Genomic DNA, 288358 nt, shown 5'->3' with positions numbered 1-288358 from the left:
TGCATTACACTAATATGCAACACATGAATATGGCTCATAATTCATTTTACATTTTTTGATGCAGTCTGACTACCTTACAAAGTCGTTTAATGTAATTCGTAGTGATATATATATATATATATCGATTCTTTCCATTTTAGAAGCGATTCTTTGTCCAATTTATTCACCATAAACTCGAATGTTTTTATCAAACCACAGTCAGTAACTGTGGTGTAATGAGTTTTACTGTTGTAGTTTGATTTCTTGCACTAAATGCATGCCATAAACTATATGAGTACCATGCAGTGCATGCTCTGTAGCGATGCAGACACACTGCAAATATGGACCCATGGAGAACTTACCCCTAGTCAAAAGTTACATTTAAGGTATTCAATTACATTTAAACGAACAAAGTTGCCCATTTTTGAAGCTACCCAGAGTCAAAGGAAGTTGCTAATGTCAGTGTCAGCAAACGTCTACATGGATGCCTAATTGGTATTTCACAGATTTGGCAATGAAGAACTATATTCATTTCATGACTATTCCCCTGATATATGGGTCCTACGTGACAAGTAAAACGCAAATTCGTGTAGTTCATGGTCAAGTCGAAGTTCTTTAGAGACGTTTGTATAGTGAAGAAGCTTGGCATTCATAAAGCAAACATCTATGACCTTTGACATAACTTACTGAGTCGAGCGTGTAAGAACACTTCTGTGTAAAGGTTTTCTTGAGTTTTTATTAAAGAATTTCTTTTAGCAATTTTCAGCTGTGTTAAAACGGAATATAATAACCAGGAGTGTACTGGTATATACCGCAATTAGAGATGAGAACTCACACCTCCCTTGCATGACATGACATGTCTGGAACCACTGAGGTAACGGGACGCTGCTGGAAGCAGGTTTCTTTTATTGAATATTTGTCACGGTGACTCATAATGCAACGCTAAAGATACAATAGTAAGAAAACAGGGCCTGTTCTGGTTAAAATAACGATCTTACCGGATTGAATGTCATATTACACATCCAGTGTTGGGCTACACACTTTGCTCTTTTCTTCCCTCACTCCCTCTTCCCTGGGATACCACTGGGAACTGATCAAGGTCCCCCAGGGGAATCACACAGGCAATTGTGTCTTGTCGCATAAAAGTGGTTGGAGTACCCATTCTCTCTCTTCCTCCTACCTCTTATTGTCATTTATGACTAGCTCAGCTGTGCATGGGCTTCTTCATTCGAGATCTGAACTTCATGGGGTGTTTGTTATAAACAACAGCAATAATTTCCTCTATACAGATCAGATGTACGCTGTAGTGAAAGGGTTTGTAAACAATAACAATGATACAGAAATGTAACTTATGGTTTATTGACAATTTTTGTTAACAATTTTATCTTTTATTTACAACAGTTTCCTTACAACCATTTCTTATTAATTTTGTTTATTTTCAAAGCTATGTGTTATACACACAGCACATTTTTTAAATTACAGTAATTTTTTCAACAATTTATTTCCTATTTAGTATACACACAGTGGGGTTTTCTTATACAAAGCTATTTTTTTCTTATATGCCAGAACGTTCAGTTACAAAGTATATTTTTCTGAGGACTTATGACTAGCAGATACAAGAAAATTAATACTACATTTCTCATTTTGTTTCTATATGCTCTTTTATACAATATTTACACTTTCTTGATTATTTCATTTACAATACACGCAGTTCTTTCAGTTTACATCAGTGGTTTCTTATCTGTATATATGGGGAATGGGGACTATCAGCAGCAAGTGAAGAAAAAACCATACACACAGACAGATAGACACACACACACACACACACACACACACACACACACACACACACACACACACACACAATACATACATGATTTTGTATGACCACACATAGTGTGCAGACAATATATATACATGTACAGTGTGCAATGAAGCATTCATACTCTATCTCATACATACAAAACTATAACAAACGGCTCATCAAACTATTCCATATATACATACCAACTATTTTCACACAGCCACACACTCAAGCACTCCAGGGACTAGTGTGAGTACGAGAGGGTCCTGGTCCTGTCCCTATAAATGAACCACTTGTTGTCATGATGGGGGAGTCCTATTTTCAGTGTGCAGTGCAGTACGGACAGCATGACCTTGTGAAACGAAGTTAACCTGGTGCACCATATGTGGTGCCGAACCAACACTTTCGAGAAGACACCTCTTGTAATCTTCGATCATGAGAGCCTTTTAGGCAGCACGATGCACACCCTTAAACCGCCTTTGGGTGGCACATGCATCTATACAGTAGGCATACATCTTGGATCTCAGCCACATGAACTCCACATTTGCTTCGTCTTTCAACATGCTGATAAACTTTTTGTTCTGAGATGTTATCCCAAAAGTATTATCGCCTGCGTAATCGGACATGTCGAATTCTTTGTGAGTGTAGATGATTACTTTGTATGAATCACAGCCTTCCACCCAGTAGATGAAACTGTCTGTATCCACGTAAAGTAACTTGAGAGTGGAGAATTTTGGCTCAGTGTATCCACAGTGAAAGCAGTACATGTGGAGTTTGGACAGGTCGACAACGCACATACTGGTATAGAAAGGTATCTTGAACTGCACTGAAACCTTACTCATCTGCACAGTGACTAGTCCTTCATTAAATACGGTGGCCCATTTGAAATTTGGCCAGGCGACGAAATATCTTGCGCCACAACACCAATCCCACCGATAAACTAAATGAACTTCGCAGTATTCTCTAACGTCCTCCACGCTTTTTCGAAAACTGAATTATTCAACAAGTCGTGAAAGTCATTTTCTAATTAATAGATCGCGAGAGCCCTCTGTTTCGTATTCAAATCAATGCACTCCTTCGAACAGCGACGCTACTTGTAGGAAGTTCCGCAGGTGTTACAAGTTTCACCCTCAACCTGAGACAATGCTGGAGGTTTCTGTAGTGGATATAGCAGCAACGTTCGTCCCCAAGCGTTGGCAGAAACTTCGGGATGGAACCGTTTCGTAGGACTAGGCGCTCCAGATACACAGGGTGATTTTTTTCCATCGTGTACAAACTCTAGGGATTGATCGATACATCACGTGATACAACTTTTCTGCCCGCCGCCCACTGCCCTTTGTTTTTCTGTAAGTAAACAGCTTGTCGGCAAGCTCTTGATTCGAATATGGGACCATTGTGTTGAATGCTGTATCACATCCACTACAAATTGAGTCATCAATAGAAGTGAATCGGACAGAACATTACCACTTACTATGGCAGGAGAGGGTTCTAGAGCATGACATATGAGGAACAGTACCACCTTTACGAGGAAACCATGCATACTACAACTGTGGCTGCATGGTACAGCTCGTATCAGGCTGTAATCTCTGTAACAATGTATGACTGAATAAATGAACTGTGCCATGAAAACCATGCATTTCCAGACATAAGTTCATTAGACCTTTTTCGCTCCATATCCTCTCATCAATCAATCCCTAGAGTTTGTGCTCGGTGGAAAAATTACTCTGTAGAGGCAAGTCACTGCGCTCTCATGCAAATGGGTGGGATATTTCAGCTCTACTTGCATAATATATCCCCCACCAACATCCTCAGCTATATTAAAGATGTCACCTTTCTTCAGTCTATCGAGCTCCTTTTTGGACAGACATTGGAACACTCCAAATGATAGACTTCGTTACGTGGCGTGCCAATAGAGGTGTTTTAGTAGAAGATGTAACAAAAATCATTAGAAGACTTGTACTCCTCCTCACTCATTCATGAATGATGTGTTTGAAGAAGAGCAACATGTCAACATTGGTCGAAATTTTAATGGTGACAACGCGTTTTCCTTAGCATTGTGTTCCACGAAAGCCCAGACATGGTAAAATAGAAGGCAGTATCCAGAAAGTGTGTGGCCAGGCATACACTCTGGAACTCCTTGAACACATCCACGAGCAGGTGTTTAACGCCGGAAATGCATATCCTCCTATTTCCATCTATTGCACTGCAAATTTTTTTTTCCTTATTTTGTTACCTGAAGATATAACATTTCTGTGTCTTTGTATATTGTAATTGTTTTACTATTTGTATATATATGCATTTATGTCGATGTATAATTGGTTTGTTTTGTGAATATTATTTGTATTTATACGCTGGGTCTGGCCTAGGGAAAACTATGCTATCGAACGAATACATCGATAGGTCGTGTGGAGAACCAAAGTGTTTAGGATCTTTGGTAGTGTGAACTCGGCCGCGTGGAGCGCGGGCAGAGAGGGGTCTGGCTGGAGTAGTGCAGTGGAGCAGGTGTGTTGTGGGACGCTCCCGCGAGTTGCCGCGCTTTCGGGGTTTGGCAGCATGTAATTGTACTCGGCTTGCGATAATAGTGTCGCGGACGGGAAGCATTAGCTGGCGCACATCAAGAGCCCGTTTCGCCTGGTGACCATGCCGAGAAGAAGGCGCGCAAACATCCAGCTTCTGCAACAGCGACGGCCGACAATGAGTTACCGTCGCCACCTCCTCGATCGACGACTTCAAACCTTGAATCAACCAACAAGGAAGACTAGAAGCACGTAAAGTTTTAGAACTGCATGGAAGACCTCAGCTTTTCAAAATTGTTCCATTTGCCTGGCAAAATTACAGCAACTTAGCATGAACCTTTGTTGCTCACTGTCCCAATCGCATTACCAAGCAGGGTCCCTTCCTTTTCCGAAATGAACTCGAGTGTCGTTGGAATTCAAACGCCAGCATTAAAGTAATATCATTCCATTTCACTGCTTTAATTTCAAAGTTCAGTTAAGGTATTCATAGCTGGCTACAATATTTAGATTACACAAGCACAAATTAAGAGGGCGAGTTTTGGTATCATATTTTAGCTTACCTGTGACTGCAGCTCACCTTAGTACGTACTAAATTTTACTATTGTTAATTGTTCAGAATCATTTAATTCAAGTTCAAAGTTAAATCTCTTAATTCTAAATTGCATAATTCAAGTAGCTTTTGAAATGATTGTTGAGGTAGCCCAAGACTAACCTTATTTTACTGAATTTCGTAGTGCTTCAGAAACAAAGTTCACTATTAATTTCAGTCACTAAATTAACTTTCAATTTTCCGCTTTTATTAATTCTTTTGCTAAATTAAGTCAGAGTGTAGCGAAATTTATTACATCTCACAAACTTCCAGTTTTCACACTACATGTGCCAACCTTCAGTTGCCATGCTTCTAGTGTTAATTATAGGTGCAATAACCTTTCTTTGTCAGTTATTATAGTAGTTGTCCATAGGACTGGCGACCGTAATTTTCCCCAAATCTCAAATATCTAATTAACGCCAATTAATTGTTAATGTGATGACCACACATTTACTTTCTTTATTAATTTTACCCTTTTCTCAAAATTAATTTCCACCAATTTCATTTGCATTTTTCCTTTCATTTAGATGTAACCCTTTCCTCCCTCTTTACCGACAGATTAACTTCGGAGACGATTGTTTTTCCCAAATTTTCATTAGGTACACACGGTTTAATTTTTCACTGTCATTAAGGTCGATAAGTGAGGGGGAGGGTACACGTGGCGATGTGGTGACAGGACCGTCTTCAGATTTGAGGTTGTTCTGGACACGAATTTTGTATTGTGCAAATCTCGTAACAAAGTACTGGTTACGAACAGGCCGTTACGTCAGCGAGAATAAGTAGTGGGGGTAATCCTAATTATATTTGAGATTTGGCATTTATATTGAAAATTATTAAAATGAGTGAAGGCAACAATTACCAAAATGTGGTAGACTTGGATACGGAACAATCAGTCGAACAGTGGGAAACGCGCGCCGCGGTACCCATCGTTCAGGGGCAGGCGGCTAGGATGAAAGACGTGACCGCCGAAACGCAACAAAAAGCAGAAATGGAATTCCAAACTTAAGAAAATGTTTCGGAATCGGAAGTGAAAATCAAATCTGAACCCCTTGATGACGAATACGGGGGGACAATTAAAGAGGAAGCCGCTACGGAAGTAAAACCGGTAGTTTCCGGGAATTTTACTGATATATTGAATGTTTTGATTAACGAAATCAAGAGTCAATCGGCAGAAATTAGAGCTCAGGCTGCCAAGCAAGAAGCTCAATCTGCCAAGCAAGAAGCTCAGTCTGAAAAAATTGAACGGAAGCTAGACAATCAGAACAAAGCTATTAATGTTGTTAACAACAATGTTGGAGTTGTTAACACAAAAGTTGATAAAATCAAAGAAGATATTGTTGTGATTAATACCGAAATCGGTAATCTTAAACAGGAAATGATAGGCATACAGGCGGAAATTGCGAGCATAAATACTCGTTTTTATTCCGAAATCAGCAGAATCGAGAAAAGTGTAGGAGCAGCAGTTGCTCCGATCATTGAGAATAAGGTGACGGAACAAATTCAATTAGTGAAAAAAGAGGATCAAAAAAAGGTGGAAACTTTAAAGGCTTTAGTATGCGAAGTAGATACCAAAGTGAGGAAGCAGGCTAATACCTGCGAAGAGAAAAAGAGGGAAGTGGAAACGCTTGCGACAACCACTTGTCAAGTAATTACGAGAGTTTCAGAATTAGAAAAGAAACTTGACGAAAAATAGAGCTATGTGCCAATCTGTGCACACAGTTCGGAATTGTTGACGAAAGAGGAGCGGTTGGACCCCTTGAAAAAAGGCGGTATACACGCGACGGATTTCATTGAAAATTGTGAAAGAGTTTTACCCAGATCATGGACTAATGAGAGAAAAATTAATGCGGTTATTGACGTGTTGGCTGGTGATGCCAAGTGTTGGGGCTTAAACCTCAACACTACGAACCTGACTTTTGACGAGTTTAAAAATTTGTTTCTAGCTGAATACTGGTCAGAGCAAAAACAACAAAGTGTCTGGCGCGAATTTGTCGTATCGAGGCCTTTCGATGCGAATTCGCGCGGCTCGATGAAGGAGTTTTGTGAGGGCTGGATCCGCAAGTTGGAATATTTGCGTGATCGGCGCACGGAATCCGAAATAGTCTGGGAACTCTACAAGAAGCTTCCAGATGATACAAAACGCTACGTAGGAAGCAATTACAAGACAACCAATGATTTCCTGGAAAGAGTTGAGGACGAGGACAATTGGCGCAATAATCACAACAGTGGTAGAGGCCGTGGAAGATCAGATGTCGGATAACACGTCCGTCATCGAGCGAGGGGATGCAGAGAGGGATGAGGTCTGGTTAAGGCAGTTCGGTCGCTTATACGACGAACTAAGAGATTATAGAGGCCTGTACGGGAGAAGTGTTTATGGGGGGCGCGGGCAGGATTTGCCGCGTCACGTCCCGCAGGGAGATAGTGTTTGTGAAGTAATAGAAAGTTCTGACCCTAACCGGCAGACTTTACCAGAAATAGTTGATGTTAATGGGGAGCACGAGCAAGATTCGTCGTGTTTCGTCCCGCAGGAGTTGGATGTTGAAGTAGTAGCGGAAAGTTCTGGCCCTAACCGGCAGACCTTACCGAAAGTTATATTGGTAGAAGTAGCCGACCCATCCGACGCAAAACTCCAGTTTAAAAATTGCGAGAGTATTAAGGAGAAAAATTACGAAAATTTTAGTGATAGCCGGACACGATTGATAGAAAAGCACATAGATTACAGCGTGTATGAGGTTAGAGCTAACGTTATACGGTCAGACGGTAGCAGTGTGAGTTGCGCAGATCCAGAGGAAGTAATTGCAGATACTACTGGGCACATTCCTCCAGGTAGATTGGCAGATGAGATCAATCTGACCGAAGAGGAATCAACGAAGGTGACAATTAGTGAATTGATAGCAAAGCAACACTCACTAGTTGACGAGTTACAGAAAAAGGTTTCGGTATTGGAGGCGGAGCTACAGACTAAGCCTCAGGACAAACGTGTTGAAATTAAAACTGTATGTGAACAGAGGCTGAAAAAGCCGACAGATAAGCCGGATTTAGGATCAAAGCCGGATGGTTTTTTCTCGAATGACCTGGATATAGACGAGGATTTATTGTGGGAAAATAAAGAAAGAGTCGAGAACAAGTGTAGACAGATAGTAGTGTCTGCTAATATGCACGACCTCGAACTAAACGTGTTGATTGACATTGGTGCAGAATTGAGTGCTGTATCTGACAAAATATTTCAGTTACTGAAAGACAGACCTGGTATCGTAGTTACGCCAGTAACAGAAGTGAAAATTATCGGTGCTACTGGGAAGGCCAGTAAACCGGTCACGAAACAGATTTTTGTCAACTTCGAGATGTGTGGGGCACGATTTGAACAAGAGTTTGCCATCGTGCCAGACTTAACTACGGAAGTAATTATCGGGTTAGATTGGCTATTAAAGTACCGTGCAGTGATTAATTGCGAAAGCAAAACTTTGACATGTACGTCCCAAGATAAAACAATAGGAGTTAGTTTTGACGAGGTATGAGACGGTGTGCATAGGCAATACCAGCATACACACATTGTTAACTGGGAGGATGCCATTGACGTAGGTATGAATTTGAACTACTGTAACGTGAGGAATCTCGGCATTGACAATAGTGTAGAAAGTGAATTGAAAAATCCTGCTGAGGGGTATATGCACGAGCTAGGCCGACTTTGCGTACCTATTGCCACCACAACCATAGGGCATGGGGCAAATATGTAGCAAAATTTGAGAGAATTATGAATACCTTGAGACATGAGTCTACGGGATTTTCTCCAGAGGAAATCCTGTTAGATGACAGAAGTAAAAGTTTAGTGGAAGAGATAATCAAATTCCCTCAACGGATTGACATTAGTATTGGTGTGAAAAAAGATCGTTTGCGAGAAATAATGAAGCTAAAAGCCGATGCTCACATACGTTGTCATGACGCTAAAGCGCGTTTTGCTAAGTTTGCAATCGGAGACTTAGTACTTGTAAAAGATCATGAGAAATCGAGTGAGATAGACAATGAAATCTCTAAATTTAAGTTTGTTTATAATGGACTATATAAAGTCATTGGTATACCTGACACAAATGCTTACTGCTTAGAGTATCCAAGCTCTGGAAAACTATCAGGTATATGGAACATTGTAGACTTGAAATTGTACCAATCAAGGATTGATTAATACCACAGAATGGGTAATTTGTATAGTACGTAAATATAGAGTGTAAGATTTAAGGATTTGCCATGTTGCCATGCTTTTGCCTGACCAAGAGGTCATTAAAGAAGTTGTAATTAATAAGTAATTAAATTTGATTAAGTGATTTAAGAGTGACTAATTATTAATCAATTGAAAAATCCAAGCTGCTAGTTTAAGTTTTCAGCTGAGTCACAGTAGATTAAGGAATGTAAATATGATTATGTAACTAGCTAACTAGCTGTAAGATTTCATAAATATGTGATTTACTAGTCATTGCCGATGTACTTAGACGCTGTTTTAAGTTTCAGGCGAGTACATGCGTATGAGGATGGACAGTGTTGAGTTATCCACTGTGATAGTGTTAATGGACTCCTTGAGATTACTCGGGAGTGAATTTTTCCGAAAGAATTCAGTGAAACGGACGTTCTGGAAGTGCCGTTACAAGGGCGAGTGAGATCAAGCGTGCCGCACAGGCGGGCGCAACAATACTGGCGAGGCAGAGCCGCTGTCGGTTCTTGTGCCGCTGTCGGCTCTTGTGCCGCTGTCGGCATTCTTTTTACTTGCGGGTACGGAAGGCGGAGTTGTTTTTCTTCCCGGACAGCTGATGTGAAAGAATTCTGCTGTCAATATTTATGTTTTTGTCGATCTGCTGTATATTATTTTCTTGTTTAGCGTTAAGTGGACTCTCATGGCGAGAGTATTAATTGTGAAAAGGTTATATAAAATGTGTATTCTAAGTAATTAATTATTAATTTGCGTATTTTGATATACCTGTTTTTTATGACAATATACTCTGATTAATTTTGTAAATAGTATTCCATTTCTTGATACTGTTAGGAAGTTTGATTTTTTGAATTGCTAAACCATTTTATATGTTTTCTATGAATTTAATATGTTGTCAACCTGTTTTCTTTTGTGTAAGATGACAGAGTGGAATAAGATTAGGAGTGTCTCCACTCAATTATTATGGTCTAAATATTGGTTTATGGTTAATTAGCCTAATGCTAAATTTTCTTGATGTTTTGAGCATATGCATTTCCGCTGTTTTTTTCCTTTTTGGGACATTTTCTGAGTCTGCTTAGGTTACACAAACATCCTCGGACAATGTGGGGCATGTGTAACTCCGGAAAAGCATATCCTCCTATTTCCATCTATTGCACTGCAAATTTTTTTTCATATTTTGTTACCTGAAGATATAACAAAAAAATGGCTCTGAGCACTGTGGGACTTAACATCTGTGGTCATCAGTCCCCTAGAACTTAGAACTACTTAAACCTAACTAACCTAAGGACTTCACACACATCCATGCCCGAGGCAGGATTCGAACCTGCGACCGTAGGAATCGCGCGGTTCCGGACTGAGCGCCTTAACCACGAGACCACAGCGGCCGGCAAGATATAACATTTCTGTGTCTTTGTATATTGTAATTGTTTTACTATTTGTATATATATGCATTTATGTCGATGTATAATTGGTTTGTTTTGTGAATATTACTTGTATTTATACGCTGGGTCTGGCCTAGGGAAAACTATGCTATCGAACGAATACATCGATAGGTCGTGTGGAGAACCAAAGTGTTTAGGGTCTTTGGTAGTGTGAACTCGGCCGCGTGGAGCGCGGGCAGAGAGGGGTCTGGCTGGAGTAGTGCAGTGGAGCAGGTGTGTTGTGGGACGCTCCCGCGAGCTGCCGTGCTTTCGGGGTTTGGCAGCATGTAATTGTACTCGGCTTGCGATAATAGTGTCGCGGACGGGAAGCATTAGCTGGCGCACATCAAGAGCCCGTTTCGCCTGGTGACCATGCCGAGAAGAAGGCGCGCCAACATCCAGCTTCTGCAACAGCGACGGCCGACAATGAGTTACCGTCACCACCTCTTCGATCGACGACTTCAAACCTTGAATCAACCAACAAGGAAGACTAGAAGCACGTAAAGTTTTAGAACTGTATGGAAGACCTCAGCTTTTCAAAATTGTTCCATTTGCCTGGCAAAATTACAGCAACTTAGCATGAACCTTTGTTGCTCACTGTCCCAATCGCATTACCAAGCAGGGTCCCTTCCTTTTCCGAAATGAACTCGAGTGTCGTTGGAATTCAAACGCCAGCATTAAAGTAATATCATTCCATTTCACTGCTTTAATTTCAAAGTTCAGTTAAGGTATTCATAGCTGGCTACAATATTTAGATTACACAAGCACAAATTAAGAGGGCGAGTTTTGGTATCATATTTTAGCTTACCTGTGACTGCAGCTCACCTTAGTACGTACTAAATTTTACTATTGTTAATTGTTCAGAATCATTTAATTCAAGTTCAAAGTTAAATCTCTTATTTCTAAATTGCGTAATTCAAGTAGCTTTTGAAATGATTGTTGAGGTAGCCCAAGACTAACCTTATTTTACTGAATTTCGTAGTGCTTCAGAGACAAAGTTCACTATTAATTTCAGTCACTAAATTAACTTTCAATTTTCCGCTTTTATTAATTCTTTTGCTAAATTAAGTCAGAGTGTAGCGAAATTTATTACATCTCACAAACTTTCAGTTTTCACACTACACGCATCAACCTCCCCGTCCGTAATTTTCCCCAAATCTCAAATATCTAATCAAGGCCAATTAATTGTTAATGTGACGACTGCACATTTGCTTTCTTTATTAATTTTACCCTTTTCTCAAAATTTATTTACACCAACTTCATTTGCATTTTTTCTTTCATTTAGATGTAACTCTTTCCTCCCTCTTTACCGACAGATTTACTTTGGTGACGATTGCTTTTACCAAATTTCCATTAGGTACACGTGGTTTAATTTTTCACTGTCATTAAGGTCGATAAGTGAGTGGGAGGTTACAGGTGGACGTCAGTTTGTTGTTGTTGTGGTCTTCAGTCCTGAGACTGGTTTGATGCAGCTCTCCATGCTACTCTATCCTGTGCAAGCTTTTTCATCTCCCAGTACCTACTGCAACCTACATCCTCCTGAATCTGCTTAGTGTATTCATCTCTTGGTCTCCCTCTACGATTTTTACCCTCCACGCTGCCCTCCAATACTAAATTGGTGATCCCTTGATGCCTCAGAACATGTCCTACCAACCGATCCCTTCTTCTGGTCAAGTTGTGCCACAAACTTCTCTTCTCCCCGATCCTATTCAATACTTCCTCATTAGTTATGTGATCTACCCATCTAATCTTCAGCATTCTTCTGTAGCACCACATTTCGAAAGCTTCTATTCTCTTCTTGTCCAAACTATTTATCGTCCATGTTTCACTTCCATACATGGCTACACTCCATACGAATACTTTCAGAAATGACTTCCTGACACTTAAATCAATACTGGATGTTAACAAATTTCTCTTCTTCAGAAACGCTTTCCTTGCCATTGCCAGCCTACATTTTATATCCTCTCTACTTCGACCATCATCAGTTATTTTGCTCCCCAAATAGCAAAACTCCTTTACTACTTTAAGTGCCTCATTTCCTAATCTAATTCCCGCAGCATCACCCGACTTAATTAGACTACATTCCATTATCCTTGTTTTGCTTTTGTTGATGTTCATCTTATATCCTCCTTTCAAGACACTGTCCATTCCATTCAACTGCTCTTCCAAGTCCTTTGCTGTCTCTGACAGAATTACAATGTCATCGGCGAACCTCAAAGTTTTTATTTCTTCTCCATGAATTTTAATACCTACTCCAAATATTTCTTTTGTTTCCTTTACTGCTTGCTCAATATACAGATTGAACAACATCGGGGAGAGGCTACAACCCTGTCTTACTCCCTTCCCAACCACTGCTTCCCTTTCATGTCCCTCGACTCTTATAACTGCCATCTGGTTTCTGTACAAATTGTAAATAGCTTTTCGCTCCCTGTATTTTACCCCTGCCACCTTTAGAATTTGAAAGAGAGTATTCCAGTCAACATTGTCAAAAGCTTTCTCTAAGTCTACAAATGCTAGAAACGTAGGTTTGCCTTTCCTTAATCTTTCTTCTAAGATAAGTCTTAAGGTCAGTATTGCCTCACGTGTTCCAGTGTTTCTACGGAATCCAAACTGATCTTCCCCGAGGTTGGCTTCTACTAGTTTTTCCATTCGTCTGTAAAGAATTCGTGTTAGTATTTTGCAGCTGTGACTTATTAAGCTGATAGTTCGGTAATTTTCACATCTGTCAACACCTGCTTTCTTTGGGATTGGAATTATTATATTCTTCTTGAAGTCTGAGGGTATTTCGCCTGTTTCATACATCTTGCTCACCAGATGGTAGAGTTTTGTCAGGACTGGCTCTCCCACGGCCGTCAGTAGTTCCAATGGAATATTGTCTACTCCGGGGGCCTTGTTTCGACTCAGGTCTTTCAGTGCTCTGTCAAACTCTTCACGCAGTATCATATCTCCCATTTCATCTTCATCTACATCCTCTTCCATTTCCATAATATTGTCCTCAAGTGCATCGCCCTTGTATAGACCCTCTATATACTCCTTCCACCTTTCTGCTTTCCCTTCTTTGCTTAGAACTGGGTTTCCATCTGAGCTCTTGATATTCATACAAGTCGTTCTCTTATCTCCAAAGGTCTCTTTAATTTTCCTGTAGGCGGTATCTATCTTACCCCTAGTGAGATAGGCCTCTACATCCTTACATTTGTCCTCTAGCCATCCCTGCTTAGCCATTTTGCACTTCCTGACGATCTCATTTTTGAGACGTTTGTATTCCTTTTTGCCTGTTTCACTTACTGCATTTTTATATTTTCTCCTTTCATCAATTAAATTCAATATTTCTTCTGTTACCCAAGGATTTCTACTAGCCCTCGTCTTTTTACCTACTTGATCCTCTGCTGCCTTCACTACTTCATCCCTCAAAGCTACCCATTCTTCTTCTACTGTATTTATTTCCCCCATTCCTGTCAATTGCTCCCTTATGCTCTCCCTGAATCTCTGTACAACCTCTGGTTCTTTTAGTTTATCCAGGTCCCATCTCCTTAAATTCCCACCTTTTTGCAGTTTCTTCAGTTTTAATCTACAGGTCATAACCAATAGATTGTGGTCAGAGTCCACATCTGCCCCTGGAAATGTCTTACAATTTAAAACCTGGTTCCTAAATCTCTGTCTTACCATTATATAATCTATCTGATACCTTTTAGTATCTCCAGGGTTCTTCCATGTATACAACCTTCTTTCATGATTCTTAAACCAAGTGTTAGTTATGATTATGTTGTGCTCTGTGCAAAATTCGACCAGGCGCCTTCCTCTTTCATTTCTGTCCCCCAATCCATATTCACCTACTATGTTTCCTTCTCTCCCTTTTCCTACACTCGAATTCCAGTCACCCATGACTATTAAATTTTCGTCTCCCTTCACAATCTGAATAATTTCTTTTATTTCATCATACATTTCTTCAATTTCTTCGTCATCTGCAGAGCTAGTTGGCATATAAACTTGTACTACTGTAGTAGGCGTGGGCTTCGTATCTATCTTGGCCACAATAATGCGTTCAGTATGCTGTTTGTAGTAGCTTACCCGCATTCCTATTTTCCTATTCATTATTAAACCTACTCCTGCATTACCCCTATTTGATGTTGTGTTTATAACCCTGTAGTCACCTGACCAGAAGTCTTGTTCCTCCTGCCACCGAACTTCACTAATTCCCACTATATCTAACTTCAACCTATCCATTTCCCTTTTTAAATTTTCTAACCTACCTGCCCGATTAAGGGATCTGACATTCCACGCTCCGATCCGTAGAACGCCAGTTTTCTTTCTCCTGATAACGACATCCTCTTGAGTAGTCCCCGCCCGGAGATCCGAATGGGGGACTATTTTACCTCCGGAATATTTTACCCAAGAGGACGCCATCATCATGTAATCATACAGTAAAGCTGCATGCCCTCGGGAAAAATTACGGCTGTAGTTTCCCCTTGCTTTCAGCCGTTCGCAGTACCAGCACAGCAAGGCCGTTTTGGTTATTGTTACAAGGCCAGATCAGTCAATCATCCAGACTGTTGCCCTTGCAACTACTGAAAAGGCTGCTGCCCCTCTTCAGGAACCACACGTTTGTCTGGCCTCTCAACAGATACCCCTCCGTTGTGGTTGCACCTACGGTACGGCTATCTGTATCGCTGAGGCACACAAGCCTCCCCACCAACGGCAAGGTCCATGGTTCATGGGGGGGGGGTGGACGTCAGTATTCAGGTGTAATCTGGAATATGCGTCTAAGTTGCTGATATGTATTCATAATCCACATTCATGATGGCAGTGCCTGCTAATTTAGCACACAATGTTGATATGTCGGGCAATGTGGTTTCGTTGAATCTCTTCATTGAATCCAGTTATTCATATAGAAAGACCCCTCCCCCCTTCTTCATCACAAGTTGGAACTTTGTGTCGTCAGGATAGGCATATCCTCTAGACACATTGTCTCAGCAAGCTTCTGAAGAGATGCATACACGAAGCAAAGCGAATACAGGAAATGGGGCGTTATCCTTGGCGTGATTCTTTTTGAGAATGAGATGTACTTATCAATGGTATCAGGAATGACACAGACCTTATCATCCTTCAGCCCCAAATCGCCCAAGTGGGCATCATACCCGCTCAAATTGTGGAAGAGGTTGGGTATGTGCCGTGGTAGTTGGTACATCAAGTTGCATGTGTTTTGAGCTGCACCACAGAATTTCCTGTTACATGACAATAGTCCCACAGGATGTTTCTGTATCTCTGTCCAACAGTAGCCCGCAAGTATGACAATCGACTGCCTGCTTTTACAGTGAATCATCCTCCTTCGAGTCAGTCATAGGGGTGCTGTCACGATAAACTCAGTCAACTTCCCTCGCAAGTTATTCAAGCTCAGTGAGCAACTATCTCTCAGCATCATCCTCGACATAAGATGTAAATCTGGTCTGACTAGAATCAAATGTGCACGCGACCTGATAGGCAGTTGCTTACAGTACGTGTGGTTCTGTGAAGGTGGTATGGGAAGAATTGAGGTCGCCTTCACAACTCGCTGCAGGAACTACGAGGCAATCGAAATGTGCATACACGATGAAGGAATATCGCTCCTGGTAGTGGCCATTCTTAAAATTCAAGAATTTTTTTTTTCTCTGAAGGTATTTCCACGGATACGGGTTCCTGGTTTGAGCAGTCAATAAGGCGTCTTTCAAGGTACTCTCTCTCGGTAAAAGAACTGAGACATCTACAGTAAAACTGTTGTTTATGTTCTTTTTTACTCAACTGGCAGGGAAGTAGGCAGGATATGTTTTTAATCCAAAGGTAGTGTTGGCACCTCGCCCTCAGAGATTAGCAACACATCTACATGCTCAGGACGTTTACTGGCTAACTTGGATAACACGAGGTGTCCGACTACTTTATGCTTGACTTCTTTGTTATTCTGCACTGTGTGCTCAAGGGCGTCAGCATCATCTTCTGGCTCATCACCTGCCTGGGTGTGTACACGAATTGAACAATAGGGGTTTGCCCCTCGACTTTTGGAGAATCCTGGAGTTTCATTGGGAATTGGATGCCTTGGAAATTATAATACCTGCAGACATCTGCAGTTTGATATGTTTTTGGATCAACTGCATTCTTGGAGTAATTCGTATCGCTAGCCAGAAGCGACCATGTAAAGCAATATTTATCCTCAAGGTTCTGGATATTAATGCTTGCATTGCAATGCACATGAGAGTAAACTTCAAGGTGGAGCACATAGTTGAGAGCCTTACCGGACCTCTTTCCTGCATCTCGGAAAAATGGCCCAGTATATGGCTCTCATTAAAAGTTCCGAACCACTCAGCGATTGACCTGCCCCGGATATCACACTACTCCCCCAAATTTGGACGATGCTCCTCTCCTCAACTCCACCGTCCTCTTTCGGAAGGTGTGTCAGTTCACATTATAAAACTTCCTTGCACTTAATGGCGGGATACCACAGGTCGCTGACATATCCAGATAGCTCCCTTTCCAAAATAGCTTCACAAGCACTGAGAAAGGTGGCGGGATCTCGGTATCCTGTATTCAAGTTATCGACTCGTGCAAGTGAAATTCGGTTCCCAAATGCAGTTGTAGGCTTCAGATGATGATTTTTAACGAATTGGGTGGGGGTGCTGCTGCTGCTGCTACGCCCAATGCTGGGTCATGGCGACCTGATGCGGCACTCACGAGATGGGCCAGGACACGTAGAGTGCTGCCCAGCCCACAGCAAATGGGCCAGAATTGTAATGCTGTGCCACAGGCTGGCCTGAGATCTCGACAGTCTGTACTGCATCGCAAATGTTGATGTATTGGGCTGCTGCTGCTGCTGTGGGTACTTTGGCGCAGACTTCAGTGGGGCTAGCTGGCTGCTGCTGCAGCAAGTACATCGGCAGTGGGAACATTATGGGTGGTTTGTCTGTTGTTGGAGGCGCTAGTCTGCTGCTCAGAATCACCTCACCTGTATAGGCAGGAGCAGGAACAAAATGTAGTTGCGTGCATGTTATTTTCAAAATGAGTCAACAGATTGGGCTGCATCATCGTGGACGGCCGAGTAGGCTGCAGGTACGCGGATACCGCGCAGAGCCGCAACACGATTGGCTGAGCCAGCTGCAGGAACACTGGTGGTGCACAGGGTTGCCAACCAGCGTCGCCTCTACAGGCTGGTCCATTGACAGTGACTGGGGCCAAATATCTCACGAAATAAGCGTCAAGCGAAAAACCTACACAGTACGAAACTCGACTAGCTTGAAGGAGGAAACCAGATGGCGGTATGGTTGGCCCGCTAGATGGCGCTGCCATAGGTCAAACGGATATCAACTGCCTTTTTTTAAATAGGAACATCCATTTTTATCACATATTCTTGTAGTACGTAAAGAAATATGAATGTTTTAGTTGGACCACTTTTTTCTCTTTGTGATAGATGGCGCCGTAATAGTCGCAAACGTATAAGTACGTGGTATCACGTAACATGCTGCCAGTCCGGACGGTATTTGCTTCGTGATACATTACCCGTGTTAAAATGGACCGTTTACCAATTGCGGAAAAGGTCGATATCATGTTGATGTGTGGCTATTGTGATCAAAATGCACAACGGGTGTCTGCTATGTATGCTGCTCGGTATCCTGGACGACATCATCCAAGCGTCCGGACCATTCGCCGGATAGTTACGTTATTTAAGCAAACAGTGAAACATCAGCCACATGTGAAACGTCAACCACGACCCGCAACAAATGATGATGCCCAAGTAGGTGTTTTAGCCGCTGTCGCGGCTAATCCGCACATCAGTAGCAGACAAATTGCGCGAGAATCGGGAATCTCAAAAACGTCAGTGTTGAGAATGCCACATCAACATCGATTGCATCCGTACCACATTTCTATGCACCAGGAATTGCATGGCGACGAATTTGAACGTCGTGTACAGTACTGCCACTGGGCACAAGAGAAATTACGGAACGATGACTGATTTTTTGCACGCATTCTATTTAGCTACGAAGCGTCATTCACCAACAGCGGTAACGTAAACCGGCATGATATGCACTATTGGGCAACGGAAAATCCACGATGGCTGCGACTAGTGGAACATCAGCGACCTTGGCGGGTTTAATGTATGGTGCAGCATTATGGGAGGAAGAATAATTGGCCCCCATTTTATCGATGGCAATCTAAATGGTGCAATGTATGCTGATTTTCTACTTAATGTTCTACCGATGTTACTACAAGATGTGCCACTGCATGACAGAATGGCGATGTACTTCCAACATGATGGAGGTCCGGCACACAGCTCGCGTGCGGTTGAAGTGGTATTGGAAAGCATATTTCATGACAGGTGGATTGGTCGTCGAAGCATACCAAGGCCCGCACGTTCACCGGATCTGACGTCCCTGGATTTCTTTCTGTCGGGAAAGTTGAAGGATATTTCCATATTTGCTATCGTGATCCACCGACAATGCATCTGCGAACATTACGGATGGCGAACTACTCGCTGTTGAGAGGAATGTCGTTACAGGTATTGCCAAATGCATTGAGGATGACGGACATCATTTTGAGCTTTTATTGCATAAATGTGGTATTTACAGGCAATCACACTGTATCAGCATGCGTTCTCAGAAATGATAAGTTCACAAAGGTACATGTATCACATTGGAACAACCGAAATAAAATGTTCAAATGTACCTACGTTCTGTATTTTAATTTAAAAATCTACCTGTTACCAGCTGTTCGTCTAAAATTGTGAGCCCTATGTTTGTGACTATTACAGCACCATCACAAAGCGAGAAAAGTGGTCCAACTAAAACATTCATATTTCTTTACGTACTACACGAATATGTTCAAAAATGGCTCTAAGCGCTATGGGACTTAACTTCTGAGGTCAACAGTCCCCTAGAAGTTAGAAATACTTAAACCTAACTAACCTAAGGACACCACACACATCCATGCTCGAGGCAGGATTCGAACCTGCGACCTTAGCGATCGCGCGGTTCCAGACTGTAGCGCCTAGAGCCGCTCGACCATTCCGGCCGGCTCACGAATATGTAATAAAAATGGGGGTTCCTATTAAAAAAAAAAACGCAGTTGATATTCGTTTGACCTATGGCAGCGCCATCTTGCGGGCCAACCATAGCGCCATCTAGTTTCCCCCCTCAAGCTAGATGAGTTTCGTTCGTTGTAGTTTTTTTCGTTTGACGCTTATTTCGTGAGATATTGGGCCCGCTATATCACCTGCACAGACAGAAGGAGGAGTAATATTAAGTACCACGCATAATAAAAGAACGTAATTGTAGGTTCCCAATAATGTTCAGAATCATTCTCTTCTGAATGAGTCATTAAATCTTATTGGCCACAAACTCCAGCAAAACCTAATCTAGCTCGATCTGCTCATCGACTGCATCTATAAACAGGCAAATAAGGTCATATTAGTAAATCTGTGCATGCAACAGTGCTAGAAGAAGGAGGAATACTATTACTCACTTATTCGCTCGTCGATGACTGGCGTCATGCAACATGAGCTAATACTGGAGAAAAGGATCAATACATCCGCTTGTGACTCATTATCGAGGGAACCTACAAGCAGACAAGAACACATAATGTTAGTAATGCAACTGCATGTGAATGTGTGCATGTTACAAGATGATTGGAATTACTGCTGCTCATGTGCAACAGCAGGTACCATTCCACATGAGCTCGCTCCAGAGAATGGGGTCCCTTAGACAGGAATCTGCTGTAGGTCATCATCATCAACATCGTCGACGATGGTGGACGGTGTCAGCCGATGGTATGAGATCCTGTTGTGGTACCTGGCCCAAACCCAACTCCTGAAGCTCACTAAAGAATTCTACAAAACAAAAAAAGCATAACATTAATTAAATGCCTACAGATGTGGAGAGGGAGTGAGTGAGAGGGAGGACAGAAACTAGCATTTACTTTCGCAAGAGACCGAATATGCACTACTGGCCATTAAAATTGCTACACCACGAAGATGACTTGCTGCAGACGCGAAATTTAACCGACGGGAAGAAGATGCTGTGATATGCAAATGATTAGCTTTTCAGAGTATTCACACAAGGTCGGCGCCGGTGGTGACCACTACAACGTGCTGAAGTGAGGAAAGTTTCCAACTGATTTCTCATACACAAACAGCAGTTGACCGACGTTGCCTGGTGAAACGTTGTTGTGATGCCGCGTGTAAGGAGAAGAAATATGTACCATCACGTTTCCGACTTTGATAAAGCTCAGATTGTAGCCTATCGTTATTGCGGTTTATAGTATCGCGACATTGCTGCTCGCGTTGGTCGAGATCCAATGACTGTTAGCAGAATATGGAATCGGTGGCTTCAGGAAGGTAATACGGAACGCCGTGCTGGATCCCGACGGCCTCGTGTCACTAGCAGTCGAGATGACAGGCATCTTATCCACATGGCTGTAACGGATCGTGCAGCCACGTCTCGATCCCTGAGTCAACAGATGGGGAAGTTTGCAAGACAACAAACATCTGCACCAACAGTTCGACGACGTTTCCAGCAGCATGGACTATCAGCTCGGAGACCATGGCTGCGGTTACCCTTGATGCTGCATCACAGACGGGAGCGCCTGCGATGGTGTACTCAACGACGAACCTGGGTGCACGAATGGCAAAACGTCATTTTTTCGGATGAATCCAGGTTCTGTTTACAGCATCATAATGGTCACATCCGTGTTTGGCGACATCGCGGTTAACGCACATTGGAAGCGTGCATTCGTCATCGCCATAATAGCGTATCACCCAGCGTGATGGTATGGGTTGCCATGTTCGCATTGACGGCGCTTTGAACAGTGGACATTACATTTCAGATGTGTTACGACCCGTGGCTCTACCCTTAATTTGAACCCTGCAAAACCCTACATTTCAGCAGGATAATGCACGAACGCATTTTGTACGGCCCTTTCTGGATACAGAAAATGTTCGACAGCTGCCCTGGCCAGCACATTCTCCACATCTCTCACCAATTGAAAATCTCTGGTCAATGGTGGCCGAGCAACTAGCTTGTCACAATACGCCAGTCACTACTCTTGATGAACTGTGGTATCGTGTTGAAGCTGCGTGGGCAGCTGTACCTGTACACGCCATCCAAGCTCTGTTTGATTCAATGCCCAGGCGTATCAAGGCCGTTATTACGGCCAGTGGTGGTTGTTCTGGGTACTGATTTCTCAGGATCTATGCACCCAAACTGCGTGGAAATGTAATCACATGTCAGTTCTAGTATAATATATTTGTCCAATGAATACCCGTTCATCATCTGAATTTCTTCTTGGTTTAGCAGTATGGCCAGTAGTGTACTTTGCCCCCCCCCCCCCCCCCATGAACCAAGGACCTTTCCGTTGGTGGGGAGGCTTGCGTGCCTCAGCGATACAGATGTTCGTACCGTAGAGGCAACCACAACGGACGGGTAACTGTTGAGAGGCCAGATAAACGTGTAGCTCCTGAAGAGGGGCAGCAGCCTTTTAAGTAGTTGCAGCGGCAACTGTCAGGATGATTGACTGATCTGGCCTTGTAACACTAACCAAAACGGCGTTGGTGTGCTGGTACTGCGAACGGCTGAAAGCAAGGGGAAACTACGGCCGTAATTTTTCCCGAGGGCATGCAGCTTTACTATATGGTTAAATGATGATGGCGTCCTGTTGGGGAAAATATTCCCGAGGTAAATTAGTCCCCCATTCGGATCTCTGGGCGGAGACTACTCAAGAGGACGTCGTTATCAGGAGAAAGAAAACTGACGTTCTACGGAATGTCAGATCCATTAATAGGGTAGGTAGGTTACAAAATTTAAATAGGGAAATGGATAGGTTAAAGTTAGATATAGAGGGAATTAGTGAAGTTCGGTGGCAGGAGGAACAAGACTTCTGGTCAGGTGAATACAGGGTTATAAATACAAAATCAAATAGGGGTAATGCAGGAGTAGGTTTAATAATGAATAGGAAAATAGGGATTCGGGTAAGCTACTACAAACAGCATAGTGAACGCATTATTGTGGCCAAGATAGACACGAAGCCCATGCCTACTACAGTAGTACAAGTTTATATGCCAACTAGCTCTGTAGATGATGAAGAAATTGATGAAATGTATTATGAGATAAAAGAAATTATTCAGATAGTGAAGGGAGACGAAAATTTAATAGTCATGGGTTACTGGAATTCGAGAATAGCAAAAGGGAGAGAAGGAAACATAGTAGGTGAATCTGGATTGGGGGTAAGAAATGAAATAGGAAGCCGTCTGGTAGAATTTAGCTCAGAGCATAACTTAATCATAGCTAACACTTGGTTCAAGAATCATAAAAGAACGTTGTATACATGGAAGAATCCTGGAGATACTAGAAGGTATCAGATAGATTATCTAATGGTAAGACAGAGATTTAGGAACCAGGTTTTAAGTTGTAAGACATTTCCAGGGGCAGATGTGGACTCTGACCACAATCTGTTGGTTATGAACTGTAGATTAAAACTGAAGAAACTGCAAAAAGGTGGGAATTTAAGGAGATGGGACCTGGATAAACTGACTAAACGAGAGATTGTACAGAGTTTCAGGGAGAGCATAAGGGAACAATTGACAGGAATGGGGGAAAGAAATACAGTAGAAGAAGAATGGGTAGCTCTGAGGGATGAAGTAGTGAAGGAAGCAGAGGATCAAGTAGGTAAAAAGAGGAGGGATAGTAGTAATCCTTGGGTAACAGAAGAAATATTGAATTTAATTGATAAAAGGAGAAAATATAAAAATGCAGTAAATGAAACAGGCAAAAAGGGATACAAACGTCTCAAAAATGAGATCGACAGGAAATGCAAAATGGCTAAGCAGCGATGGTTAGAGGACAAATGTAAGGCTGTAGCGGCTTATCTCACTAGAGGCAAGATAGATACTGCCTACAGGAAAATTAAAGAGTCCTTTGGAGAAAAGAGAACCACTTGTATGAATATCAAGAGCTCAGTTGGAAACCCAGTTCTACGCAAAGAAGGGAAAGCAGAAAGGTGGAAGGAGTATATAGAGGGTCTGTACAAGGATGATGTACTTGAGGACATTATTATGGAAATGGAAGAGCATGTAGATGGAGATGAAATGGGAGATACGATACTGCGTGAAGAGTTTGACCGAGCACTGACAGACCTGAGTCGAAACAAGGCCCGGGAGTAGACAACATTACATTAGAACTACTGACGGCCTTGGGAGAGCCAGACCTAACAAAACTCTACCATCTGGTGAGCAAGATGTAAGAGACAGGCGAAATACCCTCAGACTTCAAGAAGAATATAATAATTCAAATCCCAAAGAAAGCAGGTGTTGACAGATGTGAACATTACCGAACTATCAGTTTAATAAGTCACAGCTGCAAAATACTAACGTGAATTCTTTACAGACGAATGGAAAAACTGGTAGAAGCCGACCTCGGAGAAGATCAGTTTGGATTCCGTAGAAATATTGGAACAAGTGAGGCAATACTGACATTACGACTTATCTTAGAAGAAAGATTAAGGAAAGGCAAACCTACGTTTCTAGCATTTGTAGACTTAGAGAAAGCTATTGACAATGTTGACTGGAATACTCTCTTTCAAATTCTAAGAGTGGCAGAGGTAAAATACAGGGATCGAAAGACTATTTACAATTTGTGCAGAAACCAGATGGCAGTTATAAGAGTCGACGGGCATGAAAGGGAAGCAGTGGTTGGGAAGGGAGTGAGACAGGGTTGTAGCCTGTCCCCGATGCTATTCAATCTGTATATTGAGCAAGCAGTAAAGTAACAAAAGAAAAGTTCGCAGTAGGTATTAAAATCCATGGAGAAGAAATAAAATTTTGAGGTTTGCCGATGACATTGTAATTCTGTCAGAGACAGCAAAACACTTGGAAGAGCAGTTGAACGGAATGGACAGTGTCTTGAAAGGAGGGTATAAGATGAACATCAACAAAAGCAAGGAAAGCGTATCTGAAGAAGACAAATTTGTTAACATCGAGTATAGATTTAAATGTCAGGAAGTCTTTTCTGAAAGTATTTGTATGGAGTGTAGCCATGTATGGAAGTGAAACATGGACGATAAGTAGTTTGGACAAGAAGAGAATAGAGGCTTTCGAAATGTGGTGCTACAGAAGAATGCTAAAGATTGGATGGGTAGATCACATAACTAATGAGGAGGTATTGAATAGAGTTTGGGAGAAGAGGAGTTTGTGGCACAACTTGACAAGAAGAAGGAACCTGTTGGTAGGACATATTCTGATTCGAGATTAGATTAGATTAGATTAGATTAATACTAGTTCCATGGATCATGAATACGATATTTCGTAATGATGTGGAACGAGTCAAATTTTCCAATACATGACATAATTAAGTTAATTTAACAACATAATTAAGTTAATATAACAACTTTTTTATTTTTGTTTTTGTTTAAATGTTTTTTAATGTTTTTTTCTTTTTTCTTAATTTATATCTAAAAGTTCCTCTTTGGAGTAGAAGGAGTTGTCATTCAGAAATTCTTTTAATTTCTTCTTAAATACTTGTTGGTTATGTGTCAGACTTTTGATACTATTTGGTAAGTGACCAAAGACTTTAGTGGCAGTATAATTCACCCCTTTCTGCGCCAAAGTTAGATTTAATCTTGAATAGTGAAGATTATCCTTTCTCCTAGTATCGTAGTTATGCACACTGCTATTACTTTTGAATTGGGTTTGGTTGTTAATAACAAATTTCATAAGAGAGTATATATACTGAGAAGGTACTGTGAATATCCCTAGACCCTTAAATAAATGTCTGCAGGATGATCTTGGGTGGACTCCAGCTATTATTCTGATTACACGCTTTTGTGCAATAAATACTTTATTCCTCAGTGATGAATTACCCCAAAATATGATGCCATATACAAACAATGAGTGAAAATAAGCGTAGTAAGCTAATTTACTAAGATGTTTATCACCAAAATTTGCAATGACCCTTATTGCATAAGTAGCTGAACTCAAACGTTTCAGCAGATCATCAAAGTGTTTCTTCCAATTTAATCTCTCATCAATGGACACACCTAAATATTTTGAATATTCTACCTTAGCTATAGCTTCTGTTTAAGGTCTATATTTATCAATGGCGTCATACCATTTACTGTACGGAACTGTATGTACTGTGTCTTATCAAAATTCAGTGAGAGTCCGTTTACAAGGAACCACTTAATAATCTTCTGAAAGACATTATTGACAATTTCATCAGTCAATTCTTGTTTGTCAGGTGTGATTAGTATACTTGTATCATCAGCAAAGAGGCATCAAGGGATCACAAATTTAGCATTGAAGGGCAGTGTGGAGGGTAAAAATTGTAGAGGGAGACCAAGAGATGAATACACTAAGCAGATTCAGAAGGATGTATGTTGCAGTAAGTACTGGGAGATGAAGAAGCTTGCACAGGATGGAGTAGCGTGGAGAGCTGCATCAAACCAGTCTCAGGACTGAAGACCACAACAACAACGACAAGTGTACTTTGCAAGCGCTGGTTGGGGACGCTCTGCGCTGACAGAATCGTAGCGCGCCCACCCTTTAATCTTTCTCAAACGATTTTACAGAAACTATTCAGTAAAGATATTTGATTTTTGCGTTACTTGTAGCGTTATATGTCATCTTCGTGGTGAAGCGCTCATCATCTCGCTAATGGTCATACTTACTGTGATTTACCCATTTAAGTAAGACACTGCGAAAAATTTGAAAAGTTTGCAACGAAAAATATTGGTCGCTATGATCTTGCGTTTGGTGCGTGTGCTGTGAATGAAATTGAGGTAACACATTGAATTTTTCTTTACACTTGGGAGGAAATCTCTATCTGCCTCCGATCACCAGAAAAGGATCGTATGCAGCACGTTCACTCCAAATCGCACGCCCATGAGAATGAAATATTCAGAACATTCCTCATCTCTCCTAAACCACTCGAGACATCGTAACGAGATTTTAGCGAATGATAGCGCCAAGGAATTTGGCATTTTGCCAAACTGTTAACACATGGAACTTTCTTACCTGTGGTGACACATCAGAAGTTACAGTTTTTACTTTTTTTCACTCAGACTTTTTAGAGTCATCGATAGCTAGTGAAACGGGAATTTCCTAGTACGAAAATAAAAATGAAATTTCTTCTCTTATCTTACTGCAAACCGACATTATCAGGTTTTCTGTACGCTATTGATATCTCTGGTCGCCAACTGCGTGTTTAGTGAAACACTCTCTTTCAGAATTCTGTCGCAATAGCTGCTGCAAGGTGAGTTTGTGCAAATTATACTGTATTTTGACAAAAGAAGCACAGTTAAACCTGTCAACAAGAGAAATGTAGCCATTACTCATAAATGGTGATGCTTCTTAAAATGAGAAAACGTTAACAACACAAAAATAAATCGTCAGTTCTGTTTGCAACTGTGGTTGAATCCATGTAACCCGTCATATCTGTAATACTAAACAACTGGATTGGAAACTTAGCAAAGGGTTTTATTCCTATTGTTCATGTGAGCAATACTAAAACAATGACGAGCGTATACTTCAGGCACACACACAAGCCCATCGCTGGTTGCTCACCTACGGCCCGGCAAAATGACAATGTACGATTCGAGAAATAGAATTGAGAAAAGTAAGCGACTGATTTCCACACAACACAATGGTCAATCTACTGTCAACAGCTGAGAATAGTGCGCGTGACAGAAATACGGAAGCTAGGCAGGTGTGCGTTGTGTGGGAAAGAGTTCGAAAAACATTGTCATGAATGTAGGCCTGCCTTGGTTCAAATGGTTCAAATGGCTCTAAGCACTATGGGACTTAACATCTGAGGCCATCAGTCCCCTAGACTACTTAAACCTAACTAACCTAAGGACATCACACACATCCATGCCCGAGGCAGGATTCGAACCTGCGACCGTAGCGGTTGCGCGGTTCCAGACTGTAGCGCCTAGAACCGCTCGGACACTCCGGCCGGCTAGGCCTGCCTTGTCAGCAATAAATTAAATATATAATATCACCAGACTCATCCAGGACATTCATGCTTTCGGAATAATATCGACTGCATTATACATTTGTGAAGCTTGTAGAGTAATTAGTTGTGTAATTAGTTTATCGATGACGATACCGTGTATGCAGACACTGAAATGCTTTATCGCTACACTACTCACCAAGTAAAATATTGTCATTCAGGAGGGTTTCTCGACTGTTTCTAGCTTGCAGTGAGAATGTGGTATCTGCAGGTGGCCGGAGTGGTCGATCGGTTCTAGGCGCTACAGTCTGGAACCGCACGACCGCTATGGGACGCAGGTTCGAATCCTGTCCCGGGCATGGATGTGTGTGATGTCCTTAGGTTAGTTAGGTTTAAGTAGTTCTACGTTCTAGTGGTTAAGTCTCATAGTGTTCAGAGCCATTTGAGCCATTTGATATCTTCATGTATGTAATATAAAGTCTCTTATTACATTCATATCCAAGGAATCACGCTGAAACTCATATACTTCAGATCTTGGACCCCTTTTAGCAAGAGCATAAAGGGGATACACATATGGAAATTTCCACTTTCCGAATTTTTGTAACGAACCGTACAGAAATGTCAGCATAGGCAGCACGTAGACATCCTTGTTTTACTGGATAATATTTAAAATTTCTGACCTTGCTTCTTGATCATATGATTTTATAATATTACTTCCTATTTCACCACTCTCGCGATGAATTGTCTGTTCCTTCTTGCAATTTGAAGACATTGTTAGGCGGAAGATATAATTCCAGTGGCTAATGGCTCACCAGTCACTGGACTGTGCATTGTTCTTGACAAAAGATAAACGATAACGAAATAAGACAGCACAACTATATACATATGAATAACTGAAGAATATGATGAACTAATGAAAAAGATCGAGAGCTTAACTGGCGAAAAACGAAGCACTACTCAATTGAGTATAAGGTTCAGCAATAAGGCAATATTTTTCGGACTGCCAACACTACCACGGCCACATGCGGTTTGCCTAAGGGAGCATAAGGCAGGACTGCTTTCCCACTCCCCGCCTCACCCCTCCCACGCGTGAACTGTGCCGCAACCACAACGCCGCGCGACCTGGCGCAGGCGAGTGTCGCGTCGCCATCGAGTCACGTCCCTATCTGCGCGGTCGCACTTCAACCTATTAAATTACAAAAATGAGTGCTACACTGCTCCGCGCCGCGCCTCTCGAGCTATACGCGTCTCAATCTGCGCCTAGCGTTACGTACTAGCGCGAGGAATTTACGCCTGTCGTGGACAAGACTCGAATGAGCTCCTGTTCGGAAGCAACCCCTAGCCGAGCGCCGTCTATTTCAGGAATGCTTATCGCTGCATTTTCAAGTCGATTCGTGCGTGCGCGTAGGCGCGGGCGAGACAGGACCTGCCCTCAGTGGCATTGCGACAGCGCTATTAAGGAAGTGTCGCCGCACACACTGCATTCAGAGGAGTCATATTTGTCACCGCCAGCGCCGGCGTTATTATACAGAGTGATTCAAAAAGAATACCACAACTTTAGGAATTTAAAACTCTGCAACGACAAAAGGCAGAGCTAAGCACTATCTGTCGGCGAATTAAGGGAGCTATCAAGTTTCATTTAGTTGTACATTTGTTCGCTTGAGGCGCTGTTGACTAGGCGTCAGCGTCAGTTGATGCTAAGATGGCGACCGCTCAACAGAAAGCTTTTTGTGTTATTGAGTACGGCAGAAGTGAATCGACGACAGTTGTTCAGCGTGCATTTCGAACGAAGTATGGTGTTAAACCTCCTGACAGGTGGTGTATTAAACGTTGGTATAAACAGTTTACAGAGAATGGGTGTTTGTGCAAAGGGAAAAGTTCTGGACGGCCGAGAACGAGTGATGAAAATGTAGCACGCATCCAGCAAGCATTTGTTCGCAGCCCAGGAAAATCGACTCGCAGAGCTAGCAGAGAGCTGCAAATTCCACAATCAACTGTATGGAAAGTCCTACGAAAAAGGTTAGTTATGAAACCTTATCGTCTGAAATTGGTTCAAGCACTGTCTGCAGCTGATAAGATTAAAAGAATCGATTTCTGTGATTTTATCCTTGCTCAAATGGAAACAGATGAATCTTTCGTTTCAAAGATTGTGTTTAGTGATGAAGCAACTTTCCACACTAACGGGAAAGTCAACCGTCACAATGTCTGTATATGGGGCACTGAGAATCCGCGGGAAACAACTCAGTATGAACGTGACTCGCCTAAGGTGAACGTTTTCTGTGCCATTTCAGCCAATAAAGTTTTTGGTCCCTTTTTCTTCGAAGGTGCTACTGTAACTGGACTACAGTATCTGGAGATGTTAGAGAATTGGCTGTTCCCTCATCTCGAACAAGAAGCACAACAATTCATATTTCAGCAGGATGGAGCGCCACATTGGCACTTATCTGTCCGTACCTGAACGTCAACTACCCGAGGCGATGGATCGGCCGCCAGGCAGCCCGTGACAGAGCACGTCATCACTGGCCTCCAAGAAGCCCTGATCTTATCCCCTGCGATTTTTTCTTATGGGGGTATGTTAAGGATATGGTGTTTCGGCCACCTCTCCCAGCCACCATTGATGATTTGAAACGAGAAATAACAGCAGCTATCCAAACTGTTACGCCTGATATGCTACAGAGAGTGTGGAACGAGTTGGAGTATCGGGTTGATATTGCTCGAGTGTCTGGAGGGGGCCATATTGAACATCTCTGAACTTGTTTTTGAGTGAAAGAAAACCTTTTTAAATACTCTTTGTAATGATGTATAACAGAAGGTTATATTATGTTTCTTTCATTAAATACACATTTTTAAAGTTGTGGTATTCTTTTTGAATCACCCTGTATTACACCGCAGGTGCTCGGTAAATGATATCTGAGGTCGTGCGCAGGCCGCTGTGCATTCGGTGCTGTCCGCTATCTGAAACCAGAGAGTGATAACGACCCTGGTAGCTGCTCGCCGCCGTGGCCTCTTCCTGGCACCGAGCGCTCACATGCAACAATATCTTAAAAGAAAGTGCGTTTTCCACAAAAATGCTCCTCAGTTTGCATGTTAGACGACTGGCCACATGCCTTGTATAGAGAGAGAGGCTCATGTGCGTCCCTGGGTACAGGTTGCTGTTGACAGGTGGCGTTTCTAGAAACATATTGAGAACGTTTCAAGAATTAAAGTCCAGTAGATAGCGAACTGCAAAGACAGCGTATTATGAATACTTACCTGAGCGCTGTAAGAGGATGATGTGAATAAAGACACTACTGGCCATTAAAATTGCTACACCACGAAGATGACGTGCTACAGACGCAGAATTTAACCGACAGTAAGAAGATGCTGTGATATGCAAATGATTAGCTTTTCAGAGCATTCACACAAGGTTGGCGCCGGTGGCGACACCTACAGCGTGCTCACATGAGGAAAGTTTCCAAGCGATTTCTCATACACAAACAGCAGTTGACCGCCGTTGCCTGGTGAAACGTTGTTGTGATGCCGCGCGTAAGAATGAGAAATGCGTACCATCACGTTTCCGACTTTGATAAAGGTCGGATTGTAGCCTATCGCGATTGCAGTTTATCGTATTGCGATTTTGCTGCTCGCGTTGGACGAGATCCAACGACTGTTAGCAGAATATGGAATCCGTTGGTTCAGTAGGGTAATACGGAACGCCGTGCTAGATCCCTATGGCTTCGTATCACTAGAAATCGAGATGGCAGGCATCTTATCCGCATGGCTGCAACGGATCTAGCAGCCACGTCTCAATCCCTGAGTCAACAGATGGGGACGTTTGAAAGACAACAACCATCTACACGAACAGTTCGACGACGTTTGCAGTAGCATGGATTATCAGATCGGAGACCATGGCTACGGTTACCCTTGACGGTGCATCACAAACAGGAGCGCCTGCGATGGTGTACTCAACGCCGAACCTGGGTGCACGAATGGCAAAACGTCATTTTTTCGGATGAATCCAAGTTCTGTTTACAGCATCATGATGGTAGTATCCGTGTTTGGCGACATCGCGGTGAACGCATATTGGAAGCGTGTAATCATCATCGCCTTACTGGCGTATCACCCGGCGTGATGGCATGGGGTGCCACTGGTTACACGTCTCGGTCACCTCTTGTTCGCATTGACGGCACTTTGAACAGTGGACGTTACATTTCAGATGTGTTACGACCCGTGGCTCTACCCTTTATTCGATCCCTGCAAAATTCTACATTTCAGCAGGATAATGCACGACTGCATGTTGCAGGTCCTGTACGGGCCATTCTGGATACAGAAAATGTTCGACTGCTGCCCTGGCCAGCACATTCTCCAGATGTCTCACCAATTGAAAACGTCTGGTCAATGGTGGCCGAGCAACTGGCTCGTCACAAGACTCTTGATGAACTCACAAGACTCTTGATGAACTGTGGCATCGTGTTGAAGCTGCGTGGGCAGCTGTACCTGTACACGCCATCCAAGCTCTGTTTGACTCAATGCCCAGGCGTATCAAGGCCGTTATTACGGCCAGAGGTGGTTGTTCTGGGTACTGATTTCTCAGGATCTATTCACCCAAATTGCGTGAAAATGTATTCACATGTCAGTTCTAGTATAATATATTTGCCCACTGAATACCCGTTTATCATCTGCATTTCTTCTTGATGTAGCAATTTTAATGGCTAGTAGTGTACAACAATGTTTCAAAAAAGACAGTATCATTTACTGATTATCCAGCTTAAAAATACTTGTGCATTTTCTGAAGCAGAAATATAATTACTTATATGTCTATACTTTTTCCTCGGCCGCCGAAGAGCTGGTCACTTAAGATCTTCAAGGTTCCTTATTGTTAAACTTTTGAAAATATCGCGAAGTCACGCAAATTTTTGACGACCTTTGATAAAAACAATGTTGTCTTTATGATTGTAGATTCGAAGCGTTGTCACTATTTCTGCATACTGTAAACAATCGACATCCCACCGCCTCCCATGGTGACTGGGGGCCACTGTCCATCGAATCTTGGCATTCTGCACTTTTATGAATGGTTTGGGTGAAGCGACGATTGTTGAGAACGTTGTTAATGCCAGTTCACAGAGTTTTGAAATGCAAGAAAAGCAACATCTTTGAATACAAATTGTCCACTCTTGTTGTGGAAGCCCTGTGGATCTACGACGATGCTCACACTTTCAGGAGCCGTCGTGGACTGCCTCTGGTGTGAAGAAGTCCTGTCACATTTATACTATTCGCTGCACAATTCCTGAGAGAGGTGAGTAATTAATAACACGATGGTGCAACAGTAATGCGTACGCCGCTGTGTTTGGTGACAAGTTGCTTGATGATTCAAATTCAGTGCGGATATCTATAGGACCTGTCATGATACTTTAGTTTTGTTTCGAACAATCAATCACAACAACAGGTGCTAATTCTTCAAACGTCGAGCATACATCCCAACTAGTCGCCCTCACAGTAAGAACATCGGAATCTCGAGCGCAAATCGTACAGTACACGGGTATTCTCATTGTTCTAGTCAAGTTGTAGACTCTCATATGGGTAATATAACGAATTCAGGAGCACTTTTGCACTGCTTAGTTTACAGTTGTCGAATGTGGTCGAATCCTTAGTCATGCTCCCCTGCCTGTGTGTCTGCAGTCCCAGAATAAAGAAATGTGGCGATTCCAATTGTACCATCGTCTTAAGAGACCAGCTGTGTTTTGAAGTCGTTGGTAGAGCCGAGTACTCGTACAGCTCCCACAAACGGTAACTTAGTGCTAGTTGAGCTCCCAAGTTCAATACACGTCAAAATTTCAGGCAGGTGTCATTTGACACAGAAATGTGCGATACTTTTCTCACTAATTTATCCAATAAAATTTCTGCCGCTTGCGCTTCTTGAATGAATGCATTATTATCTGCTGCACATCGAACGAGGATTAGTTTCCGTTTAGCGTGCAAAATGGCTCTCTTATTGTCCTCAAATAACCGCATAAGCATTTTGAGAGGGATGCGTATACTAAAGCAGTTACTTATCGATCCGTCAGTGAACCGTCCTGCGTTTTGTAATACATTCAGGTCCGAATTTGATGTGGATACGTAAGTTTTGAGTGTTGATGTGATTCCAGTGTTTCCTGTTCCGTCGACCTCGACCCCATTAAGTTCATATCGTGCCTCTTGAAATAGGAAGGCGAACGCGTTACGGCTGAGTCTTGAAGTTCCGCTGAAGTGCTTCGGTCATTTTTCATAAATGTGCCTTCCAAGTATGAAGCTGTTGCTCGGAATTGTTAATTCGTCTTGATGCTGACTCTGTTCTTATCTCGTCGATTACTGAACGCCGTTGATGCAAAAGGGTTGTGAGACACGTATACCTGAGATGTGATTCGCTTGTCACGTCGACCTGGTGCTGTTACTTCGAGAAACGCCACTGTGAGATTTCAGTCCAGTCGACTTGAGGAACTCATAACTCTGACGTGGTATCACCTTGTCCTTCCGCTACATAGTGGCGTACTGACTGGTATGTGGGGTGTTTTTATTCGTTAATGCCATAGTTACGCTGTTTCAAATGAAGAATTATCACGATTTCCACTCCTCGAAAATCAACCAGTTTTACGTCCTGGTCAACAATGTTCAACTCGAGATGATTTAATGTCTGAACAGTGACTGGGAGATATATTGGACTACTGGAGACCTCAACGAGTTTGTATCCTGGTCCCACTGTAGGAAAGAACCGTATGTTATATATATTAATCGATTATTGATGCACGAATTCGTAACGATATTACCCTCGACGCGGATCACGCTAACAGGAGGAATATCCACAAGTTGACTGACAAGTAAGTTCTCTCAGTATTATTAGTCAAAACTTGACTCCTCGAGAATTTGAGTATTGATCCTACTGATCCTTCCTGGCTAAGGTCTATCTTATCGCTAGCCGTTTTTATATCCATTTTAAACGTATAACGTTTGCACAGATGTCAAAGCCTTCTCCAGATCGTTTTATAATTGCATTTAGATTGTCATTGTCGCACCATCCAGGAGGAACCTCTTCAATCTTGCTGCCTCCAAGGTGAGGTGTATTCTTCACTTCGGAGATGTCTCGAATGCTGTTATAGGTTTCCAAACCAATCAGTGAAATATTCCACTCGCCCTTGCTTGGTTCTATGGGGGGAAAGTAATTTGCGCTTAATAAAGACAAGAGTCAGAGTGTACGACATGGCATGTCAAGGTCGAATGACGAGTTGATGTGTATGCTGCTTGTTTTTATGCATTTGTTAGGAGAAGCATTAGACAGAAATGACCACAGAGGTGTGCTGGTAGCTTCGAAAACTGTAGAACACACAACAGTTGGCGAAGTATCGGCGCAATCCTTCAGTTGGGAGTAAATCCCAGTACGATAAAAGGTTCAGCACGTTGTTATGTTTTATCTTAACGTAAGCAAACCAGTCCGTTCCACATCCTCCTGCGACGTCTAAATTCACGATCCCACACTCCTCGCATTCTCATATCTTCTTCAGGGAAGTATTCCGCATAAGCACAGTAAGAACTCTTCATATTCCGAGTTTCTCGACGAATTTAAGCAAATCAATACTGGCAAGAGGTCATTTAGGTAGAATAGTTAGGAGACTCTTTTTTTGATAAACAGTCCAAGCTCTTCCTTGTATGGTTTTAAATACAGTCCTTTACTAATAGCGACGACCTCCATCGCCCTATGCGTGCCTTTTAGATTCCTCCAGTTGCTCGTGTGCATTTTCAAATGGTTCAAATGGCTCTAAGCGCTATGGGACTTAAAATCTGAGGTCATCAGTCCCCTAGACTTAGAACTACTTAAACCTAACTAACCTAAGGACACCACACACGTCCATGCACAAGGCAGGATTCGAACCTGCGACCGTAGCAGCAGCGCGGTTCCGGACTGAAGCGCTCGTGTGCATTTTGCAAATTCCTCACTGTTCGGGCGCTACCCGCCAATGACCCAGCTACCGACAGCCCTGCAAACGCTGGAGTTAGGAATGGGATGGTTCTAAGGTATTGGCAGGACCCTGTGCGCTTCAACACGACTTCTTCTTGCTCCTTTCTGCTTCCCCTTCATGACGCTTTTTGCCGCTACACCGCTGATTGAGTGCAATTTTTTAAACACCCAGTTAGTTTCTGCTTTGTTAGTGTGCGCCGAGCCTCGGTCGTTATTTGCTTTAAATTTATTCCTGCACCCAATTTAAGTTTGGCAAGCATTGCTTTATCAACTGCAAATGCCGCAATACGTTGTACTATCCCTAAATCCCTTCTGCGACGTACTTGCTTCGTCTTATAGTTTAAAATGCGGTCTGCTGCATGACGTTCTGCCAAACCTCGATCTGCAGCATACGCTAAGTCATGCTCCTTACAGGCTTGATCAAATACGGGGTGTACATAAAGTCCTGGAACACTTTCAATTATTTATTGTACAGGTGTCATACATACTGCATTTTGAAGAGAAACTCTGAAAGTTTTTTTTTTTTTTTTTTTTTTTTTTTTTTTTTTGCAAACATTCGAAATGCAAACCATGAGTGACCCAGCAGACGTCAATAAGGTAATCGAATTCTTGCCATTTCTGTGTCAGCATGGCATCGTCGACTGCGGCAGTCGCTGCCCGTATTCTCTCCCGGAGCTCTGCTACATCACGTGGTAGAGGCAGTACATACACCAGATCTTTAATGTCTCCCCACAGAAAGAAGTCACACGGAGTGAGATCTTGCGATCGGGGAGGCCATTTCATGAAACAGCTGTCCCCTTCTGCAACATGGCCGATCCATCGATGCGGCAGCTCCGTGTTCAGGTGCCCACGAACTTCATGATGAAAATGGGGTGGAGGCCCATCCTGCTGAAAGATGAAAAGAGATTCTGATTGCATTTGAGGCATCAGCCATTGCTGCAACATGTACAAGTAGGAATATCCAGTGATAGTGCTCTGGGCGAAGAAGAATGGCCTGTACAGTTTTCGACGTGATAAGGCACAAAAAACATTTACCTTTGGGGAATCACGCTCAAGTTCAATGCATTCGTGTGGATGCTTTGTAACCCATATTTGACAATTATGCCTGTTCACTTTCCCATTAGTGTGCAAACTGGCTTCATCGCTAAAAATTAAGCGATCAACAATGCCATCCCCATCCTCATTCAATTGTTGCAACTGCGAACAAAACTCAAAACACTTGTCTTTGTCGTCGTCAATGAGCTTCTGCACTAGCTCCAATTTGAATGGTTTCATAGACAGCTTCTGTCGCAGGACTTTCGACACCATCATTGGAGCCATTTCGAATTCACGGGCTACATGACGCACCGTTTCCATTGGACTCCTTATGAATGTCTCCCGTATGCGCTCCACATTAACTTCACTCACACAGGGACGTCTGCTTCCCTTTGCCGGGCACAAGCAACCCGTGGTAACGAATTTGGCTTGTTAGTAGCTTCTTACCGTACTTGTTTCTAAACATCCGTTGAACAGCTGTAGCACACTTGGTTTTGTCGAACTCCAACGCACAGAAAGCTCGCTCCGCACCTGAACTCGCCACGTTTGCGACTAGCGCTATCAGCAAATTACCAAACTACCCTGTGGCGGTATACATGAAAAAAAAACTTTCAGGGTTTCTCTTCAAAATAACACATGTATGATATCTGTACAATGATTGGTTCTTGTGCAATAAATAATTGAAAGTGTTCCCGGACTTTATGTACACCCTGCAGATTAATCACCACGTGTCCGTCGCCTTTTTAGTTTGGTTCCAGGGCCACAGAAATTGTAGCCGGGAAGATGAAGCTCGACTGGAAGTTTATCGAGTATGCCACCACCACCTCTGCTGCTCCGCTCCCTAGCATTCGTGGTATACTACTGCACTGTTGAGTTTTGCACACCCTGTTATGTAGCAAGTCGAGAGCGTTCACCCAGCTGTTTTGTGATTTTGGAAAGCTGATCGATGGCACTAACGCTCCGTTCCTGCGACGCCTAATGACGCGCTCTACGAGAAACACTTTCGGTTCGGAACTTTGATGTAACTCTTCCACGTAAAAACTTCCTGCAATTTCTGCACCATCGCTATCCTTTAAGATGTATGTCCTCGGGTTGGTCCTCTGTGTTTTCGACACTGTAAATATCTCCTTTGAACAGTTAGGCAGGCAGGACTTCTCAAACGTAGTTTTGTACTTCGAAATACGCACTAAATCACCTACTTTGAACTTCTGCTTGCGTGGATCCATCATCTTAATTCGATCGTGTGAAGTATTCGGAACGCTATTGCTAGGTACATCTGTAGGTGTCTTCCTATCCTGCGATGTTCAGTTCAATTATGCTCTCCAGTCATCTGTGGGAGGATGTCTAGTCACATGTATGAGCAACGAAGGTAAAACTTCAACCACATACGCTTCTTGATGGTTGTGTTCAGACGCTTCATAACGCTCGCTTTCGTGTGGAAGCATGTTTAATAGTGGTTCTTCCAGTATAGGTCTATTACCGACTTGAAATCCTTGTTGTAAAATTCACCTCCGTGTTCTGCTTGTAAGTTGTCAGAGCACTGATTCGTACCAGTCTGAAGCAACTGTTCACGCACCTATACCACATCCGTCACAGTTTTTGCCTTCACATTAGGGGTCCATGTTGTTTGGAATACATATCTATGATCATTAAGATATATTTGAACCCTTCATTCGATGGCTAGTATTCTCTCATATCCACTAGATCGACCTGCCATAAATCATCCAAACGACGTATTATAACTCGTCTGCTTTCGAAGAATTTACGGGCGCGCCTATGAAGTTCATGGACCACTGTCTCCATTTTTATTCAATAAAGCGCGGTTCTCGAAGATCTGCAATAACTGACATTATTTCAATCGTGTGCTCTGTATTCCCTGCTGTTGCTGATGCCATCAGTAGTCATAGTCGATCTATGATTTCGTCAGACGCCACCAAAGAAAGCTGTTTAATATTTTCTGTTAGGAGTCTCAACATTTCAGAGAGGGACTGTCACGATCCAGCCGGCAATTTTTTTTTTTTTTTTTTTTTTTTTTTTTTTTTTTTTTTTTTTTTTTTTTTTTTTTTTTTTTTTAAGAGGCGCAGTTCGCGACGAATATCTTTCTGCACCTCTATGGCCTTGCGTTTTGTCGACCCTCTGTCGCATACTGATCACACTTCGAAATAGTGCACATCTTATATTCTCTGGGTTGTTCGCCTTCTTAACTCTCTTATCTCAGATTCTTGTCAACGGACTCTGTCTTCGTATCCCCCATCAGGGACTCGTACAACTAAGTTTTCACACAGGGTGACAATTATTGAACTACATGAAAAAAACGTAAATTACTTGCAAACTATGGCGCGCACACACTTTATTCGACATGTAAACGTCACTACAGATATTTGGATTTCGTTTACGACATGTTCGACATGCCTGCCATCATTGGCGATGATGGGTGCAGACAAATAGCGACATTCTGAATGACCCGCTGTCGATGACCTCCTGAGTGGCTGTTTTCAGCTCAGCAGGGGTTGGGGTTATTGCTGTCCACCTTGTCTTTAATATAGCCCTACAAGAAGGAGTCGCCTGTGTTCAGATCTGGAGAACATGGCGGCCAATCGGAGCCCATGCCAGTGGCCTATGGGTACCCAGAGTCAGAATGCGGTACCCAAAGAGCTCTTCCAGAACATCAAACACTCTCCTGCTTCGGCGGGGACGAGCTCTGTCTTGCATGAACCACATCTTGTCGAAATCAGGGCTACTTTGGATAATGGTGATGGAATGAAAGTGGGCTTCGTCGCTAAAACAAACCATGCATGCACATACTAATTCCCATAATCCCCCGCGGCCAACAGTGCAGTTTGGACGCTCTGACACAAACCGATCAGAAGTTATGACGATTTTACTCCATATAGTTCAGTAATTGTCGTCCTGTAGTTATTCCCTTGATCAACTCATCAAGTTCCGATAATTTTGCATTGACTGCCTCAGTTTTTCCTTCTACATATGCCTCATGCGCTAGATTCTGTCATTCAATTCTTCGATATTTTTAGATGCTGCCTTGATAATGCTTTCCAATTCATCTAACCTTGTGTTGACTGCTTGTTCATTTCACTTGATTTTACCGTTCAGCAGAGATTCACCGTTCACAGCCGCAGCCTTGACGCCTGTAACCTATTCTGTTAATCTTGCGTTGATGGTCTCGATTTTTCTGTCGACGTATAAACGTATGTTTTGGTTTATGCCTTATCCCATCAGGACGAGCACACTGAGTCCTCGCGAATTTATCCATAGCTTACAATATACTGACAGACTTACGTTTTGGTACACTGCCTTTTACTCAGAATCTCATCGAAGTTTCGTCTATTTCGCCCCTCACCCAGTTTCTTCGTTTTATCAGTAACCAGAAAACCATACAGCCAATTGTTCCAGCAGTCCCTGTATATGGTGACTAATTCATTGAATGAAATATCGGTTCCAAAAAGGGCTTGGTAAAATTGCTTTAAATTCAGGTTGTCCTGTTTTAAAGCTATAATAAGGTTTACATTATCCCGGATCAACTGCTTAGGGATCCTTGAGTATGCTTGTCTCAATTAAAATATATGGACCAAAGTAGAACTGTCTTCTGATCTCATCCAGGTTTTCCGCCGCGACGTCGTCAAATATGAAAACACTGTCTGGCTTCATTTTTGGAATATCGCTTCTTTCACTGAACGTCTGGTACGTCATCCCCTCAATGCCGTGCAATATGTCCTGCAACAGTTGATATTTTGGATGAAGCACTGTTTTAGAAAAAAATACGAGGGCGAGTCAAATGAAAACCTTAAATTTGTAATAACAACTCGAAATTTCGCGCCGTTATCCTGTAAGTTGGTAAGCGTGCTACAAACAGCGTGCAGAATGGCCTGTAGGTGGCAGCATAGTGCAGATGCATACATACTTTCGCAATATCAGTATAAAGATGGCCGCCCCACTTGCGACTTGCACCAGGGAAGAACAGCGTTCTGTTATTCGGTTTTTGCGTAGTGAAAGTGTGAAACCTATTGAAATTCATCGACGAATGAAGGTTCAGAAGGGTGATGCATGTTTGTCACAGCAGCAAGTCTACGAATGGAGTAGGAACTTCGCAAATGGTGTGACTTCAGTGGGAGATGCTCCTCGTCCAGGTCAGGCACAACGAGTTGTGACTCCACAGAGCATTACAGCAGTTTGAAGTCATAGTGAAGGAAGACCGCCGAATGTCACTGAATGACATTGCAGCATGTTTACAGATTAGTCATTGGTCAGCATACCACATAGTGCTTGACGTGCTCCAGTTTCACAAAGTGTCTGCAATATGGGTGCCACGGCAGCAGACTCCTGAAATGAGAGAACGACGTGTTGATGCTTGTGAAGAAGTTCTTCGGCGCTATGAACGAGAAGGCTTCCTTGCAAGAATCGTTACTGGGGAAGAAACCTGGGTTCACTTCCACCAACCAGAGATGAAGAGAGCGAGCAAGGAATGGCGCCATCAATATGTTTGGACCACTCAAAGACGCAATGGATGGAAAGAAATTCCGTTCTGATGAAGAGGTACGTCATGCTGTGCATGAATGGTTGCGCGAAATACCAAAAGAATTTTTTTCTAAAGGAATTTATGCACTTTTTGAGCGCTGGAGGACTTGCATTGAGCTTAGGGGAGATTATGTTGAAAAGTAATACAGCTTTGTACCATTTCTGCACAATAAATAATATTTAAAAAATATTCAAGGTTTTCATTTGACTCACCCTCATATATGCGCGTTCGAAGCGGACCACCTCAGGATGTGTTAAGAGTGTTACAACTAAATTAGTTTTCCCACACCCTGAAAAACCCACAACTGAAGAGCGAATGCTATCGGGAAGTAATGTGTCGTCCACTGCACCATGAAAACGATTAGATGCTCACACTGGCATACAGGGCGTTGCATAGGGAACCGTGCAGTTACGTAGTGCACGATACATGCACAAGACTTCAATACGAACGCAGTTCCGTGCCTATGTCTGGCACACTTGGCTCATACACTTCCACCTCCATTCCGGCGCAACATGATTCATTCAGCTGAGCGACCGTTTTTTCCGGTGGTCGCAGAGTTCGGCGAGCAGATTCCCAAAGCTTGCTCCACAATATCTCATAAAACCGGCAGACGTAAGATTGCCACCTCATTCGACAGCATGCAGCATACTTTGTACTATTACTTGTGTACATTAAAGTCTGAAACGTCTGTCCAGCAGATATATACACTCGCTGCTTTTAAAATTTTAATTGTTCCAGGGAAGCTTCCTACTGTGACTGTATGATTCCCCAGCATTACTGACGGCGAATGAACGGTGCCGTGGAACAGTGCAGAAATATTCATTGACATCCCGCCTAGTCGATACTATTCATAGCTTATAATATCACTTTAACTTCACAAAACCGCGGATTTTCCAGTACGCCCACCGGATAGTATTCTCGGTCAGAAATCATACCAACATTGACACATTTACAGCCTGTATTGTTTAAACTGTAGATAATGCTACACAACGTAACTGCCACGGCATATGGCCTCTACACCCCACCTGGTGCTGCTACATGCCTCAGCATCTAACTCATTTAGCGGTTCTCTCACGTCTGGCTGAGCTGTTCATCGATCGTTGCTTATATATTTTTTTTTAGTGTATAGATGATGGACAGTCTGGCTTCTATGGTCAGTTCATAACCATAATGAACATGGTGGTTATCATTTGTGGAGCGGCTATGCCCGTATATAAGCGAGGGCAGTGAGTGTGTGCTACAGGTCAGGTCCACTGATGTGCCAACTCTTATATCTCTGTTTAGTGAGTGGACAACTTTGGTGTATTCAAGAGGACGACTTAACCTAGACAGTCCTGAATTTGTCACTACGATTCAGTTGCGTTCCAAGCCGGCGATAAGCGACCTACAACCGGCTATTCCATGTACAAGTTGCTTGTAAGAGATGAGAAGTTTTTTCACATTTTTGAATGCCTGGCGTTTTTCGATTTTCCTATCAAAAGCAAGAGTCACACAGACTTTACTAATGGGAAGGAATATTAATTTCCCTTTTACAAGCTAAAGTTGTTTCATGCAAAGCCTTCCAAATAAGGTTGGTTGGTTGGTTTGGGGGATTAAAAGGACCAGACTTCCAAATAAGGCCTGTCTCATCAGCATTATATAAAAATTCAGGGTCATGAGGTTCCGCTTCAATATTGAATTGTTCATTTACATTTCCTACTGCTTTTGGGTCTGCTGGCACATCCAACTCACAATCACCGTGGGTCATCAGATCCTGCTTCAATTTTGAATTGTTCAATTAAATTTCGTACTGCTTTTGTGACTGCTGACACTTACATCTAACACACAATCACCGTGCCTTACCTTGCAATTCTGCAGCCAGCCATTGCTCGCTTTATATGAGGAAAAACTGTCGATTTTCTCTGTTAAAAGCTTCGCTTTTTCACAAATAATCGGCCTGAAAGATAGTTTCCTTGCGCTCGCTGCTGCAAAAACCAGTTGAATATGGCCTCTTCAGGCTCTTTGGTCTCTACTGTTTTTATCGATTTTCTCGACGAATTCCCATCTTCATTCTCAACGACAGACATAAACTCGGGATTTGTCTTTTTATCTCTGAAACTGTTGATGGTCCTACTCTAAACGTCACACTTAACAGCTTACCACTCATGCCTTTGTTTAGTCGTTCAAGGACTTTTATTTTGTTTGCTAACGATAAAGACAACACGTTTCCCTTTAGAAGACATATGCCGCAGAGTAAATTAGAACATGCACACAAAAAACACAGACACAGAAGATGGAACACACAGCGACAAATCAATGTATGCGTTAAGGTCACGACACAGACTGATGTACAGTGCATTAACTGTAAGATGGCAGAGTTGTGAGGGGAGTGCGGGGAGAGGTGGAAGCAACCATTGGATGGCGAGGGGAGAGGAGCCGTTGGGGAAGGGGGGACAAGGCACGCCTACCAGTTGCAGTGCTGGCACTACAAATTGCGCGTCATGCTTACACGAAAGCAGACGAAAGGCTTGGAAGTAAAACTCGCTTTAAATGTTTTTCGTAAACAAAACTGAAATCGTCACGTACATTCATATATATATATATATATATATATATATATATATATATATATATATATATATATATATATATATATATAAATGAATGTATGTATGTTTGTCTACTATGCGCTCACAAACCATTCATCCGACAATTTTGCGAGCATCGCTACGTAACACTGGTTTCCTTTTAACCGTAGGCCTGGGGTTGTTGGCGACTCCCGAGATGGGCCAGCAACTGCCTCTTCACTTATTTTGATAATGTTTAGCACAAATGCACAATAAAAACACGCAGAACAGTACAGCGCAAAACGATAACGAAGCAGACGACAATGGCTACCTTGTACAACACAGTCAGCTACGTAATGTTGGCAGCAGTCGAAACTGCGTGCCTACCGAAGCCTCCCGAAGTTTACCGACTTCTACAGATTCAGGACTAGGGAGAGGTCTGCCATCTAAAAGTTTACACTCTGTAGGTCTCACTGAATGGTAGGCTCCACAACCACAACAATGCGCGTATGGTATTCATTGTTCACTGAATGATTTTGTCTTTTAATACGGTCGCTGCGGATTGATTTGAGAACGATAAAGAAACGTACAGTGTACTATACAGTCCATTGATCATGACCGGGCCAGATATCTCACAAAATAAGCGTCAAACGTAAAAACTACAAAGTACGAAACTTGTCTAGCTTGAAGGGGGAAACCAGATGGCGCTATGGTCGCTGAGAACGAATGCTGTTACAGCGTGACTGCCTGTATATACCACATTAATGCAATAAATACTCAAAATGATGTCCGTCAACCTCAATGCATTTGGCAATACGTGTAACGACATTCCTCTCAAAAGCGAGTAGTTCGCCTTCCGTAATGTTCGCACGTGCATTGACAATGTGCTGACCCATGCTGTCAGGCGTTGTCGGTGGATCACGATAGCAAATATCCTTCAACTTTCCCCACAGACAGAAATTCGGGGACGTCAGATTCGGTGAACGTGCGGGCCATGATATTGTGCTTCGACGACCAATCCACCTGTCATGAAATATACTATTCAATACCGCTTCAACCGCACGTGAGCTATGTGCCGGACATCCATCTTGTTGGAAGTACATCGCCATTCTCTCATGCAGTGAAACATCTTGTAGTAACATCGGTTGAACATTACGTAGGAAATCAGCATACATTGCACCATTTAGATTGCCATCCATAAAATGGGGGCCAATTATCCTTCCTCCCATAATGCCACACCATGCATACATTAACCCGCCAAGGTCGCTGATGTTCCACTTGTCGCAGCCATCGTGGATTTTCTGTTGCCCAATAGTGCATATCATGCTGGTTTGCGTTACCGCTCTTGGTGAATGACGCTTCGTCGCTAAATAGAACGCGTGCAAAAAAATCTGTCATCGTCCCGTAATTTCTCTTGTACCCAGTGGTAGATCTGAACAAGACGTTCAAAGCCGTCGCCATGCAATTCCTGGTGCATAGAAATATGGTAAGGATGCAATCGATGTTGATGCAGCATTCTCAACACCGACGTTTTTGAGATTCTCGATTCTCGTGCAGTTTGTTTGCTACTGATGTGCGGATTAGCCGCGACAGCAGCTAAAACACCTACTTGGGCAACATCATTTATTGCAGGTCGTGGTTAACGTTTCACATGTGGCTGAACACTTCCTGTTTCCTTAAATTACGCAACTATACGGCGAACGGTCCGGACACTTGGATGATGTCGTCCAGGATACCGAGCAGCATACATAGCACACGCCCGTTGGGCATTTTGATCACAATAGCCATACATCAACACGATATCGACCTTTTCTGCAATTGGTAAACGGTTCATTTTAACACGGGTAATGTATTACGAAGCAAATACCGTCGTCACTGGCGGAATGTTACGTGATACCACATACTTATACGTTTGTAACTATTACAGCGCCATCTATCAGAAAGCGAAAAAAGTGGTCCAACTAAAACATTCATATTTCTTTACGTACTACACGAATATGTAATAAAAAATTGGGGTTCCTAAGCGGGCCAACTATAGCGCCATTTGGTTTCCCCCTTCAAGCTAGACGAGTTTCGTTCTTTGTAGTTTTTTTCATTTGATGCTTATGTCGTGAGATATTTGGCCCGGTCACCCTGTATACTGCAATAACTGTTGAATAAAACCAATGATTTTAGTCATACTGTACGAATTTCTCTCTCCTTAAAGCGACGTGGATAACTGGTCGTCGGGGTAGTTGCGGTTCGGATAAGTGGAGCTCTTCCGTACAGTGTGCGGCGCTTCATTTGAAGCAGGGGTAGGGTGACCAACTTTTTTAAAAGAAAATAAGAGAGATACTTATATCCTTGTCAAAAAATGAGGGAAATTAAGAGCATGGCGAAATTTCACCAAAAACCAAAGAAGTATTTGTGAAAGATAACTATGTAATTACACATCGCAAATACTTCACATATTTTGCTTCAGTAAGTAGTTTTATATCATTTTTAACAAATTCAATGAATTCACTGTGTGAATAAGGAAAATTCATGGCAATTTGCAGTTTAGATTTGATTGTGCTTGTACTGTTCTATTCCTTACATCTGTCCACTTATTATTTATAAGAGAAAATACTCTCTCGGTGTGAACATGACTTCCTGGTATACTCATAACTTAACATACCAGCTTACCCAAGTTTACAAAATTCATTTTATTTGATTTCAAAGTTGTTAAAACTTTTATCCATTTCCGACTGACAGTACCCTCTAAAGAGACAGCACATTTAATTACATTATTAGAATTACAAAATTCCTCACATAATTCATCTTTATTCACACAATCCTTGACACATCCCACAATTTCATGCATGTCGTTGAATGTTAATTCCCTTTTTAGACATAGTGGAATTAAACACTTTAAACTATCAACAAATTGTTAGAAAAGTAAGAATTTAAAGAATCATAGAATTCAGTGAAGTTGTTCTCACGAGTAGATTTCAAATTTTAATCAAGAACTGTGTCTAACAATTTATGAGAACCACTATCAAAAAATCTGTCTTCATTTCTCTCTCTAGGTTTACTAATTAGTAACTGCACAGCTTCATGAGATCCCTTAATACTAAGATCGGAGTTCTCCAAATACTTTGCTTTTTTGAATCAAAGCATTTCCAATATTCGCAAAGAAACTCATCTAAGGCTGAACAATTGTGGCTACTTCTGCATTTTCATTGCAAAAATACCTTTTCAAAACTTTATGACAGTCTGTATCATCTATGCTTTTAAAGTTGCTTTTTATAGCCTCTCAGTTTTTTAAAAACCTTTCTGCAGCAGGTATGACAGATAACCATCTAATATTTACATGTCGCAGGATTTCAGCCTATCCAACATCAACAAATACAAGAAATGATTTTAATGTTTCCCTTCGTTTGGCAGAACAGGAAAAGTGACTATATATTTGCAATACTAACACTCCAACATCTACTTATCATAAACAATGGCATGCACGTTTCATGTTATTATGAAACACATAGTTAAAATACCTGGGTTTGAGGATTTTTTCATTCTCATTACTTAACAGCTTCATGACTGAATGGTGCTTGCAATAATTTTCTATTGGCACCATCAAAACAGTTTGATGATATATAAATGACATTCAAATTATATGACTTCAGTGAATTTTCCAACATCCTATGGTCATCCATTGCAGTTTCATCTTCCTGTTCCATGAAAACCAACATTTTTTTTATTTAAATTCCACTAAAGGAATCAAAACATCGTATTAAAACTGGAAACATTTTTCTTTTTAGGTGATTGGAGGCGTCTGTTGCTAAACAAAAGAACACGTTACACTTTTTGTGATCATTTAAAACTTCCAAAAAAATCGTTCACACTTCTTGGGGCCAACACATGCATTCTGATCATTTCAGCTTTAATTCGCTCGCAAGTATTTTCTTTCACACATGAGTTTCACTGAACACGTTTTTTGAAGTTTACTCGCATATTCCAAGCTCCTCTAGCTTAGACTGTGTTGTGCTGTGTGGTAGACTAATAAAAGTTCACTAGCAATTGCTTTCACGTCGTCGTTTGTTAGGTCTCTTCCCAGGTGAGGAGAGCTGAAGAAAGTAATCTCGGTTGAAGTAGTGACTTCATTTGCTTTTGCTTTCGTGACCTACAAGCAAATACAAGAAGTTAACCTAGAAAATTGCCAATTACTAATTAGTACATGCTGAACAGTAAGATATATATCTTTTTTTAGAATACGTAGTAATAATTCTCCACGGAGAAGAAATAGAAACTTTGAGTTTCGCCGATGACATTGCAATTCAGTCAGAGACAGCAAAGTACCTGGAAGAGCAGCTGAACGGAATGGACAGTGTCTTGAAAGGAGGATGTAAGATGAACATCAACAAAAGCAAAACGAGGATAATGGAATGTAGTCGAATTAAGTCGGGTGATGCTGCGGGAATTAGATTAGGAAATGAGACGCTTAAAGTAGTAAATGAGTATTGCTATTTGGGGAGCAAAATAACTGATGATGGTCGAAGTAGAGAGGATATAAAACGTAGACTGGCAATGGCAAGGAAAGCATTTCTGAAGAAGAGAAATTTGTTAACATCGAGTATAGATTTAAACGTCAGGAAGTCGTTTCTGAAAGTATTTGTATGGAGTGTAGCCATGTACGGAAGTGAAACATGGACGATAAATAGTATAGACAAGAAGAGAATAGAAGCTTTCGAAACGTGGTGCTACAGAAGAATGCTGAAGATTAGGTGGGTAGATCACATGACTAATGAGGAGGTATTGGATAGAATTGGGGGAAGAGAAATTTGTGGTACAACTTGACTAGAAAAAGGGATCGGTTGGTAGGGCATATTCTAAGGCATCAAGGGATCACCAATTTAGTACTGGAGGGCAGCGTGGAAAGAGCATATGAGGATTGTGGTAGAAAAGGCGAATGGTCAGCATCAGTTTTTTTGGTAGAACTCTAGGAAAGTGTGGTTCATGTGTAAAGGAAAAGGCATACAGGACGCTGGTGCGACTTGTTTATGAGTATTGCTCGAGTGTTTGGAAATCGTACCATGTCAGATTAAAGGAAGACATCAAAGTAATTCAGAGGTGGGCTGCTGTATCTGTTACCGGTAGGATCGAACAACACGTAAGTGTTATGGAAATGCTTCGAGAACAAATAGAAATTCCTTGAGGGAAGGCTTGATTCTTTTCGAGAAACACTACTGAGAAAATTTTGAGAACTGGCATTTGAAACTTATTGCAGAATGAGTCTACTACCGCTAACATACATTGCGCATAAGGACCATGAAGATAAGACTCGAGAATTAGGGCTCATATGGAGGCAAACAAGACAGCCGTTTTCTCCTCGCTGTATTTGTGAGTGGAACAGGAAAGGAAATGATTAGCAGTGGTGCAGGGTACCCTCTGCCACGTACCATACGGTGACTTGCGGAGTACCTATGTAGAAACAGATGTAGATGTACTTCCACGTAAATACCACAGTAAGTATGAACATTAACGAGATTATAGTCACGTCGTAATGAACTTGACATACACTACTGCCCATTAAAACTGCTACATCAAGAAGAAATGCAGATGATAAACGGGTATTCATTGGACAAATATATTATACTAGAACTGACATGTGATTACATTTTCACGCAATTTGGGTGGATAGATCCTGAAAAATCAGTACCCAGAGATACCACCTCTGGCCATAATAACGGCCTCGATACGCCTGGGCATTGAGTTAAACAGAGCTTGGATGGCGCGTACAGGTACAGCTGTCCATGCAGCTTCAACACGATACCACAATTCATCATGAGTAGTCACTGGAGGATTGTGACGAGCCAGTTGCTCGGCCACCATTGACCACACGTTTTCAGTTGGTGAGAGATCTGGAGAATGTGCTGGCCAGGGCAGCAGTCGAACATTTTCTGTATCCAGAAAGGCCCGTACGGGGCCTGCAACATGTGGTTGTGCATTATCCTGCTGAAATGTAGGGTTTCGCAGGGATCGAATGAAGGGTAGAGCCACGGGTCGTAACACATCTGAAATGTAACGTCCACTGTCCAAAGTGCCGTCAATGCGAACAAGAGGTGACCGACACGTGCCTTGTGACAGCCAGAGCGAGAGCACCAGCAGCAGCGAGTACTGTTTGTATAAAGCGTTTATTTTGCATTTTGTTTACGACCTTCCACTAAGGAAGGGATTCTATTTGTGTTTATCTGCTCTGCATAGTAACTAACAGTTCTTGATAAAACTTTACGTAGTTTTCATGTTAGATTTCTTAGTGTTTTCTTGATCGTTTAGAACAGAAAGCGCCCTAAAACCGTCTTTTGTTTGTTTCGCGGCCGTTAGCCACTAGTCACTTGAATCAGCAGTTGTCTTGTGACAGCCAGAGCGAGAGCACCAGCAGCAGCGAGTACTGTTTGTATAAAGCGTTTATTTTGCATTTTGTTTACGACCTTCCACTAAGGAAGGGATTCTATTTGTGTTTATCTGCTCTGCATAGTAACTAACAGTTCTTGATAAAACTTTACGTAGTTTTCGTGTTAGATTTCTTAGTGTTTTCTTGATCGTTTAGAACAGAAAGCGCCCTAAAACCGTCTTTTGTTTGTTTCGCGGCCGTTAGCCACTAGTCACTTGAATCAGCAGTTGTCTTGTGACAGCCAGAGCGAGAGCACCAGCAGCAGCGAGTACTGTTTGTATAAAGCCTTTTTTGTACTTATTTGCTGCGCTTAGCTTTTAAATAGTTTTTCTGGGAAAACCTAGCGTAGTTTTCGCGTCTCGTATTTCAGTGAGTGTTTCTTGATTATCAGAGTAGCTCATCAGAAGATTATCTTGGGAATTTGTCACCGTATAGAGTAGGGTAAACATAGTCATGTGTAGGGACTGTGGTTGTTGTGAGCGGACGCAAGGAGAATTGGCCACTCTTCGGGGGCAGGTGGAGGCTTTGTCTGTTAGGCTCATCGAGCTCGAGGCGCAGGCGTCGGCTCGTAGTGGCGTTGGGGCAACTGTGGTGAGACCTATGCCTACTTCGGTGGCCTTGGAATCACATGGAACCCCTGATGTCGCTGCGTCTTCCGGCAGTGAGCATCTTACCGGACAGCCATCACTCCAGGGTGAATGGCGGACAGTGGTGGGCTCGCGCGTGCCTGGCCGAAAGGCGAAGGTGGGATCTGGCCGCGTGGCAGCTGCCTTACCCCTTTCCAACAGGTACGGGGTGCTTCCTAGTGGTGATGACATCGTTTCCGAGCCACCACAGGATGCCTCGCCTGTTGGGCCAGTGGCCGATTCTCCGGCAAGGTCCCGACAGTCACAGAGGGCGGGCCTATTAGTTATAGGGAGCTCCAACGTTAGGCGGGTTATGGAGCCCCTCAGGAAAATAGCGGGTAGGTCGGGGAAGAATGCCAGTGTGCACTCGGTGTGCTTGCCGGGGGGTCTCGTCCGTAATGTGGAGGAGGCCCTTCCGGCAGCTATTGAACGCACTGGGTGTGACCGGCTGCAGATAGTAGCACATGTCGGAACGAATGACGCCTGCCGCTTGGGTTCTGAGGCCATCCTTGGTTCCTTCCGGCGGCTGGCTGATTTGGTGAAGACAACCAGCATCGCACGCGGAGTGCAAGCTGCTTAATATCTGCAGCATAGTGCCCAGAGTCGATCGCGGTCCTCTGGTTTGGAGCCGTGTGGAGGGTCTAAACCAGAGGCTCAGACGACTCTGCGACTATAATGGTTGCAAATTCATCGACCTCCGTTATTGGGTGGAGAACTAACTGTAGGGCCCCCCTAGACAGGTCAGGCGTGCACTACACACCGGAAGCAGCTACTAGGGTAGCAGAGTACGTGTGGCGTGCACACGGGGGTTTTTTAGGTTAGAGGGACCCCCCCTTGGGCGAAACGATAAAATACCTGACGGCTTACCAGAGAGGACATTATCATCGTTGATAAAGAACGTCCGTCCTCAGAGACCAAAAACAGGAAAAGTTAACGTAATATTGGTAAACTGCAGGAGTATCCAGGGCAAGGTTCCTGAATTAGTATCTCTTATTGAAGGAAATAGTGCGCATATAGTATTAGGAACGGAAAGTTGGTTAAAACCGGAAGTGAACAGTAACGAAATCCTAGACACAGAATGGAATATATACCGCAAGGATAGGATAAACGCCAATGGTGGAGGAGTATTTATAGCAGTAAAGAATTCAATAATATCCAGTGAAGTTATTAGCGAATGCGAATGTGAAATAATCTGGGTTAAGTTAAGTATCAAAGGTGGGTCAGATATGATAGTCGGATGCTTCTATAGACCACCTGCATCAACAACCGTAGTAGTTGAGCGCCTCAGAGAGAACCTGCAGAACGTCGTGAAGAAGTTTCGTGATCATACTATTGTAATAGGGGGAGACTTCAATCTACCAGGTATAGAATGGGATAGTCACACAATCAGAACTGGAGCCAGGGACAGAGACTCTTGTGACATTATCCTGACTGCCTTGTCCGAGAATTACTTCGAGCAGATAGTTAGAGAACCAACTCGTGAAGCTAACGTTTTAGACCTCATAGCAACAAATAGACCGGAACTTTTCGACTCCGTGAATGTAGAAGAGGGTATCAGTGATCATAAGTCAGTGGTTGCATCAATGACTACAAGTGTAATAAGAAATGCCAAGAAAGGAAGGAAAATATATTTGCTTAACAAGAGTGATAGGGCACAAATCGCAGAATATCTGAGTGACCACCATCAAACGTTCATTTCTGAGGAAGAGGATGTGGAACAAAAATGGAAAAAATTCAGAAACATCGTCCAGTACGCCTTAGATAAGTTCGTACCGACTAAGGTCCAAAGCGAGGGGAAAGATCCACCGTGGTATAACAATCATGTACGAAAGGTACTACGGAAACAAAGAAAGCTTCATCATAGGTTTAAGAGTAGTCGAATCATAGCTGATAAGGAAAAGCTGAACGAAGCGAAAAAGAGCGTAAAGAGAGCAATGAGAGAAGCATTCAACGAATTCGAACATAAAACATTGGCAAACAATCTAAACAAGAACCCTAAAAAGTTTTGGTCATATGTAAAATCGGTAAGCGGATCTAAATCCCCTATTCAGTCACTCGTTGACCACGATGGCAATGAAACAGAGGACGACCGAAGAAAGGCAGAAATACTGAATTCAGTGTTCCGAAACTGTTTCACTGCGGAAAATCGTAACACGGTCCCTGACTTCAGCCGTCGCACGGACGCCAAAATGGAAAATATTGAAATAAACGATATCGGAATTGAAAAACAACTGCTATCACTTAGTAGCGGAAAAGCATCCGGACCAGACGAGATACCCTTAAGATTCTACAGTGATTATGCTAAAGAACTTGCCCCCTTTCTATCAGCAATTTATCGTAGATCGCTGGAAGAACGTAAAGTACCTAGCGACTGGAAGAAAGCGCAGGTCGTTCCCATTTTCAAGAAGGGTCATAAATCAGATGCGAATAATTATAGGCCTATTTCGCTTACGTCAATCTGTTGTAGAATAATGGAACATGTTTTGTGTTCTCGTATTATGACGTTCTTAGATAATACAAATCTCCTTCATCATAACCAACATGGATTCCGCAAACAGAGATCATGTGAAACTCAGCTCGCCCTATTTGCCCAAGAAATTCACAGTGCCGTAGACACTGGCGAGCAGATTGATGCCGTATTCCTGGACTTCAGGAAGGCATTTGATACGGTTCCGCACTTACGTTTAGTGAAAAAAATACGAGCTTACGGAATATCGGACCAGGTTTGTGATTGGATTCAGGATTTCCTAGAAGAAAGAACACAACATGTCATTCTTAACGGTTCAAAATCTGCAGATGTAGAGATAATTTCGGGAGTACCGCAGGGAAGCGTGATAGGACTTTTATTGTTTACAATATACATAAATGACTTAGTTGACAACATCGGTAGCTCCGTGAGGCTATTTGCAGATGACACGGTTGTCTACAAGAAAGTAGCAACATCAGAAGACTCGTACGTACTCCAGGAGGACCTGCAGAGGATTAATGCATGGTGCGACAGCTGGCAGCTTTCCCTAAACGTAGATAAATGTAATATAATGCGCATACATAGGGGCAGAAATCCATTCCAGTACGATTATGCCATAGGTGGTAAATCATTGGAAGCGGTAACGACCGTAAAATACTTAGGAGTTACTATCCGGAGCGATCTGAAGTGGAATGATCACATAAAACAAATAGTGGGAAAAGCAGGCGCCAGGTTGAGATTCATAGGAAGAATTCTAAGAAAATGTGACTCATCGACGAAAGAAGTAGCCTACAAAACGCTTGTTCGTCCGATTCTTGAGTATTGCTCATCAGTATGGGACCCTTACCAGGTTGGATTAATAGAAGAGATAGACATGATCCAGCGAAAAGCAGCGCGATTCGTCATGGGGACATTTAGTCAGCGCGAGAGCGTTACGGAGATGCTGAACAAGCTCCAGTGGCGGACACTTCAAGAAAGGCGTTACGCAATACGGAGAGGTTTATTATCGAAATTACGAGAGAGCACATTCCGGGAAGAGATGGGCAACATATTACTACCGCCCACATATATCTCGCGTAATGATCACAACGTAAAGATCCGAGAAATTAGAGCAAATACGGAGACTTACAAGCAGTCGTTCTTCCCACGCACAATTCGTGAATGGAACAGGGAAGGGGGGATCAGATAGTGGTACAATAAGTACCCTCCGCCACACACCGTAAGGTGGCTCGCGGAGTATAGATGTAGATGTAGATTCGGGAGGACGATGGTTCAATCCCGTGTCCGGCCATCCTGATTTAGGTTTTCCGTGAGTTCCCTAAATCACTCCAGGCAAATTCCTGGATGGTTCCTTTGAAAGGGCACGGCCGACTTCCTTCCCCGTCCTTCCCTAATCCGATGAGACCGATGACCTCGCTGTTTGGTCTCTTCCCCCAAACAACCCCAAACCCGAGACGTGTAACCAATGGCACCCCATACCATCACGCCAGGTGATACGCCAGTATGGCGATGACGAATACACGCTTCCAATGTGCGTTCACCGCGATGTTGCCAAACACGGATACGAACATCATGATGCTCTAAACAGAACCTGGATTCATCCGAAAAAATGACGTTTTGCCATTCGTGCACCCAGGTTCGTCGTTGAGTACACCATCGCAGGCGCTCCTGTCTGTGATGCAGCGTCAAGGGTAACCGCAGCCACGGTCTCCGAGCTGATAGTCCACGCTGCTGCAAACGTCGTCGAACTGTTGGTGCAGATGGTTGTTGTCTTGCAAACGTCCCCATCTGTTGACTGAGGGACCGAGACGTGGCTGCACGATCCGCTACAGCCATGCGGATAAGATGCCTGTCATCTCGACTGCTAGTGATACGAGGGCGTTGGGATCCAGCACGGCGTTCCGTTTTACCCTCCGGAACCCACCGATTCCATATTCTGCTAACAGTCATTGGATATCGACCAACGCGAGCAGCAATGTCGCGATATGATAAACCGCAAACGCGATAGGCTACAATCCGACCTTTATCAAAGTCGGAAACGTGATGGTACGCATTTCTCCTCCTTACACGAGGCATCACAAGGTTTCACCAGACAACGCCGGTCAACTGCTGTTTGTTTATGAGAAATCGGTTGGAAACTTACCTCATGTCAGCACTTTTTAGGTGTCGCCACCGGCGCCAACCTTGTGTGAATGCTCTGAAAATCTAATCATTTGCATATCACAGCATCTTTTTCCTGTCGGTTAAATTTCGCGTCTGTAGCACGTCATCTTCGTAGTGTAGCAGTTTTAATGGCCAGTAGTGTATAAACCTACAAGTAAAGCAGAAATGATTTTATTTATTTATTTATTTTTTGCCTATCAGTTTGCGTAAAATCGTTTGAGAAAGACAGTTGGGCTGGCGCCTGTGTTCTATCGTGAGAAGCGCATGTCGGCCTCCCCTTCTGAATAAACGAATGAACTTGCCCAGCGCTTTGGACGAAAATTGGTCGCTGCACATCGACCAACTTATCCTGCACAAGTGTCATAGGCAAAATAAGACGTCAAGGAAGAATGACTTTGTGAAACAGGTCAACAAAGTCTGAAAACGCAAGGAAAAGTGGTGAAGGGGGCAGCTGGGGTCTGGGACGGAGCTTGAAATTTTGGCATGGGGCGACGAAAGCCCTGGGGCAGGCACTGTGTCTCCACTGGATACTTGTTGACGTCCTCAGCTCAGTTTAGAGTTCTGAAAAATCTGAGAATTACACGACAAAAGCTTAAATGCGAAGGGCAGCCTCATTCTCGAGCGATATTGTGCTGGCCTAGATAGTCATGTGCCGACTCTGTGGAGTAGACTGCCGAATCCTATTGATTTAAACCAGTGGTTCCCAACCTTTCTTAGAGCGTTACCGCTGACTGCAATCGGACATTAGATAGTACTCCCACCCTGCCCTCTGCCGGCTGTTGCCCTCTCCCTCCCCCACATATCACTAACTTTAGCACCTAAGCTGTAGGATGTGAGACTTTTCTTAGAACACTTTTATATTTAAAATAATCAAAGATGAATGATATTTAGTTTGTGTGTGTGTGTGTGTGTTGGAATGAATGATGAAGGAATTTGTGGTGCATCGCAAGTGCTACCCTCAAATCCTTCTCAGGAAAGAAAGCTAATTATTCACAGCGAGTGTGCACATTTGTTACAAAACATGCTTCCCCTGCATTACTCCTGTCGACTGTGCCACTTGTTTCACATGCACACTGCAACCTCATTTAAAATCAAACAAGTTCAGATGGGTGCACTATACTTACTGTTTTTAAATCGATTCATTGCTACAGTTCTTACTTCCGAACTGGCAGAAATTGGACGCCTTCAGTCTTTTAATGCTTTGTATCTAACACTCTCATAATAATAATAATAATAATAAAACTGTGTACAGCACTATAGTTGCCCTTATGTTGTTTCTGCTATGTTGTGCTGTCAATTAATTCATTTATCTGTTTCGAAGCGAGTAATGAAGCAATTTCTGGACTATTGCAGGTGCTATCTACAACTTGGAAAGGCATTTTCTTGAGATATTTAGCCTGTGTATTTATGTGCCTCACTTTTATCATCAGCGATGTATGGGTCAAAGCACAATATATCCATGTACTAGGTGGATGTTGAACGGAATGGACAGTGTCTTGAACGGAGGATATAAGATGAACATCAACAAAAGCAAAACGAGGATAATGGAATGTAGTCGAATTAAGTCGGGTGATGCTGAGGGAATTAGATTAGGAAATGAGACACTTAAAGTAGTAAAGAAGTTTAGCTATTTGGGGAGCAAAATAACTGATGATGGTCGAAGTAGAGAGGATATAAAATGTAGACTGGCCATGGGAAGGAAAGCGTTTCTTAAGAAGAGAAATTTGTTAACATCGAATATAGAGTTAAGCGTCAGGAAGCCGTTTCTGAAAGTATTTGTATGGAGTGTAGCCATGTATGGAAGTGAAACATGGACGATAAATAGTTTGGACAAGAAGAGAATAGAAGCTTTTGAAATGTGGTGCTACAGAAGAATGCTGAAGATTAGATGGGTAGATCACATAACTAATGAGGAGGTATTGAACAGAATTGGGGAGAAGAGGAGTTTGTGTCACAACTTGACTAGATGAAGGGATCGGTTGGTAGGACATGTTCTAAGGCATCAAGGGATCACCAATTTAGTATTGGAGGGCAGTGTGGAGGGTAAAAATCGTAAAGGGAGACCAAGAGATGAATACACTAAGCAGATTCAGAAGGATGTAGGTTGCAATAGGTACTGGGAGATGAAGAAGCTTGCACAAGGTAGAGTAGCATGGAGAGCTCCATCAAACCAGTCTCAGGACTGAAGACAACAACAACAACAAGTGGACTATGTGAGGAAATTGTAACCTTCACTGCATTAATGCTCCTAATTGAGAATAAGTAATTATCGATAACTTTTGTAATAATAGTCTTTCAAAATTGTGATAATAGTAATGATCTTCCGAACATAATTTAGTTTCGTGTCTGAAACAGAATCGAATCGTTTAGTTTTTACCCCTCCGGAAATTTCATTTTACCCATCAGGTGGTAATTACCATCAGGTTGGGAACCACTGATTCAAACGGGACATCAAACAAACTTTTCTGTGTCGCCTAGAGTGATTAGTTACTCACTTTCAATCATCAAGGTGTTACATGCAGAAACTTTGCGCTTGACTGGAATAGAATGTAAACGTGTGTGGACGTTCCCACAGACAAACAAGAACGAAACAATTTAGCGGCCACACGCCATTCCAGCACTCCTAGTGCCAAAAGAGAACTTCATTCACGCCAGGTCGCAAGCTGTAACAATGGCCACCGCGCTGATAGCCTGTCGAAGTGTCTGTGTATCGGGCAGTTGCCCAGCTGCAAACAGGCTCATTTTCTGACTCAGGCTACGTGCCGCAGCTGTAAGATCCTGCTCGGTAGAGCGGGAAACAGCGTACATGTGACTAGTCGGGCGGCAATCGAGGGTACACTCCGCGCCAGATATCTGAAAGCATGGGTGACGTCACAGCGAGGACTGCTGCGGTGCTCGGAGCAAGCGTATGCTCGCCGAGCTGAGAACATTGACTCCGCTAGGCTGACCAGAGATCTCGGCTTTCACATAAATGTCCCGGTGTCTGGAGATAATCAGTCTGGACACGTAATTGTCCCGGTTTTAATCGAGAAACAATATGCGTGCAGTAACATATCTTTCTTAAGTAAAAATTATGACAATGAAATTCAAATAAATTCCCTAGTAGTAGGACGTTAGAGAAATGTATTTCACAATATTTACCGTATTAATAATAAAATACCTTCTTTCTAATGAGGAACTGCTAAAATCAATCCATTCATTCTTCTGATAAATAATACTAAGGTAAATCTTAGGATATTTACTTTGTGTCTTACTACAGATGAGTCATATTTACATTTCTCATCCCAATTCACAAATTGAAGATGCACTGTTGTTTTGAGTTCTTCAAGTGTAGCATCATCATGGGCCGATTATCAGCTTCAAAATATCACGGCACCTGGCAAGAAAAATAAGAGTAAGACGTAACTGCAGTAATGAAGTTAAGTATAAAATATAAACAAATGTGTCCTGGTTTTTTATCCTTGAAATCTGATCAGCTCAGAATGCGAGCGCTTACCTTCAGTCATCATCAGGTAGCACAGCTACTCCTTCCAGTTCTCCGTCATCTTCAGAGCTAGAATCACAGTAGTCAGTTCCGCTATCACTGTCTGCACCACCTAAATCTGATTTTGTTGCTATGGTCTTCAGTCCTGAGACTGGTTTCATGTAGCTCTCCATGCTACTCTACCTTTGCAAGCTTCTTCATCTCCCAGTACCTACTGCAGCACCCATCCTTCTGAATCTGCTTAGTGTATTCATCTCTTGGTCTCCCTCTACGATTTTTACCCTCCACACCGCCCTCCAGTACTAAATTGGTGATCCCTTGATGCCTCAGAACATGTCCTACCAACCGACCCCTTCTTCTGGTCAAGTTGTGACACAAACTCCTCTTCTCCCCAATTCTGTTCAATACCTCCTCATTAGTTATGTGATCTACCCATCTAATCTTCAGCATTCTTTTGTAGCACCACATTTCGAAAGCTTCTATTCTCTTCTTGTCCAAACTAGTTATCGTCCATGTTTCACTTCCATACATGGCTGCACTCCATACAAACACTTTCAGAAACGACTTCCTGACACTTAAATCTATACTCGATGTTAACAAATTTCTCTTCTTCAGAAACGCTTTCCTTGCCATTGCCAGTCTACATTTTATATCCTCTCTACTTCGACCATCATCAGTTATTTTGCTCCCCAAATAGCAAAAGTCTTTTACTACTTTAAGTGTCTCATTTCCTAATATAATTCCCTCAGCATCACCCAACTTAATTCGACTACATTCCATTATCCTTGTTTTGCTTTCGTTGATGTTCATTTTATACCCTTCTTTCAAGACACTGTCCATTCAGTTCAACTGCTCTCCCAAGTCCTTTGCTATTATTTTATCTATTTCATCGTCGATAAATATTTCTTTCTGCATGTATTCACGCTCAAATTTTTAACGTGTTCGCACAACGAAATCCAGTCTTCTTTGCTCATGGATTTAAATTTCTCCTCATACAAATTTTTCATAGACGTTACATTGCAGAGAACGTTCCTTGAAGCTACCCAGCCTGTTACAATCGACCAAATATTTTCTATTGGATTTAATTCTGGATGGTAAGGAGGGAGGCATAAAGCAAGGCGACCAGCAGTTTCAAGGATTTTATCGACGGAATACTCGATAGTCGTTGCCTTGGTTCTTCGAACGAGTTCATAGAGAACGGGCTTCAACATGTTATCCGAGAATGGGATACGTCGTTCTTTTGTTAGCCACTTTATGATATCGTCTTTAGTTGAGTGAGATGTTGGAGCTTTGTTTATTTTAACATTGTGATATGGTGCATTGTCGAGAACTATTACAGAGTTAGATTTTAAATTGGGATTCAGCTTTTCTGTCAACCACTTCTCATAATTTTATTGGTTCATTTGGTTGTGGTAATCTCTCTTTGTTTGATCTTACTTCCACGTAACAAGCGCGTTAGGAATAAAGCCATTTTCGCCGCCTGCATGAATTATTTTTAGGTGTTGTCCCTTTGATGAGGAGAACGTGAGCAGTATTATAACTCCATGATTTCACAGTTACATGTGACGATAAAATAAAAGTTTCATCAACGTAAACAATATCTCTCTTTTCTTCCCTACATTTTTTTTATTTGCTTCAAATACGATATCCTTTTTACTCTAATATCGCTTCTCTCTAACAGTATCAGCCTACTTGTTTCTTTTTTTCTTTTTTTTTTTTGTCAGCGGAAATCGAATTTCTTTAGTAGCCGCCTTACACTAGTATTGCTACCTCGATTGCCTACTGCTTCTTTCAACTTCTGTTTAATTCCTTCCACTGTAGGGACACGTTTTTCAGCCAGATAAAAGTTGTAAATAATTCTCCTAACAACGGCCTCATCAAAACTGTCAACGACTATAATTCATTTGCGTTTACGTTTTTTATCTGGAGTTTCAAATTTCCTTTTCCCACGATATTCCGATAGCTTGCCTTCCCTTTTAATTTTCTGGATAGTGCTACGCGAAACGCCTGTGGCCACTTCAGCTCTCAGCTGAGCTTGCTCCACCGGAATGCTCATCCCCTGAGAGGGCTCAACCTCCATGAACATTAAAACGTTATGTATAATCTCCCATGACTGGCTATTCAGTTTCCTGCCTTTTAGTTTTGAAGTAGGAAAAGGAAGAGAAGGAAATGTAGTAGGTGAATATGGATTGGGGCTAAGAAATGCAAGAGGGAGCCGCCTGGTAGAGTTTTGCACAGAGCATAACTTAATCATAGCTAACACTTGGTTCAAGAATCATGAAAGAAGGTTGTACACATGGAAGAACCCTGGAGATACTAAAAGGCTTCAGATAGATTATATAATGGTAAGACAGAGATTTAGGAACCAGATTTTAAATTGTAAGACATTTCCAGGGGCAGATGTGGACTCTGACCACAATCTATTGGTTATGAACTGTAGATTAAAACTGAAGAAACTGCAAAAAGGTGGGAATTTAAGGAGATGGGACCTGGATAAACTGACTAAACCAGAGGTTGTACAGAGTTTCAGGGAGAGCATAAGGGAACAATTGACAGGAATGGGGGAAAGAAATACAGTAGAAGAAGAATGGGTAGCTTTGAGGAACGAAATAGTGAAGGCAGCAGAGGATCAGGTAGGTAAAAAGACGAGGGCTAGTAGAAATCCTTGGGTAACAGAAGAGATATTGAATTTAATTGATGAAAGGAGAAAATACAAAAATGCAGTAAGTGAAGCAGGCAAAAAGGAATACAAACGTCTCAAAAATGAGATCGACAGGAAGTGCAAAATGGCTAAGCAGGGATGGCTAGAGGACAAATGTAAGGATGTAGAGGCTTATCTCACGAGGGATAAGATAGATACTGCCTACAGGAAAATTAAAGAGAACTTTGGAGAAGAGAGAACCACTTGCATGAATATCAAGAGCTCAGATGGAAACCCAGTTCTAAGCAAAGAAGGGAAAGCAGAAAGGTGGAAGGAGTCTGTAGGGGGTCTATACAGGGGCGATGTTCTAGAGGACAATATTAGGGAAATGGAAGAGGAGGTAGATGAAGATAAAATGGGAGATATGATACTGCGTGAAGAGTTTGGCAGAGCACTGAAAGACCTGAGTCGAAACAAGGCCCCGGGAGTAAACAACATTCCATTAGAACTACTGACAGCCTTGGGAGAGCCAGTCCAGACAAAACTCTACCATCTGATGAGCAAGATGTATGAGACAGGCGAAATTCCCTCAGACTTCAAGAAGAATATAATAATTCCAATCCCAAAGAAAGCAGTTGTTGACAGATGTGAAAATTACCGAACTTTCAGTTTAATAAGTCACAGCTGCAAAATACTAACGCGAATTCTTTACAGACGAATGGAAAAACTAGTAGAAGCCGACCACGGGGAAGATCAGCTTGGATTCCGTAGGCATGTTGGAACACGTGAAAATGGATTAAGGAAAGGCAAACCTACGTTTCTAACATTTGTAGAGTTAGAGAAAGCTTTTGACAATGTTGACTGGAATATTCTCTTTCAAATTCTGAAGGTGGCAGGGGTAAAATACAGGGAGCGAAAGGCTATTTACCATTTGTACAGAAAGCAGATGGCAGTTATAAGAGTCGAGGGACATGAAAGGGAGGCAGTGGTTGGGAAGGGAGTGAGGCAGGGTTGTAGCCTCTCCCCGATGCTATCAACCTTTGAAGTATTTAGTCAACACCTAACACAGTGGCTCAAGTTCACGGTGTTTGGTTTTTCCCAACTCTTCGGGGAGTCGTTTGTACGTGACCCCAATGGAGCAGGAGTACCTTCATCGACGTTCATCGCTAAATGTTAAATGCTCTGTTAGTTGATGCTGGACACACGTTTATCAAGCAGCTACAGTGTAGCTGTTTGAATGTTGCGGCTGGTAGCAGTTGAAAACATGACGTCATAGTCACGTGTGCCGATATTTGTAGGGAGCAGAACTAGGAGCACAGTGGCACAAGTAAGGGGACAGATGGTAGCACCTGTTGTTTGTATTAAATTTTGCGGTTTCATTGCTTTGATTATAAGAAATATGTTTTAAAAATCTGTATTTCAGAAAAGTATTTTGTGAAAAATGATTTCTCATTGTAAAACTTTGATTAAAGTTTTCAAAAATCAACACTTGTCATTTGTATGCCTGGGGTGGGTGGGCGGCGAGTGTGAGAGAGGGCGGGGTTGTGTCATTGGAGAGGTGCGTTCTGACACATAAAATTTTAGAAATTAACCAGCGCTAGCAAGAAGCAATGTCGGCGAACGATAAACCACTGCCTCATAGGACACGATCCTGATGCTGCCGAATTCCGACATGGTACTCCTTCCTAGAAGAGGCATTACAAGGTCTTCTCGAAAGCAACAAATATTCAGAGGCAATGTCTGAACGAGAAACGCCCTACGTAATATTTCCTTACATGCAGAATGTAGATAGTGTTAGTCCTACTGTCTTTGTGTTGTCGCGCTGAAATGCTAAGTGTTCGAATATTCGAGCATGGTAATACACTGCTCTGCAAAACTTAAGGACCAGCTAGATAAAGTACCTTAACTTGTGAACAACTCGGTCGAAATGAATGAAAGTGCGGAATTTTGTTGCCAGAGGTCCCCCAGTCGAGCACAGAGAGCTGGACGTCACATGGCACATGGCGTGACATGGGCGTGACTCTGGTGCCAAACGGGGCTGCCCCCACAACACGAGGCGGTTGAAGGAGCGGGAAAAGACTGGCTCACAATCAGCGACCAGTTACGGTCCACTGTGATAATGTTCTTCATCGCAAAATGGACCAGAGACGACATTTGGATGACTTCACATGAAGAAAAGTCATTGGGTAACTGGAAGAAGGACGAAGTGTGAGGAGTGTGGTGTAGCTCACAGAATTGATTCACATGCATGAGGAGCACTGCAAACCACAGGCATGGCTGCCTTAAGGACAGGAGGTAGCTTCATTCTGCAACAGGCAAGAAGGGACCCGCGCCCAACAGCTGTTGCAATTGCATCCACATTTAACGGTATTGCAAGGTAAGCAACCTTAAGCCCCACAGTGGCATGATGACTACATTGGGGTGTTCTCTTTGCCCAACGACCAGTACATCGCGTTCTGTTGACACTCGCGCATCGGCGTTACCGTCTGTGATGGTGCCACGAGCATAGTGACTGGATAAACCCCAACCGAGAAGTCGGGTGAGCTTCAAGGTTAGAATTGATTCTTTCCTTTCTTTTTTGTACGTCTAGTTCCGATGGCCCAAACTGAGAAGGAAATCTCCAAGGTCATGGAACGTGTCAGTAAATGAAATTACAAAATAAAAGTAATAACAGATAAAATAAAATGTTCAAGAATCTAAAAAGAGACAAACTATAATTTTATGTAAACGCAATCAACAATGTAAGATAGGAATCAGCTTAATTTTCCAAGGAACTCCTCGATAGAACAGAAGTGACCATGAGGAAACTCTTCAGTTTCGATGTGAAAGCTCATGGGTTACTGCTAAGATTTTACAATTCTTGTGGTAGCTTATTGAAAATGGATGCAGCGGTATACTGCACGCCTTTCTGTACAATAGTCAAGAAAGTGAGATTCAAATGCAGATTCAATTTCTACCTAGTATTAACTGAGTGAAAGCTGCTAACGTTTTAATTCTTCGATATAAGCTGATATTATTAACAAGAAACGACAGTAAGGAATAAATATATTGAGAGGTCAGTGTCGGAGTATCCAGACTAGTGAACAGTGGTCGACAAAAGGTTTACAAAATTACACCACTTATTGCCCAAACCACCCGTTTCTGAGGCAAAACTATCCTTTGAGAAAGGAAAGAGTTGCTCCAACCTATAATACCATACATCATAAGCGAATGAAAATAAGCAAAGTAGACTGCTTCTGGTGTCGAACTATCTCTTACTTCAGATACCAATCGAGTAGTAGAAAAGGCAGCAATAAGTCTTTGAACAAGATCTTGAACGTGGGCTTTCCATGACAGTTTACTTTCTACCTGATCATCTAGAAATTTGAACTTTAGAGTTTCACTCATCATATGCCCATTCTGTTAAATTTAAACGTTGGGTTGTGTTGAACTGTTTGTTAGAAACTGTAAAAACTGAGTGTTACTGCAATTTAACATTTTTGTTATCTACCAGCTATGAACTTATTTCTTGAACTGCACTATTTGAAACAGTGCCAACGCTGCACACAACATCCTTTACTACCAAGCCAGTGTCATCAACTAACATAAATATTTTAGAATCTCCTGTAATACTAGAGGGCATATCATTTATATAAAAAAGGACTAGGAGTGGCCCCAGCACCCCATTTAACCATGTCCCACTCAGACAGATCATAGCGATTCCCAACACTGTGCAGAATGACCTTTTGCTGTCTTTTGTTAAAGTAAAAGGTGTCAGAGATGGCAGGGCACTCTCACTTTTGATACGGTGCCATGCTGCTTAATGTTTGTAGGGAAGGTGATCTTTATTACTTGGTTGCTACAGTTGATGTGATCTGACTTCATTCATAAGATGAAATGGATGGCAATAGTTAACACTCTTGCTTGTGTGCTCTAGTGAAGGCATAGCGGGAAGGCTTTACCTGTGTTCGAAGGTAGTGGGTACCGAGTTAACTGACAGCACTGAAAGCGTACAGCGGCTGAGAGCCGAGGGGAGCTTTTTTCTGCAGAACCTGGGTGAAAGCGTTTGGCCACAGCCCAGTCTCCCGGTCTCATTGTGCAGACACATTGGGTGGCGCCGGTCGGTCGGCGGCCGTGTCCAGGTGGGCTGACTTGGGCCGAGCAGCCATTGCAGCTTTGACCGGCGCATTGTACAACCTGATGGCCGGCAATAAAGCAGAGTATGGGCCCTTGTTAGGTAGAAAGCGGATGAGACAGCTGAGAGTTTTTGCGAATTCTGTGGGACAGGGCAGTGGCGCCCAGGCGTCCAGGCTCTGCTACAAAACATATTTGTGAAGTCACGAGGCTTTTAGAGAGTTTATGGCCATTCTTTAGAAAGTTTGAAATGGACGCAACAGGGGAGATAGCGATATTTTTATGGAGGGCTGTGGTTCCATCCAAGTCATGCTTTTAGCAAGACATGTCATAAACGTGTGGGAAAGAGGGTGTGAAACTGAATCGTTCCTCCTTTTCTCCCAATTAATTTTTAAAATCGCTGGTTGGACAAATCTGTGTATGCAGAGCAGGGGGGCAGTTTCCAAGCTTTGAATGCCGAGCTCCTGCTCGTTATTGGCTTAGCTAAATTGGGTGTAGTGTAAGCATGCAAGTGTGCTATGCTACTGAACTGCAGAGGAAAGCTGTAGAGAAAGAGAAGAGCACTCTCGTACTGGCGCTTCGCTAGACAGTGAGACTTGTGACCTTTGCTAGTGTGCCACTTAAAGCCTGTGCCAGTCACCATCTGAGCTGTGAGAGGTACTGCTTACTGAATCACGCACACAGCGAGTTATGCGTGGGTGTACTTATTTGTTTTGAGTCGGCTGTGTAAACGTTTGACATATTCCATCACGCATAGTCGTGTGACAGAGTCAAATTGGTTTGGCATACCAGCAAATGGGTCCACCTGCGCCCTGAAATCCACCGGGGTTTCAAGGGCTCATAGGCTGAATGCGAGACTGCGTACTTGCATATTTCCAGGCGCGTGTCGTTAATAACAGATTGCCACTGTCTGTGACTGCACTCGGCGAGCGCGTCGTGCTGTGATGCCCTCACCTGCAGAAGGGTCAAGTATTCGCTGCTACGGCGTAGGGCTCCAATATTTGCTTCTCAGCACCCTGTTCTTTGGAACCATATTTTTTTTTTGGTGCAATAGTAGAGTATAAATGCTTGATAGTAACATAGCTTCTGGGCCATACCACAGATTCACACTTATGAAGTCAGATAAAGCGATTAGTTCTGCTTAGTGTCGTGCATTGATCCCCGGCTTATCACTTTGTTAACGATAGACAGCATATTATTGAAAGCGATTGTCAGATAAAATGTTTGTGTGGCGTTTCTTTAGCCATGATTTGTCATGTGATATTAAGAAACAACAAATCAGTTGATATTTAGACCACAACTTCTCCCAGTGTTCGGATTTACATCACCTTTGCCATTCTATTAGAGTCATGCAATTGGTAGAACCCTGAAGCTTGCAACTGGCGAACCACTGGCAGGATCTGGGTCCTTGGCACTTCTGTGATGCTGTCATTTAGCGTCCTTGCGAACAGGTCCACATTATGTTGCTTAAAAAGAAAAATATGATTTATTAGTATATTGTAGATATCTACTTTTCTGACTGTGTTATTTATGTATTTATTCATTTTATTTGCATTGTATTTGTGTCAGTGACTTCTGTGTCACTTGTAGACTGTTCTCCTGTCATTGCTAACAGCGTTGTTGTATTATTTTTGTGGTGTTTTCTAAATTATTTTTTTATTTTGGTTGTTTGTTGAGTGTGGATCTAGTGTACTATTGTCGTAGTCTCATGCTGCAAACTGCTTTGTTAAATTTTTATGTCATTGTACTGTACTGCATATATCTTGTGAGTTAGATAATACGGTTGTACACGTGTTGCATAGATAATTGAAGTTCGTTGTTGATAGAGAATTTGAATGATAACGAGAAGTAGGGCACGGAGACAAGTAGACTGGGAGCAAGAAAATAAAGTGTACGTCATGGTGGAAGAGCGCAACGAAATGGTGGACGCACAGTTTGAACGCTGTTGAATGGTGTTAGCAACAACGATGCCGTGCAGCAAGGAAATCAGGGAGACAAATGCGATATGGTTTATCTTGAGGGGACGGACATTGTCAGATCGCGTGTGATAGAAGATTTGAGCGTACCACAACATATAGAAGCAGAGGTGATTATTAGAAATCCGGACAGAGAAGACAGGGAGGTATCAGGACGCAATGACGCGGAAACAACACCGCAGAAATCAAGTATGAGTTCGGTCGACCACAATACTGAAGAAAAAGAAGAGGACTGCAATCTGGTGGCATTTTTAATGGGAATGGAGAAGAAAATTGATGGACTAAAAGGAGTGGAGGCTGGACTAAAAGGAATGGAGGAGAAGGTTAATCAGTTAGTGCGAGATAATAACGAGATTTGGGAATGGAGAAGAAAATTGATGGACTAAAAGGAGTGGAGGAGAAGGTTAATCAGTTAGTGCGAGATAACAACGAGACGAAGACGTACATCAAAAATATCGGTTCAAAAATGGTTCGAATGGCTCTAAGCACTATGTGGCTTAACATCTGAGGTCATCAGTCCCCTAGACTTAGAACTACTTGAACCTAACTAACCTAAGGACATCACACACATCCATGCCCGAGGCAGGATTCGAACCTGCGACCGTAGCAGCCGCGTGGTTCCGGACTGAAGGGCCTAGAACCGCTCGACCACAGCGGCCGGCAAAAATATCGGTTCTCAGATAAATCACATGCGAGAGGACCACAAGTCATGAGCAAATCAATACAGGAAACCCTACGTAAAGTAAACACCAAAGCAATTAAAAGTTTAAAGATGTACATGATGCTTATAAGACAGTAGAGGGCGCCAAGACAGTAGCAACTTCCACAAAATGAATAGCAGCTGAAGCATCGAATAGGAGTAAACGCACAGAGCAGCAAGCACGAGAGACAGTGATCAATTTGAACACGAAGGTCGAAAGCGTGGAAAAGCGGAAAAATGACGCGGAGCAGCGCATCGACACGAAAATACGTGAAGCCACGGATCTTCATGCGACAGCGGTCATGGACAAATTAGTATCTGAGCTGCGCAAATTACGGACTGGTTCGAACGTGACAAACGCAACTCCAGTGAGTGAGACTGAAGAGGCTCGGATTCTTCTTTCGTTCAGATCTCAACAGGAAGGTGTCAACACGCGTATGGAGAAGAAATTGGAGGAGGCGCTAAGGCAATTTCAAATACGGCCAAGCGCGAACGTAACAGGACCACAAAACCTTCGGACGGCACGGATAACTGCATACCGTTAGTAGCGAACAGAGGACATGGTGATATAAACATTACTGCCGTGGAGGCAGCACAGATGAGGGGACGTCGAACGAGGACATCCAAAGGACTGATATTTTCCGTAGGACGGAAGTCATCGACGAAACTCCATTAGATTTTCAACATTTCTTACAAGTCTGAAAATTCGATATTTTCCGAGATGAGGCTAATTTTACTTACCCACGCACTTGGATATCGCAATTTGACCTCTCTTTACCTACAAATTGGCTTTAAAATACAAATTAGACTCTATTTGCGGGCACTTGCAAGGGTCGGTTGTGGAGAAAATGCGTGGAATATCAGCGACGTGTAGAAGTTACCAGGAGCTTAAGGGCAGCTTCCTAAATATCTACTGGTCCAAGAAGACGTAAGAGTTCATAAAGTACATGATGACTGTTGGCAAAGATTTCGAGTGTTCACGCTACAAAAGCCCAATCAAGTTCCTTGTGCAATGACTGACAAGAATCAGTATCTTGACGTACCATGCTGTACCGGACAAATCACACGTCACTATTACATCAAACTTTCGTCAGCATATCAACAAGTATTAGCTGGCAGGTGTAATGTGGAGCTCAGTTCTTTCTGTAACGCTCTTCACAAATTAGAGTACACACCCGAGCAGTGAATAACAGGGATTAGTCTGACAGATTCGTCGCAGGCCCTATGTCGCGTCCACAACATAACAGTTAGATTAATAGGAATGGATCGCCTTACGGAAACCATACACTGTCGGCAAATTTCGGGAGTAATGAAGAAGAACAATCAAGAGACAGGAATGGGAACGGCAATAGTTATGTACTACGCAACAGAGGTTGGAAAGAAAGGAGGAATGAAGGCTACGGACCACAAAACAATGGATGGCGAAACTGTGGATCCGGTTTCAATGACAATGGAAGATGTGCGCCAATGAACAACGGAGGAAACGGAAATGGAGGTCAGGCGAGATTCGGGGACCGAACCCAGGACGAGGGACGCCAGGAAATGGCAACCAAAGTCAGTGACTAGTTGAATATGAAGAAGAGGCACAAAACGCATCTGCAACTGAACTCGAACCTAGCCTCATCAATGTTATTAGATAAGACGATCTTGAAGAAACGTTGCTGAAAGAAAAAGCGGGGTTCACTCGTAATGACGTGCGTCCAGTCATTATGGTAACCATAGGACCATAGGAGGAAAGAAAGTTAGAGCAATCTTGGATAGTGGTAGTGAGACTTCGGCCATCGCGGCAGAGACTTAAAAACAGTGTAAGGGACTGCAAGACTGGGCGGAACCATCGGTGAAGAGCTTAAGAATAAAAGGAGCAAAAGCAGGGAAGGTAACTGAAGTGAACATGCAGACTAAGCTAGAGTTACTTTTTCAAGGTCACTTGCTGGTGGGAAACTTCCCAATCGTGCAAAAACTGACTACTGAGCTGATTATCAGAACAGACTTTCTAAGCGAGTAAAATGTAGTACTGGATCTAGGACACGGTACAGCGACATTAAATAAGAATAAAAGCATCACACTTCGATTTATTGACCGGGCGATACGGGCGCAAGTCCCGGCGAGGTGCCGTAAGATCTGAGTAGATTCAGAAGACTGGCACTTACGAAAGTCGAAATCAGTGTCGAGAGATGAAAGGGATTGCCACAATTACCCAGAGGACACCGAAGGCGTGATCTGTCATGTAATAGAAGAGAGGGTTTGTGGTACTGACAATATTACCGAAGAGGAGAGGAAAGAACTATAAACTGTGCTAGTTCACAACATTGAAGTGTTCCTACCTAGGACAGGAGCCATCAATAATTTCCACTATGCATTCCATGTCAAAGAACATCAGAAGTTCTTTGTCCTATCTTATCCCATTCCCATTGCATACAAAGAGAAAGTCCGGAGAGAAGTCTGGAGGATGTTGCAAGAAGGGACCATTGAAACCTGTGTGTCCACATACTATAACCCATTTTGGGTAGCTGAAAAAAAGGATGGGTCGATACATCTGGTGCTTGATTCGAGGCAAATCAACATGATAATCTTGTCAGAAACAGACCGTCCAGAGAAGCTGGAAGATATCTTGTAAAGATTTCATGGTGTCAAAGTGTTTTCATCTATTGATCTCCGTTCAAGTTTCTGGCAAACAGAATTACACTTTTCGTGGCATAAATACATGGCTGTCCTAGTTGAAGGATACTGCTATCAGTTCCGGCGGTTGCCCTTTGGCCTCAATATATCGTCTGCAGCATTCATTATGGGGCTGAATGGAATTTTGACAGAAAAGATAAAGAACATCACGTGCTATGTTGATGATATCCTCATCACAAAGTCCAATTGGAATGAACACAGCAAGGTCCTTGGCGAACTGCTAGGAACACTAAGGCAACATGGTGTCACAATTAATTTGGAAAAATCTTGCTTCGGAACGAGGAATGTGGATTTTTTTGGGCATGTGATTTCGGCAGAAGGTATTGCACCTAATCCGGAAAAACTCGAAGCAATAGCCCAATTCACGAGACCACAGACCAGGAAGGACCTAAGAGGGTTCCTGGGAGTTGTAAATTTTTATAAGAAGTTTATCAGAACAAAGGAGAATGGCGCACCAAGACTTAACAGGAAAGAAGACACCATGGATATGGGACGAGGCAGCAGGTCATGAATTCAATTCGCTTAAACAGGCCCTTCTGGAGGCATCTATCATAGCTCACTCAGACTTAACAGCGGATTTTTGCATGTGGACTGATGCAGCGAAAACAGGTCTTGGTGTAGTAATATTCCAACAAATGATGGGACAGGGCACATTAGTAAACAAGACCATAGCATTTGGGAGCCAGGTCCTTACAAATTGGGAAAGCAATTACTCAGTAACTGAGTTGGAGGCATTGGCCTTCGTGTGAGCTTTCAAAAAATTCAAAGATTTCCTGCTCTGACACAAGACCCATGTCTATATAGACCACAGAGCTTTGGAACTTTTTCTGTCGGCAAAATTGGGACACGACAGAGTGACACAGTGGGTTTTATCACTCCAGTAATTTGACTTCAGCATCACACATGTCCCCAGAAAAACAAATGTAATTGCATATGCACTTTCACGTTCGCTGATTGGGAGACCAGATGCAAAGGGAGAAGATGCCGAGGATAGTCACGTTAGTCTATTCTATCTCTGGGGAGTTGCTTTCGAGAACTTCATGACTCCATCATTACAGGATATAAGGAGAGAGCTGGATAAAGATCCGGAGTTGAAGCAGTTGTAAGAACGTTGGAAGAACCGCGAAGAAATCGAATTACGAATGTCCTACCTTGTAAGGAATGGGATCTTATTCCACCAACGAAACGCAACCAGCACGATATGGTACCTTTGTATACCAGAGCAGTTAGTTAATAAGTTAATCTGGAACACCCACTTAAGTTGTTGTCACTTCGGACCACGGAAATGCTTCCTTAAATTTAAGACCTGTGTCATTTTAAACAAACGGAAAGGCGCATAATGACGGTTCTATCCATATGCAAGGTCTGTCAGAAGGCAAAACCAGACAGCCAGACAACGAAGGCACCACTCCAACCAATCGTTCCAAACAAACTGTGACACATGGCGGCCGCGGACTTCATGGGACCATTCCTGGTCATTCGGCGTGGTTTCCAATACATGTTAGTAGTCGTTGAATTAACATCGAAGTTTGCTACATTTACTCAGTTACGACGAGCCACGGCAGTCACTGTTTGCAAAGCATTAACGAAAAACGTCCTAGCGCAAGTACGAGTAGGCAGGATGGACAAAATTATAACAGATAACAGGGCTCAATTCAGGTCAAAACGATGGAACGACAATCTGGTGAGAAATACACGTATCAAAAAAACTTTTGCAGCACCTCGGTTCCGAGGTGCTGTACAGAAAATTGGAATACAGATCAACATAAACATCATTTCCGCCCTTTTTATTGCTAATGAAAACCACAGATTGCATGTTGTACCACCATACAGTGAGACCTTCAGAGGTGGGGATCCAGATTGCTGTACACAGCGGTACCTCTGATACCCAGTAGCACGTCCTCTTGCATTGATGCATGCCTGTATTCGTCGTGGCATACTATTCACAAGTTCATCAAGGCACTGTTGGTCCAGATTGCCCCACTCCTCAACGGTGATTCGGCGTAGATCCCTCAGAGTGGTTGGTGGGCCACATCGTCCATAAAGAGCCCTTTTCAATCCATCCCAGGCATATTCGATAGGGTTCATGTCTGTAGAACATTCTGACCACTCCAGTCGAGCGATGTCGTTATCCTGAAGGAAGTCGTTCCAAAGATGTGCACGATGGGGGCGTGAATTGTCGTCCATGAAGACGAATTCCTCGCCAATATGCTGCCGATATGGTGCACTATCGGCCAGAGGATGGCTTTCACGTATCGTACAGCCATTACGGCGCCTTCCATGACCACCAGTGGCGTACGTCGGTCCCACATAATGCCACCCCAAAACAGCAGAGAACATCCACCTTGCTGCACTCGCTGGACAGTGTGTCTAAGGCGTTCAGCCTGACCGGTTTGCCTCCAAACACGTCTCCGACGATTGTCTGGTTGAGCCATATGTGACACTCACCGGTGAAGAGAACGCCAGTCCTGTGCGGTCCATTTGGCATGTTGTTGGACCCATCTGTACCATGCTGCATGGTGTCGTGGTTGCAAAGATGGACCTCGCCATGGACATTGGGAGTGAAATTGCAGATCATGCAGCCTATTGCGCACATTTTGAGTTGTAACATGGCATCCTATGACTGCATGACAAGCATTATTCAACATGGGGGCGTTGCTGTGAGGGTTTCTCCAAGCCATAATTCGTAGGTAGCGGCCACCCACTGCAGTAGTAGCACTGGGGTGGCCTGAGCGAGGCATGTCATCGACAGTTCCTGTCTCTCTGTATCTCTTCCATGTCCAAACAACATTGCTTTGGTTCACTCCGAGACGCCTGGACACTTCCCTTGTTGAGAGCCCTTCCTGGCACAAAGTAACAATGCGGACGCGATCGAACCGCGGTATTGACCGTCTAGGCATGGTTGAACTACAGACAACACAAGCCATGTACCTCCTTCCTGGTGGAGTGACTGGAACTTATCAGCTGTAGGGCCCCCTCCGTCTAATAGGCGCTGCTCATGCATGGTTGCTTACATCTTTGGGCGGGTTTAGTGAAATCTCTAAACAGTCAAACGGACTGTGTCTGTGATACAATATCCACAGTCAACGTCTATCTTCACGAGTTCTGGGAACCGGGGTGATGCAAAACTTTTTTTGGTGTGTGTAGGATGGTACCCATTTACATATCGGGACATCACCCGAGTTCAAACCCCGCCGAACGATGGATGAAGAACCTGGGGAATCTGTGTCATATCTACGGTCATCGACAAGACTGCACATCGGACGTGATGCTGCAGGATTTCCAAAATGTCGTGAATGAACGTCCACATGACTCAACTCTCTTGATACCGATAACTGTGTTGCAGAACAGAGGAAGTACGGGAGCTAGCGGAATTTCCCCTGCGAAAACGGATTCCGCACCGAGAAATAATCGGGATGGCGCTGCAAAGGATTCAGGAAGCTGAAAAGAGAAGGAAGGAGCGAGAAGGCAAGAAGGCTCGGTCCACGAATTTCGTGTCGGACAGAATATTCTCGTCAAATCGTTTAGGCTCTCCAACAAACAGGAGAAACAGTGCCAGAAGTTCTTCAACGTGTATAATGGACTGCTTCGGATATGTCGTGTTGCGCACGAGAACGCATATGAGCTGGAGTTTCTGAGATCTGGACGATCGGCAGCAGTGCATCACATATCGCACATTAAACCCTTCATTGAATAAAGTTGGAGGTTACGATAGCAGCAGTTACAGCAAGAAGAAGTAGAAGAGAAGAAAATAGTAGGGAGGACATATGGTGGAAATGTCCTATTCTGAGCAAGCCACAGATACACTCCTGGAAATGGAAAAAAGAACACATTGACACCGGTGTGTCAGACCCACCATACTTGCTCTGGACACTGCGAGAGGGCTGTACAAGCAATGATCACACGCACGGCACAGCGGACACACCAGGAACCGCGGTGTTGGCCGTCGAATGGCGCTAGCTGCGCAGCATTTGTGCACCGCCGCCGTCAGTGCCAGCCAGTTTGCCGTGGCATACGGAGCTCCATCGCAGTCTTTAACACTGGTAGCATGCCGCGACAGCGTGGACGTGAACCGTATGTGCAGTTGACGGACTTTGAGCGAGGGCGTATAGTGGGCATGCGGGAGGCCGGGTGGACGTACCGCCGAATTGCTCAACACGTGGGGCGTGAGGTCGCCACAGTACATCGATGTTGTCGCCAGTGGTCGGCGGAAGGTGCACGTGCCCGTCGACCTGGGACCGGACCGCAGCGACGCACGGATGCACGCCAAGACCGTAGGATCCTACGCAGTGCCGTAGGGGACCGCACCGCCACTTCCCAGCAAATTAGGGACACTGTTGCTCCTGGGGTATCGGCGAGGACCATTCGCAACCGTCTCCATGAAGCTGGGCTACGGTCCCGCACACCGTTAGGCCGTCTTCCGCTCACGCCCCAACATCGTGCAGCCCGCCTCCAGTGGTGTCGCGACAGGGGTGAATGGAGGGACGAATGGAGACGTGTCGTCTTCAGCGATGAGAGTCGCTTCTGCCTTGGTGCCAATGATGGTCGTATGCGTGTTTGGCGCCGTGCAGGTGAGCGCCACAATCAGGACTGCATACGACCGAGGCACACAGGGCCAACACCCGGCATCATGGTGTGGGGAGCGATCTCCTACACTGGCCGTACACCACTGGTGATCGTCGAGGGGACACTGAATAGTGCACGGTACATCCAAACCGTCATCGAACCCACCGTTCTACCATTCCTAGACCGGCAAGGGAACTTGCTGTTCCAACAGGACAATGCACGTCCGCATGTATCCCGTGCCACCCAACGTGCTCTAGAAGGTGTAAGTCAACTACCCTGGCCAGCAAGATCTCCGGATCTGTTCCCCATTGAGCATGTTTGGGACTGGATGAAGCGTCGTCTCACGCGATCTGCACGTCCAGCACGAACGCTGGTCCAACTGAGGCGCCAGGTGGAAATGGCATGGCAAACCGTTCCACAGGACTACATCCAGCATCTCTACGATCGTCTCCATGGGAGAATAGCAGCCTGCATTGCTGCGAAAGGTGGATATACACTGTACTAGTGCCGACATTGTGCATGCTCTGTTGCCTGTGTCTATGTGCCTGTGGTTCTGTCAGTGTGATCATGTGATGTATCTGAACCCAGGAATGTGTCAATAAAGTTTCCCCTTCCTGGGACAATGAATTCACGGTGTTCTTATTTCAATTTGCAGGAGTGTAGTTTAATGGTCGGTGACAGCCGAACATAAGCATAGTAGCATAAGTTTTGTTTAGTTATAATAGTGTCAGAAACCACAATCATTTCTTTAGATTTTTTTGTGATTCACTAAGGTAATTAGCATAGATACTTCTCCCATTATTGCTAGTTGTAAGAGTAAGGCATTGTAGAATTTCACTGTAGAAGTATTCCTTCGTCACATGTATCAAGTTTATAGATGTACAGAGGGTCATCCCAGAACTGACTAATTACAATTGTTGATAGTAGAAATGTGCCGATTTCACGACGGAAACTTCGTTGTTTATTTGAGTCCCATTTCGCGTGAGTTAATATGTTCTCACAGCACTTTTCCGGTTTGCACGGAACGACAGAATCAGGTGTCACAACAATGATAGAAGTTTGTGTCTTCGAGTCCGAAACAAGTGAACGAGTATTGGGAACGGCATTCTTCTCGTAACATCTCGGACTTAAGCTACAATCAAATTTCTTCTGTTTAGTTTGTGTGCATTGCAGTAAACGCCCTTGTACGATCCGGTATACAATTCGTAGCATAGCGTGTGAGAGGGCGTCGTTGAGGTCAGATTGCGAGACCCATGGACGTATTCTGCAGGATGGTCGTGTACTGTCCACGCGAGAGGCATGTTGACTTGCTTGTGCGTTTCGCCGAGGTTTGTGACCATTGCCCAGTGCAGTGTGTTTTCGCTGTGGGCTGATTATTGTTATTGCCAGTGGCGCGATGTATTTGTGGTGTGTTTTTCGTCTTAGATGTGGCCTTTGGTACAATGTTTCTCGCGAATGGGATATTTTATTCGAGTGTGGTTACACAGATGAGCTATCGCGTCTTATGCGATTGTTGTTTACTGCGGTTATTCGCATGTGGTTTTCCACACTATTGTGCGATGATATTCATATTGGCTTTCGTGAGTAGTTCGCAAACGTCTGAATGATAGATCTTGGGCGATAGTTTGTACTATGTGGCGTGAGCACAGAATGTGCGAGTTACTTTGGCATATTTTTGCAGAGTGAGCGAGGCACACCATCAATTTATGAGAAAGAGAAGAACGGAATAAATGTAGCTTTGCAGTCAAATGTCGATAATACCTTGTGCTTCTTTTACGTTTGGTTCAGCAGCTGAAGTGGAAAATTTTTACACTAATCTGAGAAATTTTTGTGTCAGTTTCAGCAAAAAGAGAATTTTGCAGCAGAATTATTTTGCCTACATAGCACAAAGAGCAGACTGTTGACGTCGGCACTCATTGAGATTCACGCCACACACCAGCGTTAGTGTCACCGTAACAACTAAGTAACCAGTTGTTCGTATATCTTTTATAGTAGTTGCGTTGCATGAGTAAGTAGTAGACTTAGATGGTGCGAGAGAGACGGAACTGAATGTGTAGTATAAGCCGGCTTAGTATTTTGAATTAGATGAAAGGTTGTGGGAAATTAATACCACACTATCATATATTACAACATTATGACTTCACAAGATTATAAAGATTTAGACACAGAAAATTAATAATTTAAAATTATTGCTGTAACTCAATCAAAGAATAATTGTAGAATAGAATCAGATTTTATTTTTTTGTCAAAAGAGCTCTGTAAACCATTTTATTTCTTTTATTTTTCTTGGAGTAATCATGTAAAGCAACCCTTACAATTTCGTTATAATTCTCTCTGTATTTACCCTGTGAACAAATTTGTAAAAAAAATGGCACTAAGCCCACATTTAAGCGTTGTGAAGACTATGGGAACTGAGTGGATGGCGACGTTTCAGGCAGTTGGAGAAGACGCTGACAACGGCGCAGCCATAGCAGCTGGGGGAGATGGGGCACCAAGAGAAGTGGCGCAGTCAAGGTTGTCCGACAGACCTGAGAGCCACGGGGTGGATGGGCGGGGGGAGGGGGGGGGGTCGCAGTTGGCTGCAGGCAGTGACCCACATAGCGGCAGCAGGGCAGCTGGTTGACGTGACATCATCGGGCTGCATGAATGGAGGCAGGTGCGGATGACCGATGAACTGTCAACAAAGGGCTGGTGGCCTGACGGCACATGGCTACTTTCACCGCCACTTCCGGCTTCCAAGGTCCCATGGGACCAACCACTGAATGAAAGGGCGTGCGCGGCCAAAGGGGCGGAGCTGCGGAGTGCTGACGACGATGGCATGTGGTGATTCACCTCAGACCTGTGCCCATATGCTGCTTGGCTCATCTCATGAATATTTTCGACGACGACAATGCGTTGTCGACTACCAGGTCTTCGAAGACGGTCAGTAATTGAGACGCCACGGATTGCTGCCCACAGACAAGGAGGACGTCCTGCCACACTGAGGCTGCTGCCTGTACCGAACATGCCGAGTAAATGGGGTAATCCATCTTGCCAAACTCATCCCTCATAGCTGCCACATCCAACCTGTTACATGACGTGTGTAGTGCTGTGTTGATTCGTGTGACAACTCTAAATTTAAGCCGGCCGCGGTGGTCTCGCGGTTCTAGGCGCTCAGTCCGGAACCGCGCGACTGCTACGGTCGCAGGTTCGAATCCTGCCTTGGGCATGGATGTGTGTGATGTCCTTAGGTTAGTTAGGTTTAAGTAGTTCTAAGTTCTAGGGGACTGATGACTACAGATGTTAAGTCCCATAGTGCTCAGAGCCATTTGAACCATTGTTTTTTTTTTTTTTTTTTTTTTTTTTTTTTTTTTTTTTTGTAAATTTAAAAAAATTTGACTCCCTAAAGACCTTTGAAAAGGGCGCTGTAGAAGATATTTGTTGTTTTTCATTAATTTGTTTTATATGTGCCTTGCTGTTTTGATTTTACTGCACTACTGGCCATTAAAATTGCTACACCACGAAAATGACGTGCTACAGACGCGAAATCTAATCGGCAGGAAGAAGATGCTGTCATATGCAAATGATTAGCTTTTCAGAGCATTCACACAGGTTTGGCGCCGGTGGCGACACCTACGACATGCTGACATGAGAAAAGTTTCCAACCGATTTCTCATACACAAACAGCAGTTGATCGGCGTTGCCTGATGAAACGTTGTTGTGATGCCACGCGTAAGGAGGAGAAATGCGTGCCATCACGTTTACAACTTTGATGAAGGTCGGATTGTAGCCTATCGCGATTGCGGTTTATCATATCACGACATTGCTGCTCGCGTTGGTCGAGATCCAATGACTGTTAGCAGAATATGGAATCGGTGGGTTCAGGAGGGTAATACGGAACGCCGTGCTGGATCCCAACGGCCTCGTATCACTAGCAGTTTAGATGACAGGTGTCTTATCTGCAACAGATCGTGCAGCCACGTATCGATCCCTGAGTTAACAGATGGGGACATTTGCAAGACAACAACCATCTGCACGAACAGTTCGGCGACATTTGCAGCACCGTGGACTATCAGCTCGGAGACCGTGGCTGCGGTTACCCTTGACGCTGCATCACCGACAGGAGCTCCTGCGATGGTGTATTCAGTGACCAACCTGGGTGCACGAATGGCAAAACGTCATTTTTTCGGATGAATCCAGGTTCTGTTTACAGCATCATGATAGTCACATCTGTGGTTAGGCGACATCGTGGTGAACGCACATTGGAAGCGTGTATTAGTCATCGCCATACTGGCGTATCACCCGGCGTGATGGTATAGTGTGCCATTGGTTACACGTCTCGGTCACCTCTTGTTTGCATTGACGGCACTTTGAACAGTGGACGTTACATTTCAGATGTGTTACGACCCGTGGCTCTACCCTTCATTCGATCCCTGCGATACCCTACATTTCAGCAGGGTAATGCACGACCGCATGTTGAGGGTCCTGTACAGGCCTTCCTGGATACAGAAAATGTTCACTGCTGCCCTGGCCAGCACATTCTCCAGATCTCTCACCAATTGAAAACGTCTGGTCAATGGTGGCCGAGCAAATGGCACGTCACAATACGCCAGTCACTACTCTTGATGAACTGTGGTATCGTGTTGAAGCTGTATGGGCAGCTGTACCTGTACACGCCATCCAAGCTCTGTTTGACTCAATGCCCAGGCGTATCAAGGCCGCTATTACGGCCAGAGGTGGTTGTACTTGGTACTGATTTCTCAGGATCTGTGCACTCAAATTGCGTGAAAATGTAATCACATGTCAATTCTAGTATTATATATTTGTCCAATGAATACCCGTTTATCATCTACATTTCTTCTTGGTGTAGCAATTTTAATGGCCAGTAGTGTAGATTACATGTATTTTCTGTGTTTTCTTACCAAGTTTTATTTTTTCTTAATGAACTCATGAATCATTTTTTATTTCTGTGTAAAGATTCACTTGCTTTATGCCCCTTATATTATGTTTTGTTGTGTTGACACAAACATCTTTGTATTAAAGGAACAGATTGACACATGTTAAAGAAATAAGCTGGACAAATGAGACATCCCATAATAACACTATGATTTTTTTTAATTGTGTGAATGTGAGAACGTTTGTGATCGATGTTCTGCCAAAGAATGAATGCAGCCATGTGTATAATTGAGCAGGGGTAGTAATTTTCTATCGGGCAGAGAATCCCCAAGTCAACAATATTATATTCTGGTTAGGGAAATAACCTTCTCTGGCTGCAATTTCAGGATGAATGAGTAGATAAATGTCTGCATGACCCTGTAATCATTTAGTAATTATCATCAAAGTCAGGGTATACAAGAATATGACCTGATGGGTTGCCCATTGCATTTTTTACTCACTTTAATTTTGTAGGCATGAAGCATTGTGCTGGGGTTTATGGTGAACAAAGATTGATTTATGTTTATTTCTCTGATAATGACCCAACTAAAGTGTCAATTTATTTTGTTCCATGTCACACTAACCATCTTATAGTGTGTCGCTCCCCAAGAATAAATTTGAGAGGAACGAGGAGGTTGTGAGAGATGGCAGGGCACTCTCACTTTTGATACAGTGTCGTGCTGCTTAATGTTTGTAGGGAAGGTGATCTCTATTACTTGATTGCTACAGTTGAAGTGATCTGACTTCATTCATAAGATGAAATGGTTGGCAGTAGTTAACACTCTTGCTTGTGTGCTCTAGTGAAGGCATAGCGGTAAGGCTTTACCTGTGTTCGAAGGAAGAGGGTGCCGAGTTAACTGACAGCACTGAAAGCGTACAGTGGCTGAGAGCCGAGGGGAGCTTTTTTCTGCAGAACCTGGGTGAAAGCGTTTGCCCACAGCCAAGTCTCCCGGTCTCATTGTGCAGACACATTGGGTGGCGCCGGTCGGTCGGCGGCCGTGTCCAGGTGGGCTGACTAGGGGCGAGCAGTCGTTGCAGCTTTGACCGGCGCATTGTACAACCTGATGGCCAGCAATAAAGCAGAGTATGGGCAATCGTTAGGTAGAGAGCGGATGAGACAGCTGAGAGTTTTTGCGAATTCTGTGGGACAGGGCAGTGGCGCCCAGGCGTCCAGGCTCTGCTACAAAACATATTTGTGAAGTCACGAGGCTTTTAGCGAGTTTATGGCCATTCTTTAGAAAGTTTGAAATGGACGCAACAGGGGAGATAGCGCTCTTTTTATCGAGGGCTGTGGTTCCATCCAAGTCATGCTTTTACCAAGACGTGTCATAAACGTGTGGGAAAGAGAGTGTGAAACTGAATCGTTTCTCCTTTTCTCCCAATTAATTTTTAAAATCGCTGGTTGGGCAGATCTGTGTATGCAGAGCAGGGGGGCAGTTTCCAAGCTTTGAATGCCGAGCTCCAGCTCGTTATTGGCTTAGCTAAGTTGGGTGTAGTCTAAGCATGCAAGTGTGCTATGCTACTGAGCTGCAGAGGAAATCTGTAGAGAAAGAGAAGAGCACTCTCGTACTGGCGCTTCGCTAGACAGTGAGACTTGTGACTTTTGCTAGTGTGCCACTTAGAGCCTGTGCCAGTCACCATCTGAGCTGTGAGAGGTACTGCTTATTGAATCACGCACACAGCGAGTTATGCGTGGGTGTGCTTATTTGTTTTGAGTCGGCTGTGTAAACGTTTGACATATTCCATCACGCATAGTCGTGTGACAGAGTCAAATTGGTTTGGCATACCAGCAAATGGGTCCACCTGCGCACTGGAATCCACCGGGATTTCACGGGCTCATAGGCTGAATGCGAGACTGCGTACTTGCATATTTCCAGGCGCGTGTCGTTAATAACAGATTGCCACTGTCTGTGACTGCACTCGGCGAGCGCGTCGTGCTGTGATGCCCTCACCTGCAGAAGGGTCAAGTATTCGCTGCTACGGCGTAGCGCTCCAATATATGGTTCTCAGCACCCTGTTCTTTGGAACCATATTTTTTTTGGTGCAATAGTAGAGTATAAATGCTTGATAGTAACATAGCTTCTGGGCCATACCACAGATTCACACTTATGAAGTCAGATAAAGCGATTAGTTCTCCTTAGTGTTGTGCATTGATCCCCAGCTTATCACTTTGTTAACGATAGACAGCATATTATTGAAAGCGATTGTCAGATAAAATGTTTGTGTGGCGTTTCTTTAGCCATGATTTGTCATGTGATATTAAGAAACAACAAATCAGTTGATATTTAGACCACAACTCCTCCCAGTGTTCGGATTTACATCACCTTTGCCATTCTATTAGAGTCATGCAATTGATACAACCCTGAAGCTTGCAACTGGCGAACCACTGGCAGGATCTAGGTCCTTGGCACTTCTGTGATGCTGTCATTTAGCGTCCTTGCGAACAGGTCCACGTTATGTTGCTTAAAAAGAAAAATATGATTTATTAGTATATTGTAGATACTTACTTTTCTGACTGTGTTATTTATGTATTTATTCATTTAAAAAAAAAATGGCTCTGAGCACTATGGGACTTAACAACTATGATCATCAGTCCCCTAGAACTTACAACTACTTAAACCTAACTAACCTAAGGACAGCACACAACACCCAGCCATCACGAGGCAGAGAAAATTCCTGACCCCGCCGGGATTTATTCATTTTATTTACATTGTACACTCCTGGAAATTGAAATAAGAACACCGTGAATTCATTGTCCCAGGAAGGGGAAACTTTATTGACACATTCCTGGGGTCAGATACATCACATGATCACACTGACAGAACCACAGGCACATAGACACAGGCAACAAAGCATGCACAATGTCGGCACTAGTACAGTGTATATCCACCTTTCGCAGCAATGCAGGCTGCTATTCTCCCATGGAGACGATCGTAGACATGCTGGATGTAGTCCTGTGGAACGGCTTGCCATGCCATTTCCACCTGGCGCCTCAGTTGGACCAGCGTTCGTGCTGGACGTGCAGACCGCGTGAGACGACGCTTCATCCAGTCCCAAACATGCTCAATGGGGGACAGATCCGGAGATCTTGCTGGCCAGGGTAGTTGACTTACACCTTCTAGAGCACGTTGGGTGGCACGGGATACATGCGGACGTGCATTGTCCTGTTGGAACAGCAAGTTCCCTTGCCGGTCTAGGAATGGTAGAACGGTGGGTTCGATGACGGTTTGGATGTACCGTGCACTATTCAGTGTGCCCTCGACGATCACCAGTGGTGTACGCCCAGTGTAGGAGATCGCTCCCCACACCGTGATGCCGGGTGTTGGCCCTGTGTGCCTCGGTCGTATGCAGTCCTGATTGTGGCGCTCACCTGCACGGCGCCAAACACGCATACGACCATCATTGGCACCAAGGCAGAAGCAACTCTCATCGCTGAAGACGACGCGTCTCCATTCGTCCCTCCATTCACGCCTGTCGCGACACCACTGGAGGCGGGCTGCACGATGTTGGGGCGTGAGCGGAAGACGGCCTAACGGTGTGCGGGACCGTAGCCCAGCTTCATGGAGACGGTTGCGAATGGTCCTCGCCGATACCCCAGGAGCAACAGTGTCCCTAATTTGCTGGGAAGTGGCGGTGCGGTCCCCTACGGCACTGCGTAGGATCCTACGGTCTTGGCGTGCATCCGTGCGTCGCTGCGGTCCGGTCCCAGGTCGGCGGGCACGTGCACCTTCTGCCGACCACTGGCGACAACATCGATGTACTGTGGAGACCTCATGCCCCACGTGTTGAGCAATTCGGCGGTACGTCCACCCGGCCTCCCGCATGCCCACTATACGCCCTCGCTCAAAGTCCGTCAACTGCACATACGGTTCACGTCCACGCTGTCGCGGCATGCTACCAGTGTTAAAGACTGCGATGGAGCTCCGTATGCCACGGCAAACTGGCTGACACTGACGGCGGCGGTGCACAAATGCTGCGCAGCTAGCGCCATTCGACGGCCAACACCGCGGTTCCTGGTGTGTCCGCTGTGCCGTGCGTGTGATCATTGCTTGTACAGCCCTCTCGCAGTGTCCGGAGCAAGTATGGTGGGTCTGACACACCGGTGTCAATGTGTTCTTTTTTCCATTTCCAGGAGTGTATTTGTGTCAGTGACTTCTGTGTCACTTGTAGATTGTTCTCCTGTCATTGCTAACAGCGTTGTTGTATTATTTTTGTAGTGTTTTCTAAATTATTTTTTTATTTTGGTTGTTTGTTGAGTGTGGATCTAGTGTACTATTGTCGTAGTCTCGTGCTGCAAACTGCTTTGTTAATTTTTTATGTCATTGTACTGTACTGCATATATCTTGTGAGTTAGATAATACGGTTGTACACGTGTTGCATGGATAATTGAAGTTCGTTGTTGATAGAGAATTTGAATGATAACGAGAAGTAGGGCACGGAGACAAGTACAGTGGGAGCAAGAAATTAAGTGTACGTCATGGTGGAAGAGCGCAACGAAATGGTGGACGCACAGTTTGAACGCTGTTGAATGGTGTTAGCACCAACGATGCCGTGCAGCAAGGAAATCAGGGAGACAAATGCGATATGGTTTATCTTGAGGGGACGGACATTGTCAGATCGCGTGTGATAGAAGATTTGAGCGTACCACAACATACAGAAGCAGAGGTGATTATTAGAAATCCGGACAGAGAAGACAGGGAGGTATCAGGACGCAATGATGCGGAAACAACACCGCAGAAATCAAGTATGAGTTCGGTCGACCACAATACTGAAGGACTGCAATCTGGTGGCATTTTTAATGGGAATGGAGAAGAAAATTGATGGACTAAAAGGAGTGGAGGCCTGACTAAAAGGAATGGAGGAGAAGGTTAATGAGTTAGTGCGAGATAATAACGAGTCGAAGACGTACATCAAAAATATCGGTTCAAAAATGGTTCGAATGGCTCTAAGCACTATGTGGCTTAACATCTGAGGTCATCAGTCCCCTAGACTTAGAACTACTTGAACCTAACTAACCTAAGGACATCACACACATCCATGCCCGAGGCAGGATTCGAACCTGCGACCGTAGCAGCCGCGTGGTTCCGGACTGAATATCGGTTCTCAGATAAACCACATGCGAGAGGAGCACAAGTCATGAGCAAATCAATACAGGAAACCCTACGTAAAGTAAACACCAAAGCAATTAAAAGTTTAAAGATTGTACATGATGCTTATAAGACAGCAGAGGGCGCCAAGACAGTAGCAACTTCCACAAAATGAGTAGCAGCTGAAGCATCGAATAGGAGTAAACGCACAGAGCAGCAAGCACGGGAGACAGTGATCAATTTGAACACGAAGGTCGAAAGCGTGGAAAAGCGGAAAAATGACGCGGAGCAGCGCATCGACACGAAAATACGTGAAGCCACGGATCTTCATGCGACAGCGGTCATGGACAAATTAGAATCTGAGCTGCGCAAATTACGGACTGGTTCGAACGTGACAAATGCAACTCCAGTGAGTGAGACTGAAGAGGCTCGGATTCTTCTTTCGTTCAGATCTCAACAGGAAGGTGTCAACACGCGTATGGAGAAGAAATTGGAGGAGGCGCTAAGGCAACAATTTCAAATACGGCCAAGCGCGAACGTAACAGGACCACAAAACCTTCGGACGGCACGGATAACTGCATACCGTTAGCAGCGAGCAGAGGACATGGTGATATAAACATTACTGCCGTGGAGGCAGCACAGATGAGGGGACGTCGAACGAGGACATCCAAAGGACTGATATTTTCCGTAGGACGGAAGTCATCGACGAAACTCCATTAGATTTTCAACATTTCTTACAAGTCTGAAAATTCGATATTTTCCGAGATGAGGCTAATTTTACTTACGCACGCACTTCGATATCGCAATTTGACCTCTCTTTACCTACAAATTGGCTTTAAAATACAAATTAGACTCTATTTGCGGGCACTTGCAAGGGTCAGTTGCGGAGAAAATGCGTGGAATATCAGCGACGTGTAGAAGTTACCAGGAGCTTAAGGACAGCTTCCTAAATATCTACTGGTCCAAGAAGACGCAAGAGTGCATAAAGTACATGATGACTGTTGGCAAAGATTTCGAGTGTTCACGCTACAAAAGACCAATCAAGTTCCCTGTGCAATGACTGACAAGAATCAGTATCTTGACGTACCATGCTGTACCGGCCAAATCACACGTCACTATTACATCAAACTTTCGTCAGCATATCAACAAGTATTAGCTGGCAGGTGTAATGTGGAGCTCAGTACTTTCTGCAACGCTCTTCACGAATTAGAGTACACACCCGAGCAGTGAATAACAGGGATTACTCTGGCAGATTCGTCGCAGGCCCTATGTCGCGTCCACAACATAACAGTTAGATTAATAGGAATGGAAATATACGAAATGGATCGCCTTACGAAAACCATACACTGTCGGGAAATTTCGGGAGTAATGAAGTGGAACAATCAAGAGACTGGAATGGGAACAGCAATAGTTATGTACTACGCAACAGAGGTTGGAACGGAAGGAGGAATGAAGGCTACGGACCACAAAACAATGGATGGCGAAACTATGGATCCGGTTTCAATGACGATGGAAGATGCGCGCAAATGAACAACGGAGGAAACAGAAATGGAGGTCAGGCGAGATTCGGGGACCGAACCCAGGACGAAGGGCGCCAGGAAATGGCAACCAAAGTCAGTGACTAGTTGAATATGAAGAAGAGGCACAAAACGCATCTGCAACTGAACTCGAACCTAGCCTCATCAATGTTATTAGATACGACGATCTTGAAGAAACGTTGCCGAAAGAAAGAGCGAGGTTCACTCGTAATGACGTGCATCCAGTCATTATGGTAACCATAGGACCATAGGAGGAAAGAAAGTTAGAGCAATCTTGGATAGTGGTAGTGAGACTTCGGCCATCGCGGAAGAGACTTAAAAACAGTGTAAGGGACTGCAAGACTGGGCGGAACTATCGGTGAAGAGCTTAAGAATAAAAGGAGCAATAGCAGGGAAGGTAACTGAAGTGAACATGCAGACTAAGCTAGAGCTACTTTTTCAAGGTCACTTGCTGGTGGGAAACTTCCCAATCGTGCAAAAACTGACTACTGAGCTGATTATCAGAACAGACTTTCTAAGCGAGTAAAATGTAGTACTGGATCTAGGACACGGTACAGCGACATTAAATAAGAATAAAAGCATCACACTTCGATTTATTGACCGGGCGATACGGGCGCAAGTCCCGGCGAGGTGCCGTAAGATCTGAGTAGATTCAGAAGACTGGCACTTACGAAAGTCGAAATCAGTGTCGAGAGATGAAAGGGATTGCCACAATTACTCAGAGGACACCGAAGGCGTGATCTGTCATGCAATACAAGAGAGGGTTTGTGGTATTGACAATATTACCGAAGAGGAGAGGAAAGAACTACAAACTGTGCTAGTTCACAACATTGAAGTGTTCCTACCTAAGACAGGAGCCATCAATAATTTCCACTATGCATTCCATGTCAAAGAACATCAGAAGTTCTTTGTCCTATCTTATCCCATTCCCATTGCATACAAAGAGAAAGTCCGGAGAGAAGTCTGGAGGATGTTGCAAGAAGGGATCATTGAAACCTGTGTGTCCACATATTATAACCCATTTTGGGTAACTGAAAAGAAGGATAGGTCGATACATCTGGTGCTTGATTCGAGGCAAATCAGCATGATAATCTTGCCAGAAACAGACCGTCCAGAGAAGCTGGAAGATATCTTGCAAAGATTTCATGGTGTCAAAGTGTTTTCATCCATTGATCTCCGTTCAAGTTTCTGGCAAACAGAATTACACTTTTCGTGGCATAAATACATGGCTGTCCTAGTTGAAGGATACTGCTATCAGTTCCGGCGGTTGCCCTTTGACCTCTATATATCGTCTGCAGCATTCATTAGGGGGCTGAATGGAATTTTGACAGAAAAGATAAAGAACATCACGTGCTACATTGATGATATCCTCATCACAAAGTCCAATTGGAATGAACACAGCAAGGTCCTTGGCGAACTGCTAGGAACACTAAGGCAACATGGCATCACAATTAATTTGGAAAAATCTTGCTTCGGAACGAGGAATGTGGATTTTTTTGGGCATGTGATTTCGGCAGAAGGTATTGCACCTAATCCGGAAAAACTCGAAGCAATAGCCCAATTCACGAGACCACAGACCAGGAAGGACCTAAGAGGGTTCCTGGGAGTTGTAAATTTTTGTAAGTAGTTTATCAGAACAAAGGAGAATGGCGCACCAAGACTTAACAGGAAAGAAGACACCATGGATATGGGACGAGGCAGCAGGTCATGAATTCAATTCGCGTAAACAGGCCCTTCTGGAGGCATCTATCATAGCTCACTCAGACTTAACAGCGGATTTTTGCATGTGGACTGATGCAGCAAAAACAGGTCTTGGTGTAGTAATATTCCAACAAATGATGGGAGAGGGCACATTAGTAAACAAGACCATAGCATTTGGGAGCCAGGTCCTTACAAATTGGGAAAGCAATTACTCAGTAACTGAGTTGGAGGCATTAGCCTTCGTGTCGGCTTTCAAAAAATTAAAAGATTTCCTGCTCTGACACAAGACCCATGTCTATATAGACCACAGAGCTTTGGAACTTTTTCTGTCGGCAAAATTGGGACACAATAGAGTGACACAGTAGGTTTTATCCCTCCAGTAATTTGACTTCAGCATCACACATGTCCCCAGAAAAACAAACATAATTGCAGATGCACTTTCACGTTCGCTGGTTGGGAGACCAGATGCAAAGGGAGAAGATGCAGAGGATAGTCACGTTAGTCTATTCTATCTCTGGGGAGTTGCTTTCGAGAACTTCATGACTCCATCTTTACGGGATATAAGAAGAGAGCTGGATAAAGATCCGGAGTTGAAGCAGTTGTAAGAACGTTGGAAGAACCGCCAAAAAATCGAATTACGAATGTTCTACCTTGTAAGGAATGGGATCTTATTCCACCAACGAAACGCAACCAGCACGATATGGAACCTTTGTATATCAGGGGAGTTAGTTAATAAGTTAATCTGGAACACCCACTTAAGTTGTTGTCACTTCGGACCACGAAAATACTTCCTTAAATTTTAGACCTGTGTCATTTTAAACAAATGGAAAGGCGCATAATGAAGGTTCTATCCATATGCAAGGACTGTCAGAAGGCAAAACCAGACAGCCAGACAACGAAGGCACCACTCCAACCTATCGTCCCAAACAAACTGTGACACATGGCGGCCGCGGACTTCATGGGACCATTCCTGGTCATTCGGCGTGGTTTCCGATACATGTTAGTAGTCGTTGAATTAACATCGAAGCTTGCTACATTTACTCAGTTACGACGAGCCACGGCAGTCACTGTTTGCAAAGCATTAACGAAAAACGGCCTAGCGCAAGTACGAGTAGGCAGGACGGACAAAATTATTACAGATAACAGGGCTCAATTCAGGTCAAAACGATGGAACGACAATCTGGTGAGAAATACACATATCAAAAAAACTTTTGCAGCACCTCGGTTCCGAGAGTTCCGGAACCTGTACAGAAAATTGGAATACGGATCAACATAAACATCATTTCCGCCCTTTTTATTGCTAATGAAAACCACTAATTGCATGTTGTACCACCATACAGTGAGACCTTCAGAGGTGGGGATCCAGATTGCTGTACACACCGGTACCTCTCATACCCAGTAGCACGTCCTCTTGCATTGATGCATGCCTGTATTCGTCGTGGCATACTATTCACAAGTTCATCAAGGCACTGTTGGTCCAGATTGCACCACTCCTCAACGGTGATTCGGCGTAGATCCCTCAGAGTGGTTGGTGGGCCACATCGTCCATAAAGAGTCCTTTTCAATCCATCCCAGGCATATTCGATAGGGTTCATGTCTGTAGAACATTCTGACCACTCTAGTAGAGCGATGTCGTCATCCTGAAGGAAGTCGTTCCAAAGATGTGCACGATGGGGGCGTGAATTGTCGTCCATGAAGACGAATTCCTCGCCAATATGCTGCCGATATGGTGCACTGTCGGCCTGAGGATGGCTTTCACGTATCGTACAGCCATTACGGCGCCTTCCATGACCACCAGTGGCGTACGTCGGTCCCACATAATGTCACCCCAAAACAGCAGGGAACTTCCACCTTGCTGCACTCTCTGCACAGTGTGTCTAAGGCGTTCAGCCTGACCGGTTTGCCTCCAAACACGTCTCCGACGATTGTCTGGTTGAGCCATATGTGACACTCATCAGTGAAGAGAACGTGATGCCAGTCCTGTGCGGTCCATTTGGCATGTTGTTGGACCCATCTGTACCATGCTGCATGGTGCCGTGGTTGGAAACATAGACCTCGCCATGGACTTCGGGAGTGAAATTGCAGATCATGCAGCCTATTGCGCACATTTTGAGTTGTAACATGGCATCCTATGGCTGCATGAAAAGCATTATTGAACATGGTAGCGTTGCTGTGAGGATTTCTCCGAGCCATAATCCGTAGGTAGCGGTCACCCACTGCAGTAGTAGCCCTTGGGTGGCCTGAGCGAGGCATGTCATCGACAGTTCCTGTCTCTCTGTATCTCCTCCATGTCCAAACAACATTGCTTTGGTTCACTCCGAGACGCCTGGACACTTCCCCTGTTGAGAGCCCTTCCTGGCACAAAGTAACAATGCGGACGCGATCGAACCGCGGTATTGACCGTCTAGGCATGGTTGAACTACAGACAACACAAGCCATTTACCTCCTTCCTGGTGGAGTGACTGGAACTTATCAGCTGTAGGGCCCCCTCCGTCTAATAGGCGCTGCTCATGCATGGTTGCTTACATCTTTGGGCGGGTTTAGTGAAATCTCTAAACAGTCAAACGGACAGTGTCTGTGATACAATATCCACAGTCAACGTCTATCTTCACGAGTTCTGGGAACCGGGGTGATGCAAAACTTTTTTTGGTGTGTGTAGGATGGTACCCATTTACATATCGGGACATCACCCGAGTTCAAACCCCGCCGAACGATGGATGAAGAACCTGGGGAATCTGTGTCATATCTACTGTCATCGACAAGACTGCACATCGGACGTGATGCTGCAGGATTTCCAAAATGTCGTGAATGAACGTCCACATGACTCAACTCTCTTGGTACCGATAACTGTGTTGCAGAACAGAGGAAGTACGGGAGCTAGCGGAATTTCCCCTGCGAAAACAGATTCCGCACCGAGAGATAATCGGGATGGCGCTGCAAAGGATTCAGGAAGCTGAAAAGAGAAGGAAGGAGCGAGAAGGACAGAATATTCTCGTCAAATCGTTTAGGCTCTCCAACAAACAGGAGAAACAGTGCCAGAAGTTCTTCAACGTGTATAATGGACTGCTTCGGATACGTCGTGTTGCGCACGAGAACGCATATGAGCTGGAGTTTCTGAGATCTGGACGATCGGCAGCAGTGCATCACATATCGCACATTAAACCCTTCATTGAATAAAGTTGGAGGTTACGATAGCAGCAGTTACAGCAAGAAGAAGTAGAAGAGAAGAAAATAGTAGGGGGGACATATGGTGGAAATTTCCTACTCTGAGCAAGCCACAGATAGTTTAATGGTCGGTGACAGCCGAACATAAGCATAGTAGCATAAGTTTTGTTTAGTTATAATAGTGTCAGAAACCACAATTATTTCTTTAGATTTTTTTGTGATTCACTGAGGTAATTAGCATAGATACTTCTCCCATTATTGCTAGTTGTAAGAGTAAGGCATTGATAGAATTTCACTGTAGAAGTATTCCTTCGTCACATGTATCAAGTTTATAGATGTACAGAGGGTCATTCCAGAACTGACTAATAACAATTGTTGATAGTAGAAATGTGCCGATTTCACGACGGAAACTTCGTTGTTTATTTGAGTCCCATTTCGCATGAGTTAATATGTTCTCACAGCACTTTTCCGGTTTGCACGGAACGACAGAATCAGGTGTCACAACAATCATAGAAGTTTGTGTCTTCGAGTCCGAAACAAGTGAACGAGTATTGGGAACGGTATTCTTCTCGTAACGTCTTGGAGTTAAGCTACAATCAAATTTCCTCTGTTTAGTTTGTGTGCATTGCAGAAACGCCCTTGTACGATCCGGTATACAGTTCGTAGCATAGCGTGTGAGAGGGCGTCGTTGAGGTCAGATTGCGAGACCCATGGACGTATTCTGCAGGATGGTCGTGTACTGTCCACGCGAGAGGCACGTTGACTTGCTTGTGTGTTTCGCCGAGGTTTGTGACCATTGCCCAGTGCAGTGTGTTTTCGCTGTGGGCTGATTATTGTTATTGCCAGTGGCGCGATGTATTTGTGGTGTGTTTTTCGTCTTAGATGTGGCCTTTGGTACAATGTTTCTCGCGAATGGGATATTTTATTCGAGTGTGGTTACACAGATGAGCTATCGCGTCTTATGCGATTGTTGTTTACTGCGGTTATTCGCTTGTGGTTTTCGCATGTGGTTTTCCACACTATTGTGCGATGATATTCATATTGGCTTTCGTGAGTAGTTCGCAAACGCCTGAATGATAGATCTTGGGCGATAGTTTGTACTATGTGGCGTGAGCACAGAATGTGTGACTTACTTTGGCACATTTTTGCAGAGTGAGCGAGGCACACCATCAATTTATGAGAAAGAGAAGAACGGAAGAAATGTAGCTTTGCAGTCAAATGTCAATAATACCTTGTGCTTCTTTTACGTTTGGTTCAGCAGCTGAAGTGGAAAATTTTTACACTAATCTGAGAAATTTTTGTGTCAGTTTCAGCAAAAAGAGAATTTTGCAGCAGAATTATTTTGCCTACATAGCACAAAGAGCAGACTGTTGACGTCGGCACTCATTGAGATTCACGCCACACACCAGCGTTAGTGTCACCGTAACAACTAAGTAACCAGTTGTTCGTATATCTTTTATAGTAGTTGCGTTGCATGAATAAGTAGTAGACTTAGTGTGAGAGAGACTGAAGTGAATGTGTAGCATAAGCCGGCTTAGTATTTTGAATTAGATGAAAGGTTGTGGGAAATTAATACCACACTATCATATATTACAACATCATGACTTCACAAGATTATAAAGATTTAGACACAGAAAATTAATAATTTAAAATTATTGCTGTAACTCAATCAAAGAATAATTGTAGAATAGAATCAGATTTTATTTTTTTGTCAAAAGAGCTCTGTAAACCATTTTATTTCTATTATTTTTCTTGGAATAATCATGTAAAGCAACCCTTACAATTTCGTTATAATTCTCTCTGTATTTACCCTGTGAACAAATTTGTAAAAAAAAAAAATGGTACTAAGCCCACATTTAAGCGTTGTGAAGACTATGGGAACTGAGTGGATGGCGACGTTTCAGGCAATTGGAGAAGACGCTGACAACGGCGCAGCCATAGCAGCTGGGGGAGATGGGGCACCAAGAGAAGTGTGCCATTGGTTACACGTCTCGGTCACCTCTTGTTTGCATTGACGGCACTTTGAACAGTGGACATTACATTTCAGATGTGTTACGACCCGTGGCTCTACCCTTCATTCGATCCCTGCGAAACTCTACATTTCAGCAGGGTAATGCACGACCGCATGTTGCAGGTCCTGTACAGGCCTTTCTGGATACAGAAAATGTTCACTGCTGCCCTGGCCAGCACATTCTCCAGATCTCTCACCAATTGAAAACGTCTGGTCAATGGTGGCCGAGCAATTGGCTTGTCAAAATACGCCAGTCACTACTCTTGATGAACTGTGGTATCGTGTTGAAGCTGTATGAGCAGCTTTACCTGTACACGCCATCCAAGCTCTGTTTGACTCAATGCCCAGGCGTATCAAGGCCGCTATTATGGCCAGAGGTGGTTGTACTTGGCACTGATTTCTCAGGATCTGTGCACCCAAATTGCGTGAAAATGTAATCACATGTCAATTCTAGTATTATATATTTGTCCAATGAATACCGGTTTATCATCTACATTTCTGCTTGGTGTAGCAATTTTAATGGCCAGTAGTGTAGATTACATGTATTTTCTGTGTTTTCTTACCAAGTTTTATTTTTTCTTAATGAACTCATGAATCATTTTTTATTTCTGTGTAAAGATTCACTTGTTTTATGCCCCTTATATTATGTTTTGTTGTGTTGACACAAACATCTTTGTACTAAAGGAACAGATTGACACATGTTAAAGAAATAAGCTGAACAAATGACACATCCCACAAGAACACTATGATTTTTTTATATTGCGTGAATGTGAGAACGTTTGTGATCGATGTTCTGCCAAAGAATGAGTTTAGCCATGTGTATAATTGAGCAGGGGTAGTAATTTTCTATCGGGCAGAGAATCCCCAAGACAACAATATTATATTCTGGTTAGGGAAATAACCTTCTCTGGCTGCAATTTCTGGATGAATGAGTAGATAAATGTCTGCATGACCCTGTAATCATTTAGTAATTATCATCAAAGTCAGGGTATACAAGAATATGGCCTGATGGGTTGCCCATTGCATTTTTTACTCACTTTAATTTTGTAGGCATGAAGCATTGTGCTGGGGTTTATGGTGAACAGAGATTGATTTATGTTTATTTCTTTGATAATGACCCAACTAAAGTGTCAATTTATTTTGTTCCATGTCACACTAACCATCTTATAGTGTGTCGCTCCCCAAGAATAAATTTGAGAGGAACGAGGAGGTTGTGAGAGATTGCAGGGCACTCTCGCTTTTGATACAGTGTTGTGCTGCTTAATGTTAGTAGGGAAGGTGATCTCTATTACTTGATTGCTACATTTGATATGATGTGACTTCATTCATAAGATGGAATGGTTGGCAGTAGTTAACACTCTTGCTTGTGTGCTCTAGTGAAGGCATAGCGGTAAGGCTTTACCTGTGTTCGAAGGTTGTGGGTACCGAGTTAACTGACAGCACTGAAAGCGTACAGTGGCTGAGAGCCGAGGGGAGCTTTTTTCTGCAGAACCTGGGTGAAAGCGTTTGGCCACAGCCAAGTCGCCCGGTCTGATTGTGCAGACACATTGGGTGGCGCCGGTCGGTCGGCGGTCGTGTCCAGGCGGGCTGACTAGGGCTGAGCAGTCATTGCAGCTTTGACCGGCGCATTGTACAACCTGATGGCCAGCAATAAAGCAGAGTATGGGCAATCGTTAGGTAGAGAGCGGATGAGACAGCTGAGAGTTTTTGCGAATTCTGTGGGACAGGGCAGTGGCGCCCAGGCGTCCAGGCTCTGCTACAAAACATATTTGTGAAGGCACGAGGCTTTTAGCGAGTTTATGGCCATTCTTTAGAAAGTTTGAAATGGACGCAACAGGGGAGATAGCGATCTTTTTATGGAGGGCTGTGGTTCCATCCAAGTCATGCTTTTACCAAGACATGTCATAAACGTGTGGGAAAGAGGGTGTGAAACTGAATCGTTTCTCCTTTTCTCCCAATTAATTTTTAAAATCGCTGGTTGGACTGATCTGTGTATGCAGAGCAGGGGGGCAGTTTCCAAGCTTTGAATGCCGAGCTCCTGCTCGTTATTGGCTTAGCTAAATTGGGTGTAGTCTAAGCATGCAAGTGTGCTATGCTACTGAGCTGCAGAGGAAATCTGTAGAGAAAGAGAAGAGCACTCTCGTACTGGCGCTTCGCTAGACAGTGAGACTTGTGACCTTTGCTAGTGTGCCACTTAGAGCCTGTGCCAGTCACCATCTGAGCTGTGAGAGGTACTGCTTATTGAATCACGCACACAGCGAGTTATGCGTGGGTGTGCTTATTTGTTTTGAGTCGGCTGTGTAAACGTTTGACATATTCCATCACGCATAGTCGTGTGACAGAGTCAAATTGGTTTGGCATACCAGCAAATGGGTCCACCTGCGCCCTGAAATCCACCGGGGTTTCAAGGGCTCATAGGCTGAATGCGAGACTGCGTACTTGCATATTTCCAGGCGCGTCTCGTTAATAACAGATTGACACTAATTGTGACTGCACTTGGCGAGCGCGTCGTGCTGTGATGCCCTCACCTGCAGAAGGGTCAAGTATTCGCTGCTACGGCGTAGGGCTCCAAAATTTGCTTCTCAGCACTTTGTTCTTTGGAACCATATTTTTTTTGGTGCAATAGTAGAGTATAAATGCTTGATAGCAACATAGCTTCTGGGCCATACCACAGATTCACACTTATGAAGTCAGATAAAGCGATTAGTTCTGCTTAGTGTGGTGCATTGATCCCTGGCTTATCACTTTGTTAACGATAGACCGCATATTATTGAAAGCGATTGTCAGATAAAATGTTTGTGTGGCATTTCTTTAGCCATGATTTGTCATGTGATATTAAGAAACAACAAAGCAGTTGATATTTAGACCACAACTCCTCCCAGTGTTCGGATTTACATTACCTTTGCCATTCTATTAGAGTCATGAAATTGGTACAACCCTGAAGCTTGCAACTGGCGAACCACTGGCAGGATCTAGGTCCTTGGCACTTCTGTGATGCTGTCATTTAGCGTCCTTGCGAACAGGTCCACATTATGTTGCTTAAAAAGAAAAATATGATTTATTAGTATATTGTAGATACTTACTTTTCTGACTGTGTTATTTATGTATTTATTCATTTCATTTACATTGTAATTGTGTCAGTGACTTCTGTGTCACTTGTAGACTGTTCTCCTGTCATTGCTAACAGCGTTGTTGTACTATTTTTGTGGTGTTTTCTAAATTATGTTTTTTATTTTAGTTGTTTGTTGAGTGTGGATCTAGTGTACTATTGTCGTAGTCTCGTGCTGCAAACTGCTTTGTTAATTTTTTATGTCATTGTACTGTACTGCATATATCTTGTGAGTTAGATAATACGGTTGTACACGTGTTGCATGGATAATTGAAGTTCGTTGTTGATAGAGAATTTGAATGATAACGAGAAGTAGGGCACGGAGACAAGTAGACTGGGAGCAAGAATATAAAGCGTACGTCATGGTGGAAGAGCGCAACGAAATGGTGGACGCACAGTTTGAACGCTGTTGAATGGTGTTAGCAACAACGATGCCGTGCAGCAAGGAAATCAGGGAGACAAATGCGATATGGTTTATCTTGAGGGGACGGACATTGTCAGATCGCGTGTGATAGAAGATTTGAGCGTACCACAACATACAGAAGCAGAGGTGATTATTAGAAATCCGGACAGAGAAGACAGGGAGGTATCAGGACGCAATGATGCGGAAACAACACCGCAGAAATCAAGTATGAGTTCGGTCGACCACAATACTGAAGAAAAAGAAGAGGACTGCAATCTGGTGGCATTTTTAATGGGAATGGAGAAGAAAATTGATGGACTAAAAGGAGTGGAGGCTGGACTAAAAGGAATGGAGGAGAAGGTTAATGAGTTAGTGCGAGATAATAACGAGACGAAGACGTACATCAAAAATATCGGTTCAAAAATGGTTCGAATGGCTCTAAGCACTATGTGGCTTAATATCTGAGGTCATCAGTCCCCTAGACTTAGAACTACTTGAACCTAACTAACCTAAGGACATCACACACATCCATGTCCGAGGCAGGATTCGAACCTGCGACCGTAGCAGCCGCGTGGTTCCGGACTGAAGGGCGTAGAACCGCTCGACCACAGCGGCCGGCAAAAATATCGGTTCTCAGATAAATCACATGCGAGAGGAACACAAGTCATGAGCAAATCAATACAGGAAACCCTACGTAAAGTAAACACCAAAGCAATTAAAAGTTTAAAGATTGTACATGATGCTTATAAGACAGCAGAGGGCGCCAAGACAGTAGCAAGCAACTTCCACAAAATGAGTAGCAGCTGAAGCATCGAATTAGAGTAAACGCACAGAGCAGCAAGCACGGGAGACAGTGATCAATTTGAACACGAAGGTCGAAAGCATGGAAAAGCGGAAAAATGACGCGGAGCAGCGCATCGACACGAAAATACGTGAAGCCACGGATCTTCATGCGACAGCGGTCATGGACAAATTAGTATCTGAGCTGCGCAAATTACGGACTGGTTCGAACGTGACAAATGCAACTCCAGTGAGTGAGACTGAAGAGGCTCGGATTCTTCTTTCGTTCAGATCTCAACAGGAAGGTGTCAACACGCGTATGGAGAAGAAATTGGAGGAGGCGCTAAGGCAACAATTTCAAATACGGCCAAGCGCGAACGTAACAGGACCACAAAACCTTCGGACGGCACGGATAACTGCATACCGTTAGCAGCGAGCAGAGGACATGGTGATATAAACATTACTGCCGTGGAGGCAGCACAGATGAGGGGACGTCGAACGAGGACATCCAAAGGACTGATATTTTCCGTAGGACGGAAGTCATCGACGAAACTCCATTAGATTTTCAACATTTCTTACAAGTCTGAAAATTCGATATTTTCCGAGATGAGGCTAATTTTACTTACGCACGCACTTGGATATCGCAATTTGACCTCTCTTTACCTACAAATTGGCTTTAAAATACAAATTAGACTCTATTTGCGGGCACTTGCAAGGGTCAGTTGCGGAGAAAATGCGTGGAATATCAGCGACGTGTAGAAGTTACCAGGAGCTTAAGGACAGCTTCCTAAATATCTACTGGTCCAAGAAGATGACTGTTGGCAAAGATTTCGAGTGTTCACGCTACAAAAGACCAATCAAGTTCCCTGTGCAATGACTGACAAGAATCAGTATCTTGACGTACCATGCTGTACCGGCCAAATCACACGTCACTATTACATCAAACTTTCGTCAGCATATCAACAAGTATTAGCTGGCAGGTGTAATGTGGAGCTCAGTACTTTCTGCAACGCTCTTCACGAATTAGAGTACACGCCCGAGCAGTGAATAACAGGGATTACTCTGGCAGATTCGTCGCAGGCCCTATGTCGCGTCCACAACATAACAGTTAGATTAATAGGAATGGAAATATACGAAATGGATCGCCTTACGAAAACCATACACTGTCGGGAAATTTCGGGAGTAATGAAGTGGAACAATCAAGAGACTGGAATGGGAACAGCAATAGTTATGTACTACGCAACAGAGGTTGGAACGGAAGGAGGAATGAAGGCTACGGACCACAAAACAATGGATGGCGAAACTATGGATCTGGTTTCAATGACAATGGAAGATGTGCGCAAATGAACAACGGAGGAAACAGAAATGGAGGTCAGGCGAGATTCGGGGACCGAACCCAGGACGAGGGGCGCCAGGAAATGGCAACCAAAGTCAGTGACTAGTTGAATATGAAGAAGAGCCACAAAACGCATCTGCAACTGAACTCGAACCTAGCCTCATCAATGTTATTAGATACGACGATCTTGAAGAAACGTTGCCGAAAGAAAGAGCGGGGTTCACTCGTAATGACGTGCATCCAGTCATTATGGTAACCATAGGACCATAGGAGGAAAGAAAGTTAGAGCAATCTTGGATAGTGGTAGTGAGACTTCGGCCATCGCGGAAGAGACTTAAAAACAGTGTAAGGGACTGCAAGACTGGGCGGAACTATCGGTGAAGAGCTTAAGAATAAAAGGAGCAATAGCAGGGAAGGTAACTGAAGTGAACATGCAGACTAAGCTAGAGCTACTTTTTCAAGGTCACTTGCTGGTGGGAAACTTCCCAATCGTGCAAAAACTGACTACTGAGCTGATTATCAGAACAGACTTTCTAAGCGAGTAAAATGTAGTACTGGGTCTAGGACACGGTACAGCGACATTAAATAAGAATAAAAGCATCACACTTCGATTTATTGACCGGGCGATACGGGCGCAAGTCCCGGCGAGATGCCGTAAGATCTGAGTAGATTCAGAAGCCTGGCACTTGAAACACGTATGTAACATAGCAGCGATGGCGAGGCATTGTAGCATCTGTGACCAGAGAGTTTGCGCTTGACCGCGCGAGTGTTGCGAGCGGTTCTCAGTCGGTCAGTCAGTCGTTGCGAGTCTGTCAGTCAGTCGTTGCGAGTCTGTAGCTCTGTCTAGTTGTCGCTATGCAGAGCAGTACTCTAGTAGTAGTCGTGCAGTGCAGTACGCTAATAGTCGTCATGCAGAGCGGTCGGTCAGTGGTGGCAGCCCAGTGCGGTTGTGTGATGTAGGCGGTCGGCAACACTGGTCAAGATGCTGAATGAGGTATACTATTAATTAATTAATCATTAGATAATGTAAAAATTTATTTATTGTAATTATTCTCCAACAAGTTCCCCAATAATAATTTTTATTTCAAAAGCATTTTCTCAAAAATTTAATTTTTTATTGAACTAAAGATTTCGTTGCACTTCCCATTTCATTCCACTTCTTTTGAAGAAAAATTTCACTAAAATCACAAAAAAAAGAGAATATTATTATTATTTGCAATGCAGTTCCTTCAAGCGGTGCGCAACAACAAGAGCAGAAATTTGACTAGGTGATGCAATGAGGTAAGAATTTAATTTTGATTTTTTTTGCATAGGGCCAAAGACCGATATTTTGGTTTAATTGAATTTTCTTATCACTGAATTGACCTTAATTTTTTTGAAGAACTTATATTTGAGTCAGATTGCGAATTTCACATTTTTTGTTGCCATTGTCAGTACATTTCATTGTGGGCAGGTTACGCTTAGAGCAATGTCCATTAGCATTCATAATTAAATATTGTCATATTTCTTTCTTTAAAATTTTTGTGGGGAGGTTACACTTGGCGACACCCAGTCCAGGATCGTATTTCGTTGAGAGTCTTTTGAACAACAGTCAGATATCTGCTCTTGTTTGCTTAGATATAATTAGGATTTGGCGCAACGCTTTTATTAACTTGTAACTTTTTTTCTACAGGTCAACGGCAATTCGTTGCTCTATTGTATTTGTGTGTTGCTTTTGCATTTGTGCTTATTGTTTTGTGAATATTTGTGACTGTTGCAAAAATGCCGCGAAAGACTGTGAATAGTGTATCGCGAGGTATTACGAACGAAATTACCGGCTCAAACGACTCTACCGATAGGACATGTGACACGCAGTGTAATGATGACAATCCTGCGTTCACTAACAATCTGTGCATTACATCCACTAGTGATGACTTTTATATTAATGATGAACAAACGAACTCAATTGTCTCGTCTGTTAATTTGACGACAATTGATGACGCGGGACGCTCTATTGTAATGAGCGCTGCCGAGCTTAACACACCCGATTTGGAAAATTCATGTAACATACAAACAAATTTTTCGAATGAAAATGGTCAGTGTAGTGAAAGTACGACGGAGTTAATTAATTCCGAAATAGGGACTGACAGTGTATGTTTAACTGGCAAACCTTTTTGTAAATTACAGAATGACCAAATGGTCACGCAAAACGAGACAATTCCAGATCGACCATTGAATAGCACAGAGAATAGAAATGCCAATTTTGAATCGGATCCAATTATGGCATTTTTGCGGCAAAATTTCAAATAGTTTAATGAAAAATTTAATAAAATTGATGAAAATTTCAAACAACAGAACGAAAAACTTGACAATAATGACGAAAATTTCAAACAACTTAGCGAACAGGTCAGACAACAGAGGGAAGATAACAAACAAGATAATGAAAATCTCAAACAACACTTAAATAAAAAATTAGACGACAATTCCAGACAGCTTAGTGAACAAATTAGAGCCGTTGCCGCGCAGTGTCATGACACTAAGGAACAGTTGCGCACGGAAATTGAGGCTTGTTCACAAAAAAATAGCGAAGAAATTAAGTCTGTTGCGCAGGAATTAAGAGAAATGCAAACAGCCGCAACAGATACACTCAGAGACGAAATTAGCGGAGTCGCTAAACAATGCTCTGAAAAAGCTACACAATTACGGGATGAGTTTAAAGCAATGACGGTAGAACTTTCGCGCACTATGGACGCAAAGATAGACGCGAAATTCGAACAGCAGAACACTCAGATTAACGAGCGCTTTAATCAGCACATACAGAACAGTGATACGCGTTTCCGCAGATTTATTCAGGATCAAAACAAAGTAAAACGACAAGTCATGGAAACAATCACTGCACAAAGACAAGAGGACAAACGTAAAATGTTCGCGAAAGCGAAGACGTATGTAGACAATAATATTACTACAGTGTCCGACAAAATTAACACCATAGAACAGTTGAACGCGGAATTACGGGATGAAATTTCTGATCTTAAATCAAAAACAGATACACACACAGTAAATATTCAAACAGTGACAGATAGATTCGAACAATTAGATCTAACACAGGATTGTGATGTTATCAAAGCTGATGTTAAAAAACTGAGCGAAACTACGCGCAAGTTGCAAAAACAGATTAATGCGTCTGATTCTAAAACCGATGATCAGGTTAAAATACTGACTGAAAAATATGATGAATTGGCCAGTCGTATTGATGTTGTCGAAAATACTAATGACAATAAATCAGACGATACTGCACCGGTTTCATTTATCCAAACACCTGAATTTCAAAATTTACAGCAGACAATTAATGAGATCGATTCATCTAACAACACGTTACGTAGGAAGTTATCAAATTTACAACAAGAAGTAACAGAGATGAAAAACATTTCAGTTAATAATATACAACAGACGCCACTTTATGAACATGTGTCAGACTCACGCAGCGCGTATAATTTGGGTAATCTACAGAGAGTACGAGACTTAGATTCCGATCAACCAAAGTTCAATAGATTCTCTTACGATCCTGAACCTGTTCCATCATACAGAGATGATAACTTCGACTACAAACATTTTCTGTCAGTGAGAAAGTTTAAGGTTTTCAAAAACGATAGAACGCAGATTCACCCACTGGATTGGATTCAACAATTTAGCTTTGCTCTTCCACCGACTTGGCCTGTAACACATAAACTTGAATTTATTTGCAGTTTTTTGGAAGGCGAACCGGCAACTCGTATGAGACCAATCGCGAGACAGTGTTACTCGGTAGAGGAATTTCAGAATGCTTTTCTGTCAGCGTACTGGTCGAAGACGACACAGCGCGGAATTAAAGATCAACTAATTAGTTTGCCAAACTATGAAAACTCAAATTTTCCCAGTGTAACGCAATTTTTTGAGCACATGGTACAACAAAACCAGTACCTAAGTGAACTGTACAGTGAATCCGCACTGATACAATTATGCATTTCCAAATTACCACGGTCATTACGAGTGTCACTCCTAACAGGTCAGCAAAAAGAAAATATTTCAGCGTTCAGAGATCTTTTACAGCTCTTGGAGGTACAGCAATCCGATTATTCTTTTGTAAACAAAAACTTTTCGTGTAACAACCAAGGTCAACAACAGTACTACAATTATGATCAGGGACGTAATTTCAATCGGAAAGATAACAGACGCTTTAGGAACGACAACTACCAAAACTTTAATAACAGGCAAAATTCTAATTATCAATACCGTCAAAATTTTCAGCAACAGGAACAACACTTTGGTAACAATAGAGGTGTTTCACAACAACAACATCAAAACCAGCCGGTTAGCATACCTAACCAACAATGGAATACACAAGGTCAACCAGGCTTTAATGTTTCGCCGCGTGGACGTATAGTCCCTGGTTCAACAAATAGTAACGCACGGGAGCAGAGAAACAATTACGTACAGAGAAGACAGTATTTCAATGCCTATCGTAATACACCGTATAGGAATGACTATTAGGACAGACGTAAAAATAATGAGAACAATTTTCAGCGTACATCTAACAACAGTCGGTCATACCAACAGCAAAATTATGCACGAGAACCTATTCTCATGAACGAACCCGACAGTAGGTATCATCCAGAGCGTAACACGTCTGGAAGAAGTAATAGGACAGTTCAAATAGTCGAAATGCCACAGAATCCTCCTAATAATAATAACACATCAGATAGAATCTGACTAGATAATGTACAGGACGCATCTTCCAATAATACAAGCACTACCTTAGACACGCAAAATGTTGTTCACGAAAATGTAATTACTTTTGACGATATCAGAGACACTCTCTTGCAGGAAAGACCAGTTATTCAGAAAACCATTTCACATCCTGTTATCGAAATTAAGATTGGTTCATCGAAATTCTCAGCAGTAATTGATTCCGGCTCACCTATATCAGTTATAAATGAGGTGACTTTCAACGAGTGCAACAAAAAGAATACGTATCCGACATTACCATTAGGCAAAACAAAAGTGAAAGGAGCAGTACCGAGTAAAGGAGTAGACGTTAAATTACAGACGCATTTATCATTTTGTATTGCAGGTCACACGTTTCACTCTAATTTTTGGATTGTTCCTTTATTGACAACAGACGTTATTTTAGGCACGAATTTTCTGGTACAACACGACGCAGTTATCGATTTTCAGAATTCTTATTTAATGTTAAAGGATGAAAATGTACAACTTGCTTTAGAATTTCAGCACTCATTATCTGCGGAAGAACAAACAATTAACCGCACAGAGGTCATTTCCGCAACACGTAACATAGACTGTAATCCCACATTGTTCACGGATACGTACGTACACAACTATAATACTCCAGACGAAGCTGACTACGACGTAATGCAATTGATTTCTGATAAGGTTAAAGAGAGCAGTGCAAGTACTGACGACGAACGAACGCAGTTACACAAGATTCTTTTACAGCAAGCTCCAGTTTTTGACAACATTCCTGGTACTATGTCCGGCTTTATGTATGAATTTCAAGTGAAACAGCACGACACATTTAAAGCAAAGCATTATCCCATTCCATATATCCACAGAGAACAAGTTAAAAAAGAATTGCGGGATATGCTTGATCAAGGAATTATTGAACCAGCAGTTAGTCCGTACATAAACCCGCTGCATATTGTTAAGAAAAAAGATGGCTCACTTCGCCTTGTACTTGATTCACGTCACATTAATGACATTATTATTAATGAAACAGATCGACCACAGACACTAGAGGAACTTTTACAGAAATTTCATGGTACAGCTATTTATTCTACACTAGATTTGAAATCGGGATTTTGGCAAATTCAACTTCATCCGAATTGTAGAAAATATACAGCTTTTCTCTGTTTCGGCGACTGTTATCAATTTTGCAAACTACCGTTCGGCTTAACTATTTCTTCTGCAGCTTTTATTCGCGGTTTGAACACTATACTTCCGACAGAACTTAAAGACAGAATTACGACGTATGTAGACGACATTCTTATCGCAGAAGCTAACTGGTCCGAACACAATCGGATTTTAGAACGCCTGTTACAAACTTTCCATGCACAAGGACTTACAGTTAACCTCAGTAAATCGCACTTTGGTAAAACTTCTATAAAATTTCTTGGACACGTAATTTCAGCAGAAGGCATTGCACCTGATCCGGAAAAACTTCAGGCTCTACGTGACATTACTGTTCCTACAACAAAAAAGCAATTACGCAGTTTTTTGGGCTTAATTAACTTTTTTCGCAAATTTATTCATCATTCTGCTTTAGACACGCCTAGACTATGCCAATTAACAGGTAAAAACAGTATTTGGTCTTGGGATAAGCAAGCACACTCTGAATTCATGAACCTGAAACATGCTTTGTTGAATGCACCACTATTATCGCACCCAGATCTTACTAGAAATTTTTCCATTGCCACTGACAGTTCCAACACCGCTTTAGGCGTACACATTTTCCAGGAAATTGAAGAAGATGGTTCTACTATAATTAAAAACATCGCATTTGCAAGTCGCATTTTGTCACCTGCCGAACGAAATTATTCCGTTACAGAACTTGAAACATTATGTGTTGTATGGGCTTTCACGAGATTTCGGCACTTTCTTTATGGCAGACATACCACCGTTTACACAGACCATAGAGCTATACAATTTTTGCTTTCAGCTAAATTTACTCACGACAGATTAAGTAGATGGAAACTATATTTACAAGAATTTAATTTTACGATTGTTCATATTCCCGGCACACAAAATGTTATAGCAGACGCACTATCGCGTTCTCTCGGCAACAATCAGCAAGACGTAGCAACCAACTTCTGCAAAACAAATTTCAGTGTCATGTACATTCAGCAAGTTGCATTTGAAAATTTTATTTCATCGTCATTACAGGACATAGCACAAGAACAAAATAAAGACAACGTGTGGAAAGAAATTAAACACCTTTGGCAAGATAAGAAAAATGTTACGATTAGAAACCACTACACTGTACGCAATGACATTCTGTTTCGCCGCTCTCATCCTGACAGCAACAATTGGTTATTATGCATTCCTGACGAACTGGTTAACAAACTAATTTGGTACACTCATTTAAGTTACGCACATTACGGAGCAAGAAAATGTTTTCTTATACTGAGACAGAACTGTTATTTTTCTAACATGGAGAAACGTATACGACGAGTTTTAGCGTCTTGTAAAATTTGCCAGAAAGCTAAATCAGACACCACTTCACATATTCCTCCATTATATCCCATTATACCTGTTAAATTAAGACATATGGCCGCAGTAGATATTTTTGGTCCGATTCCCAGAACTAACAGAGGAAAAACATCTTTGTCGCTGTTGAGCTCACTTCAAAATTTGTTACTTTCACTCCATTACGCAAAGCTACTGCTAAAACTGTTTCGAAAGCATTTGTAAAACATTTTCTATTTCATGTAGGGCATGTGATGAGAGTAATTTCTGACAATGGATCTCAATTTCGTAGTACCATATGGACACGCATGTTACGAGCCAGAAACATTTCTCCGATCTATATATCCAAGTACCACGCTTCTTCGAACCCCTGTGAACGATTAATGAAAGAAATTGGTAAACTGTGCCGAATATACTGCCACAAAAGACATATTGATTGGGACACACACATATTCTCATTCCAAGATGTAATTAATTCCATACCAAATGAATCCACTATGCTATCTCCGTCTGTTATACTGAAAAATGCTGAACCACCTAACAAAATTAAAGAATTAATAACATTTCCTACATCTCGTCGATTACGACACCACGAAATAATTGACATTGCGCTGAACAACATCAAACGTGCCGCAGAGCGCCGGAGAAGACAGCAAAAACAGGTTTGTACACGCCGCGACTTTCACGTTGGACAGAAGATACTAGTACGTACACACTATTTATCCAGTAAATTAAAAGGTAAGTGCAGTAAATTTGAACTTCTATACGCAGGTCCATATCGGATTCGCAGCATCCCTCACCCCAATGTTGTACACGTCGAAACTTTGAGAACCAGAAAATCGAAAGGCAATCACCATATCTCAAACATTAAACCGTTTATTGAGTGAAACCACTGTATGATTCAACACACTATGATGTCATTTACTAATGCAATTAATTCACCTGACTAATTACTGATGATTATCGTATTTTTTCTTGGCAAGTGCCCGGCAAGGTAAGGTTAGCAGGTCGCTTTTCTTGTCGTTACACATCAGACCGTGCACATTTTCCACTTTTTTGTGTATATGATTGTACTCCAGTTTTGTTTGTATGTACTGTGAAATAGTTAAGATATAACACACACCAGTTGACTTTGACATTTTTTGTTGCCATATGACACCTCAAGATCGTGACTGTTTAACATTTTTTTTGCTACTGCATTGTATTATTCTGTGTACATTTTTGCATCTGAACACTGTCAACGTCTTTAACATATTACGTTTTCTGTCATGTTATGCTGTATGGCTAATTGTGTCACCATAAACCAGTCATTATTTAGTGGGTATATGATTTAAATGCAAGACATTAATCTCTGTCATCAATTTCAGAAAGAAATGATGTATGTAAGAAATAAATTCAACAGAAATGGGAATTTCACCTACGGAATAAACGAAAGGAGATGCAATAACTTTATGAGGAAGAGTAAATGGATCAGGATTAACAAACATTAACAAGAATATACTATACTCATCACAGAATAGCAGTCTTAACTAATTTTTTCTTTCAGAATACAAGGTGATTGATGCAGGCTGTCAGAGAGAACTACACATCTTAGTTTTAGTGATGAAATATGCTAGAGATAAGGAATAGTTATGTAATGAGTAATGAAGTGATTTTTTGCAGATGATAATGAATACTGATGAATAATGATGAAGGATATGATGTTATGAATAATGAAGTTTTTCTTTACAGATGATGATAATAGTGAAGTTATGATGATATGGGTAATGAAGTTTTTCTTTACAGATGAGGATAGTGTTGAAGTTATGTATTTATGCTACGTAGTTATTTAAGTATTTGTTGCAGTTTGCTTTGACAGCAGGTGTTATATTGCATAGTAGGATGACGGAAAGTTTTGGAAAGGACAGATATGGAACATATTTTATACACATTTCACTACCTGTTAATTCGAAGTTCACTACTTTTCAGCATAGTGTGCGTTTCTTCTTTCAGGTCAATAATCCGTTTTTGTATTTTTTCCAGGAGAAGCTTTTCATGATACTTACTAAACCTGTTACTTATTATACCTGTTCTAGTACTTGCATTTTTATATTTTTTACCCATTTGTGTCTATCGTTTATAAATGTGATCACATGTACTGCCTTGTTACATAATCTTGCTACAGCTGACTCATGACGAATGACGTTACCTATCCTCATTTGCTGCAATAGGTCAAAAGCAAATAGTGTTATGTTTCAGCAATTAATTATCGATCCCAACGCAATGCATTGCTACCAAAAAAATGTATTACCAGTCCCACATAATGTCACTAGTTTATGATAATTCTGAATAATACTGATCAACTCTGAATAGCATGTCACTTGAGTAATGACCTCTTAATGAGACTATATTCAAAATAATGCTTTGTCACTAGCTAATAACTGCCACTGTTTATTGTAATGATACTACTTATAATGCCTGTGATTACTAATGATTTGACTGTAATTAACTGATTTTAATAATGACTTTGTAATGATCTGAATACTACTGAAGGAGGAACACTGTTTATTGTAATGATACTACTTATAATGCCTGTGATTATTAATGATTTGACTGTAATTAACTGATTTTAATAATGACTTTGTAATGATCTGAATACTACTGAAGGAGGAACACTGTTTATTGTAATGATACTACTTATAATGCCTGTGATTATTAATGATTTGACTGTAATTAACTGATTTTAATAATGACTTTGTAATGATCTGAATACTACTGAAGGAGGAACACTGTTTATTGTAATGATACTACTTATAATGCCTGTGATTATTAATGCTATGATTAATTAACTGATTTTTAATAATGACTTCGTAATGATCTGAATAATATTGAATGATGAACTATGTTTTATTATATTCAATACTTGCTGGCCACTGAGTGCCAATAATTAATGTCACTTGAAGAATTGTTATTAATTATGCCATTAATTAGCCCTTTTTTTCCCCATGTTGAGTTTTCATGTTTTGGTTAATGGCCAATGAGTGCCAATAATTTGTATCACTCAATGTATTATGTTAATGCTAGGCCAATAATTGACTCTCCTTTTCAATTAAGGCTTCTGATGAACATTATTCTGTCTTACTAAATATACTTTGTAACTGGCCAAGGACCGCCACTGTTTATTGTAATACGATTACCCATGATGCCAGCTAGTGATTCTTAATAGATTGTAATGACACATAATTAATTAACTATGGTACTGTTTAATAATGCTTTGTAATTAGGAGAAGACTAATGATTCTTACTATATTAGAATGACAAATGATTAATTAACTGTAATTAGACAAATGATTAATTAACTGTAATTAGACAAATGATTAATTAACGACAAATGATTAATCAACTGTAATTAGGAAAAGGCTAATGATTATTATTGGAATGACAAACGATTAATTAACTGTAATTAGGAGAAGGTTAATGATTCTTAATTATACTCTGTAACTGAAAAGAATGAGATTATTTCATAATATTTTGTAACCAGGAAAAGAAGGCTACTGATTCTATGTAAAACAATTAATGAACATTTTTCTGTAATACTACATACTTGGTACAGAAATGTTCAATAACTGGGCTATGAATGCCACAAACTATCAATGAAGACTGTAATTGTCAATATTATGTGACTTGATGTCCTTCACCTCATAAGCTGACTACCCTGAATTACTGCAATGTCCATTTGTCCTGTTTATCCTAGTGATCATGGAGCACTATATTTGGTTTTTGCACTAATTCTACGTTGGTGTGCCTTGTAAGAGTGTGGTGTTGACACGACATGCTGTCCACCACCATGAGCGATGAAGACATTATTATGGTCCCACTGTTTGGTGTACGTAATGTACTGCCAAAATGAAAACATGGAACATTACTACGACAGTTCAGTGTCTTGGCTACACTGATAAATTCTGATGGGAAAAGAACTTCAAGTTGTGTCACTTGGTGTTGTACTTCTGTGGAAAGATATGGACTTTCAGAGCAGCTGTGTGCAATCTAAAGTGCTACAACCATGATGCAATCCTTCCCTTTCCTATCCTGATTCTTGTCACATAAAGAAAAAAATTTTTTGGCAACATCATTTATGTTCATACGTTATACATTTTTTCGATTCCTGAACTCCAGTGCGAGTACACTTATGGCACTGGTCGACATGATGTTTGCCATTATGTTTATTTGTTGTGAAAATGCTAAAGACATTTTTCAGTGCATGTGCACTTTGGACATGATTTTCTTGCCATTAAGTTTATTCATTGCGAAAATGCTAAAGACATTTTTTTGATTTGTTCTGAAGTACAGTATATGTCCACTCTTGTCTTTTATATTGTATATACATTTTTTTATTTTCTGAACTACAGTGCATGTGCACTTATGTTAGGTGTTAATATGTTTTTTACTGAACTTCAGTGCCTGTGCACTTTTCTCATTTTTCAATATGATTTGTATAACCTTTATGATTTCCTGATATGTTCATTAAGTACACTCATGTCACTTGTCAACATAATATTTTTTGCCAGTCTGTTTATTTGTTCTGAATATGCTAAAGAATTTTTTCAGTGCCTGTGCACTTTGTTATCTGTCAAAAAATTTGTATATACATTTTTCTGATTTGCTACTATGTTTTGTATTCACATTTTGTCTTTGTCTGATACATTTTGTACTTAGTGCGTGTGCACAACATTTAAATATTCTGTAAGTTGTAGAATTTTGTTAATTAAAGAAAAATTTTGCCGCGCTTGGCAAGTCCAAATGACTCACCATCGCTGCCAAATTTTTGCCCCCCCAGTGGAGGGTTATGAAACACGTATGTAACATAGCAGCGATGGCGAGGCATTGTAGCATCTGTGACCAGAGAGTTTGCGCTTGACCGCGCGAGTGTTGCGAGCGGTTCTCAGTCGGTCAGTCAGTCGTTGCGAGTCTGTCAGTCAGTCGTTGCGAGTCTGTAGCTCTGTCTAGTTGTCGCTATGCAGAGCAGTACTCTAGTAGTAGTCGTGCAGTGCAGTACGCTAATAGTCGTCATGCAGAGCGGTCGGTCAGTGGTGGCAGCCCAGTGCGGTTGTGTGATGTAGGCGGTCGGCAACACTGGTCAAGATGCTGAATGAGGTATACTATTAATTAATATAATCATTAGATAATGTAAAAATTTATTTATTGTAATTATTCTCCAACAAGTTCCCCAATAATAATTTTTATTTCAAAAGCATTTTCTCAAAAATTTAATTTTTTATTGAACTAAAGATTTCGTTGCACTTCCCATTTCATTCCACTTCTTTTGAAGAAAAATTTCACTAAAATCACAAAAAAAAGAGAATATTATTATTATTTGCAATGCAGTTCCTTCAAGCGGTGCGCAACAACAAGAGCAGAAATTTGACTAGGTGATGCAATGAGGTAAGAATTTAATTTTGATTTTTTTTGCATAGGGCCAAAGACCGATATTTTGGTTTAATTGAATTTTCTTATCACTGAATTGACCTTAATTTTTTTGAAGAACTTATATTTGAGTCAGATTGCGAATTTCACATTTTTTGTTGCCATTGTCAGTACATTTCATTGTGGGCAGGTTACGCTTAGAGCAATGTCCATTAGCATTCATAATTAAATATTGTCATATTTCTTTCTTTCAAATTTTTGTGGGGAGGTTACACACTTACGAAAGTCGAAATCAGTGTCGAGAGATGAAAGGGATTGCCACAATTACTCAGAGGACACCGAAGGCGTGATCTGTCATGCAATACAAGAGAGGGTTTGTGGTATTGACAATATTACCGAAGAGGAGAGGAAAGAACTACAAACTGTGCTAGTTCACAACATTGAAGTGTTCCTACCTAAGACAGGAGCCATCAATAATTTCCACTATGCATTCCATGTCAAAGAACATCAGAAGTTCTTTGTCCTATCTTATCCCATTCCCATTGCATACAAAGAGAAAGTCCGGAGAGAAGTCTGGAGGATGTTGCAAGAAGGGATCATTGAAACCTGTGTGTCCACATATTATAACCCATTTTGGGTAGCTGAAAAGAAGGATAGGTCGATACATCTGGTGCTTGATTCGAGGCAAATCAACATGATAATCTTGCCAGAAACAGACCGTCCAGAGAAGCTGGAAGATATCTTGCAAAGATTTCATGGTGTCAAAGTGTTTTCATCCATTGATCTCCGTTCAAGTTTCTGGCAAACAGAATTACACTTTTCGTGGCATAAATACATGGCTGTCCTAGTTGAAGGATACTGCTATCAGTTCCGGCAGTTGCCCTTTGACCTCTATATATCGTCTGCAGCATTCATTAGGGGGCTGAATGGAATTTTGACAGAAAAGATAAAGAACATCACGTGCTACATTGATGATATCCTCATCACAAAGTCCAATTGGAATGAACACAACAAGGTCCTTGGCGAACTGCTAGGAACAGTAAGGCAACATGGCGTCACAATTAATTTGGAAAAATCTTGCTTCGGAACGAGGAATGTGGATTTTTTTGGGCATGTGATTTCGGCAGAAGGTATTGCACCTAATCCGGAAAAACTCGAAGCAATAGCCCAATTCACGAGACCACAGACCAGGAAGGACCTAAGAGGGTTCCTGGGAGTTGTAAATTTTTGTAAGTAGTTTATCAGAACAAAGGAGAATGGCGCACCAAGACTTAACAGGAAAGAAGACACCATGGATATGGGACGAGGCAGCAGGTCATGAATTCAATTCGCTTAAACAGGCCCTTCTGGAGGCATCTATCATAGCTCACTCAGACTTAACAGTGGATTTTTGCATGTGGACTGATGCAGCGAAAACAGGTCTTGGTGTAGTAATATTCCAACAAATGATGGGAGAGGGCACATTAGTAAACAAGACCATAGCATTTGGGAGCCAGGTCCTTACAAATTGGGAAAGCAATTACTCAGTAACTGAGTTGGAGGCATTAGCCTTCGTGTGGGCTTTCAAAAAAATCAAAGATTTCCTGCTCTGACACAAGACCCATGTCTATATAGTCCACAGAGCTTTGGAACTTTTTCTGTCGGCAAAATTGGGACACGATAGAGTGACACAGTGGGTTTTATCCCTCCAGTAATTTGACTTCAGCATCACACATGTCCCCAGAAAAACAAATGTAATTGCAGATGCACTTTCACGTTCGCTGATTGGGAGACCAGATGCAAAGGGAGAAGATGCAGAGGATAGTCACGTTAGTCTATTCTATCTCTGGGGAGTTGCTTTCGAGAACTTCATGACTCCATCATTACGGGATATAAGGAGAGAGCTGGATAAAGATCTCGAGTTGAAGCAGTTGAAAGAACGTTGGAAGAACCGCCAAAAAATCGAATTACGAATGTTCTACCTTGTAAGGAATGGGATCTTATTCCACCAACGAAACGCAACCAGCACGATATGGTACCTTTGTATACCAGAGCAGTTAGTTAATAAGTTAATCTGGAACACCCACTTAAGTTGTTGTCACTTCGGACCACGAAAATACTTCCTTAAATTTTAGACCTGTGTCATTTTAAACAAATGGAAAGGCGCATAATGAAGGTTCTATCCATATGCAAGGTCTGTCAGAAGGCAAAACCAGACAGCCAGACAACGAAGGCACCACTCCAACCAATCGTTCCAAACAAACTGTGACACATGGCGGCCGCGGACTTCATGGGACCATTCCTGGTCATTCGGCGTGGTTTCCAATACATGTTAGTAGTCGTTGAATTAACATCGAAGTTTGCTACATTTACTCAGTTACGACGAACCACGGCAGTCACTGTTTGCAAAGCATTAACGAAAAACGTCCTAGCGCAAGTACGAGTAGGCAGGATGGACAAAATTATTACAGATAACAGGGCTCAATTCAGGTCAAAACGATGGAACGACAATCTGGTGAGAAATACACGTATCAAAAAAACTTTTGCAGCACCTCGGTTCCGAGGTGCTGTACAGAAAATTGGAATACAGATCAACATAAACATCATTTCCGCCCTTTTTATTGCTAATGAAAACCACAGATTGCATGTTGTACCACCATACAGTGAGACCTTCAGAGGTGGGGATCCAGACTGCTGTACACAGCGGTACCTCTGATACCCAGTAGCACGTCCTCTTGCATTGATGCATGCCTGTATTCGTCGTGGCATACTATTCACAAGTTCATCAAGGCACTGTTGGTCCAGATTGCCCCACTTCTCAACGGTGATTCGGCGTAGATCCCTCAGAGTGGTTGGTGGGCCACATCGTCCATAAAGAGCCCTTTTCAATCCATCCCAGGCATATTCGATAGGGTTCATGTCTGTAGAACATTCTGACCACTCCAGTCGAGCGATGTCGTTATCCTGAAGGAAGTCGTTCCAAAGATGTGCACGATGGGGGCGTGAGTTGTCGTCCATGAAGACGAATTCCTCGCCAATATGCTGGCGCATAATGAAGGTTCTATCCATATGCAAGGTCTGTCAGAAGGCAAAACCAGACAGCCAGACAACGAAGGCACCACTCCAACCAATCGTTCCAAACAAACTGTGACACATGGCGGCCGCGGACTTCATGGGACCATTCCTGGTCATTCGGCGTGGTTTCCAATACATGTTAGTAGTCGTTGAATTAACATCGAAGTTTGCTACATTTACTCAGTTACGACGAACCACGGCAGTCACTGTTTGCAAAGCATTAACGAAAAACGTCCTAGCGCAAGTACGAGTAGGCAGGATGGACAAAATTATTACAGATAACAGGGCTCAATTCAGGTCAAAACGATGGAACGACAATCTGGTGAGAAATACACGTATCAAAAAAACTTTTGCAGCACCTCGGTTCCGAGGTGCTGTACAGAAAATTGGAATACAGATCAACATAAACATCATTTCCGCCCTTTTTATTGCTAATGAAAACCACAGATTGCATGTTGTACCACCATACAGTGAGACCTTCAGAGGTGGGGATCCAGACTGCTGTACACAGCGGTACCTCTGATACCCAGTAGCACGTCCTCTTGCATTGATGCATGCCTGTATTCGTCGTGGCATACTATTCACAAGTTCATCAAGGCACTGTTGGTCCAGATTGCCCCACTTCTCAACGGTGATTCGGCGTAGATCCCTCAGAGTGGTTGGTGGGCCACATCGTCCATAAAGAGCCCTTTTCAATCCATCCCAGGCATATTCGATAGGGTTCATGTCTGTAGAACATTCTGACCACTCCAGTCGAGTGATGTCGTTATCCTGAAGGAAGTCGTTCCAAAGATGTGCACGATGGGGGCGTGAGTTGTCGTCCATGAAGACGAATTCCTCGCCAATATGCTGCCGATATGGTGCACTATCGGCCAGAGGATGGCTTTCACGTATCGTACAGCCATTACGGCGCCTTCCATGACCACCAGTGGCGTACGTCGGTCCCACATAATGCCACCCCAAAACAGCAGAGAGCTTCCACCTTGCTGCACTCGCTGGACAGTGTGTCTAAGGCGTTCAGCCTGACCGGTTTGCCTCCAAACACGTCTCCGACGATTGTCTGGTTGAGCCATATGTGACACTCATCGGTGAAGAGAACGCCAGTCCTGTGCGGTCCATTTGGCATGTTGTTGGACCCATCTGTACCATGCTGCATGGTGTCGTGGTTGCAAAGATGGACCTCGCCATGGACATTGGGAGTGAAATTGCAGATCATTCAGCCTATTGCGCACATTTTGAGTTGTAACATGGCATCCTATGACTGCATGAAAAGCATTATTCAACATGGGGGCGTTGCTGTGAGGGTTTCTCCAAGCCATAATTCGTAGGTAGCGGCCACCCACTGCAGTAGTAGCACTGGGGTGGCCTGAGCGAGGCATGTCATCGACAGTTCCTGTCTCTCTGTATCTCTTCCATGTCCAAACAACATTGCTTTGGTTCACTCCGAGACGCCTGGACACTTCCCTTGTTGAGAGCCCTTCCTGGCACAAAGTAACAATGCGGACGTGATGGAACCTCGGTATTGACCGTCTAGGCATGGTTGAACTACAGACAACACAAGCCATGTACCTCCTTCCTGGTGGAGTGACTGGAACTTATCAGCTGTAGGGCCCCCTCCGTCTAATAGGCGCTGCTCATGCATGGTTGCTTACATCTTTGGGCGGGTTTAGTGAAATCTCTAAACAGTCAAACGGACTGTGTCTGTGATACAATATCCACAGTCAACGTCTATTTTCACGAGTTCTGGGAACCGGGGTGATGCAAAACTTTTTTTGGTGTGTGTAGGATGGTACCCATTTACATATCGGGACATCACCAGAGTTCAAACCCCGCCGAACGATGGATGAAGAACCTGGGGAATCTGTGTCATATCTACTGTCATCGACAAGACTGCACATCGGACGTGATGCTGCAGGATTTCCAAAATGTCGTGAATGAACGTCCACATGACTCAACTCTCTTGATACCGATAACTGTGTTGCAGAACAGAGGAAGTACGGGAGCTAGCGGAATTTCCCCTGCGAAAACGGATTCCGCACCGAGAGATAATCGGGATGGCGCTGCAGAGGATTCAGGAAGCTGAAAAGAGAAGGAAGGAGCGAGAAGGCAAGAAGGCTCGGCCCATAGAGAATTTTGCAGCAGAATTATTTTGCCTACATAGCACAAAGAGCAGACTGTTGACGTCGGCACTCATTGAGATTCACGCCACACACCAGCGTTAGTGTCACCATAACAACTAAGTAACCAGTTGTTCGTATATCTTTTATAGTAGTTGCGTTGCATGAATAAGTAGTAGACTTAGTGTGAGAGAGACTGAAGTGAATGTGTAGTATAAGCCGGCTTAGTATTTTGAATTAGATGAAAGGTTGTGGGAAATTAATACCACACTATCATATATTACATCATGACTTCACAAGATTATAAAGATTTAGACACAGAGAATTAATAATTTAAAATTATTGCTGTAACTCAATCAAAGAATAATTGTAGAATAGAATCAGATTTTATTTTTTTGTCAAAAGAGCTCTGTAAACCATTTTATTTCTATTATTTTTGTTGGAGTAATCATGTAAAGCAACCCTTACAATTTCGTTATAATTCTCTCTGTATTTACCCTGTGAACAAATTTGTAAAAAAAATGGCACTAAGCCCACATTTAAGCGTTGTGAAGACTATGGGAACTGAGTGGATGGCGACGTTTCAGGCAGTTGGAGAAGACGCTGACAACGGCGCAGCCATAGCAGCTGGGGGAGATGGGGCACCAAGAGAAGTGGCGCAGTCAAGGTTGTCCGACAGACCTGAGAGCCACGGGGTGGATGGGCGGGGGGAGGGGGGGGGGGCGCAGTTGGCTGCAGGCAGTGACCCACATAGCGGCAGCAGGGCAGCTGGTTGACGTGACATCATCGGGCTGCATGAATGGAGGCAGGTGCGGATGACCGATGAACTGTCAACAAAGGGCTGGTGGCCTGACGGCACATGGCTACTTTCACCGCCACTTCCGGCTTCCAAGGTCCCATGGGACCAACCACTGAATGAAAGGGCGTGCGCGGCCAAAGGGGCGGGGCTGCAGAGTGCTGACGACGATGGCATGTGGTGATTCACCTCAGACCTGTGTCCATATGCTGCTTGGCTCATCTCATGAATATTTTCGACGACGACAATGCGCTGTCGACTACCACGTCTTCGAACACGGTCAGTAATTGAGACGCCACGGATTGCTGCCCACAGACAAGGAGGACGTCCTGCCACACTGAGGCTGCTGCCTGTACCGAACATGCCGAGTAAAAGGGGTAATCCATCTTGGCAAACTCATCCCTCATAGCTGCCACATCCAACCTGTTACATGACCATGTGTAGTTCTGTGTTTATTCGTGTGACAATTGTAAATTTAAGTCGGCCGCGGTGGTCTCGCGGTTCTAGGCGCTCAGTCCGGAACCGCGCGACTACTACGGTCGCAGGTTCGAATCCTGCCTTAAGCATGGATGTGTGTGATGTCCTTAGGTTAGTTAGGTTTAAGTAGTTCTAAGTTCTAGGGGACTGATGACCACAGATGTTAAGTCCCATAGTGCTCAGAGCCATTTCAACCACTGTTTTTTTTTCTTTTTGCAAATTTAAAAAATTTGACTCCCTAAAGACCTTTGAAAAGGGAGCTGTAGAAGATATTTGTTGTTTTTCATTAATTTGTTTTATATGTGCCTTGCTGTTTTGATTTTACTGCACTACTGGCCATTAAAATTGCTACACCACGAAAATGACGTGCTACAGACGCGAAATTTAATCGGCAGGAAGAAGATGCTGTCATATGCAAATGATTAGGTTTTCAGAGCATTCACACAGGTTTGGCGCCGGTGCGACACCTACGACACGCTGACATGAGAAAAGTTTCCAACCGATTTCTCATACACAAACAGCTGTTGATCGGCGTTGCCTGATGAAACGTTGTTGTGATGCCACGTGTAAGGAGGAGAAATGCGTACCATCACGTTTCCAACTTTGATGAAGGTCGGTTTGTAGCCTATCGCGATTGCGGTTTATCGTATCGCGACTTTGCTGCTCTCGTTGGTCGAGATCCAATGACTGTTAGCAGAATATGGAATCGGTGGGTTCAGGAGGGTAATACGGAACACCGTGCTGGATCCCAATGGCCTCGTATCACTAGCAGTTTAGATGACAGGTGTCTTATCTGCAACGGATCGTGCAGCCACGTATCGATCCCTGAGTCAACAGATGGGGACGTTTGCAAGACAACAACCATCTGCACGAACAGTTCGACGACATTTGCAGCACCGTGGACTATCAGCTCGGAGACCGTGGCTGCGGTTACCCTTGACGCTGCATCACCGACAGGAGCTCCTGCGATGGTGTATTCAGTGACCAACCTGGGTGCACGAATGGCAAAACGTCATTTTTTCGGATGAATCCAGGTTCTGTTTACAGCATCATGATAGTCACATCTGTGGTTAGGCGACATCGTGGTGAACGCACATTGGAAGCGTGTATTAGTCATCGCCATACTGGCGTATCACCCGGCGTGATGGTATGGTGTGCCATTGGTTACACGTCTCGGTCACCTCTTGTTTGCATTGACGGCACTTTGAACAGTGGACGTTACATTTCAGATGTGTTACGACCCGTGGCTCTACCCTTCATTCGATCCCTGCGAAACCCTACATTTCAGCAGGGTAATGCACGACCGCATGTTGAGGGTCCTGTACAGGCCTTCCTGAATACAGAAAATGTTCACTGCTGCCCTGGCCAGCACATTCTCCAGATCTCTCACCAATTGAAAACGTCTGGTCAATGGTGGCCGAGCAAATGGCTCGTCACAATACGCCAGTCACTACTCTTGATGAACTGTGGTATCGTGTTGAAGCTGTATGGGCAGCTGTACCTGTACACGCCATCCAAGCTCTGTTTGACTCAATGCCCAGGCGTATCAAGGCCGCTATTACGGCCAGAGGTGGTTGTACTTGGTACTGATTTCTCAGGATCTGTGCACTCAAATTGCGTGAAAATGTAATCACATGTCAATTCTAGTATTATATATTTGTCCAATGAATACCCGTTTATCATCTACATTTCTTCTTGGTGTAGCAATTTTAATGGCCAGTAGTGTAGATTACATATATTTTCTGTGTTTTCTTACCAAGTTTTATTTTTTCTTAATGAACTCATGAATCATTTTTTATTTCTGTGTAAAGATTCACTTGCTTTATGCCCCTTATATTATGTTTTGTTGTGTTGACACAAACATCTTTGTACTAAAGGAACAGATTGACACATGTTAAAGAAATAAGCTGAACAAATGACACATCCCACAAGAACACTATGATTTTTTTATATTGCGTGAATGTGAGAACGTTTGTGATGGATGTTCTGCCAAAGAATGAGATTAGCCATGTGTATAATTGAGCAGGGGTAGTAATTTTCTATCGGGCAGAGAATCCCCAAGACAACAATATTACACTCCTGGAAATGGAAAAAGGAACACATTGACACCGGTGTGTCAGACCCACCATACTTGCTCCGGACACTGCGAGAGGGCTGTACAAGCAATGATCACACGCACGGCACAGCGGACACACCAGGAACCGCGGTGTTGGCCGTCGAATGGCGCTAGCTGCGCAGCATTTGTGCACCGCCGCCGTCAGTGTCAGCCAGTTTGCCGTGGCATACGGAGCTCCATCGCAGTCTTTAACACTGGTAGCATGCCGCGACAGCGTGGACATGAACCGTATGTGCAGTTGACGGACTTTGAGCGAGGGCGTATAGTGGGCATTCAGGAGGCCGGGTGGACGTACCGCCGAATTGCTCAACACGTGGGGCGTGAGGTCTCCACAGTACATCGATGTTGTCGCCAGTGGTCGGCGGAAGGTGCACGTGCCCGTCGACCTGGGACCGGACCGCAGCGACGCACGGATGCACGCCAAGACCGTAGGATCCTACGCAGTGCCGTAGGGGACCGCACCGCCACTTCCCAGCAAATTAGGGACACTGTTGCTCCTGGGGTATCGGCGAGGACCATTCGCAACCGTCTCCATGAAGCTGGGCTACGGTCCCGCACACCGTTAGGCCGTCTTCCGCTCACACCCCAACATCGTGCAGCCCGCCTCCAGTGGTGTCGCGACAGGCGTGAATGGAGGGACGAATGGAGACGTGTCGTCTTCAGCGATGAGAGTCGCTTCTGCCTTGGTGCCAATGATGGTCGTATGCGTGTTTGGCGCCGTGCAGGTGAGCGCCACAATCAGGACTGCATACGACCGAGGCACACAGGGCCAACACCCGGCATCATGGTGTGGGGAGCGATCTCCTACACTGGCCGTACACCACTGGTGATCGTCGAGGGGACTCTGAATAGTGCACGGTACATCCAAACCGTCATCGAACCCATCGTTCTACCATTCCTAGACCGGCAAGGGAACTTGCTGTTCCAACAGGACAATGCACGTTCGCATGTATCCCGTGCCACCCAACGTGCTCTAGAAGGTGTAAGTCAACTACCCTGGCCAGCAAGATCTCCGGATCTGTCCCCCATTGAGCATGTTTGGGACTGGATGAAGCGTCGTCTCACGCGGTCTGCACGTCCAGCACGAACGCTGGTCCAACTGAGGCGCCAGGTGGAAATGGCATGGCAAGCCGTTCCACAGGAGTACATCCAGCATCTCTACGATCGTCTCCATGGGAGAATAGCAGCCTGCATTGCTGCGAAAGGTGGATATACACTGTACTAGTGCCGACATTGTGCATGCTCTGTTGCCTGTGTCTATGTGCCTGTGGTTCTGTCAGTGTGATCATGTGATGTATCTGACCCCAGGGATGTGTCAATAAAGTTTCCCCTTCCTGGGACAATGAATTCACGGTGTTCTTATTTCAATTTCCAGGAGTGTATATTCTGGTTAGGGAAATAGCCTTCTCTGGCTGCAATTTCAGGATGAATGAGTAGATAAATGTCTGCATGACCCTGTAATCATTTAGTAATTATCATCAAAGTCAGGGTATACAAGAATATGGCCTAATGGGTTGCCCATTGCATTTTTTACTCACTTTAATTTTGTAGGCATGAAGCATTGTGCTGGGGTTTATGGTGAACAGAGATTGATTTATGTTTATTTCTTTGATAATGAAATTTTGTTCCATGTCACACTAACCATCTTATAGTGTGTCGCTCCCCAAGAATAAATTTGAGAGGAACGAGGAGGTTGTGAGAGATTGCAGGGCACTCTCACTTTTGATACAGTGTCTTGCTGCTTAATGTTTGTACGGAAGGTGATCTCTATTACTTGATTGCTACATTTGATGTGATCTGACTTCATTTATAAGACGAAATGGTTGGCAGTAGTTAACACTCTTGCTTGGGCGCTCTAGTGATGGCATAGCGGTAAGGCTTTACCTGTGTTCGAAGGTAGTGGGTACCGAGTTAATTGACAGCACTAAAAGCGTAAGGCGGCTGAGAGCCGAGGGGAGCTTTTTTCTGCAGAACCTGGGTGAAAGCGTTTGCCCACAGCCAAGTCTCCCGGTCTCATTGTGCAGACACATTGGGTGGCGCCGGTCGGTCGGCGGCCGTGTCCAGGTGGGCTGTCTAGGGCCGAGCAGTCATTGCAGCTATGACCGGCGCATTGTACAACCTGATGGCCAGCAATAAAGCAGAGTATGGGCAATCGTTAGGTAGAGAGCGGATGAGACAGCTGAGAGTTTTTGCGAATTCTGTGGGACAGGGCAGTGGCGCCCAGGCGTCCAGGCTCTGCTACAAAACATATTTGTGAAGGCACGAGGCTTTTAGCGAGTTTATGGCCATTCTTTAGAAAGTTTGAAATGGACGCAACAGGGGAGATAGCGATCTTTTTATGGAGGGCTGTGGTTCCATCGAAGTCATGCTTTTAGCAAGACATGTCATAAACGTGTGGGAAAGAGGGTGTGAAACTGAATCGTTTCTCCTTTTCTCCCAATTAATTTTTAAAATCGCTGGTTGGGCAGATCTGTGTATGCAGAGCAGGGGGGCAGTTTCCAAGCTTTGAATGCCGAGCTCCAGCTCGTTATTGGCTTAGCTAAGTTGGGTGTAGTCTACGCATGCAAGTGTGCTATGCTACTGAGCTGCAGAGGAAAGCTGTAGAGAAAGAGAAGAGCACTCTCGTACTGGCACTTCGCTAGACAGTGAGACTTGTGACTTTTGCTAGTGTGCCACTTAGAGCCTGTGCCAGTCACCATCTGAGCTGTGAGAGGTACTGCTTATTGAATCACGCACACAGCGAGTTATGCGTGGGTGTACTTATTTGTTTTGAGTCGGCTGTGTAAACGTTTGACATATTCCTTCACGCATAGTCGTGTGACAGAGTCAAATTGGTTTGGCATACCAGCAAATGGGTCCACCTGCGCACTGGAATCCACCGGGGTTTCAAGGGCTCATAGGCTGAATGCGAGACTGCGTACTTGCATATTTCCAGGCGCGTGTCGTTAATAACAGATTGCCACTGTTTGTGACTGCACTCGGCGAGTGCGTCGTGCTGTGATGCCCTCACCTGCAGAAGGGTCAAGTATTCGCTGCTACGGCGTAGGGCTCCAAAATTTGCTTCTCAGCACTTTGTTCTTTGGAACCATATTTTTTTTGGTGCAATAGTAGAGTATAAATGCTTGATAGTAACATAGCTTCTGGGCCATACCACAGATTCACATTTATGAAGTCAGATAAAGCGATTAGTTCTGCTTAGTGTGGTGCTTTGATCCCCGGCTTATCACTTTGTTAACGATAGACCGTATATTATTGAAAGCGATTGTCAGATAAAATGTTTGTGTGGCATTTCTTTAGCATCATTTGTCATGTGATATTAATAAACAACAAATCAATTGTTATTTATACTACAACGCCTCCCAGTGTTCCGATTTACATTACCTTTGCCATTCTATTAAAGTCATGGTTGCAACTGACAGAACCTGGAAAGTTGCATGTCAACCATTCGTGAGCTGCTCCCTGTATTCCATAATGGTCCAGCTTCTGGAGCAATGGTGAGAGTTGAGAACACGCAATGCATCCAAGAACATTGTCAAAGATGATCGTTTTTGTGGTCCACATGTTAAGGTATTGGGAGGTATAATGTTGCGTCGGTGTACTGACCTCCAAATCTTTGGGCATGCTACACTCACCCGTCAATGTTATTTTCACACTGCTCTTTTTCAAATTGGGCTCTGACTTAATTTTTATGGATGGCAATGCGCGACCGCATCAAACAGCAAAGGTGAGGGAACCCTTGGTATGAGGTGATATACGGCGAATGGACTGCTCTGCCGTTCCTCCTGAATTAAATAGCGTCGAGCACGAGTGGGATATGGGAGGGAGGCGTGTTGCAGGCCGTCCACACGCACTAACGATCATCCAGCAGTTGTCAGCAGCACTGGTGGAGGAAATGGAACGCCATACGTCAAGAACTCCAGATTAACCTTGTCACCAGCATGGCACCACGTTGCAGAGCGTACACTGCTGTTCGAGGTGACCACACACCCTATTAAAAACCGTGCCCCGCCTTTCGTATTGTCCAGGAGACCATCATGTATGGTGGTCACTTCAGTGTAATTATTCTCTTTGAATAAAAGTGTCATTTTTGTCCTTCACATTGCGTATTTCTTTGAGTTACCTATGGTGCTATACTGTAGCAGTTCTTCCCATGCATGGTCCAGGTTTCATCGAGCCACGTTACGTGGCAGTGACACATCATTCAAAACTTATTTTCGTCCGTAAGTTCTGCACAGCTGAGTACTATTCGCACAATGCAAGTTGACGCTCGGCGTATTCACTGATGGGAGCGACCATAAAGGTATTTCCCGTTTACAGTCGCCCGTATCAGCTACCGTGCCGTGTGTCAGCATAGGTTGCTCGAATAATGCACTTCACGCCGATTTGACCAATGTTGCGTGTTACCTTGATGAGGTTCCATTTAAATCAGGTGATAACTGAATCAGACAGTGAGAATATATGTACGCATTGTTCAAGTTTTCTGACAAGGACATTACCTTGCAAGCGACGTCGATCCTTTCTAAAACGATTATGGTCTAAATGGCTCTGAGCACTATGGGACTTATCATCTGAGGTCATCAGTCCCCTAGAACTTAGAACTACTTAAACCTAACTAACCTAAGGACATCACACACACCCATTTCCGAGGCAGGATTCGAACCTGCGACCGTGGCGGTAAAACGATTATGAACAAAGCGAATTGCCCTCCATAGGAATTAGCAGCTTTGAGCTAAGGACCATTAACTTAACCCATTGGAACACTCGACCCAGCTTTGTCAACTTCTACGACACCCCAGTAAAGGACACAAATAATAATTCCAAATTTTTACCCCGATCAGCAGTTAATTTAATAACGAAATAAGATGTACAGTGTAGTAACCAGGATATTTTCCATTAATTAACCTAGTGTAAAATTCTGTTTTAATTTTCCCATCTTTCTAAATAAACATAAACAACCGTGCAAGTTTATTGGAAGGCAAGTTAGACATTTGTACCTCAGTGTTAATCGTATTCGTACAACAAACAACTAATGTCAAATGTTGGCTTCTGACGACTAACGTGAACATATTGCCTACGCGTAATTGCTGTTGGTTCGGAGCATCAGTTAGTATTGGCTCGCGTAAGCAAAGCGTCCTTCATTGTTGTCGCAAATGTAGAAGTTTCGAAGTATTATTTCATCATGTACAGACTGTATTATTTAAATTAGTTTTATACCTAATAAAGTCTACAGTTTCAAAAAGGCAATTCCAAATTTACAGGGGGTGTACAAAAATATGGAAACACCGAAACATCAATAACACAACACATTAATATGCCTAATATGTTGTAGGAAAATCGTTGGCATTCAGAACTGTGTCCAGTCGTCTCAGAATTTGTGGTTTTCTGGGGAATCTTATACCATTCTTCCATCAAAATTTGCAATTTCAGCAAACGATTATGGAGGTGAATAGCGATCTCGCATCCTTCTCTCCAAAGGAAACAACAAGATTCCTTAATATTGAAATTTAGTGACTGCGATGGCCAGGGGAGAGTGACAATTGATTTTTGTGTTCACAAAACCACTTCTGAACGACGTGTGCTGTGTGAATAGGGGCCCCTGTCGTCTTTGAACAGAGTACCACCACTGGGAAACCAAAATTGTACCATGGGATGGGCCTGATCAGTCAAAATGGTCACCTAATCCTTAGAAATATTGAAAACTTGCAGAGTACCCCAAATACGACGATATCATCAACAAAACCCTGCCACTTCTCATTCTCGGGATGTAAAGTAGATTTTGGAAACAGTGTGAAACAAGACTCATCCGACCTAATGATTTCTTGCATCGCTCCTTAGCAAGGCCACCCATACCGGTTGCCAAAGAGGAGCCGTCCCCCCTCTATCATAGCTGTGGAGGAAGAAAAAAAAAGTCTACACAGGTTTCTTCTTCTAGGAATGTAATTTAAAAATCGGTATTTCATAGGTTTTTAACAGGATCGGAACTGGAACTTTTTTATAGCTACCTAGAAGTAGTCTTCCAAAATATTAAAAAATACGTCATACCACAGGTCTATCCATCCCCTCTCCCCAACAAACTACCGTACGGGCACCCTTGCTACATAGTCCAGGTTCTATGGCTTCGGCACCACGTTTTCCTGTTACGTGCAGTTGCATCACTGATATTGGGTTTGGAATTCTAGCCCACCCTGCAGTTACCACCTTCTGGAGCTCCATTCGTGTTGTTTTGACGTTGACAAGGTTCGCGAGTGCGACATTCAGTTCTGCAGTGACTTTGCAGCTGTTGTCCTCGTATTTTTCGCCGCAATCCTCTTCAGTGAGTGATTGTCACGATAACTCAACACATATTTTTTTCTGCCTTGTGACTTAGTGAATGATATTTCTTCCCCTTTCCCTGTATGAGGTAAAAAAACTTCGATACGGTGCCTCTTGAAACACCAAACATTTCGGCTCCCTTGGTTACGGGATCACCCACCATACGCGGACCGACAATCTGCCAACGTTCGAACACACTCAGCTCAGACACAAGGCACTCAGAACTACACAGAATACTGTTCTGATCACGAACGACACTTGTAGCTTATTATGGATATTGCACAGGTGTCGTGCGTGGACAAATACAACAACGTTACCTGCAGGTTTGGCTATCATCTCCATTTATGTGCAAGCATGCATCCAATCCGTGTAAATGCATTGTCTGACACACACGCGTAATGTGATGTACCTTTCCCTGACTCCGACAAACGCGTTATAAGACAAATTTATGCTTTAATATACTGGTCAGCGACCTACGGGGGATGTAATTTCGATAAATGATGTACACAAATAATATAAATGCGAGAGAAAATATTAAGTACTGGATTGTAGTGTCCCATAAAAGGTGCGTACGAGATAATTTTTTTAACCTTCAAACATGGGAAATCCGTTATAATATGGGACGATAGACAATCCCGCTCGACCAATACTCCAGTGCTTCTAGGCTGCTAACCGAGTTGCTTTCTACACTGTGTGGCAGAAACGCCGCCCGATAGTTAGCCTTTATCGCAGTGTGCGCGGCAGGGCAGGAGGGTCTATGTAATAGGCCCCTATCAAGCGGCCACAGACGATAAGCACTTCCACACCAACGGTCGCGTGTAACGGAAATGACTCAAAATCACTCAAAGAACGTCAGCTCCTCGAGCATTACCACCAACAATATGATAGTGACTCGGCGTTGATGCCGAATGTACGACGATTCTTGCAAAGATGGGGCTGATTTGTGACCGGGTTCGAAAGTTTCGTTCCAGACTTCCAGGCTTCCTCAACCCCCTGCATTATTAATCTGCATTGTCGTAATTATGTTTTTGTGATTGTGGTTATTTGTCTCCCTTGTCTCTTTTTTTACCAAAAGGGCCAATATAGACATTAGCCAGTCTTACTAATAACAAGAGTTAAACCAAGTTGATCCAGTCTTTCACGTCATCATGAGCAGAAACAAGGCGGTGGCTTATGAAATGACGATTGCAATTTCCTCTCAGCAGGTTTCAGTCTGTAGCGTACTCTGCGAGATTTAATACAACTACAGTAACAGCTTCCGCCCAGCGACCGTGCTTATCGGAAATATTATGAACCGAGTTAAAAAGCTAAAAAAAAAGAAGGTTTAAAGGAAATGCGAGGTCTGTTCAAAAAATTCCGGAACTTTGTCCACATTAATTTTTCTACGCTTACCTTTTACTCATTGTGCAAGGGGTCCCTCGAAATACCGTCCTTCACTATTGATCCTCCGCTCTCCCAACGCCGTTTCAACTCCCGGAAGCAGTCTTGGTACGCCTTTCACTGTCTCGCCCGAAGCGCCATCTGCAAACTTCCTTTAATCCGTCTATCGTTACAAATCTTCGTCCTTTCAACGGAATTTTCAACTTCGGAAATAAAAAAAAAGTCCGCAGGGGTCAGATCTGGAGAGTACGGAGGAATGGGGCAGCACAGTGATTTCGTTTTTTGTGCAGTATTCACGCACCAACAGGGATGAATGTCTGGGTGCGTTATCGTGACGCAAGAGCCATGACTTGTCTCGTCACATTTCAGCCGTTTCCTTCTCACATTTTCTCGCAGGCGTCGCAATACGTCCCGATACTACCATCGATTAACAGTTTGCCCCTGTGGTATGAATTTATGATGAACTACTCCTTCAAAGTCAAAGAAAACTATCAGCATGGCTTTGACATTTGACCTGCCCTTACGAGCTTTTTTGGTCATGGAGACCCACTGTGAAGACTGAACCTCGGTCTCAACAGCACAACCGTAGACGCATGACTCATCATTAGCTATTATCGTCTTAAGGAACATCTCGTTCTCATTTGCGCGACCCAAAAGCTCGTCACAGATCGCGAGGCGAAGGTCTTTCTGGTGTTGACTCTTGAACCGTGGGATGAACTTGGCGGCAACACAATGCATTCCAAGATGCTGTGACAGGATTTCCTGGCATAATCCAACTGAAATGTTACATTATTCTGCAATCTCTCGGACAGTCAGTCTTCGATTGGCACACACAATTTCGTTGACATTCCTGACATGAGCGTTGTCAGTGGGCGTCAACGGACGTCCTGAACGAAGGTCATCTTTAACTTCCGTCCGACCATTTTTAAACAGTGCCAACCATTTGTAACACCGAGTACGGCGTAAGCACTCATCACCATAGGCTTCCTGCATGATTTGGTGTCTCTCTGTAAGGATTCTCTTGAGTTTCACGCAAAAGTTAATGGAGACTGCCTATACTACGCTTGTCCGTCCTCTTTTAGAATACTGCTGCGTGGTGTGGGATCCTTATCAGATATGACTGACGGAGTACATCGAAAAAGTTGAAAGAAAGGCAGCACGTTTTGTATTATCGCGAAGTATGGGAGAGAGTGTCACAGAAATGATACAGGATTTGGGCTGGACATCATTAAAAGACAGGCGTTTTACGTTGCGACGGAATATTTTCACGAAATTCAAATCACCAACTTTCTCCTCCGAGTGCGAAAATATTTTGTTGACACCGAACTACATAGGGAGGAACGATCACCACGATAAAATAAGGGAAATAAGAGCTCGTTCGGAAAGATATAGGTGTTGATTCTTTCCGCGCGCTACACGAGATTGGAATAATATAGAGAATTGTGAAGGTGGTTCGACGAACCCTCAGCCAGGCGCTTACATGTGATTTGCAGAGTATCCATGTAGATGTTGATGTAGATGAGACGCGCTGCTCCTCAAACTCTGCCTTCTCGAAATTCGCAAGCCCTGCGACAGAACGTTCTACCTAATACCGCACTGAACAATAACGGACAGACATACAACGATGAAACTCCCGACAGTTTAAACATTAAACACAGGCGTGTGGAGGGATGCCAACCGCATTTCGCTCCAACACACCACTGGCACGAAATTACAAATGTACCGGAATTTTTTGAACGGATCTCGAGTTTTTGATATAAATATTGAGCAACTCTCTGCAAGCAGCTTCGTTGTAGTCTCTGTTATACACAGGCACCAAAGCGGTAGGCTCACAAGTGTATTCTTATTTGTAAAAAGTACTGATGTTTCCGTTGTGGTCTTCAGTTCGAAGACTAATTTGGATACAGTTTTAGTAACAAGTCAATTTTTACTCCCCACACTTCCAACCATCGCCAAACTGACGATACCTCCGCATGTGTCCTATCAACTAACCCCTTCTTTTCGTCCAGCTGTCCCACAAATTCTTTTCTTCAAAATTCGATTAAGTTTTTCTTCATTAGTTATCCGACCTATCTAATCCTTAACGTTCCTCTGTATAATTCAAAGGCTCCTATTCTCTTCTTGTCTAATCTGTTTATCGTCCATGTATCACTTCCGTAAAAGAATACACTCCAGACAAACATTTTCAGCAAGAGCTTCGTAACAGTCAAATTTATGTTAGATGTTAGTAAAGTTCTCTTTTTTAGAAAACTTTTTGTCTCTATCGACTGTCTTCATTTTGTATCCTCTCTTGTCCGGCCAGTGCAAGTTATATTGCTACTCAAATAGCTTTTTCCATTTCACAATGACTGACCCCAGACTTAGAGCTCATTTTCCGGTAACATCGCGTGACGAACATCTATGGGTTGTTGTGTATGCCTCCTTAGCTGACTGGATGATGAACAGAAAACATATTACTCGAGAAAGACTCCATAGAATTCATCTTGCCTATTTACCTTTACGTCTGAACTGCAACGTTTAGGATACAGCCACTAGCTACATCGTAGGCCGTCGGAAGAGATGTGGTACGATATTTTGTGCGTCAAATTATGGCTCTCTTTTTACGGATGTGGCCTGCTGAAGTCGATTCACGCACTCTCCTCTACCCCGAGGTTGCTTATTCCCTGAGGACGAAACACAACGCTGTCTCGTGGATACGAGGTCACGCGACTGTTTAGAATTTGGTTTTAAAATTATTTTAGATAATTTATTCAAATTTTAGGTATAATTTAATAATCTTTGCAATATTGATGAAATACGTATTTATTTGTATTTAATATATCCCATTGTTAACTTGTTAAAAGGAACTAGGCAAAATCGATTTCTCCCCGTTTGAAGGTGGTGTCATAGGACTTTTGGAAACTATTTAAACGATCGTCATTGTGAAGAAACTTAAGTACAGCCATCATGTATCGAACTTCTTGCATCTTCCACGATCCTCCGTGTAGCTGGATAATGGCAGGGGATAAGTTTGATACGTTCCCACGCAGAAGACTGAACATATAATGGTATTTACACGACATTACGAGAAGACATGCTATGAAGATGCGGAGGCGGCGCCAGTGGAGTATTGACATGGAGTATGTTGTGTGTGTTCCAGACGTGTTACGTTTGTTTTCTTTTTCTCACGCAAGTACAGTGTATCCCTTCTTCTTTTAAAATCTTGGCGATAGAGACAAGTCATGGAAAGGATCAATTTATTTTTTGTCAGTAAATAAATGAATACTTTGTTGTGGCTATTTACCCCTTCCTTATGTTCCTGTCTGGCGATGGAGACACTGCGGCCGGGCCTCATAAATGACCCCTGCCCACTTTGCCCCCCCCCCCGGGGCCATTCTCAGTTTCAAGAAAAAAAGTGATAAAAAAGAAAAAGGTGGTCTGCGCATGTGACTGCTATGCAGCGGACGCCGGTTCGATTCCCGGCCGGGTCAAAGATTTTCTCCGCTCAGAGACTGGTTGTATTGTCCTCATCATCATTTCATCAACATCAACACGCAAGTCGCGAAGTGTGGCGTCACTTGAAAAGACTTGCAACTCGGAGGCCGAACATCCCCAGGTGGTGATCCTAGCAATCAATCCCATACGATCATTTCATTTCATGTCACTGATGTGTTGTACCTTGCCTGAATCGTGTAAAGGTCCTATTTATTTTGTGTACGAATATTATATTTTAGTTGAAAAATAGTCGACGAGGCGACATACGCGGTAATATTTAGAAGAAACATGGTTTTTCGGCCATTTTTTGGCGCGTGTCATCTTTGAGGAGTCATAGAAGTCAGACATAATAGGAGAAAAATTTCCTTTTCACAGTTTAAAACTACAATCATTCTTTACTCACAGGCGAATTTTCGTTACTTTCCGATCAGTCGTTTTGTCATAAAAATGGTGGATGCAGATTGCCGCAGTTCGACTAATAGTAATATGTATTAAGCAGACGAAAAGTGTAAATGCAAGCTCTGTTGTCGCCTTTCACACCTCTGTTGTTTTTACGCGCATTAATCTACAGAAAGCACTATCTCGCGTGTTTTATTTATTTGCTTTTGCGTCTACATGTGCCGCGTGCTCGCATATCCTATGTTGCCGGACCTCTGAACGGTATTTCCACTTTATAATTCCTTGTTGCAATGTTTACTTCGTGTCTTCCCGTGAGATACGAAACAATCGTGCATCCCGTCACTGTTTTGAACCCTCTTAGATAGTACTCGTGATGTAATTAGTTGGCTTGTACTTATGTGAAGCCACGCATCATTTACAGAGTTGTCAGAAATTCATGGTGATCAATGGCTTTCAGTGCGCACGCTTACTTTGAGGCCGACGAAGAATATGACGCGAGCAGTTCCGTATCACATTCAGTGTCGCTATTAGTGAAAGTATAATCAAGCGAATTTCGAGAGAATATAGAGAAACTTCACGTCTTGTATGACCAAAAAAGAGTTGTGGCCGGCGGCAGACGTTTGCATTGGACGAGTTTACACAGACAGTCGAAGAAGGAAAATCCACAACTTCGATGTGGGAAAGCAGTTTTCGACACCAGGTGCCGAATTGGAAAAGTTATAGTCTCAAATGGGAAACCTTACCGATACACTATGTGATCAAAAGTATCCGGACACCTGGCTGAAAATGACTTTCGAGTTCGTAGCGCCCTCCATCGGTAATGCTGGAATTCAACATAGTGTTGGGCGACCCTTGATGACTGCTTCCACTCTCGTAGCATACGTCCAGTCAGGTGCTGGAAGGTTTCTGGGGAATGGTAGCCCGTGCTGCACTGAGTAGAGGTATCGATGTCGGTTGGTGAGGCCTGGTACGAAGCCGGCGTTCCAAAACATCCCAAAAGTGTCGTATAGGATTCAGGTCAGGGCTCTGTGCAGGCCAGTCCATTACAGGGATGTTATTTTCGAGTAACCAACCACTCCGCCGTAGACCGTGCATTATGAACAGGTGCTCGATCGTGTTGAAAGTTGCAATCGCTATTCCCGAATTGCTCTTCTACAGTGGGAAGCAAGAAGATGCTTTAACATCAATGTAGACCTGTCCTCTGATAGTGCCATGCAAAACAACAAGGGGTGCAAGCCCCCTCCTTGAAAAACACGACCACAACATAACAACACAGCCTCCGAATTTTACTGTTTGCACTACACACGCTGGCAGACGACGTTCACCGGACATTCGCCATACCCACACGCTGCTATCGGATTGCCACACTGTGTACCGTGATTCGTCACTCCACACAATGTTTTTCCCCTGTTAAATCGCCCAATGTTTACGCTCCTTACACCAAGCGAAGCGTCGTTTGGCATTTACCGGCGTGATGTGAGGCTTATGAGCAGCCGCTCGACCATGAAATCCAAGTTATCTCACCTCCCGCCTATCTGTCATAGTGCTTGCAGTGGATCCTGATGCAGTTTGAAATTCCGGTGTGATAGTCTGGATAGATGTCTGCCTGTTACGCATTACGACCCTCTTCAACTGTCGGCAGTCTCTGTCAGTCAACAGACGAGGTCGGCCTATACGCTTTTGTGCTGTACGTGTCCCTTCACATCGGAAACAGTGGACCTAGGAATGTTCAGGGGTGCGGAAATCTTGCGTGCAGACATATGACACAGATGACACCCAAATACTTGACCACGTTCGAAGTCCGTGAGTTCCGCGGAGCGTCCTATTCTGCTCTCTCATGATGTTTAATGACTTCTGCGGTCGCTGATACGGATCACCTGGCAGTAGGTGGCAGCACAATGCACCTAATATGAAAGACATATGTTCTGGTGGTGTCCGGGTACTTTTGATCATATAGTGTATGAATGAAACAACTCCTTGGCTTTCTGTTCGGAAATTGGGCTTCGGATACAAAAAGTTCAACAAAAAAACCTGTGCTGATGGAAAATAACAGAGTAGATGGAAAAAGAAATGTATTCTTGCGGGATATAAGACACTTAGCAAACGCCGGATGGACTATTTATTACACTGCTGAGAGTTGATGTAGTATAAATTATTCGAGGAAGTTTGGATGGCCGGAACAAGAAATGTTTTATATATCAGAAAATGTACACGATTATCACAGTGTTCAAGTGTGGAATGGCTGAAAATGAGGAATTCAAACAGCATCCGATTCTGGAAAAAGAGTTATAAAGTGCCACATTGGGAAAGAAGACGGATTTGCGCAGATTGCTGGCTGATGTTATATTGGGCAACAAGAAGGCGCAATTATCATTCTGAGATGAATGCCACATACTACGAAGAGTGGTTTGGGAGCGTTCTCGAAAAATTATTAAACAGATCAGGCTCGATATCACACGATGATAAATCCAATATCACGAAATCCATCTATGAAATGGAGAAGGATACTGTTACTGAATGGATGGAAACAGTAATGTAGAGCTTCCATTTGTCGTCGGATCATATGAGGAATTTGCTAAAGCGGTCTCACTGGAAGACGCGCGACTGCACTTCAGGTCACTGGAATACCTTTTGGAAATGTATTGCGGTCAAGGAACTTAAACTTCTGTGGTTTCGTGTGGTGCACTGCGAATTCATCACCATTGAACTTATTTGGGCGTTTGTCAAGTGCAAGGCAGCAAAAGAGAACAAGAATTTTAAGATAAATGACGCTTTACAGTTGTGTCGCTCCACCCTACAAAGTATCTGGAGGAATTTAGTGAGTCATTTGTCCTTGATTTCCTTTACTCGCTTGCTCGATATAAAAACTAAACATCAGCGACAGGCTAAATCAGTTCGCAATCCCTTCTCAGTTACTGCTTTCCTTTCATGTTCTTCGGCTCTTTACAACAGCTGTCTGGTTTGTGCTAAAACTTTAGATAACCTATCGCTCACCGTATTTTATCCTTGCTACCTTCAGAATTCCAGAGGGTGTACTCCAGTTAATATTGTCAAAGCTTTTACGAAACCAGTCTCTCTTTAAGATAAGCCGTAGGGTCGGTATTGCTTGCGTGGCCCCACATTTCTCCGTAACTCGTGGTCTAGTCAAGTGCAATGGTCGTCAAACTGCCGACCGAACCCGGCGGTTCTCAGCATCCGAACCCAAAAAGTCAAGTAATGTTAACAGGTTCTTAAGAATGTAGTTTCCCTGTTCAGTAATGAACAAAAATACTTACAGAGATAGTAATATTATTTTCACATTCACTTCTCGAAAAGAGTTTAGAATCTACACATCACTAAAAATCTAGTTGTCAAAATGCGCACGGCAACACTCGATTCCTGTGACTATATCCATCAAAATCCAACAGTTGCCAAACTGGCACTCGACAGTTTAAAATTCCTCTTTCCTATTTTGGACGATTTTAATATCATAGATATGGCTGAACATTTTCAGCAACTGCACAATAATTTTGTTCGACGGTAGAGTCAGATAAAGCTAACAGTTGCAAATGGTAAATATTAATTGTTTATCGACACTGGATGTGTGTGAGTGCGGTCTTCAGTCCAGAGACTGGTTTGATGCAGCTCTCCATGCTACTCTATCCTGTGCAAGCTTCTTCATCTCCCAGTACCTACTGCAACCTACATTCTTCTGAATCTGCTTAGTGTATTCGTCTCTTGGTCTCCCTCTACGATTTTTACCCTCCACGCTGCCCTCTAATGCTAAATTTGTGATCCCTTGATGCCTCAAAACATGTCCTACCAACCGATCTCTTCTTCTAGTCAAGTTGTGCCACAAACTTCTCTTCTCCCCAATCCTATTCAATACCTCCTCATTAGTTACGTGATCTACCCACCTTATCTTCAGCATTCTTCTGTAGCACGACATTTCGAAAGCTTCTATTCTCTTCTTGTCCGAACTGGTTATCGTCCATGTTTCACTTGGCTACACTCCATACAAATACTTTCAGAAACGACTTCCTGACACTTAAATCTATACTCGATGTTAACAAATTTCTCTTCTTCAGAAACGCTTTCCTTGCCATTGCTAGTCTACCTTTTATAACCTCTCGACACTGGATATACATTTCTATTTGCAACAGCTGCTAGTGTTTAACAGCTTCTAAAAAAATGTAACTTATAAACCAGTAAAGAACACATACTCACCATTTACAACTGTTCGCTGTATGAGACTTATCGTCGAATCAAACATATACTAGAGGAATTAAAGTTTGCACTCGAAAAGTTCGCCGACCGCCTCAGAGGTGATGCTGGGTGAAGAGGCAGACAGGGATGTCGTTGTGGGGTGAGGGGACGTAACGAGAGGGATGCTTTCCTGTTTGTCTTCCAGTGTTAACAACCCATGGGCTTGCGTGCGTTGTACCGAACAGCTGCTATGGTATAAATTTCACGTGGAAGTAATATGGATTCATGAATGCACATTGCAGAGACGGTCATCTACATCTACATGCGTCTGCATGAATACTCCGCAAATCACACTTGTGTGCTTGGCAGAGAGTCCATCGAGCCACCTTCATAATAATTCTCTATTATTCCATTTTCGAACAGCGCGGGGAAAAAACGAACGCCTATATTTTTCCATGCGAGCTCTGAGTTCCCTTATTTTATGATGATGATCGTTTCTCCCTATGTAGGTTGGAGTTAATAAAATATTTTCGCATATGGAGGAAAAAGTCGGTGATTGAAATTTCGTAAGAATCTTCCGGTGCAAAGAAAAACGCGTTTGTTTTAATGATGTCCACCGCAAAATTCTGTGTCATGTCAGTGACACACTCTCCCCTGTTTCGAGATAATATTTTTAAACGCGGTACATATTTGAAGCAAGGAATATGAAATAAAATTATGGCTGTTGTAACACAGCGCAATGAGTAGCACAAAAAAGGCATTCAAAGCGCTTAGTAAACATTTGTGATTGTGTCTCATTTTGCATAATGCATTTAAATATAAATACAATTACTGTTATTAATTAATTAATCATCTGCTCACACAGTCAACACAACACTTCATCAGGGAATTACAGTGTCAAAACTTTGGAGTCGCTGAGATTTGCGGCAGTCTGAAAACGAGAATAGTCGACATCAAATGTTCCGAATGGTACTTACTTTTTATTATCAGAACTTTGAGGCCGGGCCAGACTACCGCAACCTTGGTGTATCCAGCTTATTGGGAGCTCATAACATGATCGCTACATATGCGGCCCAAGGTGCCTTCCCACAATGTCAATAATGGCTCCTGAGCGAAAAAGTTTGACGGCCAACAAGACTCTACTGGTGAGCGTCGTTGCCCCATCTAATCCTCAACATCCGTTTGCAGCACCACAATTCAAATACTGCTGTTCCAGATATGGGGGTCCTGGTGAAACGTTCCTCTGCATGCATCGCTTCGGAGCTTCTGTATCGTCTGCTGAATGCCCTCGCGGCCGTCTGAACTCAGTGCCGCGCCGTGCGGTGCTCGAGACGAAATCATGCAACCTGCTGCTCCCTAGAGTTCTTCCGATAGGTTTGGTGCTGGACTTCAGTAATTTCTATGCACTGCTGCACTTGTGCTATCTATCTAAAAAGGGCCACACGCGTCGCTTTGACCCGTGGAACAGGATTACGATATAAGGAGCAATCAAATGAAAACGGCCCAGATGGAAAAAAAGTAAGTGATCTGTTTATTATTTCAAAAGTGATCGCCATAACTGTTGATACATTTAGCCCACTTTGGGACAAGACGATCAATGCCGCCAAGGAAAAATGTTTGCGGTTGCCTACGAAACCGTGATTGTTGCCAGGCATGCGCCTTTTCATCGGAGGCAAATAGACAGCCACGAATGTCTTTCTTCAGGTCTCCAAAAATATGGAGATCACATGGAGAGAGATCAGAATTGTATGGAGAATGTATAAGGGCTTCCTAAAGAAACTTCCGTGGCATAGTTGAAACAACTTTGGCAACATGTGGACGGGTATTGCCCTGCAACAGAATGATGGTGACCGTCAACATTCCTGGGCGTCTGGACTTGATGGCGCGCTTCACTTTTTGCTAAGTGTCCCTGTGCCACTGCGCGCTAATTGTGGCGCCGTGTTCCAGAGAGTCAGTCGAAGAAAACGTCATCATGAATTTCCTGGAACTGGCGTGCACGGCTTTGGATTTTTTCGGTGGGAGCCAATCCATGTGCTTCTATTGTTGGATCTGACACTTGCTCATCAGATTAAAATGATGACATTATGTTTCATCTTCCGCAACAGTATGGGACATGACTCAATTTTCTTCATTGTGATACCGATCCAGGAGCTGCAGTGATGTCGACATTCTGTTCAACATCTACTCGTCCTGAAGGTGTCAGGAACCCACTGTGCATACATTTTCTGGAACTTCAGATGCATTGTCATGATGGTGTGAGGAGTACCTGACTGATGCCCAGCATGAGCGGAAGTCTTCCACACTTCGCTGAGGGTAATTTTTGATGACAGCATCCACCGCAACAATAACACAAGGGGGTAATGACTTGATGACCCCGTCCTGGCTGACTCCTGTCTTTCAATGACATCCTACTTTCTCGAAATCATTTATTCTATGCAAACATACTTGTACATAACATATGAGGGGGGACACAAAAATAAACAGAATTTCTGATTATTTTGAATTTTATTGAACTCTACATTCACAGTGCTTCAGCTTCTTTGAAGTGGTGTCCAAGTGCATTAATGCACTTATCTCAACGCTTTTGCCACTGTAGAAAATAGTTCTGGAACTCTTGTGGCAGCACATTGTCCAAAGCCACTGAGATGTTTTTTTTTTTATGTCAGCCACATAAATTAATCGCTTTCCTTTCAGAGTTTACTTCATCCATGGAAACAATAAAAGTCAGACAGAGCCAGATTGGGTGAGTAGGGTGGATGAGGCACAAGCCTTTCTTTTTTTTTTCTTTTGCCATGAACCATCAGTAGTGGAGCAGACTTTGTTCTGCCCTACTCTCCCTTGTTGCCAGATTTATTAAAGATGGCACATCCAAGATGGCGGCGATATATATGGCAATGTAACAATGATGTCATGGCAGTAAGTTCAAATTTTGGCAGGAAGATAGGTCAATTGAGCTACCTCCACTAACCTATCCCCCTCCCCTCCCCCATAAAATGGCGGGAAGTTCAAATTCCAGCAGGACAATGCAACATACCACAACTACCTCCACTAACCTAAGAAAATAGCGGGAAAATAGGTCACTTGGGCTACCTCCACTGACCTAAGTATCCCAGCCACCTCCTCTTCATAGGAATTGGTGGGAAAAGGACTCGGACTGTGCTGGATAGGATGGACAAATGTCTTTATTTTAACAGTCTCTATTTAAACAATTTGAGGCAGTGTCTCCATCTGGTGTGTTCACCACGTGGTCCGGAGACCAACTGACCTAGTACATAGTACCGCCACCAGAGGGTGCCATTGTCCCTCCCATGACATAATCAAAGATGGCGGTCTGGAGGGGAAAAATAGTGGGAAAAGGACTGAGCCTGTTCTGGGCTGCTGGAGAGAGAAAGGAGTGTACTTTATTCATTTTTGGAACAATTTATTTAGGGACGGATTTCACCTAGTTTCTCTATTACACTGATACAAAACACTCGCCCTGATGTGCTTGGGATCACAATATACAGTTTACAGACCTGGAAACTACTCATAAATCGCAGAAATAATGCAGTACACTGATGTACAATCACAAAAACAATTCGTAAATTATCGAAATAATGCATTGCGCAGCCTACAGACATGTCCAGAAAAGAATGCAGTACACTGATGTGCAGACACCTTCACTACGCATAAAATTTCAAATCTACTACTATACACCGATAAGGGGTGCTAACCTCCTCGACACGGGCATGTCTGGGGAAATCTTGTGCTCTTGGATGGGCAAGGACTCGGCAAGCTCCATTCATTCATGAGATTCGGAATGTAGCGGTCTACTTCTGATCAGCTGCAGATTAAATCGGCAACAGTGCTGCAGTGTGAGGGGTCTTTCATTCTCTAATTTCATCCTAAGACTTTGAGAATGCTCTGTGACTCCCACCAGCGTAGAGATAGATCATAAATTATGCACTATGCTCGAGATGCTAGAAATATGTAGAGCACTGTCTGGTATACTTTTATGATGTAAATGTTGGAGAATTAACAATGAATGGACTTACTGCACAGTCATCTATCTACATTTGCAATGATACTCTCAAAGTAGAGAAGGGACGGTTTAGTGATTATATGGAAATTGGGAAACATGCTGTCGCAACATTGGTCGGTGTTGAAATTACTGTAAAAGTGCTAAAATTGTTCACATAATCAACTGTGATGCTTGTTTTTACAGTATATCGAAGGTGTCTTTTCCACTTCATCCATCCACTGATACGCTATTGGTTACCACATAATGATTGACTGACATCGCTTGTTTGAGGTGGAGAAAGAGTTTTTGTGGAGGGGCAACACCTTCTGCGGATGGCTAGCACCGAAACAGTGATCACATACGTGATTGCAAAATGAGGAATTAGTCAGCTATTCCGTCACTGCGACAGATCAGTTTAAATGTAGAGGTCATCAATCACCTTTGGACAGCAGTTTGGAAACGCTCCACAACACCGCCAAACTCTTCCAGTTTCCTGATGTTGTAACTGTCTTTTATTTAAAATCATCCAGTGTGTGTCGTGTGTTGTGGTAGCAGCAGTAACAACATGATTTACACCCTGCAACGTCTAGTTTTATGTGAGAAGCAATAGATCAGAATGTGTTAATATCAGTTTAGAATATGACACAGACCTAGAAGTCGTGGCAGAAAAACAATGTGTATGGCAGTGTACAAAGTGTGGTACAGCAGGGAAAGCAATGTTTCAAACAACGAGACAGGGTCCCAGGGAGCGTCTCTTGTGACTTCTCGTATAATTTATGGCATAGGGTCATCCTCCTACAGTACAGGCGATGCAACTTTACACTGGTCTGTGCAGTGGATCAATACCTGTATATTTAATAGGAACATTACATGTGCTCGATGCCGGCGTGCAGATGGTATTTGTTTTCGATGTATGGGAGGAGAGAGATGCAGTAAAAATCTTGTGGAGTTCTTTATCGGATGTAGTTAGTGTAGCTTTCATAGTTCGTAATTTTTCTCTGTTGGATGGAACAGAATAACTATGAAAGCATGTTGGGGTGATAGACGTGAATGGGCCCTGCGGGATGCAGAACTGCTTCAGACTGCAGTACTTGTATGTAGTTTCGGGGCCCACCCCAATGCAATAGCATAATCCTCGTCCTTCTCCCAGTTCCCATACTGTCTTTTATACTACCTCATGTTGCAGGAGAAGGCTTCATTTGGCACTGACCTTACACATCGTACACTGTTGGCTAAGCTACGAGAGATTGTTCCCATTTCCAGTGAATGGTCAAAACACAGTCCTGTCGCACAAAGTTGGGTCACTCTGTTTCTACATGGGTTGCAGAAGGTGGTGTATATAGCTCTCTCAGATTTCCGCTCAGTTTCAACTTAAACTGGAGCGATCATATGCGCAAAGCTGCAGAAATGGCAGCAGTTGCGAGATGCATAGGGACTATCTAAAATTTTACTGCAGCTATAGGTTCTACATCTACATCTACATATATATACTCCGCTAGCCACCAAGCGGTGTGTGGCGAAGGGCACAAGTCATATTTTGATCCCTCTGTTCCACTTGCAGATCGCACGAAGGAAAAACAACTGTCTGAACGCCTCAATACGAGCTCTAACTTCCTTTATCTTTGAATGGTGATCATTGCGCGATTTGAAAGTTGGTGCTAATGATATATGCTCTACATCCTCAGTGAAGATCGGATTTCGATATTTAGTGAGCAGCCCCTTCCATTTAGCGCGCCGTCTATTTGCAAGTGTGTCCCACTTCAAACTTTCTATGAGATTTGTAACGCTCTCGCGATGGCTAAATGAACCAGTCATGGATCTTGCCGCTCTTTTTTGGATCTTCTCAATCTCTTGAATGAGACCCAACTGGTAAGGGTCCCATTCAGACGAACAATACTCTAACACTGGACGAACTAACGTATTGTAAGCTATTTCCTCTGATCTAGGTTTGAGAAAGGTGACACGTTTCGAGGTATGAGTGTGTCAGAAATGTGATTCACTAGTGGCTGTAATCATTAAAGGACTTCTACATAGGATCCTATGCAGGTATGTGGTTGAATGGAAAGACTTGGTTCAAAATTCCAGACAGCCTTTCTAGCGGATAGCGTAACACTAGAGATCTGAAAAGCTATTGTACATTTCTTATGACCTCAATCAGCACTCCATCTACTACTGTTTGTTATCATTCTCAATCAACCTTCGCCTATAACCTAGTGGATATATTGAGGAACCTCTGACATGGCATTGAGACAGAATGCATTACAAATACTGGAGGAGTATCTAGCGGTGGCAAGAGGGAGTAGCAAATACTGGTTTCATACCATGTTCATTAGCCGAATCACATTCTAAATTTGGTAATTTTAGTACGAGGTTGCATTGCAGGCGACGTGTAACTGCACTGTTGGCCTGATAATATACTCTCCGGTGATCACCGTCTATAATCAGTATTTGTCTGGAAAAACCATGTCATCCGTAGGTACTGCCGTACCTCAATTTATAAAGCCAGTATAGCTTTTAACATGGATACTTGTGTGCACCTGTAAAACCAAGACCACTTGTGATGGTAATATGGTTGTATTTTTTAAAATCTGGCGGTTTGTAAGACGATTATGCCTCCCTTTCTAAGATACAGTGGTACCACTAGCAAGAAAACTTAAAACTTATGAGACATGTCCAACCATCGTTGATTTTCGCTCGGTATTATTTCGTATCGCCAGTAATCAGTTATTGACAATGTATTATACTTAGAAGTAAGGGATGTGTGTTAGGTTCGCCTTGAGCATCAGGCTTATAAAGTATGTGTTTGTGTTCCCACTTGTGCAAAGGAAATGACTATGTCCAGTAGTAAGGAAGGTATGGATTTGTCATGGATTACTGTGATAGCAAAGGGAAGAGAATGTCAAGTCATAAGAATGGGCCAGATATTTCTATTTGCAGAGCCACAGCCGTCAAAAGGGTGTATTCCAGATACTTTGCTCATTGTCGAATGTCATCCAATTGAAACCACGATCGTAATATTTTATTGTAAGTACAATGATAAAACAGATATGTGGCCGGTTTTCTAGGATGGTTCTGTGTATGTGTGCTTGGCGTGCAGCGCTGGTGACCCATGGCGGGAATGATTCACGTTTCCAACTAACGGTAGGAGGTGTCCGAATGAAGAGGCCTGTTGGGGTGCAGCAATGTAGCTGACTTAACTGTGACTTCCTCTAGACGGCCGAATAGCGAACTAATACTTAGTATGTGTTGGGCAGCTTTTGTGATTGTGTGCTCAGAGCCCCAATAAAAAGGCTTCGATTAATCTAGGAATTACCAGCAAACCAGAAAATGTTAAATGTAGTATCCAAAATTTAGTTAATTGGGACAGACTGTGTACGCATATTAAAATGTATAAGGAACCATTTTCCGATAAAAGTAGGTTGCTGTACAAAAATCAAGAAATAGATTTTAATTTCTATAGACAGGTGTATGCTCTGGACTCATCCTATGAATTTGCAGGCCTTAGAGCTTGTCCAAACTTGAATTGTTTCCATGTAGACCCTACGTCTTTCTAGAGAATGAATGTGATGCCGGCTTTTCAGTTATTCAGCAATTCAATGCAAATACAATTAAAATTTTCCGCAAAACTAAGCCAGAGAATTTTAATGTCAGTGAAAACATGGCACTATTCACAAGAGGTATGAATAATGTATCAGATATGCTCAACTCTGGAATACCAAATACCTCACTCTATAAGGATCTCTTTCACACAAAATATTAATTGACTTTTACAAAACCCTTTGCTCAGAAAACAACACATTTTCCTCAAACAGAACAATGGAATCTAAGAGTCACGCTAAAGAGTACATTGGAAGTTTATCAGTATTTATGGGTCCAAAAGTTTTAAGTTCTTAATGACAGAAGAATTCAGTCAAGATCTTCTGGAACGTCATTTTGGAATTTTGATGACTATAAGCTGTGTAGTGGCAAATTATGCCACTGAATGTATCAGGATGACCAAATGTAGTGGGAAGAGGTAGAAGGCACCATATTAAGACTCATCCGAGCTTTCCAGGTGATTTATTGTTTCTAACTACAGTGCCATGTTCCCTCAGTCTGCATCACTGGGTCCCACAATGCTGAGGACACCACTTCGCTGTCTGCGAAATGACTTGATGCGGAATGGCTGCCTCAGCAACCTGTGCACGCACTGTGTGTCGGCCTTGTACGCCAGCGGAGTTGCATTGTCATCAGGATGCCGGCAGTCGACTCAGCGGTTTGCGTCCCTACTGACTCAGCACCACTCGGTGTGAGCCACAGGCGGCCAACTGCGTGCTTCTCGCCAGCATGGCCGAGATCGCAGAGACAAGTGCTCGCGATCCGGCGTCCGAATCTGAGGCCCTCGCCTTGGGATGCCCTTGGCATGTGTTGGAAGCCAGGACGACTGCCTGCAGTAGTGAGCTGTGGAGTGGTCCACTGCCAGCTGGCAACGGACCCCATTCAGCCTTAGAGGGTCGAACCTACAACCCACCATGGACTGGAACACTAGTGCTCCATCTGCTGCTGTGTGTAGCCGGTGGTGTGACATGCCCCGCCATCCAGGAGAGCTGCCACACTTGGATGAATCTCATTAGAAATCTGCACCTATTTGTATGTGGCTGTGTGCCTCTGTTTTGCTGTACATGCCACTTCGCATCATGTACTCGTAACACAGTAGGATGGTCAGTGGGCCCCTCCTGCCTGTGATTTGCAACATTCAAAACCGCTATGTATACTCTTTCAGCAATTTGATGGCCATGAAGCCTCTATTCTACTTCACAACTGTTGGTATGCGTAGCTCACTGCAATCCGGCCTGCACCTGGCTGTAACTTGTGCTGAGAATATTGCACAAAATTAACTTTCCCTATCCTAAACGGTGGTGCCGCTACAGCTGTGACAACCATCCATCAACAGTAGATTTTCTGTGATTTCATATGTTATGGCGGGTGTAAGTTAAGATGGCTATATCTGCAACCCGGCAACTTTGAACAGAATTCAGAGCCACCTCTTATGGCATTTGTTAATCAGATGTATTTATGTGCTAAAGAAATGGAGCTGCGCACCAAACGCATTAATTTACCTGCAGAGGACAAAATGGTGATAGTGGACTGGGAGAATGATCTTCCTGTCCCATATAAAAGACAAGATTCCAAAACACCGTTTAGTTCATTGCATAGCAGGTCACAATGTTAGAAAGCTCAATAAACAGAGCAGCTGTGTGAAGTGCGCTCAGACCCTCATGAGTAAAATGCGGTCTGAACACAATAACTGCAACCTTCACTACTACAAAGGACTTCGGCTCAGTAAGTAGCCTTTCTTATTTGACTTACCCATCTGAAAGCGTTTTCATCATACTTTTATAGGTTGAAGTAGCTTTTGAAAAGAAGCTGTCTTCCATCTCAAATCTATGGGGTGATACATTTTATGTGTTTAGACAGCACTGACAAAATTGTTTTAGGAACAGGTGATTTAGGATGTTGTGTGGAATATAAACTTGATATTGCCAGTAATTTGATTTTCTATTTCACAAAGTGCCGCTTTTTCTTTCGCACAAAAGAAATCAGCAAAGAGCTCTTGTCAGAGAAGACTGCGAAGTCATCATGTAAGCTTTCCAAAGCTTCTGACAACAAACACACAAATTATATGGATGAGTTTACATTATGTTTCAACCCATACATTTTTGTCTGTATTGTTGGTTGGTGTGTCTCCATTGAAGATAATTTGCATGTTGTTCGATGTTCTTCAGTATTTTATTCGTCTTAAAGAAAGTCAGAGTGTTATATTTTCTATGCAGATGGCGTAGTTCGCTTATCTTGTCTTAACCTTGTCAAATTCAGCGTTTTAAAATTAAGTAAAACCCGACTAGTACATATACTGAAATGTTCCTCATGCAGCACTAAGCAACGGTAGAGCCATCTAGCGACAGACCTGCGGAAACTTGTCGAGTGGCTACACCTACACTACTACTATCACCACACTGAAAAATACTTACCTCTTGTACAGTAGCAATCAATCAATTAAATTTTATTGTCGTTCAGCTCATAAAGCAATAGACAACGTCAAGGTAACTTACATTTTTAACATTAATTACTAAATACAATTTAGTTTGGATTACATAACGCCATCCGCTAGATACAGTGTTGAAAGACAGTATTTTCAGTTTCAAAAAATTCGTCTACTGTGTAGAAAGGATTATTTACTAGTATTCTGTACAACTTAGCTTTGAAGATATTGACAGGTAACTCTTTAAAATCTATACTTAACTTAGTGCACAACTTAAGTCCAAGAACTAAATATGAATTATGTGACTTGGATAGTCTTTGATATGGTACATCTAAACATGATTTGTTCCTGGTGTTATGGGTATGTAAATCCCTTCTTAATGATATATTTGAAATATTGTTCCTAACATACAATAGAACATTATAGATGTACAAGTTTATTACCGTCAGGCATTGCAATTTAACAAACAAGGGTTTACAGTGTTCTAACTTATCTGAGTCGGTTATTATTCTTACTATTTTTTTTTTGTAAAAGTAGAATGCCCTTTATGTGACTGCTATTGCCCCACAAGATTCCATATGATATGATACTTTGAAAGAAAGCAAAATATGCTGATCTTATATAACTATTAGGGACATGTCTTTTTAAGTTTCTAATTAAATAGATAACTCTTGAGAGTCTGGCAGATAGATGTTTGATGTGTGGTTCCCATGTCAACTTGTTGTCTACTATAACACCTAAAAATTTTATACTTTCTAAGTCATGATTCTCTCTTAAGCTAAAGGAAATTGCCTGGGTGTTACTTTCATTTAGTAGAAAACCGTTCACTCTAAACCATAATGAACTCTGAGCAAGGGTATCTTTAACTATATTTTTAGTGTGTTTAAATCTGAGCTTTTATTTAAAAAAGTTGTGTCATCGGCATACATTATTGTGTGAGCGTTTACAAAAGATGGCAGGTCATTAATCACAAGTAAAAACAATAGAGGTCCAAGTACTGAGCCCTGTGGCACGCCAGACCTAACATTAATCAGATCTGACTTCTCCCTGTTAATGCATACAACTTATTGGCGGCTCTCAAGGAAGGATTTAATCATATTTATGCTGCTATTAGCAAAACCATAATAGGATGGCTTGTTCAGTGAAGTATCATGGTCCACACAGTCAAATGCTCTGCTCAGATAACAAAATGTAGCCTGAGCAAGTCCCCTAGCCTCAAACACATCCAGAACAAATTTTACAAGAGAATCCATAGCATATCTTGTGGATTTACCTTTCATGAATCCATATTGTTTGTCACTTGTTAAGTTTAAGTTATGTAAATATGTGCTAACTTGATTATACATAATTGTTTCAAGAATTTTTGAGAAAACAGGAGTTAACGATATTGGTCTGTAACTAGCAGGACAGTTCTTATCACCTTTCTTATATACTGGGGCCACTCTAGATATTTTTAGTACATCAGGAAACTTGTTTTCAGCTAGTAACTATTTTCAGAATTGTATTGGTACACACCTCTGTGCAGTTGAGAATGCTCTGGCGGGGCCTTTCAAAATAGTTATCGATCAAGTTAAGGGCATTTTCTGGAGGTCTGTCTATTGAGCTGCATTTTTCTTCAATAGATTGGACGCAGAATTTATTGAATTCATCTGGGGATATGGCAATAACGTCTTCTCCTTTAGTGTGTGCCACAGAGTTAATTATACTCCAGGCTTTTTTGCATTTATTTCTAGACTTTTCAATGAGGGCTGTATTATATAGCTTCTTAGCATCATTAATAGCCTGTCTATAACTACACTTAGCTCTGGAATATAATTCTTTATGTAGTTCAGATTTGCTGTTCTTGTACATACCAGAATAGAGCATATCAGTGTTTTTCATTTGCCCTAACTGTGGAGTATACCACAGTTTTTCCTTCTCTTATGACAACTACTATCCTTAATATTTAAAGTACATTATCTCAAAAGAAAATTATTTTCAAATGTATTTAAAAATATACAGAAAAATGGCTGAAAGCAAGGGGAAACTACAGCCGTAATTTTTCCCGAGGACATGCAGCTTTACTGTATGATTAAATGATGATGGCGTCCTCTTGGGTAAAATATTCCGGAGGTAAAATAGTCCCCCATTCGGATCTCCAGGTGGGGACTACTCAAGAGGACGTCGTTATCAGGAGAAAGAAAACTGGCATTCTACGGATTGGAGCGTGGAATGTCAGATCCCTTAATCGGGCAGGTAGGTTAGAAAATTTAAAAAGGGAAATGGATAGGTTAAAGTTAGATATAGTGGGAATTAGTGAAGTTCGGTGGCAGGAGGAACAAGACTTTTGGTCAGGCGAATACAGGGTTATAAATACAAAATCAAATAAGGGTAATGCAGGAGTAGGTTTAATAATGAATAAAAAAATAGGAGTGCGGGTTAGCTACTACAAACAGCATAGTGAATGCATTATTGTGGCCAAGATAGACACAAAGCCCATGCCTACTACAGTAGTACAAGTTTATATGCCAACTAGCTCTGCAGATGATGAAGAAATTGATGAAATGTATGACGAGATAAAAGAAATTATTCAGGTAGTGAAGGGAGACGAAAATTTAATAGTCATGGGTGACTGGAATTCGTCAGTAAGAAAAGGGAGAGAAGGAAACATAGTAGGTGAATATGGATTGGGGGGAAGAAATGAAAGAGGAAGCCGCCTTGTAGAATATTGCACAGAGCATAACTTAATCTTAGCTAACACTTGGTTCAAGAATCATGAAAGAAGGTTGTATACCTGGAAGAATCCTGGAGGTACTAAAAGGTATCAGATAGATTACATAATGGTAAGACAGAGATTTAGGAACCAGGTTTTAAATTGTAAGACATTTCCAGGGGCAGATCTGGACTCTGACCACAATCTTGGTTATGAACTGCAGATTGAAACTGAAGAAACTGCAAAAAAGGTGGGAATTTAAGGAGATGGGACTTGGATAAACTGAAAGAACCAGAGGTTGTAGAGAGTTTCAGGGAGAGCATAAGGGAACAATTGACAGGAATGGGGGAAAGAAATACAGTAGAAGAAGAATGGGTAGCTCTGAGGGATGAACTAGTGAAGGCAGCAGAGGATCAAGTAGGTAAAAAGACGAGGGCTAATAGAAATCCATGGGTAACAGAAGAAATATTGAATTTAATTGATGAAAGGAGAAAATATAAAAATGCAGTAAATGAAGCAAGCAAAAAGGAATACAAACGTCTCAAAAATGAGATTGACAAGAAGTGCAAAATGGCTAAGCAGGGATGGCTAGAGTACAAATGTAAGGATGTAGAGGCTTGTCTCACTAGGGGTAAGATAGATACTGCCTACAGAAAAATTAAAGAGGCCTTTGGAGAGAAGAGAACCACTTGTATGAATATCAAGAGCTCAGATGGCAACCCAGTTCTAAGCAAAGAAAGGAAGGCAGAAAGGTGGAAGGAGTATACAGAGGGTTTATACAAGGGCGATGTACTTGAGGACAATATTATGGAAATGGAAGAGGATGTAGATGAAGATGAAATGGGAGATAAGATACTGTGTGAAGAGTTTGACAGAGCACTGAAAGACCTGAGTCGAAACAAGGCCCCGGGAGTAGACAACATTCCATTAGAACTACTGATGGCCTTGGGAGAGCCAGTCATGACAAAACTCTACCATCTGGTGAGCAATATGTATGAGACAGGCGAAATACCCTCAGACTTCAAGAAGAATATAATAATTCCAATCCCAAAGAAAGCAGGTGTTGACAGATGTGAAAATTACAGAACTATCAGTTTAATACGTCACAGCTGCAAAATACTAACGCGAATTCTTTACAGACGAATGGAAAAACTGGTAGAAGCGGACCTCGGGGAGGATCAGTTTGGATTCCGTAGAAATGTTGGAACACGTGAGGCAATACTAACCTTACGACTTATCTTAGAAGAAAGATTAAGAAAAGGCAAACCTACGTTTCTATCATTTGTAGACTTAGAGAAAGCTTTTGACAACGTTAACTGGAATACTCTCTTTCGAATTCTGAAGGTGGTAGGGGTAAAATACAGGGAGCGAAAGGCTATTTACAATTTATACAGAAACCAGACGGCAGATATAAGAGTCGAGGGGCATGAAAGGGAAGCAGTGGTTGGGAAAGGAGTGAGACAGGGTTGTAGCCTCTCCCCGATGTTATTCAATCTGTATATTGAGCAAGCAGTAAAGGAAACAAAAGAAAAATTCGGAGTAGGTATTAAAATCCATGGAGAAGAAATAAAAACTTTGAGGTTTGCCGATGACATTGTAATTCTGTCAGAGACAGCCAAGGACTTGGAAGAGCAGTTGAACGGAATGGACAGTGTCTTGAAAGGAGGATATAAGATGAACATCAACAAAAGCAAAACGAGGATAATGGAATGTAGTCAAATTAAATCGTGTGATGCTGAGGGGGATTAGATTAGGAAATGAGACACTTAAAGTAGTAAAGGAGTTTTGCTATTTAGGGAGTAAAATAACTGATGATAGTCGAAGTAGAGAGGATATAAAATGTAGACTGGCAATGGCAAGGAAAGCGTTTCTGAAGAAGAGAAATTTGTTAACATCGAGTATAGATTTAAGTGTCAGGAAGTCGTTTCTGAAAGTATTTGTATGGAGTGTAGCCAAGTGAAACATGGACGATAACCAGTTCGGACAAGAAGAGAATAGAAGCTTTCGAAATGTCGTGCTACAGAAGAATGCTGAAGATAAGGTGGGTAGATCACGTAACTAATGAGGAGGTATTGAATAGGATTGGGGAGAAGAGAAGTTTGTGGCACAACTTGACTAGAAGAAGAGATCGGTTGGTAGGACATGTTTTGAGGCATCAAGGGATCACAAATTTAGCATTAGAGGGCAGCGTGGAGGGTAAAAATCGTAGAGGGAGACCAAGAGACGAATACACTAAGCAGATTCAGAAGAATGTAGGTTGCAGTAGGTACTGGGAGATGAAGAAGCTTGCACAGGATAGAGTAGCATGGAGAGCTGCATCAAACCAGTCTCAGGACTGAAGACCACAACAACAGAGAAAAAAACTCAGTAAAAACAATGTCGGAGGAACAATGTTGTAGTCTACTAAATAGGGCATCCCAACTGATACAAGTGAGGGCAAGTCTAAATCTATCTATCCTCTCTTTGTTCTTAGGTCTCGTGGTTACAGTTTTAGCTTTTGGGCTGGAACAGTCAGGAGTTACATTGCTAAGACTAATATATACTGCATTATGGTCTGAGAAATTAAAACTAACTACATCTGAAGACATATGAGTTCTATTAATATTTGTAAATATATTATCAAGACAAGCAGGGCCCCTGATAGGTTTGGATTTAGTATAGTATTGAGAGATGAACGTTCTGCTTCGGATCTATTGACAATCCCATACCTTTCCCTACTTCCACGTAAACAGTTAGCTTTTTTGTTTTCATATGCAGTTTCAGATCTGTATGACCGATTTTCGATTGTTGTTTTGCTTGCTGTTTCTGCTGCTCACAAGATACGTTTTCTTCGTTACTGACAACAGTATTATGCCTACACCCATCTCATTTCCATATCATTACAGTTTTCTCGTCTCCTTTTAGCGATGGGTCGATTTTTCCACAACGAAAATGAAATATTTTCCCACACTCCTTACACGCAATTCCATTTTTCACTGTTTTTTGACATTTCCCACATAGTTTATCACAAACCCTTGTCTTTTCAGAGGTTGGAATATCTGATACTTCACTCTGTTCGCACTGCTGTTCTATTTCATTACCTTTACTTTTCAGAACACGTATTTCTTCTAAAAGTACAGTCATAAGTTTGTCTTTGCAATCGTAACTGTTTAATTTCTTGTCTAAATCGTCTTTGAAACAGTTCGGGCAGAACCAACTCTTCCGCTTTGGATCGACATTTGCAGACTTTATGTGGAACATTGTTTTACAGTTAAAGCACATTATACCTTTGATAGCATTTCTTCCGCAGTAGCAGTAGGTTGTAGCCCACAGGTCTAAATCTTGCTCATAAGACGATGTTGTAGGAATATCTCGCCATTGTTCATGAGACGATGTTGCAGGAACACACACACTTTTCATTTCGTCTTTTCTGCCTGTAGCGCTTCTTCTTTCAGCGATTTCTTTAAGTGTATGGCACAGAACACACAGTTTATCACAAAAGACGGAGAAATTTCCACATGTCGAGCAATTTTCCTCATGATTTATGTATTTATTTACAGAACTTACAAACTCGCGATCTTCACTCGGCGCCATCTTGCCTCACTTATAAATATTAACTACAGCGAAATATTCTTACCACCATTGTGCATTACCAATTTACCACTTGTGGTAAGCTGCTGCTAGTAAGCTGGATAAAGAACGATGCAGATATGCTTAGTAGTCATTGAAAACATTTGCGGAACTTAACAGTGCGTACAGATAACTCTACTGGACATGGTTCGCCAGTTGTCGACCGATATGACTGGCTGACAACTCACAGCTCTTCTGACCTTTGTCAGTTAGCCGAGTGTATGCCTCAACACTAAGTGAGTTTAGAAGCTGGTCCTGCACCCGTGGTCTTAGTTATTTGAGAGATGATTCATAATAATGACGACGTTTCTCGAAAAAAAATGAGAGAACACTTGAACAAATTTTTAGGCTAAGGGAAAAAACACGAGAGAAATGTTTCTTGTTAACGCTTTTAGATCACACCCAGTTAATCATGAACGTAGATAGACTTCAGTGTCATTCAAAATTCATAACTTTTTGTACGTTAGTAACTTCGGATGAGTAATGTTCTAAAAGTTGGTGGACGAGAAATAGAAAGCGATGACATTTTTCAACAACCGTTGTGAATCAAGGGTGCCTGGTAGTGTTTCGCAATGACTATGTTAATTCGCTAATGATAAAGTAAGTTTATTGTTCCTTTCTTCCCACATTTTGTACGTTTTCTGCGAATTTGTTTGCGTGTAATTCTGCGTATTTTTACGTGTTGATAAATATGTGTACGTATTTTTGCTTGTCTGTACGTATTTTTACGCGTCTTTTTCTGTTATCTAGTACCCCTCACAAACATCTAACGCCTCATTTGTCCATTTCCTACATGATTTAACGTGCCCCGAACGCAATCCGCCATCCCTGCACAATGGCCCGCTGCTTAATCTTTCTGCACCTGTTTAGAAAAATATCTCTTTCCGTAGCAAAAACTCAGACCCACATCCAATCCCTTCAGTGCTGCCAAAACCATGGAACCACCAAGAACGGCCCAAACATAAAAATTCATTTCTCTAGATTCCACTGCTAATTTCACAATGACCTTCACTTTTTCAGATTCCGCCAGTCCCTGGCACACAAACCAGGTACTGCAAAAACGCATCTCCATGGCACAGGCATCCCAGAAACACTTCTGCTCCCTCTGCAAGATATTGCTACTGTGGAATCCCTGCTATATACATCACATTTCTGCAGTTGAATCCCTTGTTCTCCAGCACCTGCAAGAGCATTACAGATGCCACCTCCAAAAGTCAACCAACCTGCTGATATAGTGCCACTATCCAATCCCTATCCTACCCAGAGTGTTGCTCCTCGCCAACCCCCTCATAGTAGCACCCAGACCCTACCTAGCTGAGCTTTTCAATTTTCCACATTCCCCAAAACTCCTTATCAACACCCCACTAAATCCTGAAACACTATTGTTAACCTTTTCACCAAAATTCTCAGCTCCACAGAAGTTGGAGTCATATCTAAAGGCATTATCTTCAGCCCTACACTCAAATTTAACCATGCTGGACTCATCAAAGAACAGCTCTACTTCACCTGATCCCTGCAATGGAAAAATTCCTATGCCAACCAAGGTTAACATAATTCCAACATTGAACCCCGCCTCTTCCAGTTCATACCACCATCCAAACATGATCCTTCCCCCCACCCCCACCTAATCCCCTCATTGCACCTTCCAGGATTTCATTATTTCCAACTTGGTGCCACCATCCTTCCCCAAGTTTCTTCCTAAGAGCACTAACCTTTCAGCAGAAGAAAGAAGAGCCACACCCAACCTCAAAACAAATCCTGACCTAATCATCCTACCTGCAGACAAAGATTCCACCACTGTTGTTATGAATCACAATGCTTACCTGGCACAAGTTGTCTGCCAATTACCTGACTCCTCCACCTATAAACTTTGCCAGAGTGATCACATCCCAGAATACCAACATAACCTCCAATCCTTGCTTAAAACATTAGGTCCTTCCCAGAACCTATCCCCTGAATCCATTTCCCTCTTCACCCATATAACACCCCACACATCCTGCTCCTACATGTTCCCCAAATTCTACAAACCAAATAATCCTGGACGCCCCACAGTAGCTCTTATTCTGCCCACACTGAAAGAATTTCAGTCCTCGCTAACGAAACATCCTACCAGCTGCTCTTAACCTAACTTCCCACATCAATTATGCCAGACACGTTCCTTCACTTACTCTCCGCCATCCCTATCTGTTCACTTTCTGAACCCCTACTCATCACTGTTGATGCCACTTTCCTATACATAACATGCCTCTGCCCATGGTCTTGCCCCTACAGTATACTGTGTTCCCCAGCGTCCTTCAGACTCCAAACTCACTACCCCATTCCTCATACACCTTACTAACTTTATCCTAATCTCAACTACTTCTTTTCATTGAGTCTGTCAATAGTTCCACATACCATCTTTATAATGAGTAGCAATCTATCCTTTTCCTAAAAAAAAGTTTTCTTTATTTATGCAAAGCATGTACTATAAACCACCTGAATATGTTACAGTTTATACTCTTCTGCATAAAAATGATTTTATAGTCACAAAATCGGAAAACATTATTTCTTTCACAAAGAACAAGTGTTTTGATCAATGCTTATACTGTATGCAGTTGGTTGAACCTGCCACACACAAGCGATTGACAGATCAGTTTCATCCAGTATTACCAGTATGAATGCCACTGTGTTGTAAAGACCTGACATGGGAAATGAATTACTTTGTTTACCAGGTGTCAAAATTGATCTCCGTATATACACTAATACTTAAAAAAGGATCAAAATCCATTAAACTTATTTTGAAACTTTTTCTTGGAAACTGAAGGCTATGTTACAGAATAAATACTATTTTACATTTGCACCAACTGAGTTACATGCATCTGTCCATTGTGGAATTCATTTTTCATTTCTTAATTTTCACTTCCCTTTTCCTTTATTAGTGTTGCAGTTGATGGCAATGGAGAGTATTTGCACAATGGTTTTGGAAACATGATGTATGTATAGAAATTTTGTCAGTAGCAGCACTGCTGATTTCCATAACTTCTATTGTAATTTGTATGACAGACTGTTAGATTAAATGAAATGACAATGGATATGAAGGTAGGACATGAGTTACTGGGGGAAATAAAGCTTTGAGGATGGGTCGTGAGTTCTGCTTGGGTAGGTCATTCAGTAGACTGCTTGCCTGCAAAAGGTACAGGTCTTGAATTCGAGTCTCAGTCCAGCACACATTTTTGATCCATATCAGTGCACCCTCTGCCGCAGAGTGAAAATTTCATTCTGGAAACATCCCCCCAGCTGTGGCTAAGCCAGTGCTAGTCTTCCAAGCTTCACAAGAGAGCTTCTGTGAAGTCTGTAGGTTAGGATAAATAAATAAAGCAGTGAGGATGGGTCTTGAGTCGTGCATTGGTAGCTCAGTCGGCAGAGCACTTGTCCATGAGAGACAAATGTCCCAAGTTCAAGTCTTGGTCCGGCACACAGTTCTAGTCTGCCAGGAAATTTGATTTCAGTGTCTACTCTGTTGCAGAATGAAAATTTCATCCAGATGTTATATGTATGTCAATCCACCTAGACAGTACATACGTGAGTAGCATACATCCTTGACATTCTACCATAACATAAATATGTGTAATGAAAACAATGTCACCCACAGTGTATCACAGGTCACTCGATAATGGTAGTTTAGCTGAAACAGACCTATAGTGAAAGTGAAAGAAATAAAATGTAATCACACCAGCAGCAAGTGTTGACAGACCTTATAAATAACATAAGACTGGAATAAGTTTAAACTTACATATACATACAAAGACAATAAAGATGAAAAATATGATACAGACATCGTAGATAACACTTCTTGAGTGAAACAACACGTTTAAAATTGAATTTCTGATGTAAAATTAATCAAAACTAATTCTGAAACAATTATAACATTAGCCATGGCAAAAAAAAGAGGAAAAATATGACACAAACATTGTACTTTACACTGATTAAGAAGTGATGTATCACAATCATGCTTGAATGAGATATCCTGGACATAAAATTAATAAAATCTGGACCTCAAATATTTGTAAGTCAGTTTTAGCCTTATCAGACACAATTCCTTCTTGCAGAGAGATGTTGAATACATCACGTAAGAATAGACTCATTTATTTCAACATCTTACTAGAAATATTGTCCGCACAAGTTTACTTCTTTTTTAATTGTCTTAATTACTCTTTCATTTTCATTTACTGTAACTTAAACAAGAGAAGGATAGATTGCTAGTCGCTGTAAAGATGCCACATTGAGTTGCAGACAGGCACAAGGAAAAGACTGTTACCGGTACACATTAATTTTTAGCCAAAGTCTTCTTCAGGAAAGGGAGCACACACACATTCATTCACAAAAGCCTCCTACATCAAAGACACCACCAATTTCCTTCATCGACTCTTCACCATCCCCATCTCTTTACCTCCTGCATCCCTACTTGTCACTACTGACACCGCTTTTTTATACACCAAAATCCCTCATGAACAGAAATTTCAGTTCTATCCGAAGGCCTCACCTTTAACCCTACATCCAAATATAATCATTTTGGACTTTTCAAAGACATATTCTCCTCCTCCCATGCCCTGCAATGGAAACATTTCTTTGCCACCAATCTCCAACTAATCCCAACACTGAACCTTTCCTCTCCCAGTTCACACCACCATCCAACTGTGATCATCCTTCTATCATTTAACCACCTCTTGGTCACCTTCCAGGAATTATTTATCTTCATCTTGCTCTCACCATCCTTCCCAGAGTCCCTTCATAAGATCACCAATCTTTCAGCAAAAGGAAGGAGAGCCACACACAACCACAAAAGGAATCTTGACCTAATCATTCTACCTGCAGACAAAGGTTCCAGCACTGTCTCCATGAATTGCAGTGACTAAATGGCGTAAGGCCTGCCAATTATCCGAGTCCTCCACCTATAAATTCTGCCAGAGTGATCCCATCCCAGAAGTCCATAATAACCTCAAATCCTAGCTTAAAGACATCTGCCTCCTATATGCTCACCAACATCCACAAACCCAACAATCCTGGATGCTATAGCAGCTGGTTATTGCGTCCACACTGAAAGAATTTTGGTCCTCACTGACCAATACTTCCAGCGTATTGTCCTTAATCTAACCCCCCACGTCAATGATATCAACCGCTTCCTTCACTGACTCTCCACCATCCCTGCCTCTTTAACTCCTAAATCCCTACTCATCACTGTTGATGCCACTCTCCTACACATCAGCATCCCTCATGCCCACGGTCTTGCCCCTACTGAATACAACATCTCCAATGTACATTCCCAATGTGCTTCAGGCTTTAAGCCCACTACCTCATTCCTCATACACCTTACTAACTTTTTCCTAGTCCACAACTACTTCTGCTTTGAAGGGAAGGTATTATACAAAGAAATCTGCAGTACAGCCATGGACACCCACATGGCACCTTCCTATGCCAACTTGTTAATGTGCCATCTAGAGGAGACATTCATAGTCACCCAAAACACTAAAACCCTAATCCAGTTCAGGTTCACAGATAATGTTTCATGTTCTGGACTCATGGTTAAGACATCCTATCCTCATTGCTTCACAACCTCAACACCTTCTGTCACAACTGCTTCACCTGGTTCTCCCCAAATGAATGTGCCACCTTCCTCAACACTGACTTCTTTGATGGCTCTATTGACACCTCTGTCCACATTAAACCCACCAACAGTACCTTCATTTTGATAGCTGACATCCCTCCCCCACCAAAACCTTCCTTCCATACAGCTTGGCCACCCAGGGAGGGAATATCCACAGTGACAAGAACTGACTTACCCAGTATATTGAGGCTCTCACCTCTATACAGACAGGCGTTATTCCCCAAACGTAATTTGCAAACAAATCCCATGCGTCATTTCCCCACACACCCTCCAATCCTCCCCCCCCCCCCCCCCCCACCCCTGAACCCCCCAGGGACCAGCTACAAAAGAGTGTGCCCTTCATCATCCAAATCCATCCAGGACTGGAATAACTGAATCATATCATTCCTTAGGGCTTTGATTGTCTATCGTCGTGACCTGAAATGAGGGACATCCTACCCAAGTTCTTTCCCACCCCCTCCTAAAATAGTGTTCTGACGCCCACCCAAACCCCATAGCATCCTATGCCACTCCAAATCCCACCCCTTGCCCCAGGGATACTGTCCACAAGGGTGAATGGCCACCACCAAACTATGGCCAAGAACAATGTGGACAACACTGTGGTGCAACAGCTGCTGAACATAACATGCTTGATTTCAATGGTTGCTTTGCAACCTGGGCCATCTGGCTCCTCCCTTCCAGCATCAGATTTCTAAACTGTGCAGATGGGAGTTATCCTTACAACACATTCTTGGCTCCCGAAATCATCCTGGCCTCCTGGCTCCATCCCCGTGGCCTACCAATGATGCAAAGGCAGCCTTGTCCTGCTGCCTTCTAGTTCCAGCTCGCACAGCCAGACAGTGCTCTTCTGCTTCCCCCTCTCTCCACCTGTACCCTATTGTCCCTCCCCCTTCCATGCCTCACTCCCAATTGCTGCTTTTCCTCAATGCAACAGTTGCAGTGTGGCTAGAGCAGCTGAAGGCATTAGTAATGTGCGTGTGATGTTTGCCTGCTTGTGTGAATGTGTGTTTTCCTTTCTTTTCTGAACAAGGATTTGGCTGAAAGCTAAATGTGTAACAGGCTTTTTGTTGCGCCTGTCTGCAGTTCCACATATCATCTTTGCAGTGAGTGGCAATCTATCCTTTTCCTAAAAATAAGTTTTGTTTATTTATGAAACAGACAAAGGTTTCACCACTGTCTTTATGAATTGCAGTGACTGTGTGCCACAAGGCATCTTCCACCTGTCTGACTCCTCCACCTATAAACGCTGCCAGAATGATGCCATCCCAGAAGTCCAACATGACCTATATCCCTTGCTTAAAGCATTAGGTCCTTCCCAGAATCTATCCCCTGAACCCATTTACCTCATTACCTATATGACAGCCTGGACATCGTCCTTCTACCTGTTCCCCAAAAAGAATTTTGGCCCTCATTGATGAACAACTCCAACCAATTGCCCGAAATCTAGCCTCTCACAATATTGATACCAACCATTTCCTTCACTGACTCTTCAATATCCCCACCACTTTACCTCCTGGATCCCTACTCGGCATTATTGACACCAACATTCCTTGTGCCCATAGTCTTGCTATTATAGCACACTCTCTCTAACAATGTCCTCCAGACTCCAAGCCCACCATCTCATTCTTCATGCACCTTACCAACTTTTTCATAACACACCACTACTACACCTTTGAACAGAAGGTAATCAAGCGAATCTGTGGCACAGTCATGGGCACTTGCTTGGCACCCTCCTACTCCAACCTGTTTATGTGCCATCTGGAGGGAACCTTCCTAGCCTCCCAAAGCCCCTTAACCTGGTTCAGGTTCAATGATGATATTTTTATGATCTGGACTCGGGACAATATGACCTGTTCCTATTCCTTTATAACCTCAACACCTGTCCCTTCTGCTTCACCTGACACTCATCAACCATTCTGCTGCCTTCCTGCAAGTTGACCTCTTCTCTGATAGCTTTATGCAGACCTCTATCCCCATTAAACTCTCTAACATTACATGCATTTTGACGGCTGCCATTCCTTCCACATCAAGAAAATCCTTACCACACAGACTCACCACATAGGTACTACATGTTGCAGTTCCTTGCCCTGTATGCTTAGCATGCAGAGCATGTGTGTGTGCGTATCTGTACATCTCACAAAGGCCTTCACAGGTAGGCACTACCCCCAGATCCAGTCCATGTGCTAATAACCTTTTTGATGAATGGCTCCAACCCATACCTAGTCCACAGATTTTCCATGGCATATCCCTACATACCCGCAATCCTCCCACAAATCCCAAGAACCAGCTCCAAAGGAGTACACCCTTCGTCACCCAATACTACCCCAGACTGGAACAAATGAACCACATCCTTCATCGAGGCTTTGATATTCTATCACTATGCCCCCCTAAAGTGTTGTTCCAATGCCCACCTATTCTCCACAACATCCTATGCCACTCCCAATCTGAGCCCCTTGCCACAGAGATCATATCCCCCTGTGGAAGACCCGGGTGCAAGACCTACCCTAACTTCCAGCCCAGCCTATCTGTCCTTTTCATCCAATAAATGCTGGGTGAGCCCTCCTTCTCCTTCCTGAATAGACTTCATAGTTCACTGCCCCAGTATACATCTTTATGTATACTGTCACTAAATATTACCTGGCAAAAGTCAATTCCACTTCACACTTCTCTCTTACTTCTTCGTGCCTCATTTGATACCCTAGAGTCCTCCACTGCTTTTCAACTTCTATGCTTTCAGTAGACGTCATATTTATATAGAATTCACTATATCATACCTTTCCTTATTCTAGACTTGTCACACTATCCCACAAATCATCAGAACCAATATTCGACTGATATTCCTACCTATCACCATTAGTTCCTCCCTGGCTTATGCTCACTAGCTCTTCATTTCTCACACTTCCTTGTGTGATATAGAACTGTCTCTGTTCTTATACCTACATATAAATATAAAAAGAGTGACAAAAGGGGGCGATGCAGAACTGTCATATATCAACCATACAATATGTGCATCTACCCTAATGTACATATGGCCTCATTCCCCTATATCCCTTGGCAGTTCTGGCATCGCTTAAGGTTTCTAATCTGTAATTTTCATGTTTGTGCCTAAGTGTAATTTTGTGCATATGTTGATGTGTGTTTGTGCAGCCTGATTCTTCAGCCTAATTATTTGAGGGTTATAGGAAATCACGGAGAATGAGAAGGGCTTCAGTGATAGAAGTGTATGCATCTGGAAAGAGAGAAAGATAGACCAGTACTCAATAGAGAAGTAAGAAAGGAAAAAATAGAAAAAGTTGCTAAGATCGAAGAAGTGAAAGAAGACAGCTCCAAAGACAGGAAACCCTTCCCACACCCCCTTCGCCAGGATCCCTACTTCGCTGGTACTTGAATGAGAAGCTGGAGGAGGTATGATGTTAAACGTCTCCTACAGAATGCACATTCTCACCTTCACCTTTGAAGTCCCCGAAGAAAGATCTTAGCAAATCCTATGGAATGGCAAATGGTGAAGAATCAGTTACATTTGTCTGCAAGGGTTGTCTGAAAGGTGTGGTGCGTGTGTAGTGTTAGTTATGTTTGTACCTATACTACCTACCCTTTCCAAAAGTGATACAAACCCTCCCATTTACACTACGTCACACAAAAGGTATAAAATTATTCTATAAAAATAGAAAATTATACACTATAATCAAATAGTTAATTCATCAGTCACTTCATATTATATTATTCATAAATATAATATTTTATTCTGTTCATTCTGTCTTAAAGTCACTCTGTTTACATAGTACCATCATTTTATACCTTCTACCAGAATATTATTCTGTTCATTCCATTTTATGTTTTAGAGACCACTATTCGTGCATTTCTTAAATTAGTCACAATCTCATAGTCATATTCGGTCACTTAAGTACTAATATGATAGGATAGTTTAAGAGGTTATGAGTAGATTACAGAATAGTTGAAGATTTGAAGGGAATTCGGTGTAGGAAAACTAATGTGGAAGTAACACCGAAAACAACTTAGGAACTGACAGTCGTCACTCCACCCGTTAACACGGAATGTTAATGTCCCTGGGGAAAAGATGTGACTCCACCCGGACCCCATGGATCTGATATTGACCTCACTTGAGCAAGTGCATACCAGTACCTCTCAATAAATTCTGTGTGAAAGTCTCCCCACAACAAAACAATCACCACTTTACTAGGTAACATAACATTATGTAAAGTTATTTTATTTTCTACTTTGTCATAGACAAGTTAGAATTCTTCATCCATAACCTTGCTAGCATCATTAGGTTTGGAAAAAGTAACAGTCCGGAGATTATACTCTCGGTAATTCCTCAATCTATACTTATCTTGAAAGGTTCCGCCAGACTACTTATATTTATAATGTCGAAGTTGACTATTTTTTCTTTGAAATTTTGTTCTATATTATTTACTCGCGAACTGACAGTTCGTATACTAACACCTGGAATTTTCAATTGAATAATCAAGATTGTATACATGGAAGAAGCCTGGAGATACTGACAGGTTTCAGATAGATTATATAATGATAAGACAGAGATTTAGGAACCAGGTTTTAAATTGTAAGACATTTCCAGGGGCAGATGTGGACTCTGACCACAATCTATTGATTATGAACTGTAGATTAAAACTGAAGAAACTGCAAAAAAGGTGGGAATTTAAGGAGATGCGACCTGGATCAACTGAAAGAACCAGAGGTTGTAAAGAGTTTCAGGGAGAGCATAAGGCAACAACTGACAGGAATGGGAGAAAGAAATACAGTAGAAGAAGAATGGGTCGCTTTGAGGGATGAAAGAGTGAAGGCAGCAGAGGATCAAATAGATAAAAAGACGAGGGCTAGTAGAAACCCTTGGGTAACAGAAGAAATATTGAATTTAATTGATGAAAGGAGAAAATATAAAAATGCAGTAAATGAAGCAAGCAAAAAGGAATACAAACGTCTCAAAAATGATATTGACAGGAAGTGCAAAATGGCTAAGCAGGGATGGCTAGAGGACAAATGTAAGGATGTAGAGGTTTATCTCACTAGGGTTAAGATAGATACTGCCTACTGGAAAATTAAAGAGACCTTTGGAGAAGAGAGAACCACTTGTATGAACATCAAGAGCTCAGATGGAAACCCGGTTCTAAGCAAAGAAGGGAAAGCAGAAAGGTGGAAGGAGTATATAGAGGGTCTGTACAAGGGCGATGTACTTGAGGACAATATTATGGAAATGGAAGAGGATGTAGATGAAGATGAAATGGGAGATACGATACTGCGTGAAGAGTTTGAGAGAGCACTGTAAGAACTGAGTCGAAACAAGGCCCCGGGAGTAGACAACATTACATTAGAACTACTGACCGCCTTGGGAGAGCCAGTCCTGACAAAACTCTACCAACTGGTGAGCAAGATGTATGAGACAGGCGAAATACCCTCAGACTTCAAGAAGAATATAATAATTCCAATCCCAAAGGAAGCAGGTGTTGACAGATGTGAAAATTACCAAACTATCAGTTTAATACGTCACAGCTGCAAAATACTAATGCGAATTCTTTACAGACGAATGGAAAAACTGGTAAAAGCCGACCTCGGGGAAGATCAGTATGGATTCCGTAGAAATGTTGGAACATGTGAGGCAATACTGACCCTACGACATATCTTAGAAGCTAGATTCAGGAAAGGTAAACCTACGTTTCTAGCATTTGTAGACTTAGAGAAAGCTTTTGACAATATTGATTGGAATACTCTCTTTCAAATCCTGAAGGTGGCAGGGGTAAAATACAGAGAGCGAAAGGCTATTTACAATTTGTACAGAAAGCAGATGGCAGTTATAAGAGTCGAGGGGTATGAAAGGGAAGCAGTGGTTGGGAAGGGAGTGAGACAGGGTTGTAGCCTATCCCCAATGTTATTCAATCTGTATATTGAGCAAGCAATAAAGGAAACAAAAGAAAAGTTCGGAATAGGTATTAAAATCCATGGAGAAGAAATAAAAACTTTGAGGTTCGCCGACGACATTGTAATTCTGTCAGAGACAGCAAAGGACTTGGAAGAGCAGTTGAATGGAATGGACAGCGTCTTGAAAGGAGGATATAAGATGAACACCAAAAAAAGCAAAACGAGGATAATGGAATGTAGTCGAATTAAGTTGGTTGATGCTGAAGGAATTAGATTAGGAAATGAGACACTTAAAGGAGTAAACGAATTTTGCTATTTGGGGAGCAAAATAACTGATGATGGTCGAAGTAGAGAGGATATAAAATGTAGGCTGGCAATGGCAAGGAAAGCGTTTCTGAAGAAGAGAAATTTGTGAACATCGAGTATAGATATAAATGTCAGGAAGTCGTTTCTGAAAGTATTTGTATGGAGTGTAGCCATGTATTGGACGAGAAGAAAATAGAAGCTTTCGAAATGTGGTGCTACATAAGAATGCTGAAGATTAGATGGGTAGATCACATAACTAATGAGGAGGTATTGAATAGAATTGGGGAGAAGAGGAGCTTGTGGCACAACTTGACTAGAAGAAGGGATCGGTTGGTAGCACATGTTCTGAGGCATCAAGGGATCACGAATTTAGTATTGGAGGGCAGCGTGGAGGGTAAAAATCGTAGAGGGAGACCAAGAGATGAATACACTAATCAGATTCAGAAGGATGTAGGCTGGAGTAGGTACTGGGAGATGAAGAAGCTTGCACAGGATATAGTAGCATGGAGAGATGCATCAAACCAGTCTCAGGACTGAAGACCACAACAACAACAATCAATATTGATTCCTTAGGTCGATCTGTGCTCTCTTTCAAGATATTCATTTTCTGTCTGACAGAATTACATTTAACATTACATACGTTTTCACAAGATTCTAATTTTTCATTAAGATTGGGTTCTTTATTATTACATTTAGTGTCAAATATAGTTTCCAAAGCAATAGTGCCTTCGCACAGATTACTAGATCCTTTGCTTTGAACATCTATTTTGATGTTTAACAAACCTATACTTGTCTTTTGACTATTTAAAGTTTCATTTTGGGCCTTTAATTTATAATTCATTGAGTTTATTAAGCCTAGTTTTTTTTCAAAATCTCACTTTGAGCATCCAATTAGCACTTTGGTCATCTAATCTAGCATGTTCTTGTCTTAAAGAAGCTGAATCTGCTCTCTGTTCATCTAATTTAGTATTTAATGGTATACTCTGAGCTTTGATTAAATTTATTACTTCAGACATGTCTGGGATTTCCTCATTCACTGTCATGGCCATGGCTGGTTATGAAGTTTCTCCAACTTCTGAATATTATCCATCTCTCCACTTTTCTTTGACCTCGTAATCATCTAACCTAAAATGCAATATTGTGTACAATAACTACACCCACAGTTTGTAGTCCCTCTTTCAACTTACTTTGTTTTTTGCTCAGCCGTCGTAAAGGTCTAGGCTGCGTTGGTGAGCAGGTGTATAATCAGCACCAGTGAACAGCACGGGCACCGGCAGCGTCGAACGGTGGTTGCGGCATTGGTGTCAGCGTCAGTGAGCAGACTCAAAAGTCAGCAACAGTGAACGGCAGTTGCAGAAGGCGACGATGGCTGATTACCGCGTCAGCACTATGTCGACGTCAGGGGCTGGTTACTGCGTTGACATCAGCTGGGTCGACGTATGTGTGAGAACTGCTTACTTCCCCACACCAAATATTCTTAATCAAACTATTCTCTGCATTTTCCTTTGTTTGGTGCTAGTTAACATTTCACCCCTTTTTTCTTTTTAAGCAGAATCCAATTCTGCACAACGGTTTCTTTGTCTTGTTACTCTCAGTTGCTATGGCAGCTCAATATCTTCTTATTTAGACTTCTATCGTAAAATTTCTCCTTTTTGAGTCCTGATCACGGCAGTTGCCACATTCTAACAGGTTGCCAAGTTCTAACACTCTTGGACGACAAGAGACAGTGCAGTGTTGGGTTGCATGACTCACACGTCTCTTCCAGTTGACTTACACATCGTGCATGCAGCTGACCCTCTTCTTTCAGTTATCAGCTACGTCGCTCTCACCGTTTAATTCTTTTCCGAAGACTTTATCAGGTTAAGGGGAATATTATTAATCAACTCTATATTCTTGAAATAAATTAAGTACTCATTCGTTCTTGTCAGTTAAACAACCATATATTTTCGACTCCCTTCCCAAAATAACAATTATTCTGTACAAACTCCAGCAAGCCAACTGGTTCCAAGATAAATGTTAGCATATACTATACATTCATACAGTTTCATATGTTCTGCCTCATGCAGAGTCAAGAAATAAAGTATCTCTATAATACACACTTCATCTGTCTCTGTAACAGTCCTCATTAAACCACACACCATGGAACATTATCAAGATACTCTTTGACTTTTTGATATAAGTTCTAAGGCGCTGCTTGTAACCACTTGTTGGGGCCGCTCATCTGACGCAGCTCCTAGCTCCTCGTGATAGCTATCCTTCCAGCACACACAAATGTGTGGTGCAGTAAAAAAAGGCTCTCTCACCCTTATCATTAAAATATCGGGTGTTTGAGATGGTGGAGAGCCAAGTGTTACTAGAATTTATTCCAACTACAATATACCACATAAATTAATAAGTGATGGTACTGATCCCCCATGGTACACAACACCAGTCAGATCGCTGTTGCAGAAGCAACGAAAAACACATGACAAATTTAAAAGAACGCAAAATCCCCAAGATTGGCAAAGTTTTGCAGAAGTTCAAAATATAGCGCATGCTTCAATGTGAGATGCTTTTAATAATTTCCACAACGAAACTCTGTCTCGGAATCTGGCAGAAAACCCAAAGAGATTCTGGTCATACATAAAGCACACCAGTGGCAAGATGCAATCAATACCTTCACTGCACGATTACAATGGTGAAGCCACTGAAGACAATGCCACTAAAGCAGAGTTATTAAACATGGTAATCTGAAACTCCTTCAACAAAGAAGACACAGTAAATATTGCTATTCCAATCAAGAACAACTGCCAAGATTACAAACATAGAGGTAGATATCCTCGGTGTAGCAAAGCAGCTTAAATCACTTAATAAAGGCACAGCCTCCGGTCCAGACTGTATACCAGTCAGGTTCCTCTCAGAGTATGCTGATAAAACAGCTCCATGTTTAGCAACCGTATACAACTGCTCGCTCACAGGAAGTTCCGTACATAAAGACTGGAAAATTGCATAAGTTACACCAAAATCCAAAAAGGGAAATAGGAGTAATCCACTGAATTACAGGCCCATATCACTAACGTCGAGATGTAGCAGCGTTTTGGAACATATACTGTTTTCGAACAATATGAAGTACCTCAAAGAAAACGATGTATTGACACATAGTCAGCATGGATTCAGAAAATAGTGTTCTTGTGAAACACAACTAGCTCTTTATACTCATGAAGTAATAAGTGCTATTGACAGGGGATGTCAAATTGATTCCATATTTTAAGATTTCCAGAAGGCTTTCGACGCTGTTCCTCACTAGTGTCTTCTAACCAAACTGTGTGCAAATGGAATATAGCCTCAGTTGTGCGACTGGATTCGTGATTTTCTGTCAGAAAGGCCACAGTTCGTAGTAATAGACGGAAAGTCATCGAGTAAATCAGAAGTAGTATCCGGCGTTCCCCAAGGAAGTGTTATAGGCCCTCTATTGTTCCTGATCTATATTAACGACATAGGAGACAATCTGAGTAACCCTCTTAAATTATTTGCAGATGATGCTGTCATTTACCATATAGTAAAGTCATCTGATGACCAAAACGAATTGTAAAATGCTTTAGATAAGATATCTGTGTGGCACGAAAAGTGGCACTTCACCCTGAATAAAGAAAAGTGTGAAGTTATTCACATGAATACTAAAAGAAATCCGCTAAATTTTGATTGCGCGAGAAGTCGCACAAATCTTGAGGCTGTAAATTCAACTAAATACCTAAATTGGAATGATCACATAGATAAAGTTGTGGGTAAAGCAAACCAAAGACTGTGATTCATTGGCAGAACACTTAGAAGATGCAACAGGTCTACTAAAGAGACTGCTTACACCACGCTTGTTCGCCCTATTCTGGATTACTGCTGTGCAGTGTGGGATCCGCATCAGGTGGGACTGACGGATGACATCGAAAAAGTTCACTCGTTTTGTTCTATCACGATATAGGAGAAGTAGTGCCACAGACATGATACGTGAAATGGAGTGGCAATCATCAAAAGCAAGGTGTTTTTTATTGCAACAAGATCTTATCATGGAATTTCAATCACCAGTTTTCTCCTTCGACTGCAAAAACATTCTGTTAGCACCCACCTACATAGGGAGAAACGCTCATCACGATAAAATAAGAGAAATCAGAGCTCGCACAGAAAAATTTAAGTACTTGTTTTTCCCGCGCACCATTTTTGAGTGTGGAACGATGGAGAGACAGCCTGAAGGTGGTTCACTGAACCCTCTGCCAGGCACTTTATTGTGAATAGCATAGTAATCACATAGGTGTAGACGTAGACATTATATTTCCAAAGATTGATTATTTTTGTATCCATAGTTTCTGGACATTTGTACAGAGTGCATAACAACAGGCTAACAAACCAGAGCTTAAGGTACTTCTATGAAGTACCGTGGACGTCCGTCCATAGCAGGATGATCACTGCGAGCAAACTAATCACAATGCCTAAAAGAAGTTGTCAGTTGCAAGTTGTAAGTCAGATCGAGTCTTGCTAGGGAGTTCCTGCTTTACATTTGTCATGTCTTTAAGTTGTTGAGTGAGATAGAAACAGTGGCACACCATGGATGGTACTTAGTAAAAACAGGACCATGAATAGAATTATTGGGTATGGACAGAGACTTGAGTGTCTATAGAGGTGTAGCTGACTAATGTTAGTTTGGAACTGTTCTTTGAATAATACATCAAGACAGAAAATGAGTTTTCTCCCAACTATAGTTCCAAGAACATTATTTATTTTGTGTTCATGAAACTGTAGTCAATACATGACAGATAGGCTAAACCTGCAATCTACCCTAGCATTACCAAAGTTGAGTAATATAGTTTACTGTTCTCTATTCCATGTTTCTTCCATTCTGTGTGCGCTGTCCTAACATCCATGCATCCTTACTATCAAGGTACCTTTACTAGTCTTTTCATTGGCAGTTAGATTTTTGTCACAGTGGTCGCCCCTGTCCACAAAACAGACCTGACCAGATGTAGCAGATTGGTTAAATATTGACCTCTTATTCACTGGCTACCAACAATTGTTCCTATAATACTTGACCAAAATCCATCATGCACACCACTAACCAATAATTGCTGTTATGCGCTACATGGTTAAAATCACAGTATGCCCATGCTGCAGTGACCAAGTAGGGAATATCTTTGAGTTCTCTATACTAGCAGAGGCATGTGTACATGGTTACTGCTCACGGCTAATCATATGAAGGTGTATTTGCAGGGAACAAGCCAACATTTATACCACACAGCAGATCAATAAAGAACCATACTCCTCACACAGCATATTTATATTCATTTGGCAAGAAGCCAGATCATTTTATCATCCATCAAATGTTTGTAAGTAGATGCCTTCCATTGTGACTGTTGAGTGGTGGAAAGTGTATCCTAATGTAGATGCAAGGACCTTCATGTGAAACTGTAATGGTATATCTTTTTAGAGATTAGCTTCATTGAAATTGTAAATGTTCTTATACAGTAGGTGATGAACTATAATGCAATACTGTAGCAGCATATTGTCAAATGATCTTTCCCAGAACCCAAAGAAATTCTGGTCATATCTAAGGCCTGTTAGTGGCACCAAAGTTAGTGTCCAGTCCCTAGCGTATGAGACAGGAACTGAAGTTAAGGGTAACAAAGCAAAATCTGAAATGCTTAACTCTGTTTTCAAATGTTCCTTTACAAAGGACAACCAAGGAGAATTGTCCCAATTTAATCCTCTTACCACTGAAAGGATGAATGAAATATGTATTAGCGTCAGTGGTATTGAGAAACAACTGAAATCGTTAAAATTGAAAAAAGCTCCAGGGCCCAATGGAATACCTGTAAAATTCTATACTGAATTTGCAGCTGAGTTAGCCCTCTTCCCACAGTAATCTGTCATAGATAGTCATGCTCAATTCTTGGAAAAAGGCACAGGTCTCACCCATCTTCAAGAAGGGTAGTAGAAGCAATCCACAAAACTATCGCCCAATATACCTGACATTGATTTGTTATTCTGAGCTCAAACATAATGAGGTATCTTGAACAGAATGACCTCCTCAATGCCAACCATTATGGTTTTCGAAAACATCAATCATAAGAAACCCAACTTGCACTTTTCTCACATGACGTACTGAAAGCTTTGGATCAAGGCAACCAGGTAGATGCAGTGTTTCTTGATTTCCGAAAAGCATTTGACGCAGTACCACACCTACGCTTATGGTATGATGATATGGGGTATCAAGTGAAATTTGTGACTGGACTGTGGACTTTTTGGTAGGGAGGAAACATCATGTAATACTGGCTGTAGAGTCAGCATTAGATGTAGAAGTAACTTCAGGTGTGCCCCAGGGAAGTGTGTTGGCACCCTTGCTATTCATATTGTGTATTGATGACCTCGCAGAAAATATTAATAGTAAAATCAGGCTTTTTGTAAATGATGCAGTTATCTATATTGAAGTACTATCTGAGAGAAGCTACAGGTCTTGATAAGATTTCAACACGGTGCAGAGACTGGCAGCTTGCTCTAAATGTTCAGAAATGTAAAACTGTGCACTTCACAATATAAAAAACATTGCATCCTATGACTATAATATCAACGAGTCACTGCTGGAATTGGCCATTTCGTGCAAATGCCTGGATGTAACACTTTATAGGGATATTAAATGGAATGATCACATGGAAAACTGGGGAAGTGCAATCAGTCTACTGAAGAGATTGCTCACAAATTACTCATTCAACCCATTCTCGAATATTTCTCAAGTGTGTGGGCCCCTTACCAGATAGTACTAACAGGGGATATTGAACATATATGGAGAAGGGCAATATGAATGTTCCCAGGTTTTGTTTAATCCAGGGGAGTGCGTCACAGAGATACTGAAGAAACTGAAATGGCAGACTCTTGAAGTTAGACATGAACTATCCTGAGAAAGTCTACCAACAAAGTTTCAAGAACCAGCTCTAAATGGTTACTCTAGGGATATACCACAACTCCATATGTATTGCTCACACAGGGATCGTGAGGATAAGATTAGATTAATTACTGCACACACAGCGGCATTCAACCAATCATTCTTCCTGCGCTCCATATGTGAATGGAACAGGAAGAAAACCCTAATAACTGGTACAATGGGACATACCCCCTGCCATGCACTTCATGGTGGTTTACAGAGTATAGATGTAGATGTAGATGGACTGCAATTCTCATTCACACTCAGCTCAACTCATAGCTGAGCATCTTCAGCAGCAAATAATTCTGTTTAATAACTGGTCAGCTCAAACCTTCCAATCTAAGTTCCATAGAGCATGTTTATAAATTACAAACACAAAATTTGTAAATATAAGTTTCACTACTCTAATTGCAAGGCAAATAAAGCTAGTACTGAGCAGGAAAATCCTGTCAAATAGGCTAATATATTCATTCTGGTACTGAATTCTCTTGAACATCATGTGAGGTGGAAACGTTTGTGACGGTGAAAAGGCCATCACCACAGAGAACACAACTGAATATAAACTGAGAGCACACAATTTCAAAACTACACTGCAGCTTCTCATGGAAGTGACTTGTGTCAGATATCTTGGGATGTTAACCTCATCTGCACTTGGGTCCTATTCGAGAGGAGCAAAGTACGAGAACCTATTTTCACAGTACTCTTTGCTCATCTTAGTGCAAACGAGTTTATTCTATGAAAACGGTTTTATTATTTGTAGACCATTTTATTCTTGGTAACTGGTGCATTGAGTAAATGAATAAATCTCATGGTTAGCAACACTAACAGGGCGTTACATTCAATGTGCACTAATCTCAGTCACTCATATTAAAACAATAACATAGGTTTTTGAGTTATTAAAACAGTTACACTAAGACATCTGACCCAAAAGCATCATATGATAAGACTTTATATGAGGCAGTGAGCCATGTGGTCCTGTAATTTTCCTCCAGATGAGCATCTTGGAATATTCTGCTTGGGTTTCATCCTTCTGTTGAGTTTCTGTATTGACTTGAATGGTATACATTTCTGTGATGTCACTGGCCTCTTTAAAATCATGAAACAGCTGCACCTTCAATCCTGGATTCAAGTATATGATAGTCATTCACAACTTTCCCATCTAAATTACACATTCCAGGACAAGTAATATAAAAAATTCAATTTTTCATCATCTGAGAGTAATACGAACGGCAACTATCAACAGATTGCTTCCAGGTTTCTAAGGAAATTGTACTATTATATGGAGAATATGGTCCTGAAATGTGACAGAAAGGAATAATTGCAGACAGTGACACAATAACAAATCATTCATTCTCATATGCATGATATTTTATTTTGTATCTATAACAAAGCAATAATTTTGTTTGCCTCCATCTTCACTCTGACTTTGCATACGATTAGTAGCTGCTCTCAAAGAAGATATTTTCAAGCAAATACAGTTTTTAGATTCAAGTCTTCAAAAGTATAGCCAGTACAATTTTATGACACATTTATTTCATCATCATTCAATATAATATATGTTTGGTATATGCAATGGCAGCAGTAACATCATATCTACAAACTACAAGGTGTTGCCATCCTCTGGTTCTTTGGTATAAAAGCGAATTTTCTTTCTAAAATATATAAGACTACATTTAACTTGTGCTTTCATTTTATAATCTTGTATAAGCATTTTAAAATACATACACAAAAACTTACATGATATGATTTCAGTCAAAATTACAATCTCATGGCACATAAACAACTGCCGTTCACACTCTATTTTTTTCAATTATTTGTCACATACCATTGACTCAAATCAAAACTATTTGGCAATTAAAAGGAGAAAATAGATGTTCATATCTTGTTTCACAACAGATGTACAGTAACAACATTTTATCTTCATACCTTGCATAAAATACAACATCAAATAGCAGAATTAGCCACTTTCTGTAAAGAAGCATTATTAGCATCTGGTTTTCCTGCAACCAGTATCTACTGTTTCTTTACTTCCTCACAATAATTTGATACACAAAGTAATTGATAAGATGATTCTTTATACAATAACAAAACAAGACATGCATTTAAAAGAATCTCCAGAGCAAAGCTTCCATGAATTTGAGTCAGCTGCCTCTCACAAGGTGATAAAACTTTAACTTTGAAGTGTGATAAGGGGTCATAGGTAAGAAAAAAAAAAACTTTTGTAGACAACTTTCCCAAAATCTTTCACATAAATAAAAGCCAAAAGCTTACTTATAGTATATTTAACTAATCAGTATCTCACCTGTAAACACAAGTAATTAGATAATTCAGGAATACTGTAATATAATGAGTCTTTGCGAGCATATGAAATAGCATTTTCTGTCCATCATTTTCCACTCCACAACAGCTTCTCCAAGAAGGCATCTCACCCATTTCTCTAACAGTGAAACTATTAATAACATTGACAAGAGCAAAATCTAGAAGGCATTAATAACAGATTAAATATTAAAAGAAAAGTTCACAGGATACAAAGCTTCATTTCATAAGTACAAAGGGCGAGAATGATAGTACACAGATGACAAGAGCAGGGCTGTCTCTTGTTGATAAGTGTAGCATAAATAACCATTTACACTCTCACTTCAATATGAGACGCAATCCTAACTTCAAATTTTCCTTTCTACTTTTCTTTCTTCATTGTACTAGGTCAAAAACATTAGTACCTTAAATCCTGATTAAATTATACAAATGTTTTCCTGCTGAATTTCACTGACCTTTAAATTGTTGCAAGTACAACCTTTTCATCTACATTTAAGTTAATAATATGGCTCTCTTTCTCATTTTACTTATATAATTTAATTCAGAATGGAAAATGCTGGAAACTATGCCTGTGGATGAAATATACAGTGTGTAAACAACTTCAGATATCCAGTTAATATTAGTTTTGGATTGTATGCTTGTGCATAGTTTCCTTTCTGTGGAATAAATTATTCAATTTCTGAACTGTGTTTTTTTTTCTGTCATTCTCATTGAAGCAACCTTTCTCTCTTAATCTTTCACAGACATTAATATTTATTATTTGCATATCAGATGACTATTTTTTCAGACAGAATGGGCAATAAAATATTTTTTTTTCTAACAAGAGAACCAAGCATTTGGTTAATTCTGTTAATACAACTCTCAAACACTTCTTGTAAATTTTCTATGCATGCAAGTTCTTATTCTAACTACAGAACTTTGTTGATAATAGCAGGCGGAAAGTTAGGATCTGTTTTGCTCTGGAGAATGGGTTCAGTCTTTGCCAAATGTCAGCTCTGGAAAACGGTTACAATCAAACAAGAGCTGGAGCTATTAAATGTGGCCAAGGATATATTAAGAGCATGTTAAATAATAGGTAATATCTCATTATCAAATTATCTTTGCTAGAGCTCAAATGAATTGACAGGCCAGTGGTTGTCCATTGCAGCATAGCAACAGATTTGATGATCTATGTACATTTTAATCACAGAGCAAAGTAAGGCACAAAGCCATTACTGATTCTCAGAAAATGAATAAATTTGTGTAAACACTAAACAGAAAAAACATTGTACAAAATAGAGTGAGATTTTTATGGTCCAGCAATACTCTGGCAACAAGAACTGGAAATGAAACAGGGAACAGATGACGGGAGTTTGACAACAACTAAAACATGACACTTCAATAGTCAGCAGCAGAATACTGAAAGTCGCAATGACAAGCTGGGTGTAACAAAGATGTGCTCTACTGGTAGTACTAATGGCTACAGACTTTGAAGTACAATACTTTGCTATTAGATGTTGATTTCATCCTATAAATTCTTAAAGAACACATGAAGATCAGAATATGGGATACAGTCAAGAAAAGTATTTCAATAAAAGATGTGGGCAAGTTGCAGGCACTCTTGTGTTCACCAAGTGGAAACATGTGATAAAACAAGTATGGTGGTGGTCATTTGATATAAGTTCTCCTGGGTAAAGTTTTCCCCCTTTCCAACCAAATTTTCTGCTTCCATAGAGCAAACAGCACACAATATTTCACAGCATGACAGGTTTTGATGCATGTAAGTGGTCACTGTGTCTTTATTCCATGGTTCTTCCTTGTATAAAAATGATATGTATTAACAATGTTTGTAACTACCACATGCTGTGGCATTTGGAAGATGCTGAAGATGAAAGACTTTTTTCCTCCCTTGTCTGCAGTGAGCGATGGAGAAGAAAGCGACAACAGTGCATATAACTGAAAGGTTTATTATGAGATAATCAAGTTCTTGATCTTGTCAGCCAGCAAAGATTCAAGCTTTCTAAAAGCGTTCAAACAACAGAGCTAAAAAATTTCTAGTTTTCACACAATGAGAAAATTAGTAGCAAAACAGATTGCGACCTGTACGTACCCAGTGGAAAAAAATATTGAAGATGATGCCATCAACAAAATATTCACTCACAGGAAGATGTTTACTAGAAAAAATTGTCATTCTTTGGTGTAATAATGAACATGGCTCTGAATTTGAAGGTGCAGTTACTTGACCATTGTACCAAATATTGGCTACCCAATTTTCCCAATATTTTGGATGCTGCATTTAGTTTCTCCTGCCACAGATCAAGGGAACTGGAAGACTCGGTAGAACTGTGGATGTCGTGTGTTTACATGGAGGTACTACAAATGTTGGAAAACATGTTCCTATAATTTATGGAAGTTGTAGTTGAGGACAGCTATATTTTTTAGTCATAAGATATGAAGAAGACAGGAGAGCCCTTCTTCTTATAAGAGTAATCTCATCACTCAGCTTGTGGGGAACGTTATGAAAAGGAATTGAGGAAAGAGAGGAAGACTGTCATCTTCTGACACCATTTATAACTCCAAATGAAAATGACTCAACAAAGGGCTGTATGTCTTTTAGCAGAAGACATTAATAGAGGCCGAAGTAGAGAAACCATGTTCTGATATGAAACATGCAAGACGAAGTGTGATTTCACCCTTCACTTCTTTGATAAGTTTCCACACAAAAAGAACAAAAATAAGTTATTATTTTATGTAACTAGCAATAGATTTTAAAAGCTACAGATTAACCCATATTTATGCCTTTGTCACAGCAATCAGCCACATCATTACAGGTAACCTATTTCCAACCCAAATTAAAGAAGGCTGGGGAGCATGTTTAGCAGAAAAATTGTATTGGGTAAGGGTAAGCTTTGGAATCAAAAGGCAAATTCCAAATGTTTACTATATTGTATGAGAGAATAAAAGAATAAATATCACTAGTTGTCACATTAACATCATGAAACACAACTAGGCAAACCTTGGTGGTGGTGGTGGTGGTGGTGGTGGTGGTGGTGGTGGGGGGGGGGGGGGGGGGGGGAAGGAATGTAAGACACTTTAATGCAAAGAGGAAGATGATTTACAACAAGCTAGTTTGCCCTCACATAAAACACATTTCCTTGACAGTACAGCAAGTAATTACAAGAAAATAAACAGCTATTTTATGAACAGTGTTGGGTATTTCATGTTAACCGGCATTCTGAGTCAAAAAGGATCATTAGGAATGCTCTGTATTTGTCATAAGGAAAAACAAAATAAAAATTTACATATGTGATAATTAAACTATTCCCAACACATTACGACTAGACTCAACTGCAACTTGCTGAGAAAGTGGGACGAAACAGAAAATTGGTACGGTTGCCTACAGGTTGATTGGCTTGGGTTTCAGCAAGATGAGCTTTATGTGCCACTTCCAAATACATTTTCACATCTTCATCCAATATCAAAATTTGCCACAAAACAAAACTTTAAAAAATCATATAACATAGAATATAAAGCATGCTCAATGCCTTTTTACATTATATCTAGCACTAAATAAAAAAGGAAGTTGTACTCTGAAAATAATTTGTTTTACACATGTTCCACAATGTAAATGTATAATCTGTACACTTCACCTGGGAGGAGACATCAAGCATAAAAGTGTGAGGAAGGTGAATTTTTCAGTTCTTCATAGAAAGGAGATTCTCTGCTGATAACCAATGTAATTCCTGAACTGTATGATGCAGGTATTGTTATATGAGATGTCAAAACACGGCCCTGGCTCTGCGCTCGGGATGTTGCTGACTCGCGAATGATGTTCACAACTTGCCCTGAAGATAGACAATTAGAAGTCATTAAAATTCACTGCACAAAGCAATACTTTATACTACACAAGCAAGCACATAATATATCAGGCTTACAAGAACCCAGAAATGAATGAAACGGAAGAAACTTCAGAACTTTTTTTTTTTTCTGCAGTTAAGGAAAACAAGAAAGAAATGGAAGAACATGAGTAGTAAAATAATGTTCATTTTATTCAAAACCCTTGAACAGAACACTACAGGATGATGCATACAAGAGAACATAGTCTTCCCTCCCCCTCTGTATATTGTTGAGTTCAGTGCTATAGAGTGGAGTGAGTCAGAAGTTGAGTGATATTAAGTTATCATGTTTAAGAATATTTTTGGCCTGGCAGTTGGACAAGTTCATGTAGTTACTTTGCATGGTATCTTCAATGTCAGGATTCTGAGTCCATGACACAAACTCCTGGACTGTGCATTCAGAAATTGAAAAACACTAAAAAATACATTTTTGAAGATTATTATCTGCCATCAGATCTGCATAGTGAGAGCAGTTTTTGCAGTAAAGATGGCTCTATTGCTCTGTGCCTCATGAAAAAACAATATGCACATGTGCTCTATTAACAATGGAATGATAACAGCATATGTTACAAACAGGGTAAGGAATACAATGGCAAATTTGTATCTTGCACTCATCTGAGACCTTTTAAGTGAGATCATATAGAATATGGGAATTTTTGGCATTATATGCAAATGAAACATATGGATTCATTTTCTCGTTTTTGTTTCCACTGATCAACATCAACACGGACTAATGAATAATGCTTCCTCTAGACTTTTCCATGCAGTATGGTGTTCAGCCAAACACATCTATGTTGTTACTGCAGGTTTCCTAATGTCATCATCTCAGCTCCTGTTACACTGAAATCTCAAACTTTTTCTATCTCTTGGAATCCAGCAATGAACTTACTTGGCCCATCTACCATCCATTCACATGACTACACCTCTTGCTAACCACCACTTATTTTCATCACAGTCATAATTATTTATTGTTATTCGTATTATTTCATGATCAACTTGCCTGTCTTTTTATCTCTCACAGTAATTCACATTTCTATACTGCTCAGTAACCTACCCTCATTTTATTCTTTTTAATGTTTTTCACGTAAAATCTCACATCTGACAGTATTAAGTCAAAATTGGTTATACATACAGATCATAAACCTTCAATATCAGATGCACTGTAAGCTTTTGTCCAAACATTATTTACTTTACCAAAAACACTCAAGGCCATTTTGACTCTTCTGTTTATTTAATTTCCTTGCCATCCAGCTGTTATATCCTATTGTGCTAAATACAAAACAGCTATCAACTGACTATGTCTTCCTTGTTAATTTAAACTATCTTTTCAATGAGGTAGTTATACATTATTTTAGAGTTATTATAATTGATTTCTAGGTCTACTTTCAAGCTAATTCTATTAAGATCTTCCATAACCAGTTGAAGTTTATCTCCATGAGACAGCCAACAACATCTACATAATGAAGGCGGTTCACATATGGTCCATTAATCTGGCAATATCAACACATTTTTCTTAACACAAGGGGGGGTATTTATGTCACCCACATCCTAAAAACATTAAAAAAATCATTAATTTTTGTTGACTTATTTATAAACATATTTTCTAAAGAGATACTGATGTGTAAGTAGGGCCAAAACCTGGAAATATCTTTTGGCAACACTTGACAATATCAAGGCACTTTCAATAACATACTTTAACAGCTTGGAGGGACTTCATGCCCAACCTAAAACAAGAATTTATAAAATACAAATTTTGTTCATTGTTCTTGCCTTTTACTCACAACATACTAGTAAAAACATATTGGTGTGTAAGGTCCTGAATCTGGAAATACTGAATATTACATTCGCTGGCGAAAGTGAGATCTGCTACTAAGTATTAAATTTCTGGGTTAGGTTTACTTAAAAAAATTTACAACATTTATGGAATCTGGTAGCGGAATTCATTCTAAAAAAAATATTTTACAATATAAAGTAACTGACTAGATTACAATATTTTCAAAAGGTGGATGTAAAGAACATCCCCCCCTCCTTTGTTTTTAATAGGGTTGATACCTATTTCTCCTCCTCTTTCCCAATTTATGGACCTGTAACTTCCTCTAGGGCAGCTGGGAATAATTATGTTGCATGAAACATCCTTCCCTTACTCCTATTTTCTTTTCCACTACCCTCATGAAATCTAATGAATGCAGCAGCATTTATGTACAAAATCTCCAATATTTTAAAATCAGTTGAACCAATGCTTTGTTATCACATGGCCACTCAGTACAGATTTTCTTAAAATGGAATTACAAGCTTCCTCAACATCTATGACTCCCAGACAAAGTGGTAATCAACATGCATTTCTCTATTCACCAGTTATAAATGGTCAATTGTGCTATATGCACTCAAAGCCTCCTCCTTCTTTTTTATATTAAACTTATTTTTACTCCCTATATCTGACAATTTGATGGTTATTAGACTGACACGTCTACAGTTCATTTTTCTTGTCTGTTTCCTTTAATCTGAAATATAACAATTACATCACTGTTCAAGCTTGCAGAATTAGAGATAACGTGTACACAATTTGTACATTTATTTTTTATCACATTGCCTCCATTATCAACAATTTCTATTGAAATACCACCATTTCCTAGCACATTCTCTTCAGTTTTATACCTTATACACCTTATATGGCATTACTTGCCTTGTTGACTATCTGGGTCCATGGCTTCGTAGGGCCTACGCCACACTCAAATCCTACCATCAGCTCTTACCCAAAGAAATTGGGACTCATCCAACCAGATCACAGTTTTCTAGTCATCAAGAGTCCAACCAATATGGTCATGAGCCCAGGAGAGGTGCTGCAGTCGTCTGCTGCTGTCGCCATTAATGCCAAATTTTGCTGCACTGTCCTATCAGATATGTTCATCATACATGCTGCATTGATTTCTGCGGTTATTTCATGCATTGATGCTTGTCTGTCAGCACAGACAACTCTGTGCAAATGCCGCTGCTCTTGGACGTTAAGTGAAGGCTGTCAGCCACTGCGTTGTCTGTAATGAGGGGTAATGCCTCAAATGTAATACCACATTCTCAGCACGTTATTAACACTGCGGATCTTGGAATATTGAATTCCCTATTGATTTCTGAAATGGAATGTCCATGTGTCTAGCTCCAACTACCATTCCACATTCAAAGACTATTAATTCCCGGTGCGTGGCCATGATCACGTCAAACACCTCTTCAGATGAATTACCTGAATACAAGTGACAGCTCCACCAATGCATTGCCCTTTTATACCTTGTGTACATGATACTACTGCCATCTGTCTACATGCATATTGCTGTTCCGTAATTACTTTATTTCCCACTCATAGTCCCTGTTGGATTTGTTTTTTACTTATTTTACCGATTTTTGCTTTGTTTTTCTGGATTCAATGTTCTTCCCAAGCATCTTTTGATTTTTTTGAAACCATTCCCTGAAAGTCTTATTAATACTTTGTAATACTTCACTGGTTTCAACCTTCCACCAAGGAGTTTCTTGCCATTTCGCTTTTACTGTTGCTTCTCCTATTACCATTTTGAACAGCAATATTCCTCCTCCACTGATTTGATCTCATCCCTTGGCAACTTAGTTTCAACTGATTTTCTGGTACTCGTGTCTGCCTTTCTTCGTCTCTTGGCCTATGCAAATGTTTAATGAAATATTTGAATGCTTTTACAATTTTTATTCTGCTGTTACAGTGCCACATGCCTACTTTATGATTGAAATGTGACATCTACCCAATGTTAATTTCTGTTTTGTTTTCTTTGTATTCTTATTGTTTTCAGTTGTTCATCTTGAAGACATTTCCAAAATTATGTTTCATTCAGAATGTCCTCTTCTTTTCTAGTATTATTGGCTTCTAAGTCTCACCTTCTATTTAGTAGACGCCTTGTTACACTTGAAGTGTTTTTGCCTTTTTCACACTTGTAACATGTTTTGCTGTTTCCATAAATATCTTTCTAATATAATTAAGCTATTTTTCAATAAATCTTTTCTGATTGTGTGACCAGTTCATCATGTTTAACATAGATCAATGTTTCAGCAACTTTTTACACGTAGCCTTCATCAGGTTGCTGTATCTACCAGTGGGATATACCACATTCATAATTTATATTGTGTTATTTCTTCATGCCCTGGGTTTCACTGAACTTTTTTACTGAATGGCTGAAATGGAGAGTTGAGGACTTTATAGCAGTTTTTATTATAATTTTAAGTAACAACTGATGGCTAAACCAATAAAGCGACAGCATGGAAACATATTACTGTTCCTGTGGTACCCAGTGGTGGGAGAGGCAACACCGTGCCTTGTGTGTCTTCATCCACTACATTTGCTGCTTTGCCTGATGGGGCAGACTCAGGAGTGCTGCCACCTGCAGGTCAGCTACCATTGGCAGCCAAGGCAGTGGAAGTCTTTATCCATTGCTGCTAATTATGCTGACAGCCCAGTCCACAATCTCAGTCACCTATCATATTTTTCCACTCGAAGGTACGTTATCTTTACAGAATTGTAGAGTTTGCAGCAGTCATTATGATATTCTGCCACAACTGGCTTAGTGTCGTCTGAGTCATGCGACCTCGTGTTCCATAAGGTGCGCTAATGTATTGTCCAATTACACTACCATGTACTATGCACCAGTCACTATTAACTTCTGACTCCAGGAATGTACAGCTCTGACAGCTACTCCAGGAGCTTAGCACAATGGATGAAGCTGGGACGGGAAATTTTCCTTCGCTTTTTAAAAGAAACCATATCAGCATTTGCCTCAAATGATTAAAAGAAACCACAGAATTCCTATATCTGGATAACTGGATAGAGATTTGAACCTGCTCCCCCTGAATGTGAGGTTAGTGCCTTACCTACCATGCAGCTTCAATTTATTTCATCATGCCTCTTGGCATATTCTGGCTCCTCATTGGTCAACACATCTTTTCCAGGGACATCCTCATATTTGCTGTCATAATGGATCATAATGCTTTTCTGGTTATCTTGGATATAGCCATATCCTTCAAGTGCTGCAACACATTATTTCACATTTTTTTATCACACTTCTGGTGGTCTGGATATTTTACAGCCTCTACAATTTCTTTATAATCTTTGGTGTCAGACAGTGGATAACTTAACTGTATATTGTAGGCAACATAGTTCACTGTATCGACGGCTTCTAAATCTGATAACTATAATGCAGTGATCCCCAAGATATTTTTTAATGTTGTGTACTTGGATAGATTTTTTAAATCTACTCTCCAAGTGACAGCAGGAGAAAACATATCCGAAAGTTAAGGAAATGGACAAGCTTCCAGAGCCAGTGGTTCCTTTGTCTGGCAGTAGAGTTGAAGGGGAAAAAAGAAGGGTGAAGAAAAAGGCCAAGCGAGGTTTAGGAAATGGGTATAATTACAGAAACCATTGCTCAGAACCCTGGGTCAGGGGAGAGTTGCCAGATGGGATAAGAAGGAAAGACAGATTATTGGGGACTGCATCAGCTCCTACCTCTGTGTGACAGTACACATTATAAGACTTGCCCTATGCACCCTCCTATCATCACCCATACTAGCCCTGTAACTGATAAAACATACACTATCAAAGGGAATGCCACCTGTGAAATGACACATATCATATAATAGCTATTATGTGAACACTGTTCGGCCTTTTATATTGGTATGACTACCAAAAAGTTATCAGTTAGGATGAATGGGCATCGGCAGAGGGTGTATACTGACAGCACACAATATGCTGTTGCAGAGAATGCTCTACAACACAACAGTTGTGACTTTGGTGCCCGATTCACCACACATGCTGTCTGGATTGTTCCTCCGGTCATGTTTATCAGATCTTCGTCCTTGTTTCTTGCCACCCACCTGACCTTAATTTATGTCAATTTTTTTGGTCTCAACATTCCTTCCCAGCAACCATTTCTTTTTTCAATCCCTTTCAGTTTTCTACATGTTTTATTTTCTGACCTATCTATCTTTCTCCGCCCCCCTCACCTCTACCACATATAACACACTTAGCTTTCCACTCATACTATCTCTTGCAAGATGTTTTGGCAGTAATCTCTGTATTGCTTATAACCCTATCTTCCACCTTTAAACTCTCAGGTTGTCAAATCTCATCCCATGCAGTCTGCAGTCGCCAGTCTTTCCTTCTCATCCTCCCCCATTATGTCTCCCCTGAATCAGGGTTCTGGGCAACATTTCCATAATTTTTCCCATTTCTTAAATCTTGCCAGTCTTTTCCTTCTTCCCTCCTCTTTTCCCTTCAACCCTTCTGCATTATGAAGGAGCCGTTGGCTGCAAAACCTTTCACATTTCCTTAACTTCTATATGTATTTTCTCCTGCTGCCAATTGGTGAGTAGATTTTTTTTATGTATACAATCACATTTTAAAAAATTTAATTTTTTACGTTGGTATTTTAATTTTGTGTGGAAGACTAAACATGACAACTCTAAAACTTGTTCTTTCACTTTATTCTTAACAAAAATTTTGGCTTTTATTGGGCTTTCACCTCTTAAGGCCAAAGTTTTGGTCTGCAAAAACAAACTGCTGGTAGTTAACTTTAAAATGTGGAGATACAATAGCTATGGAAATGTCAGTGTATAAAGCAACCTTATCATTTACCTACAACCAAGTTCTGGCTATTATATCATGATCCAACAAGTATCTTGTAGCGGGGCTTTAAATTTCGCCGCGCTACACTCGTTCCCTCAGATAAAAAATATCTCGTCGCAGCGGTATGAGCGCTCGACGGCAGAGAAACTACCAAAATTGTTAACTTTTTTTGTTTTTTTATTCCGTTTCAATTGTCTCTTGATAGCCGTAGCTTAAGGCAGGCGTGATCGGATGCTGACGTAAAAACTTAATGGCTAATCTTGATCTGATTGTAATGTGTAGATATTGTGGAAGTTATTAAGAAATTCGTTGGATGGAAGTAGCAAAGTGAATTAAATTGCATACAGTATCAAGATGATTTTAATTGGTATAAATTAGTGGTCCCTGGACTATTGCAAGATTTCGGAGCAGATTTTTTCACGCTGAAATGAATGAGATTTTTGAAGACGTGGACGCCGCCCTAAAGAAGATAAGTTAATCTGGTAAAGGATGATCTCTCGTCTACGCCACTTCCCCCTGTCCGTTACATTCTGTTATTCTCTGTTTCTTTTCAATAACTTTTGTAGTGAAAATTGGTTTAACTTTTGCTCAAAAACGCCACAAGGACCACCCCAACAATAGCTTTTCCGAATAACGAAGTCCGATAGCTTTTCTGTAATACAAAGTCCGATTTGCTTTTCATTCTTTCCCTTTTTCACGGTCTCTCTCTTCTCCCATTTTTTTTTTTATTAACCACTACAACTGGCGACCGTGACAGGACTCGAACCTGCAAACAATCTCTCTTTTTCCAGTAATTTTCGGGTCTGCATCAACAATCTGCCATGATATTTCAGCCCAGAGACGTCCAGCCATCCTCAGGTGAGTAGACAAAGTACTTCATCCACTCGCCTGACTATGACTGGACATCTCTCTCATGAAGCTGAATCAAATGTAAATTGGAATATTGTTTTTAAAAGTTTATTTAAGCTTCAGAAAAATTCATATAAATGAACCTATTTTTCTATATAGTCTCCTGAAAGGGGAAACGCATTTTCCGCAGCATATACAAAGTTTCTTGGTCACATTTTCATAAAATAAACATGACAGACAGCAGCCAGCTGGGCACAAACAGTTGGACAGCCATCATCGTCAAATCTGTCCTCTCCAACTGCTCCATTTACTGGTCCAAACAATTGAAAATCACAGGGCTATACATCCACACTGTAGGGAGGATGTTCTAGGTGTGGTACAGAACAATTCCTGAAATTTTTTTCGAGCTTGGACGGCTCTGCAGTGGGAAGACAAGGCACCCATTTTGCTGCCACTTTTCGAAATCCAAAGTTGTCAATAATGATCGCCTGAGCACTGCCGCAGTTCAGGCCAACCTCAGTATCAATTTCACCAACTGTTATTTGATGATAATCTTCAATAAGCTGGCTCGTCAGTCGCACTGGTCCTTGGGAAATGTTGGTGAGTTGCATTCTCAACTCTTTATCATTCTCGTAAAAATTGTTTCTGCCATACATACACCTGAACCTTTCTAAGGGTGTTGCCTCCGAACAATGCCACAAGTCCTCTCAAAATTTCAGATGGGTGTATGCACTCTGTTGTCAGAAACTTGATTACAACACGAGGCACACAGATGATGCTACCTCTTGCTCTGACACACTGAACAATCACTGGCAATGAAAGCAACAATGAGCTAGCCTGTGCCACTATCCATTTAAAATAAGGCATATAAACCAAAAATTCCAGTTTATATCTGATTCACCCTCACATAATTAACTTCTGCATTCAGCACTTTATTTTTAACTTTATAACCACATTTGTCGTGTTGCATAGCAGGAGTAGCAGCCCATCAGAGAGCTGTGAGTTGACACAGCTTCTCATAAGAAGTGACTCATTTTAAATTGCATCAGTGTTTTTTAGCATCAACTCCTATATTTTGTGCATTTCTGTGTATTTACCAGGCCATCTTTAGTATGGATAGGCACTGTGATTGCAGTGTTCAGATGTGAGCCGAGATTGTGACCCTTGCTCACAGCTCCAGGCGGTACTGGCTTCGGCCATGCAGCTTGAGGCTGTTGCCAATGGGCATCACTGAGGGGAGGCCCTGACAAGGTGATCCAAAGGACATCCAGCATGACCCACATGTCTCCCTATCAATCCATTACTGTGGCCTTCTTGAGTAATGCCTGCACACGCCGGCAGCGAAAGATTTTCCAAGGGACCAAATGGAGGGCCCCCCAGTCCATCTGACGAACAGGTTTTGGACACTAACTGTGGCCGACGAAGTCCCTGAGCCAGAGAAGTCCCTTGGCCCGTTCCAAAGGAATCCTCTTGGCCTGCAAGGTCTGGGTATTCACAGATGGTGAGATTACTGTTAAGTGGGAGCTCCAATGTTAGGCATGTAATGGGGTCCTTATGGATATGACCCCGAAAAAGTGGAAGGAATCCAATGTGCATTCTGTATACATACTGAGAGGAGTCACTTCAGATGTGGAATGGGTGCTTCTGAATGCCACAAAGAGCCCAGGGTGCAGCCAACTACAGGTGGTGGCTTATGTTGGAACTAACGATGTATGTCGCTTTGAATCGGAAGAGATTCTCTCTGGTTTTGGGTGGCTAGCTGAAGTAGTAAAAACTGCCACAGTCTTGCTTAAGAGAGGAAGGTGGAGCTCACAATCTGCAGCATTGTCAATGGAACCGCCTGTGGTCCTTTGATACAGAGCTGAGTGGAGCGCCTGAATCAGAGGCTCAGGCAGAGTCTTCAACTTGTGCCATTGGCTGGTGGGTTTCTGGGTTCTGCTAAATTCATCAGGAGTCCAATACACACAGGAAGCAGCTACATGGGTAGCAGGGGCTATGTGGAGGGGACTTTGTGATTTTTTAGGTTAGAATGTCTCAGGAATGTGCAGAATGGGCTTCAGTTTCAAAGGGTGCAGGACCAACACAGGAAGAGGGTAGACATATGAACATTCAAAGCTGTAACTGTAAACTATTATAGCTGTGTTGGAAAAGAACCAGAACTCCAAGCACTAATACAAAGCAATGAATCTCGAATTGTTATGTGTACAGAAAGCTGGCTAAGGCCAGAAATAAGTTAAGCTGAAGTTTTTACAAAGGATCTAGCTGTGTTCAGGAAGGATAGGTTAAATACAGTTGGTGGTGGAGTGTTTACTGTTGTCAGAAGTAGTAATTCTGGTAGTAAAATAGATAGTTCCTGTGAGTTAGTATGGGTAGAGATTATACTTAATAACTGGAATAAATTAATAATTGGTTCCTCTAACCAATACCCCCCACCACCCGACTCAGATGATACAGCTGCTGAATAGTTCAAAGGAAACTTGAGTGTCACAGTAGGTCTATTCAAAAAGTTCTGGAACACTCGTAATTTCGTACCAATGGTGAAGTGGAGCGAAATGCAGTTAGCATCCCTGCACAGTCCCGTGATTACTGTGTAACTGCTGAAAGTTTCATTATTGTATATCAGTTAATTATTGTTCAGTGCCATATTGAGTAGAATGTTGTGGCACACAATTTGCAAATTTCAAGATGGCAGAGTTAGAGGAGCAACGCATCTGCATTAAACTGATGATGCTCATGTCAGGAACGTCAACAAAATTTTGCATGCCAAATGAAGACTGCCTGTCTGAAAGATTCCAGAAGAATATAACATTTAAGTTGGATGACGTCATTAAATACTGCACGTTCATCCCATGGCTCATGAGTCAACATCGGAAAGACGTTTGCCTCACAATCTGTGAAGAGCTTTCGGATTGCACAAATGAGAATGAGATGTTCCTTAAGACAATCATAACTTGTGATGAGACGTGGGTCTACGGTTATAATGTTGAGACCATGGTTCAATCTTCACAATAGGTTAGGGAAGGTTCTCCAAGACCAAAGTAAGCTTGTCAGTTCAGGTCAAATTTCAAAGCCATGCCGATAGTTTTCTTTGACTTTAAAGGATTAGTTTATCATGAATTCGCAGCACAGGGAGAAACTGTTAATCAATGGTGCTATTAGGACATGCTGCAACACCTGCAACAAAATGTCAGAAGGAAATGTCCTGAAATGTGATGAGACAATTCATGGCTCTTCCATCACGATAATGAACCCGCACATTCATCCCTGTTGGTGCGTGACTACTGCACAAAAAACCAAATCACTGCGCTGCCTCATCCTCCACTCTCTCCAGACCTGGCCACTGGGGACATTTCTTTTTATTTCCACAGTGGAAAACCCTGTTGACAGAATGAAGATTTGTGACAGACGAGATAAAAGAAAATTCGCTGACGGCACTTCACGCAATCCAGCAAGAGGCATTCCAAGACCGCTTCTAGAAGTGGAAACAGCTATGGGAGAGATATATCAATTGTGGAAGAGAGTATTTCAAAGGGGACCGTGCACAATAAGTAAAAGGTATGTGCAGAAAAAATTTGTGGACAAAGTTCCCGATTTTTTTGAACAGACCTCACGTATATGAAATAGGCACCCCACTTATGTTATTATAATCTACCGTCAATGTGTTGGCGAAAATACATGTGTAAAGTCAGTGATAGACATAAAACATTGTCCGAAATTGTACTAAATGCCTTCTCAGACAATTATTCTGAACAACTAATTCAGCAGCCCACTCAACGTATAAATGGTTGCAAAAACATACTCAACCTCTGAGGAGCAAACAATCCTGACCAAATAGGCAGCATCAAGGCAGGTACAGGAGTTAGTGACCACAAGGTTGTTTTAGCTAGACTGCATACCTTAACATCCAAAACCACCAAAAATAAATGCTAAATCCACCTACTTAAAAAAGCAGATAAAAATTTACTTATCACCTTTCTAAGAGAGAGATTACACTCCTTCCGATATGACTATGTAAGCTTAGACCAGTTGTGGTTTAAATTCAAAGAAATAGTATCGATGGCAATTGAGAGATATATACCAAATAAATTAATAAGAGATGGTTCTGATCCCTCATGATACACAAAACAAGTCAGAACACTATTGCAGATGCAACAAAAAAAGCATGCCAAATTCAAAAGCTTGCAAGATTTGCAAAGTTTTACAGAAGCTCGAAATTGAGCGCAAACTTCAGTCTCCAAATCTGGCAGAAAACCCAAAGAGATTCTGTTCATAGATAAATTACACCAGTGGGAAGATGCAATTAATACCTTCATCCCGCTACAACTATGGTGACGTTTTTGATGACGGTGCCACTAAAGCAGAATTACTGAACACGATTTTTCTAAATTCCTTCACAAAAGAAGACGAATCAAATATTCCAGAATTCAAATCAAAAACAGAGTGGTCCAGCTGTTTCTTGCCTTCATTTTGCCGGTGGCCATTCATGCGGACAGACAGCTTGTTGGCTGTCATGCCCACATAGAATGCAGCACAGTGATTCCAGCATAGCTTGTGATTCACATGACTGGTTTCACAGGCAGACCTGCCTATGATGGGATAGGTAATGTTTGTGATCAGACTGGAGTAGATATTGGTGGGAGGATGTACAGAACAGGTCTTGCATCTACGTCTATTACAGGGATATGATCCATGAGGCAAGGGGTTGGGAGCAGGGGTTGTGTAGGGATGGACGAGGATATTGTGTAGGTTCAGTAGGCGGTGGAAAAACCACTATGAGAGGGGTGGGAAAGATAGTGCGTAGGACATTTCTCATTTCAGGGCACAACGAGAGGCAGACGAAACCATGGCAGAGAATGTGATTCAGTTGCTCCAGTCCTGGGTGGTGCTGAGTCATGGGGGGAATGCCCCTCCATGGCTGGACAGTGAGACTTTGGGAGACGGTGGGTGACTGGAAAGATAAGGCATGGCGGATCTGTTTTTGTACAAGGTTGGGAGGGTAATTACTATCTGTAAAGTTCTCAGTGAGACCCTCGATATATATTGAGAGAGATCGCTTGTCACTACAGATGTGATGGTCATGGGTGGCTAGACGGTATGGAAGGAGCTTCTTGGTGTGGAATGGGTGGCAACTGTCCAAGTGGAGGTACTGCTGGTGGTTGGTAGGTTTGATATGGACAGAGGTACTGATATAGCTGTCTTTGAGGTGGAGGTCAACATCGAGCAAGGTGGCTTGATGGGTTGAGCAAGATCAGGTGAAGCAAATGGTGGACAAGGTGTTGAGGTTCTGAAGTATGCGGATAGGGTGTCCTCACCCTTGAGTCAGATCATGCAGATGTCATAAATGCGGCTGAACTAGGTGAGGGGTTTGGGATTATGGGTGTTTAGGAAGCATTCCTCCTGATGGCCCATAAACAGGTTGGCGTAGGATTTTGCCACACTGGTGCCCACAGCCATATGCTGGATTTGTTTGTAGGTAATGCCTTTAAAGGAGAAGTAATTGTGGGTGGGGATACAGTTGGTCATAATGACTAGGAAGGAGGTTGTTGCTTTGGACTCTATTAAATGTTGAAAAAGGTAGTGTTCAATAGCCATAAGGCCATGGGTATTAGAATGTTAGTGTAAAGGGAGGTGGCAGGGTCATTCCATGCCAAGTCATCCAGGCCATGATACCCATTATCTAGTTGTCAACTGAGATTTTGTGTACTGCTTTTGTATCTAATATGAACTTTTACCAATTTTTATTGCTTTATATACATTCTGTTGGTATCAATTGCTAAAAGTTCGATGCAATGCATTACTTCAAAGAAAACTAAAAATTTGAAAATTGGCTGCAGTTTTTATACAAAAAATCGAATGCTGAAAGTTTTTTCCCTGAATATCCTTTCAAACAAGTAGTTTCCGAAAACGTGTTAGAATTGTCCAACTAAATTTTTGTAAATTAATTCTATTTAATTTTATTGTTAAATTAGAAAAAATATTTCAGACAGTTGCCCCCCTCTGGAAAACACGGAAAAAATTAGAAAGTGATCTACAAACAATAAAGTTTCATCGCGCAAAAAATCAGCTTTGAGAAATGAATGACATTGGGAAAAAATTATATATATAACAGTTTGTTGCGAAAGCTTGAATTTTGTGTGTATGTTTGTGTGTCTGTCAACCTGCCAGCACTTTCATTTGGTAAGTCACATCATCTTTGTTTTTAGATATATATTTCCTACGTGGAATGTTTCCCTCTATTATACATATATATGGTTATAATAGAGGGAAACATTCCACATAGGAAAAATATATCTAAAAACAAAGATGATGTGACTTACCAAATGAAAGTGCTGGCAGGTCGACAGACACACAAACAAACACAAACATACACACAAAATTCAAGCTTTCGCAACAAACTGTTGCCTCATCAGGAAAGAAGGAAGGAGAGGGCTAAGTAAATAAAACTTAATGGGGTCGTTGTGGGGGTGTTGTGAGGGTGACATGGTATTAGAAGGTGGAAAGTGTAACATGAGGTTGAAATGAAAATGAAAGATAAAAATATATGGGGAGAGATAAGGGTGAACTAGAAAGTAACTGGAGATCTGGTATGAAAAAAGGCGAAAAAGTGTTGGTTAAGTTGATCCTGTGGTGAACTTGGGTTGGTAGACAGCGATGTGCATGAAGGTTAGGTGGTTGTGTTGCCGCTGAAACACGTTAAAGGACGGAGAAAATCGGGAAAATTTCGAAAAAACGTGTAAATGTATTAAAAGGAGTGGTGTTGTGGTGAAAGATTACGAAAATGGGGCTAACAATTGTCTGACGAAGAAATAATGACGTTAAAACCTGTGGGGAGCGGCTAAAAATGATCAGTGATGTGCGAAAAACGGAAATGGAAATAAAGTGAAAGTTATTAGAACTAGCCGAAATGGTTGTTTAATATGTGAAAGCAGCTGTTATTGAACTAGAAACGGTGGATTTTATAGCAGTGGTAGTGTTGAAAGCGGAAAATAATTTTTTTTTTTTTTTTTTTTTTTGTTATTGTTTGGAAGTGGGTTACGTATTATTGAGTATGTATAGGCGGGATAAAATTGTATTACGGTAAAAAGGGGAAGGTGAATACAAAGTGAGGCTACTGGTAAAAACAGAAAGAGAAAATAAAGAGAAAACAAGACGACAGGAAAGATTTCAAAATGCAACAGCGACAATAACAAACGTAATTGTTGGGTTCAAATTAATGATATGGTTATAATAGAGGGAAACATTCCACGTAGGAAAAATATATCTAAAAACAAAGATGATGTGACTTACCAAATGAAAGTGCTGGCAGGTCGATAGACACACAAACAAACACAAACATACACACAAAATTCAAGCTTTCGCAACAAACTGTTGCCTCATCAGGAAAGAGGGAAGGAGAGGGGAAGACGAAAGGAAGTGGGTTTTAAAGGAGAGGGTAAGGAGTCATTCCAATCCCGGGAGCGGAAAGACTTACCTTAGGGGGAAAAAAGGACAGGTATACACTCGCACACACGCACATATCCATCCACACATACAGACACAAGCAGACATATTTAAATCTGTCTGCTTGTGTCTGTATGTGTGGATGGATATGTGCGTGTGTGCGAGTGTATACCTGTCCTTTTTTCCCCCTAAGGTAAGTCTTTCCGCTCCCGGGATTGGAATGACTCCTTACCCTCTCCTTTAAAACCCACTTCCTTTCGTCTTCCCCTCTCCTTCCCTCTTTCCTGATGAGGCAACAGTTTGTTGCGAAAGCTTGAATTTTGTGTGTATGTTTGTGTTTGTTTGTGTGTCTATCGACCTGCCAGCGCTTTTGTTCGGTAAGTCACCTCATCTTTGTTTTTATATATATATATATATATATATATATATATATATATATATATATATATATATATATATATATATATATATATATAGAGAGAGAGAGAGAGAGAGAGAGAGAGAGAGAGGGAACCATTCCACATGGGAAAAATATACCTAAAAACAAAGATGATGGGACTTACCAAACGAAAGCGCTGGCATGTCGATAGACACACAAACATACACACAAAATTCAAGCTTTCGCAACAAACTGTTGCCTCATCAGGAAAGTGGGAAGGAGAGGGAAAGACGAAAGGATGTGGGTTTTAAGGGAGAGGGTAAGGAGTCATTCCAATCCCGGGAGCGGAAAGACTTACCTTAGGGGGAAAAAAGGACAGGTATACACTCGCACACACGCACATATCCATCCGCACATACACAGACACAAGCAGACATTTTGTCTGCTTGTCTGCTTGTGTCTGTGTATGTGCGGATGGATATGAGTGTGTGTGCGAGTGTATACCTGTCCTTTTTTCCCCCTAAGGTAAGTCTTTCCGCTCCCGGGATTGGAATGACTCCTTACCCTCTCCCTTAAAACCCACATCCTTTCGTCTTTCCCTCTCCTTTCCTCTTTCCTGATGAGGCAACAGTTTGTTGCGAAAGCTTGAATTTTGTGTGTATGTTTGTGTGTCTATCGACGTGCCAGCGCTTTCGTTTGGTAAGTCACATCATCTTTGTTTTTAGGTGTGTGTGTGTGTGTGTGTGTGTGTGTGTGTGTGTGTGTGTGTCTATATATATATATATATATATATATATATATATATATATATAAAAAAATAGAGGGAAACATTCCACGTACGAAATATATATATAGACATTAACAACATAAGTACACTTAATAATATCCAAATTGAACAAAAATTACAATATATGAAACAAAATTACACAATATAAAATACAGAGCAACTTGTACATTACATGACATATGAACACTTTCTTACCTCTGCCATAACCAAATTAACTCAATGTAAAAATACATTAGCATTTTGTCAAAAGGCAATATTGTCAACACTGCACAAAATGCATTCAAGTTGATTCAGAACTGCACATGCGACAAGACACTTTGATGCTTAGATAATATTTTTTTGTACGAGAACCACTTTTCTTCCACCAATTTTGAGGACTCTTTGCTCAGACAATAAGTACAGCCTGATGCTGTGGTGATATCAACCTCACGTAGAATATGAGAGAAAGAAACATCACAAACATCATTATCAAGCCAACAGAAGGACGGAGATGGTCCATGAGGATGCATGAACCTTACTGTAACATCTTCACAATTCACCTTCTCAACAATTCCCAAATACCAAGAAGTCATATGTACATGGAATATAGCAGTTGGGCTGCACAGTGCATTTTGCCATTAGTGGCAGAAGTGCATCTGAGAAATTATGCATGATGCTAAACTCCATATCACAGCTCAGCCTTTTTTCTCCAATCTACATTGGTGATATCGGTACAATGTGATGCATAGATCATGTTCCAGGAATTGTTTTTGCACTTTTGAAGCGCTGAGAAAGACAAGGTCTGACTTGTACCATTTCATTTTTTGAACAAAGAGAATTGAAATGCCTTGCAGGTTCTTGCGACAGAATTCAAATACCTGTGAAGCTGTAAGTATTTGATCTTTATAAACTCTTTGCAAACTTGTTTTTGTGACAAGCCTTTTAACAGCGTGACCAATACCATTTGCCATAGCTGGTAGCAAAAAAGGACCAGCTGCACTTTATATTGAAGTCATGTTCATGGTAGCAGATATTTCTGAAATTCTTACAATTTTTATGCTGTGCAGCACAACCATTTAAAAAAAAAAAATCAATACAGTCTTTTGGGTCTGGTACACCATGGCAACATCACATTCTAGATCAGCAGAAACAATACAAACACTTTTTGCATGCAACTGTTTGTCCTTCTTGTAATATATATGGACAGTGTGAAGAGTGCAGCTGCCATTGTTCCAATGGTACCCCTGTACTTCACCTTGAACAACAAAATTGAGATTTTCACTGAAATCCATTAAAATTAACACTGATCCTTCAAGTGTTTACTTCTTCATTTTCAGATAATAACCAGATTGTGATTGAGAAATAAAAGAGTGCGGAGTAAGTTTTTCAATTTTTTTAATTATTGTCTCTCAGAATGCTGATAGAGAAGTAATTTGAACACTTAAAATGTCATTCTATCAGTTGATACCCATTGACTGTACTGAACCACCTCATCAGGATCATAGTCTTCTACTTCACTTTCTAAGCGGATCCGAAGCAATGAGCTGGTGGGGCATTTTTCACACAGACGAAGCATACAGGCTCAGTTATTTAAATCACATGGTATTATTTTAATTAGATCTTGGTATGTTTCTTTAATAGAAATGAAATTTAGAAGAAATTTAATGTTTTGGTGGTAAATGCATACACATATGGTATGTGTTCCTGATGATCCAGCAAGTATACACTGTTTTAGTCAAAGAGAAGCAAATTTTGAGAATACTACTTTGTCTTCAGGATACTTTTTATTACAGAGATAATACAGTTCAGTTAAAGTACTTAAAACAATATGCTTTTGTTCATAGGTATTTTTGCTGGTGCTCACTTTGTCTTTTTTCACAGGTATTATTCTTGTGTTTTCGTCATCCAAATAAAAACTCTTTCCTTTTTGCACTGTACCATGTGGCAATGTCTTTCCTCTTTTCTGCTCAGCCATCAATAAAATACCCTTCTCCATTAAAAGAGCTCTTTCTTGTCACACCAAATATTCAGAAACCTGAAATTTGGAACTGACTTTCTGTCAAGACCAAGTTGGTGGCACAAGAGTAAGTAACTAAATTTTTTCACGATTATTTGAATATTCAATTTCCTGTCTGATTTTGTCCACGAGATCATCATGATGTTTTGGCTTTTCTTCCAGTTCTGTTAAATCACTGTCAGGGATAGTGCTTGCATCAGCAGCCAGCTCAACTTGATAAGTATGTGAAATTTTAGTTTTCAGAACCCCAGCTGCTGATTCCAATTTTTGTTTGGCTGCTGCATACAGGCTGTGCCGAGCAACTGAATGCAGCTTTGCAGGAGATACTCCTAAGCTAGTTAAGCTAGTATGGAGCGCAGATTTTTCAGGAGGCTGCACCTTCACATTACTGCATTTATATAGTCTGGTGATGAGTTGTCAGAAGCTTGTTTTTCATTAATGAAGCTTGATACAGGTTTGGCACATTTTCTCCACAGGAACAACACTAAAGCCTCTCATTTTGAAGGTCTTTGCCTTTCCTAAACTAATTTCATGCAATCCAGTTGAAACATCATTTGTGGCGCTTGAAGGAATCTGTGCATGTCTTTGTGTTTAACACACACACATGAAACACTTAAATCACTGTATGAATGACTGTTGCTTCGCCATAATAAAAGCTCTTGTTCTTCACTGGTCAGGTCATTCACACAAGTGAGGGCATTATCACATATATCTTGCAGATACTGTCCAAGAAAACACTGCCTACTTGTACTTTCCATATTGTTGCAGTCATAAAACCAATATTTGTCGTAAATAATTCAAAAGATGATTGGTGTAACCTAAAAGTAATTAAATAATGAAAAATCACCCATTGTTTCATTACAAAGGTATTTCACATTATTATTGTAACATTAGAGGACTTACTTTTGTTTTGGAATGAATAGTTAAATTGCAACAATTGAATTTTTAACCAATAACTGACTCTGGGCACAAATCAGTACAAGAGGTCAGAACTGCATGCTCAGTGAACACATGACTCAAAATAAAGAACTGGATGATGCAATACATCTAGTGGCAATAGAACAGTGTCCTCAGATATCATTTGTTCCTAGGGAAATCCAGTGTAGCCAACTTCAGCAATTTAGTGTTTACATGGTAGTCAACATTTCTTTTACAATAACACTGTTTTTCACACTTTCCATTATTTCTACAAATTGATTTTCTTTGTGTGACATAATGGAATATTTATAATAATATTATAAATTTTTCAAAGGTATCTATGAAGGGGAAATACCTTTAAAAGATTATAATGTACATTCCTGGATTTTGCTTAAAAGAAATTAATTACAACTTTTTCTGAGATGTAGATGATGGATATTCACTACAAGAAGCATGACTATAAAAACATAAACCTTCCTCTTTTTTTTAAACGCTTCCATTGCAAAAACTGTAGGAATTATTGCATTTTTAAATTATAAAGGAGCTTGTCTAGGAAAGCCTGAATTTCTGAATCTATCCAATTTCTTTTTATCATAAGTGAACAAGTAATTGACTAGCAATGTTTACATTTTGGGAATGTGAATATATCTAGGTAAACTTCCACTACTCAAAATTTCAAGGATTTGTGTGACAATGGGTGTCATTTCCTAAAATTTCTGGATGATTCGACATGGAATGACCCAGCATCAATAGTGACAAGCAGGGCACTGTGTGGTAAAAGAACAGGAACTATGGAGGGTCGGTAGAGGAAATTGGTGGTATCTTTTACACAGGAGGGTAGGTTGCGGGTAATAGGTTGAAGGTGTTCTCTCAGTGGGCACACAGTAACCAGAGGTTGATTTACGGACTTTAGGAAGCATGTAGAAGGTAGGAGTGCAGAGAGTGGTAGTGGTGAGCAGAGAGATGCACTCCAGAGAGAGGTTCTGGGATGGTCCTAAGGATTTGAGGATACACTGAAGATCCTGCTGGATTTCTGGATTGGGGTCACTGAGGCAAGGTTTGTAGGTGGATGAACCTGATAACTGATGGAGACCTTCGGCCATGTAATCCTTGAGGTTCAGAACAATAGTGGTAGAGCCTTTACCAGCATATAGGATTATAAGGTCGGGATCAGTTTTTAGGTGGTGGACTGTAGGTCTTTATGCGGAAGTAAGGTTAGTTTGCATGTTGAGGGGTTGGGGAATGATGGTGAGGCAACATTCAAGGTTAAGAAATTCTGGAAATTTAACAGGGGGTAATTTGTGGGCAATGAGGGTGGATCACGGATGGATGGAGGAGTGAACTGAGTCAGGCAGGGTCCCCTCGTGACTCAATACCATCCAGGACTGGGGCAACTGAATTACATTCTCCTCCAGGCTTTCAACTACTTCTTGTTGTGCCATGAAATGAGAAACGTCCTACCCACTATCCTTCCCACTGCTCTCATTGTGGTATTCCGCCACCCATCGAAGCTACTCAATACCCTCATCCATGCCTATACAACTCCTGCTCCCAACCCCTTGCCTCATTGATCATGCTTATAGGAAACTCTGAAACAGAACCAAGCAAAGTGTGAGAAATGCCAAAATCAGACACGCCCGCTCTGTCGTACGCGGCATATCCAAACCTGCTGCACTGTGGAAAAAGCTGTGCAGTTTCGGTATAGGGAAGCGAAGATCTGACGCTGTTTATCAAGCGTCTGCAGAAGAATTAAACGATTTCTTCTCAACAGCTGTAAACTGACACGCAGCGACAAATTACCAGCTCCAAGAAATCAATCTCTCGAGAGACAAGTTTTTCCTAAAACATGTCACTACCAGCGCAGTACACAAGGCAATTATGAGAATCTCTTCCAAGGCAGTAGGAAATGATGGAGTGAGCATTGGAATGATTAAGAACGTCGTAGACACTATTTTTCCAGTTATCACAGACATCTTCAACCTGTCTCTTGTCAATAGTAAATATCCTACTGAGTGGAAGCAAAGTTTAATTCAACCTATAAACAAGACTGACAACCCTAAGTCGCCAGGTGACTGCAGGCCGATCAGCATACTGCCTGCAATATCTAAAGCCCTAGAATACATCGCCCATGAACAGCTGACGGATTACCTCAAAACTCATAACATACATGACAAATATCAGTCAGGCTTTCGAAAGCACCATAGTACAGCAACTGCATTAATCAAAGTAACTGATGACATTAAACATGCTATGGACAGACGTGAAGCTACCATCCTAACAGCGCTTGACTTTAGCAAGCCTTTTGATACAGTTGACTTTGATATATGACTAATTAAAATGAAACAGCTGAATTTCTCAAACAGCACAATACACTGGTTCGACAGCTACCTCAAAAACAGAAGTCAACAAGTCATTTGTGGGTCGGAAAAGTTATCATGGAAAAACGTGCGCTCTGGAGTTCCCCAAGGCTCCGTCCTTGGTCCATTACTCTTCTCACTGTACATTAATGATATTTCTTCAGTGATTCAGTCCTGCAACTACCATCTATATGCCGACGACATCCAACTGTACATAAGTGCAAGCTCCAAGAACATTGCTGATGCAGTAGCGAGTATGAACGCAGATCTTTGCTCTGTTTCTCAATGGGCACAGAACCTAGGTGTGAAACTATACCCCAAGAAATACCAGGTCATACTTATACCTCATCCAAAGTTAATCAGCCGGTACTTTCGCGAAACAGTCCCTGAAATACTCCTCAATGGTACCCAACTGTCATACCAACAAACAGTAAAAGACCTTGGAATAATCTTGGATGAACACCTAAACTGGGAAGAACAAACAGTCACAGCTTGCTGGAAATCGCTCTCCTCCCTGCATGCAATTCAAAAATTTCGAAAAATATTTCCAACCCATGTTAAACAAAAATTAGTCCAAACACTAGTCTTGCCTAATCTTTACTACTGTGATGTAGTTCAACATGGCACAAATAGTGAAAATTTGAGATGCCTCGAGCTAGTGATGAATGCTTGCGTTAGATACGTGTGCAATATACGGTTGTATGATCATATCAGTCCTTCATACTCCCAGCTAGGTTGGATACGCCCACATAAGGCACGCAATCTCCACACGATGTGCTTACTTCATCGATTTCTTAGCCACTGGTGCCCCCAATACTTATCTTCTCACATTAAACACCTATCATCATTCCACAACCACAATACCAGATTGGATACGTCTAGCATCTTGGCTGTACCTTTACATAACACAAAATCTTTCTCCGTGTCATTCTCCATCTCAGCCATACGACTATGGAATGCGCTCCCTTGTGATCTGTGTCTTATCCGTAACCACTCAACATTCAAGAGGGAACTCAAAACTTACATATTAGGGACGGTATAGCCACCATTGTTGTGCCCCTCTCATCTCTTTCTTTCTCCTCTCCATCATAGCTTCGAATTTTACCATTCTATTTCTCTTCCTCTAACCTATCTACCTCTTCTATATCTCTTTCACCCCATTCTATCGTCTTATGTCTCTGCTCGATGCAAATAGCTCACAAGCTGCAAGAACATAATGAGAAAATTCCCGACTAGCAATAGGACTGACATTCATAAAAGAAAAATATGTTTACTTTCATATACATAGTCATTATTATTATTCTTATTCTTGATTGCTATAATTATTTTTTTGATTGTTATAATTATCATTGTACTACTGTTATAATCTCTATTTTTTTCTTTAACATTAATACTGTATAACATGTTACATGTCCTTAATGTTCTGTAGAAACTGTAATTCATTCAATCTGAGTATGACTGGTTAGGTATAAGAGAGGGCCTGAAGGCCCTAATCTTGCCAGGTAAAAAAATGCATAAATAAATAAATAAATAGACCTAGATGCAAGACCTGTCCCATACAACTTCCCACCACCAACTACTCCAGTCTGGTCACAAACATCACCTATCTCTTCAAAAGCAGGGCTACCTGTGAAACCAGTCTTGTGATTTACAAGTTAAGCTGCAATCAGTGTGCTGCATTCTACTTCGGCACGACAATCAACAAGCTGTCTGTCCACATGAATGGCCACCGACAAAATGAGGCCAAGTAACACCTGGACCATCCTGTTGCTGAGCTCTCTGCCCAACATGATGTTCATTTCAATGACTGCTTCACAGCCTGTGCAATATGGATCCTTCCCACCACCAGCTTTTCTGAATAGCACAGATGGGATCTCTCCCTGCAATATATCCTACATTCCCGTAACCCTCGTGGCCTCAACTTTTGTTAGTCACTGTCCCTACCCATCTAGCACCTTCCCTGTTCCCATTCCAGCACTACACAGCCCTCTACTCTACCAATGCTCCCAGTCTTTTTACTTTTGTTCTTCGCCACCACCCCCCTCTTTCCCCTGCCCGCTGTCTAACCTCCCAACTGCACCTAGCTATCCTACTCTCCACCTCGTCCATGCACGCTCCCAACAGCACTTTACCGTCTCCTAACCCTATCCTGCTATCCCTCCCTCTCCCCACCCCAGCCTACTCCTTATCCACACCCGGTTGCCTCTCCCATAATGCGCCGCTACTCACAGTATGACTCCAGCTGCCCAAGACTACGGTCGTGTGTGTGTGTGTGTGTGTGTGTGTGTGTGTGTGTGTGTGTGTGTATTTTTGACAAAGGCATTGTTGGCTGAAAGCTAACGTTCAGACAGACTCTTTGTTGTGCCTTTCTGCAACTCAGCATCTCTGCTATATGGTGAGTAGCAAGTGAAATAGAAGTGTTATAGGCCCTGCATTGTACCTGATCTACACAAACAATTTAGGACACAATCTGAGCAGCCCTCTTAGATTGTTTGCAGATGATGCTGCCATTTACCATCATGCAATGTCATCAGATGATTAAAACAAATTTCTAAATGATTTAGGCAAAATGTTCGTATAGTGCAAAAAGTGGCAATTGACTCTAAATCATGAAAAGTGGGAAGTCATCCACTTGAGCACCAAAAAGACTCCACTAAATTCAGTTATGCAATAAATGCCACAAATCTAAAGGCTATATGCTCCACTAAATACTTGGGGATTACAAATACAACTAGCTTAAATTGGGAAGATCGCACAGATAATGTTGTGGGGAAAGCAAGCCAAAGACTGATTTATTGGTAGGACACTTAGAAAATCTAACATGTGTAGCAAAGAGACAGCAAACACTACGCTTGTCTGCCCTCTTCTGGAATATTGCTGTGGGGTGTGGGATCCGTATCAGAGAGGATTGATGGAGGACATTGAAAAAGTTCAGAGGGATAGCTCATTTTGTACTATCATGAAACACGGGAAAGAGTACCATGGATATAATACATGCACTGGTGTGGCAGCCATTAAAACAAATGTGTTTTTCACTGCGGCAGGACCTTCACTTGAAATTTAAATCATCAACTTTTTCCTCAGAGTGTGAAAATGTTTTGTTGGCACCCTCATACATTGGGAGAAATAAGAAAATAATAATAGAAATCAGAGTTTGTGTGGAAAGCTTTAAGAGTTCATTTTTCCAGCATGCTGTTTGAGAGTGGAACAGTAGAGAAGTAGCTTAAAGGTGGTTCTGCCAGGCACTTAACTGTGAACTGCAGAGTAATCATGCAGATGTAGATGAATCACTATATATAAAAGGCAATGTCCTAAATGACTGACTCACTCACTGACTCACCATCACCACCCAGCCCAAACTGCAATGGATAGAAACTTGAAATTTGGAGATCATGTTGATCTTTTACTGTAGGCAGTTTCAGAAGGGATTTTTCAAAATTCCACTCATAAAGGGGGGGGGGGGGGGCAATAGGGGTTGAAAGGTTTTTTGAAAATGTGTCACTATTAAGGCAACCGGGAAAAGTTGGTATTTGGTTTCTTGGCCAGAAATAAAGAAATACATGTTTCAGCATATCTGAAAATTTAACCCCCATGGGGGAGAAATAGTGGGTGGATTTTTTTAAAATATAAATCATTATAAAAACTACTGCAGCATTTTTAAAGCTTCATCTACGAAACATTGTATTCAACGTCTCTATAACAAAATTAAAAATATGTGCATTTCACTGCTTTTGGAAGTTCAGCCCTTCAGATGGTAAAATAGGGGGTGAAAAGATTTATGAAAATATTTTTATAGCTAAATCTTTGAAAATTAGTGTTTGGCTTCTCGGTTAGAAATGAAAAAAATATGTATTTCACTATTTTTAGATGTTCAACCCCTGAGGGGGTAAAACAGGGGCAGACTGATTCATTGACTCATCATTGCCCAGCCAAACTGCAAAGGACAGAAACTTGAAATTTGGAAGAGGGTGTGGATCTTATACTGCAGGCATCGTTTAAGGGACTGTTGAAATTCCACTCCTATGGGGGTGAAATAGGGGAGCATGAAATGTTTTTCGAAAATATGTCACTATTAAGGCAATTCTTAAGCTAGAAATACATAAAGTAGTATTTGGTTTCTCAGTCAGAAATAAAAAATATGTCTGAATGTTCATCTTTCCAGAGATGGTTGTAAGGCTTGACTGTTCGATACAGGATGTCAAATCAAACACCTTTCAGCCATCTAGTTTCCAAACTTATTTTATTTGGCTACAGGTTTGGGCAATTTATTAATGCTATCTTCATTTTCAGGCCCCTGTCTGACATATAGGAAGATTCCACCTCAGTTCTGGTCAAAACATGGGCTATCATTCGAATACTGGTATTAGAAGATTTCTGTTTGCTATAGCGATCACTTCAACCATCATCTTCCAACCAGATGATGGTTGAAGCAATTGCTATAGCAAGCAGAAATCTACTAATACCACTATTCGAATGCTGGCCGCTGTTTTGACCAGAACTGAGGTGGAATCTTCCTATACGTCAGACAGGGGCCTGAATATGGCACAGTAAATCGCCGAAACTGGTAGCCAAATACAGTAAGTTTGGAAATCAGATGGCTGAAAGGCGTTTGATTTGACATCCTGTAAAAAATATGTATTTCAGCATTTTCGGAAATTCAACCCGAAGAGGATAAAATGGTGGGTGGAAGTTACTCGAAAATAAATCGTCATTAAAAGAACTATTAAAGCATTTTTGCAGCTACATCTGCACAAATTGGTATTTAACTTCTCTCTTAGGAATAAAAAAAATTACATGTTTCAGTGGTTTTGGAAATTCAACATGCTAAGGGTGTGAAATGGGGGATGACAGGTTTTACAAAATTATATCATTACGAAAGCACTTTCAAAGGTAAATCTATGAAAATATTTATTTGTCTTTTCTGTTAAAAATAAAAAAAAACGTGTTTCACTGCTTTCGGAAATTCAAAACGTAGGAGAAGTGAAACAGGGGAAGAAAATTTTTAAGAAATTATTTATTAATATTTAAAAAATTTTAAAGGTAAATCTAAGAAAACTGGTATTTCATTTCTTGCTTGAATACAAAGAAACATGTTAGTGGATGAAAGTTTCTATGGAAATATCTCCACAAGAATGCAATGCCATCATGAACAAAAACTATGGAATGCAGCTACTGGGATAGCTTTTTGGTAAGAAGTACACTTGGAAAAGACCATGCTTCTATGGCCTTCGAAAAGTTTAGAAGGTGTTTGTGAACAACATAAAAATTCTATTAAAGAGAAGCAAAAAAATCTGTACAGGCAGCACAGTCTATGCGAGCCAGGCTGTGGATGCTAAGCTAGCATACTGTATTTGCAACCAGCAATCTTTAATAAAAGTGGTACTAGAAAGTAAATATTTTGGGAGTACTGGTAACAACTCACCGAATAGTAGAACTGTTGAGTTGCCTATAGGTATGCAAATAAAACTCCTTATGAACTGGATAGTTGCTACTCGCCATATAGCTGAGATGCTGAGTTGCACAACCCTGCTCCCAATGCCTAACCTCATGGCTCACATCCCTGTAACAGACCAGATGTAAGACCTGTCCCATACACCCTCCCACCACCACCACCACTTACTCCAGTCCGGTCACAAAGATCACCTATCCCATTAAAGGCAGGATTACCTGTGAAACCAGTCATGTGATCTATAAGCTAAGCTGCAACCAATGTGCTGCATTCTATGTGGTCATGACAACCAACAAGCTGTCTGTCCGCGTAAATGGCCATCGACAAACTGCAACCAAGAAACAAGTGGACCACCCTGTTGCTGAGAATGCTACCAGCACGACATCCTTCATTTCAATGACCGCTTCACAGCCTGTGCCATAAGATCCTTCACACCAACACCAGCTTTTCGAACTGCGCAGGTGGAAACTTTCCCTGCAATATAGCCTGCATCCCCATAACCCTCCTGGCCTCAACCTTTATTGTCATGTCCTCACCCATTAGCCCCTTTCCTGTTCCCATTCCAGCACTACATGGCCTCTTTTCCATCAACACACCTTTTACTTTTCTCCTTTTCTGCTTCCCCCGCCCTCCACCTCTCCACCAACCCCTCTGTCTAACCTCCCAACTGCACCTAGCTCCCCTACCCTCCGTCCACCTCATTCCTGCATGCTCCTGAGCAGCACTTCACCCCCCTTCCCCCACCTCTACCCTGCTAACCCTTCCCCCTCCCTGCCCCAGTCTCCTCCTTACCCCCACCCAGTTGCCTCTCCCATCCTGCACTGCTGCTGCTACTCGTAGTGTGGCTTCAGCTGCCAGAAACTGTGGTCATGTGTGTGAGTTGTGTTTGGATGAGTGTGTGTGTGTGTGTGTGTGTGTGTGTGTGTGTTCTATTTTTGACAAAGGGCCTGTTGGCCGAAAGCACACACAAATATGTGTGAGTACATTGTGCTGGCTGACTATCCACAAGCACCTCTGCAACTTGACTGGGTTGAAGGTATGTATCGGGTGGAATGGGCGAGGGGAGAAAGGAGATTGCGAGTGGGAGCAAGGGTAGGTGAAGGGTGGCTAATAGCTCGGATAGAAGCACCAGGTATAAAAGGTAGGAATGACATGAAGGTGCTGCTGCTCATGCTGGACTGAAGCTGGCTAAGGACTGCAGATGAATCCACTGAAGCAAACTTTCTTCATCCAGGGTTACAGATTTCAATTTTTATCCTATTATATTATGTGGGACTTTTTTACTGAATAGTTCCTTAAGATAACCAAACAAAAAGTTATTTGTGTTCAGTTCTGGAAATGCTAACTGACCTACAACCAAAAATCAGTATCCAGTGTTACTTGTAGTGGAAATTAAGGGACAGTCAATATGTATCTTACACAACTACACAAAACAATGGTAACTCCAGGTTTAAATATCAACAATATTACGAAAAGCAGAGATTGCTGCAGACTGGCACAATGAAAAGTTACACATTGTAGTTTTCAGTCAAAGCCTTCTCCAGTAAACAAAATACACACACACACACACACACACACACACACACACACACAAAGTGAGCACACCTCAGCCATGCGTGTACGAGATGTGCTTGCTTGTGTGAATGTGTGTGTGTTTTCTTTTCTTTGCTGAAGGAGGCTTTGGCCAAAAGCTACAATGTGTAACAGTCTTTTTGTTCTGCCTGTCCGCAACTAAAAAGGGTCTTCTTTAAGGTGAGTAACAACAACTTTTTAAAAGTCTGCTTAGGATTACACCAGAAACTCACCCAAAACATTCATATCCTTCCAGCGACGATCTGCCTGGCAGAGAAGTGTACGGAGATCTGTCACTTCATTCCACCGAGCGAGGATGTCACTTCGCCTGATGAGCAGTACCGAGGGGCTGGACAGTTGCGGCCACAGGGCTTCCTCACTGACACACTCTAGGGGGTTGGTGAGGTAGATGCCTTGAGGACCAACACCAAAAACCATTTGGTGGTGCCATGCATCTGGCACTGGGCTACCTGGGGCTACACCCTTCTGTAAATTCAGTGTCAGGATTGGCACAGCACCTGCAACCGTAATTCAAAATATTATACAAACACATAGCAAACATTTCAAGAGCCATAGTAAAGAGAACACAGTAGTAAGAGAGCAGGGTAAGTAGTTCCTCAGGCTAGTATGGCAAGACTGCTTTTTAGGGTCAAAAAGCACTTATTGTTTTGATGTAAGCCCTCTTTTAAAGTCAGTTCATTTTGTACAGTGTTTTTACAGGGAGCAGATTACATCACTATAGTGGGATCCTATTGTCATCATGATCTTCATTCCGAAGACTGGTTTGATGCAGCTCTCCATGGTACTCTATCCTGTGCGAGCCCTCTTCATCTTCAAATAGCAATGAAATAATATTGATGAAGTGCTGCTAAAGCAGAGTTACTAAACACAACCTTCTGAAATTCCTTTACCAAAGAAGATGAAGTAAATATTCTAGCATTTGAATCAAGAATAGTGGCCAACATATGTAACTTAGAAGCAGATATCCTCAGAGTAGTGAAGCAAAAAGCAAATCTTCTGGTCCAGACTGTCTACCAATTGGGTTCCTTTCCGAGTACAGTGATGCAATAGCTCCATACTTAACAATTATATACAACTGCTCACTCAATGAAAAATCTGTACCCAAAGACTGGAAAGTTGCACAGGTCACACCTATATTCAAGAAAGGCAGTATGAGTAATGCACTAAATTACACGTCCATATCATTAATGTCGTTATGCAGCACAATTTTGGAACATATATTGTGTTCAAACGTTATGAATTCCCATGAAGAGAATGGTCTATACACATGCAGTCAACACGGATTTAGAAAACATCGTGCTTGTGAAACAAAAGTAGCTCTTTACTCACACGGAGTGCTGAGTGCTGCTGACAAGGGATTTCAAATTGATTCGATATTTCTACATTTCCAGAAGGCTTCCAACACTGTACCTCACAAGTGGCTTGTAATCAAATTATTTGTGTATGGACATCGTCTCAGTTATGCAATTGTATTTGTGACTTCCTGTCAGAGAGTTCACAGTTTGTAGTAATTGACAGCAAGTCATCAAGTAAAACAGAAGTGATTTCCAGCATTCCCGAAGGTGTTGTTATGAGCCCTCTGCTGTTCCTTATCCACACGAATGAATTAGGAGACAATCCGAGGAGCAGTCCTACGCTGTTACCAGATGACGCTGTCATTTACCGCCTCGTAAAAGTCATCAGATGATAAAAATAAATTGCAATAAGATTTAGAAGAGATATTTGTATTGTGCAAAAATTGGCAATTGACCCTAAGCAATGAGAAGTGTGACATCATCCACAAGAGTGCTAAAAGGATTTCATTAAGCTTTGGTTACACGATAAATCAATCCGTTAAGCTTCAGTTACACAATGAAACAATCAAATCTAAAAGGTCGTAAATTCAACTAACTCCTTAGGATTTACAATTACAAACAATTTAAATTGGAAAGAACACTCACAAAATGTTGCGGGGAAAGCGAACGAAAGACAGCGTTTTATTGGCAGAACACACAGAAGATTTAACAGATCTCCTAACGAGACTGCCTACATTATGTATGTCCACCCTATTTTGGAGTTTTGGAATACTGCTGCAGGGTGAGGGATCCTTACCAGATAGGGCTAACAGAGTACATCGAGAAAGTTCAAAGAAGGGCAGACGTTTTGTATTATTGATAAATAATGGAGACAGTGTCGTGCACATGATATATGATTTGCAGTGGACATCATTAAAACACAGGCATTTCTCATTGCGATGAAATATTTTCATGAAATTTCAATCACCAATGTTTTCCTCTGAATACAAAAATATTTTGTTGATGCCGACCTACATAGGAGAAATGATATTCATAATAAAATATGGGAAATCAGAGCTCATATAGAAAGATATAGGTGGCCATTTTTTCTACACGCAGTTTGAGAGTGGAGTAATAGAGAATTAGTGTGAAGGTGGTACGATGAACCCTCTGCTGGCCACTTACGTGTGATTTTTTCATGTAGATGTAGGTGCAGGTGTAGATACTGCAACCTACAGCCTTCTGAATCTGCTTACTGTCTTTATCTCTTGGTCTCCCTCTACAATGTTTACCCCAACACTTCCCTCTAATACTAAACCTACTACTTTAAGGGGGGATGTAATGGATTTTGGTTCAAAAAATCAATTTTCAAAAATAGTATTAACTCTGCACTGGCAGTCACTCCCACCTTTCTCAACATATGGGAAACTGCTTGCTTCAGCGGAATTTTTGTCAGTGAGAAGGCTATTTTCTTTCGATATCTTTGGCTTACATCTATATCTTTGCCTGAAAACTTCCTTGCATGTGGTTTATTTACGTTTTGACAATACTAACACATATTAGTAGGTGGAATGTTGAATTCATAAACCTTTACGTGGAAGTCAGATTTATGCGTAATGGGTGGTGGAAAAACTGTGTTTAGGAAATGGAGGTTTAATGGAAATCGGCTTACCAACAAAAAAGAGAAAGCAGCTCAAAATGAAAAACATAAGCTCTCAGCTTCAGCTTCAAAACTCGGGACAGGAGGATTGTACAGGTGTGTGAATGATGTTGATATGGATTCCACGGGATTCAGACTTATTGATTTAGAGCATCTCTGCCAGGCTGTAAGTTTTCACGTTCATGTGTTAGCTGTAAAACTATGGAATGCATGATTGTTGTTGAAGAAAGAAGAGTGGAAATAGCTTGTGATTTTAAATTAATTTGTAATTTGTGTGACTATGAATTTTTATTTTCCTCCTCGAAAAACACTGACACTGGTACCTATTAAAGCAATTTTAGGTTAGCATACGCTCTGAGATGCCTTGGACAGGGCAGGGAAGAAGGTAATTTATTGTGTGGTTTTCTGAACATGCCTGCTCCTTGTGCAAAGTTTGAAAAAATAAATAAGGAAATATCTGAAAGCAGTGGATGAATTTGTTAAAATAAACCAAATAGAAATGGATCCAGGGGTAGATATTCATGACAGTAAATCTCCTACAAATGTTACTGACCTGTGTGTGTCTGTAGATGGGACCTAGATGAAAAAGGGTCACACATCTCTGTATGGAGTTGCATCTGTTATTGGTATTGACTCAGGTAAAGTTTTAGAAGTAGAAATTATATCTAAATACTGCCACCAGTGTGCAACAAGGAAAATGTCCAACAATGAAGACAGTGAGAAACTGTGGCAAGAAAAGCATGCAGTAGCATGCTCTAAAATTATAGTGGCTCAATTGGGGGCATGGAGGCTGCAGCAGTTGTGAGGATGTTCTCCACATCTGAGGACTAGTATGGTGTAAGATATACTAAATACCCCCCCCCCCCCCCCACCCCCATGAACCATGGACCTTGCCATTGTGGGGGGGGGGGGGGGGGGGGAGGCTTGCATGCCTCAGTGATACAGATAGCCGTACCGTAGGTGCAACCACAACAGAGGGGTATCTGTTGAGAGGCCAGACAAACGTGTGGTTCCTGAAGAGGGGCAGCAGCCTTTTCAGTAGTTGCAGGGGCAACAGTCTGGATGATTGACTGATCTGCCCTTGTAACACTAACCAAAACGGCCTTGCTGTGCTGGTACTGCGAATGGTTGAAAGCAAGGGGCAACTACAGCCGTAATTTTTCCCGAGGGCATGCAGCTCTACTGTATGGTTAGTGATGATGGCGTCCTCTTGGGTAAAATATTCCGGAGGTAAAATAGTCCCCCATTCGGATCTCCGGGCCGAGACTACTCAAGAGGACGTCGTTATCAGGAGAAAGAAAACTGGCGTTCTACAGATCGGAGCGTGGAATGTCAGATCCCTTAATCGGGCAGGTAGGTTAGAAAATTTAAAAAGGGAAATGGATAGGTTAAAGTTAGATATAGTGGGAATTAGTGAAGTTCGGTGGCAGGAGGAACAAGACTTTTGGTCAGGCGAATACAGGGTTATAAATACAAAGTCAAATAGGGGTAATGCAGTAGTAGGTTAAATAATGAATAAAAAAAATAGGAATGCGGGTAAGCTACTACAAACAGCATAGTGAACGCATTATTGTGGCCAAAACAGACAGGAAGCCCACGCCTACTACAGTAGTGCAAGTTTATATGCCAACTAGCTCTGCAGATGACGAAGAAATTGAAGAAATGTATGATGAAATAAAAGAAATTATTCAGATAGTGAAGGGAGCTGAAAATTTAATAGTCATGGGTGACTGGAATTCGGTAGTAGGAAAAGGGAGAGAAGGAAACATAGTAGGTGAATATGGATTGGGGTAAGAAATGAAAGAGGAAGCTGCCTGGTAGAATTTTGTACAGAGCACAACTTAATCATAGTTAACACTTGGTTCAAGAATCATAAAAGAAGGTTGTATACATGGAATAATCCTGGCGATACTAGAAGGTATCAGATAGATTATATAATGGTAAGACAGAGATTTAGGAACCAGGTTTTAAATTGTAAGACATTTCCAGGGGCAGATGTGGACTCTGAACACAATCTATTGGTTATTAACTGTAGATTAAAACTGAAGAAACTGCAAAAAAGGTGGGAATTTAAGGAGATGGGATCTGGATAAACTGACTGAACCAGAGGTTGTACAGAGTTTCAGAGAGAGCATAAGGGAACAATTCACAGGAATGGGGGAAAGAAATACAGTAGAAGAAGAATGGGTAGCTTTGAGGGATGAAATAGTGAAGGCAGCAGAGGATCAAATAGGTAAAAAGACGAGGGCTAGTAGAAACCCTTGGGTAACAGAAGAAATACTGAATTTAATTGATGAAAGGAGAAAATATAAAAATGCAGTAAATGAAGCAGGCAAACAGGAATACAAACGTCTCAAAAATGAGATCGACAGGAAGTGCAAAATGGCAAAGTAGGGATGGCTAGAGGACAAATGTAAGGATGTAGAGGCTTATCTCACGAGGGGTAAGATAGATACTGCCTACAGGAAAATTAAAGAGACCTTTGGAGAAAAGAGAACCACTTGTATGAATATCAAGAGCTCAGATGGAAACCCAGTTCTAAGCAAAGTAGGGAAAATCGGAAATGTGGAAGGAGTATATAAAGGGTCTACACAAGGGCGATGTATTTGAGGACAATATTATGGAAATGGAAGAGGATGTAGATGAAGATGAAATGGGAGATATGATACTGCGTGAAGAGTTTGAGAGAGCGCTGAAAGACTTGAGTCGAAACAAGGCCCCAGGAGTAGATAACATTCCATTAGAACTACTGACGGCCTTGGGAGAACCAGTCCTGACCAAACTCTACCATCTGGTGAGCAAGATGTATGACACAGGCGAAATACCCACAGACTTCAAGAAGAATATAATAATTCCAATCCCAAAGAAAGCAGGTGTTGACAGATGTGAAAATTACCAAACTATCAATTTAATAAGTCACGGCTGCAAAATACTAACGCGAATTCTTTACAGACGAATCAAAAAACTGGTAAAAGCCGACCTCGGGGAAGATCAGTTTGGATTCCGTAGAAATACTGGAACACGTGAGGCAATACTGACCCTACGACTTATCTTGGAAACTATATTAAGGAAAGGCAAACCTACGTTTCTAGCATTTGTAGACTTAGAGAAAGCTTTTGACAATGTTGACTGGAATACTCTCTTTCAGATTCTGAAGGTGGCAGGGGTAAAATACAGGGAACGAAAGGGTATTTACAATTTGTACAGAAACCAAATGGCGGTTATAAGAGTTGAGGGGCATGAAAGGGAAGCAGTGGTTGGGAAGGGAGTGAGACAGGGTTGTAGCCGCTCCCCGATGTTATTCAATCTGTATATTGAGCAAGCATTGAAGGAAACGAAAGAAAAATTTGGAGTAGGTATTTAAATCCATGGAGAAGAAATAAATACCTTGAAGCAGAGACAGCAACGGACTTGGAAGAGCAGTTGAACGGAATGGATAGTGTCTTGAAAGGAGGATATAAGATGAACATCAACAAAAGCAAAACGAGGATAATGGAATTAAGTCGGGAAATCCTGAGGGTATTAGATTAGGAAATGAGACACTTAAAGTAGTAAAGGAGTTTAGCTATTTGGGGAGCAAAATAACTGATGATGGTCAAAGTAGAGGGGATATAAAATGAAGACTGGCAATGGGAAGGAAAGCGTTTCTGAAGAAGAGAAATTCGTTAACATCGAGTATAGATTTAAGTGTCAGGAAGTCATTTCTAAAAGTATTTGTATGGAGTGAAGCCATGTATGGAAGTGAAACATGGACGATAAATAGTTTGGAAAGGAAGAGAATAGAAGCTTTCGAAATGTGGTGCTACAGAAGAATGCTGAAGATTAGATGGGTAGATCACGTAACTAATGAGGAGGTATTGAATAGGATTGGGGAGAGGAGAAGTTTGTGGCACAACTTGACTAGAAGAAGGGATCGGTTGGTAGGACATGTTCTGAGGCATCAAGGGATCACCAATTTAGCATTGGAGGGCAGCATGGAGGGTAAAAATCGTAGAGGGAGACCAAGAGATAAATACACCAAGCAGATTCAGAAGGATGTAGGTTGCAGTAGGTACTGGGAGATGAAGAAGCTTGCACAGAATAGAGTAGCATGGAGAGCTGCATCAAACCAGTCTCAGGACTGAAGATCACAACAACAACAACAACAACAACATACTAAATACCTTGGTGATGGGACTCTTCTTTGTTCATAGCTTTAACAGATAAAAATCCATACAATACATCAATATAAAAGTTGGTATGTGTTGGCTACATCCAAAATAGGCTTGGTGGTAGGCTTTTCGCTTGCTGAGAGAGAAGAAACGTGAAGTACTTGAGGATGGTAAACCATCAGGAGGAAAAGGCAGGCTTCCTCTGAAAGAAATTGATTCTCTTCAGTTATTTTATGAGAGAGCTATCAGGAAAAACACACATAATTTAGAGGCAATGAGGTGTGCTGTGGGGGTAATTTTTTTCCACAAGCTACACACAAATTCACAATCTGTGTCCAAAAGACAACTGGTGTGAGTTCAACAACAGAAATGGGATGTATTCACATAAACACTCATCACCAGAACCTGTTATGTGTGCAATTAAGCCCACATTCAGGTTTCTTGCAAACCCTGAATTATTGAGGAAGTGTCTTCACAGGAAGACACAAAATGCAAATGAAAGCCTCAATAATGTAATTTGGATTAGATGCTCAAAAAGGACACTCTGTGGACTTGAAGTATTGAAAATAGGTGTCTATGATGCAGTTTTATGTTACAATAACGGAAATAATCAGTGTGGCACATTTTAAAATTGAGGGAAGCTTATTACATGTAGAAGTATGAGAAGAAAATCTTTGAACATCATTTTCTTTGTTTTACATTTTTTCCTCAAAAAGTATATGTGCTATAAAAAGTATATGTGCTAATGCTATGAAATTTTTAGGAACTGTTCACAGCGTGTTACTGTCTCCCTGGAACCAAAAAATACGAGATCCTGCAAATACATTCTGATTTTTAGATGACTTTATGTAGAAAAAAAGTTAATTTTTTAATTATACAATTTGTACCATAAATTAATAATCAGTGGTCTTATATCCTTTTTAGGACACTACAAGAAGATTTTCAAATTGATTGCATGATTAGAATTTGAGTTATGGCTTTTTATAAAAAAAGACAATACAAAATTAAAAATTCAAATTTCTGGCAAAACATTGATACTGCACATTTTATTATATTTTTCCGTTAAAACATAGCTCTTTTGCTGAACACATGCAAAATTTTACATTTGTACATTAATAAATAAGGCTGTAATGATTTTTTAAAATAAATGTTTACATTTTTCGTTATATCCCCCCTTAAATTTCTCCTACTCCTATTCCCTTAGTATCACCTGATTTAATTTGATTACATTCCTTTATGCTTGTTTTGCTTTTGTTGATGTTCATCTGATATCTTCCTTTCATGAGACTGCCCATTCCATTCAACTGCCCTTCCAAGTCCTTTGCTATCTCTGACAGAATTACAATATCACTGGCACACCTCCAACTTTTTATTTCTTCTCCCTGAAATTTAATTCCTACTCCAAATCTTCCTTTGGTTTCTTTTACTGCTAGTTCAAAGTACAGACTGAATAGCATCAGGGGTACGCTACAGTCCTTCCTCGCTCCCTTTTCAACCACTCCCCCCATTTCATGTCCCTAACTCTTGTAACTGCTGTCTGGTTTCTGTACGAGTTGTAAACAGAATCCTGCTACCTGTATTTTACCCCTGCTACCTCCAGTATTTCAAAGAGAGTATTCAAGTCAACACTGTCAAAAGTTTTCAGAGTCTACAAATGCTATACATGTAGGTTTGTCTTTTCCTCACCTATCCTGTATGAGAAGTATTCCCTCACTTGTTCCTACATTTCTGGAATCCAAACTGAATTTCCCTGAGATTGGCTTCTACCAGTTTTCCAATTCTTCTGCAAAGAATTTGTGTTAGTGTTTTGCAACCATGACATATTAAAATGATAATTCGACCATTTTCAAATCTGTCAGCAACTGCTTTCTTTGGAATTGGAATTATATTCTTCTTGAAGTCTGAGGGTCTCCCCTACATCTTGCACACCAGCTGGATGGGTTTCGTCATGGCTGGCTCTTCCAAGGCTATCAGTAGTTCTCACGGAATATTGTCTACTCCCAGGGGCTTGTTAAGATCTTTCAGAGCTTTGTTGAATTTTTCTCAAAGTATCATATCCCCCATCTCATCTTCATCTATGTCCACTTCCCTTCCTATAATATTGCGCTTTCAAGTTCATCTCCCTTCTACATTCATTTCAGCTTTCCCTTCTTTGCTTAGGACTGGTTTATCATCCAAGCTCTTAATATTCACACAGCTGCTTCCCATTTCCCCAAAGGCCTCTTTAATTTTCCTGTAGGTGGTATCTATCTTTCCCCTAGTGAAACACTTCTAAATCCTTAAATTTCTCCTCTAGCCATCCTGCTTGGCAATTTTGCACTTCCTGTCAATCTCATTTTTTAAATATTTGTATTCCCTTTCACTTGCTTCATTTTTTGCATTTTTTAATTTTCTCCTTTCATCAATTAAATTCAATATCTTTTGTGTTATCCATGGATTTCTACTAGGCCTTGTGTTCCTACCTATTCAATCCTCTGCTGCCTACACTATTTCATCTCTTAAACTACCCATTTGTCTTCCACTGTATTCCTTTCCCCTGTTCTACTCAACCACTGCCTAATGCTTCCTCTGAAACTCTCCACAACCTCTGGTTCTTTCATCTTATCCAGGCCCCATCTCCTTAACTTCCTGGTTTTTTGCAACTTCTTTAGTTTTAATCTACATTTCATAACCAATAAAATTGTGTCCATAGTCCACATCTGCCCCTGGAGATGTCTTCCAATTTAAAACCTGGTTCCTGAATCTCTGTCTTACCATTATACAATCAGTCTGAAACCTTCCAGTGGCTCCAGGTCTCTTCCAAGTGTACAACTTTCTTTTGAGTCTTAAACCAAGTGTTAGTAACGATTAAATTAAGTTCTGCACAAAATTCTACCAGACGCATTCCTCTTTCATTCCTTTCCCCCAGTCCATATTCACCTGCTATTTTTCTTTCTCTTCCTTTTCCTACAGTTAAATTCCAGTCCCCATCATAATTAAATTTTTGTCTCCTTTAACTATGTGAATAAGTTTTTATCTTATCATACATTTCTTCAATCTCTTCCTCATCTGCATAGCTAGTTGGCAAGTAAAATTGTACTACTGTAGTAGGTGTGCACATCTTGGTTATGATGATGCATTCACTTTTCTATTCATAGTAGCTTACCCATATTCCTATTTTCTTATTCGTTATTACGCCAACTCCTGCATTGCCCCTACTGGACTTCGTATTTATACCCCCGTATTCATCTGACCATAAGTCCTATTCCTTCTGTCACCAAACTTTGCTAATTTCCACTACATCTAACTTCAACCTATCCAAAATACCTATCTGACCGATTAAGGGATCTAACATTCCATACTCCAATCTGTAAAATGCCAATTATGTTTCTTCTGATGATAAAACCCTCCTGAGTAGTCCCCAACAGGAGATCCGAAAGAGGGACTATTTTACCTCTTGAATATTTTATCCAAGAGCCCTTCGGGGAAAACTATGGCTGTAGTTTACCCTTGCTTTCAGCCGTTCACAGTACCAGCACAGCAATGCTGTTTTGGTTTATGATACAAGGCTACATCAGTCAATCATCCAGACTGTTGCCCCTGCGACAACTGAAAAGACTGCTGCTCCTCTTCAGGAACCACATGTTTGTCTGGCCTCTCAACAGATACCCCTCCATTGTGATTGCACCTACAATATGGCTATCTGTATCACTGAGGCATGAAAGCCAACCCACTGAAGGCAAGGTCAATGGTTCATAGGGGGGGTTGGGATACTAGAAGGATGGGAATATATCCATCTACAGCTGCTGTAGCCCCTTCACTGGAGATTTCCAGCCACAAATGTTTTTTGATGCAGGAACAGCTGGAACAGATACCAAATGTGACGAATGAGGTGGATATTCAAACAACTCATACTTGGCCCACTTCTCACGTATTTTTCCATCCAGGTAGTATAGAAGAATAATGTAGTACTTGCATTACTGTTTTGCCATTAATGAGGAAATCAAATGGAATGATCCCTTTTGTATTGCAGAAAGCTCAAGCCTCAATCTTTCTGGCCAGTAAAATTAATTTTTTTTAGTTCAGTGCCATCAGTCTCTGACTCAGTGTTTTCTTTGTAGTTTCATTTGTTGTATGTTCTGACACACCCATGTTTCATCTACAAAAACAAATCTGCACACAAAATCAATTAGATTCTGTTTTAAAATGGTCCAAACTTTGCCAAGAAGTTCATTCCACATCTGATTTTAACCAGTATTTAACAAATGCAGAACACATTTCATTCAAAACCCTCTCCTCACATAAAAGTACCATGCTCTTTCTTCTGATATGGCTAGTGCTGCAACATATTTCACACTATTTTAATCACATACTGTCCAATAGTATATTGTGACTCTTCTTGATGTTTTCATAACTAATTTCTATGTTGCTACACAGAAACCATACCAGCAAGCACAACACCCAGGCTGTCCAATTGTAGGCCCAAGCTCTCTGCCTGAACTCAGAAGGCAGTAAGTTTTGTTACATGAGAGTAAAAAGATACCGGACAACCTCAAGCTTCTCACTCAGGATTGTACCCCTAAAATACATCTGACATGCTACAATAAACACAACCAGCACTAAAAACTTCTCAATGAAGGATTTAATGTACCTCATAAACAGAGCAAATATGGGTTAGAATAGTCCACCAGGAGGACAAATCAACCTAACATCAGCATTAATCCAGCATGTTTTGGTATGCCTCACTGCACTTAACAGAATCCACATAAACCAAAGTGTATGCAAGAACTTTCTTCTCAAATAGAAAAAAAGTGCTGGACTCATCTTCCAGTTGAGTTCAGACATCCCCAGACATCCAACACATCATACAGGAGTGTACTGTAACATCATACCCAGGCAACACAAAGGATTTCCTGGCACTGATGTCTGTTGCTGTTGAGTAGATTGAGAAATTAAATTTCAATGTTGTAAGTATTCCTCCCTTAAGCCATTGTACACTATACGTATATTTTCCGTTAGGACAACTGTTTTATATTTGTAAAATAATGTTTAATAATACTGTGTGTTCAACCATATGCTAAATAAATAATAAATTACTAATTCATATAATATACCAATAAATGACTTAGCAGATAGTATTAATTGCAATCTTTGACTTATTGCAGATGATACAATCATATGTGAGGAAACACTATGCAATGAAAACTGCAGTTGTATTCAGTCAGACTTACAAGTACACACATGCTCCAGTCACTTTAATGTGATCACTGCCTACATTTGACGTCAAACTGTAATAACCACTCAAAGATGGCAGCACTAGCAGTGGTGGGTATATAAAGAGGGTCAAGAGGATGTGGAACACAGTGCAGTTGACACTGTACTGTGCAAATGGAGTGATTTATCTGGCGTCCAAATGGGCATGATCACTGGCTTTTGGGTCAAGGGTGAAAGTATTTCCAAAATGTGCACGGCAAAATGTCATTATCCAAAACCGTGGCCGAGGCAACTGTGGTTCACCACAGGCAAATATGACAGGGGTGAACGATGGTTGTAGAGATGTGTACGTGTGAAAATGAGTGCTACTGTTGAGGAACTGACCTCCCAGATGAACCAAGGGGTTATCAACAGTGTCTCCTCAACGACCATTCAGTGAATGTTGCTGCATATGGGCCACCACAACAGGTGCCTTGTACATGCACCCATCCTGACTACTGTCCATCACGACAACAGCTTGAATTAGCACACCAATACCAAAACTGCATGTCACTGATTGGTGACAAGTGGCCCTTTCAGATGAATCATGTTTTATGCCCCATTGGACAGATGGCTGTTGATTTGCATGGCCTTTGCAACACTTGTCCGTAGGGTTCAGGGCAGAGGACAGAGCATTATGGTATGGGGAATGTTTCTGTGGCGTTCCCTGGGTGATCTCATCATCCTGGAATGCACAGTGGATCAACACAGTTATGCATCTATCCTTGAGGACCATGTCCATCCCTACATGCAATTTTCTCTTCCTCAGCATGATGGCATCTACCAGGAGGAAAATGCAATCTATCATACAGCTCACAGTGTGCATGCATGGTTTGCAGAGCACAGATCAGTTTACTGTATTCCCTTGGCCACCTAATTCCCCATATTTTAACCCAATGAGAATCTTTGGAACCACCACGATTGGGCTGTATGTGCCATAAATGCTTAACCGAGAAATCTAGCACAAATGGCCACAGCTGGAGTCGGCATGGCTACACATGCCTTTGGTTCCTTCAAGAACCTCACTGACACTCTTTCTGCATGTTGTACAGCGGTCTGCACTGCAAAAAGTGGTTATTAAGGCTTCTGAGAGGTGGTCCAATTAATATGATGAGACAGTGTATAACCTGGTATAAATAACTCAAGTAACTCTTAATACAGGAAAATATATTGTGTGCTTTAGGAGGTGTGAATTTCAAAAGTTACAAATGTCACACATTATGCACTGAAGAAGAAGAAGAAAACACGAAGTGAAAAAATGCATGAAGAGTTAGTTGCATTTATACCAGGACAATATATAGTTGCGCCTTACAAGAAGTGTAAAAATGTATTAGTGTTTGGCTTCGTCATTAATGACATATAAATGAAGTAAGTAACACCATACAAATATTTGGAAGTAATAATGTACAGAAGCACAAGGTGGAAATACCAAATAGGGTCAGTTTTGGATAAAATACATGACAGGTTGTGAATTATTAGTAGAATATTGTGAAGCTGCAGACTGTGTATGGAATAGACTGTTTACAAAACATTTGTATGGTTTTTCTGAAGCACTTTTCAAGTGTGTAGGATACTATTAGTCTGGATTAACAGGGGAATCATGCTTATATGATGAAGACTGAAAGAAATAGTTATGGATGTGTTTGCCTTGCAAGGCAGTGTCACTGCAATACCAGAAATTTCGACTGGCTGACACTTGGTAATTGGCAAAGCTCTCCTGGAAAAAAAATTGGACTATCTGAATTGTGACAGCACAAGCAACCATAGCAGCATCTGCAGTTGCTGTAATTTGATTTCTTTTATGTTTGTGTTTTTTATTGTTATATTATTTGTTGCAGTTTAAAATCAGTTCTTGATACATTCAGTCCAGCCAGAACTGGTAGGCTTTCATTAAATGTAATAACAAATATTTTCCATTACTACCTCACCTTTCCTCATCCAACTAGCTAGCCATTTTGTGAGTGAAGAAACTCGGTTGGGGTACATGTGAATGAAGCGAGCATAAACAAAGCCATCTGATGCCTGCTGGACTCCCCGGATGAGGTCTTCGTGTGTAGCTCCAGCAAAAGATCTAGACAACAGGTATTCCGGAAGAGGGGCAGCTTCTGCTCTTAACCTTGTCCTGACTGCGTCCTTCACTCTCTCAAGTGAGTATGGGATGTTAAACACCAGCTGGAAAGTAATAGTTTCTAAATTATACAACAGTTTTCAATAAGCACATATAAACTACACACACACACACACACACACACACACATACACACACACACACAGTACTGTGTGATCATTAATATAGTCAGAACCAAACACAACTGGCCATATATTTGTGAACACACGAAAGTATTAAGAATACTAGTGCAAGATACTCATTAAAATGATCAGAAACTACATAGAAAACATTATGTTTCAATCATGCTGACCAACAAGTAGACTTCAGAAGTAAATACCACAGAGTGGACCATGTCTAAAATACGAATGAAGCAATGAGTATGAATTACCATTTTACATCAACATCTATACTGCACAAGCCGCTATACTGACTGCTGGAGGAGTGTATTTCTGTTTCTTCTTCCAAATTTGAATGGTGTATGGGATGTACAACGGTCAGTTATTCTCCTTATATCCTCCAATTTTCCAGTCCTGATAATATCACGAGATGTACATTAGTGGAAATATATTGCCTGAGACTTATCAAAATGTACACTCAGAGAACGTTAACAGCAACTCTCTGTGACTCACAACACGTCCCTGTGCAGCATCTAATACCAGAGTTGGATGAGCAAATTTGTGACACTGCTGTGCTTCTGAAATCAACCTGTGATTAAGCACACCTTTCGCCTTTGAATTTTTTCTATTTTTCACATCCAGTAAGGATCTCCGGAAGACAAGCAATTCTCAAGAACTGGTTAAGCAAGTGTTTTGGAAGCTCCCTCTTCTGTGTGTGAATTTCCTTAGGATATCAGTCCAGAATTTGCTTTAGCTGTAACTAATTTCATGTGGATGTTACGCTATTCCAAATGTTTATTCCTGATATTTTATGACATTTGTTATTTCCAGTGACCAACACTGTAATCGAACAATAATATGTTTTCCATCATTTTACATGTAATACGTTACACTTATTTATGTTGGCAGTCAGCTGGAAATCCTGAAAACAAGTGTCGATTCTCTGCAGGTCTTTATTGGAAGTTCCCAACAATTTTATGGTATTCTGACTTTCGTGTATGCAATGTCGTCTTCTGCAAATGACCTTATGGGGATTCTTATGTTATCCACGGTTATATTGTATTACTCTTATACCCTGTGAGCAGTGATGAATTTATAAGATCACTTGGGTCATTCCTAAAACATTTCTAAACTTTCTTTGGTTTGCCAATAACACTGTAATTTTGTGTGCAGATAAACTTCAACAACAAATTTTTATTTAATAGAGCATCATTGAGTACTTGCATGTATCTCAATGTACTAAACTTCTTGAACAAAAAGTATTTTGCAGTGACCTTTTTCATGTGAAGACGAGTCTCGGAGAGGGACAAAACCAGTAATTAAATAAAATTATTGTTCGATCAAGACAGACAACTACCCCACAAAAGATTAATAGAGGAAGTCTAAAAACAGGTCTCAAAGTCAATACTAATAAGATTAATTTGATGTATAGTCAGAGGAGGAGAAGGACAAATAGTATGAAAATACAGACTGGGAGAAAGGAATGAAAGAGGAAGCTCCTTGGTAAGATTCTGCACAAAACGTAATTTAATCATCACTAGCACTTGGTTTAAGAACCATGAAAGAAGGTTGTATGTGTGGAAGAGACCTGGAGACACAGGTATGTTTCTGACTGATTATCTAATGGTAAGACAGAGATTTAAATACCAGATTTTAGACTGTAAGACACTTCCAAGTGCAAATGTGGGCTCTTACCACAATTTATTAGTTGTGAACTGCAGATTAAAACTGATGAATTTGAAAAAAATAAATAAATAAATAAATAAACAAAAAAAATAGAAGAATAAGAAGATGGGACCTGGATAAGCTGGAGGAACCAGGGTGTTTTAGACGGAGCACTAGGCAACAACTGACTGCAAGAGAGGAAAGGAATACAATAAAAGACAAATGGATAGCTTTGAGAGATGAAATTGTGAAGGCAGCAGAGGATCAAACAGGTAAATAGACAACACAGAAATCCTTGTGTATCACAGGGGATACTGAAGTTAACTGATGAACAGAGAAAACATAAAAATTCAGCAAATGAACCAGGCAATACAAGGGAATACAGACTCTATAAGATAGGATCTGCAGAAGGTGCACTATGGTTAGGCAGGATTGGCTAGAGGGCAAATGCAAGGCTACCGAACTAGGATTAACTATGGGAAAGATAGATATCACCTCTAGGATAATTAAAGTGGCCTTTGAAGAAAAGAGAAGCAGCTCCATGAATATCAAGGTCTCAGATGGAAAACCAGTTCTATGCAAAGAAGGGAAAGATGGAAGGAGTATATAGAAAGATTATGTAAGGGAAATGAATCTGAAGGCAGCATTATAGAAAGGGAAGAGGTAGTAGATGAGGGTGAGATGGGAAATATACAGTAAGAAGAATTTGATAGAGCACTCACAGAACTAAGCCGAAACAAGGACCCTGGAGTAGACAAAATACCCCCAGAACTATCGATATCCATGGGAGAGCCTGCCATGATAAAAGTGTGGTGTCACCGCCAGACACCACACTTGCTAGGTGGTAGATTAAATCGGCCGCGGTCCATTTAGTACATGTCGGACCCGCGTGTCGCCACTGTGTAATCGCAGACCTAGCGCCACCACAAGGCAGGTCTCGTGATACGAACAAGCACTCGCCCCAATTGTACGACGACATTGCTAGCGACAATATGGACGAAGCCTTCCTCTCATTTGCCGAGAGACAGTTAGAATAGCCTTCTGCTAAGTCCATGGCTACGACCTAGCAAGGCGCCAAATGTAACAGTGCATGTATCTTACGAGTCGCATTTGTATAGTCCAGAGAGATGTATCACAAGGATTATTAAAGTTAAGTATAAAGCAGCTACGTACTTTTCTTGCTACCATTCAATAGTTATCCTGTTCCAGACTTGACGCCCGTCGGCGTGTGTGTACATGTGCCTTTCTTTCGGCTACCTCAAGTGGCGTAACAGTCTTGTTACGTCACTACAGATTGGCGACGAGGCTTCAAGGAAACGTGTTTTTTCTGATTGCTTACATTTACTTGTCATGGCTTCGCCAGATGTACTGTCCGAATTTCATCGCTTGCAGAATCAGCAGACGCAGGCGTTATTGGATGCCCTTGGACAGCTCGTCCAGGGTCAACGTGCCATTCAAACCGATGCGGCCGCCGCCGCTTCACGGTACCGCAGCCACAACCTGCCGTTGCACCACCGTTTCGCAGTTTTGATGAAACCCGCGAGACTTGGCAGGAATGGTCCCGACAGTTCGCCTTCCATCTCGCCGCCTACAGAATTCAAGGTAATGAGCGGCAGCCATTTTTGCTTTCTTGTGTCGGTGTGTCCACCTACCGTGTGATAGTGAAATTGTTTCCCCGACGCGACGTAGCAACTCTGTCCTACGAGGAAATTTTGTCTGCTTTAGATGCATACTTCAAAGACACAGTTAATGTGGTTGCAAAACGGTATACGTTCTTTCGTACAAAACGTACGGCCGGTCAAACTAATAGGGAGTGGGTAGCAACATTGCAAGGACTTACTAGGGAGTGTTCTTTTGACTGTGTCTGTGGCCTTTCTTATTCAGATACCATGGTACGTGATGCTATTGCACAGAACGTTTCTGATGTTCGCATACGGGAGCACATTTTGAAACTAGTAAATCCCTCCCTTCAACAAGTGATAGACATATTGGATAGACAAGACACACTTGACTGTGCTCAGGAATCTTTTGAAACTTCGCCAGCCGTGTGTAACATTAACCGGCCCGCCGGGCGATCTGCGCGGCCCGGTCAACTGCCCTCGCGCACGTCCGCGCAGCTGCCGCCACGCTCTAAACCAGGTGTGCCGCGACAGCATACAACTGCAGTGAAATCATGCCCGTGGTGTGCAACTCGACATTCGCGTGACATTTGCCTGTCACGCCAAGCTATTTGCTTTTTCTGTAATAAAAAAGGACATGTTCAAAGTGTTTGCCAGAAAAAGCTCCGATCAGACAATCACAATCATTCCAGGCCCTTTGCTTCGCGCCGGAATCGAACCAAGGACACTCAGGATCGTGGACCTTCGCCCATGGACATTCATGTAGTTAATTCCACTTCGTCCAGTGACACTTTCTCTAACAGTGACTGTGTTCGTCCCACAAAAACTGTGCGTCGACGTCGTCGGAAATCACGTCAATTAGCAAGTGATTCTGTACCAGTGTCTGTTCAAATTGCACAAAACAGTCGCTCTTGTCATCAGCAGGACAATAAACTTTTTGTGGACTTAGACTTTGAAGGCAAAGTGATACCATTCCAGCTCGATACCGGAGCTGCAGTTTCATTGCTCAATCACGACACGTACAAACAACTGGGCGCACCTCCGTTGCGTGCCGCAAATGTTCAGTTAAAAAGTTATTCCGGACAGACAATTCCTGTGTTAGGACAGTGCAGCCTTCTTGCAACATACAAGGGACAAACAAAACTTGTGTCATTTTACGTTCTTCGTTCTTCTACTGCAGTGAACTTGTTTGGTTTAGATTTATTTCAGTTGTTTAACATGTCTATTGTAAATCAGGTCCTATCAGTGAATCACACTGTGCCTTCAGACAGTGTTTCTCGCTTATGTGACGAATTTGCAGACATTTTTGCACCGGGCTTAGGTTGCGCTAAAAACTATGAAGCACAGTTGGAAATGAAAGTAAACGCGCAACCGAAATTTTTCAGAGCGCGCAATGTTCCTCACGCATTGCGTCATGAGGTCGCAAGAACATTCCACGATTTAGAATCACAAGGTGTGAGTGAATGTGCGCAATGCCTCTTCTCTTTCAGCTCCGCTTCATCGCTTACGCCGTACAGGTGTTCCGTTTCTCTGGACAACGGAATGCGAACGCGCCTTTCGCCAGTTGCCATCGGCGTTGCTTTCTAATACTTGCCTTACGCCATTCGATCCCCAGAAACCCCTTTTGTTGATGGTAGATGCATCGGATTTCGGGATCGGTGCTGTGCTTGCGCACAAAGTTGGCTCCCATGATCGCCCTATTGCCTTTGCGTCCAAATTGCTCTTGTCTGCGCAAAGAAATTATTCCCAGATAGAGAAAGAAGCTTTGGCTCTCGTGTTTGGTGTTACTAAGTTCCATGATTTCTTGTATGGTCGTCACTTCACCATCATCACAGACCACAAACCTTTGACATCGCTTTTTCATCCGACCAAGCCTGTACCTCCACGTACAGCGCAGAAATTCATTCGCTGGTCTATTTTCCTCTCGCAGTACCACTACGATATCTTGTATCGGTCCACTGCTAAGCACGGAAACGCCGATGTGTTGTCCCGTTTGCCTGTTGCTGAGGATAGAGCATTCGATTCTTCCGAACTTGCTTGCATGTTCATTGATTCGGAAACCGATGCAGTGGTCGAATCGTTTCCGATTGATTTTCGTCGTGTAGCTACAGCCACAGCTGCTGACCCTGTCCTTGCTACTGTTTTGCGTTTTGTTGCTACGCAATGGCCTTTGTCAAAGTCTCGGATCGAGGATCCGTTGGTTCGCCGATTTTTTGCTCACAAGGAGACACTTTTTGTTCGACGTGGTGTTCTGTTGTTGCGTTCTGATAATGATCAGTCCAGAGTCGTGGTCCCACGTTCGTTACAGTCCTCTGTCTTACGGCTTCTTCACCAAGGACATTGGGGTATAGTGCGAACGAAACAACTTGCTCGTCAGCACTGTACTTGGTTCGGAATCGATGCTGCGATTACGAATATGTGTTCTTCTTGCATGGCGTGTGCCGAACAACAATCCGCTCCGCCGCGGTAAGTCTTTGCGTGGCCAAAAGCCACTTCTCCTTGGCAACGCTTGCACATTGATTTTGCTGGTCCATTCTGGAATGCTCGATGGTTGGTTCTGGTCGACGCCTTCAGTAATTTTCCTTTTGTTGTCCAGATGTCTTCCACAACGTCCTCCGCCACCATCCAAGCGTTGTCTGCTATCTTTTGCATTGAAGGTCTTCCGCAGACTATTGTTTCTGACAATGGCCCACAATTCATGTCCGCAGAATTTCAGTCATTCTGCCAGGCCAATGGTATTCAACATCTGACATCCGCGCCGTTTTCGCCTCAGTCACACGGTGCCGCTGAACGATTGGTCCGGACTTTCAAGTCACAGATGTTGAAGCTGAAAGAGTCGCATTCTCGGGAGGACGCATTGTTGCTCTTTTTGTCTTCGTATCGCTCTCAGCCCCGCGATGGTCGCTCGCCAGCTGAGTTGCTCCACGGTCGTCCTCATCGAACCTTGATGTCTTTGCTGCATCCGCCGCATCAGGTACCTGTGCAGCGGCAGACTCCTGCTTTTGCTCCAGGCGACATTGTATTTTATCGCAACTATCGAGGTTCACGGCGTTGGCTCGCAGGGCGCATTCTTCGCTGCCTCGGCCGCGCGATGTATTTGGTTTTGGGGGCCTCTGGTGAGGTGCGTCGGCATCTCAATCAGCTGCGCCTCTGTCGTTGCACGGGTTCTGCCGCTCCCCGTCTGCTTTCAGCGACGGTGCCGTCCGGTCAGCGCCCTGGGGACCCATCTACTGGCTCGCCTCATCCCCAGGTGTAACCGGCGATGCCTTCCATTTTGCCCCATGGCGGCGCGCCGCCGCCGGTACTCCCGCCGGCGCCGCCCGCATTCGACGCTTCGCTGCAGCCGCCATGCGCCTCCCAGGGTCACGCGCCGCCGATCGCTTCCCGTGACCAGCTGTCCTCCGCCATGGAACTCCCGCCCGCTCCGGACCACATGACGTCTTCGCGCGTCGGCTACCCCGACGCAATGGAGGTCGACCCTTCGGCCCCTCCTGTTTCTTTACGGGCGCATACACCGCATGTTGACGTGCACCCTGGACTAGGTTTTCAGTCGTTTCCTAGCTCCCCTCGGACCGAATGGCCGGGTGCGGGTGGCACAGCCTCGCCTGTTGTTAGGCTCCCCACCTCCTCGCATACGTCAACATGGGGTCCTCCCCACGGCGGGCGGAAGCCTTATCTCACGACCGTTCGCCGATTTGCGGGGGAGGAATGTGGTGTCACCGCCAGACACCACACTTGCTAGGTGGTAGATTAAATCGGCCGCGGTCCATTTAGTACATGTCGGACCCGCGTGTCGCCACTGTGTAATCGCAGACCTAGCGCCACCACAAGGCAGGTCTTGTGATATGAACAAGCACTCGCCCCAGTTGTACGACGACATTGCTAGCGACAATACGGACGAAGCCTTCCTCTCATTTGCCGAGAGACAGTTAGAATAGCCTTCTGCTAAGTCCATGGCTACGACCTAGCAAGGCGCCAAATGTAACAGTGCATGTATCTTACGAGTCGCATTTGTATAGTCCAGAGAGATGTATCACAAGGATTATTAAAGTGAAGTATAAAGCAGCTACGTACTTTTCTTGCTACCATTCAATAGTTATCCTGTTCCAGACTTGACGCCCGTCGGCGTGTGTGTACGTGTGCCTTTCTTTCGGCTACCTCAAGTGGCGTAACAGTCTTGTTACGTCACTACAAAAAGTATTACAGCTGGTGTGCAAGATGTATCTGGCAGGTGAAATACCCTCAGACTTCAAGGTGAGTGTGGTAATTCCAATCACACAGAAAGCAGGTGCTGACATGTGTGAATATTACCGAACTATGAGTTTTATAAGTCATGGTTGCAAAATATTGACAAAAATTATCTACAGAAGAATGGAAATACTGATAGAAGCATACCTTGGGGAATATCAGTTTGGGTTCTGGAAAAAGGTAGGAACAGGCAAAGCAATACTGACCCAATGGCTTCTCTTAGGAGACAAGTTAAAGAAAGACAAACCTATTTTGTGTAGCATTTGTCAACTTAGAGAAAGCTTTTAGCAAAGTTGACGTGAATACTATCTTTGTAATTCTGAAGGTAATAGGTGTAAAATACAGGAAGCAAAAAGTTATATACGACTTGTACAGAAACCAAGTAACATTTATAGGAGTCGAAGGGCATGAACACGAAGCAGTGGTTGAGACAGAAGTGAGGTAGAGTTGTAGCCTATACCTGATTTTATTCACTCTGTATATTTTATAAGCAATAAGTGAAGCTAAAGAAAAATTTGGAGACAGAATTAAAGTTTAGGGAGAAGATATAAAAACTTTGAGATTTCACAATGACGTTGCAATTCTGTTGGTGACAGCAAAGGAGTTGGAAGAACAATTGAATGAAATGGACAGTATCTTGAAAGGAGGTTATAAGATGAACATCAACAAAAGCAATACAAAGGTAATGAATGTAGTTGAATTAAGTCATGTGATGCTGAGGAAATTAGATTAGTAAATGATACACTAAAGGTGGTAGAAGAGTTTTGATGTTTGGGCAGCATAACAACAAATCCTGAATGCTTGGAGCTCTGCAGCTTTCAGATATTAATTAAAAGACATCATGAGCTGCACTAGAAACGTTTTACTTTCCAAAACTGTTTTTCAGGTTTTTAACCTAATCTCAGTGGCATCTGGTAAAGAGGAACAAACAACTGCATGTGCAAAGATTTCTGCAAAATGATAACTGTACACATATAGCAGTAATATAATTCCACCTACATTATGCGCTTCTGCAGCAATGACATGCTTGTCAGTTAATATGACAGAATCTAAAATATGTCCTACAAGATAGTACATAGTTCGTCAATTATATTATTACTATCAAATTTTAGGCAGTGACAATTCTTGTTAATGTCTGACATAGCCGTCATATAGAGTAAACATGGCACTGACAGGTCATGGAGTCTATGTCACCTATTTTTTGTTATTTCTAGGATCATATCTATATATTTTGGGACATGCATTCATATAATTATGTGAATTACAATTTTTGACAATTGGCATGTGAAGGTAGAATATACAAAAGGTATAAGATTGCAAAATAATCCAAGATATCATACCAAATTAGACAATGTTTACAACTTGGATGTAGACTCCAAACCAAAATTATTCAGTTAAAACACTTTTGAAATTTTGTATACACATCTTATTCTGTAACTCTGTTTGTTCATTAAGTATGTTGTCTGGTTGTTTGTCATATGTCTGTACATTTCAATTTCTTCTTCTCCACAAATCTGGGTTTTTTCCATTTTGTGGAGAATGGTGATGTTTTTGTTAACACCATTAGCAGAATATTCCCTTACATTAGCACTGAATGCTCAGGGATTGGCTTCACTAACATTAGTATTTTCTCTAAATCTTGTTTTGAAGTTTCTCCCTGTTTGCCCAACATAAAATTTATCACTATCATTACACGTTACTTTATACACCCCTGATATATTATATATTTGCCTCTTATTGACATTGTGTATAAGATGTGATTTTACATTTCTCTCTGTTGTGAAGCCGATTTTGAGGTTAGTTTCTCAAAAGAAATGACTAATTTTTGTCAGAAATGTGGCCCCGGTATGGTAAGGTTATAAACATATATTTTTCTACTTGCTTCCTTTTCCTGATGTAATCTGATTTCTGCTCTTACTATGTTCTTCCTGTTTTTTGCATATAATTTCATAACTGGGTAGTTTTGGGTCACAGCCACTGCCTAAAATTTGATAGTAGTAATGTACAAGACGAACTGTCTACTACGTTATAGGACATATTTCAGGTCCTGTCACATTAAATGACAACCACGTCATTGCTATAGAAGCACATAATGTAAGAAGACTTATATTAGGCCAACTGCTATTTATAAACTGTTGAGAGAAAAAATGGTATAACTCAATTTTTTCCACTTCTGAGAAATGAAAGGGTTTGCATTTTGTTTAGTGTAAATACATACTTTAAAATACTTCTTGACTATTTTGATGAAATGTACAAATGAAATACTACAATTATGTTTACTACAGACATTTTAGTTATTTGTACCTTAAATTCCTTTTTATAGTCCATAAAAGTTGGAGTACCAATTTTCCTCACAGAAATTTATTCATAGTGAAAGGTAAAGTGATATAAATTACTCTTCTTATAAACATATTGGTGAAGTTCAATACCTGAGAAGAAATATGCTGCCTTTTAATCCCCATAATTGCAGTTTATTTATAAAACATTAACGTAATGCGATACAGTAAATGTGAGTCTGCACTTATTGCTAACATTGTGCACTTTTCTCACACAAATTGAGTTAAAATAATTGCAATATTGTTGTTAATTACTAGAATGTTACCTACTGAGTCCGTTCAACAGTTCAGCAGTGCGTTCATCTATGGATTATAAATAAACTGTTGTTTCTAAATGTCAAAATTTCTTAAAATGTAATTCTTGTCTAGCTGATACTTCAAGAGGCTTCATAATGGAGCATGTCTATTTACTCGATTCCACCGTCACATCATCTTCCTCTGCCAAAAGGTCAACACATCCAAGTCCAGATTCCTTAGCCAAACTTGCAGTTGTCAGTTGGTTGAAGAAAGCTTAGTGCACCACATGGATGTACGAGAGAAGTGTCATCATGTCTTCTCTTTTTGGCTCGGAGTGTCACATAGCATAGTTGAGAGGGATGAGTTTTATGGATCATGTATTTAATGTGAACATCACTGCTTGATTTGTGTAGGCTTTAAGCTAGACTTCAACATGAAGTACAAACTCCCCCTATAAAGACAATTTCTGCTTTAATAACACTTGGGATATTACAAATCTAAAGAAAGAAAACAGTGCTAATACTTACTAGTACTGTTACAATGCCTTTTTGACTTTAGAGCATAAATAAATAAACATGCAAAACAACACAAAACAACAAGGCCACGTGGCCTTGCCACCTGACTTATACCACTATTCCTGTGAACACCCTACACTCTGGCGTGAGAGGAAGAATGCATTTGGAGCTCTCAAGTGGTTCCGGTGGGAGTTATCGTTACACCACTTCTCCACAACAAATTTCTGTGCATTGCGAGTAAACTGAGTGGTATATCTCAAAAACTATTTTATTTTTTTTTTTTTTACTTAGACCACTTGCATTCTCAGCGGCTCATATGCACAGTTATCATTTTGCAGAAATCGATGAACGTACAGTTGTTTGTTCCTCTGTATCAGATACCACTGAGGATAGGTTATAAGCCTGAAAACCGGTTTAGAAAAATAAAACATATCTAGTGCAGCTCATGGTGTATAGAAGATGTCTTTTAATAAAATAACAAATGATGGCAGAACTAGGGGCAATACAAAATGTATATTAGTGATGGCAAGAAAACAGTTCCTGGAGAAGAGGTTTTTATCATCATCAAGCTTCTGAATGGTTTGAAGAAGCTCATCACGAATTCCTCTCCTGTGACAACTTTTTCATTTCAGAGTAACACTTGCAGCCTACATCTTCAATACTTAACTGAATGTCTCCAATCTCTGTCTTCTTCAACAGTTTTTATCCTCTACATTGCCCTCTAATACCACAGAAGTTATTCCCTGATGTTTTAGCAGATGTCCCTTCTACTTATCAGTTTTTTTCCCCCATATATTCCTTTCCTCTCTGACTCTGCAGAGAACCTCCTGATTCCTTACCTTATCAATCCTCCTAATTTTCAACATTCTTCTGTAATACGACATCTCAAATGCTTCAATTCTCTTCTGTGTTAGTTTTTCCACTGTCCAAGTTTCATTACCAAACAATGGTGTGCTCCAAACATACATCCTCAGAGATTTCTTCTCCAAATTAAGGCCAATTTTTGATACTATTAGACTTCTCTTATCCAGGAATGCTCTTTTTGCCAGTGATGGACTGTTTTTATGCCCTCATTGCCCCATCCATTACAGGTTAGTTTGGTGCCTAGGTATCAGAATTCCTTAGCTTCATCTACTTTATGATCCACAATTCTTTTGGTAAATTTCTCACTGTTGCTGTTTCTGCTTCTTCTCACTACTTTTGTCTTTCTTCGATTTACTCTGTATCCATATCATGCACTCATTAAACTGTTCACTCAATCCAGCACATCCTGCAATTCTTCTTCACTTTCATTGAGGATAGAAATGTCATTAGCGAATCTTATCATTGATTTTCTAGCACCCTGAATTTTAATCCAACTCTTAAACCTTTCTGTCATCGATTTTTCGATGTATAGATTGAACAGTAGGGACTTTTTAATCTGAGTGCTTCATTCTTGGTCTTCAAGTCTTATTGTTCTCTCTTGGTTCTTGTATATTATATCTTACCCATCTTTCCACAGAGCTTACCCCTATTTTTCTCAGAATTTCAAATATTTTGCAGCATTTTACATTGTAGAGTGCTTTTTCCAGATCGACAAATCTTATAAATGTGTCTTGATTTTTCTTCAGTCTTGCTTCCGTTGTTGTTGTTGTTGTTGTTGTTGTGGTCTTCAGTCCTGAGACTGGTTTGATGCAGCTCTCCATGCTACTCTATCCTGAGCAAGCTTCTTCATCTCCCAGTACTTACTGCAACCTACATCCTTCTGAATCTGCTTAGTGTATTCATCTCTTGGTCTCCTTCTACGATTTTTACCCTCCACACTGTCCTCCAATGCTAAATTTGTGATCCCTTGATGCCTCAGAACATGTCCTACCAACCGGTCCCTTCTTCTTGTCAAGTTGTGCCACAAATTCCTCTTCTCCCCGATTCTATCCAATACCTCCTCATTAGTTATGTGATCTACCCATCTAATCTTCAGCATTCTTCTGTAACACCCCATTTCGAAAGCTTCTATTCTCTTCTTGTCCAAACTATTTATCATCCATGTTTCACTTCCATACAGGGCTACATTCCATACAAATACTTTCAGAAACGACTTCCTGACACTTAAATCTATACTCGATGTTAACAAATTTCTCTTCTTCAAAAACGCTTTCCTTGCCATTGCCAATCTACATTTTATATCCTCCCTACTTCAACCATCATCAGTTATTTTGCTCCCAAATAGCTAAACTTCTTTACTACTTTAAGTGTCTTGTTTCCTAATCTAATTCTCTTAGCATTACCCGACTTAATTCGACTACATTCCATTATCCTCATTTTGCTTTTGTTGATGTTCATCATATATCCTGACACTGTCCATTCCGTTCAACTGCTCTTCCAAGTCCTTTGCTGTCTCTGACAGAATTACAATGTCGTCGGCGATCCTCAAAGTTTTTATTTCTTCTCCATGGATTTTAATACCTACCAGCCACAATGTCCCAACAGACTCTGTGATGCTTTTACTTTTCCTAAAGCTAAAGTGATTGTCATCTAACAGATTCTGAATTTTCTTCTCCATTCTTCTGTAAAGTATTCTTGACAGCAACTTGGATGCATGAGCAGTTAAGCTGACTAAGCGATAACTCTCACACTTGTTACATCTTTCTATCTTCAGAATTAAGTGGGTGTTATCTTTCCAAAAATCTGATGGTATACCACCAGTCCCATACATTCTGCACACCAACGTAATAGTAGTTTTATTGCCACTTCTCCCAATGATTTAAGAAATTCCAATGGAATGTTATCTATTCCTTCTGCCTTATTTTATCTTAAGTCTTCCAAAGCTCTTTTAGATTCTGATTCTAATACTGGATTCCCAGATCCCCTATTTCTTCCCTATCAGCTCCTGTTTCTTCATCTGTCACATCATCAGACAAGTCCTCCAACTCATACAGGCTCTCAGTGCACTCTTTCGACCAATCCACTCTCTCCTTCGTATTTAACAGTGGAATTTCCTTTGCACTTTTAATGTTACAATCTTTGCTTTTAATTTCACCAAAGATTGTTTTGACTTTTCTATATGCCGATTCAGTCCTTCCAACAATCATTTCTTTTTTGATTTCTTCGCATTTTTCATAGAGCCATTTCATCTTAGCTTCCCTGCACTTCCTACTATTTCATTCTTTAGCGATTTGTATTTCTGAATTTCCCTGAATGGTTTTGTACTTCCTTCTCTCATCGATCAACTGAAGTATTTCTTCTGTTGCCCATGGTTTCTTTGCTGTTACCTTCTTTGTACCTATGTTTTCCTTTCCAACACCCGTTATTGCTCTTTTTACAGTTGTTCACTCCTGTTCAGATGACTGCCTACTTACCCACTCATTATCACAATATCTATACCCTCTGAGAACTCTGAGTGTATCTCTTTGACTGACAAGTCTCTTAAACTTCCGCCTACTCTTCATCAATATGAAACTGTGATCTGAGTCTATATCTTCTCCTGGGTATGCCTTTTAATCGAATCTCTGATTTTGGACTCTCTGTGTGATCATGACGTAACCTATCTTCCCATATCTCCTGGCCTGTCCCAAGTACACCTCCTCCTCTTGACCTACTATAAAGAATAAATTAGGCACTTTGGACAAACTCTATTTTAGTGTGGTCCACGCTAAATTCAGAACTGTCAATGTCCCTAGGTGAGAGATGTCCTACATAAAATCCCACCCTCCCAAACAAGTAGTACTTCACTGCCTACTGAAGCTACAAAATATTCAAGGCTATCCCTATGCCTCTCCTGCTTTCAGTCCTGCACCTATAAATCTTTCTCCTATGGATGACCCTGTTCCAAACATACACTCACCACCTCTTACTGGAGTCTTGTGATAGATATTTATTATACAATTAAGAGTGGGGCACAGCGAAAACAGTCCTGAGATTTATCAGCTGTTCTGAAACTAATGTCTAGTATTCTAACTAAGCATGAAAACCAACTGGCTGTGTACACATGAGCAGCCACCATTATTCTTGCACTGTCCAAGGCCTTAGAAAATATACGCTATCACCAGCTAACAAACTGGCTAGCTACAAACAACCTACTAAACGAGTATCAATCAGGTTCCCATAAACACTGCAGCACATCTGCCTTAATATAGGTAACAGATGAGGTCAAACTTGCCGTGGATGCCTCTTAGACACCAACAAAGCCTTTGACACTGTTGATTTCAACATTTTGCTTGCCAAACTTAGCAGCATAAATTTCTCACCAAATGCAGTGCAAAGGTTTTGCCCATACCTGACATCTCACCAGCAATGCATCATGTCTGACAACATAAAGTCATAATGAAGGAAGGCAGTATCAAGTATCCCCCAGAATTCAGTATTGGGGTCCTATACACTTTCTTCATTAAGCGTAAATGATGCATCATCAGTTTTGTCCTACTGCAAATACCACATGTATGATGCATCTAAGTGCAAGACCAACAAATCTGAAGACAGTTATTGAGAATCTCAATACTGACCTATGTGCACTATCAAAATAGGTGCAGAATACAGGGTTACAGCTCTATGCATCCAAAACCCAAGTGCCACTGGTTGGTCATTCTAGGCTCATTAGCCCAAAATATCAGGAATCCCTATCATCTTTAACCCTGAATGGGACAAATACCAACATCCCTCCTTTGGCAAAGAGTCTAAGAGAAGATGTAAATCTACACTGGACTGAGCACATAACTGCATGTGCAAGAAGGCATCATCATCTCTCCACACCCTACAAAAATATGAAAAGCTATTCCTTCTTGACCCATAAAGAAACTTGTACAAACCCTTATACTTCCAATTTTTGATTACAACAATGTTATTCTGCAAGGCCTTTCTCAGGAAAGCTCATAGCACCTGGAACTGGTTATGAATAGCTGTATTCACTATACCTGTGATGTTTGGCTCTTTTATCATATTTTACCACCATATGCATAGATATCCTGGCTGCGTGCAGACGGGTGCAGAGACTTCTACAACCTCTGTCTTCTCTACTGTCTCATCAACGAACACTGTCCCTAGTATCTCTCCACAACCTTAATGCTCTTACCTGAACAACTTAGCACAAACACCTTCTCCCATCAGAGCATAATCCTTTCTGTACCACTCCATTGTACAGCCACTTTCTCAAAATCCTTCTCCACAACAGGAACCCAACTCTGAAATAACCTCCCACATCATATTGGAGAACTGAATAAAATCTCCAGCTTCTGAAGACAGTTAATGACATTTCTACTAAAGCAATAATATGAATTACCATTGTCCCTATATGCACTTGCTACCCTTGAACATCCTTCTACCCTATCATATCTTCCTCTTTCCCCAGTATTCTTAGTTGGTGCAGTCTCCTTAAACTTCCTCTCCCCGGAGGTCACTGTATCAGGAGACATCTATCCTGTACACCCATAAATTTGTTTTGTATCTGCCGCTGTAATTATTATTATTATTATTATTATTATTATTATTATTATTATTATCATCATCATCATCATCACTGCCACTTCACACTCAAATCACTGTAACACTAGTTGTCATATTAAAATTGCCATTTCATGGAAATTATGATGTAAAAAAGTCACTGTGTACGTGAAACCCTAGTCTGATTTAAGATAGGGCCTGATGGCCCTAATCAGATGAGGTTAAATAAATAAACTAGTTTCATTGAACTGTACTTTAAACCAATGCTATTTTGACTGATACTTTGACAGTGGTGACTTTGCGATATCCCAATGACTTTTGTCGGTGAATTCTCAAGGAAAGTTTTGCTGCATACAACACACACCTTTTCCTGATTATGCTGTAATATGTTTGAGGAAGAAAATGGTTGCATATAAGATAGGAAACTACAAAGTAATGGGATCAAACATAAAAAAATGGCAAAATTTGGAAGAAAATAAAAAAAAAGTAGTTCTTGGAATGTGCCTTGGAGGCCAGTACCTGACTAACTTCATTTCTGATAAGCAAAGACTTCCACTGTAAAAACTGTGCAGTAATAGTTCAGGCAAAAGCGATTACATTGGTGACATCAACATCCACAGGAACAATACTATAACCTGCTCAAAATTACTTTAGGATTGACAGCTACAAAGGAAGTACCCTAGAGTGAGGCTTACAAGGAAGACACAGCATGCATTCAGTCAATCTCATGAGCTGTAGCTGAAGCAATGGTAATTTCAATGTCACTTTCTTAGCCAAAACATGTCATATGAAGTCAGTCAAGGGAAATGATTTAAACATTATATGCCTACACTGTCAACAACTGTTCTTGATAATACTACCAACTACTCTGTTGTTGCTGACAACCATGGCAAAGCAAAAGGAGGAGGTAGGGGATTGACTTCCATGTTGAAATTTTGAAGTAACTGATACTCTTAGACAGATGGAGCATACGGAACTATGATTACTCAGGTACAAAATTGATGAGCTGACAAAAATGTGTGGGCACAATGTCACTGGGCTGTCAAATTGTCACTGCCATTTCAACCCAACAGAATTGATATGGAACCCAATTAAATTTTACCTTAATTTAAAAAAAAAAGAGAGCTGCTGTCAACGCACTCAGCAACAAAGCTGTTAGGAAGCAATTTTTACTATCGGAAATGAATTGTCATTAAATAATGGCAGTGACAGTCTAACTTGAAGCCTATGCAATAGTGACAATAGTAATGCCAGTAGAGTTTTCCCTATGTCATCACAAATAAGATGCACAGTTTGATTCAGCTGAATGTTTGGTCAGTGCAGTTGAAGTACCTTCATAGCAAAATATATTTTCATATGTTTCACTGTTAATAATAAGGCTGTTATCAGAAGCTGAGTCCAAATGCAATTCATTTTATGAACTCTGAAATAATTATACAAACAAAATACCTCTGATTACATTATAATTTGTGCAGTGCTGAAGTAGTGTATTTTGTTACCACTAGTCTTCTCTCTTCAAAACAGGTAAGTTTTCTCATCTCAATTAATAGGCATAAATTTTTTTTATGTCAGAAATAAGTAGACAGTTTTATAACAAGTAATAACAAATTAATTATAAACCTAATGCTTGTTTCTCTCCTTGAAACCAAATGGGCAAGTGCAGTACCACGTATCACATTCAACTCAAATTATCCCATGTTAATAGATCTTTGACAGTGTGCCAGATTGAAGTAGGTGAAAATATGATGTATTTTTAAGATTTCATTCCTATAATGTGTTCACTTAAATCCAACAACAAAAAAGTTTGTTGCACGTTGAAAATTTGAAAAATACACTGGGAAATGCATTTTTGTAAACTTTCCATGTACTGTCTTAAAAAGTTTTTGCCACAAAGAAATCTAAGATGAAAACATTATGCATCTCTTCCAGAAGACATTGATGCCAACTCTAACTTAGTACACAGAATAGCTTGTGAATATGAGCAAGCTGAATGAAATGTAAAATTACACATCTGTTCCATGCAGGAGTTTGTAACTCTGCTTTGAGCCTCTATGTACTCCAGTTCAAAGTGTCAATCCTAAAACAATTCTGATCAGACTATACAAGTACATGAATTTGGTACAGTTATGACAAAAACAACAATTTAATGTGCTGTGTTTCATTCCTCTCCTGTATCTTTTCAACACAGACATGTACTGATATAACTCATCCTGCAGATCCCCAAATCATATTTCAACATATATTCCTCTGCCTCTTTTTCTTTCTTTCTTAGCAGTTAAAGAGATAAAATTTCAAGAGGTATATGATTCAAAGCAAAGCTTTGTTCAATAATGATCATCATGGATAAATTTCACTAGTAAAGAAAAGGTATTCTAGAGAGAAACTGAACAATGAGAGTGAGTGATGAAACTTGAAAGTGCAGGGCATATATTCTACAATTAATGAATTACTTGGTGGAATGATCAATAAATAAATGAAACATAGATGACATTTGACTTACAATTACACACAGAAATAAAGTATTTGGAATTGTTTTGTTATTCATGCACTGTTCAGTAATTATAACAATTCACAACTCAAATCCTACTTTGAATCTATTGAGAGATTCATATCAGGAGCATATAAGGAGCACTCTTCTTCACTCATGTTGCAATTTCCAGAAACCGTATATACGCTGCAGTTATCCAAAAAATGCACTAATCAAAGACCTGTACCTTATTTCTAAACTATCACTATATACTAAAGTAAAATTTGACAATATGCAATGCATAGTAATTTATAATGAAAAAGTCAATCTATCAACATGTGACAATGCGGGGATTCAGTAGCAGGAACCTCATGACATTCAACTCAAGATAATGTGATATGAATACCGTTATTGGACTTTTTTTCATAATTGGCATTATTAAGTATAAAATTACTAACCATCAAAACCTGTCATTGTTTCCTATATCAAATTCCATATATCTTGGCAATATTTTGTGGAATAATGGCAAAAGAAATTATTAATAATGAATCATCCATCTTAAGAGCAAATTATTTTTTGAACCCTTTTCAAACTTCCCATCAAGAATAGTTTACTAATTTTCGAAGTCATGGGACAGCGAAATGCACACATACATATGGCGGTAGTATATTGGCAAAGCTGTCATTTGTACTCAGGTGATTCATGTGAAGAGGTTTCCGACATCATTATTGCCGCATGACAGGGATTACAGACTTTGAGTGCAGAACAGTAGATGGAGCTAGATGCAATAGATATTCCATTTTGGAAATCATTACGGAATTCAATACTCCGAAATCCTCAAGGTCAAGAGTGTGCTGAGGATACCAAATTTCAGGCATTACCTCTCACCACAGACAATGAAATTGCCGACAGCCTTCAATTAATGACGGAGAGCAGCAGCATTTGTGTAGAGTTGTCAGTGCTAACAGACATGCAACACTGTGTGAAATAACTGCTGCACAGTGCTGCAAAATTTTGGTCAATTCAAGCCAATGATCTGCCCGCCCTGATCACCCGACATGAATCCCATCAAACATTTATGGGGCATAATCGAGAGGTCAGTTTGTGCAAAAAGTCCTGCTCAGTTATAGACACAGCAAGACTCAATATTTCTGCAGGGGACTTCCAGCGACATGTTGAGTCCATACCACATCTAGTTGCTGCACTACATTGGGCTAAAGAAGGTTCAACATGATATTACTAGGTATCCCATGACTCTTGTCATCTCATTGTATGCCAGAAACAACGTGTAATCTTAGTCATCTAAACTGGACATTTACATTAGCCAACAGACACAAGTCAGAGAAGGAATATCAAAGATCACCTTCATTCATAGCTTCATCACATTTCTAGAAACTCGAACCTTTTCGACATTACAAGCATCCATCTACAATGGTGCCTGTTCAAAAACAAAGTAATGAACAATATAGAGATTTCTCCTCTTTATGTAATGGAATTACTATTTACACATTTCTAACATTTTATTATATTGTAATTCTTCAGGCTTTCTCGATGATCTGTTGACATCTTGAGATGTCCAGTGTTCTACCGGATATTAGCATTGTCCATGCACAATATTTTGATGTGACTCATTGTCTGGCATCAAGTGCCAGAAGCAATTATGGAGGGGGGAGACAATAAGCATAAACACTGGACCTGTTCCATTCAACTAGCAGTCTCAGGTAGCACCTGATGAAGAGAATGAGTCACATTGCCAAAACACTGAATGGAAGACGCTGATAATTGGTATTTTATTACATTATTTAAAAAACAGATAAGATGAAAAGTTATCCAAAATTTTGACATCAAACTGAAGATTTTGATTAGATTAAATATTGTGAGAGATTGTCAATAACTAATTTTTTTCCCTGTAATGTCCCCAAAATCAAAATGTGATACACTTACCAGTACATTGATGACAGCTGTTGCTCCACACTGAGAAGTGCCAATCTGTGTAACATTTTTGGCACAAGCTTCTTTCTCTGACCAAATCATTACTCTTTCCGCTATCTTCCTGTTATGTTTTATCTGTAAGAGTCCAATAAAATACAACTGTTTTGTGCTGGCAGAAAAAAAAAACTGAGGCTTCTATCATAATAGTATTTAATCAAACAAGAAACAACATCCTGTTAACATTTTGTGGTTGTGTAGACCACGCCATTCTGCATATGATGTGAAAATATAGTATTAAGAGTACCCTCTTCCATGGGTCTCCATAACAGACACCCGAGGGTCAAACTGACAAACTATTAGCAGCAATCAAAAATTTCCATTCGAAAGTTATACAGTCCAGAATCGGTATGCCAATCAAGCAAAACTACTGTGAGCATTGAGATAATCACCCCACTGACACACCAGCTTGAAGATACACTACTGGCCATTAAAATTGCTACACCAAGAAGAAATGCAGATGATAAACAGGTAACAGGTATTCATTGGACAAATATATTATACTAGAACTGACGTGTGATTACATTTTCACGCAATTTGGCTGCATAGGTCCTGAGGAATCAGTACCCAGAACAACCACCTCTGGCCGTAATAATGGCCTTGATACACCTGGGCATTGAGTCAAACAGAGCTTGGACGGGGTGTACAGGTACAGCTGTCCATGCAGCTTCAACACGATACCACAGTTCATCAAGAGTAGTGACTGGCGAATTTTGATGAGCCAGTTGCTTGGCCACCATTGACCAGACGTTTTCAATTGGTGAGAGATCTGGAGAATGTGCTGGCCAGGGCAGCAGTCGAATATTTTCTGTATCCAGAAAGGCCCGTACAGGACCTACAACATGCGGTCATGCATTATCATACTGAAATGTAGGGTTTCGCAGGGACTGAATGAAGGGTAGAGCCACGGGTCGAAACACATCTGAAATGTAACGTCCACTGTTCTAAGTGCCGTCAATGCAAACAAGAGGTGACCGAGACGTGTAACCAATGGCACCCCATACCATCACGCCAGGTCATATGCTAGTATGGCGATGACGAATACATGCTTCCAATGTGCGTTCACTGCGATGTCGCCAAACACGGATGCGACCATCACGATGCTGTAAGCAGAACCTGGATTCATCCCAAAAAATGACGTTTTGCCATTCGTGCACCCAGGTTCGTCGTTGAGTACACCATCGCAGATGCTCCTCTCTGTGATGCAGCATCAAGGGTAACCGCAGCCATGGTCTCCGAGTTGATAGTCCATGTTGCTGCAAACGTCGTCGAACTGTTCGTGCACATGGTTGTTGTCTTGCAAATGTCCCCATCTGTTGACTCAGGCAGCGAGACGTGGCTGCATGATCTGTTACAGCCATGTGGATAAGATGCCTGTCATCATGACTGCTAGTGATATGAAGCCGTTGGGTTCCGGCACGGCATTCCGAATTACCCTCCTGAACCCACCGATTCCATATTCTGCTAACAGTCATTGGATCTCGACCAACGTGAGCAGCAATCTCGCAATACGATAAAGCGCAGTTGCGATAGGCTACAGTCCGACCTTTATCAAAGTTGGAAACGTGATGGTACACATTTCTCCTCCTTACATGAGGCATCACAACAACATTTCACCAGGCAACTACCGCTAACATACATTGCGCATAAGGACCATGAAGATAAGACTCGAGAATTAGGGCTCATATGGAGGCATACAAGACAGCCGTTTTCTCCTCGCTGTATTTGTGAATGGAACAGGAAAGGAAATGATTAGCAGTGGTGCAGGGTACCCTCTGCCACGTACCATACGGTGACTTGCGGAGTACCTATGTAGAAACAGATGTAGATGTACTTCCACGTAAATACCACAGTAAGTATGAACATTAAGGAGATTATGGTCACGTCGTAATGAACTTGACATACGCTACTGCCCATTAAAACTGCTACAACAAGAAGAAATGCAGATGATAAACGGGTATTCATTGGACAAATATATTATACTAGAACTGACATGTGATTACATTTTCACGGAATTTGGGTGGATAGATCCTGAAAAATCAGTACCCAGAAATACCACCTCTGGCCATAATAACGGCCTCGATACGCCTGGGCATTGAGTTAAACAGAGCTTGGATGGCGCCTACAGGTACAGCTGCCCATGCAGCTTCAACACGATACCACAGTTCATCATGAGTAGTCACTGGAGGATTGTGACGAGCCAGTTGCTCGGCCACCATTGGCCAGACGTTTTCAGTTGGTGAGAGATCTGGAGAATGTGCTGGCCAGGGCAGCACTCGAACAGTTTCTGTATCCAGAAAGGCCCATACGGGGCCTGCAACATGTGGTCGTGCATTATCCTGCTGAAATGTAGGGTTTCGCAGGGATTTAATGAAGGGTAGAGCCCCGGGTCGTAACACATCTAAAATGTAACGTCCACTGTCCAAAGTGCCGCCAATGCGAACAAGAGGTGACCGACACGTGTAATTCGGGAGGGCGACGGTTCAATCCCGCGTCCGGCCATCCTGATTTAGGTTTTCCGTGATTTCCCTAAATCACTCCAGGAAAATTCCTGGATGGTTCCTTTGAAAGGGCACGGCCGACTTCCTTCCCCGTCCTTCCCTAATCCGATGAGACCGATGACCTCGCTGTTTGGTCTCTTCCCCCAAACAACCCCAAACCTGAGACGTGTAACCAATGGCACCCCATACCATCACACCGGGTGATACGCCAGTATGGCGATGACGAATACACGCCTCCAATGTGCGTTCACCGCGATGTTGCCAAACACGGATGCGAACATCATGATGCTGTAAACAGAGCGTGGATTCATCCGAAAAAATGACGTTTTACCATTCGTGCACCCAGGTTCGTCGTTGAGTACACCATAGCAGGCGCTCCTGTCTGTGATGCAGCGTCAAGGGTAACTGCAGCTATGGTCTCCGAGTTGATAGTCCATGCTGCTGCAAACGTCGTCTAACTGTTCGTGCAGATGGTTGTTGTCTTGCAAACGTCCTCATCTGTTGACTCAGGGATCGAGACGTGGCTGCACGATCCGTTACAGCCATGCGGATAAGATGCCTGTCATCTCGACTGCTAGTGATACGAGGCCGTTGAGATCCAGCACGGCGTTCCGTATTACCCTCCTGAACCCACCGATTCCATATTCTGCTAACAGTCATTGGATCTCGACCAACGCGAACAGCAATGTCGCGATACGATAAACCGCAATCGCGATAGGCTACAATCCGACCTGTATCAAAGTCGGAAACGTGGTGGTACGCATTTCTCCTCCTTACACGAGGCATCACAACAAGGTTTTACCAGACAACGCCGGTCAACTGCTGTTTGTGTATGAGAAATCGGTTGGAAACTTTTCTCATGTCAGCACATTGTAGATGTCGCCACTGGCGCCAACCTTGTGTGAATGCTCTGAAAAGCTTATCATTTGCATATCACAGCATCTTCTTCCTGTTGGTTAAATTTCACATCTGTAGCACGTCATCTTTGTGGTGTAGCAATTTTAATGTCCAGTAGTGTACCTGTTTGAAAAAAACACTGTGATCTGTTGCATGAAGAAGTCAGTAACTATCTGCTGCATATCCTCATCCAGGCCTTCAAGGCCTTTATTAAGGGACTAAAGGCATCATAATGGCACAGAGAGAGATCAGACTACAGAGCAGTTGCTCAAGTGTAATGGCTGAGGCTGGCCTCCCAGTTCAACTGGCGTCTTACGTCAAATTGCGACCCGCATTCTCCAATGTATGTCTACCGATGTTTGCCCTTCAACAACCAAGAATAGAATCCCACAACGTTGCATATACGCTGCAGCAACACCCTCCAAGGGAAAGTTTTTTGTTAGCCCTTATACATCACAGGAATAAAAACAAACTCAGAACCAGGGAATATGGCATGACGTGCCACGATTATAGTGTCCTTTCTATTCTTAACTACATAAATGATATTCAAAATAGTTCAATGAGATATTAAAAAATTCTGATAACACAAGAATACTACTTAAAGGCCAAAAATCAACCATACCAGGTCAGACCAACCCAGATGACCTCCGAGCAGATAAATAACTCATTCATAGCCAGGGGTTTAATTTGTGATCTCGCAAAGAAGCAAATTATGGAAATTTAAACGAATAACTGTCACACAACATACAAAGTATTTTTCACAGTGTTTACTTGAAGGCAAAGATATAACTCCTTTTGCACAGATTCAGTTCCTTTCTTCTTATGTTATTAAATCCTCTAGGTTAATGCAGCTGCAGTAAATTAAGTATTAAGTATTTTTCAGAAAGAATACTGGCAGAGCAGATCACTTCATCACAACTGGAAGAGGAAGAGGGGCTCTCCAAATGTTTGTTTTTCTAAAATCAGTTCCCAGTACATTTCCACCTCAACAAAGTGGTGCATTTGTTTACTGCAATGGACAGCTGTTAATGATCACTTCTTTGGCGTTTTCAATAAGTCCTGAGGCTGCAAATGCTGGCAGGGTACAGCACCAGTAGAGAGTGTCCACTGAGTGAACTGTGCACATTTGCAGCCTCAGGACTGATTGAGAACGCCAAAGAAGCATCGTTAACAGCTGTCCACTGCAGTGGACGTGTGCACTGCAGTGGACAAGTGCACCACACGATTAATGACATTTAAGATAAACAATAAAAATAAATTTAAAATGAACTGCAACAACACTATCTCAACATATGACACAAAAATAATTTCCATGTCGAATGTCTGCTTGTCTAAGAGTTCAGAGCATTCTGGTGTGATGGTGTTTAACAAAATTCCTGCAGACATAAGCAATAAAATCTGAATCCCTATAAAGTCAAAGAAGTTAAGAATACAATTTATCTCATTATTTAGACACAAGGATTAAAATAACTTGTTAGTGGCTGACAAATAACAATATTCAATGTAATTAATCCTACATTTCTACAGCACATAAAAAATTGTTCTTTTGTGACAATTTTCAATACGGTCTTGTAAATGTTATGCAAGCAATAGTATATAAATGGTATCTCTTTATTTTAACTGAAGAAGCACCAGCTTTCTTCAAAGAAGTCATTTTTCTATTAATTTCATTAGGTTTGTCTGAACCTACATATTCTCCAACAAAATTTTTCATGTTCCTGAATAATTTTTTTGTCAGTCTTCTTATCACATGAACCTACAGTAAAATTTTGAAGTTTCAGTGATAGACTCCAAAGTCTTTGCAGAAATTACTGACAGTCATTACTGCTGTTATAATGGCCTCCTACATTGAAAAATCAGCATGTGATTGTTCAAGCTATGTCATCCTGTCATGATGAGGCCAATATAATGTTCTTGTTGGAATGTAAACAATTTGGCAAATTTCTCTGTAGCTTCTCAATGTCAAGAACTTGCTTTCATACATCCCTGAGAGCCACTGTTGTGGAACAAGGCTGCTTTTGTTTCATCAAACATAATTTGATGCCTTCAAATTACAATGTGCTCAGCAGTTGCTGATTCGTCCAAATCATGGTATTTAATGTGATGTTTGTGTTCTGCACAATGTTCAAAATCTGAATGGATGGACTGACCAATATAGTTGCTTCTGCACTGATAAAGGATGTTAAATATTTCAAGAACATCGAGGGGAAAACTGTCTTTCACTGGGCTCAGCATCTCTCCTATCCTCATGGTTGATCAGAAAATAAACCACAGCAGTCATCCACCATATTTTCATAGATGTACATCTGCAGAAAGGAAGATGATCTCTGGAACAAATGGTTCATAGGTTTCAGCTTGGTATCCAAGCGGTCCTTTTGAAAAAAATCAGCCTCATGAATAAATATAATTCTGAAACAAAATTTTTGCACTGGGACTCTACTCTCAAAGATGCTGTAGAGACCTGTGTAACAATAACATTAACTAGAATTCCTTTCCTCGACTTTTCCCAGCTGAACTAGCTGTTGTTGAGACAGTAAATCTGATTAACTTGCCTTCCTTCACATCAGAAGTCACGTGCACATTGTCCATTACATTCAGGTGACTTCATGGGCTGATATAGTCTGTATGTACTGTACACAATATATACTAGCATTACACATTACTTAGAGCTGCCACTGATTAGGAAAGGTGATTTATTCAAGAGGCTTGAATGATGACTGCAAAAAACTGAGTCAAATCTCAGGGTACTTCACAACCAGTGTGCTTTGTGAAGTAGGACTGTTGATATTTTTAAAATATAGGGAACAAGTTACATCGATACATATAAAAAATATCATTATCTGCTCTTGATATACTGAGAAAAAGTATTGATATATTAACAGAAAAATATCAATGTACCAGCCTATAAAAATATTGTCTGCACATTGTAAATATACTGCCTATTTTAGAGCTATATATTTAAGTGTTGATTTATTATTAGACACTCTGTACATCACCTAGCTAGTAGCCTGCCTACAGGGTCATTCCATGTTAAAGAGACTTTGTGACAAAAAAATTAAAATGAGAATATTACAAATATAACCTTAAAAATGCCAAGTTAAAAGTACATTTGTTCATTTCAAAATAATCATGAATATGAAAAAAATAAATTTCTACCTTCACTAAGTGTTTAAAGTGCACTACTCTATGGCACCACAGAGAGGTATGTTTTATGCTATTTCCAGATGAGTACTAGTTGTGTTATCTATGGCTGATTGTTCTATTGTTGCAAAGAATATTGAAGTCAACATTGTTATAGCTCATAATAATTCGTTTTGTTGAAGTAAGCTAGTTGCATTTCTTTATTTTGTTAGTTTTATAATATATATGCAGCTTGTAACAATCGTAACAAAAAAGATACAAAAGTTTAATTTGTAATCTAGTAAATTTGTTATGTACAATACCTTTCTGTAAAAGTGAGGTTATGCACATGTTTTACAATATCATACCATTACATGACATTTTGAAATCTTATTTAACACTCTTAGAGCTGTTACGGGTGTTACTAATTTTCGTTTCTGGTGTTACTTAACACATGCGTAACACCCATAACTTGAATTGGAAGGTTTAATGCCACCTTCATCTTCAGTAGGCCTAGACGCTACATTTAAATTACAACCAAAGGGTATTATTATGAATGAAAAAAGTTTTTAACTATGTTTATTACATATGAAAACAGTTTTAAGCATGAAAACTAAAATTTTTATTTCTCTGCATACATTTTTTAAGCACTACACCTTCATTATAAAAGTTAATTAGAGCATTAACCTGACTCAACTGATGTTCTCCTAAAAAGTTAATTAAGCCCAAAATTCTTTACATATAGTTTATGTTTTCCATTCTAACTTTTCCAAGAACAACAATATTTATAACCTCAGTTTTAAATTTTATATAGGCCCAGTAAACTGCTTATTGAGGCAAATTCTAGTCATTCATAAGAGCCTATGTTTAACAATGTACTGTGCTTGGCAGTTCAAAAATAAATATACTTTGTCCAATCTACGTTATTTTGAGAGAGACTTTGGATTGACAGTTGAGTGGAATTTTTTTGCCAGTTCACATGGTAAAGGAGCCATGGATGGCATTGGAGGTGCACTGAAGAGGAGCATGTGGACATGCTGTTAGATCTAGGAAAATTATTATTAACAACACAATTGAGTTTTATGACTACACTCTGAAGAATTTTTCTAAATTTAAGGTAGTATGGGTTGATAAGATAGGAGCATAACATTCCTATTTTGGATGAAAGGTGGAAAAATTTACAAGCGATTCCTGAAATCCAGGGCTGACATCACATTTGGCCTTATAACACAACTGATTTGCTGGTTTCAAAAACAGCAGAGTCATTAATGACAAGGGTGTCAGTATTTATTTCTGAGGACGCCAAAGTTAAAACATTACATGCAAAAAGATGCATAAACTTCTATGAAGTGTGCAGTTCTGATGATTATGATCAGGAGACTGCTTCACTACCTGAATCACAAGACAATATTAGAAGTGCTTGTGAGTTAAGCCTAACTAATAAAACTGAAAAGTCTGATTTAAAATTTGGGTTATTTGTCTTGGTTGACATTGCAAGTGATAAAAAGAAGCCAACCCTATCCAAAATTCAATACTGTTACTTGGGAATCTGCCAGAGTGAGGTTGATGAAGAGGAGGATGTGAAAATAATGTTTCTGAAGTCAGTAGGAAAAAGTAAAACACTTTTTAAACTAGATGAAACTGACGTTTGTTTTGTGAAATTCAGTCAAGTACTATCTAAGGTAACACCAGAAATCAAACAACACGGTAACCGTTCGTACTATGAGTTCAATTTTGAGTTGGATGTTGCTGAAAAAGATTATTAAATGAAGTTTTTAAACCTATCAATAATAAGAAAACATTTTTGTCATAAATTTATTAGGCCTACAAAATTAGGTAAATGTAAGTAATGATATCTTGGCCTAGTTGTACTATAAAATTGTAACAAAATTTTTTGTGTGATAAATAGCTTTATCCTTCAAATATATTTTCTTAAGTACATACTTTTATTCCAAATAAACTACAGTACTTCTTTTATTTTGATGCAATTGTAAGAGGTAGATTTAATCCTTCAAGAACCAAATCTGATGCATCTATGTAACACCCGTAACATTTAATGTAACACCCGTAACAGAAAAAAATATATATATACTGAGTTAAGACGTCCAAAAAAATAAAAATTTATATTTCAAAATAAAATTTGGGGCAATACCTCTTAATAGTTGTTTTACAAGAATAAAAACTTCATCAAATTTGCAGAAATTAGAGAATTCCCTAACTCATAACAGGGGCCAGGTCTACTTTTAGTAACACCCGTAACACTACTTTTTTGATTAATAACCAGGATAATAATAAAACAATTCCAGTATCAACATTTGTCACATGAAATATAATGTAAGCCTTAAAAGTTTTCAATATTAAATTCAATAAATATTATTCCTTACATTATTTTTCCTGATTTTAAGGTGTGTACATGTAACACCCGTAACTATGGAATTGCCCTATACCTTTAGAGCAAGAATTGGAAGGAAAATGATGCATGTTCACCCTTGGCAATGAAGACTTTGCTAACAATGGTAACTGCAAGCAAATGGCACAATAATATGTGTCCAATGGATCTGTTGTTTAGCTTCATCAGACGTCAGATTTGTTGGGAACACTTCATGTCAACTTTCCTGTTTTTTCATTTTTGCCAACACCAGTGACCTAGCAATTGTAGTGTCACAATTGTACGGTGAAGCTAAGTGTTGCAGTTTCTGTTGGTAGCGCCAACCGCTAACTGCATCAGCATTTCCCCTCACACGCCTCTGCCCATCGCAAAGACCAATCGTTTCATTTGGATTTTTGTTCATCATTTTAAGCAGCTGCTTTTGAAGAACACTAATATGAAGAAATAGCACACTAGTCGCATTAAAAATTGTTTTTTAACACAGCTGGTGTGCTATTTCTTCGTATCGGCAATTTTGTCATTCCATTTCCCCCCCAGTACAATTGGACATCACCTTTTGTGCCACACATACTTGCTTCATACAATCAAAGAGAAAAATTGGACACAACGAAAGCTCAAAAAGTAGTAAGACTCCTTCACACAGTGAAAGCAAAATTATGTTCTAATACAACTTCAAAAGAACAATTTCATATATTTACCAAAAGTTGCGAAAAAATATAATATAGAATAAAAATAGCAGCACTTGATTCTGCCATTTTGATATAGATATATTGGGGGGAAAACTATCACCGATATATATCGATATTACTTGAAAAATATTGATGTATTGATATTTTATCAACAAACCTATTGTGAAGTGTTCACATGTGAATGCAGCAATAGTAAATCATAACTGGACAAAAATCTGCAATAATTAAGACAAATAATACCAGTGGTGCGAGGTTTGTGAGGCCCAACCAAGCCACTGTAGGAGAACAGGTCACCATCAAAGTGAATGCCAGAACTACCAGATACACACACAAAAGGAACAACTTTGCAGATAGTGCTGCACACAGGGTTCAGTAAATAACTGAAGGTAGCTCAATTGTTAATCAATTTGCATCAGCAGGAAAGGTGAACAGATCTCATTTTGGCAATATTGCTGTGAGCTATGCTGCATCCAAAGTGGCATAGAAGTTAGCACTGCTGGGGTGCAGGGTGCCGGTTTAAATCCTACCACTAGCAATGATTTGTTATTTAGTATTTATCATTTCTGGGAGGTTCTCGAAATTTCTTATGTTTTTAATGTTTATACATTTCGGAATATTTGACGTTTGTATAAATAGCAGCAGTCTCCCATCCAGCACTGCAGGTCTGTTCTATCTGCCTGTATCTACAACTATACTACACTAGCCACCTTACAGTGCGTGGCAATGGGTACTTTGTGTACTACTGTCACTGCCCCTCTTTCTCCTGTTCCTGTTTCGAATGGTTCAGGGGAACAACAATCGCTAGTAAGCTATCAAGCGGACTAAAAATTTTACCTTCAAAATATACATACGAGAAAGAAATATGTTGGTTGACTCGTCTAGGAACATACACTCTCAGAACTTTAACAGTAAACTACACCATGACACAGATCGTGCCTACCACTAGAGATGGCTGGCAAATCTGTGAAGTTTTCACACTTACTGAACATGCCAGTAACAAAACTTGCTGCTCAGCTTTAGATCTTCCCTATTCCCTCTATCAATCTTACCTGGTACGGACCCCATACTAGTGAGCAGTATTCTAGTATTGGTCAAATGAGGGTTTCTTTTTACTTTTATTTTCAAAGTTATCTCCTTTGCGAGTGTACTAAATTTCCTGTGATTCTTCCAATGAATCTTAATCTGGAATTTGCTTCACTTGTGATTAGTTTTATGTGATAGTTCCACTTTAAAAGGCTACATATGCACACTCCTAGGTATTTTACGGACACAATTGCTTCCAGTGATAGTTCTGCAATCATGTAATCATACAATAATGAGTATTTCTACCTATTTAGGCACAATACATTACATTTGCTTATGCTGAGGACAACTGTCAAACCTTGCATCGTATGTCGAACTTCTGCTGACCTTCCAGCATTTCGCTACAATTTTCTAGTGTGGCAACTTCTCTTTCTACAATAGCATCGTCCGCTAAAAGTATCATGGTACTTCTGCTGCTATCCATGAGTTCAGTTATACTTAATGTGAAAGATAATGGTCCAATAACAGTCCCTTGGGGTATGCCACAGGTTACTACAATGTCTGAAGATTTCTCTCCACTGAGGATGGCATGCTGTGTTCTGTTTGCTAGCAACTCTGCAATCGAGTCACACATCTGGTCTGATATTCTGTATGCTAGTATTTTGTTCATTAGGTGGCAGTGTGGAACTGTATCATGTCCTTTCAAAAGTCAAGAAACATTGCCTCATCCTGGGCACCAGTATCTACTGCTTTCTGGGTCTTGTATATAAACGGAGTGAGCTGGATTTCAAACGATCATTGCTTTTTGAACCCAAGCTAATTTTTACAGAAGAGGTTTCCGGATTCCAAAAATTTTGCATAAAAACATGCTCCAAAATTCTACAACAGACAAATCTTAGATTCATGACTACAGTATTGTCTGTCTGTCCTATGGCCCTTCTTGAAAATGGGAATGGCCTGCACCTTTTTCCATTCGCTGGGAAAGCTTTGTATTCTTATATTATTGTTGTCAAATATAAATGTGGCTTTCAATACTAAGTATTGTACTTCACTAATGAATCTGCTTTCAAATTCGGACTCAACTGTGGTTATTATGTGACACTGTTTGGTGGAGATGCCAGGTATCCTCAAAAGTTCTACATCACTATGGCTCCAATTATGCGACATAACAGCTGTTGCCTGCAAAGACAGCAACTGGAATACAACTAGTAAGTCATTTTAAAGCTATTTTCTTCCCAGAGGAAGTATTGAATAGGATTGGGGAGAAGAGAAGTTTGTAGCACAGCTTGACCAGAAGAAGGGATCGGTTGGTAGGACATGTTCTGAGGCATCAAGGGATCACCAATTTAGTATTGGAGGGCAGCGTGGAGGGTGAAAATCATAGAGGGAGACCAAGAGATGAATACACTAAGCAGATTCAGAAGGATGTAGGTTGCAGTAGGTACTGGGAGATGAAAAAGCTTGCACAGGATAGAGTAGCATGGAGAGCTGCATCAAACCAGTCTCAGGACTGAAGACCACAACAACAACAACAACAACAACATACTTCCCAGACCAATGGATTCTAGAACAGTAATAGGTCAGCAGCATATCAGGGATCCATCAGTATTTCCCACAGACACTGATTAGAACCTGACAAAATGGCTGAAATGATTCTACTGACATGCCAAATATAATAGATGGGATGACATGATGTGGTTGGTAAATACGTACTTTTACTTCAATGGTACAGCTCTTTTGAAAAAAGAAGAGAAGCTCATTACCTGCGATAAAGTGAAGCTGATTGGTGAAAGTCTGCTGAGTGGAAGTACAATTGCGAAAAAGGCCCCAACATCATGGGAAATGACACAGTTTTACCTACAGATATTTTGGTGCTACCCAACATCATGGGGAAATGACACAGTTTTACATACAGAATATTTTGGTGCTACATCACACAGTTAATCCAAATGTGACAGAAGCTGACCAAATCTCACACTTGATGGAAGGAGTCACAGAAAACATGTACCAAGCTCTTCTGACAAAGGATGTCACAACTACTGAGGAATTCGTTTCACGGTGTCTGGACATCAATGAAATACAACATAAAAGGTTCGGATGAAAGAAGTAAGACAGACACCCAAACGAGGTTACTATATAAGGTGTGGAAGACCACCATGACCCGAACATTGAGCCCATACATTAGGAGGTAATAGAAAATGTTAAGAGGTGTATCAAGCTTTAGCACTAATCTCTGCCAACAGTCAAATGCATCACAAAGAACAGACCCAGTCATCTCGAACTTATGCTGTAGCCATCAAACGACAACTCTGCTTTTTACCAACAGAGGTGCAACCAACTCCTTCACGATACCCTGTAGTAGAACACACAGTTGGGAGGACAGAGGATAACACACTAGTATTTTTTCTCTGTAGACACCCTGAACACCTATGCTACTGCAGGGCAAGAAGATGACTGACTGATTGACTATCACCCCACCACAACAGTTCTATTCACACTAGAAAACTGCAGATGATCATCATTGACCTGTGGGACGAAACTCATTGCTGTACTTTGGATGAGGTCATTCCCCAACTGTTCCCTATTGCTGTGTGGAGGTAGCTTCCACTCACTTAACTAATGAAACCAGAAAAACTATGTCAGCTGACCATCTATGGACAAGAGCTCACCACAGACAAAAATCCTCCATGGATGACAGTCACCAAGATGTCAGGAAATATCATTGATGACCAACCTGTCTGGGTGTTGGTCAGTTTAGGGGCTTCTCTTTCTGTAATGTCAAATACTTATAGACACCAGCTAAAGAAGACTTTGTTTTGAGATACAAAAGGGATTGTGCCGAAAGTCGCACAAAGAAAATTACATCCAGCCAACAGGAACATGTACTGCAAGAATAACTACCAATGACAAAACGCAGCTCTTCGAATTCATTGTTTTAGCTGTATGTATTCATAATATTGTTATGGGCCTTCTTGCAAGCATTACAAGCAGTCCATACACTGTGGAAAATCAGACTCAAGATTGACGATGTTATTCCAACAAGCACACACAACAAAGATTGCTTTGGGGAGTTGTGGATCATTCAAGACTTTGTTATCTCAATGTCATCAGTGATACAAGTTCCAATAGTCAATATAGATCTACAGTTAAACTGTGAATCTTTTGCCGAGTGCAAAAATTACTCAGATTCAAAAAGAAATCTACATACCAGTGATGATCATTAACATCACAAGTGATCAAGGAAAACTTTGGATCACTAACTGTAATGAGCAGACACAACTCAGCCCTAAAGGCATGCGCATAAGAACAGCCAAATCAGTCCGTGGTGGGCAACTCCGTGCCATCAATGAAGAATCGTGCTCTGCTACCCCTACAGAAAAACAGTGGAGCTATTGAACTGTCTACAGAATATGGCCTAACCGAACTGTCTACAGAATATGGCCTGACCAAGGAACAATGTCAGTGAATATTAGCTGTTCTGTGCCAATTTCCAGATACTGTAGAAAGTCGAAGTGGACAAAAGACAGACCAAGAGGCCAATGGTTAAATACTGATCAACACTTAGGATCACCTATCAGTTAGCCAGTGTTCAAACAGGGTGTCAGCAGCTGAACGATGCATAATTCAGCAGGAAGTGGACAATGTGGTGCAGGAGGACGTCACTGAACCTTCCGAGAGTACTTCGTCCTTGTGAAGAAGAAGGATGGTACATGGAATTCCTGCATCAATTACTGACAACTCAACAAAATTATGAATAATGATATCTACCCGTTGCCGTGTATTGATGAAACCCTAGACTGCTTAAAAGGAGCAAGATTTTTCTCAACTGTGGACATACAGACAGGCAAGTGGTAATCTGAGGTCAATGAGGCTGACCAAGAAAAGGCTGCCCTCATTGACCTCAGATTACCACTTGCCTGTCTGTATGTCCACAGTTGAGAAAAATCTTGCTCCTTTTAAGCAGTCTAGGGTGTCATCAATACATTATTCCTGATGGTCTCATTGAGTTCCAAGTTAAGCCATTTTGACAATTAATGCTCCTCCCATCTTCGACTGTATGACAGATAATCTGTTTCTACATCTTAAATGGATGTTTTTTGTTTTGTTTTTTGCTATCTGGATGGTATTGACAATTTTCAGTAGACATTTGAGGAATATCTACGCTGTCTAACAACTTTGTTCAGTCTACAGGACTCCGCCTGAATCCACCCAAATCCTCTTCATTGCCCAAGAAATAAAAATCTTTTAGCACCTAATGAATCCTTCCCACTCCAGAGATTTTCTCTGTAAAAGCATTCTGAGCATGTATTGTTATATGGCAGCTTGTTGCAGTTATCCCCTTTCCTTACTAACCACTAGCCCGCAGCTCGTGGTCGTGCGGTAGCGTTCTTGCTTCCCGCGCCCGGGTTCCTGGGTTTGATTCCCGGCGGGGTCAGGGATTTTCTCTGCCTCGTGATGACTGGGTGTTGTGTGATGTCCTTAGGTTAGTTAGGTTTAGGTAGTTTTAAGTTCTAGGGGACTAATGACCATAGATGTTTTACAGCAGTCGCAGGTTTTCCAACTCCTCGGCAGACTTGCAAAGTGAGAAGTTTTCTCAGAGTGTGTTGGTACCACTGGCTATTCATAAAGGACTTTTGTACCAAGGCACGTCCCTTGCAAGAACTGCTGCTGGTAGACATCAAATTTTCATGGAACAAGACACAAGAAAAATCTTTCCTTGTCCCTCAGGTGGTAGTAACATCTTCTCTGTGCCTAGCATTGTATGCTGAGAATGCTGAGTTAGAACTTCACACCAACACTAGCAGTTATGGGACTGATGCTGTTCTTGTGTAAATTAAGGAAGGTACTGAAAATGCAGCAGCTTACACTTCCAGAGTATTCTCCAAGGCCGAGAACTGCTCTAAACCGAGAGGAAGTGCCTTGGTGTTGTTTGATCCACCAACAAATTCCGGCCTTATTTATTTGGCAAATCATTCACAATTTTGTGGTAGACCACCATTTTTTATGGTGGCCGACTAGCCTGCAAGGTCTGTCAGATTGACTGGCAGGATTGGTATTGAGGCTTCACAAGTACAATGTGACACAGTATAAAAATAAATAAATAAAATAAAAAAAGACTTGCACATGAAGACGTTGACTGCCTTTCTTGGAATTCTTCAGCAGAACACAGCAGCATGGACAAAATCTACGTCTCGCTACGATAGCATCAGACATGTGAGCAGCCCATAGTGGCTTGCCTTCTACGTATTCTTTTTTTAAAAAAATTGTGACTAAAGCTTTCTTGCTTAATATTAATAAAATTTCTTCAGCTATTTGGCCTGTTGGCTGAAGTCATGAATTGTTCTGTGTGCCGTGAAGAAATTATGCTTACTAAAATTCCGGCATTCGGACCAGGGACGGCTATATGTGGAGATGCTGTAAGGATAACAGGCCACGGGAAATGTTTAATTCCAATTTTGATTTTTTTTGTAGGATTAAGTGTGGTGGTGGTAAAAGTTCTGAGATTTATAGTGTGGTATCGGTAGTTGCTGTTGACCTATACAGGTCAAGCGAAGTGTTAGATTCCAATTTGTTGTTTTTGTTGTGTTTTTTGAGGTAGTGATGACTGTGGATGTGGTTGTAGTTTTGGGTTTTATGATTTGGTATCGGTAGTTTCTGTTGACCTATATAGGTCAAGGAAAGTGTTCGATTCCAGTGGATATTGTTTCTAGTTGATTTTGGGAAGGTTGTGGTCATTTTATTTTATCGTTTTTGTCATTTGGTTTAGTAGCGTGTGTTTATTTTTAGTTTGTCTCCACCCAAAAAACCCCCAATTTCCTCTGCTTGTCCCGTTAGTTTCATTATATTTTTGGAGGAATATGTGTTTGATGGTTTTTCGATCTATTTTTGTGTTTTGTTGTTATGTTTACATACCGACGTCATACTCACAATATGGGAGTTTTTGTGAATGGTCATTTCCACGATATTGGTGACATCATTGGTAAAAGCAGACAGGTGGAATCGGACGTTTCCGTTAAACCGAACATAATTACAAGTTTACAGGCTGAGTCAGTTTTCTCAGTAAACTGGAGAGAGTGTAAGGGGCATAACAACATGTTCGTGGTCCAAGAGACAGCAGTATGTGTCCTAAGTGTGTGCAGTGATGTAGTGCAAAACTATGTTATTATATCATACATTATATGGTGCAACCTTTGTCTAAATCAAAGAATATAGTACAACAGGGACCAACCAAATAAGACAGTGCAGCTATTAAGACACTGTCCTCATATTTAGGACGATGGTGCTTGCTCTTTCCAGGTGTCCTGACTTGGATTACTGTACTTTAAATCACTTCAGGCAAAAGCCAGGATGGCCCCTTTATAAGTTCATGCTTTATCGTATGTCCAATCCTTACAAAAGCAAACTTAAATATTCTATGTGTATGTATTTTCTGAACTGCGTATTTTCATTGTGTTATGATGAAATCCTGATAAGAAGGAACACAACTTTTTGGCACCCTCTTCACAAGTTTAGTACTGTTGACGAAAGTCTAAACATATGGACATCACACTGCAAACAATGCTCCACACTGGGAAATTAAATCAATAAAGGCAATGATAAAACAGTATGTTATTTTCTATCTGAAATATTTTCTGATGAAGATGAATTTGTGTTGCTTTTCCTTATGTGGTTACACCTACTGGAAATAAAGCATCACAACTGACAAAAAAAAATCAATGGATAAAGACGTTGTAAAGATCAAATTTAATATGTCCCACAAATAAAACAGGGATCATAAATCAAATTGCCCCCCCCCCCCATACAATCAACCAACTTAAAAAAATCTCATCAATAAGAAACACAGACCACACTACCTAGTATATGTTATATTGTTCAAAGGGTAATAAAACACAAAAAACTAAAATGAACTCGCCTAGGTGTGCCTGCGAGATTAATGATTAAAAGTGTTACAGGATTATTCATCATATCTGAAGAAACAAAAATAAATACTTACTGAACTGCCTTCTTCAACATCTGGGTGAATACTCAGAAGCAACCTCTTCGCCATTATGCTGTGATAAAGAGAAGTATGGAGGCTATGCTTCCTGGTATCTGGCAATTGCTCACACTGCAACCTGGAGTGGGATTCATTCCACAAACCTGCATGGTCAACTGGACAGTCACTGCAACACACATCGGTTTCACCCGGAGAACACAGATCTGCACCACTACAATGATGACCTCGAGTGTCTCTTGCCGGCCAACAGACAACACTAGCAGTACTAGTGCTTGGAAAAACTTCACTGCTACGGCTGCGAGGAAGAAACAATGATTGCAAATTCGTTGGCATTTTTTGAGGGAGAGAAATTATATTGTGAGATTCTGATACATTATTTCCTTCAGGAGTAAGTGGTGTTGGTACTAGTGCAACTGCACCATTTTCCGAAGATGGCACTAATTCACTATGATTACAGGGACATTGTTCCTGAGTGTCTCCTACCTCATCTTCCACCAAATCTGAAGCTACCTCAAATACCCTTTCAGTTGTGGCAGTTTCATGGCAAGACTCTTCTTCCCTTAACTCACATACATCAGAATCATCGTCTGAGTTCTGATCGCAAGAATGTCCGGGATCAAAATCCATTTCCAAAAAATCCATATCTGGTGAGGAGCTTCCACTGTGAGGATGAACATTTTCATTAATTTCTCCGTTTCCACTGGTTCTTGGGGAATTTTCTCCTACACATTGTTCGCCGTTACCAACGACATCGAGCCTGAAGAACGAGCTCGGTAAATCTGCTAACTGATCGCCCTTGTAGGTGTAAAAACAACACTCGTCCGCAGACAACACATCTTCACCTTCATTTCCCGTATCACTAGAACTTTCATCGTCATTCCACCTTTTACTTACAACTCCGCTCCTTTCTCTATGACGCATGGAATTTTTGCCCGTCCCGTTCTGGAGTGGACGCGAACACGATGAAACAGAGTTATTAACGTTGGCAGTCCCCAAATATGATTCTACGCAGAGAGGTAATGAGTTTTCTGCTTGGTTTGAGTTCAAACCATTGAGAACCTTGTTTACGGTAACGCCCAAATTGACTTCTGTCTTGCTGCTTGTTGCTTCACTAACAGCATCCACAGGTAAATTGTTATTCACAGCTACAGCACCATCAATTACATGACTGGAAATACCATTTGCTAAATGATTAACCAAATGTCTGTTCTTCGGACGAGCACCTCCGCCTGAGGCCATGCAGTGTTTACTTCGATCATGATGTATAGGAGTACTTGTTATGCAGTCTGTGCTGTCAGTGTCATTATCATCAGCTTCTCCATTCATATCCACATCACCCACATTCATCTCTCATTTACAGGATGTATCCAACACAAATACGATTATGTCTATGAACACCGAAGTAATTCACTCCCAATCACGGCGCATTTCCAGCATCTTAATCACATCTAACGAAACAAAAAAACGCAACGATGAAATAGTGTGATATCTGTTTCGGATATCACCTGTAAAACTACACAAACTTTACAGGGTAACACTGTACCATATAAACTCTTATGCTTCTTTCCAAACAAACCAATATCACAACACCTCCGTCAACATATCTTGCCGACGTGATGCACATCTGTGCAATATCAAAGAACTTCCCTTGGTGTGTACATGAAAGCAAAGATGGCAAGCAAACTACATGGTCTTTCATAGAATATACCACAGTCTAACATAATTGTTATGTTAGACTGTGGAATATACTGTGTTATATAAATCTATGGAATAAGTGTTGCTTGCTGCCATAGCCCATTTGGCTATGCTACTGCGCGTGTTGTCGACATTAAACCTGCCTAGTGACATGATTTTGGGATGACGCTGCTTGTCTACCACTTGCGGTAACGGCGAACCTTGAATATTACACGTGTTCGCCTTCTTTTGTGTATGTTTCTGCACGTTTGAGTCGTAGTAACAACTATGGTGTAGTATTGTCGTTGCTACCTAAAGAGAAGTATATGAAAGGAGGGACACTTACTCTTCATAGGTATGTACAATACATGGAATCGAATAGACGGCGTCCAGTGAAAGCATGCTTTGTGCTAAGTGCGAGGAAAAAGTTAAAAATAAGGAATTTAGTGTTTCGTGTGTACTGTGGTGTGGAGAATCGTTTTACACGGAATGTGTGTGGCTCACCAACAACGAAGATTGCATTCTAAAGTGCTCAAAAGGTCGCTTGAAATACGTTTGTGACAACTGCGAAGTGAGGTTAGCTGACGAAATCTCAGAAGACATTAATACAGCGAAACATGAACAAATCTTGTACTCTGAGCAGCAATGCAGTGTTGATCTAGTTGCATCAGTGAGTAATCTTACACAAATTGTGAAAAAACTTACCAGTGATAACAAACAAATAAAAGAAAAACTAGACACTGTGAATCCCACAAACTCGTTAAGTTAGAAATTTTGGTACCACAAAGTGAAGAAGCATCTCAATAATCGAGAAACACAGCAATACAATGTGCAGAAGATGTAGAAAACAACATTTCATGTATTATAGCCGGAAATAAAGAGGTAAACATCGCTGATATGAGGCAAACTTAAAATACAGGTCTGGAGTGTGTTAGAGAAGCAGCACCTACCACCATCACCAATCACAACAGCAGCAAAAAGCCTGAAAATTCATCAAGTGGTAATTTACCAACGAGAAATAACGTTGAAGAGCCAAACATTGCTAGAGTGGCAATGAGTGTGTTAGTGAAACTCAACCCCACATTAAAAACAAACCAAATACAGATTTAAACAATCTGATGGAAGAAAACTCTTCGGAAGGCATCCATAAAGACTGGCAAGAAGTGAAAAACAAGCGAGGAGGCAGAAGAAATTCGACAGTAGCGAAACAGGAAAATGAACTGGCCAAGACCACTGAAGAAACAGAAAAAGAAAACAAAACATCTTACACGACTGTGCTACAAAATGGAAAATCTGGTGAACAGTGTTTGAGGCCCTATATACAAACGTTTGTGAATGCCAGTACTAAAAACAGAAATAAAGCCATAATAGGTATTGGCGATGAAAAAGGAATGCTGTATGGCGAGAAAGAACCCTGGTTCCACCTAATCAAACTAAGAGGTGGCACCACAGCTGAAACTGTAACCAACGTCTTACAGAATACTTTCCCAAATCACAACAATTTTACAGTTGAAAAACTGGAAACAAGGGGAATAAACAATGACTTTGAAATTGGTGTTGATTTCTACCTAAAAGGTAAAATAATGGACAACAATATATGGTAGAACATTGTGATAAAACGTTTTTCTTTCCAGAGGATGCCCAGTGCACCAGTGTGATAAACTCCCAAGACCAAGAACATTCCAGTGAAAAAGGAAATAATATCATTAAAGAAAATGCTGTCTTAGTTATAGCAAGTGTAAATGAACAGTGCCCCAGAACAAAACTAGGTACATTATCACTGTTTGTTGATGAAGTGAGACCTGATGTATTATGTATATGTGAACACTGGCTAGCCCAACCAGAAACAGAATACTACAGAAACATTGGATATTTAGAAATGGTGAATGCATGGTGTAGAGAAACTACTATCCATGGTGGTGTGGCTGTGTATGTAAATAGTAAACTCAGTGCCAATAAAATTGACTTAAGTAATATTTGTGTAGATCTAGACCTAGAATTAGTTGATTTGGGACTGTCAGATGCCAACTTAAATGTTGTTTCTGTGTACCGTTCCCCAGATTGAAATTTTGAAAATTTTCTCAACCAGTTGGAAAGCTGTCTGTGTCACCTAGTGCACTTAAGGACGAAAATTGCTTTATGTAGAGACTTCAACATTCATATTGGAGAAGGTAATGATAAAGAAAGAGCTTTCATGAACTTAGTAAGGAGCTATGGGCTATTCGTAGGAAACTCTCTACCAACAAGAGGACCATTTGTCTTGACACAATTGTGACAAACCTAAATAGTTGGGTCTACAAAGTAAGTGTGGTGGACCCTATACTAGCAGATCACCATGTAGTAATCATGAAATTATGGACAAACTCAGTAAGTACACAACAAATTCCCAGCTGGAATTCAAATTATGTATTCAGAAATAGAGTTATTACAAAGAAAAGTTTAGATGATTTCAAAACTGCAGTGTCTTCTATAGATTGTCACCAAATTATTGATGAATTGCCACCAAATCCTGCATTGAATCACATGTCCCAGACCCTTGAAGTAAAATTTGATGAAAATTTTCCATTAAAACCCAATAGATATTAAAATACCAGATCAAAATGTAGACAAAAAACAAACAAAGTAAAGAGGTGGTATACTCCTAGACTAGCCAAAATAAAATGTATTGTCCAAGTATTAAATGATAAGGTCAAAGCTGCTAAAGATTTAGATATTAAGTATAGACTGTACTCTAGTTATTTACAGACCAAAAGGATCTACAGAAAGGAAGAAGACAAAGCAAAGAAGGAAAGCAATGCCAGATTTATTGAAGAAGCTCACAGCCCTTGTAAAGCAGCATGGGATCTGGTTAACGAGCACAGGAAAAAGCCCACCTCTTGCTCTAATTCTTGCAGTCACGATGAGTTTAATGACTATTTTACAAAAATAGTGGAAAACTTTGGAGTAGATCCTGCAGCTGCTGTGAAATTTGAGAATAAATACAGCATGGTTATGTGGAAGAGGGTGTATTCAAAAGAAATAATAAAAGTTGTAAAAAGCTATAAAACTTCAGGGAGCCCTGATATTTACGGCATGTCATGTATTACGTTAAAAACTATAGTCAGTGAAATTCCACAGCCATTAACAGTAGTAATAAATAAAAGCCTCCATGCTGGGGAATTTCCAGACTTCCTGAAAGTAGCACACACAGTACCTGTTTACAAGAAAGGCAGTCCGCATGAAGTGTCAAGCTACAGACCCGTATCTATAACACCAGTACTAGCGAAGGTGATGGAGTCGATAATGAAAGAACAACTATTAAATTACTTTGAAGGAAATAGTCTCTTTTATGATGTTCAACATGGCTTTCGGAAGGGCAGGTCAACAACAGCAGCCGTACTTGACGTGGTTACAAACATAAGTCAGGGTTTTGAAGACAAAGAGTCTATAGCACTAGTACTCTGTGAACCTAGTAAGGCATTTGACTGCATCCGACATAAGGCCCCGCCCAGATAGCTAAAAACATATGCTATAAGTAGATCTGTCCTGCAAACACATGAATCCTATCTGAGAAACAGACGACAGAGTGTCTCAGTGTAAGGAGCTGATCCAGGTAAGAAGAAGCTACAGCATGGTGTGCCACAGGGATCGGTAATAGGATTGCTGCTGTTCCTTATCTTCGTAAATGACATAGGCTCCAATGGGCACACTTTGTAGTTTGCGAATGATACAACCTTGTTCTCAAAAGGAGAGAATGTTGTACAGGCAGTCCAACAAGCAGAAGTCTTCTTCAATGAAGCTAAGGCCTGCTTTATCATGAACAAAATGAAAATTAATGAAGAAAAAACGCAGAGGATGATATGCAGCCTCAGCAATACTGGAGCACTGGGTAATGCAGCAGATGTTAAACTTCTGGGCTTTCTCATCGATACCAAATTAACCTGGCAACAGCACATCAAACATGTATGTTCCAAACTTTCACGGGTCTTGTACCTCTTGAGGAAAATGAAAAGTATACTACCAGAACAGTACCTGCCAACTGTGTACTATGCAATATTCCACAGCCACATCAGTTATGGGCTGTTGTTTTGGGGCCATTCTGCAGGCTGCAAGAATGTGCTTTTACTGCAAAAGAAAGCAATGAGGATCATTACTTCAAGCAAAAAAAAAAACAAAAAAAAAAACAAAAAAAACCGACCAATGTAAACCAATTTTCACCAGATTAGGAGTTCTGACTGTTTACAGCCAGTATATATTGAACTGCCTCTTCCACATAAAGAGAAACCATGATATCTACAGAAAGAGAAATGAAGTTCACAAACACAGCACTCGCAACAAAGACAGTATCGACATGCCAAGGTGTCGATTAGCAAAGACACAAAACAGCTTCCCAATGGTGGCCCTAAAATTGTTTAATGCTCTACCTGATGACATTCAGTCTTTACCATGGGAGCAGTTTAAAACTACTATTTTGTTTAAGCTAAAAGAGCAACTCTTCTACAATATTGAAGAATTCTTCTCTAGTAATAGCATAGTGTTTACTTGAGCTGCAGCTCAGTTCCATGACTCCAACAGCAACCATTATATTTAATTTCATTATATACTTGTATCTATTTTATTGTTGTGATATTATTGTAGTCTTATTTATAACTTAAATATGTCTTGCAGTATTAAATTACTATCACAGTAGAACTGTATTCATGTATTTTGATAATGTTGTATCTTGACACTCTCTGTCCAGCCATGGCTGGTGAATGACATAGAATTGGTAATAAATAGTAATAGAAATTTTATTGTCACTTAACATGTCAGGTACAATCAGATGATTCTATAATTGTAAATGTGTTATTGATCTAAGGCACTTTATATGATGAAAAATATCGAGGCACTGTAATATAGTCTTGTTCTATAGAGATAATTTCTGCAGTTTTATGCACCAGTGTTTACGGGACACGTGCTAGATAAATTTGCAAGTGTGTTTGAATAAACTGCCAGTCAGTGTATACATATTGGTGCTACGTTAATATGCAGAAAAAAATATGCATGACAGTCTGATTAATTTCCTTCAGTTTCTGCAGTAGATAGTTTCCTATAAATTGCCACTGTAATTTAATTAATTAGAACAGATTGGACAATATGGATCAGTGCAATAGAAAATGTAAAAGAAATATTGTTGGCTATCACTGCTTCATTACTCCAAAATTCGAATATTGAGGAAGTATTTTTTATTTTTTGTCTGTAGTGTACACTTTTACTTATCTGATGAGGTGACAAAGTTACAGATATTTTACTTGTCTAAATAAGCAGAAAGGTAAATAAATAAAATTTGAATATCATAATGGCCAAGCATGTGGTTCAAATTGCTTACCGTATTTACTGTAACAATTTCATAGTTCCAAATGCGTTGTTTTTCATGAGACATCAGCATTGTATACAGTGTCATCGAAACATAATTAATAATAACATGGATTCGACAATATTACCAAGTACAATAGAAAAGGTAAAAAACATATCGTTGTCTGTCACTTCTTACTCCATTTCCGAAAAATTTAAATAAAGTGGAATCTTAACTACAATACAGTGGCGAAAAAGCACAGTACCAATGCTCTTCACATCTTTAAGCCAACTTCAGTTCCTGATATCAAATTGTTAAAATGTTGGTAAAATGTGTATATAACACTTCACGGTACTTCTGTAGGTGATGTGTCTGTAGCAGTGAAGTACACAAATCAAAAAATTTTTACATCATCCCAGTTCCCAGAACTCCTGAAGATAGACGTTGACTGTGGATATCGTATCACATACGCAGTCCCTTTGACTGTTCAGAGATGTCACTAAACCTGCCCATAGATGTAAACAACCATGCATGAGTAGCGCCTATTAGATGGAGTGGATCTGACAACTGCTCAGTTCCAGTCATTCCACCAGGAAGGAGGTACATGGCTCATGTTGTATGTAGTTCAATCATGCCTAGACGGTCAATACCACAGTTCAATTGTGTCTGCATTGTTACTTTGTGCCAGGAAGGGCTCTCAACAATGGAAGTGTCCAGGTGTCTCGGAGTGAACCAAATCAAGTTGTTCAGCCATGGAGGAGTTACAGAGAGACAGGAACTGTCGATGACAAGCCTCACTCAGGCCGCCCAAGGGCTACTACTGCAGTGGATGACTACTACCTACGGATTATGGTTCAGAGGATCCCTAACAGCAACACCACCATGGTGAATAATGATTTTTGTGCAGCCACAGGACGTCGTGTTACGACTCAAGCTGTGTGCAATAGGCTGTATGATGCAGAACCTCACTCCCGACGCCCATGGCGATATCCATCATTGTAACCACAATACCATGCAGCACAGTACAAGTGGGCCCAACAACATGCCAAATGGACCGCTCAGGATTGGCGTCACGTTCTCTTCACCGCCGAGTCTCGCATATGCCTTCAACCAGACAATCGTCATAGATGTGTTTGGAGGTAACCCGATCAGGCTGTACGCCTTAGACACACTATCCACTGAGTGCAGTAAAATGAAGTTATTTACTGTTTTGGGATGGTGTTATGTGGGGCCCTCATACACCGCAGGTGATCATGGAATGCGCCGTAATGGTTGTACGATATGTGAATGCCATCCTCTGACCGATAGTGCAACCATATCAGCAGCATATTGGCGAGGCATTCGTCTTCATGGATGACAATTCGTGCCCCAATCTTGCACATCTTATGAATGATGTTCTTCAGGATAACAACATCGTTCGACTTTAGTGGCGAGCATGTTCTCCAGACATGAACCCTATCGAACATGCCTGGGATAGATTGAAAAGGGCTGCTTATGGACGACGTGACCCACCAACCTCTCTGAGAGATCTACACTGAATCGCCGTTGAGGAGTGGGAGAATCTGGACCAACAGTGTCTTGATGAACTTGTGGATAATATGCCATGATGAATATAAGCATGCAAAATGCAAGACGATGTGCTCTTGGGTATTAGAGGTACTGGTGTGTATAGCGGTCTGGACCACCACCTCTGAAGGTCTCACTGTATGGTGGTATAACATGCAATGTGTGGTTGTCATAAGCAATGAAAAGGGCAGAAATGATTATTATGTTGATCTCTATTCCAATTTTCTGTACAGGTTCCAGAACTCTCGGAAGCGAGGTGATGGAAAATTATTTTTGATGTGTGTAGTAACATTCAAAATATGCTAAGCGATATAGGGCTAAAAAACATTGTCCCAAAATCGTGTGACTTGAGCTGCAGGAGATTGTTATCTCCCACCCTCTTTCTTCTGTCTATTGTCCACATCCACATTAAACAACGCCCAATCCAAGTAATTAATAAGCAAAATTTTTTGTGAAGATTTGAGAGGAGTGAAGATTACAATAAACTTTCAAGTTTACTTAGCTTGTCATGTTGAGATGGCTCCAGTTCTTCTTGCCTAGCGGTCTGTTTCTTGAAGCTGAAAATCTAACATCAGGTCCTCATGATTGGTTTGAACTAAATAAATTGGAATAGTGTTGTTGCAGGATGTTTTAGATAACTATATTTTCGACTGATTTTCTCACTTTTTAGTATATCATACAGTATTTTGAAGTTTCACATTAACAAAGCCGAAATTACATTGTTCGCACCTATTATATAAAAATACGTGCGATCACATCAGAGGCAAGCTTATGACTCTCTCACTCTGTGGAAATAACTATTTTCCAAATGGATTTACAATATTTCCTAACAAGAGAGTTCCTACTACTTTTCGTTACATTACTAATTTATATTATTATTTCATAAATGAATCCTGAGATAAACATAATAAACAATACAGAATAGTGTATTTAATAATAGAAACTTTAAGTATGCAAATAATTTATAATTTCAAATGTTTCCAAAAAAGAATTTTAATTGTTCATTCAGAACTAGTACTTATCGATTGTAGCATCGAAACCAAAATATTTTATAAAGTAATTCCTTTTCATAAATTTTAGCTTGAAATATAACATACTGTGTATATATTTATATGAAAGTTTTCAGAAAAGCAACCGAGACAATACTGAGCTGTCCAAAATTCGAAAAGAATAATACTGGTATCGACTACTGTTGAGGAAAAATAATGCTAGGGGAGGATGTCCTGCCACAGCATCCCCCTCATATAATATGGAAACAATGTGTTTACAATATTTTGTGACCTACTATAAGGTTTGCCAAATGGTGTACAAAATGATGCAAAAGGATGGAATATAGATTTTCAAAGTTAAATTCCAAAATTAGAAGAAAATTTTAGGTTGTATGATCATCATTTTGCTGTGAATATAAATATAGGGTACCTTACAAAAAAACTGCAAAAGGTATAGAAGGAAATACATAGCATCTGACAAATTTCTGATTACAACAAAGAGAGTTCTTCTTGCTTATAATTTGTCTATAGTCCAAAACTATTCTCACTCCACCATTTCTCTTACTTACCACAACTAAAGGATTATTGTAAGCAATCCTACTTCTCTCAATTACTCCCTATCTTTCCATTTTCTGAATTTCTTTCTCCTCATCTTTTCTTTTTGAAAATGGTATACTATGTATGTCTTGAGAAACAAAGGTTGATGGTCTCTAAGGTAAAGCATACACTGATAACCTTTCATTTACCATGGTCTTTCACTGAACACATTTCTAAATTTCAATAACAAATTCCTAAGTTGTTCCTTTTGTTGGTCAGTAAGAGTTTTAGGTTCCCTCACTTTAGAATCTACTACACTTTCAAAATCCTGATCCTCAGTCTAATCAAAATTTATATCGTTATAAAACATCTGGTACTCAACTTGGTTCACAATGTTCTGCAAATAGTTGCAACTTGTCCACACAGTTTAAAATACAGAAATTAGTTTTCACGTAAGTGTTACTTTTAGGTTGCAAAATAAACAATTCTTTAGCATTCCAGTCAAAACAAGCTTCAATTTTCACTATCCAATCCATACCAAGAATTATATTTTCTTCCAGACTAGGGATCACTAAGCATCCATGTTCAAAAGTCTTATCTTCCATACTAAAAGTTAAAATCACTTGAGATTTTACCAATCTCCTCTGCTTACCTGTAGCTCCTCTTATCTTTACACTTACAGTGGACATTTCCACGAAATTTTTACTATACTTGATCTTGTCTCTAAATTATTCAGATATATCAGAAATTGGGCCACCTGTGTCAATCAAACAGTTGCTTTCCAACTGATCAATCTTAATTTTAATGTAAGGATACCCAAAACCTGAATCATCGTTGCCGGACACTTCATACAAAAGATCACTTTCAACTTCGTCAAATGTTCCATCCACTTTGTCTTCACAAGGTTTCATCAACTTTACAGGTATCATAACATTACTTTGATTATTCTCATTGTCAGGTAAAGATTGAACACAGTGAACAGATTCCATGGCACACCTAACATCACTTGTTACAGAAGTAACACAAAACACATTACTGTCAAAATTACACTTCCTGCGAAGATCCTCTTTTACTTCATTCCCCCAATTAGGATACAAATTCTGACTGAGCACAGCTAACTTATTGCAGAATGCACCTTTATCAAAGTGATCATCAATCTGGTCCCAAACAAACTTGAAAAAGTTTCACCTTCATTCTCCAGGCTCACAGGTACCTCACCTTCACTGTTTGTATCATTACTCTGCATGACATCAATGAAAGACTGTTTTGACTGGACTGGTATTCCATGACCCTCACTTGCAACATCCCACACATCACTTACCTTACCTGTATCCACAACATCACATACAAATAGCTATGAAACTTCATTATTCGTAAACTCCACAAATACCTGATACTCATCATCATCAGATTCCTCCAAAATTACTTCATCAACAACACCACTGACAACACAAGTCTCATCTCCATCAAAGTCACTTACTTCACATACATTCATTTTCAATAAGCCACCAGTCTCAGGTTTACCAACCTCAGTTACTTCACAGCTCTCATTCACATCTACATCAAAAATACCACCTAGTTCAGATCCAATACAGTCATCACCTGATTTACGTGCCACAACAACACTGTTTTCTGCCCATTACATTAGTACATACTAACCCAAAATTCTCACTACTCTCACATTCTGGTTTGCGATTGGCACTTACATAATTAAGCGTTGTATCCAAAAACTTTTGATCAAAACATAAACGAGAAATCTGATATTCCTTCTGTTCAGTTTCAGATACAAGTTTCATATCATTAACACTGTTATTACTGTTTAATTGCATGTGTGACTTAGAGGTGCTGTGTTTGTTATGTTTCCTATCCCCAAAACTGTGGACCTTCATTGAGGCGAACTGCCTTTTCCTGAATATTTACTTTTGTGACTGTATATTCTATTAAAATGCCCACGTTTATTCTCATTATTCCTATCCTAGCGCTGTTCAGAGTTTCTCTCTCTGTTGTCACTTTGATCCTGATGGAAATTACCATTGTCTCTGTTTCTGTGATTACTCTCATTGTGATTTCTGTCATTCCTATTATTATGGTACATATTTCTTACTACTACCCTATCCACTCTGTCAACATATCGTAAAATCTGTTCAAGACAACTGTCAGGTCTGTGTAACAAATCCCACTGCAATCTTTCTGGTAATCTGCTTTCAAGTGCATCAGTCACAGTCATTTCGCCCAATGGTTTGTCAAGTAATGCTAATCTTTTAAGTTGGTTCTTACAAAACTCTTTGAAAATGCTGTCCCTATTCCTATAACAAGGTCCATCCAGAAACTTACTTTTGATTCTCCCTTGTTCAGCTTCTGACGAAAATTTGTATAAAAAAACTTTCCTCGACACTCGGATGTGTTTGACACTGACTTAAATATAAATTTACCCACGACAGAGCTTCGCCTTCGAGACATCTTTTAACAAATTTAATTTCTTGATTGTCATTCATGCCTGATGGAAAGCTATCTCTGCAGTGGTGCAGAAACCCACTGGATGTAAATTATCTGATGGAAAACTTTTGATAGTAGTGTTGGAACACGCAATACCATTGTTTGCACACAGATTTTTGTTAATACAGCTTTCCTAAACTGCTGAAATTTTTTGATCGAAAACAGTTACATTAGTTTGCATATCGTTTTCTACATTCAATATTTTTTGGTTTAAATTGGCGACAAACAGTTTTTCCGCTATGGCCTTCTGTTCAACTCTGATGTCATTAAGATTCCTTAATTGTTTCATTGACCCATCTACAAACTCATTATTTTCTAAAACATCAACTTTTTCATTCACACTTTTTAACTCCTCTGATAACCCATTTTTTAACTCTGAAACTTGATTACTAAGCTGAGCTATCTGATCTTGCACCCTGTCTATTTTACTGTTTAATTTCAGTCTCCAAGTCATTTAATCGTCATTGTAGTGAAGTTTGAAAATCATTTAACCTTTCATTATTAGCACTAAATTTGCTATCGTTATATGTTCTTATTTCCTCTAGTTTTGTCAAAATTAAATGCAAAATACCAGTCTTTACTGTTTCTGTACTGTCTACGATTTCACTCGGCTCAAACATGTCCTAACTGGGTCCTGCAGCTTCCATTTCTACCTCAGTTTTGCTTTACTCCCTATTCATTTTGTTAACAAGCACATGAGTTCACAAACAAATTAATGTCACAATTAGTTTGTACTTATCTTTCCTTTTTGATGTCTCTGGTTGTAGTTGTAAATTCCTCTTCACTTTCATTAGATCTGGTCCATCCTTATTGGTAACTGATCGTCTCTGTTGGCGTCAAGATCCTTTGTTGGGCAGCCTTCAGTTTTGCTCCACGTGATCGAAAACTTATTTGTACATAAATTTCAAAAATCGATGAACTAAAACAATTTCTGCAACAGACAAAATTTCATTATTGGTCAATTAATCACAGACAACACCGACTCTTCTAATCTCCCCCTCTTTCTGTCTTATGTCTATTGTCCAAATTACGCAATGCCCATTCCAGGTAATTAATAAGCAAAGTCTTTTATGAAGATTTGAAAGGAGCGAAGATTACAATAAACTTTTGAGTTTACTTAGCTTGTCATGTCGAGATGGCTCCAGTTATTCTAGTCTAGGGGTCTGATTCTTGCAGCTGAAAATCTAACATCAGGTCCTCTTGGTTGGTTTGAACTAAATAAATTTGAAGATTGTTGTTGCAGAATTTCTTTATGTAACTATATTTTACACTGATTTACTCACAGTTTAGTATATCATACCGTATTTTGATGTTTCACATTAACAAAGCCGAAATAACATTGTTTGAACCGATTATACAAAAATACGTCTGATACCATCGGAGGCAAGCTTACAACTCGCTCAGTGTGTGTAAATAAAGGGTTTACAATTTCTCCTAACAAACAATTTCTGCTAGTTATCTTCACATTATTAATTTCGATTATGATTTCATAAATGAATCCAGAAACAAACATAGTGAACAATACAGGATTGTGTAATTAATAATAGAAATTTTAAATTTGCAAATAATTTGTAATTTCAAATGTTTCTAAAAATATGAAAGACCTAAGTTGAAACAAGGCCCCAGGAGTAGACAACATTCCATTAGAACTACTCACAGCCTTGGGAGAGCCAGTCCTGACAAAACTCTACCATCTGGCGAGCAAGATGTATGAGACAGGCGAAATTCCCTCAGACTTCAAGAAGAATATAATAATTCCTATCCCAAAGAGAGCAAGTGTTGACAGGTGTGAAAATTACCGAACTATCAGTTTAATAAGTCACAGCTGCAAAATACTAACGCGAATTCTTTACAGACGAATGGAAAAACTGGTAGAAGCCGACCTCGGGGGAGATCAGTTTGGATTCTGTAGAAATGTTGGAACATGTGAGGCAATACTGACCTTACGACTTATCTTGGAAGAAAGATTAAGGAAAGGCAAACCTACGTTTCTATGATTCGTAGACTTAGAGAAAGCTTTTGACTGTATTGACTGGAATACTCTCTTTCACATTCTGAAGGTGGCAGGGGTAAAATACATGGAGCGAAAGGCTATTTACAATTTGTACAGAAACCAGATGGCAGTTATAAGAGTCGAGGGGCATGAAAGGGAAGCAGTGGTTGAGAAGGGAGTGAGACAGGGTTGTAGCCTCTCCCTGAAGTTATTCAATCTGTATGTTGAGCAAGCAGTAAAGAAAACAAAAGAAAAATTCGGAGTAGGTATTAAAATCCATGGAGAAGAAATAAAAACTTTGAGGTTCGCTGATGACATTGTAATTCTTTCAGAGACAGCAAAGGACTTTGAAGAGCAGTTGAACGGAATGGACCGTGTTTTGAAAGGAGGGTATAAGACGAACATAAACAAAAGCAGAACAAGGATAATGGAATGTAGTCGAATTAAGTCAGGTAATGCTGAGGGTATTAGATTAGGAAATGAGACACTTAAAGTACTAAAGGAGTTTAGCTATTTGGGGAGCAAAATAACTGATGAGGGTCGAAGTAGAGAGGATATAAAATGTAGACTGGGAATGGCAAGGAAAACGTTTCTGAAGAAGAGGAATTTGCTAACATCGAGTATAGATTTAAGTGTCAGGAAGTCATTTCTGAAAGTATTTGTATGGAGTGTAGCCATGTATGGAAGTGAAACATGGACGATAAATAGTTTGGACTAGAAGAGAATAGAAGCTTTCGAAATGTGGTACTACAGAAGAATCCTGAAGATTAGATGGGTAGATCACATAACTAATGAGGAGGTATTGAATAGAATTGGGGAGAAGAGGAGTTTGTGGCACAACTTGACTAGAAGAAGGGATCGGTTGGTAGGACATGTTCTGAGGCGTCAAGGGATCACCAATTTAGTACTGGAGGGCAGTGTGGAGGGTAAAAATCGTAGAGGGAGACAAAGAGATGAATACACCAAGCAGACTCAGAAGGATGTAGGTTGCAGTAGGTACTGGGAGATGAAGCAGCTTGCACAGGGTAGAGTAGCATAGAGAGCTGCATCAATCCAGTCTCAGGACTGAGGACCACAACAACAACAACATTTTAACTCTACTTTCAGAACTAGTACCTGTCGATTATAATATCGAAACTAAATTATTTTATAAAGTAATTCCTTTTCATAAATTTTAGCTTGACATATAACATATTGTGTATAAAATTATATGAAAGTTTTCAGAAAAGCAACTGAGATAGTATTGAAGTGTCCAAAATTCGAAAAAAATAATACTGCTATCGACAACTACTGTTAAGAAAAATAATGATAGAGGAGGCCATTGTGGATGTCAATTGTGGATAGAAGTCTCATCCTGCACAGCCGAATGCGGGTAATCCTCGTCTCACACTACTTTCTGCAAACATACCGTCATTTTGACAATCGATGCCGGAATTTAGACAATCCATGCAGCAGGCGCCATATTCATTCTGGCTTATTTAGCTCTTTCGTATTATAAATTGAAGTATCCTGTTTTAAAGCAATTTTTCTTTTTTTTCTTTCTTTTGATTGTGTCGTTTTTCCCACGGAGATGCAGGGTCGGCATGGTTAATCGGATTTGTCAATGTTAGTTCAAGGGGTGTCAGGATGCCCTTCCTGCCGCCACCCCATACTACCCAGGAAGAAATTAGTGTACCCCAACTGTATGCGACTAGTGTAATCCATGGAATAGTGCGAAAGTGTTCAGATGTCTGCGAGCCGTGTAACTGAGGTGGAACGTGGGGACCAACCCGGTATTCACCTAGGGGATGTGGAAAACCGCCTAAAAACCACATCAAGGCTGGCCGGCACACCGGCCCACGTCGTTAATCCGCCGGGCGGATTTGATCCAGGGCCAGCGCGCCTATCCGAGTCCAGGAAGCAGCGCGTTAGCGTGCTCGGCCAACCTGGCGGGTTCCTGTTTTAAAGCAATGGTGCGTCGAAAATGTGTCACAAACACGTCACCACTAACATTAAACATCAGTTTAAGTGCATCAGTGATATAAGCCTTCAAGAGACACCGTGATAACCAAGACGAAACTGAAAAGACTAAGCTTTAGCGTAGTAATGGATATTCCGCCTTGTCACAAGTATTTCGTTGTTTATTTTCGAATATGTGTCGATTTATGACTTTGTGGTTAGATAGGAGCCTATGAGGACAGCTTAAATTGTTGCGAGTGAAACAAGGAGCTACAGCATTCATATTCGTTCTTGTCATATTTCACAGGTACACTGATGTCACATGCTTTTCAGCAAACCAGTGGCACTTCCTGTAAGAATATTTATGCTGCCAACAACATATGTGGTCTGTCTGTGAGGGAGGCCTGCATGAAATGCAAACGAAAGTCGATGGCAGTCCGATATTGCAAGTGACATCAAATTTACATCTCGTTTGCAGGAAGTGTGAAACAAGTGCTACCCTCCAAATGCTCATTCCATAGAGATTTATACTCTGTGCTTTCGTTTGATTTGCTCAATATCTTGGATGTAGTGTAATAGTGAACTTCTCTCAGATGTCGCCTTCCGTCCAATTTATTTGATGAAATCTAGTGCCTTGCATTATATCTGACTAAACAAATCGTTTTTTTCTTGGTGCTTGGTGCTTGGAGCACTACCATCGCTACAGCTGTCTGACATTTAATGTTCATCAACATAGCTTCAAAATATCCATGATGCATCGCATCTACAACGAAACTGATAGAAATTCAAGAAGCAGGTTCACTGTATAACTAGTGGAATCTCGAATACAAAAATAGAATATGAAGAATAGGGAGCTATAAAGAAATTGTGGAGGTCATTAGTCGTGAAGTATGGCCAAGATGTACCCAAGAGGATGTAAAGGAGAACACCTACAATTTTTGTAGCAATATAAATATTTCTTAATAGCTAGACTATGTACTATAGAATTATTTTCCTTCAAATACTACTTCTTTAGTGCTATATAAATAGCTTCACACGTTTCTGGTATTCTTCTTGTAAATGTGCACTGTGGTATTGGAATGCTGTACTGTAAACTGGAATAGCTTTTTCCTGCTGCAGGAAATTGCAGTGTTACCATAAGTCAGTCTTTTCTGGATACAGGCTTTCTGAGGTGAGTTCTCTGCTTTGTGATATGAGGAGCCACTTTCCTGAGCACATATTGAAATGTACTATCATCCATTCACAAGTAATTTTCATATGACTATGCATCTTCAACTTGCAGCAAATTTTGTTGTATGCTTCATTACCTCGCCGTGAAACTCACAACTTCACCCCAGTACGTTTTCTTTTCCTTTTATATCTCTCCTCTTCTATATGCAAACCCAATGCAACTGTCCTACATGCAACTGCAGCGCATAGTGACAAGTTGTCCACCATTCTGAAACTTAGGTGGAATAGTGGATGGCAGTGCAATACCACTTTTTGCACCACATCAAAGATCATTTTCAATGATCTTTGTTCAATATTTGATCAAATTTCTTAGTCCAATAAATCTGATAGTGTAATAGCCCCCTTACATGCTTCCATTTGATAATTGAGACCAAAAAGATAGAATACCGTAGAGAAGCAACACTACGACCAGAGTGAAGCTAATTGAAGAACTTTCCGCCATATTTTCGACAGTACACAGAAGGGGGCGTGGTATAGGGTAGAGGTAGATAATGTGTCGAATAGCAGTGAGATACTGTCCAGCTATCAAGCCAGAAGCGAAGTTACTCCTGATAATCTAGAACACTTGATATACCAGAACATCATCTACCAGCAATTACTGTAGTACTTACATACAAACATTCCAGTTCTAGATCAACTACTGTGTGATATTCAGACAATCTCTAGAAAATTCAGTTTAAGATCACTTTTTGTGTGGTTTAATATACCCTTTGCTGTAAATGAGAGACGTCCAGTACATAAAAATACCAGAATCAGTCAGAGATAAGAATAACCTAAAAGTTAATTTAATCACTTTGTTAATCAATGACATATTCGGAAGAATGTATTATTGTACTATGTATCAAGAATTATAATATGTTTTTAAACATATGCAATGAATTGTTTGATGTTGAATAAAGTATTATTATTGTAGCAGAGTTATGAGAAAACATTCTGGAATAAGTTTGCTATTATAAAAATTGTATGTAGCATGTGATTAAATTGTTTGAAATAAATGAAGTAAACTTGTAGCATGTGGATCAATTGTACATATCATGTCGTTAAATTTGTTTGAAATGAGTGAGATAAACTGTGTGGTACATGGTTCAAATACTAAAGTCTGATTCGTGAATCAGATGCACTATGACCTAATCCACCCATCCAGCCGATGAAGTTGCCAGGTGATCGTAAGTTAATGAAATTATTACTTATGGCACTGCCAAGCTAAAATAGCTTTCTACTGAATTAGTTTACCATCTGCTTATTGTGTAGGTCCAAACTTCGCAAGATGCACAACAGTATACCAAGATTGTTTCATACAGTAATGTACATACAAAAATCTCCTACAGTAATTTGAAGATATAATTTAAAACATGTACCATAAATATCTGTTTTCAGGATATTCGAGGTCTTTCTATTTGTAATCCGTATTTTATAAAGTGTATGCACACTTCATTTAAAATTTCCACAAAGCAACAAAAACTATTATTAGAATAATGCCTTTTGCAACTTTCAAAAACTAAATTTTTATAATATGATATAATTCGCCAAACATTTCATCCAGCAATTGATGTTTTGAAAATGTCTGTAAAGAATGATGGAAGTCTTTGGCAGGCTTCTTCATTGTCATAAAATTCTAGGAAAATCGTACTGATTAAGGTATATGCCAAGGAGAATGTGGACGAAATAAGCTTCATTACACACATAAACAACTATATCAATGGACACAAAACATAGCACAGCTATAGAACATATGGAAAAATGAGCACACAAATATTCAATGACTTTTCGAAATATGTGTGTGTATTTATGTTCTAAGCACGCCACAGACACTGACAGCAGAAGAGGAGACACTGCACAGTCAGGCCACTGCAAGCAGCCTGGTTGCTGCAGCCCTAACCCACTAGCCTGAGGGAGGGCGGCCTATGGACGCCAGAGTGATGCTGTGGTTGCCGCATCCGTGGTAGGTTTGGGGCCGGGGCATCAGCGGCGCTGGGGGCGGGAGCGGCGTCGGGTGTCAAATGGCAGGTAGTGTTTTTTATTAGCGATCTTTTGTTTAAACTGTATTTCTTCGATTTCACCAACCAATAGGGTGCTGCGAATTTAAAAAAACTGCCCCATACATGTGAAAAAATGGATTTAATGAATTTGTATAAATTTCTTATATCAACGTGCTGTTAGCAGTACAATAGTTAAGGGGAGGGTATGTGTGAGTGGGTGACATGGAGCAGAACAGCAGGTTAAGTGCAGAACACTAGGTTAACTTGCATAATTTTTATGTAAAACGCAGAACAATAGTTTAAGAGGGTGGGTGACTAAGAATAATGCGCCAGAAATGGCGTTCAAAAGCATGTGAAATTCGAAAAGTGTACCAGAAAATGGTAGGAGGACATTATTAATTACTTAATTTGGTATCAAAGACGGTAGAGTAGTTTAAGGAAATGGGGGAGGGGGTCACATGGAAAACCACTTAACAGAACAATAGGTTAAGCGCCAACAAAGGGCCAAACATTAAGTTAAGGCACCCAGGGTACAGAGCCAAACATTAGGTTATGCAACATGTTTGGTCATGTTTGCTCTATATAATTATGTCTTACAAGACATACATGATTCCAAACAGCAGAGCATGATGAACAAGAGAAATCCAACCCCCACAAAATGATTTTTTTTATAAATAACCAATACACCCTTCAATTTCCTGTTATGAGACCCTTCCTCTCCACCACCAGACCACCATCTTGCATTATGTCATGGAATGGATGACGGCGCCCTCTGGTGGCGGTACTGTGTACTAGGTCAGTTGGACTCCAGAGTCCATGGTAACCACACTGTTTCCCTCCATTTTCCCTACTATCTTGGATTACGTTAAGGAATGGATGACAGTGTCCTCTGGTGGCAGTACTGTGTACTATGTCAGTTGGACCCCAGACCTCATGGTTAACACACTGGATGGAGGTACTGCCTCTAATTGTTTGAGTAAATAGTACATGCAAAATAAAGACTTATGTCCAGTATAAGTTGAGTTCTCTCCGAGCCATTTCCTAGGACGAGGTGGCAGTTGGGTGAGGTGACCTAGCTGCCTTTCTTAACCGCCATTTTCTTAGGTGTATTGGACTGTCCTGATGGAATTTGTACTTCGCGCCAGTTCCTAGGAAGAGGTGGCGGTCGGATGACTTAGGTTAGTGGAGGTAGTCGAAGTGCCCTTTCTTTGCCACCATTTTCTTAGATTAGTAGAGATAGCCCATGCGACCTTCCTTTACTGCCAAAATTCAAACTTCATGCCAATTCCTAGGAAGAGGTGGCAGTCAGATGACATGGGTTAGTTGAGGTAGCCCAACTGCCCTTTCTTCCCCGCCATTTTTCTTACGTTGGTAGAGGCTGCATTATCCTGATGGACTTTGAACTTCCCACCAGGGAGGTGTAGCAGGGGGACTTGGCACTTTCCCACCAGAGATGTTACTTAATTGATCAATTTAATTAAGTTGTGAGAGGGGCCCTATTCCAATAACTGAGACCTGAAAGAGTAGCTGTAACAGTGAGGGGGAGGGGTTGGGGGAGGGTTAGAGGGTGGGAAGGCCATAGGTTAAGTGCCTGTCAATCAAAAGGAAATGGGGGTGACATGGAAAAGAACTTAACAGAACAATAGGTTGAGTACCTGTCAGTCAAAGGATAGCAATAGGTTAAGTATCCCTCAATCAAAGTAGAACAGTAGGTTTGCCCCTGAGTGCATACCTGCCTATGATGTAGGCAACCCGCACTTACCAAATGCGCTCCCACAAGCCTAGCCCCACTACTCACATTGATGCCCTCACCATCAAGCAGACTGGGTGACTGAGTCCCTTGGCGCTTCACCGGCCATCACCACCATCATATGGTCCCCTTGCCCTTATCTTTCACTCCATCGCCCTCCTGCCACTATAATAACGAGTCCTGAAGTCCAACTAGCAGCTGTGTCCCTGCAACTCCTGCCTCAAGATACAGACCTAGAGCAAATCATGGAATGCCTGAGCTGCAAGAAGGCAAACTTAACCGCCTCCCTCTTGCTCACACGACCTGCTTCCACACACACGCCCTGCCCCAGTTCTACATGGCCCAATTCACAAACTACAAGTCTTGCATGATAACATCTCCCCCCTCCATGATGACTGCTAGTATGCACTTCCATGTAAGCATGTTCACCCGCACTAAACTGGTGAGTCCAAGGACTTATTTGACACCAAGCCCATGTGCAGGTATCATGAGTGCTTAAGCAGTACACTTTGAAATGCCAGCTACCACGCTGATGCCATTGAAACACAGTTAGCGACAGGCAGTAGGCATGTCTAGTTGCTCAGAAATTTCCAAGCACCCCATAAGCTCACTTCACTAATAGCCCACCTCAGCAATACCAGCTCAAACCTCTCCGTCTTCCAGCACAAACTCCTGTCCTGGCCTGGCCCTCCTCTCCCTTTCTCCTAACGAGTGCAAACAGTACCATCGTCACTACCTATAATCCCCACACCCATTGCATTTACCTCAGCTTTGTTGAGCAGCTTCTTTGGACTTTCACCAAAGCATATATCACTGACAAAATCCTTGGCACAGATTTTATCTCTCATTTCAATCTCCTCTGTGACCTCACAGAGTGTCGCTTAGTCAACGAGATGTCAGTCATTCCATCCCCTGCACTTCCTGCCCCGCTGTTCACCTTGCTGTTAAGCAACTTTCTTACATTGGCCCTTTCGCTGACCTTCTTTCCCAATTCTCAATATTCCCCTTCCCCCCCCCCCCCCCCCAATCGCTCCCTGCGAGGTGCACGACAATACAGTGCACTATATCATAACTACTCTAGACCCATTGGTTCACTGTCACATCCTCGCTCTTCCACTGCACAAGCACAGGTTTGTGCTGGCAGAAATCGATACTTCCATTGATGCCGAAATTCTTCATCCATCCAATAACCTTTGGTTCTCTGAACTTCATTTAGCACTCGGCGCTCTCAACCATTATCAGTGCCTCAGTGTAAAAACCGTTGCCAACTGTTATCCCATCCTCCTCTTACATGACTACAGTAATGACATTTCTGGCCCCTATTTTTAGTAAGACAGATTTTATCGAGCCCCAGCCTCCCCCTACCACCACCAGTGCCTGACCTTATGTCCAGCAGCTTTAGGACTGTATTTACCGGCTCTGACCAATATCTCCATGTTGGCATGATGAGTGCAAGACTTTTGGACCATGACCTCATGTCGTGCACTCACATAATGCTATGCATCAACGTCTGCCAGCCCCCACTGCCCCCACAATCCTCGGGACCTCACTTCGTTTTACAACAAAAAGATAAAATATTCACCATGTGTCTTTACAGTACCCCTTCATTTGTGTCCATCAACAGGTTAAAGGCAGCTTATATGCTCACCTTCAATGATGCCCATACACCACCAACAGCTGAGGTCTCTTTACCCACCGCTGACACCGCTAATGCCACCACCAACACATGCACAACTATTGACACCATTGCTGATGTCACCTCCACCAGCACTGCCAAACTATCGGCTGCCTCCTGGGACCCAGGTGCAACCACCTCCCATTCCTGCTTCTGAGCATGTGGAACCCGACATCTAGCACACAGTGCCCAACACCAAACCTGATACCTCACTGCCCCCACCAGACGGAGTCACAGGTGGCGCTCCTCAATCACCCCAGAGTCGATGCAATAACCTTCCACCACGTCAGTATCTCACTAGGGCATCTGTCAGCAACAGCAACAGTAGCACTTAGCAGCACATGTGCACTCCGGGGCGAACTGCATCACATGTCCTGGCGATAAAGTGCATAGCTGTTCATGTGCTGCCTGATCAAGTACCCAGTCCTCACCCTGTGCTCAGTGGGACTACACACCCTTGCAGCTCTTCATGCTGCCCAGTGCCTCCTCTACAGCTGTAGCTCTACCATGCAGCTCCTCGTTTCCTGAGTTGCAGCTCCAGTCATGTCACTCTGCACCTCGTGTGCCTTCAGGCATGCTGTTCAGCACACCATCCTGCCAGTTGCCAGTCATGTGTTGCGGACTGCTGTCCACTGCCATCATATGCCACCATCACCACCACACTACCCCAGCCACCAGCAGTGACGAGCTGTTTTCCCCCCACGTGCTATGCCGCCATGCCTCACTGTCAACATGGTGGCTGTCAGGTGCCGTGGACCTCACCCATAGCCTGCCCACGTCACCATCGCTGACACTCATCGCCACGGCACCCACACAATTATCTGATGTACCTGAGCTGCATTTGGCTTCGTTACCAAAACATACTCTTCTCATGGGAGGGGGGGGGGGGGGAGGAGGAAGTGATCTGCATCTCCCTCACTTATAAACTTCGCGAGTCCTACAATTTGCCCTAGTGGACGACTTTCCCCCCTTGCAGTTGCACCTACATGCTCTCCAAAGCATTTGTCCCAAGGTGGACAGCTGCAGACTAGAATGTTCTTTCCACACCACCATCATCTGCCTACCATCTTGTTCCTGGAAGTCCCAGGCATGTGCGAATGACAAACTGTTGATGTTCCACTTTTATATATGAACGTCCTTCCATGTGTGAAACTGTGCTTTTGTTTTGAACCAGTGCTCTCAATGAGTACCTGGGGACTGCTGCACAACGGCTGTTAGAGAACAAATTGGGTGAGTCGGCCTTGTGCATTGCTTCAGACTGGTAACTTGTTAGTGCCTTCGCTTCCTAAGGAGGACATGATGCAGTCCATTGGTTTATGACTCACTAGCCATTTTCGCTTTAGTTTCCTCGAGATGCATTGGAGAGTCGCCTGTCGATTTGCAGAGATCATGAATTCCACATGTGGCAGCACATGTAAACGCCCTGTATGTTTGACTGCTTTGTCCCAGCGCCAAACATTGGACCATTGTGTTAAATTAGTATGCAGTTTTGTATCTCCTTTCATGTGTGATGGTACATTGCTACAGTTATTCCCTTACGATTATTCGTCACCACACAGTGTCTCTGCTAGAGATGAGCTTTTTGTGTGCACATTGAGCTTTAGAACTTCGTGTACTTCTTCGACAAGGCACCCGTTTATAAACTTTAAGCATATGTCCGTTCCTGTACTGGCAGTGATAAACTGAGAACCTTTGCTGTGTAAGTCGCACCTAAATTCTTTATGGATTGCACATTCCCCTTTTATTATTGTTAAATATAATTTAGTAATCTTTACCTTAATAAACTGTTTGTGCTGCCGAAAAATAGGCCCCTTGCTTTTTCGCTGCTTCACTTGAACAGACTTTCCATGCCGTTTCCCGCCTTCTCCTTCCTTTCCCCATAATTTCTATTGCCCAGTGGTTGTAATGTACATTGCGCAGCGAAATATTTTTGGCACTGCCAGCGTTACCACAAAATGAAGGTTACTGGTGATGCAAAAGACACATAATAGGAAAACAACCGCCATTCTAGTGGACTCTGGCGTGTATGAAATTCCCGTATTTGTCGAGTCTGAGGGTGTTAATAATACATATAATCTTGCATCGCTGCAGTTATGTGTACAACCTTTCTTACAAAATGAAATAAAAATGATGCACTGAAAGTTAATTGATATTTACATAACGATGAACAACTTGCCTTAACTATTTCTCAGTTTCAGAAATAATCACTGAAATTCTTTGCTTTGAAATGCGAAATAAGTAGTTCAAATTGGTATAAAAGGTGTCAGTTAATACCTACCTAATTATTATTGCCAGCCTTGTCACTGCAGCTTCCCAAGCAGAGAATCTAAAATTTCACTGTGACCTGCTGAACATTACAAACAAAACATTGTAGTCATATTGTATTTCTTGTATCTCTGTTATTTAAATACTTCTTTGCCTACAGCCACTTTTGCGGTTTCTTTTTCTGTAGCCCTCCATCACAATAAACGCAGCACAAGCTCCGAAGCAAAGCAGGAGATCCATAGCAGACTGTTTGTGCAAAGAGCTAGCATGTGGATGTGAGAAGTACCATGCATGCATGGGTTCTTTCCACAAAATTTTGTACATTTACTCAATACGTCAAAGTCATTAAATTTCTTGATGTATAAATGACAAGCCCTCCAGAGTGAATGGATGGTAGGATAACATTATCTGTAATTTTCACATGAGCAGATGCCAGTTTATACAATCAAAATAGACATTTCCAACCATGAAGGACTGTGACTTAGAATTCCTCTAGATCATAAAACAGATACCTGACAGAAAAAAATAATCAGGGCCATAAATGAACAGACGCTATACTAACAAAAATCTAGATTAACATTAATGGACTGGAATGAACTACTGCCTCCCATTGTGTAGGTTCTTTAAATATCCAAATAACTATTTGTAATAATTCTTATTCGCGCCGTCCCCATGAGGCAAAGATATCGTAGGGAGATATGATCACATCTGAGTAAACTGACAGAAAACTGTAAGCTATACTATCAATTTTTTATGTACCTCACATGTTTCTTTCACTGATCTTGTTGTCTGTCGGTCATTTGAGCTGATGCGATAAAGACGTATTGTGATGGCATGACGATATACTATTTTTTTTCCTTTCTTTTACTAACTTGTACTCCACAGATATATTTCTGATGATGTAGAATAATTTTAATTTGGTTATATAGTGTAGAACATGAAGTATATATGACTATGTTTCCTTTGCTATTTTCTATATGAGTTCCTTATGTAAGGACTGAATTTTTTTTCTGATGATATTTCAGATAGTTTTAGTAAATGTATTGTGTGAAACAGAATGCAATGGACAGAAGTGCTGTAAGAACTGTGGAGCAAGAGAGGCATCGATAGTTGTCGGGTCGAACAGTGATGCAGACAGTCGCGGATGGCGCATGAGCATGGCAGTACGAAAGCAAGTACTGTGTGTAGTAGTGGTGTGCGTTTAACGCGATATTAATACCGGACTTTCTTGTGTTAGACCGGTTTGAAATTTGACTTTATGATGGATATTCTAAAAGGACGTTGTATTACGCAAACGCTGTTGGTTTTCGCAGAATGATGTTTGTGGCAGTGACAATGCACTCGTGAACAGACAGTACCGTCATCGGTTTAGAATTGAGCTGCATTACATAAACTGTGAATTTAATATTGCTCATTTTCTTGGCTATGATATATGGCATATGCTAAAACACTAACAGCCAATGTGGAAACTATGAACTTTGTTGCTACGTAAGTGACTGTTTTCGCGGGAACAGTGTCATTGTGAACCATGAAGATTAACTGTAGATGTATTGTCTAACTTCCCAATTGGCAAATTATAGCAAATGGAATGGTAATTTAAACACGTCATGTGGACTTTGCCAAAATATCGTGAGTGAAAATTGCAGTAGAACTAATACGACCTTCAGGTGTTGCATAAACAGTTACTTTTTTCCAGCCTACGACAAATGGATGCTACACAATCTATTACCAGCGCCAGCCAAAACAGGATGTAAGGAAAAGAGGATATATTAGTGCCAGGGACACGATTGGATGAACATACAGGATTCATATCAGTAACTTCAAACTGCTTCCATTGCTGTCACCACATCATGCCGACCGAGAATAGATCAAACTCTAAACCATTCCTCTCTTCAAGAAACACAATTGTAACCAATATAATTTCTTTCTGTTTTATAATAGGCTATATCTTAATGTTTCTCTCTGTAAATAAAATTAGTGTACTGTAAAGATTGTTCCCCTTTAGTGATTGTTGACCCCACCACCTACAGCAGTTTTTGCCATCATTTATTTGGTTTTGCTTTTCAGTGTATTTGTACTAGTCGTTGCATGCATTGTATGTTTGGTTATTACTGTTAGCATTCAACTGCGATTCTTATACATATATTTTAACAACGCGTTTCAAGAGACAATGCTCTCATCATCAGATTGTAAAGTCTATGTCATGAAATTAAACGAACTAAAAAGACAAAATACCATCACAAATAGTTTGGAAGTCCATAGAGTAAAACAGAATTAAAAGTATATTGGACTGTGGGTCCTCGTCTTACATTGAAGTTGTTGACACAAGTCGATGGCCGTCCCATAGCTACCAAGTATACTGTCGCACTGTGCCGGCTCGGGAGCTGTTGTGGACTGACGTGCCTAGGTGTTGTGGCATGGTTACAGCCGTGTGCTTGACGGTAACGCTAGCTATGGGACGGCCTCGACTTGTGTCAACAACTTCAATGTAAGACGAGAACCCACAGTCCAATATACTTTTAATTCTGTTTTACTCTATGGACTTCCAAACTATTTGTGATGGTATTTTGTCTTTTTAGTCCGTTTAATTTCATGACATAGACTTTACAACCTGATGATGAGAGCATTGTCTCTTGAAACGCGTTGTTAAAATATATGTATAAGAATCGCGGTTGACTGCTAACAGTGAGAACCAGTATAACAACTGCTACCTCGACTCCATAATGGATTATATTAAATCATTGTATGTTTATTTTAGAAGGGTGTGCTTCGATGCGTATATACAGTAGTTTAGACAGGAGAATTTATGTGTTGTATTGTGAAATGTGGCCAGATGTGTAAGTTGAGGCATCCGCCCTTGACGTTATTTACACTGACCAATTATAAAGAAGTAGCTTATTCGCCATTGGTTCAAGTTAGCGTATTAGAGATACTTTTGAATCTGACAGCTGTCAAAGTACACAATCTTTGTTGATTTGCCACATAATGGCATATTTCCATTCATTCATGTTTAGATGCAAATTTATCTGGTTTTAACTGTTACTGGTAAGCAAAATTACAGTATACTGTGTCATTATTTATCAAATTAGCTTCAGAGTGATTTACTGTTTGCCACTATCAAAGGATTTTATTATCAGAATTTTAACAGGATTAGGAAACTTCTCATATAGAGGTTTTCTTTTGAAGTTTGTGGAAGTACAGCAGGTTCTTGGGGTTTATACAATATTCATTTACTTTATGCAGTTTTTCTTTAAACATTTTCTGATTACAAATTCACGGTCGTAGTAAAACTCCAGGTACCATTTTCTTCACATTATGTATTTGCACTGTCCTAATATTGTGTTAGCTAAAAGTCATAATATGTGGAAGTCACAAGTTCTCATTCTCCTAACGAGCTGCATCCTAACCTCCAATGATACAATGAGGATTTATTTGTAAATGGACGTTTTCGATGAAGTAGTCAATACAAAGAGAGAATAGTCGACACAGCCATGCCAGCATTGTTGTACATCGTTGGGGAGACGAGATAAATACCAAGCCGTACACCAAAACTCAAAGGAATTAATCTTCAAGCAATGCTCCAGAACTGCTGCAACGTTTTTTAACCCCCATACTTCCATACCTGTGGGCGTTTCTGGACTTATAATTTCTGGTGCGGCAAAACATGCATTAGCATAACTACATCAGCTCTGAACAGTTCACATTATCTCTCTCCCTGACCAACATATCTGGCGACCTATACTAGGACGTCGCCGTCGGCGGAGAGATAGCACGCTTGTAATAATTTAAAATAGTTATATAATTTTGCAAATCTTCTATTATGCCAATTGTTGTCTTTCTCTTTTTCGTAAATGGGATACTATATTACCGAACGAGGATGGAAAGCACACGATGTGCAAAAGATTAAACATAATCAATTGGAGAATTAATCCCAGAAGTGAAGGAGGTGAAGGAGGATGGAAAGCACACGATGTGCAAAAGATTAAACATAATCAATTGGAGAATTAATCCCAGAAGGAGTGAAGAAGCCAACGAAAAGGTAGGAAAATTAACGATTTATTGCCTGCATGCCTGCACTTAGTGAGCCGGCCAGAGTGGCCGTGCGGTTCTAGGCGCTACAGTCTGGAGCCGAGCGACCGCTACGGTCGCAGGTTCGAATCCTGCCTCGAGCATGGATGTGTGTGGTGTCCTTAGGTTAGTTAGGTTTAATTAGTTCTAAGTTCTAGGCGACTGATGACCTTAGAAGTTGAGTC

The 288358-nt window shown here is 41.3% G+C and overlaps 1 protein-coding gene across 2 annotated transcripts; it reads right to left on the bottom strand.

Moving 5' to 3' along the window:
* Window positions 1–176803: 176803 nt before the first annotated feature.
* On the bottom strand, window positions 176804–260304 carry LOC124798470. Of its 2 annotated transcripts, XM_047261903.1 has the most exons (6): window positions 260243–260304; window positions 258697–260147; window positions 241039–241161; window positions 220295–220538; window positions 206262–206546; window positions 176804–177599 (listed from the first exon to the last, which is right to left on the bottom strand). In XM_047261903.1, the coding sequence occupies exons 2-6, from the start codon at window positions 260044–260046 to the stop codon at window positions 177418–177420; spliced, it is 2184 nt and encodes a 727-aa protein (XP_047117859.1). In that variant the 5' UTR covers window positions 260047–260147; window positions 260243–260304; the 3' UTR covers window positions 176804–177417. The 2 variants fall into 2 exon arrangements, with proteins under 2 accessions (XP_047117859.1, XP_047117858.1); XM_047261902.1 differs by having other exon boundaries at window positions 258697–260302.
* Window positions 260305–288358: the final 28054 nt, after the last annotated feature.

Source organism: Schistocerca piceifrons, chromosome 5 (assembly GCF_021461385.2).
Source record: "Schistocerca piceifrons isolate TAMUIC-IGC-003096 chromosome 5, iqSchPice1.1, whole genome shotgun sequence".
Taxonomy (NCBI): Eukaryota; Metazoa; Arthropoda; class Insecta; order Orthoptera; family Acrididae; genus Schistocerca; species Schistocerca piceifrons.
The sequence above is the reverse complement of the archived record's forward strand: the minus strand, read 5'-3'. Positions and strand labels throughout refer to the sequence as shown.

Excerpts from the sequence above, each read along its gene's own strand:
- LOC124798470 (XM_047261903.1), bottom strand. The coding sequence starts at position 260,046 with ATGAATGTGGGTGATGTGGATATGAATGGAGAAGCTGATGATAATGAC. Across the intron at positions 220,539-241,038 it reads CAGCTGTCATCAATGTACTG|CTGGTGTTTAACATCCCATA; the intron begins GTAAGTGTATCA and ends ATTACTTTCCAG. Across the intron at positions 177,600-206,261 it reads GAAGGATATGAATGTTTTGG|GGCAAGTTGTGAACATCATT; the intron begins GTGAGTTTCTGG and ends GTCTATCTTCAG.